This window comes from Spea bombifrons, chromosome 13 (assembly GCF_027358695.1).
Source record: "Spea bombifrons isolate aSpeBom1 chromosome 13, aSpeBom1.2.pri, whole genome shotgun sequence".
Lineage (NCBI taxonomy): Eukaryota > Metazoa > Chordata > Amphibia > Anura > Pelobatidae > Spea > Spea bombifrons.
The window spans coordinates 12,240,190-12,519,195 of record NC_071099.1 but is presented as its reverse complement, the minus strand read 5'-3'; the positions used below and the strand labels follow the sequence as shown (position 1 = coordinate 12,519,195).

General features: G+C 42.5%; 6 protein-coding genes, 1 long non-coding RNA gene and 4 other non-coding genes across 14 annotated transcripts; 1 reads left to right on the top strand and 10 right to left on the bottom strand.

The window, feature by feature from the left end:
* Positions 1 to 7,460: 7,460 nt before the first annotated feature.
* Positions 7,461 to 9,362, bottom strand: KCNB1 (potassium voltage-gated channel subfamily B member 1). The gene has a single exon (XM_053452748.1). The coding sequence runs from the start codon at positions 9,360 to 9,362 to the stop codon at positions 7,461 to 7,463; it is 1,902 nt and encodes a 633-aa protein (XP_053308723.1).
* Positions 9,363 to 75,010: 65,648 nt separating this feature from the next.
* On the bottom strand, positions 75,011 to 76,367 carry LOC128471606 (uncharacterized). Its single transcript, XR_008346115.1, has 4 exons — positions 76,296 to 76,367; positions 75,973 to 76,059; positions 75,594 to 75,676; positions 75,011 to 75,117 (listed from the first exon to the last, which is right to left on the bottom strand). It is a non-coding gene; the product is annotated as an uncharacterized LOC128471606 (long non-coding RNA).
* Positions 75,367 to 75,460, bottom strand: LOC128472162 (small nucleolar SNORD12/SNORD106). Its single transcript, XR_008346164.1, has one exon. It is a non-coding gene; the product is annotated as a small nucleolar SNORD12/SNORD106 (small nucleolar RNA).
* Positions 75,740 to 75,832, bottom strand: LOC128472160 (small nucleolar SNORD12/SNORD106). The gene has a single exon (XR_008346162.1). It is a non-coding gene; the product is annotated as a small nucleolar SNORD12/SNORD106 (small nucleolar RNA).
* On the bottom strand, positions 76,132 to 76,222 carry LOC128472159 (small nucleolar SNORD12/SNORD106). Its single transcript, XR_008346161.1, has one exon. It is a non-coding gene; the product is annotated as a small nucleolar SNORD12/SNORD106 (small nucleolar RNA).
* Positions 76,368 to 76,452: 85 nt separating the features above from the next.
* LOC128472161 (small nucleolar SNORD12/SNORD106) lies at positions 76,453 to 76,542 on the bottom strand. The gene has a single exon (XR_008346163.1). It is a non-coding gene; the product is annotated as a small nucleolar SNORD12/SNORD106 (small nucleolar RNA).
* Positions 76,543 to 80,358: 3,816 nt separating this feature from the next.
* Positions 80,359 to 92,012, bottom strand: STAU1 (staufen double-stranded RNA binding protein 1). 4 transcript variants are annotated; one of them, XM_053453036.1, is made up of 16 exons: positions 91,857 to 92,012; positions 88,559 to 88,839; positions 88,201 to 88,325; positions 87,387 to 87,455; positions 86,016 to 86,172; positions 84,385 to 84,523; positions 84,136 to 84,301; positions 83,744 to 83,842; positions 83,351 to 83,563; positions 82,862 to 83,005; positions 82,350 to 82,493; positions 82,093 to 82,171; positions 81,325 to 81,641; positions 81,052 to 81,174; positions 80,880 to 80,965; positions 80,359 to 80,508 (listed from the first exon to the last, which is right to left on the bottom strand). In XM_053453036.1, exons 2-16 carry the CDS (start codon positions 88,761 to 88,763, stop codon positions 80,421 to 80,423), a joined length of 2,154 nt encoding a protein of 717 aa, XP_053309011.1. In that variant the 5' UTR covers positions 88,764 to 88,839; positions 91,857 to 92,012; the 3' UTR covers positions 80,359 to 80,420. The 4 variants fall into 4 exon arrangements, with proteins under 4 accessions (XP_053309011.1, XP_053309012.1, XP_053309013.1 ...); XM_053453037.1 differs by having other exon boundaries at positions 86,034 to 86,172; XM_053453038.1 differs by lacking the exon at positions 87,387 to 87,455.
* Positions 92,013 to 94,484: 2,472 nt separating this feature from the next.
* Positions 94,485 to 107,727, bottom strand: CSE1L (chromosome segregation 1 like). Its single transcript, XM_053453699.1, has 25 exons — positions 107,611 to 107,727; positions 105,493 to 105,587; positions 105,178 to 105,320; positions 104,251 to 104,352; positions 102,827 to 102,972; positions 102,625 to 102,715; positions 102,438 to 102,545; positions 102,165 to 102,257; positions 101,523 to 101,690; positions 101,065 to 101,194; positions 100,869 to 100,934; positions 99,997 to 100,199; positions 99,436 to 99,520; positions 99,264 to 99,325; positions 98,957 to 99,096; positions 98,530 to 98,633; positions 97,785 to 97,882; positions 97,477 to 97,627; positions 96,727 to 96,935; positions 96,396 to 96,493; positions 96,209 to 96,294; positions 95,909 to 95,990; positions 95,670 to 95,816; positions 95,163 to 95,394; positions 94,485 to 95,079 (listed from the first exon to the last, which is right to left on the bottom strand). The coding sequence occupies exons 2-25, from the start codon at positions 105,575 to 105,577 to the stop codon at positions 94,990 to 94,992; spliced, it is 2,919 nt and encodes a 972-aa protein (XP_053309674.1). The 5' UTR covers positions 105,578 to 105,587; positions 107,611 to 107,727; the 3' UTR covers positions 94,485 to 94,989.
* A 4,249-nt stretch (positions 107,728 to 111,976) lies between these two features.
* On the bottom strand, positions 111,977 to 126,035 carry LOC128471630 (brefeldin A-inhibited guanine nucleotide-exchange protein 2-like). Its single transcript, XM_053453594.1, has 32 exons — positions 125,942 to 126,035; positions 125,603 to 125,736; positions 125,258 to 125,492; positions 124,835 to 124,934; positions 124,575 to 124,714; positions 124,131 to 124,239; positions 123,536 to 123,737; positions 123,261 to 123,372; positions 122,694 to 122,899; positions 122,390 to 122,474; positions 122,030 to 122,201; positions 121,376 to 121,527; positions 121,041 to 121,169; positions 120,357 to 120,515; positions 119,985 to 120,132; positions 119,547 to 119,646; positions 119,392 to 119,432; positions 119,123 to 119,292; positions 118,561 to 118,712; positions 118,201 to 118,373; positions 117,834 to 117,994; positions 117,404 to 117,534; positions 117,044 to 117,173; positions 116,401 to 116,536; positions 115,827 to 115,965; positions 115,621 to 115,675; positions 114,764 to 114,878; positions 114,345 to 114,484; positions 113,451 to 113,619; positions 112,992 to 113,130; positions 112,699 to 112,816; positions 111,977 to 112,360 (listed from the first exon to the last, which is right to left on the bottom strand). Exons 1-32 carry the CDS (start codon positions 126,029 to 126,031, stop codon positions 112,196 to 112,198), a joined length of 4,407 nt encoding a protein of 1,468 aa, XP_053309569.1. The 5' UTR covers positions 126,032 to 126,035; the 3' UTR covers positions 111,977 to 112,195.
* Positions 126,036 to 126,049: 14 nt separating this feature from the next.
* On the bottom strand, positions 126,050 to 133,496 carry LOC128470889 (brefeldin A-inhibited guanine nucleotide-exchange protein 2-like; the record flags this gene model as incomplete). Its single annotated transcript, XM_053452747.1, has 7 exons — positions 133,182 to 133,496; positions 129,457 to 129,487; positions 127,599 to 127,719; positions 127,349 to 127,495; positions 127,078 to 127,257; positions 126,214 to 126,676; positions 126,050 to 126,066 (listed from the first exon to the last, which is right to left on the bottom strand). Coding segments are annotated over exons 1-7 (1,092 nt in total), but the record flags the coding sequence as incomplete, so codon positions are not given.
* A 9,062-nt stretch (positions 133,497 to 142,558) lies between these two features.
* Positions 142,559 to 230,937, top strand: PREX1 (phosphatidylinositol-3,4,5-trisphosphate dependent Rac exchange factor 1). Its single transcript, XM_053453058.1, has 40 exons — positions 142,559 to 143,091; positions 170,940 to 171,008; positions 173,962 to 174,084; positions 178,351 to 178,455; positions 181,526 to 181,627; positions 186,001 to 186,162; positions 188,060 to 188,193; positions 188,863 to 188,978; positions 189,383 to 189,532; positions 195,107 to 195,251; positions 198,253 to 198,353; positions 199,481 to 199,584; positions 200,631 to 200,680; positions 207,536 to 207,611; positions 208,254 to 208,326; positions 209,501 to 209,643; positions 212,140 to 212,232; positions 214,374 to 214,522; positions 214,714 to 214,799; positions 216,029 to 216,165; positions 216,665 to 216,821; positions 217,608 to 217,786; positions 218,044 to 218,205; positions 218,463 to 218,673; positions 219,230 to 219,509; positions 219,623 to 219,832; positions 222,093 to 222,181; positions 222,496 to 222,578; positions 222,687 to 222,777; positions 223,295 to 223,423; positions 223,886 to 223,927; positions 225,107 to 225,324; positions 225,859 to 225,958; positions 227,030 to 227,173; positions 227,316 to 227,433; positions 227,870 to 227,927; positions 228,881 to 229,068; positions 229,898 to 230,000; positions 230,349 to 230,416; positions 230,672 to 230,937. Exons 1-40 carry the CDS (start codon positions 142,954 to 142,956, stop codon positions 230,712 to 230,714), a joined length of 4,929 nt encoding a protein of 1,642 aa, XP_053309033.1. The 5' UTR covers positions 142,559 to 142,953; the 3' UTR covers positions 230,715 to 230,937.
* Positions 230,938 to 279,006: the final 48,069 nt, after the last annotated feature.

Sequence of the window (279,006 nt, the reverse complement as noted above, 5' to 3'; positions counted from 1 at the left end):
AGTTAGGGTGTTAAACATGCATGGGATAGACACACGGCTCCTGAATCTAAGACAAGACCAACGACTGATGGGGGGCCGAACGGGGCCGATCTGCTGGCAGATTCTATGTTCTATGGTTTCACAGGCCAAACAATTTTTTCTTCCTCCTTTCACCACTTGATTGAACGTAAAATGAATTTTAATATGATCTCAAAATGTTACTCATTATGACCTCAGTCTCGTCAACATCTTACTGGCTACCACCTCAGCCAATAGAAAAGGACATTATAAATCATAACCCAAACCAACGAAAGTTTTGCTTTTTATTAACATTTTTATTATAATTTTCTGCAGTCTGCATCAGGGGACCATTGCTTTTAAAATTGAAAGACAATTGGACATATGTTACAAGACAGTACAGTTATCATATCACAGCTTCATACCACAACATGCATAAAAAGTTATTTATTTCCCCTCTTTTTTTTTTAACATTTTTTATTTATTTTTTTTTTACAGAAAAAAAAAGGAAAACATTTCATGATTAGATGACCCGGAAGAAAAAAAAATACTAAATTAAAAAAGACTTTATGAACCTCCAGAATTATGGAATTTTGAGAATACATATAAATTAATCCAACGCAGTCAAAAATTGCAAGTTTAAGAAGTGAATCGACAATTAATCTGCCCCTTTTACAGACGGAATTAATTTATCTGTACAATTTCGTTAAGAATTTCACTGCATAAAAAACTACCCATTCCACAAAGTGATACATTCATATCAGGGTTAAAGACAACCTGCGTAAAATATTATTATTTTATTATTTTAACTCTGAAAATAGAATAATTAGAACAAAACAAAGTTTTTTGTTATTTCACGTGTTTCCTAAACTGTGCTTTTTTCCCCACAAAAAAATCCATTATTTATGAAAACATATATTTCTCCGTTTCCCCTTCCACTTAGACGACCAAACAAATGAATTACATTTTGAAAATTGAAAAAAATTATTCTATTTCTTACCCCAAAATGATGTACGGTGATTAAAACAGACAAGACCGTTACAAGAAAACATACTTATGACACAATGCTGGTTAATGTGAAAATCCGGTTTTGAGCAAATTTTGTGTTATGCATAAAAAAAAAAGCGATTCTAGGGGGAAAGTTTAAAAAAAATGGTCTTATCACCATAGCAACCAATGCTTTGTATGTTCCCATCGATTGGTCAATACAATAGGCCTTACATTGGATAATATTTGTAAAGACTAATTAGAGGCCTGGTTTCCATGGTAACTGCACAACTTTGAGACATTAGCTCCAGAATTTATACTGATAAAGTTATACGAGAGTCAATAAGCTTTATTGGCAAGAGTGAGAGATAGACAACTGGTTTGGAGACCAATTTCGATACTTTACCAATAATTTAAATACATTTAAAATGTTTATTTTTACCACAAATTACATCTCCCATTACATAATTTTGGATTTCGAGTTTAATTTTTCTTTTCTTCTGTTAGCGCAATATAAATTTGATGTAACCATTTTTTGTATTACAAGTACAATTATATATACTTTTTTTTTTTTTACATTTCCATGAATAAAAAGTGCACTTAGGACCCAATCTTCTTTGTAGCTCCGGTATAAGCGGTATTGAATTAACATTTTTTTAATAATTAGAAGGGTCACTTTCCCGAAGGAAAAGATGTTGCGGTCTTTTGTAAAGCGATAAAAGGCTGATTTTTAATTCTCGTTATGGAACGGGAAAAGGGTAGAATTTAATTAATACTCAGGATCTAGAGCAGCTTTTGATGTACTTAAAAATGATTTTAAGAAATTCTAAAATAATATATTTTAAAATTCAGATCTTGCCATAGTTACACAGCCATGTACTGGCGGCAATGTCATGAGCTCATTGCTTGCCATGATGACATCACATGACAACGTCTGCTTATTCAGAAATATTGTTTATTCTGGGGATTTTTTTACTTTTTCAACAACTATTCTTCTGGGGTTTTTTTTCTTCTTTTTCGTGGTAGTATGGGGTTTGTTTTTTTTTTAATTCTTGGGTATCATACCCCATACACTTCTCCCTACAATTATGCTAAACTGTTGTGGCATTTGGGGCACTTCTTCCTACGATCTCTTGTTGACACCAGTCTTTAAGGATCCAAACTCCATCAATTAGGAAGAGAAGACTGGATGCATGGTGGGAAATGCCATGTTCTAAACAATGAAGACGCATAATGAAAATCCCAATCTTATTTTTTTTTTTAAAAGAAATATCACTTTCCCCGTCATCATTAAAGTTCTTATGGCTTATCAATCAATCCATGTTTTTGGTTGATAGGTCTGGTTGAAAGATGGCCCTGTAGAAATACTGACCGAGTAAACCAATATTTACATTGTGTTAGAGTTGTTTTTGCAACTACATTCATTGTATATGGCAAGATACATTGATTGATTGCCAGAGAAGGAAAAAACAAAATGGCCGTCTATGGAATGTCGCAATACCTATAAATTCTAGTTTATAAAAAAAACAAAGTGTTTGGTTATTATAAGCAGGAATAAATGTATTTGTAACACTATGTGGAGCACTATTACTAAATTGAGGCATAAATATATGTCTCTGTGGAATAATTACACATCTTTAACCCACCTTGTTCGAATCAATTCAGGTTCCATCATTTGTGATCTCCTAATTTACCATATATTAGGAATACGTGACTCATGTGTGAGATGCATTTGATTTTTGTATTTCTGATCTCCAGAGTATTGTAACCGTGGGATTCCATTCTAATTGATTTCAACAAGATTACTCATGTGAGCACAGATGTCACCCATCACTTCTGTCAACATCAATGGTAAAGGAGATTTTATGAGCTATTCTTCCCTGCTAATTTCATTTTAAGAGCAGTCGTGTAGGAAATGTTTTAATGGAAACTCATAACTAGAAGACTAGGCCCCCATAAACATGACCACAAATGCATTTAAACATTTTACTTGAAGAGGTTAATTCACTAATAGTAAAGCCAATTCAGTTGGAAATCCAGTTGAGTTTCCGAGGCCAGCTCAACCAAACTGGCATCAATGGCGCAACTTATCTGTTCGATAAAGTAAACTGAACTGCCAACACTACAGTCGTAACGTGAATGTAACAAGTTGAGTTGGACTGTCGACTTGTATTAAGTTGTTCAGTTGGGTTGACAAAAGGCTTCAACTTGACTAAATCCACTTGACCCCTCAGGAGGATATAATTCAACTATGAAATGGTAAAACTCAATGAACCAAACAGACTGAAAAAAAGCTGTCGACTTCACCAGCCAACTTCACTACTACCCAACTCCAACTCAACTGCTGTTGAGTGCGTCATGAAAAGACTGGATTGGTGGCACTCAATGTTTTATGAGTAGGTGAATTACTGTTCATGTTTGACCAGTGAAAACACCGATTTATGTCAACTTCTTCCCAGCACTTTCTTAATTTCATTGGGTGACGATTTATTCCCGTGGATTGGCATGAGCAGGTCAAGCTCTTTATGTCAGTAGGGAGATTGTAATTGTTATTTCATTGGTTATCCAATATCGCCTCTCAACTGACAACATCCATAAAACCCTACTGGTGACTATCCTAAATAAATACTCTCGAATCAATGATTATATCAAAAACCCCTTACCCCATGACTGGAGACAAAATGGATAATAGATATGGTGGAGCGATTGCGTGAAAACCATTCCTGTGCATATATTGTTTTATTTTTAAGCAAATAAATAACTCTTCTATAACAGACCAAAACATTTAGAGATTATGTGCCTCTCAGTATTTGTAGAATATTTGAATCGGGGAATAAATTGTATAATGTTTGCTATGCATTTTACGCATTCAGTTTTCTTTCTTGGGCTATATACTTGCGAACAAATACGTGGGGAGATTGTGACATTTTCAGTCTGAATTTGAGAGGATTTTTTGTACACAGTACAGATAACATACCTCATGAGTAAATGGCAATACTACGCTAGTGCTTTAAACAGGCCAAAAAAAAATTAATTACATTGAGAAAAAAAATGGAAAAAACACAAATAGTGCTTTAAACGGGCCAAAAAAAAATTAAAAATTAAATTGAGAAAAAAAAATGGAAAAACCACAAATGGTGCTAGTGCTTTAAATGGGACAAAAGGGGGGGGGAAACCAATTTCAATTGTGTTTAAAAAATCCAAATGGTTTATTCTAGCTAGTCAATTATGCCAATACCTTTTACTGGTGGTAATTATTTTATATAAAGGGAGAGATTATTTTGCTCAATTTAATGAAACCAGATCAGAATGCGAGCTGATCATGCATATATTTGGTTTTTTAAAAATCCTTATTAGTTTTTAGAGAAAAAAATAGTGGGTATTTTCCACGTTTTCCATGTTTTCAAGTGTTGGGTTTGAAAAGTGACGTCAGCTGTTAACAACACACCAATAAATAACTTTAACGAAAAACATAAATATAACAGATATTGCATATATATTTATAGATTTTAACAGTCCAAAAAAGTCATGTAAATGGACTTAAAATGATTTCGTGAGCTCAGTAAGTCCCATTTTATTGGCTACCACAGTTTTCCTAACCATTGACTTTTATTATTTCTTAATGTAACACGAACAGAGAAAGTCAAACCTTCGATTTGCATCCCTCCGGTTTCCAGGTACGCGGCCAGTCCATTTAGGTCTATATTACATATTCTTTTGGACCGCGTAATGCGGCCCTCAAAATGAAAGTCCAATAAAGAAAAGAAAAAAAACTAAAGAATCTATTGTTTCAGATACGAAAAAAAAATTAGAATGTTCCACTTATTGGTATAAAATTTGTAATTCTACAGCAGATGATGGTTCAATGATACATTGTCTACGAACACGTTGCATTTTACTCTGGCTTTAGTGCCGAACCTGAAATTCATCGTCCATGATGTGTAACGACAGTTTATTACAAGATTTACAATGACATCATACTTACAATCTCTTACTCGGTTAAGTGACGACACACCACGAAAAACGTGTTGCCCACCTGATATCAATGGGAAATACTTTTTTTTTTTCCACAACCAATCACATAAAATGTCCCCCCCCAACATAATGAAGTCATGATAGAAGAGACACCAGGCTTCAGTGTACAAGGAGAGTTGCACCAATTGAGTGTAGACTATGTCAAATATTATCAAGTTAATTGATGATTCTTGGAGTCAACACTTGGTTCTCGATGTGGGCGACCATTTGTGACCTGATATTTAAGGAGAAATTATCACATGAGCATGTCAGAAAAAAGGGAAAAATGGGAAAAAAATAAAACAATGCATATTTTAAATCACCATATGTAAGATATGTCCATTTATTTCATTCACTACGTCATTTGATAATTTCTCTTTAAACCAGAGTTTATTTTAACAAACAACAAACAATAATTACACAGAATAAAGCAAACAGAGACAACATATGACAAAAACTAGTTCTTGTAAGAACTTGGGAATGTGTACCAGGAATGCATTTATTAAAAATAAATATTTTTTTTTATATATATATATATATATATATATATATATATATATATATATATAATTTGAATTAGTTTTAATATTGGATAATTTTTAATAAATATTTTTTTTGCATTTGACTTTACAATAACCATCTCACCATTTGTTGTTATAAATATTAAGGACTAATTATATATTATATATATATATATAAATAATTTTTTTTTTTAAGAGTCTTTAGTTTTGTTTTTTTACAGAATTGGCAAAGTGAATTAACGATATCTCTCTCAGTAAGCACATACTTTGCTTTGGTATCAAAAAGTGTTTGGCTGGAATGCTTTGTTGGTTTGCATTGAATATATAATGAAAACAATAAAATTAAAAAGTATAATTTAATTTATGGCTTAAGTGCTGGCCCATTCCACGCAGGCCGATAGATTTCTTAATACATTCTTAGATTTATAATTAATTTCAAAATCTGGAAAGTGTTCATTGGAATAATATTCCGGATTAAATCCAACCCCATAAATTAAATATGTTTTTCTTATTCAACATGATAGAATTTTTTTTTTCATATGCATTTATTTTCGTCATGCATTTGAACAGATTTATGGAATTTTCTGAATTTTAATTTTTTTTTTTTTTATTTTAGAGCATTTGGCTATAACCAACTGATTTTCTGCCGAAGGCGCCAAGTAGACACGTCTTAATAGGTTATTCGAGCGCTCCATTTTTCCCCTAATGTTATTTAAATTATCCCTGAAAAAATAAGTAGTGCGTTAAAGAAGTATAATTGCTCAAAAGGGAAATATAAGTTCCTGTGGATCGTAATGTTTCAGAATTAATAATTCAGTTGCGCGTAAAAATCCGTATCTTAGTTTGTGAGGCTCCCACCAACAATTGCATTTATTTCTTAACAGTGCAAAGGCTCGAGTGTAAACTTCTTTTCATACATTACTATCTTACAAAGTAAATTCTAAATGTACCAAGATTCCGCTGAGACCAAACCTTTTCCCAGTAATGCTTTCTAAAGGAAGAAAGAAAAAAAAAAAGAAAAAAAAAAAAAGAAAAAGAAATTGCATTTACAGGCACAAATTAAGGTAGTGAGTACTTTAAAGTGCAATGATCTTTATAAACAGCTTCCTTATAGTGGTTGTGCAAAATGTTAAGTGTCTTTTATGTATCATAGAAAAAAAAAAAATATTGCGAAAAGCAAATTATTCAAAATGCTTCCGCCAACCCCCTCAAAAAAATATATGTTTTCGTCTATTAAATATATTTTCTAAAATCTTTAAATTCCTTTGTGTGATATTATTTTTTTTTTATAGATAAAATATTTAATGCCCTGATTTTTACGCTATTATATCCTTCCGATTCTTTGATGCCACTCTGTCTGGTGTAAAAATAAATCAACTGGTGCAACTCGCCTTGACTGTGCTCCCGCTACTAACCTTACGTTATACACCGACAAAAAAAGAAAATGTTTGAGAAACACCATAAATTTCCCAGATTTCGTTCGCTTTCAACCGCAGTAAAACGGCGCGGAGTTTGTTACACATTTAGAATCCCAGCATTGCATTAAAATAAAAATTCCTCGGTTGTTTTTTTTTTATTTTTCCTTACTTTCACCGTTATGTTAAATGTAGTTTAAAATTCTGTATACAATTAAATAATATAAAAAAGCAGGTTTGTGTTAATTAGGGGCATATTTGGTCACAATGGCTTTCAAGAAAGGTTTTCTTTAAAGGAGATCAAATATTAGCAAATATTCCTATCCGAGTTGTGACGTCTTTAGCGTGGTTTAGGAAACATCTTTGAGTTTGTTTCGAGAGGAACATTGCGTTGTTTCCTCTTTCTGCCTTCCCTCCGACTAAAGGGAACGGACGCTAGCTTCGGTCCTCATCCATGCCATGCAGAAGCTCAGTGTGCGCGAATGAACATTCCTCATTCTTTTGTTGTCTTTTTTTTAATCGTACGTCAAATACTGGGGTCGTATGTATTTGAATGTCCTCTCCCTCCCGGTAGCACGTGAACCTCAGGTGAGATGTGATTTTCTACCTTGACAGTTTCCAGGTTTCCCTGACTTTTTCCAGTAATACCTTCTGCGGAGTAAATGCAGTTTTGACCAAAGAACTTCGAAGAAGTTGATAAAGCAATACTTTCCAGGTGATTCTTTTCCGTTCTGTGGACGGCATCTCTTTGCTTTCTATGACCACTGTTGGCGATGTTGTATTTTGGGCTCAGGCTGCCCAGCAATTCTTTGGAAGGACAGGATTCCAAACCATCAAGTAGCTGACCCTCATCGTCTGTGTCTGCGTCAATGTATTTATTTACATTAGCATCGTGAAAAGTGAAAGCTATTGCCATGTGTTTTTCCGGAGACTTGGAGGGTGTTCGAGCGCTGGCTGTCGTGTACAATGAAGTTTCCGGACTTCTTATTGACTGGTCAGAATAAAAAGAACTGTCAAGCTTAGAGTGAACGTCTCTGCGTCCTGAAGGACTCAGTACGTTGGTGGTGGGTAGGACGTTACCACCATCGCCTTCCATAAAGTTGACTTTTAGGGACCTTAACATCAAAGGGTTTTTGACCTTCACTAAGCTTTTTGGACTTTCTAAAATAAATGTAGAACGGCGACTTCCATCAGCTTTGGGGTAAATTTCAGTAAAGCTCTCTCCACTAACATCCAAGGACAGCGGCCTATCTCGACCATCTCTAGGATCACGAGAAGGATCCTTCCCGGCATATTTATTAGTTTTATATGGAAGAATTGCAAATGGACTGTGTGAAGACCTTACAGATTCTGGAAATTCAGCCGTACAGCTAATGAAACTGTCTATGCTGGACATGCTCCTCATGTCAATGATGCCCTCCTTGTGAGTTGCTAACAGTGGGATCGTAGGCCCAGGAATTGTCTCCATTTCAAGTTCCTCTGGTGGTTTACCAGACGGATTGGACTCTTTTGAAGTAAGTATAGGCTGTGATTGTGTTTTTGCCATTTTGTTATACATATCCTCTAACTGCTGAACGTTAAGGTTTTGTGGACTAGAGCAAGACCTAGTCTTCTCAGGAGATCCCTGTTCTTTTCCATCAAAAGATTTATTGGAGCTGGTTTCCGACAGGGTCCTCTTGGTCCATTTCCATTTGCTTGGAGATAAATGATTATCCTGAACCTTATCTTTTTTCCCTGGAACGTCATCAGTCTTCTCAACAACTACATCCATGAGTTCTATACTACGAGCAAAGGCATCTTTCATGTTCATGGAGACAATGCTCCCATTTCTTTTCGCCCTTTCGAGTGCTTCTCTTCGTTTGATGGCTTTCTCCTGCCGTTTTTGTTCCTTGTAGAACTCTGAGAAATTATTTACTATAATTGGAATGGGAAGAGCTATCACCAACACTCCAGCGATACAACACAAACCGCCTACTATCTTCCCAAGAAGCGTTCTTGGGTAGATGTCTCCATAGCCAACTGTTGTCATTGTTATGGTAGCCCACCAAAAGGACGCTGGAATGCTTTTGAATTTTGTATCAATCTCATCCTTTTCTGCAAAAAAGACCAAGCTTGAAAAGATCATAATACCCATAGCCAAGAATAGAATGAGAAGTCCAAGTTCATTATAGCTCCTCCTCAACGTGAAACCTAAGGACTGCAGGCCCGTCGAGTGTCTCGCCAGCTTTAGAATTCTGAGAATCCTCATGATACGGAAAATCTGTACCACTCGCCGAACATTCTGGAACTGAAGTACACTTTTATTGGATTCTGTGAGGAATATCGTGACATAGTATGGTAAGATGGCTAGCAAGTCAATGACATTAAGTGGTCCCTTAAAAAATTTCCATTTATTGGGCGATGATAGAAATCTCAGGAGGTATTCCATTGTAAACCACGCAATACAGACCGCTTCTACGTGCGCAAGCTGAGGGTTGTCCGTCGTTTGCCCAAATTCATCTATACCTTGTAGTTCTGGAAGTGTATTTAGTGACAAGGCAATCGTAGACAACACAATAAACAGGATGGAAATTATTGCCAAAATCTGGAAAAAAAAAAAAAGAAAAAAAACAAGTTTTAATATTTTCTTCCTCTACAAATTAATATAATTTGAATACAATTTATAGTATAGTATAGTAAAAATATCTACTTTTGCAGGAAGCTAAAAATGTTAAAATCTATAAGATATAAAGAAAGTATTTATAAAAACATAACTATAACTATACAAAATCAGTAAAATATATTTGCACAATAAATGATTCTTCTGTTTCCTCATTTACGACTTGTCGGCTGACATGATCCTGGTTTTTAGGTAAAAAATTTAATACACTAAAAAAAAATAGAATTTTTTTTAAATATTCGACACCTATCCCTGGATATTTCCAAGTGGTGGCACAATCTGATGTGCACAATAAGTTCATTTTTACATCTTTCAACATTGACATATACTCCTGTCGATCAGGGTTGCTATTACTGCATATATTTGTATGCGCTAACAGACATTCTAATAAAAATGTCACATCCACGTATACGTACATAGTCACCAGCTAATATATCCCCTGCTCCCTTTTTTCGTCGTTATTGACATCCAGTGTTTGCAAAGCTGGTTGATGGTTTCCTATGACCTTAAAGTTTCATTGTCACGCGCAAGAAGAGCTATAAAATCATTTTAATCTGCTTGTTCCCGGAGCGGCGTCGTTGGGTCTATACTCTGCCTCCCGTCGACTTTCCAATAAAGAGTCTCTCGTTTATCACTACCTTATGCTGTACGTTATTTTACCGTGTAATAAAAAGAACACCCGGCATGAAAGAACGCGGTGATATTTATTAACGGCGAAGTATAAAGTAGGCGATCACACGGCGACATATTGTTTAAAGAGGAGCTATTTTTCTTCTGTTTCATGTCTTTTTTTTATTACAGCTTTAATATTGCTATACTGTAACACCTATACCGTCTTTAATGATTGATTTACCCACTGGACTGAGGGCCAGTCTTGTTTTCTAGGAGCCCCAGGTTCAAAAGTTACTAGTCCCACACATGCTTTTAAATAAACTGGGGTTTGAAGAAGGTGGCAGGGCCCAAACATTTGGAAAATAGACATAGACAAGATGTTCTTAGTCTGCCTTAAATCTGGCCATTGATGTCCCGTGACGTCTCTTACTTTTCTTTCCAAAAATGGATAGTGGTGTTCCAGAAAAGTCAAGCTTTAGAGCTTTCAGGCAAACCCTCGGACGTGTCTGTGGATCACATTATCTGGTCAGATGACGCCATCTTTAGGAGATGGCTTAAAACCGAACGTGTGAGTTTGTGTGCATCAGCTTCACGGCCACGATCACGACTGCGACCAGATAAGCAACTCAAAGACTCAACGACTGAATCAAGATAGTTGACCAGAAGGCGGATAACTGGAGGAGGGTCTGGGAAAGGATGTGATAACTTTTAATGGGTAAACATTCATCATGGGATGTACACACAAGCTTTCAAGACCTCTAAGGTTTCTTCTTCCAATGAGGAACGACTAAGGTGGTCAGCTCATTTGTCCATGGTCCAGGCCCCATAATATATTAGGAGTTCCTCCACTATATGCATTTAATTTAATGTTTGGATACATACTATAGGTGTATAGGTTGGGTTGGTGAATGACAATCCTTAAAAGTTACCCAAAAAGTCTTTACTGGTAATAAATCTATGGAAACATCAGTGGATTAAGCAGATGAAGTGAAATTGTTGGCTAAGATTCCAAATCTAGCAAATATCGTTTAACAAGAGCTTCAAAGCAAACGACCAAAGAAAACACGACTTTTATTAGCTGAAACTGGCAACAAATCAGGCAAAATGCGGGATTTAAGCCTCAGCTTTCTAAAAGTGAAGCCAGAATCCTGTACAAATATCACTTTCTCTGCCGGTATACAATCGAAATGTCAGACGGCAACACTTCATATTTCAAGAGGGAGCTTTGGATTCCGAAAAAGGAATGACAATAAAAAAAAGTTACATTTCTACTATCAGAAATAGCATTATGTGCCTTTTCTAACATCAGGAAACTCAGTAGTGACCAGGAGAAAGTTGGCTACATTGAACCTCAGGGGCAAGTCCTACTAAGCGACCCAATGCATTTGAATCACAATACACTCCCCTAGACTATATGTGGCTGGTCTGTACACAACCATCAAGAAGGATCAAGAAGGACATCATAGAAAGGACACAGAAGATCCATCAAGGATCCAGACATGTTCTGCATAAAGTCTTCTTGCTCTAGAAACCCCCAGTGGGTGTATGTGGAATTACAAGTAAAACACAGAAAGATACTTAAGACAGCGACCCAGTGAGTAGCTGCCTCTCCGGACCCTCTTGCCAAGTGAAACAAAAACCTTACAGCTTTTCACGGACTTAATCCTAGCCGGTGTTGGTTGACATGGAGATGGCAAAAAAGAAGAGCGACCAGAGTTCCTCTCCTTTCCTGATTGTCTTGATTGAAGCTCATTTTAGACACTCGAATCCCGACCATGACTTCTAAAATCAAAGCCCATTAAAGCCATTAGGCCGTTATCCTTAAAACGAGACCCGGGTCCTAGGACATTAGACAGAGCTAATGGAGATACACATTATCTTGGTATTACTTGGCCCCTTCTAGCTTTTCAGAGACCTTGGTCTGAACGCTTAATCTCCTTTTGATGAGAAAAATACCAGATGGCGGATGAGCCTTTCCACGGGGCAAAATTATGGAAATGCGCAATTCTTTTTGATTTTCGAATTGTAAAGGGAAAGGAAACCAAGTTACATCCTCAGCTCGTCATTTTCATTACTCTCGAGCGGAATTAAAGAAAGCTCTGTTTGATCTGGAAGCTATTGTTTGGAAGCTGTACGGAGAAGCGTTTGAAGATTGCAGGTGTTCAGGGCTTTGTTTTCGGGATCCGTCTCACTCAAAGCCTGTCCTACCTGCGCTTAGCATCGGCCTCTGGTAGACCTTTGAGGGTATGCGTCGTCTGTAGCTTCCACCATCTGGAGCTACTGGATGATGTGACTAGCAGTCCTCTAACTACTAAAAAAAAGTCACTCTATTACTGGTTTTATAATCGGATATAAACCAAATAAAGTCCACAAGGTGAATATCTGAACAGAACTGAAAATGTTAAAAAAAAAAGCATTTTTCTGTTCTTTTAAAAAAAAAGTCAAGAATTTTTTGCAATTCAAAAGTCCCATTTGTGATTGTTAGCTCTGCAGACAACTGGGGACATATATATCTATGCCTTTATACTGTAAGCATAGTATTTTTCTTATAAAATATAAAATGTTTTATAAACTTAAAAAGAATAATATATTTTGTACATCAGGCTTGATGATTCTAGAGACATCCTTAGGGGAACTTTTAATTTATTAATATTATATTTATTTATACACCCAGCACATAGATAGAATCTTAAATATTGATTATTGCAAAGATTTTCCACTTTGAAATGCACATATATGTGTACGTTACAAATGGTTTAACCATTTAAGTGTCTTGAGCAACACATAGCATTAGAAAATAGTCTCTTGCCTTCAAACGGTTAAACCCAAGGTTTGTTTTAAATGCCGGCAGCCCAATAATCTATTACGGGTATCCGGCACTAGGTGGCGCTGTGCTCTGAAACCAGCCACATATACAGCGCATACACACGCGTGTGTATGTCTGTGCATGCGTCTGCATCCATGTGCGTTGTTGCTTTAATTTTTATAAAAATAATTTTTGTATTAGTTACATTTTCTACATGCAAACTGTTACTCTTACAAAAATGTAACTTATCGCCAAAGTAATTTGTTTAATAACACAAGAGTCTTATAACATCCAGAAATAACATTAATCGAACATGAAAAAGAAGAAGTGCAACCCAGGATGACAGAAGCGAAGTTTAATACCAGGACTGGCCCCTAGTCCTGGGGCATATGGATGATATGCAAGGGGACATACAATTAACGGACAGAATACAAAGTTATAAGGCTGCTACTTTTATGCGCTTATAGGTTTAGGATATGTAAAAAAGTAATTGAATCATTAGGAATAAGGGAAAAGCTAGAGGTGGGTTAGATGTAGGGTGATTAGTATCTCCATGTTTTTTTAATTAACATTGTAGTTATTAGCGTCACGTTCCAACTATAGTTCCATCTTTTGGGTTCAGTTCTAGATATATTCTTTCAGTATATGGCACCTGAAAGACCGCGCAGCTATATGCCTAGCACTCCAAAAGGAGGGAAATCAATAATGAAACTTAGAAGGCGCTCGGTGAATTTCCACGAGCGTTTGAAGGACTCTTTACTCGTTATTTCTACCCAAGCCTGGGAAGATGAAGCACAAGCCAGCGCCGGCTTATGAAACTCCGTACACGGATAAAGTATTAATAAACCTTGTTAATAATAGATACGAGCGATCCCCGGGGCTCTGTACCCCCATGATGTAACTCGGAGCAGAAAGCTGGCACGGAACCTTTACTTCTCTAGCTTTAGAAGCAGCCGAATAAATGAATTATGAGGATGCCCGTCTATGTCATCTACCGAACAGAAACGCCTTTCTTGTAGGGAGAAGACCGTAGCTTTCTGCCCCCATTTGTGTCGGAGACGCGTTTATCTTCTACAACCCGGTAGCTAACCGGACCTCCTTAATTATACTCCGACTCTCTCCAGAGTTCATTTCGCTGTTCATTAGAGGACAGTTCAGGATAAGCATAATAGGATTGCCGTTGCTATATCCAGCCTTGTAAGCCAGGAAGTGATCATTGGCCCAGGACGCCAAAAATATATCTTTCCACGCACGGTCCCCTCAATCGGGTTTATCAGATTTCTTTGTTTTCCACCATAGCTGTCTGGTTAATCAACACACAGGTCATGGCGAGCGATGATCCAACAACTTGTCTTGTCACCATGGCAACTGATGGGGCTGTCCAATGAGCAGAACCAAGACTTTGCACTGAAATGTGTTTTTTGTTATTTTTTAATTAATAATCTCAAAGAAAGTAATGGTATCGTTATTGCTCTTTGTCTATATTCTAATGTGTAGCTTAAAATACTCATACAACACACTTTTTATATTTAGTTTTTTGGTAAATCACACATTTATACATTTATATGTTTTCCCAAAGACGTCCTCAAAGTATCGACGAGGGCCAAGAATGCTTTGAAGGAGCTTTCAAGAGAAATAAGTCACGGCCTCAGACGGAAAGTGAACTCCATTAGGAGTCTCTCCTGTTTTTGTCAGAGCGTGAGATATCGCAAAGTAGTTTCCATCATTACGGTAAATTCGGAACCGGTCCTGAGGGGTTATTAGGACCCAGGCGACAGATATTTCCTTAGGGAACTCCAAGTTGTAGTATTAATAGCGCAAGGCACCGCGCGCTTAGCTTCGAAAATAAAGTGGAAATGGAAACCTTGCCGTTATCATGGGTAGAAATATTATCCTGTCTTTAGATTTTAAGAAATATGTTCCCGAAATAAGGATGAGGCCTGAAATATTTGCGTGCCCACAATAATTCCCACAATGCACAGTTACCTAGAACAAGTTAATCAACTCTGACTCCAACTCCCATCTGAGGCTGGCTAAATATGATCATCAGCGGAAGCTCAGCAGAAATGTCCCTTAAACCTTTTTACCGTCTACTTAGTAAAATTAGCATTATTTAATCAACTTAATGTTCTGAAGTTCCCCAACAGACTTTTAAAAAGGCTGCCTGAGCCAAACAACAACAATCAGCAACTTAACAGGGGAAAGGTAACAATGGGGGGGGGGGTCATGCAGATCCTTCGAACAGGAAGTTGAGACGGCGGCTTCCTGACAACAGGAAGTTAAGGTGTTTGCTTCCTGACAACAGGAAGTTAAGGTTGCTGATCCCATATTTCATGCATAATGTGTTTTTGTAATTCAAACACATTGCTAGTTTTAATCTCAACACCATTGTAAGGTGTATAAAACTTAAAATGTAGGAATGGGGAAGAATAATACATCCTTTAAGCCATATGAAAGCAAAAAGAGCTACGAGCAAAGCAAAATCAGCTTTTTTCAAATATTTTTTGTTTTGTAGACTATTACTCTATTTTTTGTTTTGTTTCATAAAAATCTATCCTGGTGGCGTTTTATTTAGTCAGCCTCCTGTCTCCCGAACGTTCTTCTTTTACATTACCTTCGCTGGTTAATAGGGACGCCGTCAATGTCACCTCTACAAAGGACATCTTTTCTTGTTTGACCAAGTCGTTTGATTATCTCTTAAACAAATACTTCTGCCTGATGGAAAGCCGTGCCATTTGGGATTTAAATATATATATATAAAAAAAAAAAAAGAAGAAGAGCCCCCGGAGAGACAAATCCCAATTAGGGGAAAGTCATCAATCCAAGGTCACAGATGCTTTAGACAGCGTGTACTGGTAGAGAGCTCCCTGATATGTCTTGTATCCCAGTGTGGATTCTGTCGTCCTTGTCTGAAGGATTCTTGCTCTTGGTGAAATTCACTTAGTTTTAACCTCTACATTCCAAAATGTTTCAAGCAGCGCTTCCTTTTCCTCCTTGTTACTATTACAAGGGTGGTGATTTTTCAGCCAACGGGTCGTCGTATTGTTAGTTTTAATTAAAGTTATCTTGGTCAAACTTGGGTCATTTTCACCTCTAGGCCGTCAAGCTGGACCTACAGCAGTTTGAGGGCCACTTTTTGCACCTACCTCAACATTAGTTTTCAAAATGAGACATTTGGCCCAAACCTTAATCAGTCGTTGGTCTCGTCTTAGATTCAGAACCAAATGCCTATCCTATGCATGTTTAAATTCCCCCAAAGTATTAGCCTCCATCACTTCTGCTGGAAGGTTGTTCCACTTATCTACCACTCTCTCAGTAAAGTAAAACTTCCATAAATAACCATATCTGAACACTCTGGGAGCTAAAGGGTTTGCCTTAGAGAATGAAGTTAGGATGGGTTTTTAGGACCTCAGGAGGTCTCTTCAGATGGAAACAGAAAGAGAGTTTGGAGGTCCAGAAACAGACCAACGTGGTGGGATCCATTGTGTGTTTTTATCTCTAATTCCAGCGTAACCTTATTATCAAGTATGGATTTTTTTTCTTTTTTTTTCACCATCAAAACTATCAATATCTTGTTCCCCTAATTAATTAAAACTCAAATAATCTTTTTCCATTGAAGAAGCTTCTAAGAAGCACTAAAACGTCATCTGAGTGCATCTTAACCCGGATTAGCGCCAGTAAGCGTAAGACCAGGACAGATCTGAATGAATGCTAAAAGTGGTCCAGGACCGTCAATTGACTATTCCTGCAGCGTGAATGAAAACCAATAAATCAGATCAATATCTCTGCCAATATTTATGTTGGGCCAATAACATCTGCTAATTAAAGCTTTATTTAATATGCAGGTATTTTTAACGTGATAGTAAAAGACATCGACACTGGCTGCTTCTAAACAACATGTTTATTTATTATTAACATGTCTGATTCCATAAATGCCTCTTAATTGTCCTTTTAAACTTAAACTTGGATCAGCGAACACAACGTGCCACTGGAACACAGGAGTGATGGGAGTGATAAAGGGCCATTGGAACACAGGAGTGATGGGAGTGATAAAGGGCCATTGGAACACAGGAGTGATGGGGGTGATAAAGGGCCATTGGAACACAGGAGCGATGGGAGTGATAAAGGGCCATTGGAACACAGGAGTGATGGGAGTGATAAAGGGCCATTGGAACACAGGAGTGATGGGAATGATAAAGGGCCATTGGAACACAGGAGTGATGGGAGTGATAAAGGGCCATTGGTACATAGGAGTGATGGGAGTGATAAAGGGCCACTGGAACACAGGAGTGATGGGAGTGATAAAGGGCCATTGGAACACAGGAGTGATGGGAGTGATAAAGGGCCATTGGAACACAGGAGTGATGGGGGTGATAAAGGGCCATTGGAACACAGGAGCGATGGGAGTGATAAAGGGCCATTGGAACACAGGAGTGATGGGAGTGATAAAGGGCCATTGGAACACAGGAGTGATGGGAGTGATAAAGGGCCATTGGAACACAGGAGTGATGGGAATGATAAAGGGCCATTGGAACACAGGAGTGATGGGAGTGATAAAGGGCCTCTGTACGCCTATGAAGAGATTCCATTAAAAATCAGCAGTTTCTAGCTACAATAGTCATTTATAGCATTAACCCTGTCTGTGCTGGATTTCTGCAGTTTCATGTTATTTTAATGGAAAACATTTGCTTTTCTTTCAAAAAAATCAGTGAAGGAAATAACTGAAGCCGAAATAATAACAAAAATAACAAATCTGTTTGCGATGTTAACGGAGGAGTTAATTAAATAAGGTTTCCGTGTCAATCATTTAAGGGCCGCCGTAACAAGATATCACTTCCCAATTACTCAAAGCCAGATACCCATTAGATATAATTGGAGGGGTAGATATACCGCACAATGATTGGATGTCGAAATTTGACATTTAATTGGAATTTCATTTACAAAGCAGAGTAAGATGCAGGTCATCTAGTCCCAATTAAGGCAGACTTATTATTTATTGTTACAAAAAATTGTTGCCAAAAAAAATAATATATATATATATACATATATACATAATAAAAATATATGAAAACATTTTTATTATATTTTTTTTATTGTGAGCTATAAAAACATCCCTTGCCAGGTTTAAAGATTCACAGATTATTAGTTTTTTGTTGGGGGGGGGCTTTACTTTAAGGTCAGTGGCGTGAGTCTCGTCTCTTCTCATCATTATGGTCTGGTCACTATGAGGTTAAAAAAAAGTTATCCTGCAGATTGTACAAGTTAATTGTGACTCAAGATCTCGTCACGGAGGCACCTGACGGCCCTAATTAAAGATAATTCAGTGTGACTGTAGACAGCGTATAATCCAGAGGCTATGTGAACTCACACAGTGGCTTCTCTATGACCTTGTTCTAGATTTCAGAGTATCCCTCAGGGGAGTCCTGATTCTGCGCGATCTAGAGCTATATCGAGCCCTTCAAATGGGTTGAAAGATAATCTTCAATTCCTTTTTTATATGCCTGACCGGCGAACAGCATAAAATTTCTAAATTTGGCCGAGTTATTGCCCTGGTATATATTGAGACATCAGGGGTAAGTATGCAGCCCCAATAATGTGTATAGAAACAGCAGGGAATGGCTTTATAAATTAAACTGGGTAAATAAATCCATTCTTCTTCTTCTAAATGCCCCACTCATTTAAAGTAAAGCCCCGCCCATTCACACCTATAACCACACCCCTGAAGCAAAAGTGCACCGCTTTGGTGACAGGAAATGATCTTTAATCATGTAAAATTTTGCCTAATTTATTAATTTTGCTGGGAACACTTCATTGTCACATGACACAAAATCAAGCCATGGTTGTTGCCATAGAAACTGAAAGTTTTTTTTTTTTTTTTTAATAAAAGGTGATTAAATCTACAGAAAATACATAGACATATCTGTTAACATATATTAATCTATTTAGCATACTGAAGAACGCAACTGCCCCAGATGTGTGATAGTGCAGTTCTGTGCCACCTTCGATCATCCGGTGTTATCTAAAATGTTGTTATCATGTATCTCACAAAAGAATATGTTAATGTTTTGGCAAGCAAAGCTGCTGGCAACCCTTTAGTAATCAGGATATTTGCCAGGATGCCTAAGAGCACCAGGACTGTTGGCAGCTATGAGTAGCTTCTCGTATAATGCCCGCCAGCCTACGTCTAGCCAGATACCGGCTAGCGTTACCTGATGGCTACCCCCTAATGCGGGCTAATTATCTGCTTTTATAAAACATTCATTTAAATTAAGGGATGAGAAAAGACATAAAAAATGATGCATTTCAGGCGGAATGAGATTCCCCCCCCCCGTAGTCACGATTTTTTCGAATCTGCGGCTGACCACGGAATGTCGGCTACCATTTGTGCCATGAGTGAGCAATTTATCACAGACAGACGCGGTAATAAAATGGTGAAACATTTCCCATCTGTGCTTCCCTACACTCCAGATTCTATTTTCCCAGCGACCTCCGCTCGGTTAAACGATGCCAGTCGCAAAGTGTAAAACTATTAGGGCATACGCAAGGATGCGTGGGCGTCAGTGTATCCATCGGCGGTGCTGCTGCGGTAATCCTGGCATCGCCTGATAGCGTTATGTTCAGTAAACACTGTTCATCGTGTCGAGGCAGACGAGTCGTATGTTAAAGCGACTTTGTCATCTACAAATATTTGACGTTGAATTAGAGCGTAAAAAAACCCCCATATATGTTGTGCCGATATTTTTCACGCGTCACACTGCAGCCCCCCCTATTAAAATATTTAATTTATTCCGAGGCGCTTTGGGCACTCAGTTAAACCTCCTCCTACTTCCTGTTTCCTGCACCAGTTATAAAACGTGTTACAAAACAGCTGCTAGACGAGTAGCCAGCCAATCAAAAAGTGGGTAGGTCAGCTGCATGCTGGGATACACCAGGAAGTCTTTTAATATCCTAAAAACAGACATGTATGAGGTCATCAGGACGTTAGATGAGTGTCGGAGAGTTGGTGGCCCCCCCGACGCTTTTTTGCCTTGAGGCACCTAGAACGTGGCAACCGAGCTTGTATTAAAGAGACCGTGATCTGGATATTTGAAATTATGGGATAGAAAGTTTGGAATGTTTGAGAATTGTTTTCTTATAATTAAATTGTTTTGTTAAATTTTTGGTTGTTCTTTATAAAGAAATGTATTTTTTTTAAAAAATGTTTACATTTGTTTTTAAATAATCCCCCGGCCTAATTTGCCCCAGGATCGCCTCCAGCTATGTAATACTTTTGCGTGGCAAAACTTCTCTGGAAATCCCTTTTCGCTGTTGGCAGCTGAAGGGAAGCGCATGTTCGGAAGGTAAATAATTAATCGGAGCGCTGCGCTGCCTTCGCTTACGTCGGCTCTAAACATGTAATTTGGGAATTCAAGAAAGTTAACCAATCCTCCAAAAATGATGCAGTAATAATGTAGGACGCTGAATGCGCATTCTTATAACCCGCACTGTGGCTTTACAGTTTGAGGACTTGTAAATGTAAAGATCAAGTGGGAAAGGGGCCTTAAAATCATGGGTTCAGTTCCCTGTGTGACCAGTGGATGTATTTATCTCTGGTGGCCCCAGCCACCCTGTCCGTTGCTGGCATCTTCACTGCATTAAAAGGTGCCACGCACCTTTAAGACACAAGTGGGCCATTCGGGGAAATCAGAGATCTCACCTATAATCAGCCAATTGGGCAACAGCACACCGGAGCCTTGATCACCCAAGGGGGTGATAACCCTCACCCCCCCAGTTGGCCTAGGCCTGATGACATCACTGTTTATGACATCAGTACGTGTCACTGTCTGCAACAAATTATCGATGTGCATTTTGCTCCATAAAGTAGCCGAGTCTACCAGTTACTCAGGTTGTCATAATGTGATGTCACATTATGTGGGTGGAGTTATGAGCACATGTTCCGCCCCAAATGCTTCTGACCCCTCCCCTTTACTGTATGCAGAGTGCCCTGAGAAAATAACCAATGTGGTGCCAACATAACCCAAGAACCCAAAACACCAACATTTTGGCGGCATGTGCCATCAAGCCAATACATTCTTTTTGTTTTGCTCTATACATTGGCTTGCATTGTATGTATCAGCATGGAACACGGGAAACATTTACATACATTGTTTTGCTTTTCCAAGTAACTGAAAAGTAATATTTCATTACAGATTCCCTTTAAATAACGCGGCCTGCCCGGTAATTCCTAGAGTCTCCACCATTCGCTTTACGCTGAAATGGCAATCAGCGAAGGGGATTTAAATTGCTTTCCGCATAATCATGACATTTATTGCTTGGGTTTGTTTTGACTCCATACAATAGCCACTAATGGATAGCATTGATTATTTTTTTTCCTTCTTCTTCCCTTTTTGCATAGAGCAGTGAATTCGGTGCCAAAAGCTATTCATTCCTGTAACAATAATTACAATTAAGTGTCACGCGTCACCTTTCAGGACTTGTATGGCTAATGACATATTCTCCGTTATTAAATGCTCGTCTTTTGTGTCACCCACCTGACCGATGTCTCGTCTGTCCTTTCATTTATTTTTGTGCATGGCTGGTAAATGCGTGTCCATGTTGGTCACGTGTGGGTACAGTTTAGAACCCAGCCGCTCGGGGAGAATGCATTGGGAGGGTAACGACCTATATATTGGGTAAAAGATTACCGAGGCTATAAGTTTTTTTTATCGTAATCTAGAATTTGGCCGGTATATGCCTACAACAAGAAGAGTCCTCGTCTCTACTTCAGAATTCCCAATACTGATCAGGTGTTCTTGTGCTCCTTGAATCAAATGTTTGAGCGGTCCTCTTTCAGCGAAGGGGCAGCGACGGGGCAGATCTCCAGGAGCAACACAATGGGGGGGGGGTCATCGTCAGACCTGGGACCCTTGCAGCGGCTGATGTTGGTGGACGGCCCTGCTGATGTTGCAGGCGGTCTGGTTGATGCCGCAGGTGGTCCCGCTGATGTCACAGGTGGTCCCGCTGATGTCACAGGTGGTCCCGCTGATGTCTGATGCCCACTGACCTGGCAGGCCACACACTCCTGCAACCTAGAGCTCCCCCATAGTGACCCAGAGAAGCGGTGCTTCATCCCGAGTCTCCGGAGAGTTCCTAGGTATGCACATTGTACCCCCCAAAATACTCTAGGCTCACCTAAGATGGATATACTTAGGAACTTCACAGATGGGCAGGACTACCCCTATATAGATGTTAGCACACAATCGACGCAGAATGAGACAGGAACTTGAAAAGCACTTACAAGCAACGCATAAACTACAATTCCCATAATCCCTGGAGATACACAGGTTTCTAACCTCAGTCCGCGATTACTGGCAAGCGATACGGCAGTGCAGTTCAAGAAGAGATTGGATAAATTTAAACAGATGACATCATCTCTACATAACCCAGCGAGCCGACAGGCTGTGTTTGCCGTAAATGCCACTTATATTACACATAAATTGGCAACAAAGGGACACAGAACGTTCATCAATCTCTCATTAGTCATCTGTACAGCAGAAACGGTGCTGTAACAAACGACTTGGCATTTGGTTTCACTGAAATATGTTAAGATTTGGTCGTCATTGATGGCCATCACATAGGAAAAAATATCTATTTTTCATTTAGTTTCCTCTGTGGGGTTTCTTATGCGTTATCTCAAAATAACGGCCAAGAAAACTCGACAGAAGTGAATGTGGAGAGATTCCAATTAGGCGTCATTGGAAGTCTTGGTAGCCCTAGTGGATATTCATGGAATTGCAAGGAAGAAAACATTTTGTTCTTCTTGAAGATCTGGAAGGAAACCATAAAGACGTCCAACAGTCCCCTGCCCAACAGAAGGGTTTGTTGCGGCCTGTGTTCCCTCTAAGGTCAGTGGATCAGGAAAGAAGCAGTCATGAAAAATGCATCTGGCAGGGTTCTTAAGGTTCTTACAATAATTGAAGGGTGCGTTTTAATAATGAGCACCTTTCTTAACAGTTATGGCTTAAATTAGGTTACATTTTGGTACAGAAATGCTAACAAGTAAAGAATCAAAATAAAGTAGGGAGTGCAGAATATTTCTTCTTTCTAAAGATTGTCCTGGCAGCACAGATCTTTGGTTCCCAAACAATAAAGTTTTGGTACAGCGTAGAAAGAATCTTGGAACTATATGAGCCGAAAGTAAACACAGACGCGGAAATGGAAAGGGGCCAGAATCAATGAACCTCTGTCAGCCAGAGCAAGAGGGAATGCATTTATTTTGTCACGGTGTGTATTTTAATACAGAACCGATAGTGAATTACGTGGATTATTAGATAGAGTAGAGGGTAGTAATTCAAGTAACAATGACTCAGATTTGACAGTTTGAAGCTTTGGCCACCTGATGCAGTCTCGCAAAGTAGTGATCTAAACATGTGTCCAAAAGTGGTCTAAGTCCCACTGATGGGTCTGTCCAGAACAAACTGGGACTGTTTTCAGCTTGGCTGTGTCAGTGTCTACAGACTCGTTTTAATGAAACTCTAAGAGGGAGGCCCCTCTGTCTAAGAGGTCCTGTCATTGGGATCTGTTCCCTAATTTAAGACCACTCAATGTTACTGGACTAAGCCAACTCGAAAAGCAACTCTTTCACAAAAAGTTAAGTTGCTCTTTTGTTGGACACCGAGTCCTCTGTTGAGTTGGGGTGAATTTAATGCTGTTGAGTTGGGCACCAAGTCTCCTGTTGAATTGGGTACAAAGCTGATGAGTTGAACACTAAGTCTACTGTTGAGTGGGGTATGGAGCTGATGAGTTGGACACCAAGTCTCCTGTTGAGTTGGGTTGAGCGCTGTTGAGTTTGCCACGGAGTGTCCTGTTGACTTGGGTTGAGTGCAATGATGTTTAGTAGGACAATGAGTCTCCTGTCGAGTTGGGTTAAGTGCTGTAGAGTTGGACACTAAGTCCCCTGTTGAGTTGAGTGGAGCTGCTGTTGAGTTTAAAATGGCTATAGTCAAGGTGAACCTCAAGCGTGTGATCCAATTGCTAATGCTGTCTTAGTGTCTGTCAGTCCTGTTGAGTTGAATGGAAGATCTGGTCATCTCTTCCTGAGAAGTTGGAGCCCTTTTCTCAACTTGAGTTTAAACTTGACCCAACAGCCCAACTTAACCCAAGTTATTCAACTTTGCTTTTCATAGCAACTTTCTGCGAGTTTATGGACCAAACAACTTGAAGTCGGGTCCTCATAACTGACAGCGTCTCATTTGAGCTTGAAGTCTATTTAGCATGGACTGTATTTCTGTTTGAACTGGAGCTAAATAAGGCTCAATGTTTTTATAGCTGTGGGACGAATGGTTCTTAACGGTTGCCAAATTTTCTAGGTTTCCAATGTTTAATCTTTAAAGAGCCATAGCGTGGAGCTTTCATAAGCTTAGCAGAAATCAATGCGTTTGAATAAAGCAAATGATCGTTCCTACCTGGATACGATGGATTTCATTAACTGGAGGACGCGTGTGCATATTCAGCGGCACACTCAGTAACCAGGCAAATGCCGAAGACTAATTACAAAATGTAAATGAGTCATTATTCGTTTGCCGATGGAAGATTTTCCATTGAAAAAGAAAATTCCTGCCGAAATGCAAAAAAATCAATCGCAATCACTGTCCGTTTTTAGAATTCAGAATCATCCCAATCTCCACTTATCTTGCAATAACAGGGTTACCTATTTAGAGGTATTTTCTTATATATTTTCCTCTATCGCCATGTCCGCATTTCCAGACGTGAATTTTTTTTTAGGTTCGTTGAATATTTGCCTATACGGTGCAAATGTAAAAATCAGATTTTCAAACAAATTATATTATTTAACGCTCTATCATTGTCATCCAGGTACTCCTGCAAATAGCCTTCGGTGTATTTTAAAAACGATGCCATCTGACACCATCGGCGCTTGTGGTTCAGCCAATCGTCTTCCAGCTTCTGTTCACGTGACGAGTCAGTTGATCATGATGTGTATTGGGAGAGACCACCATGAGCTAGAAATGTCTTGAGTGTTAAATGGGTCAAGGTCTCATTTCCTGAACTAAGAGAGAACCTTGATCCGATCAGTTAGATGTCGTTCTCCGGACCTCAACTGCTGCGTCAGTGATTGTGGAAAGACAACTGTGTCTTTTACAGTCCTGAAAACCTCTGACATACCTCCCAAGTGTCCCTGTTTAGCGTGGCCAGTCCATCTTTGTTCCCCAACTCCCTTGATGCCCCTCTTTTCTAGGAGGTCAGAATGTTTGCTGGGTATGAGGGTATCGCAGGGTTCTACAGCCCTAAAAGCCCCGATAATGTGTATAGAAACAGCAGGAAACGGCTTTATAAATTAAACGGGCTCAATAAAACCCATTATTCTTCTTCTAAATGCCCCACTCAGTTACACAAATACCCTGCAATGGGGCATAAAGTCACATAAATAGTCTAGGTAAAGCCCCACCCCAGCCACGCCTCTAACCCCACCCATAATCACACCCTATTTAAGGAAAAGTGTCCCATTTTGGACATTTGACACATTGGGCCAATATTAAGGTATTAGGTCTGATCTCATATGTTCCGATCACCCTTTATTGTCGCCCGTACAAAAACATTCACCATATCCACGTATTCCTTCAAACCGTAGGGTAACTAGATGCCCCCTTTAGTCAGGGACCCGCGAAAAACGCATCCCTGATGACGATGAGCTTTACAGCATAGTTTCCCCATTACGTTTTTCTGGGTAAACGGAGCATTTGGTCATTTTGTGCTACTTTGCTGCAATTAAAATATAAATATTTATATATTTCCCATAATAGCCACATAATCCATCACATAATCCCCTGCAAAATGAGCATCGCTCGCTTCAAGCGTTTGTTTGAAGATCAAATGAGAAAGATAATTTCTATTTCATTAACAGCATTTGCTGAGACAGCCGACAGACTGGTTGTTAGGACTCTCCTGGTAAGTTGTGGCCTGTTGGAAGGTATGCTCTGGATATACAGTTACAATGCAAAGCTTATCATGCACGACCCGGCTAAGGCACATGGGGTTTCTAGCCTATCAGTGCCTCCTCTTGTGTCACATGACAATAAAGCATTCCCCGAATAATATAATGAAACTAAAATTTGATATGATTAAATAATTATTTCTAGGGAGGGTTTGAGGCGCCAGCATTAAGTGGAACAGCACCTTTAAAAAGGTTGTGTTTCCAGGGTATTTCCACCCGTTATATTATGTCTACCCTGTATCAAGGCTTTCGCCTTAGGCTCCGTTTCCGAGGATCACAGGTATTCCCAGGTTCGTGAGCCTTGCTGTCTGGCTCGACGTTATTGATCTGCAGGTTCCTATTTCCAGAGTCCTAAATTCACAAACATGAACATAAACCCTCGTCTGTCACTAAGCAACCCTCGGAAACCGAAGCGGCAGACATAAGGTGAACGACACGAAAAATGCGAAGGGCGAGCAATTAACCAAAACGGCGAACCCGAGACCTTTACAGCCTCTCACACGTGCAATAATAATAATAACGGCAATATGGCCAGCACAATGTATGGATCAAAAGAGGGCCAGGGCTACATTTTCTGATGAAATACGCACTTTAAGGGGGCATCGGTGCATTTTCTATAAGATAGAATTTCATGGTCAGATTGCGCTACAAAGTATCAGACACGGAAAAGGATTTCGCTTATATCTTTATCTATTCAGATAGGAACAAGAAATATGGCTGCCAGGGTAGGTTGCCTACAACGATGTATTGCTGCACCCCTGTGGGCATACAAGGGGGATATATACAGAAATATTACACTACCGTTCAAAGGTTTGGGGTCTTCATGGAAAACAAGGAAATTTCTGGTTGTAACACAATTGCAAAAGGGTTTCTAACCATCAATTAGAAATGTCCTAGTTTTTTAAAGAAAAGTACATTTTGTCCATTAAAATAACAATCAATGCTTGAGAAATCCAGCGCAGACGGGGTTAACGTTGGAAATGACTATTGTAGCTGGAAACCGCTGATTTTTAATGGAATCTCTTCATAGGCGCAGAGGCCCTTTATCACTCCCATCACTCCTGTGTCCCAATGGCCCTTTATCACTCCCATCACTCCTGTGTCCCAATGGCCCTTTATCACTCCCATTAGTCCCATCACTCCTATTACTCCCATCATTCCTGTGTTCCAATGGCACATTGTGTTCGCTGATCCAAGTTTAAGTTTAAAAGGCTAACTGGTCAAAAGAAAACCTTTTGTAATTATGTAACAGCCAGAAATTTCTTTCTTTTGCAGGAAAACAGCTGAGTGACCCCAAACCAGATCAGGTGATTGCTGTTTGTACTTGGCTTGCAGCCAACACAGTCATTTCAGACGCCGGCCCATCGCTTGGCCTACGGACAGGGAGCTTAAGTAGCCGTTCCTTTAATAAAAGATAGATCTTTGAACTTAAGACTATGTAGTTCAGTTTAATTGGCGTCTTGGATTTCTTGCAGGACGTTTTATTTGGGGGTTGGTACCGGGTTAGCCGTGAATTTTTAAAACATGTTCTTTTTTGGGGGGGGGCTATAATAAAATAAACATTAGGGTGTTGGAATTGTTTCGTTGGATTAATATTAATGCTGTTCTCGAGGTTTCAGGAAGAATCACATATCACGCTGTAAAGTCGGAGGTGAACAGGATTCCTTCGCCCTGAAGTAAAGCTCTGTCGAGCAAGCTGTGAAGTCACAAGTTTCACCGCGACGCGGAGAGTCATCTTTCCTTCCTCGTTAATAAATGAGGATCTATACAGCGCCCTGCAAGTGTGGGTTTCTGTTTGCGGACATTGATTCTTGGTAAAGGGGGGGGGGCATCTGCAGCCGTAAAAATTCACAAAAGGTCTCTAAAACCCTTAAGCTTGAATCCGTCGTGTCTCCCAAATACATAATTTAGTCCGCAATTCAAAATATTTCACCCCCGAAATCTATGGCTATTTTAACATTTCCATCTGAATTGTGACCCCGTGAGCGACGCGGGATATTCTCTGAATTTTTCATACTATTCCGCCGCTTCGGTAACAAATACAATTTAAAATAATAAAAAAAAAACAATTGGCAGCCGTAATTTGTTCTGCAGAGAAATATATGTCTCTATCCTTTATTTTTATAGATTTTTATGCGAGACAAAAAAAAAAAAAAGAAAAAGAAGAAATTGGAAATCCCTGTATTTAAATAACCATTCCGCGACAGTAAACAAAATGAGCGTTGGAAAAAACCCGCGGGCTTGTTAGTCTATCTTCATAAGAAGATTAATTTATATATTTGTATTTTTATTGGCCTAAGAGGCTTAGGAGGCATTTCCAAAGGTCACTCCATATGATAAACGTGGAACGTGAACTCTTCTGACACATAACAGTTATGTTACCCTCATCGTTATCAACGATATTAACCAGAACAGTTCATTATATGTAGAAATGACAGTTAAGCAAAGTCTTCTATGGTTTCTTGACTCTGTCTTCTGTCTTTCTATGTTGGCCAAATAAAAAAGGTGTCACCTCCGACTAAAGACTCCAAGTTCACTTTGGGCCAATATGTCTACTTCTATTTCCTTTGATTGATAAGGAACCTCCGTTCTTTTCCTTAGAGACGTAAAATGGGATTTCTTGTGCATAAAGAAGCTAAGAGAACATCAAATGTGGCCAACGGAATAACCAACGGTCAAAAATATCTACTATGACATTTTTTAAAATATAAAAACCCCTACTGGTTAATTATTAAAGACACCAGGCTCATCCTTGGGTGAGGTCAAAACAGGGACAATTAAACTCTATAATTCATTAGTTTGAGTTTCTGTGTCTCCAAAACAACCCTCCTCAAAAAGTTGAATGTTTGACAACCTCCTCGAACATGCACGTTGGGGACACAGGCTAAACGGGCGACCGTTCCTGCTACGACAGATAACCCTTGTATACGTTACCACTCTTTACATTCTACCCTCCGTTCCAAACGTCCCCCCCACTTCAAGCTAGGACCTTAAGGTCTTCACCCTCTACCCTGGCACACCTTGGGTTAAAAATCTCCCATATGCTTCCCCTTCCCTTACAATATCTCATGCATGATAAGCAAATTCTGTGTCAGTCGGGATGGTACTTTTGCATAGCCAAGTACTCAGTATAATTACATCAAACCTACCCCAGCCAAAGTTTTATCATTTATTTAACCGTGTCTGCAGAGAGCTGAAATGTGACCTACTTTCCTAAAAGCTAATGAAAGTTTAAAGCGTATTTGGAAACTAGTGAACTCACAATAAATCACATGCTAACTAATAAAGATAAGAGGCGTTAGCACAGGCTGACCATGTAATAAAAGCTATAAAGGAAAGAAAAAAAATCAAAAACAACCACTGATACACATATATGCCAAATAACAATAATTATCCAAAAATTAAACTGTTAAATTGTGTGTTTTTGGTTGCGTGCAAAAATGTGTACAGTATAAAAGTTCACCTTAAAAAAAAAATCCCCATTATCAGTAGGGAATAAAAGAATAAAAAAAGTGTAAGGTTACGCACTTGGATGGAATTATATCAGGGTCAAAAACTTTCTAGGATATCTAATTTTTTTTTTTAAACCACCCACACTGACCGCACCCCTTTATTGCCACGCCCCAATGCCCTAAAAAGGACATGGAAAATGTGGGGCGTGGCATGATCAAGCAAAATTTAACCAAGTGGCTAAAACTTTTTTTGTTATGTCATCTATATCCAATTTGAGATATTAGATCTTAAAATCCATAACTAAAATTGCTTGTTAGTCAATAATTAGTTTTTTTTTCAGCTGTACTATTCCTTAATATAATTCAATGGAAATTTGCATAAACCGATGGAAAAGACAGACAAAACGAGATCATGCGTTCAGGTAACGCGGGGGTCATGTAATAGCTTCATGCATTGTTGGGTTACAAAGAAAGCATTTATATTTGTCGAGTTAACTAATCTGCAATGAAATTATGACTGAAAAGGCTTTAATTGTAGCTATTTAGGTGTTTTTGTTACCCACTGGTGGAAAAGTAGGTTATTCTGAACAGTCCAAGGCAACACAATAGAGGTATTGAAACCTACCCACATATTAGCTTCATAAACACCCAGCATAGAATAACTACGGAGCCTGGCGCTTCTGTTCGATACAGAATGTTATTGATTTCAATGGCGGCTGCTATTAAGAGCCAAGTAATGTAACTGTGATAATTAGCCCGACACTATATAGGGCTCGATCATCTTTTTATCTTTATTTTTTTTCGGGTGTATAGATCAAATGCACAGGTTAAAAAAAGTGCAGGTTACACACAGCAGAATTAAACGCACCTTGTTAGGAAATTGTTAGAATTTTTTTTGCTAAAATCTGGAAATTGCAGGTCTAGGACTTCCATGGGGCACGAAGGGCAACTGCAAAGTGAACACTCAAACTGTCTATGGGTGATGCCCCTCAGTGGATTTGACATCAACACCTGATGGGACCACTGCCCCTAGGTAAAGCCGGTGGCATATTCTGGACTAGGTACCCTATAGGTCCAGGGGGCCCCCTTTATATCCCGGCGCTCAGCAATAAGGATGGTGGCTCGGAGAGGGGCGGTTCGTATAAATGGGGAATATCTGGAGTTCAAGATATTTTACTTCTAGGTAATTCCTGCTGAATATACCTGGAGCCATATCAGACAATTAGGCACCAAGCGGGACCGGTTAGGACCGCGAGTCACTTTACATTGTATCTACAAAAAAAGAAAATGAAGGTTCTATTGCTGGCAAATCAATTTAATTTCACCAGTATCTGTTGTCGGATGCTTTACTTTTAATTAATGACCTCACGATCCATCTCGGTAGGGGATCGTAGAACTCGCCCTAAAGCTTAGCCGCGTGATGAGAAAAGTAGCTGCAGATCAGACAGATTTTTACAAAGTCATTCATCTTATTGAAAAATCTATTCTAGCCTTCCCTTCGCGAAAGACTGAAGACTTAAACGTATATTGGATTTAGTGTGAGGTTATTTGGGTAAAAGGGTAAAAAAAAAACCTTCAAGACCCTACTTAACGGAGAAGCGAAGCGTTTTATTAAGGGGATCCACAAACATATAGACGACTAGCTCTTGTGAAGGTTTGTGAAGGTCCATAGAACATCATTAAATTGTCCACCACAGACATCATGGTGTCCACCATGAGCAATGCTGGTGCTTACCCCAGGACTAGATCTACTACTGGGACGTAACCCCCCCCCAAAAAAAAAAACACTATGATACATAGAAGGAGATCGTTATGGGTTCTTTGTTATCTCTACTCAACCAGTAACTGATAGAATACAGACAATAGATGAACGCTTTAACCATCGATAACTCTTCACCTATACATCTCCAACAACATATAGATTATATCCTCCACTCTTCCAGGTGACAACGTCATGATTTCACGCCAGGTCCATTTTAACCCCTTAATGACAAAGCCCGTACATGTACGGGCTCAAAATGCATTGTTTTCAATGGGTTTAGGGACTGCCCATTGTCCTTAAGGGGTTAAAGAAGTATATCCTACAACAAGCAGACAACCTCCAACACTCATTGTAAACTTTGATTGCAATGATGAGGTTTCAGGGATCCCCACTGATTTTGTGTCATTTATTTACTGGTTTCAGATCCCGTAGGTGGAGCAGGAGTTTGTTTTGGGCCGATCCCTGTTGAATTTGCTGACATTTTGGGTCACATTACACTTCTTACTAGTTTAGTTATATAGTCTCCTTGGAAATGGTTACTGAAAACCCTTAATAATATGCTTTGTTTCTCCGCTAAAAAGGGTCTTGAAGTTGAGTAGCTTTTTTTTTTTTAACCCTTTAAACCACTAAATGAAATATATGTTTAAGTCTTCACCATCTGTAGCAGAAAAATGGAACCAACTGAAATGGAGTCTTTCGCTAAGGGAAGGTAAGCATAGATTTTTCACGAAGATTAATGACTTTGTTAAAATCTAATTTGTAGCTACTTTTCTCATTTTAAAATCTTTGGTTAGAATTTTAATTAAAAAAATATGTTAATCTTGCTTCGGTGTCTAAAAGGTACATGAAAAAAATTAATTCGACCAAAACCTTCTGTTTATATTATTATTATTGTTATTAATAATGATTGCTATTATTGTTATTCATTATTAGTATTATTATTATTATAATTATATTGCTTTGTATTCCATTAATGTGAGAAAAAAAATTCCTCTCTTTGGTAAACGCAAATAAAATCTTACAACCAAAAAAAGATCAACCAGAATCACAAACGCCACTAAAACGAGAAGGTATATTTGTTCATGAGTCATTCTTTTTCATAAAAAGAAGAAAAATAAAAAAAATAAATAAAAAAAAAAAAATCAGCTGTAGAACCCTTTTACCCCGGAAGGGACAAGCAGCGATGGCTCCGTGTGAATCAGCTCTCCCTGGGATAACCATGGCGACCTAGACGTTCGCAAGCAGTTTTTTTTTTTTTTTTTTTTTTTTTTAACAGGCGTGAATCAGAAAGTAACAGTCTGTTATCCTGTGCTACCGAAGGGCAAAAATATTTTTTTTAAAAATAGGGAGAAAATTTCCTAATGACACAAGATGACATCAGTAGCATTTGTAGCTTGGCGTGCTACGACTCAAACTAGCAGAAGGCAAAGACTGGGCAATCACAATCACAACGCGAGTGGCAGTAAAGATAATTAGCCCCGGCTATCTGGCACTGGCCCACCAGGCCTACATCCCATATCCGTATATACCTTCCAACATTTAAATGGATAGGTGGACATATTTGTTCTATTTAAACATTTTAATTTCTAAGCCAAATTCTTGGTATTTCTATCCACATTATGATAACTTTACAGCTGTAAAGTTTTTAACCAAACTCCACGCAATTACATTTTTTTTTAAAATCTGGTTTGTTTATGGGACAGTCCGAGTGCAACTTTTTTTTTTTTTTTTTTTTTTTTTTTTTTTTTTTTAAAGGTATCAATTTTTCTGAAATTTACTAAAAATTTGATTTTTTTTTCAATAAACATGAATTAACGGCATCTAAACTTTGTTGACTAATGTAAAATTTGCTTTTTCGAGTTGATTAATTCTCTTTGAAAGAACAGAGGACCAAACAGAAGGTCTTGTTCATAAAGACATCATGAGATTTGTGTTTTTATAATAAAGTTTATTACTCATTCTATGTTTTATAGCACGACACAAAGAATAACAGTCTGCCCTTAATGTTTCTGCCTAAAATACCATATGCCACAGTCTGCTTGCGCTTTCTTGGGGCTAAGGTGTATGAATTACCCGCGTGCTCATTGTTAGGATAGTGACACACGAGAGAATCCTAAATTAAAACTCGATTTCTTTCGAGGTCTCCGTGTTAAACTGTGTTCACTTTAGAGAAAGCTTCAGATCAGCGTTACCAGCGTCTCTTTTTCTGACCTTGGTAAGTCAATTAATTTCTTTGCTCGGGGAACAATATAATAAGCCGGAATGTGGCGGCCGTGTCAAAGGCAGAAATGTGCTTTTTAATATTTTAAAAGGAGTATCCTGCGGGATTTTTTGCTCTGGGACTTAACATAAGAACAGCGAGTAGCTCCGTGTGATGATTATGGGTCAACAATGATATAAAAATGAAAGTTTTTATGTTTCTTTACCCCGGTTTACATAAGAGATTAAGAACCGCTAAGTTTCCACCCTATAGTTTAGGATAACACCCCCTGTAAATTAGCATATTGAATTGGAGAGAGTGCCTGATAAATTCTGCTGAATTGGAAGGAAGTGCAGTAGCTGCCAACAGTCCCGAATTTAAGAAGGACATATGTCACGATCAGGCTTATGTCCTGACTGCTGGCAAAGGTCAGCTTTATGCAACACTATACCAGGGAACTTCCCAGCTCAGGATACCTCGAGACTTCCTCTATGGGGCTAGTGGCTTAGCCAGGGATAGCCACACAAGGGGAGGGGCCCACCATGTACAAAGGCGGGGCTAGCCCCAGATAGCTTAATTCTGTATGGAGGTGAGAACAGAATAGGGCAGGGAGTGGGCCTGTCTAAACCGGTCTCCCACTACCTGGGGATAAGACACAGTGACCCCCAGAGAAGCGGCGGTCCAAACAGAGACTCCGGAGAGTTCCTAGGCATGGACCCCACAACACTGCCACCACCCAAAAGTACGTGCCATATGTGTTAGTGTCCCAGTGCGAGACCCTTAATTGTGGTTATGGGTGAGCTAGGCCCATGTTGCTGAAATCAGGCATTTCAAAATGTTTTTTCATATTGATGTCACCAAGGTCCAAAGCCATAATAGACTAAGAAACTTATATAAAAGGAGCCCATGCTATACATTACAAGATACATTGTACATCCCACAACATTATCTACCGCCCTCTACCAGGAACTGCCCCCAGAAGGACATATTAATATAGACGTGTTTGATCTATACATTTGATACATACAAATGTTTTTTTTTGTTTTTTTTTATCAAGGAAATTGGCTGAAAGAAAAGTATTTGAATCGGTAGCTTGTTGGAAAAGATTGAGAAACTGTTTCCCACGGGGTATGACCGAGCCGTGGAAAATACATCCAGGTCACAAACTTTTATTGCAAACAAATGCACGATTTGTTTTTCCCGCATGCATCCTCCCATTCGTGCTTTTCCCAGAGGTGATAGTAGCATTATATTTGTTCAGAAGGGAAAACACTTAAAAAACACAAATCTCATGATGTCTTTTTTTCAACTATAATGTTTAAGAGTTCCTTTACGAGTATAATAGCCATTTAGTCCAATATTGCATCAGAATGCCCCCCCCCCAATGGCAGCCGAGTCCTGCTTTTTGATCTATACATTTGACACCCATTCCAGATCAGCTCGGCATTGAAAGAACCGAATGTTGCAGTCGCAGTACTGTGTCGCGCGCTGAAAAACGATCTCACATTCCCGCTTACTATTATATTTCTCAAGAGCTGAGCGGGGTGGGGGGAAAAATAGATTTTGGGTTCCTTAAGGGGACGGCAAAATTGATTTCTGATGATAGAGCAGTTAGTAGGTTGTGCTTAGAAACTAAAAAGGCTTCCTATAAATCATATTTAAGGCTACGGTGCCAGAAATAATGAAAAAATAAACAGCTGAAGGGTTTGTATTTTTTATTTAAAAAAATGTTCTTTGATGAATTCCGCTAGAATAATAGATTGGGGCAGCGGTAAGAAAACCAATAACTCTCCATTCCCGGGGGCCCCATGTACTTTATTTTTCCTTTTTTTGAATAATGTTTATAAAAGAACACTCCAGCCATCATATTCACTTCAATGCAAAAGATAGCTGTGTGGTCCTTTAAATTCTCATCGTGTCCCCCTTGCAAACGCACTGAAGGGGCATTTGCGGAATCCCACCATATGCATTTGCCTCTTCGCTTGCCCCCTAGTTTATGTCGTGCAGGAGAAGTGTTCAGCGGTGTATTTACCTTTTCTGACACCCTAGACCTGACCTTGGGCAACGACCCCAGCTGCCCCGGCCACCATCTTTGTTTTGGGGGCGCCAAGATATGATGTGGTATCGGGGAGCTCCATCTCTTAAAAGCTCGGCACAGCCTCCCTAGTGTAAATGGGCCAACCGGCTCACTGAGCAGCAGGTCACGGAGGGCTCTGATCACCCACAATCTGCCCCCCCCCCGGTATTGGCCAGGATACGCCACTGGAGTCACATCTCCACGCACGGTATAGACTTACCTCCCCTCATCTCCAGCGCTGGCTTGGGGAACTCGGCCCGCAGTGGTCTATTAAGACATGCATTGAGCATGCAAGGAAAACGAGAATGTAAGACTACATACTCATGGTTTAGTGAATAAGCCCCTAAATCTCTTCCACCAGTATTACATACCAACAAAGATGTATTATTTGTGTGCGCGTTGCAGAGTAACACACAGTATCCTCGGAAGACTTGGTGGTTTCCTGTGAGAAAAGTCAGGATGTAACAGTCGGAGTAATTAGACCAAAGAAATGGGACTATTCCCATATAGAAGAGGCAGGCGTGGTGATGAGATCCCCAGGCGACCCGCCGATGTATCTCGCTAAGAGGTGTTAATTACGCCTTCTGTTTGTGGCAGGCAGTAGTTCATTGAGACATACTTCCTTAAATCGCTTTGTTTCTTGGCTCCTCAGGGGTCAGACTGCGGACCTTTCAATTATAGCTGAAATACAACTCTTATAATCCCCAGGCAGACGTATGGGTCAAGAGACGAGGGACGGGATTATGGGCCAGCTTTGTAAGTAGCTGCTAGGAAGCTGGTTGGAATATGTTATTAAAGATGACTTAAGAAGGCTGAGGGTTATGGGAGTTTCCAACGAGGAGCAATTACTCTACTGGTAACAGATTCAGATTAATGATTACATACCTCTAACTCAGATTCTATAAAAAGTGTGCGATGCATCCAATCACTTTAAAGGAAGGATGTTTTACTTTACTAGGAAGGTGGTAGATAAGTGGAGCAGCTTCCCAGCAGAAGTTGTAGAGGTTAATACAGTGAGGGGATTTAAACATGCATGGGATAGATATACGGCTCCTGAATCTAAGACGAGACCAACAACTGATTAAGGTTTGAGTCTTTACAGCAGGAGAAACGGGGGACTAGACGGGGGGCCGAATGGGGCCGATCTGTATTCTTCCTGCTTATCCGTCAGATAACCTCCCAGTTCAATCACTTTAAATACTTTATATGTGACATTATGGGCATAAAATACAGTTATCAGAAGGTAGTATTGCACAGAATAGATGATCGCACCCCATGCGGTGATTTGATGGATGATCCTCTTTACAGCGCAGTATTTTTGGAATGTTAATTAACCCCGGGGTTGCCTAATGCATTCAAGTCACTCTCCCCCTATTGTGAATCAGTGCGATGTTCCTCCCATAATGTCATTTAAGACATTAAGCTTCATGAATGGGCAAAGATATGATTATTATATTAACTACATATTTAATGGTTGCCTTTTGTATATGTTCATATTTCTTATTAACTCCTAAGCCATATTACTGAAATAAAAATGGATCTTCACTAAAGTAGTATTATGTTCTGGATGTATAAAATACAATTTGGAGAATCCGTCCTGATTTTTTTCTTCCGTGTCCCTTTCAGGCCCAGGGAATTGAAAATGTCTATTGGATTTTGCCACAACGGAAGCTCATTACAACCAATGTGGTGCAGCCAGTAGTGTAAGTATTTTTAGCTCTCTGTTAAAAGGATACATTTGATATTGTCTCCGACTCTTTATAAGGGTGGAGAGGAGGAGAAATGAGAGGAGATCAGGACAGGTTAATTATTGTTACTACATTTTCTTTTAGATTTCATCTTCCCTGAAGTCAAATAGCCCCTTACTTTAAAAAACATAAAATATGGCTGCACTCCTTGGAGGAGAAAGCCCCCCTTTTATAATCTGACTTCTTCATCAGCTATTATGCGACATTAACAATCGTTTCCACTGCACAGCGTATTCTCCCGCTACGGATCATTTCCCGGCGGTATCCTTATTTATCTCCCCCTGGTATTATTGTGACAGATACCATTAGCCGAGGAATACCGGGGTATCTGTCTCTTTAATCCACCGACACCTTTTCCGAAGAGAGCCGAGCTTCATAAATACTGTATCTATCTTTAGCAAGCGCTGGAATTACAGCGAGAGCACCTGACGCCCGGGAAATGTTTAGAAAGAACATAGAGATTGATGGCCATTCGCTGTCGTGATATACGGACAGGAATTGACTGGCTTTTTAGAAAATAGCACCTTTTTTAACCAAAAAAAAAAAAACCACAGCAGTGATTGCGTCCTTGTGCCTGATGAGTGTCACATCTGATGGCGCAGAGGAAGTTGTCAGAATGTTCTAAATCTAATAATTCCGAGAACATTCTAAAAGACATGAAAAGGACCCCAGCTTGTGCTGATGGATACAGGGATAATATCTTGGACCGATCCGAATTAACCCCTGATCCTCATCCGATTGTCGGGGGCCTTATTTTGTGGGTGTGGTGAAGCGGGGTATAGCTCCACCCCATGTGACATGCCCCACCCCCTTTTTAAAATCGCTCAGATCTAGACGGTAATTGTCGGCAGTTCTTGTACATGCAACACGCGGCTTTGTGGCCGTTACAACACATTTAACGTTCCTTGCGAACTGGACCAGTCCGTCGGTTGCCATGGTGACAAGACCCCTTTGAAAATGGTGTGTGAAAAGATTTAAAAAAAAAAAAAAAAACATAGAAAAACTAGAAAAGCATCATTAATAGCTTCATGTGTCTTTATTGTAGTTCTTGTGGATATGATTCTGGCTGAGCGTAATCTGAGTAGGAGTCCACAGGAGCTGGCATTTTCTTCAAAGACAGCAAATGTCTTTTTTTCCCCCCTAAAGACTTAATCCTAAAAGACTTTCCGTGAAAAAGCTTCCGAGAAACAACCTTTTTATTGCAGCGAGTTCATGAATCCGATTTGTAATTAAATCTTCTTGTTAGTAATAGCAACGACGCAAGGCAGGGGCTGATATTATTACCCACACCGCGGAATGAACGCCGTTAATAATTCTGGGGAAGTTTAAGTGATTAGGGAAGCCATATACATACCAATTATTGGATAAACAATAGAATCTCGGTACTCATTCAGAGTGCCGGGGATATAATGCCAAAATACTAAGAGATGATTATTACAGGAAACGGAGACAATCTGAAACGGAACGCCAGTGTTCCAAATAGGAACACATGCAGCCAATGAGAGCTAAGATACCATCAAGCCATGTAATATATCTCTTATCTTGCCGCTATGGGGTCTGCTCATTAAACTTTGTTTTAGACACCGACTTGGTGTAATATACCCATACCATGTCTTAAATGACTGAGATGGACTCTTTAGGATAGGACGAGCATTTGGACTTGGTACAATGGAGCAGGTGGTGGTAGACTGCATCTGTTGGCCATGAAGACTACCTCACCATTTTAAGGCAGGGTATAGATTGGAATTTGTGGAAAGCCGTGCCAAGCTGTGTCGCTGGTGAACTGCCATTCCCCCATCTCTCTACTCCATCATGCTACAGCACCAATCATCACAGATCCCCTCAACTCCATAGAAACCAAAATGTCTTCCTACCCAACGGCAAAAATGTCAATATCTCATTAAGCTAATCAAGAGTTCCTTCTCTGAAGGTTCTTGATGTGGTTTTTTTTTTGGCATAGAACGCATGGATATCAATGTTTTTGGATTGTGCCGGATATTCCATATGAACCAGCAAAACAAGTTCTTACAGGAAACTATCTAAAATTGCAGAAAGCCAACAAGGTCATTCGCCGCTCATAATCCCGATGTAAAGATTAACGCATTATATGGCTGTTAACGACATTCCTAGCTCTAAATGGGTCCATCTCCTCCTCAGAGGCTTGACTGGAGTCCAAGCCTAACAGACACATCATGCTCTTCATTCAATGTAAATTTCATTATCAATATATTGGTGAGAACAAAGTAACCTAGCACACTTTCCTTTTTAACAGCTTAACAGTTCGAGAGAATAAACAGAGAAATGCGTGGGAAAATCTAACCTCTTGATACAAGCAAGATTATCATTAAGAAGGGAAGCACTTCAAAACGAGATGAGTCTGAGGATCATTAGACTTGTAGTTGGACTATCATTTTATCTTCTTTTTATACCTCCTTGTTCAGACAGCCTAAGTCCGGAATGGAATGTTCTACGACACATTAGAAACACTCAGAACGTACAGTCTTCAACCAGGCAAATTATTCAGAACCCTATCCACGGGAGTTACCGTATTTGCTCGATTATAAGACGACCCTGATTATAAGACGACCCCCCAAAATCTGAATATTAACTTAGGAAAAAAAGAAAAAGCCTGAATATAAGACGACCCTAAAGGAAAAAAGTTTTACCAGTAAATGTTAATTCATGTAAACTATTTTTTTTAATAAAAGCTATGATTGACAAAAATATTTTTTTTGTTTTTATTTCCTTGTATTTTCCAACCTGCCCCCAGTTACGCACATCTGCCCCCAGGCTTGCCACACCAATATGGCACTGTGGCCCATGATATGCCTTTTAACCCTCTATATGCCACTGTGCCCCATGGTATGCCTTTTGACCCCCTATGTGCCACTCTGCCTCCAGAAATGCCTTATACCCCTATATCCCATTCTGGCATTTAGGGGGTTAAAATGCATATTATGGGGCAGAGTGGCATATAGGGAGGTATAAGGCATTCCAGGAGGCAGAGTGGCATTAAGGGAGTTAAAAGGCATTATATAGAGCACTCTGCCTCCAGAAATGCCTTATACCCCTATATGCCACTCTGGCATTTAGGGGGTTAAAAGGCATATTATGGGGCAGAGTGGCATATAGGGAGGTATAAGGCATTTCAGGAGGCAGAGTGCTCTATTAAATGCCCCCTTAACGCCACTCTGCCTCCTGAAATGCCTTATACCTCCCTATATGCCACTCTGCCCCATAATATGCCTTTTAACCCCCTAAGTGCCAGAGTGGCATATAGGGGTGTAAGGCATTCCAGAAATGCCCTACACACACACACACACACACACACACACTTACTTACTTACCGGTGCTTCCAATTTCCTGCTGTATTGCCGGGGCAGCGGGTTGACGTCTCATTCCGCGGCAGCCGGAAGGAGGTGGAGTTGGCAGCGGGGGTTTGTATGCGTCCGTCGCAAATACCTTCCCCGGCTGTCAGCGATCAGGAAGTCTGGAACTCTGATCTCTGACAGTCGGGGAAGGTATTTGCGACGGACGCATACAAACCCCCGCTGCCAACTTCACCTCCGGAAGCACCGGTAAGTGCGTGCGTGCGTGCGGGGGGGGGCGACGATAGGAGGATCCAGGTCCCCTGCAGCGGTGCGGGGGATCTGGATCTTAGTCTCCTAATCAGACCTCTATTTGAGGTCTGATTAGAAGACGACCCCGATTATAAGACGAGGGGTATTTTTCAGAGCATTTGCTCTGAAAAAAACCTCGTCTTATAATCGAGCAAATACGGTATCTTGAAAAGCTGGCCTTTTGCCTTCTTTAAGGGTAACTTCTGGGGAACGGGGCAGAGACCACCTGGGTTTCTCCCACCGACTTTACGCTACCTTCCTGAAAAGCCGCATCCTTGTTTAGGTCGAGAGGTCACATGACATGTATGCCGCCATGCTCTTGGCGAATTCTATATCCGTCCTGTGGGCATTTAATGGGTGGAAATCATACGTTTTCGATGATGTGGTCTTAACTATCAAATAATTTCTCCACTGGCTTAAAACAAAAATTAGAAAAGTCATTAAAATTTCTACATTCTAATTTATTGTATCTTATAAAATATAAAAAAGTACCATCTAATAGGAGTCTAGTTTTTCCCGTGGCATTGAACTTCATCATCCCGTTAGTCTACTCAACTTCAAAAAATGTCAACACTTTTATTAGCTAAATAACACAGATAATGACAAAATGATCCACAAAACAAAAAAACGTAACCAATTATCCAAAGACTTTGGGGGATTTTTCACCCTAAATTCTTTTTCTAACTGACGTAAGAATCGACCCGACTAATCTCTAGAAGAACGGGTTCTAGTTCTCGTCAACTTAATCCTTCAAAACGTCTCGAAAGCAACTTGCGTATTTTGGATCTTTTTTTTAATAAACGTTATAAACATTTTTTCCCCATCTTGAATTTTTTTGAAAATTATCCTTTTTAGATGACAGGTCTATATAAAAAAAAGGTACATTTGAACACTTTAAGTCCAAAAAGTTCTTCCTTCTGACGGAACAATCAACTTGACCAGACTCTAGAACGGTGGGTTCTACTTTGGGTCAACTAAATACTTTGGAAATTACTGGCATAATTTGAATATATTTTGAACTTCTTTTTTTTTGAACATTTTTTCATCTTGAATAAATATTAATTTATTGTCCTTTTTACAGGACAGGTCCATTAAAAGCGACAATTTAACCCTTTAAGGCCTGAATCGGTGCATAGATTTTGTTTCCTATACCAACGTGTCTCGTTGATTGATCTGTCTACGGAACCGTCGATGACGATGTGTTTATTTTTGTAACTTCCCAGTGGAATACTCAAATCGCACCCTTTACCAATATCATTTTTCTTACACGTTAGCCGAATTAAATGCGGAAGTAAATGGTATTAAACTGTCCGCATGCTAATGATGACAGAACGTCAATAAGCGGAGGAGATGTAGAACGAGGCCTACGAGTTAATCTTTCCATAAATCAACATCGTCACTTATACTGATTAAAAAAATAAAGCTATGATTGATCCGGTACATTTATAAACATATACATCATATCCGCGCATTTATATACATCCAGGTGGCGATGATATATTTCTAATTTAACAAAAATTGCTCTTTTATGTCTCAAACAAAAAGCATTTGCATAAGAGAACATTTGGTGAAAGGGATCTCAGCCTCTAATCCCCGAGTTCACCATGGAGAGATTTATTAACGCACGGTCTTTGATGTCGTAATCGTTTTGTGTTTTTTTTTGAAGTTCCGCAACAATTTATCTTCTTGCTCAATAGAGAATACGTCTTAATTGGGGTCCAGGAAAGTCATTACATTTTTTTTTTCCATAAATGGATTTGGACATTTGAGGTTTTTTTATGTGGTTTTTTTAAAATCATAATAATAATAATAAAAAAATTGGTTGAAATCAGGATTTTGTAAGATTGCCGTTTAATATAAGTAGAAGTAGTTGATATAATGGCCACTTACGCCCAAGTATATCATAAATATATATATAATATATAAATGTGCTCACTATAGTGTCTAATTTGGTGAATAGATCATTTGGGCAGAAAAGCCGGTCTTAAAAGTGTGAAATCACTATATATTTGTGTGCTTTGGGAAACTGATCTTTGGAATTCTGACACATAAAAATCTTATTCAACAAAACAATTCACAGTCACCTTATACGGGGAGTGTGGCTTTAACCAGGTATACGCGACAACTGACCTTGCTTTCGGTGTACGAGCACCGGCAAAGGAGTGACAACACGTAATATGTATTCGGCTAAGAGTCCCTACAGGGTGATCAGTGCCTTTCTTGCCCCATTGAAAGGTCTGCTCAGTGCACACTATAGCTTTAAATCAGTCACAGCTGCCCCAGAATGCACTGGGATGTCGTAGATCAAAAGAATGTATGCACATCAAAGTTCCGTCAACCTGTCCTTATTGTCTCAATAGCTAAAACCTTTGGCTTTCTAAAAAGTGAAAGAATTATATATACACATACAGTACATTCACACGCACGCACATGCATTCACACGCACACACATGCATTCACACGCACGGACAGTACCCAATACACTTTCATATGTATCACAATCCCAAGGATCAGTTTCCCAAAGGACATAAAGCGATTTCACAATTATATACTGCATATATTTGAAGAAAGTACAGAATTGCACAGCTCATTGTAGGGTATGACCCTCCGATTCAGGGTTTGCCCGGGTGGGCATTATAGTCCTCCGTAACATGGGCAAACCTGGTAAATCCACGCTTAGTTTAAGCAAACGGCTGCCGATCGCCAGCATTAATGTCACCATTAGCATAATGAGAAATCTGCCAATAGTTTACATTTCCCCGAAAGCCGCAGTGTGTATCTGCCAATGTGCGTCCTTTATCTGGAGACGCTCCGTGACCTTGACAGAGCACAGCGTGCCTTGGAGAAACAAGAAAAATGATGGGAAAGGCAGAAAAACACATGTTCTCGTGTTAGTAAATACTGTGAGATGGTTATTCTACGATTATTAATAATAATTATTATTATTAGGTGTGACGTATGTATACAGCTATTTATATTCAACAATAAGATTTAATTAGGAATTAATTTTATATATATATATCAGATATATGATTTTCTTACACCTGGGAGATACACAATGCAAAATTACTGAACGGTTGGTGAATTCTGCCTCCCAACACACTCAGCCAGGCTTCCGACCAGACAAATAAATCCCTAATAAAATAATAATAATAATAGTACATATCATAAAAAATATACTAATATACTTTTTATCATGTGCACAATTATTATAATTATTGTATTTTTGAATTTATTTATATTAATCATTATGTTTGTCATTATTATTATAAAAAACACATTTCCCATTTTCAGCCCCTTCTATAAATCTGTATCTAGTTGTAATTTTTTTTTGCTCTTATAGCTGATAAGACTGGATAAAGAAATTGTAACCGTAACAATATATCACTTAAAACGCAAGCATTTAACCCATTCCAATAGCTTAGTAGCGTTAATGTTCACAAGGCCAAAGAATCCTTAGAACGCAGAGCTTCTGGCGCAGATAACGTAATCTGTTTAAAGAGATTTTACGATTTCGCGGAGAGTTCGATGACTAAATGTTTATCAGAAGCGCGCGTTCAATTTCCGACTTTCTTTTGGTTTAAAAAATATATAAAAATACGTGCGTGTTACAATATCTAAGAGCTTTAAATATTGTCTTCCTGAGGAAATGCTCTGTTAGTAAGAGAAACATTTTATACTTATGGGGGGGCGACCCCTACGCGCCCCCCCAGTTCATTTTCTTTTAAATCCACGAGCTTCCGTATGCGTTAAAGCATATATGATGGCTGAAGCGTCTCTTGAAATCAAAAACCCAAAACACCCCGATTGTACATTTTTTATGCCTTTAACTCCAAATAAGTGTTTACCGCAAAAGGAAAATAACCCGGTTTCCATGGCAGCCACAATAAAAGTAAGAAGAAAGAAAAAACACGCGATAGACCCCGGCTTTGTTCCGCAGACGTAATCTATTTGAGGAGTCAGACAAAGATCGCTTCGGTGGCCTTAGGCAGCCACATCTGAGAGCTAAATATAGCTGCCGTTGTGGGAAAGCCTTGAATTTTTCCTCTTTTTTTCATATTTTTTTTCTGCTATTCCCATCACGCCGAGACAAACGTCTGGCGAACAAAAACCTGCGCGTCGGGAACCGGCAGGCACCGGCGCCACGTGTGCCGAGGATCAGAAATCAGCTTATTAATTCCCTACGACGAGATCTTTTTTACATTTTATTATGAATAAAGCTTTGTCGTTCCCACGACTTCCGTTCCGCTCGTAAGTCGGGTTATTAATGTCTCGCCTATAATTAAACGGGGCCTGAGAAACGGATACCCAGAACGCAGACTGACGGAACACAAGTCATGTGATCCCAACACGGAGCGCCTGGAGTCTCAGGGCTTCTGCCCTATTCTCTGGGTCTCAGGGTAAAGGGGCAGATTCTCTGGGTTACACAGTCTGACTCCTTCCTATTCTCCCCCCGCTGTGATCATATATAAGACTCCCAGTTGGTGCTTTTGCCCACAGTATGTTATAATTGATATTCCTGCTTGAATGCAGGTGACTCAATAAATGTATTGACAAATCAAGGTTTCCATGACGACCGGTATTAGAGCCATTTGGGTAACACATTTGAAGAGCCACTATATATAGTCTTCACAATGGGGTATGAAAGGGTTAATATTTCAGTAGTCTCAGGGGTGGCTCATTTAGAGGGGATTTAAACATGCGCGGGATAAACATATGGCTCCTAATAAGACGAGACCAACAACCGATTAAGGTTTGAGTCTTTACAGCAGGAAAAACGGACAGACGGGGGCCAAATGGGGCCGATCTGCCGGCAGGTTCTGGGTTTCTTGCAGGTCACACAGAAATTTGCCGTCTTCGTAGAGAATTTCTGCATCAGAGACCAGGAGCCGTTCCACAAGAGCGCTATCAGCGAGTCCCTGCGCTACTTACCATCTTTGGCAGTCGGGACTAGAAATATGCAAAGAGCATAAATAAATCCTTTTTAGAACTTAGCGAGAGGACGCGCTGCCAGAAGGGTGCTGCAACTCGTAAGGAAGCTGCCGGCCGAGCGCGAGGATATCGCATGATATATACTGATTATTACAGAAACCCTCAAAGGAATCCCGGCCGGGGGGGCCGAGACACCGAACGACGGGGACACAGAACGCCACCGAAATCCACGGGGAAACAATGTTCCAAACGTATAATGATCATATTCTGAACAGATGAGGATACAATTCATTCCATATGGCTTCTTAAAATTCCATCCCTCCTTAACCCCCCCCCCCGGAGCCATGCTTAGGTCAAAAGTTGCACTCAGGATGAATCGGTGCGTGGCTACGATATTCTTCCGTTGGCTCGTTTTTTGTACATCGTTCTGCAGCCGGCTGTTTCACAGCGCGATGGAGCGTCTCAATCGGCTCCGGCCATGGTTTCAGCATAAAAAAATATTGAAACCATCCTCATATTAGGGCCCTAAGGGGGGGGCAAGTGGCCCTATCAGCCCCCTGATGTCACACCGGTAACATACGCACTAGCACACATACTTACACACACTCTTCCACTAACACACCTACATAAACATACACATACACTCAATCATGCAACACAAACTAACACACATTAACAAACACTTACACGCACTCACACATACACACTCATGCTATCTACACATACACACTCACGCTACCTACACACATACACATTCACTGAAAGACACAAACATATCTCTCTCACCCTCTCTTTCCCTCCCTGCCTTCCTTACCATCTCTCTCACTCCCATCCCTCACTCCTTTACCTTCACGGAGGCTTCCAGCGTGTGCGAGCAGCAGGTCACGTGACATCCAGTTACATGACCCTATGTTCCCGACGCCGCTATTAAAAAAGTATTTTAGAATTTAAGATTTTTTTTTTTTTTTTTTAAATCAGCCCGTCACCTAAATAACATGAGATAAAGAGCGTTCTATTTCTAAAAAGTCTTTGTAAAGCCCACCCCCTAGCCACGCCTCTACCCCCCCAAAAAAAGCCCCTCATTTAAAATGTTAAGGGGTATTTGGTAAGAATAAGGGGGTATTGTTCATGGTGGTCCCAAACAGGTACCTGTGGTTGTCCCATCCGCGGCTAATGCAGCCAGAGACCTTCCAAAATGTATAGATCGAGGCAAGATAAGCTTAGAGAATCTAACAGACGGGTATAGATTTCCTTCTTCACGTGACTTCTTCTCTCAAGGACAATTTATTCAATACCCCTTCAGGTTATCGTCTAGGCTAACCCTCAGCCGAATGCAGTTCTTATATAAAGTAATCCCACGGCTGACACCAACGATTCCACCTTTTGTATATCTGGATACGCGATGACTGCCGGAATCCGCCGCGCCGTAATTAACCTGAGAGTTATGGCTCCCAGATACACTTTTGCAGTCTTCTAATTAATAGGAAAGGCGGCGGTAAAGGGTTATTTATTCCTTCCTTGTTAACATAAATTGGTTTTATTCCGCAATTAAATATATTTACTTAAAGAAGCCGCAGGATTAATTTTACTTTTACAGACGGTAAATATTTAAAAGGAATTCTGAATTAGAATCTTGCGTCTCTTTGATAAAAAATATATATAATTTAACAGCAGGCGATCATCTGAGAGGGGCAAGTGGAGAAAGGCAAGCTCTCTGGAACTCAAACAGTTAAATAAACTGCAGTTATTTGGTAAAAGCAAGGTTATTCTTCTGTTTTTCAAACAAGCGTAAATTCATATGGGATTAGACACATGGCGCCATCTTTGTGACCGTGGACCCCAGGGGGCCACAGAAGGAACTTTAAAACAATGTCACTGTCTATTAAAATGCTTTATCAGTGCATCGTTCAGAGGGAAGATGATTTGATCCATGCATTGTGCTGGTGAACCCAGAAATTTGTTAAAATAGACCCCCAGCAGAAGCCATAGAGGTTAATCCAACGATGATGGGCTTAACCTGAACGTAAAACAAGAGTGAGGATCATGTAAGGTTTGGGGGTCTTCTATTTTATGCTGTTTGGGGGGGATAATTCTCTACAATGGTCACCGACTAGAATTTCTTGATCTTGTGTTGGCCGAGATAAGTGGCTCCCAACGCAGTAATAAGCAACGCATGAGAACGATGCGGCATTTAGGGACACGCCATGTCCTCGGTCAACCTGTACGTGAATCTTTGAGTCTCTTGGGGTCGAAGTTAAGGACCGGTGGCTACTAAGGGACCCATTCCAGCTGTCCAAAAAAAATTCCATGCATCCCGTCGTCGAGCTCTGAATGGACAACGTTCTGGCACCGGCTCCGCTTTGTGATAATTAGCAAAGCAGACGAGCGTCTTGAGTTCTTTGAATTACATCATGAGGTCTTGATATCTCCCTCTGCTTCTGGAAAGACTTCCAAGTCATCTGCTTTTAATAAGCGACTGTATATCATTTTCGGAAAAGGTTAAGACAATGAACGTGGCCTGCGCCGCACTCAGAATTAACCTAACGTTACAGTTCGGTGCCTTGTTCAATACTGAAGTTGATTGGGTCCAGACAGCTAAATCAAGACATGATGGCGGCACGATTCCAAGCCTTGATGTTACAAGGTCAACCATCTGCCAGTGACTTACTAAGTCATAACTCCCAAGTGTCCCTATAACAGGAGGGACTCCTCTATTGAGCCCAAAACCTCTGTATCCCTCTTTCCTCTCCCCAATGCCCCTCTTTCCTCCCCTGATGCCCGTCTTTTGTAGGAGGTCAGAATGTTTGCTGGGTATGAGGGTATCGCAGGGTTCTACAGCCCTAAAAGCCCTGATAATGTGTATAGAAACAGCAGGGAATGGCTTTATAAATCAAAACGGGGTAAATAAACCCCATTATTCTTCCAAATGCCCCGCTCAGTCACATAAAATGTCTGGTTGAAGCCTCACCTGCCACCATGCATCTAACCGCACTCCCCATTAGGCGCATGCCGGTAAAAACACTCTAAACCCAAGGGAGAGGACACATAAGTGCGCATACGTTTCCAAAAATATCTAAAAAAAAAAAAAAAACTATTTTTATACCACATCGATTAATGCGCTTTTTAGGAGGCCCGTATCTGGAGCCGTGAAAGACGACCGCGTTGGGAATTTGATTCAATTGCCCAGCTGATATTTTTAATAAATAAAACGTTCGACGCAAAGCTTTACAAAGCAAAACAAAGAGAATCCTCGCAGAACAACATCATCCTCCGACCCGGCCGCTCGACGCGACGCATGCCTGGCATGTAAAAAAGGCTTCTGCGTGCGTGTCCCGCGAGCCTAGCGAGAATATTTATGTTGTTACGACGGCCGACCGGTGGACTTTAACCCCTCAAGAGCCACCAGCATATGTACAACGCTCACGGAATCCTAGAACGTGCAGACAGAGAAGAAGCATTCTGTCCATCTGCTCTGCCCGCCGCGTCTCTCGGACACAAACAGTTACAATAAGAAGACGATTCAGACCGCGTTCCTCTTAATATTTTATTTGGTTGGCCCGGCACCTGCCGCTTGCGTCGAGGAAGGCGTAGGCTGATGGCGGATTTCAGACGTGTTTTGTGGACCCGGGATCCGCTGTCACGCACGCTGATGATCATAATAGCGTTCACCACCGAGTAGGACCTGCTCTCCGGAGACGCAGCTGCGTCTTTCTCTTCTTGTCTCTTTTTCGTGATAAGGCAATTGCAGAGGACACATCTACCTCCCCCCCGTTTTCCCGGCACCTCCTGACATCATATCAAACACTACCCGTGTCATCAGCAGGATAAAATCCTGGCTTCCCGTACGCGGCAGGAGCGGCCATGCCAGGCAAGCTAGCACGAGCTGTAATTTCCTGTACTTAGTCACAATGTATATGTATATATATATATATATATATATATATATATATATATATATATATACACACACACACACACACACACACGTGTACTACGTGTCTGCGTGGGAACAATGATGTGCTTTCTCCATTAACATAAAGACAATATTTGTAACGCGCCACGTTCTAAAAATAAAAACAGGAATTCACATTCGATCAATATGATTGATAAAAACACGCATGGGATGAATACATTTATGTATGAGGCGTCCCACGTATCAAAAAGGATCTGGTTCAGTTTTTTGAAGAAAAATAAAATTAGATATATATATATATATGAAGTGCAATCATTGATGCTATATTTTTACTGTGAAATACATTATAAATATATATTATAAATATAATGTAAATTCAGATCCGCATCTTATGGCAAATCTTTATGGGGGGGGATATTATGAAGGTGCTGAAGAAATAAATAATTCAATTAATTAAAATATGTAAAAAGAAATACATATGCGGAGGATAATAAGAAAGGGCAGGGCAGGGAACGTGATGGAAGGGTCTTGGTGGTGAAGTTTAGAAGGGTTCATCCACCTCAAAAGAGCTCTTTATATTTATGGGTAGAACGGATAACACAATCTTGCCCTGTGCTTCAAATAATGGGGTAATTATCGCTCACACATGAAGAATGGAAACAACCACAGAACAAATTCTCCACTTTATGGACATCCATGCATAAGAACACCACGTACATGCATACGGACACCATCTACATGCAAACACCACATACATGCATACGGACACCATCTCCATGCGAACACCACGTACATGCATACAAACACCATGTACATGCATACGGACACCATCTCCATGCATAAGGACACCACCTACATACATAACGACACCACCTTCATGCATAAGGACATCATCTAGATGCATAAGGACACCACCTACGTGCATAAGGACACCACCTACATGAAACAATCTTTATTTAGGTTTATCACAACCGCCTGCCTCATCATTCCATCTGTATTTGGACAGCTCCATAATCATCGCTATGTACCAAGCCGGAGGTGGTATTTGTCGCTCTCCAGGAACCGCAAAGGATCATTTGCTTATTAATCCAAGATTTGCACTTCATAATTAAGGTTTCATTTGAGCACTTTCCACCTACGAAGGCTTTTATAGCCATTAAAGGACATTTGCCACTCTTAACCTTTCATATGGCTGAGAAATCCACGGAATTGTCTCGACAAGCATTCTTTTTGACTTAAGATGTCCTGATTTTACCTCCTGCGTTGACTCATTCTTCCCAGTTTACGTGTGTTCCCCGTTACATGTGTTACAAATTATCTGGTAACGAGAAATAGATTAAAGGGATTCTTATCATACTAAAAAGGGTTTGTATATAAATATTTGGCCGTTTCACGTAGCTCGGCGGTACAGCTGAACGCTGGCAACCCACCACGTGACGGATTAAAAGCCTAAGCTAGAACTCTGTAAGTCTGCAACAATTGGAGCTCAGACGCAACGTTCGATTCCCCTCGTCCTTCGCTGCTGATGCACATTAAGATATGGTTCATGAAAAGATGTCTAAGAGGCGTAATTGTCCCTTTTGTTGCTGGTAACCGACCCCAGCCTTAAAGAAAATGACTTCTTAATGGTGGGTATTGTAACTTCCGTACAGTGGTCCGTACTAACAGACACAAAGTAACACATTAAGGTCCATCTACATGAAAGCTCCAATGGTTCGTGAGGGCAACTTCTCCACATTTGCCCAGATAAACATATATCAAAACCAAGACATTGAGATACTGGAACCCATGGCCCTCGGCACATGGGATATCTTCCAGCCAGTTGACTTCTTGACCTAAGTTTGATGTATCATGATTGTAAGACATACAAGTAACATATCGTACACAATTATGACCTCATCCGCTCCGTATATTGGGGATATGAAGGAACCTCTTATATGTAAAACTGTCCTCATCCCAACGGGTCGTCGTTCAGCTCAAAAATGAGGTCACTTTCCGAGTAAATACATTGTAGCTTGGGTGGAAGTAGTTGGCGGAAGTCATTTTGTAGTTTGATATTGTTTAATTTAGTTTCTCAACAATTGTAGATGTGAACTTTCCAGATAATAAAAGTGTATCTCAACTACTTTATCCCAAAAAAATAATTAAAAAAAATATATTCTCTGCATTATCATTGGGACTTTACGGTAAATAAAGAAGGACTTAATGGGTCTGATCCACCCGCAGGTTCTCTGTTTCTATGCTCACGGTGGATAAAAAAAGTAATTCTTACTTGGAATTGGTCACGCCGTATAAATCTACCCGGGATTATTTTTATATTCCGGGACAATCTTCACGGCAGGAATATCTAGTGCAACACTAAAGGAAGAGCCGGTCCCCCCCCCCCACCAGTCCAACCGATGGAAAAAAAGACCGTGCATCTAAGAAGTGGATTACGCTCTCACGGTTTTGATGTAGAAAGAAGTGAAATTGGACGTTAATTCTAGAGCCTGAGAACAGGCATATTCACCACAACGAGAGGCATCGACAGAGGAATTTATTCAAGTGCCGCCTGCTCTCGGAGACGTGAATTAGCGTCGGTGGCGGGTAGCGAATTGTTCCTTTGTGGTTCCTACACTCAAAAGACACGAGGTTGACTACTTGAAAGACGGAAGACCATTGTAAATTTCCACTACTAGTGGACAATCCCGCAGATGAGTAAAAAAAATAAATAATAAAAAAAAAATTCTTAGTATTCTTAGAATTATGAGGAAAAAAAACAGTTTTTCTGTTAAAAAGAAAGTCAAATCCCCGACATATTTGGCCCGGTAGTGTTTAATCACAAGCCGATTGTTTCCAGAATAAATCAAAGAACCCACAACATGTCTCTGGCCTGAAAACGGATCTATAACCGCAGTTGAGGGCCAAACGACAGAGTTTTCCAGAATATACAAAGCGTAACATCAATAGGAAACGGAACCCCCGGCGTCGGAGCGGCCGGATAACATAATAATTAAGTCTGAAATAAAACCTCGCGGCAAACGTAACGATATCATTTACACTCAGAACCCGAGATCCGCGGGAGCCGCAAATCCTTCATCGGGCCTAGCGTTTAATAAATCAGAACTCGGCGGCGTTGAAAAGATGGACAATTCCCTAATTTGTTTTGCCGTAAAGTAGACTTGTATTGAACGTGACATTAAACCGTTCCGAACGGACCTCAGTCAGCGGTTAACCCCAGAGACGGCCGCTTGCTTTTCACGGGTAACGTCTCTTATTTCCCCCGGCTCGCCGCTTCGTCTGCATCGTCTTTCACTTGCAGTCGCCGGCCATTGTTTGGAGTTTTAAATTACCAATATAAAATTGCACACAGAGGTGTAAGGTGTACGGTTCAATCATCATTAGCTTCGGGGGGGGAAAATAATAATCACTCAACCCTTTGGGTGCCGCGGGGCGTTCAAGGTGACCCCATCGGCGCGTTCTGATTCGGGTTTCCCTTACGCTCAACGGATACGATGGACACATCATCAACGATTAAAAAAAATAAGTGAAAAAAGTGAAATATTATATGAAGATGATTAATATTTAACCAAAAAATTCTGATAATTCCTATAAGTAAGGGAAGGAGGAGGAGAGGTGTATAAAGGGAATTTACACATATTTATTATTTATATTATATGCATACACACACACACTCACATCTACACCACTATTTACCTTCAGCACTGCCCCAGGTCATCACCCCCAGCCTCCCCATCCACAGCCGCTGTCTTAAGAGGGAGGACGGGGACTTCAGGACAGGAACTTTCTAAATGAGCTGCCCCCCCCCGAGACTTTTGAGATATTAACCATTTAATAGTACATCTACGTAGTGACTCGCCAAATGCATCATCCGATTGGCTCAAATACCTAAATCGAGTCACCTGCATTCAAGCAGGGAACATGCTGGGAGCAAAAACACCAATTGGGAATCTTATATATGATCACAGCGGGGGGAGAATAGGAAGGAGTCGGCTACAGACTGTGTGACCACGAGAACCTACCCCTTCACCCCGAGACCCCGAGATTGGGGCAAAAACTCTGAGACTCCGGGGCAGACCCTGACACTTCCCAGTTATGCTAATAACCCAGACCTCTAAATAGAAACACATGACACATCGCACCAATCCCAGACAGAAAGGTTATAATAAGACTCTTTACATCTAATGATAAATATAATTACATGACTGGCGGGATTTTTTTCGCTGCCATTACATCAGATTAAGGCGCTTTTGGTTCTTTAAAAGCTAAAGTTACCCTTCGCTGTTCCCGCGCTGAAATATTATACATGAGGTTTGCATTATAATCAAGACACTCAGATCTCACGCTGTCTGTGTTTTTCTGTCCCCCCCCCAAAAAAAATTTCAATTTTGACATGAATATTTGTTGGGGGCTTTTTTTTGGGGGGGGGGGAATTCTAGCTGTCACGCTCTATAAAGCCAAGCCAATGACGCAGAATATTATATCCCCTTGGATCTTTCCATCAAGACATCGCTGGCAATACTTAGAAGATTTATTAATTCACAAAGTCTGCGCTTATCAAGCCCCAAAAAAAAGAATGTTTTTTAAATTCCCGATACCTGCTGAGCCCAATCAGAATTTTGTTACTTAAAAAAAAATTAAAGGTTAATAATAGACCAAAATAATAGCTTTTGTGGAACAATCCAAGCTTAATTCATGTAAATTTGATAGCATTAGCCTTTTTTGTAACTAAAACTGGATATTTTGGCATATTGTCACAGATTACGATTTAACACTTGAGCTGCCAGTGATCTTGCGACACATATACGCATTATATTATTTTTACTGCCTTTACTTAAAGAATACATTTCAACGCAATGCGGCTTAATGGAGGGTCGCTTGCACCCAAACAATGCCTGTTTTAATGTTTGTCCAGTTTGAAGTAATAAAAAATCATTTTTTTGGCTTATATTAAAATTCTAGTTTCGTAGGTCAGGCCAATTCTGTAAAGCCGCCGCGTGATTGAAACTGCTGGAATTTTATTACGTTTTATTAAAACATTAATAAATTCTGCACAACCAGGAAAAGTTCCACGTTTGAGACACAGACTGAAGACAAACTTTGATAGAGATGGCAATTCATAGGCGTGAATGCATAGACTAATAATTTGGGACGCCGTCCCGACGGGGCCCGAGTCAGCCATTGGTCACTCTCTGGTTCCCATGACTTTCTGCCCATGCTTGAACTGCCTAAGGGTCACGGGGGTTTGTAATTCAAGGACAGACTGTGAGCCGCCTGTTGGCTGGCCACCTACAAATGATGGGTTGCGGTGAGGAGCCTCTTGGTGGCATCACCAAGATGGAGATCCAGATAAAATTCAAGGTATACTAAAGGATACTTGAGGACACAAGGTGTGATGGGATGATTGAGTGATGGGAATGTTGTGACGCTGTGTGACCATCTACTTAGTGCTGCCATCATGGAGATCCAGATAAGACTCAAGGCCTACTACATAACACTTGGAGACAAGAAACTGTTGAGTACGAAGGGATGATTTAGTGGTGGGTTAAACATGGGAACGCTGTGATTCTGTGTAACCATCTAGTATCCATCGAGGATACAAAGCGTTGAGTGGAACGGGAAGTTTTCGCGGTGGGTATTGGTGGGAATGCTGTGAGACCGCATCAAGAGAGGTATTTCCAAGTAGCTCTTAAAGGGTTGGTGTCCGAGAGGGAATCCGCTATAAAGGGAGCTAATGGGGCAAGTACAGGATGACTATCATGGGGTAAACTGGAATGGGAAGAAGCTAAAAGTGATGTCATAAGTACAACAAGCAGAAGGGCAGTTATGGGTTTACTACGATACAAGTGGAATTGTTAATGGAAGGAGCTTTTAGTTCTTCCTCTTTTATAATTCCATATACTTTAATTAAAATTCTAATCATTTGAACATTCTAAAAAACAAACAAAAAACGACGCTCGTTCAGCCCGTGGCTTCACACAGAATAATAATCCACAGAACGCGCTGGGCGCCCCGGGCACAGAACGCGCTGGGCGGTAGACGTCGGCAATGCTGTGCGTGTCTGTAAATGCCAACACTCTGCCATGATGCAATCGCTGAACATTGCGTCATATGTATTATTACACAGAGCAAAAGCTTCACGCCGTACAGCTGGTCATTAATAAACGTTCAGCTGTCCGGGACCGGGGTTGGTTCCTCACAAAAGCCACAAATTATACCCTCAGCGAAATGTTGTAAGAGCTGGTATTTGCATCAAACAAATGTCTCGTGATGCATTGAGTAATGCTATAACCCGGGCTTACCATTATATTATATATTATATTATATATATATATTCCCTTCTAACCGGCCATCAACATCACAGTGGGACAGTGGTGAGAATTCCCACTTCAGCATTAAAAACACCCTATTACTAAACTTGTGGCCAAATAGTAACAGAAAACCAAAGCGAGACCAACGCGTTTCGCATCAACGCAACTCTAGGCCTGTATCTGATACACCTGCATTCACCAATACTCAAGGAAGGGTTAAGGCCAAATGCTGTGGACAGTTTCTAGTTTTCCACATTACAAGAACACCGAGTGCTCTGCCTTCCAGCAGAGGTGGTAGAGGTTAACACGGAAGTACGTTTGCGGCAGACATATGAGTATGCTCAGCAGGGAATAGATGAAAGACTCTTTTTGTAAGTTAAGCCATAGGCAAGCCTAAAAAAAAGGACCAAATGGTCCATCCACCATCATCGTTTGTGTTTTAGGAATTTTAATGAAAGTGGATACGCCTGCTACATACTTGAAGAAACGCGTCAGTAAACCTTACTAACCCGAGCGGCACCATCATCGGTGTGTGAGAGGCCCTGGCATTTTGCCCTCGTCTTGTAAAATCAATAACGCCTTAACATTTATCGCATTCGCAATAATGTCTTCTCCAAACGCTGGCTTTTCCCCATCACCGCAAATTGAAATCATATTCTTTGCTTTATTGTGACAATTACAGTCCGGACACCTCAGACAACCTCACCAACTCTACCGCGACGAGCTCACCATAACACGTGTGATAATTCCACGCGTGATACGTCTCATAGGACGCGTCCGGTGGACGTCAGTATAGACACCAGCTTGGACCTGGAGGGATTCGTTCTCCAAACCGGTTGGCGTCTTCTAACGCTCCGCAGCTCCCACTGTTTGGGTCCCCCGATCTTTAGGATACCTTGAGGTCTTATTAGTAATTCTTTGGAAGACTAAACAAAGACTCGTAAAGATAAACCCCAATGTGTTTGAAGCATGGAGGACAGTCCTGATGATCCGGGCAGAATGCGCATATGCAGCATCTATCATTGGATCACTTATGTTGAATTTTTAATCTGCGCCCCCCCCCCGTTATAAACACCACCAAGTGGCAAGCGAGTCAGGCAGCTGTCTGGGGTTCCTGGACCAGGAGCACCGGCCATCACCCTCAGAAAATGGCCCCAATTTGCAGAAACCGGTCTGATACCCAACAAGGGAGCAACGGAAGCTTCCACAAAGCCTACTAACGATAATGAAATTGACATTTAGTTTGAACGTATAAAACAGCATCAATATTATATGATTAACGGCATTGGGTGGGATGGGAGGATGGTATAGCGGGCTTAACACCGTCAGTGATGAAAGTAAAAGTTATTTACAATAATAGAAGAAAAAAAAAACGACTTATTTTAGGCTAATAACTGGCAAAAGACAAACTAAGATTTCAGCTACTCCATGCATTACGTCTACCCCCGGATATGTCCGTCAACCAAAGAAATAGAAAGAGGTTCTGTTTTCAGTTGGAAAAGTAAAAAAAACTCAAAAGCATGTAATATATCCAAATATATACTTTTTTTTCTATATCTAGGAAATCAAGGTTTGAAAAATTATAAGAATATGTTTTTTTGTTCCTCCCGGTAAGCCGGGGGAAGCCATTTCCTGCTGCAATTAGTCCCTTGAGCACTTCCTGTATGCTACTTGAGCAAGGGGCTGATATAAAGCTTCCCCCCAAAATATCCTCCACAGTAACTTATTAGACGTAAACTATAAAGATTTTGCCAACGGTTCATACACATGGTTACAGAAACGTCACTTACCTTGGCTGCTACAGATGAGTTGGGTTTCTCTAACAAATCCCATAGTTTTTTCCTCTTAACCGCACAGCAGGTATTGTCAAACTCTTCCCCCTCTCTCTCCCTCAAGGTCTCCGCTTCTCTTTTCAACTCCTCGTTCATCTGTTCCTTCTTTTGATGGTATCTGGCCTGGCAACAGGACTCCAGGTAGATCTCATCAATACCCCAATAGTCCAACTCTTGGCTGAAGGACAACGCGCACATCTCCTCCATCATATGTAATTTCCCGGTACGATAAAAGTTTAAAATAGACGTGAATGCCCCTGGGTGCCTGTCAAAAAAATACTCGTTCTCCTCCAGGTTGTAGTCATCGCAAATTTCCATGAGGGATTCATGAGTGTTGCAATCTCTAAGTTTGCCCAACCTGGTGCGGGGCAACCTGTCTAGGGTCCTCCACAAAACTTCATGAGCCAGACCCCCAACATTGAGCTTCACCCTTCTGGAGCAGGACTTGCTTCGGATAATGTCCATGGGGTCTGGAGGCAAGGAGGTAGTAGACCGAGATCCATGTTTATTCATCCACCCTGGCATTTCTGTGGACTGAACAAGGCTGTGGAAATGCGGAAATGGGACTTGTCTAGAGTTGGGTCAATCAAACCTCACACATGGACCTCCACTTGCCCTTCTATCGCCTCCATCCTTAGAGCAGCGCAAGAGAGAAGAAGCTGGTGGGACATTTTTTTCCCCCTCCTGTGGCGTCTAGAGAATCCAGATGACCTACAAAATAAGCAAGAGCATCCTTCACACAGTGTCAGGTGGTTTATCCATTAATCAGACGAACAAATAGCCTCGGTAATCTCCTAAAGCAGGACCCATGGAGATCTCCTTGGGGCTGCTGCTGGCTGTGCAAGACTGAAGACTATATGGAGCTCACCAGCTACAGGGAGCTGTCCATATGGATGGTGCTGGAACCACAGCTCCACTAACACACACTCCCCCAGCTCTCCCCATGCCTTCCTCAGCACCAGCCCTTAATCAATCCTATTAGATCACTGGATACACAAATACTCAGGGTGCTTTGCAGTATTGACCTGTGTTTTATTTACACATTTGATGGATAGCGCATGGGGGGGATTAAACTACACCCGGATCTGGATATATTATACCCCAGACACACATAAATACTGCAAATACGTCTATATAACATACAAACATATATATATTATAAACTATACCAGGATCGGGATACATTATCCTCCAGACACACAAATACTGCCCGCATAACATACAAAACACACACACATATATATATTATATGTTATACGTACATACATACATACACACACGTGTTGTTAATGATCTATACCCACATACAATATTTACAAACATTCCATAATATGGAAACATTACATTTTTTAGAATTTTGGTATAATAGAAATGCCTTTTTTTAGCTCTGGGTTGCTGTTCCCTCCCAATGCACACATGGGGTTACACACAGTATAAAGTTTCCTAATGTTTTGGGGAGATTTTGTGAGTCACACCGAGTTCACATGTGTATTAGGACTGCTCCAGAGAGATTTGCAAGGGTGAAGTGGAACATGACTGTATTTATAGCGCAAGGGTCAAGAAAGACTTATTGGTGTTTTAAAAAATATATATCTAAAATTTAAAAAAATTCTCAATTTTGCAATAAATGTATAATTGTGAGCGAGCAACATTAATAACGTGTATATACCCCCAAAAAATGAGTGTATTTGGAGTTAAATGATCCCAGCTGGCCCATACAGAAACTAACTGGTATATGGTGCCAGAATTAAATAATTTTTATCAAAATCTCCAGAAATCTTTTAGATAAAACACAGTATTTTCCTTAAAAAGAAATGATTATATCAATAAAGCAATTAACTGCAACATAATTGCCATTTGCTGGCACCTGCATTGAGCAGAATATCAGTAAATTGGCTTGATATCCCTTACTCCCTTTCTATTAACCATTTAATGCCAGGAGGGGAATAAGCCCCCAGGACACACACCTTGCTACCTCTGAGGTTTAAGTGGGGGTTCCTAATATTAAGCCACATCTTTTAAACAAAAAATATACACTGTTGCTTTAAGCACAGAAGCATCAGCCTTGTCCTGCCTCTCCTGTAATAATGGTTCATATCAAACTCAAGGCACATGCAGCCCAGGAGCCATTTAAATCCCCATCTGCCTGATGAAATAAACAGAATATATGAATGGTGTAGCCAGCAATGCATGGGGGGGGGTAGGATGTATAGGAACCATACCTTCTTTGCCAGGCTCTAGAGCATATATCACAGTAATCCAGTCTGTGCAGTGATCCCCCCACCCCCTGCTTGTAAGAGGAAGATCTCTTGATAATCCTTTGGATTCTTTCTCCCAGAAGCTAATTCAGAGCCTCTTCTGCTCACATTATTCCAGGTGGAAAGAAGGTGAATTCACATCCAGAGCTGATCTTTCTGGTTTTCTGGAGGCTCTTAATGGAGATCAACAAGTCTGGATGCCTTTTCCCCCCTCTCTCTCTCTCCCTCTCCCTCTCTCCCTCTCTCTGCAATCCTTCCCTGAGTTATTCTAAGAGAGAATTTGAAGTTGCAATTTGAATGGAGGAAAGGAGCTCCCCCTACAGGCCACAGTGAGAAGTACAGCGCAAGTTAACTCCTTCCTTACAACCAAGGAGACATGAATGCAGTAAGGGTGTATTCACTAAGAAGGGCGTTGTAAGTGATTTTCATCCCGGTACATTGAATTCCAGAAAGAGGAACATACAGCGGATGGACATATGTGGTTAATATGGCGAGATGAAATTATTTGACTCGTCAATGTTTAGTGAATAGACCCCAATGCCGAGAAAGGATACTTTGGTGATCTAGAGCAATGCTGCTCCAATTGTGGTCCGTGGACTGCTAAATGTGCCCCAGGACCCTTTATGTTCTTGCTCGGGGTGAAAGAGAGAGATGTCAGGGGAATGTTGCTCGTAAGATGGAATGTTGGCGGTGGAAGAAACTTTTCTTAAGTAGAATGGTAGGCTTGTCTTGAACTGATATTATTCTGATATTGAGGTATTCTAGATTTTATGCCAGTGGCAAGGGGTAAGGAGGGGTCCTTGGTGTCCAGTGTCCTTTAAAAGGGGCCTCAAAACACAAGACATTGGAGATCCAATAGACTAGCGCAAGCCACCCCCAAGACTTGTCTGCCTGGGGGCAACTGGGCAGCCATCAGAATTCTTCTCCGACCGTCCATGTCCCTGTTTCAGGACTCCGAGCAACAGTAATTGTAGCATATATATTATGGCCGTTCTTGTTGGAGCCGACATGTCTTGATGTTGGCAATTTGTCATTTGTAGGGTTAAAGGAGACAAGTCATGCCGCCATCACAGCCGTGTCGTCTATACATCAAAAATATAGAGCCTCCATTAAGTTTCACTGATCACGGGTCGATTTGTCATGCTGTGGCTTTGGGGGCATCTAACTCCTATCATATAGATATACTCTACTGAGAGGGTAGTGGATACGTGTAACAACCTCCCAGCAGAAGTGGTAAAGGCTAATACAGCAAGGGGATTTAAATATGCATGGGATAGACATATGGCTCCTGAATATAAGACGAGATTAAGGTTTGAGTCTTTACAGCAGGAGAAACAGGCGACCAGACGGGGCAGACGGGGGCCGATCTGCCGGCTAATTCTGGGTTTCTGCGCCAAAATGAGAACAGTGTCGTGTTAGCATTTTTTTCCCTCTGTGATAAATAAATCCTGCGTTGGGAGACACCGGTATCTTCCAGCGCGATGGAAACGCGCCGGGGAACCCACACGTTTATTTGTCCAGACGGGTAATCTCGCCAATCCATCCGTCCCTCTTATCCGCATCCCACCGGCGTGTGCAGCCATCACCAAGCAAAGATTAATAAACCTTTTAATTACCAACAACTACGTCCAATTAGTTTGGGGTCTGGGAGGCAGAGATAGGAATTCTCTTTTCATCCTCAGCTGTTGTGTAGACAAAAAAAAAAGAAAAGAAAATCGCCAAACAAAGTGAAACCTTAAATTCAAAAGGCGAAGGAGAAAAAAAAAAAGACTAATTCTACGTGGAATTTATTTCTCGGCTGATCCCTTTTCTAAAGTCATTCCAGTTTGTTCCACCAGATGGAAAATTATTAATTAATGAGTCTGCTGTCACATGAATATTTGGCTGAAATCGACAATATATTTGTTGGATAAACATAAAATTTTAAATATTGTAGACGAGGTTGAGATATTTTCAGCCTATATAGAGTGGAACTTTTTTTGGGGGGGGGGGTCCCCAAAAAATCTTTTTAATTAAATGATAATTATGATATTTTTTCTATTATATAGTATTAAAATTGCAAAAAACTAGGGTAACAGGTAAAAAAAAAGGGGGCTCTCTTAATGCCTGCAGTTTGGGGCGTGATCAGGAAAAAAAGAAATGGATAACTGAATGTTTGGTCTTCCATATCAGCTATGTCTTGTACAGCAATACCTGACCAGCCTTGGTTGGACTATAACTCTCATATATTCAGCCAGCCCAAGTCCTATTAAGTCTGCCCCTGCTTTTAGTGTGCCAGAGCCCCTAGTGTGATAAGCATAAGTTGTAGCGTTTTTGGCAAACCGCGCTAATCAATGCTTACCAGCAGCTGGTGGTTAATTAATTTAGGGCTTTTAATGGTTCACTTAATACGGGTTTATATGAAAAAAGAAGCGATCTGGTTCAAAATGAATTTTTTATTAAAAAAAAAAAAGTTTTGTTTTAATATCATCTTGATGTTTTTGCTGTTTTCTATACTGATAAAAATTATATAAATTATATAAAAATATTACATTTAATATTGTTTTTTCTTTAAAAAATAATAAAAAATAATAAAAAAATAATAACTTAAATATTTTATAATTTATTTTCTCAATACCCATGCTGTGTTTTAACTAAAATATCTTTTTTTTTATTATATATATATATTTTTTTTTTTGTTAAAAATATATATTTTTGGTTAATAATATTTTCTTTTCTCTTCTTCTGTATCATAGATTTTATATATCCATCTAATTATTGCCAAGATACGCGGTATAATAAAACGCGGCCTTAGCGAGTGAATTGCAACAATTAAAAGCCGTTTAAACGCTGAAAATCATGAGATCCTCCAGCCGCGCTCTGTCGTTTTTCATACAATATCGTGCTAACCCCTGGGACTCTATCGAGTTCCAAACACCTGCTCCCCATTGACTTTGTCTGAAAATATGGACTCCTGCCAATGTTTACATTGGATCCCTTTTTACTATTCCTATTGTTTAAGGAAGAATAGAATACATTACGTTTCATTTAAAATTAAAGAGAAAAATAGACATTGTATTGAAGGCTATGCGAATATGTCGATTCCCACCTAAACGCAACTTAACTCTTTAATAAATATTACACTGCGGCATCACCAAAAGTTATTGGGTTTCCCGAGTGTTTGATCCCTTCTTATGGTGTCATCCTTATAATATAGAGATGTAGTTGGGGGGGGGTGGAAGGAGATCTCTCTTCTTCAGGTCTCTGAGGACACAGATCCTTGAGGTTCTGAAATGTAACGTGGCATTAAATCTTGTTGGTCCAATAAAAGGTATGGACCTCAACTGAAGACTCCATCTTTCTTGGACAAATACAAATATGTGGTCCTTGGTGTCCAGTGTCTTTTTAAAAGTGGCCCAAAACACAAGACATTGGAGATCCAGTGGTTCCAGTGGACTTGTCTACAAGGGGGCAACTGGGCAGTCATCGGAATTCTTTTCCGACCTTCAATGTCCCTGTTTTAGGACTCAGAGCAACAATAATTGTAGCATATACTGTATATTATGACCCTTCTTGTGGGAGCCGACATGTCTTGATGTTGGCAATTTGTCATTTGTAGAGTAAATGGAGAGTCATGCCACCATCACAGCCGGGTCATCTATGAGTCAGAGATCTACAGCCGCCATTACTTTGCCTCCAATAAAAGGTATGGACCTCAACTAAAGACTCCATCGTTCCTGGACCAATACAACATTAAGAGGAGCCAACATGACCTTGGACCTTTTTGAAGGGCCGGAGGAACATTTCCTGGTTGGTGTCATTGTCTCTCTTTTGGCTTTACTGGGATATGTGATTAAATACCAGTTACAGGTATTGGTATAAATGGTCCTGGTTAATGGCTGGTTTGTAGTTTCTATCTCTAACTTGGAGACACAACCCATAACCGGTAGCCTCCATTTTCAGAGGAGATATTGTGATTCCTACACAGGAACGCTGTCCTCAAAACTCTGCCCTACAAGAAGAATTTCATTTTTTTTTTTTAACGGAATCCCCAAAAGATTTCGGGAGGCAGAAGCAGAATTATGAAGCAAAATTATCAAATGGGGGAAAGGACTCTCCGAGTTTCTGAATTTAGATTATAACTAATCTGTTTTTATCTCTTTCCATTGTTGGGCAGGTAGATTAAGAGATTACAAAGGTTATAACGAGACTTGGAGTAAGTAATCCAGTGAGGTCGAGCGCTTTGCAGAAAATGTATTTTTTTTTTCTCTGCGGTACTGAAAAAAAAATGAAAAAAAAAAAGAAATTACAAAGAAATATAAAAAAAATAAATAAAGAGATTTATTATCATTTGTCGCTTTAACCTTATATATTGCTGTTGTGGTTCGGGTTCAAAACACGGGGAATAATAAATCTAAATAAATAAATATTTATAAATAAAAAAATAATTTTAATTTGATTACATTTAGACTTTTTGTGGGTTTGGTAGGTTAGTTGCCATATTAAAAATACATAAAAAAATATATTTTCCCTTTTCTCCTTGTAGAAAGAAAAGTAATTTCTATGACAGTTATATCATGGGGGGGCTTTGGAAACATAAGCCTTCCATCTTTCCACTATCTTTGAAACAAATCCTAAATCTCTATTGTCTTCAAAGGAAGAAATCCTAGAATTTATAAGAATCTCTGCTGTATGGTAATAATCGAGACGGCGATAGATAAATGGAACTGTCTCCCAGCAGAAGTGGTAGAGTGTAATACAGTGAGGGGATTAAACATGCATGGGATAGACATACGGCTCCTGAATCTAAGACGAGACCAGCGACTGATTAAGGTTTGAGTCTTTACAGCAGGAGGAACAGGTGACTAGACGGGGGCCGCATGGGGCCGATCAGGTTCTATGTTTCTATGAGGAAAGTTGCCAGATAGCCAAGAGGTCGCCATCTTAATCTCTTCTCCACTGTAATGAAATCCAAACATCACAAGTTTTTGCGGTCTCTGTCCTCAGGAAATCATTGCGGGAAAACTCTTTAGTGACGTAAAGAAAATACATTAAGTTGCTTTTCATAAAATATTTATTTTGTTAAATTCAGTTTGAGAAATTAGCGCTTCCAGAGTGACCCCTCCCCCAACACCTCGTCTTACTAACGATGGCAATTAGCATCGCGAAGTGTTTCTTCGTAAATGAAAAGGCGTTAAGTCCCAAGTAATGGACCTTAATGGTCTGATGTCTTCCGGGAGATTAAAGGGGGTTTTAAAATGCGCTAACACGGATTAATAGGGCGGTTTATCAGCCAATCGGTGTCCTCGTGGGTGGGGTTTCAAATGCCGGATGAAAGGTTTCCATAGCAATATATTAGAGTTCCATAACTACATGTGAAATAAAAGGTCGAACACTACAATGATGTCACTTTGATGTAACCTTTGCCCTCGTTGAGTAGAATCCGCTGTATCAAAAGTCTCATAAAATATATTTTTATACAAGCGTGGAGACTTGGCTTTGGAGATTGTTTAAGAATTTAATATGCGGATCTTATTAATAATAATTCCCATTAAAAAAAAACAATAACAAACTCATCGTCTTTGGCCCCAAGGAGGAGACCTGGAAGAGTCAAGAAGGACATCTGATACAAATCTCCATCGTCATCGTTGAACCCGCAATTTGATTCATTGTTGCATACCTTCCAACTTCTACCTGCCGGCCAATCAGGATGCCAGAGCTTGGGGAATAGATTGTATCCTTTGGTGTGCCCCCCCCACACCGGAAGTTCCCAGTTGGTCCCAGTTACAAAGTGGTAAATATTAGGGTATGAACTAGGACTGACCATTTTTACCTGGACACCAAAGTCAACCTTTGACATGAGCCTAAAATTCCCACACTGGAACCATTTTAGGCAACAATTGACATGAGTAAAAAAATTACACAATAAATCACACGCCATTCTTTGAGGCCTGTAGATTCTGAAGGTGACCTCACTCACCGGTAAAAAAACCGTCCCTCAGATTTCATGAACTCCACCTCTCGACGATTAAAGATAACACACTGGATGGAGAGGTTTGGGTTGGGTACACGGAGGGATTTTCCGTTGATGTGGAATTCTTTTGGAAAAGGGACATCCCCAAGAACGTTCACCTCATGATCAAGAGTCTTTGTGATGGAGTAACTGGGAATACCTCTGTTTATGTTAAAGAGGACATTCCTTGTGAAGTATGAGATAAACTAACCCAGACTCGCAGGGAAACATTAACTTGAGACATATACCATGTGTTCGGCTCAACGTTATATATACAAAAGTCAAATAAATGGGATTTTTTGAATGAATGCTGGAAGGTTCTGCCAGCGCTGCGGTAAACATAGAAAGCCGCGAGGATGGAAGGGAAGCCCATGCCAACGTCTACTACAGTTTAAAGGAATACTAATGTTTGTGCTAAAGGTATCCTTTTTGGAAGTGTGTGAGCGTCTTCGAACATGGCTCTGTTTATCCTGTATTGGAAACTGGGTTCTAGACATCCCAAGTTCTCTTCACGGAACTCCAATAAACAACTCCTGTTGCAAGGAACTGTTCCAGATCAGTCCGCGACCCCCGATTTTCTGGGGGATACACGATTACTTTGATGTAACAGCAGCCAGTAGGAAATAGACGGTGGCCGAATGGGGCCTATCTACCAGAAAACTCTATGTTTCCATGATCTTGGAAAAACTATCCATTTCTCTGGGTTCCTTTGATTAAAGGAGCCGTTGAATCATGAAGACTCTGGACACTTTGTATCATCCGCCTTCTTTAAGATGTCTTAAAAGTCCATCTTGATAATAAGGAAAGTAGGGAGCTGGCATCGGAAAGCTCACAAGTGCTTAATAAACAAATGTGTCTGTAATGATTTCCATCCATAATACTCTATAGAACGCGGCGATAACATCAAGATTTCTTTAATGTGTTTTGGAGTTCCTTAATCCACCCTATTATTTATTTATAACAATCCCATTATCAGCTTGGTCTATTGGTGTTTGCCGTCCAAATGTACTTTCTCATCACCTGGGTGCCTTATTTCATTCCCTCTGCGCTTTATGACTTATAGAGAAGCTTCAGATTCCGTTATAAGACAATAAATCAGGGGGAAAATCATATAGTTTTGTTTAATTCCCTAGATATTGGGGATTTAAATGATGGTGTCCCTTTAACGGTCATCCAAGACCCCAACCACTGTAGGAAACTAACAGGAAAAAAGGAGCTAGACCCACGGTCAAAAGACTAAAGAGTGCAAATAAACCAACACGGTTATGTATCGGCTGCCACAGACCATGTAAAAAGCCTACTTGACACGAGTAGGCAAGTCCCAATCATGTCCCACTCAGTTACACAAATACCCCCAATAAATTAAAAGGTATTGGCATAACCCCACTACCCCTCTTACCATTCACTGGCCTTTTGGCTCCTGCGGTAGACTCAGTGCTGCAGTGTGTGGCTAGTGGTAGGAACATAAAGATGAAGTGTGTGGCCACCCATATCCAGCCATTGGTTCCACCAGGGCAGCTTTGTAATCGCCAGTTCAACTGTACTTTAGACATCCTTTCAGCCAGTACACCCGCTTCAATCAAATATACCCCTCATCACAGATGCTACATGAACGTACTACAAGGGTCCTTTCTTAGGAGTGACAGTCAACTATTGAGACCCAAATCCCTCTTTCCTTCCTCCGCTTTTCTGGTGCATAAAAGACAAGAAATGACAACTTTTCCTCTATGCAGTATAAGTGCTTTCCCATCGTTAATTTTTCTGTATGCCCGTCTGATGATTCTGCTTCTCGGTTCCAGGTAATGCATTAGCCCACATCATCCTGTGCCGAAAAGTAGAACCAAGAATGATTAAAGCCCATATAAATCTTTACTAAAGAAAAAACTTACAACTGAGCTCCACCTGGAGCCCCAAAGCATCATTAAAACAAAACTATACAAAAATGTAAAATAAAAGCTTCTCCTCCACACCTCCAGAGCCTTGGGCTTCCTCAGAAGTAATCTGGCCGAAACATGGAGACCTCTTCCCCCACGCCCATTGATGTTATCCTGAATAAGGTTCTTGTAGGATCATTGACTAGGAGGACATGAAGAACACTTGCTGAAATGTTTTCTTTAGACCAACATACAATCCTAATGTCCAAGAGGCTGGAAATTGCATGCTATTGACCTAGCACTTCACTAGGAATCCCCAATCTTATCTTTTACCAAGGCAAATGCTGACTAGGCTAGCTACTTCTTTTTTGCAAAGGTGGTCTCACATTAACATTAACATTTCCATGTCCACTTAGCCGATGATCCATTCCTCATGGGCCTTGGAGAACTTGAATTATCCCTCAACATCACATCATGGTGGTCGACCACCTCTATCACTAGGATACATCATCCAAGCAAGTTGCCACCGCTCTCCAACCTACCTGATACCTACTGTTCCCCTCTCCTAAATTCACTCATTTGAGTTTTTCCGGCCATTACCTAAACCTTGACTTATTCGGAGCTGGACCACAGTCATCCTGCAATTAGCTTATTTGTACATTACGAGACCTGTATGGTTTCCATCCTTTCGTAATAAGCTATGGAGTCTGTCACATCTTTGGTTGTTTGGGTTCTGTTTATTCTTAATAGGATAATAGCCTGTGATTTTCTGCTCCGGTTGGGAAATGATGTCACTTTTGATTATACTGGAAACCCCCAATAAATAGATTTAGAACACAAGAAACTAGAGCTGGAATTTCCAGATGCTTCCACCGATTTCAGCAACAGGGTCTCAGGTATGCGCCGGCAAAGACAGTGATGCCCTACAACAAACCAGGTCTTCAGCCCCGGGGTAACCCGCAAAACTCAGCCCTGTACACAAGCAAATTTGAGTCTGGATTATTGCGTGGCGCTTCCTGAGAACCCCCTTTCATGTTCAATTGTGTTTTCCCTTTTAAGCGCCTGTGGGGCAATGCTCCAATTTTGTCCCCCCAATGCTCTCACAGGGTTAAAAAATATATCTCTACCAAGATGGTTAAAATAATGCAGGGGTGGCTCCAGGGCCCTAAGAGAAAAGATTTTTGGTGGGGTGACCCTTCCAACATCCTTTGGGCTCTTAGACCAATGAGGGCCCTAAGCAGCTGCTTAATCTTCTTATATGATAGCATAATAGCTCTTTCAGCTCCTGTTCCTCTATGGGAAGGGGTTAACATATATCCATCATCCGTCTGCCTCCATTATCTGTAAGGAACTGCAATGCAGAACCGGAATCATAAATTTCTAAGCAGGCTTCCTTCCCCCGAGACTGTTACATGCATGTTACTGCGGTCTCTGCTCGGGGCTGCGCAGGTGTTCTCATAGACTACAAACATGATGCCCGAGGTGTGACCTTCCAAACATGTGTTAAAATGAACCATAATCTGCATGTAATATCTGTCTTCATTTATAGACATTTGACCGATTTGTCCTCGTTTTCCCATCATCCATCTCCACTTCCTCCCGGAATGAAAGTCTCCGACCCCCCCGTCCGCAGGTCTGGTCACAATATCCATGCAGCTCATGGGTGGCACCAGCTGGGTTTGGAGTAGAGAGTCACCGGTTCCTTATCCACCGAGCTGGTCGTAGACCGGCCGAGTCCCACTTAGTTCAGCGGTCAATTCACTAACGTCGAGGAACTTGCCTGTTCAGATGCCCTCAGTGCTCACAGCAGGTCTTAAGTTTAATTTGGAAGGATTCAGGCTGACAATAACTCATCTGGAGATCAAATGATGAGTTCTCAGGGTGACACCGGGTGGTCTTTTCTACAGTGAAAAAGGGGGAAACATCTTATCATCCACAACGGTGGCTTTTGACTGTTGTCGACACCCATGGGGTGAGCGTAGAGGGAAACAAGGACACTAGAAACCAATTTTACCAATTGCAGAGCCTTGAGGAAATATTGAAAGTTCTGAAAAGACTTTGAAACTTGTTCAGTCTCAAATTCTATTACCATGTCTCTCCTGGAGACAACCCTCCATAATTAACACAAACTCATTGAGTGTGCATCACAGAAGGTCTTCAGAACTTTTAACCTGGATCATGGTCATCCATACAAAAACAATCACCTGGGAACCCAAATCAAATGTATCTACTCACAGCTACATATTTAACCTCTATAATATGGCCCATTGCGTAAAATATATTTATTTGAAAGAACGTAAGAGCCAAGGGTGTGTGTCGGGGGTTTTGTAGGTACCGATATCAGCCATTATGATCATCATGGAGGATTTTCTTTTAGTGTTGAATCTTCAGATATTCTTGCCAAGAGAGAGACTCTCTGCCAAGCAAGAACCTAGTCGAGGACTCAGAATACAGGCTTAATATTGATCGTGGAAGTAATAAGCTTGTCTTTTACCCAAGGCAGGAAGAAAAGCATCCATTGTATGGCTGGCAGAAAACACCCAGACCGGGTTTCAACTTATTTCTATAATTGAACTATTATTTTACGATTGAAAAGTATTTTGTTGGTGTGAATTTTCTCCTCCACGGGGTACGGAATGGCTCTCGACGAGCAACCCTGAGACTGTGAGCCATTAGTCCATGCAAAAGATTTAATTGTATTGATTGGCTAATGGTTGCAGTCCAATGGCTATTATAACGGCCCTCATGGAATCTGCCCATTCACCCTGAGACTGGTGTAAAACCCTTAGAATCTGCCCCTTCAGCCCAAGAATGGGGATTTTATTAGATATCTGGCATTGCTGAAGGTACCTTCAACATCTGTAGTCCTGCCGGTTTACCCTCTTTGGGGACTCTGGGGTTAAAAACCAGCTCTGGACTGGCAGTTATTGGGAATCAAACATCCTTTCGCTAGACCCCCAGCCATAGCATTCATTCGTTCTTTGTGAAATCCCTTTCCATGTTCCTCGGGAGTCCGTTCCGAAGATCCCCTAAACATTCCGTCGCATTCCCCGGCTGGTTTTCGTCAGGATGTTTGAAAGTTCCTCTCGCCTTCCAGGTAAATTGTAGACGTGACCGTCTCGGGCGAGCGCGGCCTTCATTAGACATTAGACATGTTATGTTTTATTTAAGGTAACCCGCTGCGAGGCACGGCAGAGGGTCGTAGTAAACATACAAAGGATCTATCAGATTTGGAACAAGGATGTCCCTCACCCAGACGGCCCTGTACAATGCATAGGTTAATGAATGAGATGACTTTTACGCGTTCTGCCCATATTAACTGGGAATTCTCTAGATTCCGCCTGGAGACTTCGGTTGAGCCTCTGCATCTCCGGGTCTCGTCTCCGGGTCACTACAGAGGATCTCCAGGTCGTGAGACAACCGCCCACTGACATCCGAAGGACCTCCCACTGATGTCAGCAGGCCCCGCCCACTGACGTCACTGACCTCCTACCGCAAGGGTAGGCTTTGGTTTAGCCGGAGCCAGGCTCAGCCCACCATACAGTAGACTCCTCTCACCCTTACAAAAGCTGGTTGAACCAATCAACAGCAATCAGCGACTTAACAAGAGTGGGAGAGATAACCTAATGGGGAGGAAAAATCATGCAGATCCTGAGAACAGATTTGGATGTTTGGATGGCCGCTCCCATAGTATACGTTGGTGAGGGTTTGAAAACATAAGTATTTCTTACACATTTTATTCTCTGGACGTTCTAAAATATGTTTATTCTGCACTTTGAACAGTAAAATGTCAGCGTCGTGCAGGGAGCGGCAGAGAATAAAGAGAGATCTGATGAGAGATGATTTACAGCCGGCGCGGAGACGCTAACCAGGCGCTGCGGGCCGCGGGGCGTCTGCCGTCTCCATACCGCGTTTCTGATATCTGCGCGTCGATCGAGATACGGATCAGCCCTCGGTGCAGGAATTCCCTTTTTTGGAAACGTTCAAAGAAATAGTATTTCATACCTTCCAACTGTCCCTGTTATCAGTATTTATATATAAGGGGGAGCATCTCTACCCCTAATACTGAATCCGTTATACTGAAAATCCATTATACTGAAAATCTCATTACCCTCAGCCAGTCGAGTCCCATTCCATAACAGCTGGAGAGGATGTCTGCTCCTCGTTAGGAGGACTGAATGTTCTCTCGTCAGAATGTGCAGGAGGAATACATCAAGTCCGATCGCTGAATAAGAAAAAATACCCGGGAAGTCAGATGCTATGGAAAGCATCGCTCTATGGAAAGAACGGGTTCCGGGGGCTTTGCGTTCCGGGGGCTCTGAGACCTAATCTCCCACCCAGTCCCCACTCCGTCATTTCTCATCAGTCTGACTCAGCATCGCAAACTCTATCTCACAGGACACAGAGGTCTCCTGCATGGGATGAAAACGACCCCGTCCTCTCCAAGCAAAGAAAATCGCGATTCAATGGAACATTTACTTTAAATCGGATCAAATTCATAGCTGCCAACAGCCCTGCATTTTCCAGGACACGCCCAACAGCCGGGTATATATATATATATATATATATATATATCCACCTCTCTTTCTCCGCAAAGGGGCGGAGCCCCATGGACAGCATCTCTTCTGTTCCTCCAGTCGAGGGTGAGAGGCTGTCCACGAGGCTCCGCCCCTTTGCAAAAGTGCCCCAGGAGGCCAGTTTTACATAGCGGCGGATGAAGAAAGAAGAGGCAAGAGAAGAAGGAGGGCTGCGGAAAAGGAGGCTCTCATTTGGCCTTCTCACATCATAGTGAAGCACAGTGCTGAAATATGATGTCATATCCTGCCATTCTGCTTTAAATACATCACAAGCTGGCTGGAGGGGGTACAATAACGGAAAGGTTCTGCCCCCAGCCCCCCCATCCAACCATGTCACCCCCTGACTGCGTGACTCCACAGGCACAGCAGATAATTCCATCTGGACCAGAAAACATTATATTGTGGATAATTATTTAACCCTTTATCAACATTGTCTCGCAGATGCCATCGTTTCCTAATCCGCCGCCGAGTCCCTGATGTGATTATACGCGATCCACGCGGAGGGTTATTATACCAGCTCGTTCTTTTTGGAATAAATTACTCGGCGGTTCTGGAAAATGAGTCTTTTGTTTACAGAATGATTAAGCGAGATGTTTAATCAGCGTCTATTCTGTTCCAGCAGTAATTCTAATTATTTCTACCTACGGAACAGAACTTTCATTCAGCGGCTCGGAGGCTCCGGGGCCGTCGCCTCTTCACTCTGCTGGTTTGATGATTGTACTATGATGCGCGAAGAATGAATTCATAATCAGAAACATTGTTACATTCTAATTAAACGCCTCCCCCACCCGTCCAACAAGGTCACAATCACCCCCGGAGGTGTATCTACCTGGGCTGCCGCTCAAGGTTTTGTCCAGAGACTCCAAGTAAAGGGCTGTGTCTCCGGGTCACCGTGGTCTGTCCCCGGGGGGACTTTTAGGCACGCCCATTCCCCGCCCAATTCCCCTCCCACTGCATACAGACCGAGGATCTGCACCGTTTGTGTTGCTAATCCCGCCCACAGATGCAGCTAGCCCTGCCCCTTCGATAAGCCACCTGCCCCCTCCGCAGCCTTCGTGGACGCCGTGCCTTCTGTGGAGCGCCAGGACATGATGTCATATCCCGGCGCTCCATGCCATATCATGACTTAGTGGACCAGTTGGAGAGATCAGAGATCTCTCTCCCCATAACCAGCCTGGGGGGTGCTCTGGCCCCTGATTTTGCGACACGGGGGAACCGCAGCCCCCTGCACCTCCCTAGACCTAGTATAGACCAGGGCATGTTTCCACCCCCTCCATATCGCAGGGGGGACCCATGCTGCTTGGGGTGTAAGTGCTAAGGGGGGTGGAATCATTTGCCGGGGAGCAATAATCATGCAGCTCTGAGGAAGACGGCTGCTCCCTCTGCATTCAGAGAAAGTAGGACGATTGTGATCTGTAAACATTGCTACCGGTTTATTTATTGTATAGAAGGTAAAATGGGACTTTGAGAGTCGCAAATCCGCTTTAATGGAAACGGGAGACTTTGGTGTCACGCTGGAAAGAGTTAAACCAGCATAAACCGGTGCACTCGGCGAGTGTGTCACCTGTCAGTCCGCGTCATGTTTCTGGTGGCCGGACACGTGAACTCGTCACGTACCCTCTCGGCACGGCTGAGTGCACTTATCTACGCGTTATCCGTGCAGAAGAAACTCGACTTGACCAGAGACCCATAAACCCGACAGAGGGCGACAGCGAACACAGCGCCCCTCCCAGGGCTGACGCATCACTGCGCGAGGAGCCAGGTCACCCCGAGGAACAGTAAAGATTTCTGTGACGTTCACACGCGGAAGCCATTAACCTAGAGAAAAATCTAATTACCCCACCCACTTTTATATACTTAATATCAGAATGAACATACACATTTATAACACCTAACGCCCGTGTCACAAGCAGGCATCTTAAACTTGCTCTGGACCTGCAGGATTATTCTTATAAAACTTAATGGGGAGGAATAATCCTGAAAGCCACATTGCTCTTCGCTCACATACCCATTGGTGCAGATTTAGGGTGGGGGACATAGATCCCCAGAGTCTGATTCTAGCCCCTACAGATCCATCTGCAATGAGGCAGCGAGACGAGGACCGAGACCTGCGTGGAACAAGATGCCACAACCCTTTCACAAGATCACAGAACGCGCTGCGATGGGGGGAGGGCTGAGGGTCCCAGACATTTAAACATTCACTATGTTAGATTTAACAATAGGAGTTGTCTGCAGCGAGATGAGGCGTTAAGTCACTTTTATGGGCACCCTCACCTGTAAGACAGGATGGTCATCCAATGGGGTATTTAAGGGCATTGCATGTGGTTAATGCAGCATTATTTACTTCACGATGCTGACCTCTACCCACCAGCGCAGGTACTACAGGAGCACCTACACACCCTGAATATAATATTTACAAAACCCTTGATACATCCTCCAATAAAAACAAATAAACAAACGTCATTTTAATATAATTTTATTTGAATCAAAATCTATGCAACAAAAAAAACACATTGGATTCTTGTATCCAGTGCAGAACTCATCGCCTCGCGTCGTGACATCAGACCCTAGAAAAGAAACCATTTACGTCATTAACAGCATCAAACATCTGGAACAGGCCAGAGAGCCCAAAACACATCCCGTTTCCACCTGCATGGGACACCCGCTAGCCCCCGGTGTCATAGCCCCCTTATTAGAAAGCCAGCTAGACTAGCGTGGTGGTAACTGGTACTTAATGCCTTCTATTTGTGGTTACTGGACAGTAATTGGGCCAAGGGGGAAGTAAAAATATTTCTAGAACAGCCCCAACATTTCAGCCGCTAGCATCAGACTCGATTTGGCTTAAAGCAACAGACTGGTCACCATTATCGATCTGCTGGGGAAAAAAGTTTCAGTCATCACTTGCAGCGGAGCGAGATGCAGAAGGGGCCGTAAATAACGGGAGGAAAGGAGACGACCCCTTAGATTGCAGGAGGACCCCCACTACAACAGACCATCAACTAGACTTTGGGAACCGGGTGATCATTTCTTAACGAAGCCTTACCTGTCACGCAATCATTCGGAGGACGACTACTCCACGCAGGAAGCCAGGATTATCACGGGGGAAGGTGCATCGCGCCGGACACCCTGCAAAAGAAATTGGGCTTAAACACGCGGCAACCTTTCTGCAAACACGAAGTAAAAGTCGACCGACGACTGATCAGACAAAACTGGCTTAAAAGCTTCATAAATCAACACTGTCGATCTGATGGGGAAAAAAGTTTAGTCATCATGCAGTCGAGGTTTCCTGTTCAGGACACGAGGGGGACATGTTTGTACCGGACACCAGTAGACGCATCACGCTAGGAAGAGGACTGCGCAACAGTATACGGTTCCCCCCATAAGACTTAAGGAGTTAAGGAGAACACACAAGACCAACGCACCTCAAAAGGTGTTATGGACGTCTTATTCTGCCCCACGCAGCCTTTATGTTCATTCTGGAGGTGAAATCTTTCATGGCAGCCGCCGGCCTAATAAGGGAGAAAAGAAAAAGCTATTGAAACAACCCAAAGGACACAATTATAGAAAGTTAATCACATCTGGCTGACTGATCAGACAAAACTGGCTTAAAAGCTTCACAAATCAACATTGTCGATCTGATGGGGAAAAAAGTTAGGTCATCACGCAATCAGCGGCACGCGGTCTCTCAAGGCTCACAGAAATTCCATGTTATCCGCAGCCTGAGAGGGAATCCCTTCAGACTTACCGGAGAGTCATCCAGGTCCAGAGAACGCCGTCACGCACAGTCGGCTCACTTCCCCGGGTCGGATCCACAAACGGAACATTTATGATGCCTAAAAAACAAACAAAAAAAGGTTATTCCTGGGAAAATGGTAACAAAACTACAATTAAAAAAAGTTCCTGCTGATGCATCAGACAAAACTGGCTTAAAAGCTTCGCAAATCAACATTATCGATCTGACGGGGAAAAAAATAGTCATCACGCGCATCAGAAGAACACAGCGGGGCTGCGGATCTAACCTCTTGCAAAGGTTCAGGGACTAATTATTTCAATTGAACATTCAGCCAAGAAAAAAAATGGGATTCTACCAGCTACATTATATGGCGCCATCATATTCCACAGCGCTGTACAATGAGACAGCAGGATTGAAGTATTAGGAGTTGCTTATATCAGTTTTGACCCCTTATCCATGGGGCCTTTAAAGGCCAGCTGATAATTAGAATACTAGCTTTGAGTATGTTAATATTTGCCAACAGAGTTTACGATCTAATCCTGCGGATAATACACCCATATGGGGCAGGAAGCTGCATTGAGTCAGTGGAGGGGTTAATGCATAAAGAATCTTATAAGCGTATTAAATGCTCATAAAATATAACATCTAGTACACTAGGAGCATGTAGTGCTAGGAAAACCCAGGACTGGATTACGGCCTAGCACGGATTAACAGATATTAAAGGCTTAATAACCCATATACATTATACATACATGACAGAAACTATAAATAGCTAACGACACCTTAAAGGAAAGAAACGGAGCCACCCAACACTACCCAGAAGACCGTAACCCGAAGCGGATGCAAACAACCCGTACTCACCAATCGACAGCCGCACAGGAAAAAGAACGACTGAGGCCGATCCTTTGCTTTTATACGGCAGTAGCTGGTGGACATGCGCAGTGCAGCTACCGTGTGTAAACCGTGACCAATCACAGCGCTGCATTCCAACACCAAAAACGCATGCGTAGTATGTATTGCAGGGATTTGTGTCTTACTCATGCGCATTTAGTGGGTGCGTAGTTCGTATGCGCAGTAGTATCCTGCAGGCGAGCTGCTTAACCCCACCGCTGCCAGCTGGTTATTGCCTAGAATTATTCACTGCACCAGCTTTGCAAAAGTCTTTGAAATAAAGCACAAAAAAAAAAAAATCACGTGGTTTTATTTTTAGCTTGGAAAAGATACATTTAAAAAATAGCAAACCAAACTTAGGACACCAAAGAACCAAAGAATGATGGGAGTTGTTGTCCAGAATCAACACACAATTATATTACATATAAACATATGTACACTTATACACACAAGCAGGTATTCCAGCTGTGATATAGCAAGGAAAAAAGCACCAATTGGGACATTCAGACATCATTAAACCGGAGGAGACCCCCTGAACCTGATGCCTACTGTTAAGGTGACCGTCCATTGTAGTACTTTCAGCGATTGGTGGAGGTTCGGTGGATGCTGGCGGCACCTCTGTTGACAGACCCGGCGGCAAGTAGACCCTGGGACGCGTAGTCACGGCTCAGACGGAGGTCAGCGATGGTGGTGGGTTACATCAGGATTTCATTGAGTTATTTTGTATAAAGCAGACCCACGGTCAATGAAGAAAGTTCAGCATTGAAATTCCCCAGTTATTTTAACATTTTTAGGCCGCATTTCAGGTTGCTCCAAAACAACTCTAATTACCCCCGCAGGTGTGTGAGGAGGACGCCGACAGTATACTCGGGCTATTGCCTGCCAAGGCACAAAAACAGATTTCTTCCTAAATAGCATTCTATCTCATATCACAGCCGACGTCTATTCTAACCCCGTCTCCCTCTTTCATTAAGTATTTAAGAGTTCCCGTGCCAGTCGGTTTGCTATAACGGGATTCCGTCAGTCTCTGAAGGCCAGAAGAATGGACCGGATGAAGACCGCACGTATATGCCCTTATATGGTCAAAACGGAAGCGTTTCCCGGATTGGAACTCAAATGATAACGATGACTGTAAGTTACATTTTATGCCTCATCAATGATTACAGACCAGGGGTCGGCGCCAACATCACTTATGGTGGACGTTAACTGCGGGGACAGTTAAGAATGATGGTCCACGGACCTTCACAACTCTTGCCCTGGACACCTCACCTATCCCTGCTACAGACGTCTGTGTTAAGGCAGCCATGGGTGGCATTGTGACCGAGCGGCCAGAGACCTCCACGCCGTCACATTTCTCCAACAGTGGAAGTATCTGGTTGTTCACAATCAATATATATTATCACCCGCATTACAACTTTATTTATATGAAAGGGAACCACAAGAGACATCAATGATCGAGGGTAACCAAATCAAATCTATGGGAGCTGATGAAATAAGACATGAGAAGATTCTGTCAAAAAGTAGAAGTTCCACACTTGAACGTACCTGGAATGTGTCCAGAAGGACCTCCTTTAATATCATCATCATCATCATCATCAGGGGCTCAAAGAAATAGGCAAATGCACAGGCACAACTATCTATGCCCTACAGTATAGCATCCCAAAATAATATCTGGAACATACATATTACCCCAAAACAACCCGATTTCACCCGTCCACCCACTGCGCAGAAAAAGAGCTGAGAAATAATGCAGGCACATTAAAAATCCTGCAGGAAGTGGCGAGAGCAGCAGCTGCCTGCCACTTCCTGTCTCGTTTTCCAGCGCGTAGTATTCAATATTAAGCCTTTGGATGTAGGACAGAAAGCTTATCTATGACGGCAGGTCAAAAAATTATTCTGGAAATTTTCTCTTTGCTGATCGTTTGTACACAGATAACTCCCAACATTACGGAAGTGACATCACCATCCGAAAGAATTACATCACCCGGAACACATGAATCCAGCTCACTGAAACCCATTGCGCCGTTATCTTTATTTACTAACCAGTTTATTTACGAATTGATCATCGTAATACAGACCCCGGAATTAGGACCCCTTTAAACGTCTCCAGATCCCTCAGCCTCATTTCAAATAAACACCACTCTTTACCAATAAATTGCCAACTCCACATATATTTATTATCCATCTGACAAGTTTAATTTATTATTTTTTTTAATTGTATTTTTTTTTTGTTATTGTTTTGTTTTTGGTGACAAACACTAAGTTTTACTTACATTCCATGGGGTGAAAAAATTCCAGCGTTAACAATGAACTGAAGCGGTACTTAACTTGCGAAGCAGTCGTGCTTTAAATAGACCGAGAGGCGAAAAATGTATGGCGTCCATCGCTGGGCCGCAGTAACACAACATCAAAGCAATACGGTTTATATATAATCAATGGCGGTTTTTTCAGCCCTACATGGATATGTAGTTAAACATCCTAAAGCACTCACGGAAAATCAAATTATTATATTTTTTTTTCTTCATATTTGTGGGAGATCATACCCAGTAATGCAGTGATATAGCTCATCAGCCTTAAAAATACATCAATTAACACGCAAAAAAAAAAAAAAAAAATTTATATATTCACACAAAAAAAAAAAAAAAAAAAACAATGATTCACCATCTAAAAAAAAACAAAAAAAAAAATTAAAAATATTTTTCTACAATGGATAAACCTATTTGTCAGACTTTTTTTTTTCATACTTTTAATGAGAGGGCATAATATATAATTAAACCTAAATTAATTCACAAATATCATCATGTTAACCCCCAAACTTTTTAGTTTAAATTTTTTTATTACTATGTATATGACCACACAAGGATATGATCTTTCAAACTTGATGAAATGTATATCAAAAGTTTCTAAACTGAACTACGTACGGGTACAATTAAGAAACTTGCTACCATTTTATCACATTAAAACAAGAAAAAAAAATTAAAAATAATAAAAAAAACAAATTTATTCCCGGGCGGCCAGTCTAACTACTCTTTAGCTGTTACAACTAGAGCGCTCCGTCATCGATAGCGATGACGGCAAAGTATTAGTCCGCCATTAGTTACGGAGATAACTGCCACCCGTGTCTTGTGCTACAAGATGACGGCAGCACCCGTGGCCTTAAAATAAAACAATGGAGGTGGAAGAATTTGATTTTCGATGGTGCTTTAAAGGTTCAGTTTAAAACCTGTCTTTTTTGTTAGTTTTTTTTCAGGCGGTACTGTCCAGTGTTTGTCCCAAAGTGTTTGAGTTAGCCGGTTTGAGGAGGGCGTCACTTTCCATTTCTGGTTTGACACATCTAGGAGGGAAAGAAGACATGGTTTAGATTTCCTAGATGACCCAACGCCAGGTCTTTTACCAACGAAGAGGAGAACTGGGTATAAGCAAGTCTGTCATGCCCCCAAAAGGCCAAAACATTTAATAAATCTGATCCCAAATGCATAACATTGTATTTATGAAATGTCTCATCCTGCAGTTATTAGTCTACCGTAGAGCGGAGATCCGAGCGTGTCGGCCTGGCAGATGCTAAGCTGCTCATTTAGATCTGGAATGAGTGAAGTTGTGTGTCCAACGTCTGCATGTCCAATGTCTCTACTGAATGTGAATTTTATCCCAATATGAACATCAAGAATAGCATGAAGAGACGTGTAACAATGTGGCGAAACTCACACAGACATTGGCCCGTTTCCCGTCCGTGGCAGATCGGTGTTTTGTTGGTCCAGCTCAGACAGCAGCTTCAAGATGTTCAACGCAGCCTAGAACATCAGGCAACGGTGCGTTAGTAGCGGAACAAGAACCCAAGAACGCAGGGACAGGCCGAGCGAACGACGTGACGTCTTACCATATCGTGACAGGTCTCCACGTCCTTCCCTATACCGTGACTGATTAGCGGTGGTTGAGAGGAACAGTTTATCAACGACACAAATTCATTTTTATTATTCTTTGGAAAATCTTTATATTCCACCTGGAAATAAACACAAGGCAGATGATGATCCACGACGCGGCAACGGGGCAGCAACGACACATTGAAACGTTAACAATAAGCGAGAGGAATTTGCTTCTTCTACAGGAGCAGGTCGGAGGGGTAAGCTGTCTCGCTGCTCGGACCGGTTACCTGTATTCCTTGGACGTTGGAGAGGAAATCTAACTGTTCGGAGGGTCTTAAGAGAGGGCCGTGAAGTGCGTAGCTGGAGTTATTGTTCTTTAAGATGGCGTCGGCGGTGGGGGAGTTCCGGGCGTACAGCAGCTCTCGTGCAATCATGGCCGTCAGCGTCGCCTTGGCAGGGTTGGGGGCCACTCTGTTGAATTCTTTGGTGTTCAGAACTTTATTGACGCCGACAGCTTGGGCCACCTCGGGAACCATCGGCAGGATCCCGGCGGGCAGCTGCTGATGACTGTGATAAGGCATTCTGAACTCGTCTTCCTTGTTACCTACAAACGGATACGTTACACGGGAGCGCATATTAAACACGGAACTAAAACCCCCAAAATAACCATAAAAAAAAAATCCTCATTCATTTAACATCTACTTTTAGTCTAGGCTAGGTGTCCTCAAAGTCTCCTTTACAAAAAAGGTTCTCCAGTATCTCACAAGGATGATCCAGGTCCTGGTGATAGTTTAGATTGTAAGCTCCTATTACAGGGCCCTCCTCACCTCTTACTTCTGTATACTATTGGTTATGTCCTGCTGTACAGCACTGCATAATATGATGGCGCTATATAAAACAAATAATAGTAGAAGCCTTCTCAATGCTGGGGACAATATTTGGGGCATCTGATATTTTTGGGGGTCTTATCATACAACATAGGTTTTCGCACCAAATAACTTGTTCTTTTTTAAATTAAATTTACAAAGTATGAAAGCGTATTCCTAAAACCTTACTATTAACCGTGTCGGATTCTCCGGAGCCGGGCTCGTAAAACGTCACTTTCCTTCCGTCTCCGGGTTTCTTCAAAGGCGTCTGAAAAACAATTCTCTCGTCAAAGCTACAGCAGGGACCCCAGAACCGGCATTCACGCCGGTGGATTATCCAATAAGTTGCCAAGTACCTGGCGTGTAGGAGTTGGTGGCCCAGCGCCGCAAATAACGTGAAACGCCTTAAAATCCCCCCCCTCCGCGCAGGTACTCGGAGCCCTTACCTTTTCCTCGGTTTTGAGAGCCGGCTTTGGGGGAGGCGGAGGGATCTTAAAACCTAGAAATTCCAGCATGTTTTCGGCAGCGTTCCGTTTGGCCACCTTCTTATTAGTGCCCGAGCCGTCCGCCGTGAGATTCCCAACTTTAACCTGCGCATGGAAATGAGGAAGGAATTATATATTATGTATTATTGTGATACAGTAACTAAAACATAGGAGAGTAGCATATATATATATATATATATATATATATATATATATATATATATATATATATATATATATATATATATATATATATATATATATATATATATAATAAATAATATAAATATCTAAATAATAATAATAAAAATATATATACTATATAAAATATATGGAAGATATATAAAATGTAAAAAAAATTGATTTATACAAAAAGTCCGCATCAGAACGTAAACTCTAATTCTAAAGTTTCCATACTTTCCATATGTGAATTTTCTACAGCATTCGCCGCTCAACGCAAAGTCTCAACGCACCTGCATGACAAACTCGCGGCGCCTCGGCAATCCCTTTTCTGTTATTAAGATATATTCTGGCTCTTTTTCTTTTTTCGCTTGTTGGATTTGAGCTAGTCTGCTGATAGGGTTCATGCCTTGACCGTACTCGGGGCTTGTCGGAAGCTGCAAGGGGAACGAAAAAATAAACGAAAAAAGCTCAAAAAGAGCAATTTTCATTGCGTTTGTTTTGCTATTACTTAGGGGGGGTTATGCCGAATCCCCCCCCCACTTAACTGAACATATCGCCACGCACTTAACATACTCACTCCCAGTCAGCGCTGCGCACAGGGGTCTCCCCTAACCCCCCTGGGAATGCCCGACAAGCATGACCAAGGATTCCATTGGCTCATGAAAAACGAGGGGAGGTGCAGCAGAGAGGCTGCAGCTTCTAGATCAGGTAAGTTATTTTTTTTTTCTTTTTTCATTTTGGAAGAATACACAAATGCACCATGCGTCCCCCCTGCCCACCTTCACTATAGATTTTGTTTTCTTTTTGATCCTCGGCTTCATTTTCTCAACCGTCGGGAGAGGCGGCAGCTTCTTCAGCTCCTGGAGCACCGCCGTAGCGGCGTTCTTCTTGGAGATTTTTTTGCTTTTCCCTTCGCCCTCCCCTGAAAATTCACCCACCGACACTTTTGTAATGAAGCTCTTCATGTGGGGGGGCCCAGATTCCTTGGTTACCTACGGGGGGGGGGGAGAAGAAACAGACCGGGTTTATCCCCCCAAATAATATAAACCAGATGGCATGGGCCTTTCCACAGGCCAGAGGAATGAGGCATTTTTGACCCGTCACCCGAAAATTTTTTTGTAGATTTATCCACTTTAAATAAAATTACTCGACCCTGAAGTTTTATTTCTCACCTCAAAATTCACAGGCAAGTTCCTTTTCAGTGCAATTTCAAACACTTGGCTTATTTCAGATTTATTGAGATTCTCTTCATCAGCCGCTTTGCCGTTCAGCTAAAGAAACAGAAGTTAAATTATAAAATGCCCTTTTACGCCCGAAAACCACCCGCGAAAGCTTTCAAGTTATTGGAGACGCTCCATATAGAAACATTTAGAGGTCTTCAAAGCTTAAAAGGCTCAACTTCTTCATCGTAAGATATGGCGGCCACCAAAACACCTGAAGATGCCGCTGCAACCCTTAAACTTCAGCCTATCTACCGACCCCCCCCCAGGTGTCTCTTCTCAATACCCCCAGTGAGATGCGAGACCCCCCCCTAGCAAAAGGAGTTTGGGGAGTCTTCAGGTACCTCAGGTTTGTTAAGAAGAGGTTCGTGCTGCAAACACTTGAGCGCTTTAGCGGCGGCGTCATGCTTGGCGGCCTGTCTCGTCCTTCCTTTCCCGTGAAATAGTTGCCCGCCGATGGAGAGCTCGACTTGATAGAGTAACGGCGGCACCGGGAAGGGATAGAAGTACCTGCGAGACACGACGGCTTAGAGAAACTACTAGAACAGCTTAACCCTTAATCTACCGTTTCTCCAGGAGGTATAACAACGTACCGTGGGGGGTAGGCGCCGCCGCGCATGTTGTAGCTGTACGGGGACCGGATGCCTGTGTAGGGGTCCAGGGCTTTGTATATCGGCTTCCGTCCCAGCTTCATACAGAGCGCGTTCAGCTCCACGGTCGGCGTGATGCTATCTGAAGGTCATAAGGAATAACAAATCAATCGGAATCACGCAGACGGCGATCGTCTCGCGCATTCCAGTCCGAAACGAGCAGTTATTACATTTATTTCCCGAATCAGAAGAATTAGAAGCAGAAGCCGCTTTGGGATAAGATAAGAGCATGATGGGAATTTAAGTCCAGCAATGGATTACAGACTTTTGACCCGGTCCATGCATAGGGCCACTGGACCCGGCTTTTTTAAGAGCGGATTAGAATCAGAGCGTCCAACGGCCCCTTGGGATCGCCAGTCCGACAGCATCAAGCCGCCTGACGGCCAAACACACGGGGCTTCGTAGTCGGAAAATATAGATGGCCAACGGGAACCGAGGTGTCAGTCCCAGCGACACAAGGAAAATCCGACTACTGAATTAGTAAAATAACACGACAAGCTGACTTGGCGATTAAATACATTTGTTAATTAAAACACTTCATCATACGGCACTTACTGCTCAGAATATTACAATTAGCGGGGAGAGGGAAAAGGTTAAAAGGAAAGGAAAGTCAGAAAAAAGGAAAAAAATGACCACGAACGAAAAAGGAAAATCAGATCTTCACTTCACACACATTGCTGTGCAAAAGTTTGGGGTCACTTAAAATAACATGAAATGGATCAGAAATCCAGCGCAGACGGGGTTAATGCCGTAAATGACTATTATAGCTGGAAACTGATGATTTTTAATGGAATCTCTTCATAGGCGTATAGAGCCCCTTTATCACTCCCATCACTCCTGTGTTCCAATGGCCCTTTATCACTCCCATCACTCCTACGTTCCAATGGCCCTTTATCACTCCCATCACTCCTGTGTTCCAATGGCCCTTTATCACTCCCATCACTCCTATGTTCCAATGGCCCTTTATCACTCCCATCACTCCTGTTCCAATGGCCCTTTATCACTCCCATCACTCCTGTGTTCCAATGGCCCTTTATCACTCCCATCACTCCTGTGTTCCAATGCCCCTTTATCACTCCCATCACTCCCGTGTTCCAATGGCCCTTTATCACTCCCATCACTCCAGTGTTCCAATGGCCCGTTATCACTCCCATCACTCCCGTGTTCCATTGGCCCTTTATCACTCCCATCACTCCTGTGTCCCAATGGCACGTTGTGTTCGCTGATCCAAGTTTAAGTTTAAAAGGCTAATTGATGGTTAGAAACCCTTTTGTAATTATGTTACAGACAGAAATGTCCTCGTTTTCCATGAAAACAGCTCAGTGACCCCAAACTTTTGAGCGGCAGCGTATATCTGGGGAGATGTATAAATATACCCCCTTTCTTGAGTGAACGGACGATGGGTAGCATCTCCTTTCCGCACCGCCTGAATGAACACACGTGGATTCACACTCGGCAGCGGTTTCTATCGCCGGCCGGCAGCGTATTTATACATCTCTCCCAGACGGTTAGTTGCTGTGACGGCGGAGCGCTCGGTACAGGTTTACATGCCGTACGGGGTTGTAAACTTGTACCTGGATTGTTTCCCTCACCGCGAGACGGGCGGGCTGTAGGTTTGGGGAACTTTGTCCCCTCCAAGGCTTTGGTGGCCGCCGCGTGTTGGGCCTTTTTAATACTCGTCCCTTCGGCCTCCCAGTACTGGTCCCCTAGCGTGAGCTGCACAGTGAACATCTGCAGAAAGAGACGTGACAGATCAGGAACACGGAAAAGTCATGCTTACACCACGCGAAAGCCGCGCTCAACCAAGATCATTCTACAATCAACGCCAGCTTTCATGAGACAATCAGCATGACGGATGCATCCAGCCCCGGAGCATGGATTTATAACCATCATGCTGATACATTGCTGCGTCCAACAGACAGGAATTGTTGGGCAGCATCTCATGCACCCTCGGCGGGCAACATCCGTGTAAAAGCTCGGCAGATGAGAAGCCATAAAGTCAGATCAAGAAGTGGAAATGGAAAAGCAGGAAGGGTGAAAAACACAAAATCCCAGCGTTACAGAACACAGACTCCTCCGCGGTCACATGACCTTCTGACATGACACGAGCCTCATTGCCTCCTTCCTGCCCCAGAATCAATTCGTTTCAGATGTCACCGTCTCGCAGCGGCCACCCTGGAACCTGTGCAGTTAAAGCTAAACGTGGAGCTTTGGAAAGTCCTCATACTGCAGAGACTGAGCAGGCAACTTACGGACCCCTAATCATTACCGAACTACAAGTCCCATGATGACCCACTAAGCCACGCATCAACTCCCATCATCCTTTATCACGAGGCATAAATGAAAAGTAAGGTGGGCCGTCTATCCCTGCTGCAGGGTCGGTATCAGACCGTCACATCGTACACGGCCTACAACATGGGGTGGGGGGGGACAAGACTTTCCCCTTTTTTAAGGGAAATTAATAAAAAACCTACTAGGTTTATAACAAGTTACTAAGACAGGGGTGTCCAACCTGCGGCCCTCCAGCTGCTGCAGGACTACATCTCCCACAATGCTCTTTCAGCTAAGGGCCTAGCAGAGGAGTATGGGAGATGTTGTCCTGCAGCAGCTGGAGGGCCGCAGGTTGGACACCCCTGTACTAAGAGATCCCCGATACGTATTTCGGAGAAATCGTGCTTCCTGACCTCGTACTTATTGACGTTTTTAGGAATCTCGCGCACGACGCGATATTATTGCGGCCGACTGCTTCCGACGAATGGCTTTTCTGCAGATTCTTGAAAAGAGGGGAGCGGACTTCGTGCCCGAAAGACGTGAAAGGTTTGTGCGCCGGAGGGGGGGGCGCAGGGACCTGCGCCGACGCGACCCATCGGCTCACCGACCAGCGCACAAAGCTAGACCTGGATAATGTATAGATAAATACACAGACGGCTGGAAGGAATACCCACTTGTCTTGGGCGATCTTCTCCCACTCTCTCAAGAAGGCCGTAATCCTGCCACCGTCCTAGTGGAATGACCTGAGAAGGGGGAGACACCGAGTCAAAAGCTCTCCTTAAATAATAAGCTCACCGAGAGGGGTACAATTGGTTAAGAATGGAGGGACGGCGCCTGGAGCGTCACCCGTACGCTGGGACAGCGAAGCGGACACTATGGTTTGCTGGTCCTCCATCGCTGGAAGGTCTAGTCAAGGGTCTACACGGCTTCCTCCCCAAAAGCTCTTCTCCCTTCCCCCTTTTACTTGACTTCACCCTCACTTTCACTCATTCTGTTGGCACTTCGGCTCTTTAGGGTTTACGAGAAGATTATGATTTCCGCCAATCTGAAGAGGTTACCCTCCAAGCATCTATGGCATCAAATGTCACGCGGCCATCTTCCCGTCCACGAACCGAGGACATCGGACTCCCCTACAAGAGCCCAACAGCCTTACGTGCGGCTGGACACCACCTACTTATCACCGAAAAGTAACACCGAACCGGGTAACACCGTATGGAACGCCCGCCTACGGTGCCATCGGTCTGGTTGTTTGGAAGCTGCCGGCTCATATCCATAACGGACGCCATCTTTCAAATGACGCCCGGGTTAATTTTTTTTCTCATTAGGTTCTCCAGTCTGCGCAAGAGGCTACCAATTTTTAACAATGCCCGCTGAACGCCAGCCTTCCCGCAAGCCCAGAACAATTCCCGTTTTACGAAGACACCATCGGCGTGACCGAGGAGTTCGGCGAAGGCCGGCGTGCGGTTCTCCGGGGTGCCGGCGGCTTACCTTTGAATGAGCCGGGCCTTGCTCGCTTAGTAGTTTATACTGCGGCTGGACTTTGTTGAAACGGGCTAACTCATTCACAAGACACATAGGGGTCTTCTCTTTGGGGTTTGCCATGTTAGAAGAAACTGAAAGAAAGAAAAGAATCCATCATCCACAATCACTTGGATCAAAGAAAGTGTTACGGGATACGGGGGGTAAAAGTTAACCCAAGATGGGGCTCTCCAGGCCCCTGATCGCTGGGACAAACGCGCCCCCAGTGGCAGGGGGAATTTACACGGCCTTCGGGGGGGGGGTGGAATATATGGGTTAAGAGCATGTTCATGAAGATTAGGCGGGGGTCCGGGACGGTCGGGTTTACCTGCAGCGGCGCTGGTGGACGTAACAGATGAAGGGGGTAAAGCGGAGTTCTGATGGGGTCTTCCTGCGTTTTCGGAGGGCAGCGAGCTGGCGGGGGCAGGGAGGCTCAGAGGTTGGGGGAGAGGGGAATGCTGGTTCTTGTTGAGGATCTGGCTCCCGGAGAGGGCGGCCGGCGCGTTTGGAACTTGAGACATATTTCCGTCCATTGGAGCCAAAAGCCGGGGGGGTAAAACAGCGTTCAGTGCAGATTACAGTCAGTGCGGCGGAGCTAGAAAGGACTACCTAGGGAAGGAAAGACATCGGAGAAGATCAATGTTAGCAGCAACCGATCCCTTTTGCATTAAACGTTTGTAGAGTAAGATGTAGAGTTACTTGGAGCTCCTTCTCCGGACACAAGTCGGCCCCCGACAGCCCAGAGGATTTGGTAACTTCCTTTTTTCTTTGTGGCGATTTCACACCTAAACCAAAACTATCCAGACCAACGCTGTGTGTTAAATTTAACCAAAAGGGATCATTTTCCCACCAGCGACACGGGAAGTGACCTCACAGACCAAGAGAACGGCGTTATCCGGAGCCGTCCTGCGAACGCTGCCGGATTACGCAATTACATTGTGAAAAAGGAAATCATAAATAGCAGAAATATCCAAACCGACTACATCCAACCCAAACCGGCAGCCAAGGAGCCCCACCAAGAACCCCACCGAGAGCCATCGCTCCTAACCACCACCGCCCCGCAGAAGCCACTTTGAACAATTTATATTGAATTCTGAAGTTGCGTCGCTTTCCTCACACCTTATAGAATGAGAAACATAGAATCTGCCAGCAGCCGGCCCCATTCGGCCCCCGTCTTGTCTGTCCGTTTCTCCTGCTGTAAAGACTCAAACCTTAATCAGTCGTTGGTCTCGTCTTAGATTCAGGAGCCGTATGTCTATCCCATGCATGTTTAATCCCCTCACTGTATTACCATCTACCACTTCTGCTGGGAGGCTGTTCCACTTATCTACCACCCTCTCAGTAAACTAAAACGTCCTTACATTCCATCTCAACCTCTAGACCCTCGACATCCCGTGTCACAGAAATGTGAAGAATGGCAATTAGGTTTAAATGACAGAATCAGCACTAAATCCAGAGATTTTAACCCAAAACGGTCATTTAACCCTGGAAATGCTGGGTGGGATGCCTGGCAATCAGTCAATCCAGGCATTTCTCAAGTCTTGCCCTGCGGCAGAGAACCAAAATAACGAGGAGAGAAGGACCAATCAACGGACCCCCTCCCCATATCCCGGAACCCAAAATTACCCCCCAAAGTTCAAGGAGGGATTATAGACGCAAAGCAAGGCCACCCCCCCCCCCGTGTGGCAAACACGGCTCATCTGTTTTATTCATCAGAATAATTAGAGTTTCAATAAAAGGAAAATAAAGATTTTTGACAACTTTTCATGTTTTTTTTTTTTTTTTTTTGTTCCCAAGATTTGAAACGTCGCCGTTTAACCCCCGCAGAGCTCCAGTCTCCACCAAACCTTCGCAACAAGGAAGCCGAGAGGAATCCAGAACCTACAAGATCCACCGACGCATCACACGACGGATCCAGACGCGGTGATCCTTCACCCGGGGGGCATTTTAACGAAGACAAACACACATCGTGGATACAGCATCACGGCTGAGCGCTAAGGTTCTGCGCTTCCCACTGGCAATTATTATTATTTATTGCTTTATATAGCGCCATCAAATGCCGTAGAGCTGTACAACGGGTGGCAATCAAACTGTTCAATTCTAGCACATAATTAGATGCCCCGGGACGGATATACAACCTCAAGAATATTATCCAATTAAATAGCAAAAAAAAAAAAAAATAATATATAATATTTAATTAAAAAATAGATTTTTGGTCAAAAAATAAATAAAAACGCTAAAAGACATCCTCAATGATGCAAAATAAAATTACAATGATCAGCAATCAAAAAATTAAACGGTGAGATGCTGGAAGTATGAGAATAAATCGCCGACAGCGTCATTTTTAAAAATAGGCAGCTTGGAATCAACTTTCCCTCTCAAAGAAATAAATAGGCCCTTGGCTACTAAAGCTGGTTTAAAGGGGCGGAAAAATAGTTTTACCGTCTGACAGTTTACTAACCCCGACGCCCCCACTATAGGAGAAAGCAAATTAAACATAAAGCACTTTTCTGACAGCGAAGATGCAGCCCTGCGGCAGAAGCTGCCCTCCTCTACCGCCGCGCGACATTTCTGGTCACTGATTGGCTGCTTAAAATCCCTGGCAGGAAAATGCTTCCTTTTAAATCAATTGGCGCGCTTTCCATAGATGAGCACAGGGGTCCCGACAGTCCCCTGCCCACAGCTGACCCGAGGTGAGTATATCATGGGCAAGGAGATGTGTGCGGCTAACGGGGTGGAAAAGTGGGGCAAATGCATATGGGGGGGGGTTATGCCGCCCACACGTAGGATCTTCTTACAAATCTGTCACGGTCACTAAAAAGCATGTAAACATCACACAGGGGCCACGGGGGCCACCACTCCCATACGTTAAAAACAATTATATTATATATATATAGACAACGAGGAGCGCCAAGGAAAGCAATCACAACGGTTTGAACAGAACGAAGCTTCCTCGGGATTTATTGGTGCGATCCCCGTTAGATCCATACATATATATAATATATATACGCATATACCGTGTCGTGTTTGTGTATATACACACACACACACACACACACACACACACACACTTGAATTAGCCGATTCTGACAGCTCCTATAAATCACACGATACATGCAAAGCAGCGCTCTGGTATATGATGACCAATAAATAAAAATACAACAACTTCCATTCATTCCGGATTTGAATTATTTATAGTCTTGGAACTACAAACACACTGTATATACAAACACATTATATATATATATTCATAGACACACATTACATATTATACACAGCTACACACACAGTATATATTACACACATTATATATTATACATTATACACAGACAGTTCCACACAGACAGTTCCACACACACTTTAGCCGGAGCCTCCGTGCCATTCATACAGTGTGCAGAAGACACAGCGCCGGTATACTGTCGGGGGAAACGCTTTGGGTTGATAGATGCCGCCCGGCCTTTGCCGTTTTATATATGACAGGTACCGGCGTCTGCCAGGGGCTACGGCCTAGCCTTTTGCTAGAAAGCCTCGGAGTTTCCCAGCTCCCCAGGCCGCCCTCCCAGCTCTGGCAAGCGGCTTGGGCTGTGCCGGGTGCCGCCGGCTGTACGGAGCCCGGCCCAGCTCACCTTGTCTCTCTGTCTCCGTGTGTCCGGTGCCCTGGGAGAGGGGAAGCCAAGGCAGTCAACCGGGTGTTGGGGGAGGGGGTGTTTCTAGTCCATGTAGGGCGGGGATCGGTACCGGGGAGACCGGAGGGGGGACACACACGGCAAACACTAAAGAGAATGGAGAACCGGAAGTGACGTCACCGGCGAAGGTGGACCAGGGAGGGGACATGGGACATGCTTCTTTATCTGCTGTGTGACATCAGATAGCAGAGCCTGTGATGTAAGAAGTGTATCATTATGTGCCACAAATAAATCACTGACTCCATTCATTGACCATTGTGGTGACGATACAGAGAACTGACGTCAAGAGCGAGGCTGAGGGTGATGGGAGTCTTCGCATATTACACACTGATTTTATACTAATACTACAAATCAGGACAGACTGTGTGTGGAGAGAGGGGGGGGGATACATTTAAATAAAGAGGTTTAACAAAAGACAGGAGGGAAGTTTATTTCAAAGGAGGTGAAAATTATACAAGAGACCAAAATCTAAAACTAGAGAGTCAGAGACTGAGATGGAGTGGAAGAAACTTTTACTTCGCTGAGAGAGTGGTAGGTAAGTGGAACAGCCTTCCAGCAGAGGTGGTAGAGGGTAATACAGTGAGGGATTTAAACATGCATGGGATAGGTATACAGCTCCTGAATCTAAGACGAGACCAACGACTGATTAAGGTTTGAGTCTTTACAGCAGGAGAAACGGGCAACTAGACGGGAGCCGGATGGTGCCGATCTGCTGGAATGTTCTGTTTCTAACAGGACCGAACCGCGGTCCCCAATATCCAAAATCTCTGAGGGGCAGAGAGGCGCCGCCTGCAGCCCGTATCCTGCTGCCATCACTCCTGATCAGCGGCCGGGCGACGACCTCCTTCCATCAAGACGTGACCCGGACGGACCTGGGAAGGCAGTTTTACCCCTGGGGGGCGTTGTTGCTGTTCCCAGCGCTTTCTGTCCTTACAGGCATCGACCTTATTAATAGCCTCCGTTTCCACTCCAGGGGCATCGGGGAGGAGAGGGGCACTTCTGTTTTAAGGGGTGTGGTTAGAGGTGCAGCTTGGGGGGTCTATTTACATAACTAAGTGGGGCATTTAGTAGAATAATGGGGTTTATTTACCCTGTTTAATTTATAAAGCCGTTCCCTGCTGTTTCTATACACATTATCGGGGCTTTTAGGGCTGTAGAACCCTGCGATCTCCTCCCAGACTTTTTTTTTTGGGGGGGGGAATAACATTTATCAGCACCTTATCTTTTATAGAAAAAAGCAGGGACACACGGCAGATACACCCCCCCATCTCCTCTAAATGACCTTAATTTTCTAAGCCTTCAAACAAATCACTGCCGGTACAGAGCAGACGCATCTGATGTAAAGCAGAGCCTTGTATGGAGTCGCAGTTACTACCGCGGACACTCCACAGTCCGTTTTCCGCCCTCAGAATTACTTGGCGAGGGGGCGATCTTAGGAATTTCAGCCGTTTCAACCCAAAGTGCATTTCGGGGCAAAGCTGAAAAGGACAAAAAGCGTTACCTGCTTGAGAAAAGGTTATCACAAGGAGTCAAAAAACCCAAAAACTTTATTTAATCAGCAACAGAACAGAAACCAAAGCAGAAGCCTTGCTCAGACGGTACGGGCACAATAATCCTACGATAATAATCCTATTAAACGGACCGGGGGTGCAGCCCCCCCAACGTTAACCCCCCAACAACAGACTTCAAATTAAACAACATTGTTGCCAAGTCAGCACATTTCCTTACAAGCAAAAAACGTACAGACAGCAGACAGAAACGTTACGATGGGAACAGCGCCCGATACCGAAAGTTTGTAACAATCCCACAGACAGCGACACGGAGGAGGACACATCGGACACGGGTTCTTCTTCCACACGTATCGAGGCGTCATGCAGAGAAACACAGAAGAACTGCGAACGTACGAGCGGGGGGAGCCTAGAATCATTTGTAAGGGGGGGGCCAAATCATTTAAAACCTCATGTTTTGGCCTGACATGCAAATGAGAGTGGATGCGGTGCAGCAGCTCATTTGCATATGAGGTCAGTTTGAATAAAGTTGGAAGGGCAGCTCTATAAGTGTTCGAAACTTTCGAGAAAAGTTTTTAATTTTTATTTTATTGTTTAGGTCTAATAATTCTCTCCCCAGCATAGGTTTGAGTAATAGATTCACCACTGATTTTAGGCTGAAGGTATAGCAAACAAAATTTCTCCAAAAGTAAGGTTTTTGGAATTCTTAGTCATCTCCCAAGATTAGCCAGTGCATGCCTTATATCAAGGCTGGTATCGGGCAAACCACCCCCACAAATCTGAGTCAGCCAGGAATCGCTCTGGAGAAACGCATCCTGTTGCATCATGAAGTCGGGACCCTTAGAAGAGAGACCCCCAAAGGCTGCCCAATTTACACAGAACAAGCACTTTGCACCCAAGCCCTGACCCTCGTCTGATGGAGTCTTAGAGCCCATGCAGAAATCGTCAAGTTTTTCCCCCACTTTGAAACAAAACAACTTGGTCTGCGGAATGGAAATGGAGTGAAGGATGCCGAGGAGATAAAAAGGCTCCGGGTGTTGCTACAAATAATAATGGCAAGTTACTAAGAGTTTTGAGCAAATGCTTCTTATTTATTCACAGTTTGGGAAAAAAAAGAAACAGTTAAGAATGAAGATAGAAAAAAAAAAAGGCAGATTCAGAGAATGATATCAAAATAAACATGAGGGGAGGGGGGGAATAAGTGCTGTTACTTGGAGAGGATTCCTAGACGCCGATTAATCTGTACAATAAATTAACTTATTCCCCTGCAAGAATAAGACTCGAGTGAAACAGCGTGAACCTTAAATCCGTTATTCCTCGTATGAGATCGAGCCGCCGACAGGTTACTTTGTGAGATCACTGCAAGGATACGGGGGGGGGGGCGTTTAAACCCCGGTTTGGGGCTGTAGAAAAGAAAACACGCGAGGAGAGGCCGGAGGCCTTGGTTAGCAGTCCGGGACGGGGTAACACTTTGACCATGCAGCTATAAGTGAAGAAACCCCGAAGTGCTTCGCGGCGGCGCGGTTAAAAACGGGCCGTCGAAGGTTTTCTGCGCAGGTCCAGACTCAGACCAACGACACGCTGGCAACCTGAAGATATCCTTGGAGGAACTGGAGCGCCTCGGCGTTCAGACTCGTGCTGATCATGGAGGAGACCTAGAGAAGGCAAGACACGATTAGACGGCTGCGAGAAGCCGCCGGGACGCTGGTAGCGCTCGCATCGCATCTCGGGGACTCACCCGGCCCGGGCACGCGGTGGACAGCTTGTGCAGAGACTGCGCCAGCAGGATCTTGGGGTTGCTGACCATTTCGCCGATAGGGTCGTGTTCCTTTTTGCCGGCGAACGCCAGCTGGGAAAAGGCCGTCTGGTAGCCCGGGGTGTCCTCGATGTCTATGAAGTGCTCGTCATCGGGAATGGTGTCATCTTCGGGAAGCTCAAACAGACCGATCAAAGCCTGTAAGAGCGGAGTCCTGCAGGAAAAGGAAGCGAGGATTTCTGAGCATCATCGTCTAGAGTGTAAGCTTGCGAGCCGAGCCCTCTATACCCAGCGTGTCGGCTCCGCCTAAGCCTGTCATGTAAATATGATAATAGGGTTTTCACAAAGATGGAGTCACTGTCTTAGCAAGTATCTTAATAAATAAGTTCGTTAATATTACAGCCGGGACAGTACCGGTACCCAGTTTTGTGTAAACAGGAAGGGGTTTTTGGGGGGAATTCATAGAATTTCTGCTACACTCGCACTCACCACAGCTTGGTGTACTCCGTGTCCATCATAGCAGGACACTCCGTCAGGATCTTTGTAATTCCAACAGCGCAGATTTTCTTCTCGATCGGCCCGGACACTTTCTGTATTTCCGGGATGATGATTTTCTCCACAACCATGCCGAACATTCTGCGGCCGAGGAAATAAAGACGCGGGGTTAGAAAACACTCACCCCGTTTATATCCAACGGCTTAAAAAAATAAAATCAACCATTCTCTCACTTTGGCTGAATGCTGTCGAACATTTCTTGCAGTGCGATGGCTCCGTATTTCACGCAGTACAGATTCAAAAACACCAAGAAACCTAGAAGGAAACAAACAGAAAAGGTAGATTGCCATTTGTCTAGATCATTATAGCTACGAAGGAACAAAAAAGGCTTTGGGGAGGGGAAAAAAGGCACCTAGACTAGTTTTGAATGACTCAGTTTTAGCATTTGTTTGGACTTTCTGAAAGGTCTTCTATAATATAGATTTATCCGTCCACGCAGCCGCCATAAAGCGGTTCTAATATATAATACTTACTCTTAACGAACTTGGTGGTTTTGGAGTTCTGCAGCCTCTGGAAAAGCACAATGAATATCTGCTTCTTATACTGCTCGAGGCACTCCCTGCGGAACAAGCGGCTCAGATCAGCGGGTGAAAGTAACCTTTAAGCCCAGAGCGCGGAATAAAATCCTTTTTCTACATAAATCTGCACGTTCCTACTCACACGGGCAGGTGTTCGATGATGCTGTTCAGTAAATAAAATCCTTGATGATCGTTGGCTCTGGAGGCGATCAGCTTTTGGAAAACACCAAGCAACCCGGGCTACAAAGCAAAAAAAAATAAATCATGTTTTTCAGTATTTACATTAGTGGGTGGCTGCGGGAACCAAATAATGGGAAGTGGCCACCAATGGCTCTCAGCTAAAGTGTGATTTACCCAATACAGGGATAAACGATGTGGCCCGCAGGAGGAGTCCTCCCAAAGACATGGGCTTTTAATTGCCAAGGTCACATTGAATAGCGCCCCAAGCGGTTATTAAAGCGTAACGTACTCACAATTTTATCAGAGGCGTTTGCGGCTATGGTGGTCGAGCCCCTCTCCATGTACGCCTGCAGCAGCCTCACCAAGGGAGGGATATTCCCCGTCCTCTCCCACAGGATGGGCTGCAGGAGATGGGGGAACAGGGCCATGTACGACGCCGGGATTTCATTTTTGTGTATTTCCAGCAGCAGGGACATGACTTGAAACACATACGGGATAAACTCTGGAAAAAACATAAAATCATACTTGTTTCAACCAGAGATACCATTGAAGATGATGTGTTGCAAACCATAAGGGCTTCTAACGGCATGGAACAGACTTCTATTCCACACGCAGGACGTCAACATTTATATGAAACCCGTACATTACTCTAAAAATGTTCCAAAAGCTGACATTTAAAGCAAAGGCCCACTTTATATCAATACGAACAAAGAAGGGAGGGCGATAAATCCCTTTATGTATCTAAATGTTCCTAACGGGGTACGGGGGGGAAGTTTATTTCAAATGAGGAGAAAACTTACAAGAGACCAGAATCTAAACACTACAGGGTCAGAGTACAAGATGGAATGGAAGGGAGTTTTACTTTACTGAGGGGGTAGGAGATAAGTGGAGCAGCCTCCCAGCAGAAGTGGTAGAGGCTAATTTAAATATGCACGGGATAGGCATATGGCTCCTCAATCTAACGACAGCAAAAAAAGTGGGAAGAGTAGATGGTTCTTACTTGGGGGAATTATTGCCATGTTTCACAGCAGCACCACGCATACCTTGCACGTCGCTCTGTAATATCTCTGTGAAAACGATGAACAGGGCCTCCTCAAAGCTCCCAACAGCGGCTGGGTTTGCTCGGCACGTTATCCGGATAGACAGGCAAATGGATTCAAACAGGTAGTGATTGAAATGAGGTTTACTCGGATTCTATTAGACAAGACAGAAATAAATGCAATTTAAATAAAGAGAAAAGATGCATCTTTCCGCTAAGATACAGACAGCTTGTAACAGCGCTGGTCATTCGGATCTTACAGATAATGTCCAGCCTTACAACAAAGTATAAAAAAGTAAATAAAAATCATACCTTGCTAACTTGCAGCAGTTTTTGGGTCAGCTGAGTGATGACGGTAGGAATATACGGGATTATGGCTTCCTGCAGCAGCGAAAAGCTCCTCATTATTGCTGGAAACGGAATAAACAAACAAGAACTATAGAGCAGATTTATGCAAACGGAGCAAAAAACAAACATAACGCATTTTTCATTTAGTTTTTGGTCCATTCGTTTTCTGACAACGAATTTAGTTTTCTCCGAAATGTGGAGGGCTTTTTCCATTCGGAAACTAAATTCGTTGTCACTCACCCTCGTTCCCTCTCTCCTAGTCTCTCATCCACGCTTGTTCTTCTGCTTCTCCCCATGTCTTCTCTGACGAAGAAAGAAGGCAGAAGAACAATAGGCAAGAAAAGAAGCGGCGCTGCGGGAAAGCAGAACGGGACACAGAAGCGGTCGGCGGAGACGGTAGGGAGACATTGAGAGCGTGAGAAAGAAAAAACGCAAACTAAAATTCATTTTCACTTGTTTTGTTGGGACCGCTCCTCGTTTTCAGACGTACAAACAGCTTAGGTGACAAAGTCCCAAACTGTTATTAACCCCTTGCAATGCAGCCGACGGGGGAGGTTTGATTATCAGATGAACAATGTGATTAACACACACATTACGTATTTGCTTTATTAAATAGGACAAAATATAAAATACAAAATAGGACGATGGCAAAACTCATGCCCCTTGTCCATCTTGGTATTCATTTCATTGCAGCCCAATACGTACAAACCTTTCATGATGTATTCATTTTCCGACGAGGCTGGCGATGAAAGAGCTTTGAACAAATTAGCGAGAAGGATTTCTACATACGGCATCATCTCTGCAACGGTGATGCTGGGATACAAAAGGAAGAGCCTGATGAAAGCGAGGTCGACCGTCATACTATACAACCACAGAACTACTAGAAGGATGTATATGTGGCTTTACTTGCTTTGATTTTACCAAACGAGCTAAAATTTGGAAAATAAATCCGGTCCACAGAACAGCAGATCCCCTCAAACCATTAAGCAATAAACACTTCTTCTTCCCCAGGTACCACTTAAGTTATTTATTAAGCGAAAATAATTGTTGGATATTATAAGACATTGAGGTAATCAGAAATTTAAAATACTCTTATAAAAATATTTATGTCTGCATTCATATAGAAATCCACTTACAGGGTTGAGTTGGCGGTTCCTCCTCTCATAGTGAATAAGCGCTCCAGGGCATGCGCTGCATACGTGTGAACCACTATACTTTCTGCCTGGAGATAATTGATGAGCAGCGGGACAGCAGACAGAATGTGTTCCTTGGGAACCTGACAAGAAAGCACAATGGCAACGTGACAATGCGTAGTATTTATTGGGGGGGGACCCCCAGAAAGGTGCATAATGCCTCAATTTACTGGTAAGATTTCAGAAACGTGGCAGAGGCACAATGATCACATGACCACATAACAGAGAGGAAGCGTTACATTCTACTCACTTGATTCCTGAAAATCATCACATACTTGATCCCGTCTGCCTTCAGCACTGGATATTCATTAACTAGAAAAAAAAAAAAAAAAGCCATGACATTATATAATTATATCGTAAAAAGTCAATACGACGTTAGCTTTATAGCATTTGACGTACAAGCCGGCGCCAGCGTTACTTACCGTTCGCAGACTTTAAATCCGGGAGAATATGGTTAACTAAAAATTCCGTTAAATTGACCAGTTCGTTTGCCTGCGTAATTCCGTGCTGCCAGATAAAAAGCAATCCAGTTATTAAAACATTACTTTTTACGTGAAGTGGTGACATTAAATCTGCCCGCATGCCAGGATATAAGGTTACAGACTTCATCAGACTTCTGTTGGTTTTATTCCGTCACTTCCGGCAGACTTAATTTGGTCACGGCTTTAATCAGGGACACTTCAGGCACTTTAATGCATGTTCCTTTCAAATTTCATATTGCACCTTTTGCAAACTCCATATGTATTTCCACACTTCCCAGCTTCCCGCAGCGCAGGAGACATCTTCCACAGCTGGCACAGAGAACATGAATGGCGACACTCCAGCGCATGCGCAGAAGGTGCTCCCATTGATTTTAATGGGAGTGCTTTCCTGCAACCGATTGGCTGCATTGAGGAGCCAATAAGTGGCGAGTATTGCTTCCACTTTAATCTAAGTAAAATTACTGTAATACGCATGGGTGTTAAGGACAGTACAGCATTTACCTTCTGCGTCTGAGCCTTGGAAGCCAAGGAGGTTACCAAATAAATGGCCGCGTCTTTGTGCTTCCAGTTCACCGATGGATTCTTGGCAAACTCCTGTAGCATTGAACTGACGTAACCAGAGAAGATGTTGGTCACGGGGGCCTCAAAGAACTTGCACAGGCCGCGTACTAAATCGCAAGCTGCACGCCGTCTGGTGTCAATGTCTGATATGACCGACAGAAAAAAAAAGTCACGGCATTAGGATAGTTAGCGAGCTCGCTGAAAGACAATCGTTTATTGAAGTGCGTTGAACCGGTACCTTCTTTATACCTTCTACCGGTCTTTATTAAATATTTAACACGGTAACACCGCGGATCCAGTGCTTTCAACGTGACGCACATTACTTATAGAATGGGAATTGTGGCTTTGATGGCCTTTGCCTGAAGGTAGATGGCGGCCAGCGGTGCTGTAACTGCCTGGTAAGTCTAGATATGTCCTTCCTACATCTTATCACAACATAACTCCATGTGAAACAGAAATAAGAATAATCCCGTAACCTTCACATTTATTTACAGCTATAATTTAGGTCTTCAAATGGTCACTTTATGAGAATTAAAGGGTTACAGACTTCTAAGTTTCCTCTATTCGACTTGAAATTCCTGTCAAACATATTTGCGGACAACCTAGCAGAATTGTAGCTCTCTGGGGGAAAAACTGAAACAATTCCTGCTTTCTAAATATATTTCTAAAGTTAACTAAACCAAAAGACATCTCTCATCCTTAATAAGTTGGCCAAATGTTGGGGCCAAGAGGCTTTGGATAAATACATCCACAACAGCGAAACCTCAAATGCAGTTCGGAAGTTTAGAAGGATATTACAAGAAAGTATTTACCAGATCCCTCCAAGTCCCTTCTTATATATTCCTCTGAATTGTCTTCAAAGGCCTCTTCATCAGCAGCTGAAAAAAATAATGTTATTTTTCCATTACACAGGATAGCCCTTAAAATCCAATTTATGTAGGAAAAAAAAACTCATTTGAGACGTTTCAATGGATCTTTTCCACCGTGACAGAAAGTAGAGTTTCTTACCTCTGAATTCCATGTTTGGAACAATCACCTTTTCACAGATACTGGTCAGCGTGCTGGGATCCTCAAACAAGTTCTTGTAGTGCGGCCTCTCGCAGACAGAAGCCAGAAACTGGATGGCATTGCTTACCAGCTACATGACAGAAAGACGGACGGACACGTCAGATACTAACAGTCATCTGCTACAGCAAGACCAGATATACGTTCTATAAATCAAAACAGGGTGTGCAACGGCAAATAACGCACAAAACTCGATGCCGCAACTCAGTGTGCGGCAGACAAAGAGTATCATACCTGTATATCCAGAGCAATTACACCGAAATAAAGATACAAAGCTTTAGATCGATACACGGGGTTTGCACAATACTGACGTGCATTCAATCTTTGCTTGAGGTGCTCATTAAGCAGTTTGCTATTGATCGGATGCCGTACATCACGCTGAATAAACCCTGATTGTTTACCAAGTCATATTTCACTTCTTGGCCCGTGGTGACCAACAGATTCCAGATAGCGGTGACAAATCGCGGCAAGTACGGCTGGAACTCCTCGTCGTATTTCTGGGCATATAAGGCAGCATTGTCACAGATTTGGGATTTCAGCAGCTCAAGCAAACCAGCCTCCTCTTCATCCTTTAAAGAGGGAGAAAAAGGACTAGATGTAAAATCCAATAGCACGGGTGATGTACTAAAATAATTGTTTTGTTTAGAAGGCTCTGGACTTATAACTTCTCCAGTCCCGAATTCATAACTTTAATCCCCAACGCCTCATCATAAAGATGCAGTTTTGAATGGCACAGACCTATGCCAGCGGAAGGAATAATTATGCAAATCTGGTTATAAAGTTATGGAACCCGCATTCACATAACATACTTAAAACATGTTACAGTTTGTATAAGCAATTTAATTAGCTTATCTAGTATAAAAACAGCTTACTAAGCCATACTGAGTTTATCTCGGGTATTCAATTGTAAAGCAGACAAAGATGAACCGGCGGGTCGGAAAGCATGTGAACGCCTCCTCAAACACACAATCTTAACCGGACAGTAAGGACGTCTGCGAACACCGGGCAATACGGTTATCCCGCTACTCAATGAAATCACTCACTTCCGTTTGTAAAAGTTTGTTGTCCAACGTTAAAAGGTTGTGGAAGTTTGTCATCCAAGTCTCCATGTTATCTTCAAAAAATTCTGGGAGATCCTACACGATTAAAGATATTTTTCACAAAACAAGAAAAAAATTAGATAGATTTGATACAGATTACAAGAAAAACAATATAAAAATAAATAATTGACCCGGTTTAAGATTAATTATTTTTGTTATGTTCTTCCAATTTTTAGCCAAAACAAAATACACAGATAAAAAAAAAAAAAAAAATACCTGGAAGTTTAAACTGTAGAAGAGCTTTGCAATTAGAATCAGAGAGGAAAAAAGGATTTTTAGTGCGTTGACATCATTGGCGTGAGTGTTGCAAAGCTCAATCGTCCCCTAAAAGTGAGAAAAACAAGAATTAAGAAAAGTAAACAGACAAAAAGAATAAATAAATAAAAATAACAAGCGGCCTCACCGTAAAAAGACTGGTCAGAGGTGCGGCAAAAGTGTCCAGTACAAGCTTAATCTCTGTCCATAATTCACTCGATTTGAACTCATGCCGATACCTAGCACAGGGAGACGGCATTATAAACGACGCATTTTGCAACAGACTTGTGTGCGATTATAAAAAGCAGTTAAAATAATTAAAAATGTTTTTTTTTTTTTTTTTTAAACACCTTTTGAACAGAGAGTGAGCGGTGTGGAGGACGCCATTGATGACATGGAAGTCTCCGCTTTGGAAGCGGTTCACCATCTCCGTCAGCAGATCAGGCCATTTCTGTGGGAAGTCTTCACGTCCTATGATACTGATGGCATCACTAAGCTGAGAGAGAGGCATTATGGGTAAAAACATGAAAAACTGAAGTGGTTCAACAGTGGTGAGAAACACACATTATAAACTGCACAGCGGTTCCTTGTGATTATATATTTATAATATGTAAGGGTTCATTTTATTATAAAGACATCACCAGAACCTTTAGAGTAAAGAGAGATGCGCTAACGCAGGGCTTGACAAATTTGTTGTGAATCTAGGCGCCAGGTAAAAACGTTAGGAGCCAGGAGGGATCCGATCATCATCAGCCCACTTACTAAACTCACAGCGTTTGACCTGGAAGCACCCTGGACTTTCAGGTCAGTGCTGTTTTTTTTTTTTTTTTTTTATTAAATTTTTTTTTTTAACTCTTTCGATGCTGATGTTCCATTGGAGCACAGCATTGACTGATATTTAGTCCCCACAAGCTTGTGGGGAAAAATGTTAACCCCTGCAATGCCACGAATGTGTCATACACAAGTGTGGCATTGAAGGGGTTAATGCTGCACTGTCGCTCTCATGGAGTGATCAGGCAGCAGGGGGGTGTTGGGGCTGGTCTCCACACTCATGTGGAGACCAAAGAAGCCTCTCCCCTGTCCCTGAAGCTGCCTCTGGCAGCTGGGACGCAATTGCTGCTCTATAGACCAGCCACTGCAGGGGGGAGTCTCTTTGATGACTGCTGTAGACTTCCATGCCTACAGGAATCATCAAAGGGCTTGTGGGGGCTCATTTTTGCTGTTGCTGGTCTGCCTGGGCTTCCAGGCAGACCACCAGCAGCAGAGCCCCGTACAAAACGGGAATTAACCCCTAAATGCTGCGATCGCGGCATTGAAGGGGTTAACGCTGCACTGTCGCTCTCATGGAGCGATCAGGCAGCAGGGGGGTGTTGGGTCAGGTCCTCACACTTGTGTGGGGACCCAATCAACACACAACCCCCTTCCCTGAAGCTGCCTGTGGCAGCTGAAAACACGATTGCTGGTTTTGCAGCAACCGTGTTTTCAGCCTAAAGGCTCACTCCGTGGGAGTGATCTCAGGCTCCAATTTTTTATGGATGTAAGAGGCTGACAAAACCTAGGCGCCACAAAATTCTCTGTCGCCATGGCGACCTGGCGCCTGGGATTTGTCGAGCCCTGCGCTAACGTTAAAGGAGAACAGCTAACTTCAGTAGGGTGGAAAGATGAAGTACGGCGATCAGAAAATAAAACAAGGAGCGCCGGATCAGTTATAGATTTTGCTTTATCACAAAAATAAGAAGATGAAAGCCGTCTCCCGCGCAGGCTGCGGCATTACCTGCTTCTGAATCTGCTCCGGGCTGCTGAGCATCAGGTTTATAATGTTGGCTTTGATTGCAACTCTGTCAGATTCACAGATCTTATTGGGCTCGTCTTCGATCTAACGAAAGAGAAACAGAGGCCGGTGGATGGAAACATTCACGACTCCTAAAAACAACTCGTACAAACAGAAGGTTACAATTACACTTCTGGTTTTCCTTTTTGGTCCGTTGGTTTTCGGACAACAAATGTATTTTCCTGTCCTTTTCTGTACGGATGAAATTTGCCTGCCTGTTTGTGATGACAGACGGAGACAGACAGGCGCAGAGAGACAGACAGGCGCAGAGAGACAGACAGGCGCAGAGAGACAGACAGGCGCAGAGAGACAGACAGGCGCAGAGAGACAGACAGGCGCAGAGAGAGACAGACAGGCGCAGAGAGAGACAGACAGGCGCAGAGAGAGACAGACAGGCGCAGAGAGAGACAGACAGGCGCAGAGAGAGACAGACAGGCGCAGAGAGAGACAGACAGGCGCAGAGAGAGACAGACAGGCGCAGAGAGAGACAGACAGGCGCAGAGAGAGACAGACAGGCGCAGAGAGAGACAGACAGGCGCAGAGAGAGACAGACAGGCGCAGAGAGAGACAGACAGGCGCAGAGAGAGACAGACAGGCGCAGAGAGAGACAGACAGGCGCAGAGAGAGACAGACAGGCGCAGAGAGACAGACAGGCACTGGAATCGCTCTGCCTCGTTTTCATTAGTCTCGTTGGAGGCCCCTCCTCTTTTCAGATATTCGCACAAAATTAATGAATTTGGCAAATTTCCTTAAAATTAAGAACTTGCCTGAATCCAAAAGACTAATTAGCGCACAATCTAACCAGGATAACCAAAAGACTTTATTCCACATGAAAACAGACCGCGCCGCGGTGACGGAAGGGACACTTACAACTCTCCAGTTCCGCTTGATGTAATTTTTGAAGGTTACAGAAGAACAGACTTTGATGACGTTATCCTGGGAGCGCTCAACCAGCGTCAGCAGGAGCAGCGGGTAGTTCTGATTGCCTTCCACGGATTCCAGGTACTTTTCAGCTGCGTGGAGAAATCGGATATCGCGTTACATTAACTTCACACGATAAACGAGCACCAGTCACAACCCATAACGTCCCAAACTAATGCAAAGTGCGTTTCCCTGGCAACCAGACCGTTAACGAAAGCTCCGCGTCCCGAGGCGCCAAGGCGATGCGCTTCTGCCAGAACAAACCTGGTCGTCTCACGGCTGGGTCCGGGTCGAGAGTCTTCTTCAGATACTCCGTTAAGGCCTGGAAATTGGCATCGCTCAGCTCCATGACGGCAAATCTGGAAGGGATAAAACACACGGCTGTAATGTCTCCCCTCCCCCACTGCATTCAACATCAAACAACCAGTAACCACGATTAAAGGGGCAATCCAGCCATTATATACACACTTTAATGCATGTGATAGCTGATCGGGGCCTTTAACCCCTTCATGACAAAGCCTGTACATGCATGGGCTCATAATGCATTGTTTTTAATGGGCTTAAGGACAACCCATTGTCCTTAAGGGGTTAAACCATTCTCTAAGGCATAAAGTTATCTGCGCATGCACACTGTAAGCGCTCCCATTCATTTTAATAGGAACACTGTCACTGGCTGCTTTATCTGACCGCTGACAAGCCGGGGAGCTGCATTATTATTATTAAAAGTAAAAAAGAAATTTTAAGCTACTTCCACAGTAAGTTAATACACTTTATTTAAAGTGCTTCCCTGGACACTGAAGCGCCCCTTTAAACTCCATTAACCGACGGAAGAAACGGTAATATTTAGATCTACGGAGAAATCCGATCGCCTTTTGGAGTCAAGAAGGAATAAAGCGGCAGAATTAAAAAAAAAATACTGCTTTAATGGGGATTTTTTGCCTTTTTTTGGATAAAAAGCAGGAAGGGTGGATAGAAGCGATGAAGTTGATGGACGTAGGTCCGCTCTTAGCCTAAATTACTGTGACTATCATTTTTTAGCCAGCGGTACCCGAGGTTCGCAAAGTGATGCAGAATAATAGGATTCTGTAAACATTTTATTTTGAAATTCCTAAAGTTAACAAAATTTGAGCATTTGACTATTTTAACATACCGGTCAAATAACTCTTTATATATAATGAACGGCAGCAAGGACTCGGACCCTCACTGCTAAATACAGGGATGGAGTGCATGGAACATATAATAAATATAAATAACTATAATAAAATAACAGGGAAAAAAATGTATATTTAGAGACCTTAATAAGTAGAGAAATTGGAAATTATTGGAAAAACAATTAAAACCCTGAAGAGCAGGAATTTCAGGCAGTAAACTCATTCCTCCCTTCTCTGCCTGGAGGCAGAGCGCCGCTGGACCTGACAGCAGGGACACAGATGCAGGTGCCCACTATCAGGGCAATTAAGCGGGCAGAATTACGGTTGGTTTGGGACCTGCCTCTCCGTTCGCTTTCAAAAGTCCCAGCAGCAGTGTCCTTAACATGAGGTCACAGGAAGGTACTGATGTCACTAAATGTGATGATTACATCACACGAGCTGCAAGGCTTCTGATAAAATACATTTATTGCCATGTGTTTAATAGGTCTGATTTACGTCCGCAGCATTACAAGATGAACGGGACGGAGCCTTCGCTACGTAACAGGCACCCGAAAGCAGGATGGGGAGGAATAAGTTAAATCGTTACGTGGAGAAGGTATTGCTTTGTTGGAAACTGACAGGCGGAGTTAAATAAAAGAGACTAACGAATCGCACAATAATTCACCAAATACATTTATTGGAAAGAGCCAAAAAGCATTAAATAAAAAAAAATATATATATAAAAACACTAGCTGCTAGGATTTCCACGATAACCCCAGGGCCCCTGAGGGACAGTCACGGGGCCCACATGTCCTGCCTGTCACCCTGACTGCCCCGTCCCTATGAACTTCCTAAATGAGCTGACCCCCAAATATTAACCCTTCAATAGCCCATTATAAAAACTCTATGAAAACTTGACTTGCTATTAAATAGACACTTGAGCCACCTGCATTCAAGCAGGGATGTCAGCCGTAATATACTGGGGGCAAAAGCACCCACTGGGAGTCTTATATATGATCACGGGGAAGGGGGACATGAATGAGTCAGAATGTGGGACCATCAGAATCTGCCCCTACACCAGGATGGGGGTAGCTGGCGGGGTGTCACGGTGCTCTCCCTGGGCTCAATCTCGCGTCTGACATGCCCGCTCACGCTGTACCGAGTCACTGCAGTGGCCTAGGCGTCCCCACGCACCTCAGACACGACCTGTCCTCGCACGGACCAGTCCCCTCGCTGCCCCCGGCTCGGTTACCTGTCTGCGAGGAGGTAGGAACAACAAGCGGAAATCTGTTAAGGCCTCAAGTTAGCGGCACAGCCTCCCCTGTACCTCACATTCAAACTCCAGCAAAATGGCGCGCCGGACGAAGTACGCAAGCGCACTGCATGTAACCCTGCCATTGTTACACGCATGCGCAATGCGCGCATCCCGCCCCGCCTACCGCGAATGCGCATTTCACTTTGCCCTGCCGTATACGCATGCGCAAAGCGATAGTTTTCTGTCCCTTGGCCGTTGTAGCACATAGTTGAGCCGCTATGTGGCCCTCTTCGCTGGGTCACGTGTATTTGAGGGCCAACTGAGATCGTTGCTATCTCCCTGCGAAGTATCCTTGTTTAGTTGGGCCAGTCCTTATGTGGACCATTAGACCCCCATTGCCCCTCTCTCCTCCCCTGATGCCCCTCTTTTCTAGGCTATCAGAATGTTTAATGTGTATGAGGGTATCGCAGGGTTCTACAGCCCTAAAAGCCCCGATAATGTGTATAGAAACAGCAGGAAATGGCTTTATAAATTAAACAGGGTAAATAAACCCCATTTTTCTTCTAATTGCCCCACTCAGTTACACAAATACCCAGCAATAGGGCATAAAGTCACATAAAAGCCCCCATGGGAGGCGCAAATTGATGGCTTCATTAAGCCGGATGGCGTGTAGTGGGCAGTCCTGGCCGCGTCCCGCAAGGGAAGGCTCCAGGTAGCCGGAGCTGAGAAGTTCCCAGGTATGGGCGTGATGTCAGACAGGGCTGTTTTTAGGGACAGATCTGGGGGGGGGGGCTCAGAGAATTGATAGATTCTGGAATAAAGGGGAAAGTCCCGTATTCCTGACTTAACTCTTTATGTACCTAATTTAGAAGAGAAGGAGGTGTGTGCCTATGTACGTGTCTGGATATGTTAGCGTGTGTCTATGTACGTGTCTGGATATGTTGGCGTGTGTCTATGTACGTGTCTGGATATGTTGGCGTGTGTCTAGCGGTGTACGTTAGCATGAGTGTCTGGATATGTTGTGAGTTTCTGGAGGGGTGTCTGTGTTAGTCTGAGTGCCCCTCCTGAAATCCGCCACGGCTGGGACTTACTTTAATGTTTGCGGCCATCTGGAAATCTTTTCATTTCACTCCGACGTCATGATGTAATTCTGACACCATGATGTCATTCTGATGCGTACAAAAAGAAGAAAATGCTAATAGGATCCACGGAAACCGCTCCAAGGAATGAAGAGCTGAGAGGGGTGGTAATTTGGTTGCTGTGAATGGCGCGTGTGCATGTGTGGGTAAGGGAGAGCGCGTGTGCATGTGTGGGTAAGGGAGAGCGCGTGTGCATGTGTGGGTAAGGGAAAGCGCGTGTGCATGTGTGGGTAAGGGAAAGCGCGTGTGCATGTGTGGGTAAGGGAGAGCGCGTGTGCATGTGTGGGTAAGGGAGAGCGCGTGTGCATGTGTGGGTAAGGGAGAGCGCGTGTGCATGTGTGGGTAAGGGAGAGCGCGTGTGCATGTGTGGGTAAGGGAGAGCGCGTGTGCATGTGTGGGTAAGGGAGAGTGCGTGTGTGGGTAAGGGAGAGTTGGTGTTTGCATGTATGGGTAAGGGAGAGTTGGTCACCTGTATTTAAGCAGGAACATTATAGGGGATATAGAAAAGCACCAGTCAGGATTCTTAAATATCATCAAACCAAAAGAAAATATAAATGAGTCGGCTCCAGACTGTGAGACCCCAAGAATCTGCCCTTTTACCCAAAGACCAGGGTATAAACCCCTGAAAATCTGCCCATACACTATGAGATTGTAGGGGGGGGGTGCTGCAACAACCTGAAAATCTGCCTGTAATTCCACGACCCAGAGATAGCGATAAATCCCCTGAAAATCTGCCCATCCACCCCAGAAGTTCAAGTATGATGTCATCGTGTTGTGTCCATCAGCATCGTTTCCTAATAACCATATAACACTCAGGCACCAGAATAGCATTTTCCCAACTAAATTAGGGCAGTTGGCAAGAATGACCAGAAGATTCCGCCCCAGATGACGTCATCAATAACCAACGCCACCTCATAATTATTTATCATAACCACATTAAATTAAAAACATTAAATCAGAATCATCGTTTATCTCGGGACATTCAATCAACTACCTTGAGGCCATATTGAAAAAATGAAAAAACACACATCACCTTTAAAACTTTATTGATTTACCACCTGATTTAAAGCATGTGATTTCGATAACAGTATAATACATAGTATTTTACATAGAAAACTTTACATTTTTATATATATATATATCTCACCGTTTTCCAAAAATGTTTACATCTTGCAGGCAGAGGCTGCCGGTTTACAGATCAATTTATGGATAATTTATATTAGACGATAGAATTTATATATTTTAAACAGAAAGAAAACATTTTTACACGCAACAAACACGTATCAGAGACGGGGGGAATAACGCGAATAAATTCCTTATAGGTAGCTATACAGTGCTTGGTCTTCTTATAGATTTTATCACTGAAGTAATATTTCTCATGGACGTGGTGTGAAGGGTTAATGCCGAGTACTTGAGTAACAATATATAGAATACTCAGGCTATATAATACTAGCCAACCTTTTGTTGGAACCTTCTGGATGAATACACGGCATCCGCTCAAAGGATAAGGACTCGGATCGTGGGAACTTTGCCAATTGTGGAGAATAGATGCCAACTTTGAACAATCCATCCATCGTAAGAATCCTATTGCCAAAATATAGAACGGCAGCGGTATCCTCGACTGAGTTGTTGTGTCCCATGTACCGCGCTTTAACGCATTAAATATTTTAAGTGAAAACAAGATATTTTAAATCGTTTTTATTTTTTTTTCTAAATTAAAAAGAAAATCCTCTATCAAACGAATCTTCACGCGAGAACCTTTTTTTTTTTTATAATTAAAAAAAAAAATTACATGGTTCCACCCTCCTCCTTCCAATAATGTAACAATGCCAAAAAAAAATATTTCTGCTTCCATTCTAAATTATAATGGCAGCGCTCAAGCTACCTCAGCTGTCATCTGCTACAGAAACAAAATGGCCGCCCCCACGGCAATGTTTTTCCAGATCATTTTTATGTCGCGCGTCTTTGTAGCTGAGAAGCAAAGCCTTGGGGCAAATAGTTTTTATAAAATAGTTAAATTTTTCATCCCACTTAAAATTTATTTTTTAATTCTTGTATCAAGAAGCAGCAGATACCAAATAAATACAAAAAAAAAAAAAAAATAGCTATGGGGCTTACTTCCTAAACTAGGCTATAGACTTCTACATTTCCAGTATTCCCATAATCCCACACAGCACTAACTGATCCTCTTCCATTAAAGAATTAAAAATTATAAACCACCTACTATATACATTCATTTTAATAATACATTTTTCTTGGTTTTATTCTCATACATGCATCGGCAAAAACGGCAGCAGGGAGTAGAAACGAAGGGTAAACCAAAATGACATTTTTTGTCATGGCAATAATTTAACAGATAAAGCCATTTATGTGCTTATGCTTCCGGCGCCATGGTAACATGGTCAGTTGTGACTCCTTACATATAAAACCATAGAGATGCATTGTCCTCTCTATGGTCATTTCTAACAGGAAGTTAGACCGCCATTTTGCTATGGTACAGGAAGTAGAAACACAAGAAAGGGACTGTCTGCTATCCAACAGCACCAAAGCCGTTAGGGGCCCCGTAAAAGAAAATGGACTCTTACTTAATGAGTCAAAAACATTTTTCTTACCTTTTCTTACCTCACATTGAAAGTGTTAAAAAAAGAGGGGCTGCGATGAAGGCCGAGAGGGCCATAAAAACAACTTTACGCAGAGGCGCAAAATAAAAATCAGTTCACCCTTCTAAAAGCAAACATAACCCAAATAGTCCATTATTTTGAGAACAAAACAGTAAATTAAGAAAGGAATGTAATCCAGAACAGCCGCTGCCGATATGCATCTCGGTCGCCTACGCCACAGAATGGGTGACACGCTTCTCGCTCGTCAAGACTTGGCCTATTAATGCGCCTGCATTAGAATGAATGCGAAATGCGTCGCCCTGCCCCCCACTATTAATGTGCCTGCATTAGACTGAATGCGAAATGCGTCGCCCTTCCCTCTTCTGGCGGTGAAGGCCAGGTCAATTCATGTATCTGCATCAGAGCGGGCGCAAAACGCATCATGTTTCCCCTTCTCAAGAGCGGGCCAATTAATGTGTTATCGCACCTACATCAGAGTGGATGTGAAACGCGTCATCCTCCCCCTTCTCAAGACAAAAGCAAGGCCGGTTAATGAGCCTGCTTCAGCGAGTACGCAGAACGCGCCGTCTGTCCCTCTCCTCAATGGAAAGACCAGGCCAGATCATTTGTTAAAACCGTACTATATTTAAGAAAGGATTCTGGAGAACAAAGTGCCTTTTTTTTTTTTTGGATAATACAAATTCCGACCCCTTGACCTTCATGTCGAACACGGACTGTAGTGGAGACACGTGCTTAATTACCAGCGGTGGGCGCAGGCAGGATAGAGGGGCTCGAGTAACCGGTCTCTAGAAGCGCTACCGGGGGGGGGGAGCGTTCCGCACATCAACACGCGCCAGCTCCTTGCGGTCGCTCCGGAGGCGTCCAGACCTTGAAGACGACCCCGATGCGGAGGAAGAACTTGCGCAGCACGACACGCAGTTCCGGGATTAGGTCGAACTGCATGATTTCACAGAGGTGCGGGTAATACTTCGAAGCGTGAGCTTTAAACTTTAGAAGAGAAAAAAAAAAAAAAAAAAAAAAAACAAAACAATGAGACAGGGAAGACAATCTGCATCAATAGAGAGTTAAACGAAAACTAAACCCATGCAACCAGGTTCCACGGGGCCACGGCGCGCCCTTAAACCGTCGCTAATAACGAACATCCCGCATTACGGCTCCTACTGGCCCCAGGGGCAGAATAAATGCAGCTACCCCTAGTGGGAAACCCTGCACACCCATCGATGACTATCCTACGTCTTTGCCGGTGGCGCTCTCGGGCAGTTTATTAGAGGTAGTCGCGGTGAGAAGACTGTTAATGCGAGGCTCTGCTCCGGGCCCCGACGTACCTTGTCGTCGCTGACCCTCAGGGTTTTGGTTAGAAGCAGCAGCAGCAGGCTGGTCCAGGCCTCGCGGTGGCTCTCCGAATTCACCGTAATGAAGTAGGCAAGCGCCTCGCTGCACACGCTGAAAGACAAGCGGCGGAAAAACAGGATCAGCGACGTACCGCTGACATCAGAGATCCTCGGGACCAGCGTTCTGAGGTCACGCCGGAGAAAAGGAATTAACGCGCCGGCAGCCACCTCTGTCCCCTCGTGCCATTCACAAAATACAGCTATAAAGAAGAGAACGAGGTTCTTACTTTAAGAGTCTCTGCTCAATGTCACCCCAGGAGCCCCGGCGCTCCTCGTCCGTGTACATTCGGAAGAGGATTCGCAGGCAGCAGGCCAAGCTACTGGTCTCTTGCTTCAACAGATTGGGTTTGGATTTCCCTTTGAATCCTAGATATAAAGAAAAGCAATCATTTATAAAAATGGATATTTATTTTGGAGGGGGGGTAGGAACAGTAATTCAGGGAAGGGGGGGTTTGGGTTAAAATCACTGCGGTTTACCATCCGCACAAAACACACTGGGGGTTATTCAGACAGAGGCATTCCAAGGTTTCCAAGTTTGAAACGCGATTTCTGATGGAACGTTCCTGACAGCCTCTCCACTTGTTCCAACATAACAAAGCCACCGACGGTTCGTTAGTGAATGCGAGCGCCCCTGCCGTGTCCTTCCCGCCAGTTATAACCGAGCGAGCCTTTGTGACGGGTTTTACCTGCTCTCCATAGCGCGGTTCGCTGTTCGTTGTTGGAGTTAAAGGCTTTCGCAAATGAATGGGATTCGTGTAGACAGTCCAGGAGCTTGAAGAGGTGCTGCGTGGACATATATCTATACATCCCCTGCTCCTCGGAGTCTATATGTATCTCCTTCTCCAGGGCGTCTCTCTGCATGGGCAGAACGGTAATACGTTAATCTCGAGTGCTCCAATATCATCAAGTCTGATACTTTTCTACACATCAAGAATGATTCATAAAAACACAGATATACAAATATTCCTATTATATACACTACCATTCAAAGGTTTGACATCACTGAGTTGTTTTCATGGAAAACAAGGACATTTCTTGCAAAAGGGTTTCTAACCATCAATTATCCTTTTAAACTTAAACGGATCAGCAAACACAACGTGTCATTGGAATACAGGAGTGATGGGAGTGATAAAGGGTCATTGGAACACAGGAGTGATGGGAGTGATAAAGGGCCATTGGAACACAGGAGTGATGGGAGTGATAAAGGGCCTTTGGAACACGGGAGTGATGGGAGTGATAAAGGGCCTCTGCGCCTATAAAGAGATTCCATTACAAATCAGCCGATTCCAGTTACAATGGTCATTTACAACATTAACCCCGTCTGCACTGGATTTCTGATCCATTTCATGTTATTTTAATGGACAAAATTCGCTTTTCTTTCAAAACCAAGGACATTTCTAGGTGACCCCAAACTTTTGAACAGTTGCGTATATTGAAAAGTTAAAAAGTTATTTTTAACACTTTACAGCTTGCTTAAAACAGATATCTAGGGAAACATCGGGAACAAAACACATAACAAGCATTGTACCTTACCCGAGGAGCTTACAGTCTAATTTACAAAGTCAGGGAGGCCTGCTCACCTGCGCAGCGGCAAAATGCTCGGCGTCTTCCTTCTTGCTGGTTGCCGGATAAAACACGATGTTATCGATGGTCTGGATCAGCTCCAGCTGCACCACACATTTAATGAGAAGCCCGGCGAACAGCTTCTGGTCCGCCATTCCTAAACAACCCCGAGAAACGCAGAGTTCAAAAACAGCGGCCGGCCTTCTCTACCGGCCAGACCTTCAGAGTATAAATAACCAACGTGTTTAAAGGGACACTCCATTACTTTGTAATCAAAAGGAAGAGGCAAGTACATATTCTGCCAAATCCCGCCATGCATTTCCAACGTGGGTCCAGATGAGATTTTAAAGGGACCATAGAGCTATCCTATGCATTAAAGAGCACACGATGGCCTGAGCGTCCCTTTAATACTCGCTAATGCACGCAGTCTGCTTACTTTCACTGGATTTCCCTCTCCAGTTCTCCTCCGTGGTGTTGGACACTTGGCTGTGGGCTCTGTCAGACGGATTCCGATCGATGCTGCTGTTAGACTGTCGATCAATATCTAGATCCTGAGACACAAAGACCGTCACATGTGTAGAGCAGTTCGGGGGTCTACACACAGGTTTCCTTTCATATATATATATATAAGCTCTGTGTAGTGCAGTGTCAATAACCTATTCTATATGCTCCTATTTTAACCAGATAACCGGGGTTTCTAGTACATACACGACTGCTGAAACTGTTCAAAAGTTTGGGGTCACTTAGCTGTTTTAATGGAAACGAGGACATTTCTGGCTGTAACATAATTACAAAAGGGTTTCTAACCATCAATCAACCTTGTAAACTTAAACTTGGATCAGCGAACACAACGTGCCATTGGAACACAGGAGTGATGGGAGTGATAAAGGGCCATTGGGACACAGGAGTGATGGGAGTGATAAAGGGCCGTTGGAACACAGGAGTGATGGGAGTGATAAAGGGCCTCTGTATGCATATGAAGAGATTCCAATAAAAATCATCCGTTTCCAACTACAGTCGTCATTTACTATAGCCTGTGCTGGATTTCTGACCAATTTCAATTATTTTAAAAGGACAAAATCTGCTTTTCTTTCAAAAAGAAGGAGATTCCTAAGTGACCCCAAACTTTTGAACAGCCGTGTGTATGTTGCTTCTTTTAAATTTGCAAACATCGTTATATAAGTTTATTTAAGGCAACTATAGAAGATATGATTTGGGGAAAGCGACCAATTATATTTATAAGTTGCATATATTTATTCCAGCAGAGAATTAGGTTTAGATGAAATAACTTACATAGCGTTTCTCGGACGTATCGTCTTCCGTTCCAGACGGTCTCCACGTTAATAACCTGGTACAGTAACAAAAAAATGAAACCTTTTATACTTTTATCAATGTGAACAATAAGATGGCTCTGTACCGGCAAACATGATTTCTGATACATTGCAGGAAAAATTACAGGAATAAAAGATAAAAATTTGACAAAAAAAAAATAAACTTACACGCTAGGAATGGTAGTTTTAAAGATGTCCAGCATACAGTCACATGTCTGATTCCAAACTTTGGGGCTAAACTTCTCTCCGTTCAAAATCACTAAGTTTTCCAGGCAGTTGGTACCGGATCGGGCCAACTGCTCATTATCTGCGAAGCACGAGAAATAGAATTATGTTAAATAAAACATGTGCCCCCCCCCATAATAAATTACTAATTCCTGGAGTAGCCAAGGACAAATAAAACCTGAAGTGTATTCAGCCGCTAACGTAGGATTAAAACCCCAACAAGGCAAAAGTAAAAAAGCAAGAAAAATTACACGACAAAAAAAATAAAATAAACTATGATTGGAATTTATCAAATTATACTAAAAGAGAAAATCATGTATTTTGGTGTCCGCATCTCTTTGTCTTATGATCAGAGTGAGGCAGGAATACCGAGAGCGCCGTGATTGGCTGGTCACATGACCAGCGATGGCTGTATCGGGTTGTAAGGCTGTCCGTTTCACGATACCCGCCGCATACGTAAAGGCGCGATAATGACTGTATGAAACACGGATGAAAGCACTCGCACGGCCGTACACACCTTGTTTCACGCACCAGTGTAACTGCGTGAGGATATCAGCAAGGAGAACGTCGCTTAAGGGCTCATAGAACTGGGTAAACACATCGCAGATAGCGTAAAGCGCGTGGTTACACGTGGTGGTCATCCATTCAGACTTCTGGAACGACAAGAAAAAAAAAAAGCGCTATGGAAGACTTAATATTACATCATAAGTGAAAATACATCACCGGCGTAAGGCATTTGCCGAAAGGAACCCCACTGTTACCGAGTCCGCAGACCCGAACCTTCCATTCGGTGCATCCAGAGAAGCTTAAAAGGGATCTGTCTCCTTCCCAGCTTTCAGGATCAATAAATGTAAATGCTCTCCCCCCGCCCCTTACGGGCTGCTTGGACCAATCAAGAACAAGCAACAACTTAATAGGCAAGAGATAACACGACGGGGAGAAATACTACTACAGATTCTAAGAGCAGGACCTGAAGCTGACTGCTCCATAGTCTACACATAAGGTATAGATATGCTATATGCTATGTTTAATATGGAATACGGTAGAATGTGCGGCGATATATGACAGCGCTATTTACAACAATAATAAATAAAAAATAATTTTAATAATGATAAATAATAAATAATGATAATATCTCTGCTTTAAATCCGTTCTCTCACCTCTGTTTGCTGCTCTGGGAGTTTCATGTTGTCGAAAATTCGGAACACGATTCGGAAAAGGTCGTGCCACCAATGGTTCTCAAAGGTATGGCCATAGCTCTTCATGATCTCAAACATCACGGTAAGGCCTCTGGGGGAAAAGCAAGGCAAAAAAATACTTTTCAAACACCCTTTTTATTATGTTGTCTAAAATCAATATTTTTACATACAATTACACTTTAGCCGCAGGTACAAAGACAATAACTGCCGGGTCTGCGGCGGGATCTAAATGTTTTATTATTCACAGCTCCCGGCTACATGGATTTCCTTAAGACCCTCGACACAGATCTTACGTCGTGTGAGCGATAATCACGCGCTTACCGTGTCCTCACATCCAGTTTGCATCTGTTAATAACGCAGGAAAGTTCAAACAATATAGGAAACCATCCTCGCACCCAAACCCGGTCGCCAGGAGCCACGTTCATATCGTCACTGGTGTATTCCCTCAGCGCCTAAAGCCCAAAAAGAGCAGCCGGGTCATCAACAACAAGGGGTTAACCGTCCGAATACTAAACTGCCGGGGCATTAAAGACTAGATGGACCATATAGACACAAAATTACCGGTAACTAAATATATATTTGCACAGAATAAGATCTTGATTACCGGATCTGTTCTAAGCACAAGACACAGAATAAAATGTATTAAATAATCATAGAAACAGTTAAATTATTTTAAATGAGGTTTTTTTTGCTATTGGCATGCATTACGAGACGGGACCACCTGCGTATAAGTTTAATGCGTTCTTCTTACCTGCGGCTTTTCGGAGACGTACTTGGCGCAATAGCGGATCAGGCGGATGGCCTCCATGCTGGTGTCCGGGAACGACGCGTTGCAGGCGAATTCCGACAAACACTTCACCGCGTCCTGGAAAGAATCTATTGCTGCGGGGAAGTGATGCTGGAACACATTTACTGAGGAGAGACAAAAAAAAAAAATATACGGTATATATATATATTACTCGTAACAGAATATATAAGAAAAGATAAAATACCTCTATTGCAAAATGTCATAAAATTTAAAAATGTGCTGTTTGGGCAGCCGCAATTTCCCAGAAACCTCTGGAGCCGAGGTGGCTTTTGGGGAAATCCTTGCCATAATAAATAAAAGGGATGCTCACCAACAATATGGCTGACGTTCTGAAAGGTGAGCTCCACGATATTCCCGTTATGGTCCGCGGCCGCTTGGTAGAACACGGCAAAGATATTCTTCCACCCAGAGCGAATGTTGCCGGCCTGAGAGTTCACCATCTGCGCAATGCAGCGAATGACCATATCCCGAATAGTGGGAGACCTTTATGATAACACAGGAGAGATACGATGTAAGATCAGGGGGCCCCGTCGGGTCCACCTCCAGCTGACTACTTATCTCGGGGGAACTACAAGCTAGGTGAGCTCAACAGCTGGAAAGCCGCGAGCATCATCAGCTGGAAAGCCGCGAGCATCATCAGGGCAGATAATAATGGTATGATCCACTACACCTGTTCTTCTTCATGATGTGCTCAAAGGGCCTTAGGAAATCCTTCTGGAAGCGGAAGTTGGCCAGCTCATCTTTCTCAAGGAACTTCATGGACAGCTGGCGCAGAGAATCCACGGCAAAGATAGCGACATCTTCATTGGGGTTGCAGCCAACCTGACCACCAGAAACAGGAAAAAAGCACAGGTTATTCATTTAAAAATATGTTTTAACCCCCCCCCCAAGGTGGGTATACGCTACAGGGCTCGCTTGGCTGTAGTAACCTAGAGCAGACTTTTAAATGTGGGACCTCGGTTACCATGGGGGGCTTTTAATCAGCATTGACATGGAAGAGATAGTTTGATCCACCTGGCAGATCCTGAACAGACTTTGGAAAGCTCCGCCATTTACTGCCCTTAACTACAGGTGGCAGCAGAGAGCCGATCTGATCTCCTTTCTACGTGCATCAGAATTAACATGATTCTTAAGGGTTTTAACACGTTTTCGTTGTATTTTACGACGTGACATCAGATAACAGAAAGCCCCCCACATTTTCGTGGAAGTTGAACGCTTTCCTTAGCGGGCACCTTGTTGAAGTGATCACCAATGACTTGCCAGATCCTGGACCACTGCAAGCGGATTCGATTCATGTTATAGTAAGAGATCTCTACGATCTTCTGCAAGCTGAACATGCGCGGGTGGTGTACGGAGGCCAGCTCATCCATAGACACGGCACACAGCCAGCGGACGAAGTCAACTAAAAGACAAAAAGACACACAATGGAAATGGCAAGATCACTTCATGGGTTCTGATTAAGCCTGTATGTATATACACATGTGTATGTTTTTAATCCTACCGATTGCGTTTCCGTCCAGCCTGGTGGATCCAGTGAATATCCTGCAAAAAAAAAAAAAAAAAATAAAAAAAAAAGGGAAACATATGTTTATCTTTTTTGTTTTATCTCGGCATCAATAATTCATACGTTTATAACGTAACTCCAACAAACCCCACCTGTCTACGGCTACGACCACACTCTGCGAGCTGGTTTCCCCAACTGACTCCTGAATGCTGGCCATCTGCTTCTTATCAACTCCGCCGCCGACGAGCGTGCCTGGGGGGGGGGGACAATACGGCGAAAGCCTGTTAGCGATAATAACGAGAAATACACACATGCCAGGAAAGCGCCCCAAAAATAATGTTGGGCCCCTGGCATTTAAAAAAGTATAAAGGGTCACAAATAACTTTGAAAGCACAACGTTCATCGCCATCAAACAACATGAGCTGGATGAAGGAAGAGGTGGGACACTTCAAAGATCTCCATGTCCCAGTCAAGGGGTAGCCAAACCCGGACTTGGGCACATTTATAACTTATGCGACAGCGTTACCAAAGTAGCCATTTCCGGTTAATATGCCCTCATAAAATCAAAAAGTACACAGAAAGGTTCTCACTTAATCCCAGCCCCATGAACTCCTCTCCGCCAGACGTGTAGCTCTTTATGCTTCCTTCTCGGTCGCGGCCGGTTCCCGAAATGTAACGGGTCTTCACACCCGTTCCAATGAGCTGAGCGAGCTCCAGCTGGCTGATACACTTCAAAATCTACATTTGGGGAAAATTATAAAAAGGCAATAATACACAAAATACAGTAATGATGCAGATCGTGAGCACAAGCCGTTTAGGTGGCAGATCCCACCATATTACAGGCAACCCGTAGCTATATGTCCGTCTAGTTAAAGCACACGCGACGCAGGTGGTGACATCACATCATGTATAAGTATTTGCTCATCGCCCCCGACTACTTAAGTCTCGGGAGCCGCTCGTACCTCGTGCCAGGAATTTCCGAGGTAGTTTCCGTCCGTGTGAGCCACGGTGATCAGAGTCTTGATGGTGTCTATGTTCTTCTGCTTCATTTCGGTGATGCTGGAGCTGGCCGTCAGCAGCGAAAAGCGGGCGAGCGCCTGCACGTAAGCATCTCTTTCAAGCTGCGCAAGAAACGGGGAACAAACAATAAAAATGAGATAAACATAATATAATCACAATAAGGCAACACCAAACCATCGCTTGAAAGAAAGATCTTCATTGTTTATATTATCAGAAGATCAGAATAGGGGAAATAAAATACATTTTAACAAGTCCGTTCAATTCCGAATGAAGTCGCACCAAAGGGATGGAAATTCAAAGGCGTTCTGATTTCTTTCAGCAAGTGACAGAGGCTTTATATTTCTGATGCTATATTGAGGGACTATAAGTAAAGTGTGACTTACTATGAAAAAATACATTTATTGATGGTTGGGGGGGTTCTTGATGAATTAAGAATTCCTGTGTTTTGGACTGTTGAGGGCACTGCGGCCACAAGTGCATATTTTTGAAGAAACCTTTCAATTCATCAGGGTGCACACTTAAATTATTTAATTCGACTCAGCAAATGATGGGACATATATTCCCATCATCCAGTTTTGTATTGCACCAGCGATCCATGCGCGCGAATGCACCGCGAGGTTGCTGACCTGCATGCCAAAGATGCAGGCGATTCGGATGGCGCATCGAATCCCTTCCAGGCACAGTCCCGCCACCTCGTTGTCATCGCAGTTCTGCAGCCCAATGCTATAGGCGGCCAGCAGCGGCGTCCACACAAGCTGCAGGAAATTAAATCGGCTCAAATCAGATTAAGTCAATAAAAAGTAAGAAAAAAAAACAAAAAAACCAACTACCCAATTTCCTAGGTACATCCCTTGCTTATAACTTGCAAACCAGTAGATCGCTGGTTAGGTAGAGGTGATCAATGCCATATGGCCCCTATATACTATATACGGTACAGCCCCGCCGGAGAGATCATACGTACTTTAAACATTGGCCTGACATGATCCAGATGCGTGGCGCTGGTAAACGGGGCTTTGGCGTGGCTCACGGCCTCCATCAGGGCCTTAGCCGTCTTCGCCATTTGTTCCATCTCCATATTGTACAATAACCGTCTCTGCTTCTCGCTGGCGACACCTAATCCGGGAAACCACAAACACGTCTTAAAGAACGTGGAGTATAACGAGAAAGCGGACAATGTCGATGCCGTGACGGTAACATGGTAAACATATGTCTTCATAACGCTTCAGGGGTTATAACCCAGGACTCAAGTTTAAATCTGAAGCAATGTTGTGGTCTGGCTCAACACACAGACTTTGACTGGTAGACAACGAATGTAAGAAGGTTGTATTTTTTTTTTTTTTCATATCATCCAATAATTTAAAAAAAAAACAAAAAAAAAAAACTAAATTAATAGAAATTATCAATATTGAAATATAAACCCACAACCCTAAATGTTACTATAGGGAAGGGGTCTGATAGGAGAAAAAACAGCCAGCAGATACCGGGATGGGCCCATATCACCTTAATGGCTTTTCCTCAAATTAAAAGCATGGAGCTCCACCAGCACCCAACGCCAATCATTACAGCGGCTAAACGATAACTCATTACTAAACGCTCAAGCTCGCCATACTCGTACTCGGTTTGGAGGATTTGGTCGCGATTGTAAACTCTTTGGTCTCCTTCATGGCAATTTTCTTGTCTTCGATCTCGTCGAAGATGGCAGACAGGTATTCCTCGGGGAGGTCTTTGCTGTCATTGATGCCTCTGTTCATTTTGATGTACTGCTCCTTCGTCATTTTATTCTTTACCTGGATAACAAATGAAAACACAAATTACAAAATAATATATATATATATATATATATACACACACACACACACACACACACACATTATATATATATATATATATATATATATATATATATATATATATATATATATATATACACATAAATATAAAATCATAAGTCTGTCCCTCTCAGCAGACGGTATACCTGAGGACTGTGAAGGTCCGTCGTTAACATTATAATGGAATACGCCAAGACGTACGCTGTGTCCGCGCAAGCGAACATGGTTTGCCTATAAATGAAAGACAACAAACGCGTGAGAAACCCAACCAGGGGTCCATTTCCTAACTAAAGCCCTCTTGAGCCAGACCGACAAAGCCTGGAACCCGCTCGTGATAAGAGTCTTAATAAGAGCCAAGGAGATGCCTAAAAACTTGGAGTTTTAACAATTTCCTTAAATCCAAGTATTACACCAGAACATTTATCGCCCTTTTTCATCTCTTCATCTTACCTCTGATTACATTCCAAATACCGAGCAGCAAATTTCTCCATAAGCCTATCGATCTTCTGCGCTTCTCCGGGGAGACGGAAGCCTTCGAGAAACATGCGCAGAGCGGACACGAAATCCCTGTCGCAGAAGTCAAGCTGGTCCACGTAGGCATACATCACCTCGCGGTTAAAGCGATTGTTTTCTCCCAGAAACTCCCCTATCTGAGTCTACAGAACCAAAAAAAGTACAAAATGATAAAAAAAAAAAACTCAAGTGAACGTCTGACCGGCCCTCAAAACCTAAACGTATGAGAATGTTAATGGGGAAGGAGTCTTTCCAGAGCAAGGGCCTTGCTAATTATCCTGCTAAACTATCATTTAAATGTTTAATAATAATAATAATAATAATATTTAATTCATATTTAAATAAATTAAAAAAGTATAAAACCGTGAAAAAACTATGCACAAAGATTTTTAAGCAGAATTTCATTTTTTGATTTCCAATTAATTAAGTTAAATTACAATTACTAAAGAGCAAGATATTTTGATGGCGTGCGATTCACAGATAGGACGGAACGAACATGCTTACAAAATCCAGACGGTCCTCTTGGTGCAGGAACTGAGCGATGTCCTGGGGCGCGGAGCCAAGCATCCCCTGCTCCTGTAGGAACTGAACTCCTCTTTTTGGCTTCTTGTTAAATCTAAGAGAATATTTAAATTCTCCTTAAGCATGGCGAAGACCAGGAACACCGGGGGGCATCTACCGACTTCCTATACGGTTATCCTAAACAGCACTACAGATCTATTCATTAAATTCACAATATAAGATTCCGTGCGATATAAGACAGGGTACCGGATACTCACAACTCTATGCCGTGCTCGATAATTTCCTTCTGCTGCTTTATGACTTCGCACTGCTCCGGGTCGTCTGCGACGGACGCCTGGGTGCTGAAGCTACCGATTCCCGAAGATACAGTCGAATCCAAAGAGCTGGCGCTGCTCCGGCGCCCTAATATTTCAGGGGTCTTATTTTCGCTGCTTTCCACATCAGAGTTCTTTTCCTGGCCTTAAAGACACAAGAAAAGACACAGAAGTCATCGAATCTTCACAATGCGTTATAACAAGGGATTTAGCATACACAAAAAGAGAGGTTGGAATGCAGCACTCAGCAGTGAAATGGTGCACGAGCCAGGGTACCACCAAGTCCCTCAATAAATCCAAAATAAAGAAGCAGAGGCTCAGCACTTCAAATAATAAGGTGAGTTTATTTCACACAGGCAACGTTTCGACGCACAGGTCTTTCTCAAGCCTTGAGAAAGACCTGTGCGTCGAAACGTTGCCTGTGTGAAATAAACTCACCTTATTATTTGAAGTGCTGAGCCTCTGCTTCTTTATTTTGGATAACAAGGGATTTGGCGTCAGCAAACCTTTCGCTGCTCAAAACACAGCGGCTGCTTACCGAGATGGGACTGATGGTTAGGATTCACGTACAGGTCTTTGCTCCATTCCACCATACACTTCAGTATGGACACCAGGCACTCCAATCCTTTCTTCCGGAGGCTGATCTCCTAAACGTGCAACATAAACAATGTTTAGGGTCAAATACAGGCTGGCTTAATGACTATGACCTGCATCTAAACCGTCCAACCGGATTTCTTGGTCATACCAGCAATTAAGGACCATCAAAACCATTTTGGGTTGTTCCTTATGTGTCGTGCCATAGTTGTCCCCCCCAACACACCACCGCTAGGGAGTTTTTGACTAAAGAGCCACTGGTTTGGGTCATTACGACTTTATCTTGAGAACTGTGAAAGCTCCACTAGAATACAGGGCCTTCTATACACTTTGCCAACGCGTTTTGCTTCTTTATAATAATAAAGCGCGAGCTCACGCATGTTCTCACCTGTAAAGGCGTCATCCCAAGCTCGTGACCGCTTCTCCCCTGGGCAATTTTAGATAAATCGCTAACAAGCCGTTCAAATATATTGGCCGCGTTCAAATCACAGTCGTAGTTAACGTAGATGTCCACCACACACTGGGCATCTGGAGAAAGAGAGAAAATCAAGTTTTGCCTTCCTATGATGGCGTCGCTGGCTGCGTAAATTTCCATTTTCTTAATAAAATTCATAACAAAATTATATATAAATGCATTGAACCCGATACCTGCGCAAATCCTCGTCAAAGTCTGAATGACCATCCATTTATGTTCAAAGGAACTTGAGGGCGTCTCCAAAATATTTAAGAAGATTTCTTTGAAAAACACCTTTGCAAAAGAAAAAAGAAAAAAAGGGGGAGAGAAAAAAAGAAATAGTGAAAGTTAAAAATAGACAAATTTGGAAAGCTGAGATCTACACCAGGCGATAATTAAAGTTTAATTACTCTGATCACGCAAACCATTGACTGCACTCTCTAGAGCGTTAAGCAACTTAACCTTAGCAGATCTGTCTTTCTATTCTTTCCTCTGAAGGTTTAATCACACAACAAAAATAACGTAAACTTTTAAGGTATTTTCACAAATACGACGCTTTTCCTCCCCGCGACGCGCCAACGTATAATCATGACGGACGGCGGCCTTGGAGGACTTACCTCGACCTGCATTTTTAAATGCTTTTTAAAGTTTGACAGCAAACTGAGGAATATAGCGAGGGAGAGCTCGAAGACGTCCGGCACGGAGGACACGCCGTTCTTGGACAGCGCCACGCACAGGTACTGCTTGATGGCGTTGATGAACATTTCGTGGGTTCGGAACACCGGGCCGGCGTTCTGCAACACGGAGAGGAGAAGCTGCAGGGAGATCACTTTGGAGCGTAGCTCGTGAGACCTGGGAGAAGACGACACAGAAAGCTTCGGTCAACCTAACCTAAGAGGCATCTGACGGGCAGCCAGCGGTGTCCATCTCACGGCGGGAGAGGTTTTGGTGACCGCACTCACTTGGGATCCGGAGGTCCATCTCCTAGGGGTTTCATTGAAAGTTTGCAGAGGGATCGGAATACAAGAAAGGCGTCTTTCTGGAGAACGTGAGAGAATCTAGCACCAGTTTGCTGACCGTGCATAGAATCGGATTCCTACACAATAAAAAATTTACATTATTACACGTCCTGTATTATTTATTTTTATATTATATATATTATTTTATTTACTATAAGGGGAGAGATAACTTTCACACTTTATGAAACAGATTTAAACCTAACGGCCAAACTAATACAACGCGGCTCTTAAGTTTGGAAATCTCGTGCAAACCAAAGGCGAGGAAGCTGCTTAAATCAGTACCAAGTTATCCGTAGAAGACACAGATTGCCCGTCGTCTGCAATCCCATTAGCCTGAACTATTTCTGGAGGAGGCTCCTCCGCTTCAGACATTGCTGCTTCTTGAGTTTTTTCTTGACCTTCTGGTTCTAAAAAAGGTGAAAAAGCAAGTGTTCGTTTAACAAGAAATGAATGAGCTCTCCAAAAAAAGCCTGAAGCAAGATTAAGCAGAAGAGGTTAAGCATGAGTTAAGTCATACAGCATGCAGAAGAGTATGTCGGGTGAAGGCATCTTACCGGCTTCTCTAGAATTGACCTCCTTGTGGCTCCCCGGTTCTGATTTCTCCGCTGTTCTGTCACCACCGTCTTTTGCTTCCAAGCTCGAAGCGGACTCTCTCGCGCTCTCATCTTCTGTGGCATCCGGTCCAGGGGTAGATTTGGGTTCTGTCCCGGTCTCGTCTTCTCTGCCATCCGGTTCCGTGACAGATTCGGGTTCTTCCGCAGTCCTGTCTTCCCCGCTCTGTATCTCTGTGCTAGAACTAACCTCGGTTGTGGCGCTACCCTCCTTGTGCTCGTCTTCCTGTCTCCCAGTTGGGTTCTGATCCCCATTGGTAATAGCGCCGCTGACTTCCGGTAAAGGAGGCTCAGTTTCTCGCCGGCCGGGTAATCGCGGGGAGGCCCGTGGAGATCCCGTCGGTTTGTGAATGGCGGGAGAGTGGGGTTTCTGATGAGATTTTTCACAGTTTGACATTTCTTCAACCTGGGAAAAAAAAAATAAAAAAAAAAAATCAGATAATGCACACCCCGGGTAAAAATTCACATAAAGGATTCTTTCCTAGATTGATGTCCCAATCCTACATTATTTCTGACTCTTATCACAACGAAGCAGAGCTCTGGGGCAAAAAAGCGGCACATCTAGCATTGGTCGTCGTGACCCGCGTCTGATGCGTCTCCCAGGAGAGGAGTCATTTAATGGCGAGAAACCAGGACACTCGGCTGGCTGCCCCCCCCACGGTATACACACGAGATTTGGTTTAGTTTTTTTCATAAATACCATCGTTTTAAGGAGTATCGGTCTTCCCCGGTACAGATTTAAGTACAAGTATAAACCTTTCACACGGGTAACGTTTCTAACACAGCTGAGGCTCGCGCTGGATTTACCGCTTGGCTCTCCATGCGGATGAAGATGACATTGAGCATCTGAGTGAGCGTGGCCTTCGCCGTCGTCTGATTCACAAGGTTCTTGCTTGCCAGGTAGATGTTGTAACACGTCCTCACGGTCTGGAGAATCGTCCCCTCGTGGATTTCGACGTACGGAGACGTCACGACGGTGAGCAGAGCCTTGAAAAAAAAAAAAAAAAAATATTGGGATATTCCAATAAATATATGAAAAATAAAAATGAAATGTCCAAAAATAAAATGCTGGAATTACCTTAATAATTTGAAGCTGAACGCCCTCATCTGTTTGGGGACCTTGGAAGCATTCACAGATGGTATCAACGATGCGGTCGATGAGACGCTTCCCAGGGGATCCTTTGTCCGGGGCATTGCCGGTGATGTGGCCGTAAGCAATGAGTTTCTACACAAGAAGAAAGTTACCGCCATTAAACATTCTGATCACCCCGGCATTAATTCCCTGGTCAATGCCACAATATAACATATAGTTAAGATTAAGCAGAAACCTGCAGGCAGTCCAAAGAGGTGCTGACCACGCGGGGCGACTTCTGCTGACAGGCCAGCTCGAACGGAAGAAAATATTTATCGGCTTCGATGAACGGAGCTTTGGAGGGGGCCGAGCCATCTCTTCAAGAAGAAACAAACCAGTCAGTATTAAAACCTGCTAAACGTACAACATTGCACAAACTCATTATAAACAGCATTACTTCAGGAAGGCCCCCACCCAAGAAGGGCTTGCGGGCCGGGGGGGGGGGGTCACATGGATTTCAAGGGACCTCTGAGCCATCATCTGCATTAGAGGACATATGATGGCTGGAGATTCCCTTTAATGGCACCAAAGCAGCCAAACCTCACAGTTCTTAAAAAAAGGAATGAATTCCTCAAAATGTTTTTTGTTTTTTTTTTAGAGAAATAGTGAATAAATCTGATTAGCACAAGAGAGCGCGAGGATTTGATTTCCTGGAAGATTCTTCTTATTGTTCTAAATAGAATATTAAAAACTCATCATATTGTGCTTTTCACAAACAGATCAAAGGTTGCAAACGTGCGGCTTCCACAAGCCTTACTTACTTAAAGGAATGGGGGGGGGCTGGTTGCTCGAGTTCCACCCTCCTAAGCAAACAATTTACACCCAGAACTTAAGACATAGGGGCAATAAAATGTCACACACCCTGCAACATGTGCACTTCGACACAACTTAACTCAGAACTAGTGAATATGAATACACACTTCCCTTCAAAAGTTTGGGGTCACTTGGAAATGTATTGGTTTTTGAAACAAAAGCAGATTTTCCCCATTAAAATAACCTGAAACGGATAACAGAAATCCAGCGCATACATGGTTAATGCTGTAAATGACTATTGTAGCTGGAAACGGCTGATTTTTAATGGAATCTCTTCATAGCCATACAGATGCCCTTTATCACTCCCATCACTCCTGTGTTCCAATGGCCCTTTATCACTCCCATCACTCCTGTGTCCCAGTGGCCCTTTATCACTCCTGTGTCCCATTGGCCCTTTATCACTCCCATCACTCCTGTGTTCCAATGGCCCTTTATCACTCCCATCACTCCTGTGTTCCAATGGCCCTTTATCACTCCCATCACTTCTGTGTTCCAATAGCCCTTTATCACTCCCATCACTCCTGCGTCCCAGTGGCCCTTTATCACTCCCATCACTCCTGTGCTCCAATGGACCTTTATCACTCCCATCGCTCCTGTGTCCCATTGGCCCTTCATCACTCCCATGTTCCAGTGGCCCTTTATCACTCCCATCACTCCTGTGTTCCAGTGGCACGTTCTGTTCCTTGATCCAAATTTAAGTTTAAAAGGCTAATTGATGGTTAGAAACCCTTTAGTAATTATGTTGCAGCCATGAATATCCTTGTTTTCCATGAAAACAGCTCAGTGACCCCAAACTTGTGAACACTCGTGTATACACACATTTTAAAAACACAGATTTCCTTCCATGATATCCCAGTTGTCGTCACGCCGGTTCAGCTCGTCCGAACCCTTTAAGTACAAAAATCCGACACAGAATTTCCAGAAAAGAATAAAAAAAAAAAAAAAAAAAAAAAAAAAAAAAAAGGAGGGGTACAGCGGGGGTCTTATTTTACACCAATGTTTTTGGGGGGGTTCCTTCTCGGTTTTAATGATATGAGGCAGCCTGAAAGCCTTTTTTGCTGAAATCTAACAGTCAAACCAGTAGGCTACCAGTAAGAGGATTATGGATATATCGAAATCAACAGAGCTGGTGGAATGTCTTGATTCTGTGGTTGCTATGGTGATAAGACCACATTTCATATTCTGCCCCAGAATCCCCTGTTATAAGAGCATGGTAGCTCTGCGAAAGATATTTTACTTACTTCTGTTGGCCAAGTTCAGCTTTAAGTTCATCTGGAAGAAAAGAAAAAAAAAATATGAGCGATTTTGTTAATCCATGAAACACGAAGCCCCCCGGCGTTACCCACCCAGAGAAATCTTCAGGCCGAGATCGTTCCCCGTCGGATGAAGCAGCACCAGAGAAAAGGCCGCCGAGACCACCAGGCGCTTCGCCTTTTAACTCTTAAAACGCCTGAGCATTATCAGTGGTAATAAAAGCATACGAAGAGTAATAGGTAGGATATGTCCCAGCTTTTGCTCAATTATGCCCCCGTCTGCAAAACTTTTTTACTTGTTTTGAATGCTGTTAACCCCTCGCACCTGGGGGCACGCGGCATACAATCGAGCCAGACGCCCTTCGGTAACCCGGTGTATGAACAGAGCTGGATTTACTGGAATAGAGTTAATCGGTATCCTTAACATGAAGCAAACACGCTCTCCGACTGTCGGGATAGGGCATGAAAGGCGCCCTTCACCACTGCCCCCCTCTCTCTCTCTCTTCACCACTGCCCCCCCCCTCTCTCTTCACCACTGCCCCCCCTCTCTCTTCACCACTGCCCCCCCTCTCTCTCTTCACCACTGCCCCCCCTCTCTCTCTTCACCACTGCCCCCCCTCTCTCTCTTCACCACTGCCCCCCCTCTCTCTCTTCACCACTGCCCCCCCCTCTCTCTCTTCACCACTGCCCCCCCCTCTCTCTTCACCACTGCCCCCCCCTCTCTCTCTTCACCACTGCCCCCCCCTCTCTCTCTTCACCACTGCCCCCCCTCTCTCTCTTCACCACTGCCCCCCCTCTCTCTCTTCACCACTGCCTCCCCTCTCTCTCTTCACCACTGCCTCCCCTCTCTCTCTTCACCACTGCCTTCCCCTCTCTCTCTTCACCACTGCCTCCCCCTCTCTCTCTTCACCACTGCCTCCCCCTCTCTCTCTTCACCACTGCCCCCCTCTCTCTCTCTTCACCACTGCCCCCCCTCTCTCTCTCTTCACCACTGCCCCCCCTCTCTCTCTCTCTTCACCACTGCCCCCCCTCTCTCTCTTCACCACTGCCCCCCCTCTCTCTCTCTTCACCACTGCCCCCCCTCTCTCTCTCTTCACCACTGCCCCCCCTCTCTCTCTCTTCACCACTGCCCCCCCTCTCTCTCTCTCTTCACCACTGCCCCCCCTCTCTCTCTCTCTTCACCACTGCCCCCCCTCTCTCTCTCTTCACCACTGCCCCCCCTCTCTCTCTTCACCACTGCCCCCCTCTCTCTCTTCACCACTGCCTCCCCTCTCTCTCTTCACCACTGCCCCCCTCTCTCTCTTCACCACTGCCCCCCCTCTCTCTCTTCACCACTGCCCCCCCTCTCTCTCTTCACCACTGCCCCCCCTCTCTCTTCACCACTGCCCCCCCCCTTCACTCCTGCCCTCACTGCTTTGGAACCGTCTGTACAACAAAGGTTAGTTCTGTCTGCCATGAAAAGTTTATTTAAAATCTGTAAAAACACCTCATTCCTCCAAACTTGGACTCAGATAACCCCACCGCGAAGAAGGGGCTCATTCTCTCCAAACCGGCCACACGTGGCACTTTAAAATATCAGAGCAACGGATTCACTTCAAGCCTGTGAATCACCGGAGCCTCAGCACCCGAGTAAATACCACCTCGTCGGGCACTGGCTCAGCACCTGAGTAAATACCACCTCGGCGGGCACAGGCTCAGCCGATCGATACAGGTCACGGGACGGGGCGGCCGAGACGATGACCTTGAACGAGGCTGGCAGGTCAGGAACCAGGAAAAATTTATTTAATTAATACTGATCTCCGCCAAGCCTCAAAAAACCTCCAGTTTGACTGCAGAATTTCTCTATAGAAATAACAGAATGAAAAAACTACCCCAACCTATTTAATAACCTGACGTTGTTTCCAGTATTTAATACATGTTGGATCGTTTTAGCTCTTAATACAATACACTCAGAGGCTTAGATGTAATTTAGGGAGGTCTTACTTTACTGGGAGGGTGGGAGATAAGTGGAACAGCCTCCAAGCAGAAGTGGTAGAGGGGATACATCGAATCAGAAGATTAGTTTAACAGGACAGGTTCCAGCATACATGCGACACAATGACATTAAAGGGTTAAATCCCAAAGTAAATATATGTAAGAAACACGTAAAGATCAGTCAGACTCAGTGCAAATACCAGAAACTGCCAGCGGATATTTATCTCGGACAAAAGGGCAGATCATACACCAGCGGCGGGTGTTAAGGTGACCCAAAGGCTGGTCTGATAACTATTACCTATAAATCCCCGACCCCCATTAGAAGACACCGGGCTGGCTCAGCCCTTAGTGAATAGATCCCAGTTTTAATGTCCGTTTACTTCCGTCAGACTCGTTTCACACCTTCTCATCGCGGCGGCCGATAAAAAAATCTTACAGGAGATGCTATAAAACCATGAAAAGTGTAAGAGCGTCTCAAACGCGATGGACCCGACCAACCTGCTGAACCTGCGCGACGACAACTTAAACCCCCTTCCACCCACGAAATATGGAAACACTGGGGAAGTGCTAAAAGCAGTGCAGTCGTCATAGCAACCAAAGGACCGTTCAGCCGACTGTTTAAAGTTTACCAAGTTTCTTTTACGTATAATCTCCAGTATACTGCGTGCATGCGCGATGTGGCGCACACCGGCACGAGACGGAAAAACACCTACAGGCAACCGGCGCGCATCCTCCGTGAGATAAAGCATGCAGGGAATTCCAACTTACATCTATCCACGAATAGATACCCGTTTGTTCAATATTGTCCCTCTGAATAAAGTTTCACTATTCAACAGACCATTCAAACATATTCATTATTGGGTTGAAACCCTTGCAGTGCCACATTGCAAAGCAGCCCCTCGGTCACTGAGCAGTATAAGCCACGGCTACCTAAACGCAGCCCCCCCCCGCCCAGATATAAGGGGCTGCGCAGTTTCAAGAGATATTTGGATTTTATTTTCCCAATTTATTCATTTCTTTTAAATTAGATTATTAAAGATTCTCACCGTTTATTGCTTTTATTCGCTAGATGATGAATTCTGCATTGATTTTTTTTTTTTGCTTTTGGAAAATAAAGTGTTAATTCCTGAAACTTCATCACATTGTATTGGCTTTACCCAAAAACGTAATATATATATATTTTGAGGAAAAAACCATAATAAAAGAAAAATAACATGTGGAAGAGGCTGAAATTCCAACGGGATCAATATGTCTCGTAGTAAAATGTTTAATGGTGGTTAAAGGGTTAAGGAAAGTTGCATCCGACCCGGAGGATTTGGATGCAAAGAGCTATTGGGAACACGCTAATATCGCCAACACATACCATGGCGTCTGTTCTGGAAACGTGCCAAGAGGTTTTATCGAACAGCTAACTGTACAGCGCTGCGGAATGTGATGGCGCTATATAAAACAATAATAATAAGCGAAGACGGTTAAATGAAGAAAAAACACATTCACGGCCCGGACTAAAAGGCCGTCCTCCTGACAGATGTCAGCTGGTGCAGAAGCTCTTGGGGTCCAGCTGTCGATCAAACACGATGATTCTCCCTGCAGCAGGATGGGGTTAGCTCATTTCCAAGAGGTTCTGCAGCAGCTGTGTCCACCCTGTAAGGGCCCCGGATATTACATGCCCCCTTCTCTCCTGGGTCCTGCCGCCATTCAGCACCAGAGCCAGGCACGGGGCCTCTAGGCATTCTTACCCAGGGCCACCTCACAGGCCTTCCTGAGCTGGGAGTTCTGGGCCTTCTTCACATCCTTATCAGCGAGGATTTTCTCCAGGGCCCTTGTCAGGAACATGCTTTTAGTCTTGTCCCCCTCGCCCTTCTCCTGCATGTCAGGGATGCCCCTCGGTGTCTTCCTTCCTCTAGCCCGGCGCCCAGTCACTGGAAAGCGGCTCGTTTCACGGGGGGACAATAAAACGAATCGGACCGCATCCCCATCAGGAAGTCAACGAAATCTTGCTCAGCACTGCGCCGCCATCTTGGAGGACGTCACATGACCGGTTCTCCAGTCACGCCCCCTTCCATGCTGGCAAACCAAAGGTCTCTGCGGGGAGATGGGTGACGTCGTTAGGGGGGCGTGATGCTGCGTTTTGACAGCTCCAGGCGAACTGGAGGGGGGCGGGGCAAACTGTCACAGCAGATTCTGCGTTCCATGGTGGGCGGGGCGCGCGTGGTCTATGATTGAAGCTGCAGTTCCACTTACACAACTCATTTATTACAGTATATAGTATGTTCATCAAGTAACCCCGAGCAGATCTGTTATTATATTCTCTCTTAAAGGGTTAATCACAGAAAAACAAAAATAACACATTTTAAGAAGGATTTTCTTTTCTTATTGTGACAGCCTATCAGTGCTTAGCCATCAGTCACATGACAATTAAGTGTTCCCGGCAAAATGTATGAACCTCGCAAACTTTGACTTGATGAACTCATTATTGCTGGGATGGGTTTAGGCATTTAACAGTATTACGACTGCTGTGTCTAGAGCTGCATATAGTTACAAAAAGTGAGTAAGTGGAACAGCACCTTTAATTCTCTGTTATTTTCTACCTCTTCTGGGGAGCGACCCCCATGAGGGGGCGGGGTTTATGACGCACATGGCAGAATGTACTTATTATTATTATTGATATAATTATTGTTAATAATAATATTATTAGTCTTTCCCTAGTCAAATATATATGTATATATCTCATATACAGTATGTATCGCGGGCTCACAGGGGGCATGATGTCACCTATGGGCTGTTAACCCCCGAGGGCCTGGGCAGAGCCCCCCCCCCCATTCAGGTCTGACAGGTTTTACGGCATTTCGTTCTCTGGGAAAGGCCTGCATGCTCCAGACGCCGGGTAATTCTCCAGAGCCGGGTCAGTGCCTGGGGCCACCCGTAGCTTTCCGGAGACCCCCGAGAAGCTCTATCAGTGTCGTATTAATCTTAATGAAGCCGAGGCAGGGACCCCCTCCGAGCCACTGTCCTCCTTCTCATCCCGTGTGTGGCATGGGGCGGATGTAAACTATGGCGGTTGTGCCAACTCGGCTCAGTTCTCCGTAGTGTTAATGGGCCAGTTGGGGATGAGCCCACTGGGCAGCGGCGCTGCAGGGAGTCTGATCCCCCAATAGGGGGCCCTAGGCAAAAACGCACCACAGGAGACCCCCCAACAGTCAAGGTGCCGGGGCAAGCCTGGGAGGTAGAGGGTCACTGGCAGCGCTGCACATGCGCAGAATGCTATCTCCGCTGTGTCCTAGACACCATAGAATGAAATTGGATACCATTGGATTGCTGACCCCAATCCTGCGGTAGAGCGGGCAAAATCGGGATTATCTAGTGCGAAGCGGGACGGTTTGGAGGTATGCACTGGTGACTGTCACAAGCCAGGTGTGAAGGTGGGGAGTAGAATATCTAACCCTCAGAAAAATACAAAGAAACAGAAAACATCTCCAAATATATCGCTAATCGCTAAAAATCACATAATTCCTGTGATTCTGGGACTTGGTCATTAATCACAAGTCGTTGCATTCGGGGCTCGGCGGGGTAGCTGCCGTTTATTGCGCGATGGAGCCCCTTGTGGCTTTATGTGGAATTACAATGCAGGCGCTACTAGGGCACGCTCTGCACTTTGCCATTGCATATGGTGCCCAAGTGTCCCGGATTTGAGGAGACAGTCACAACATAAGACCCCATTTTTACGTAATAAGCAGTCATATGATGAGAAACGCCTTTGGGGTCCCCACTTGCACTGGAGGGGGCTGGAGAGGCCAAGTTATGACCCTGTGGGCCACGCACATCTGAAAAGACCCCCGAGAGAGGGGTGACCGGGCGCAGTAAGGGCTCTTTTCCTGTTTGGGACGGAGACAGGCGGCCATTCATGACTCTCGGGCAGGATGCGATTCTGCTGCCTGCGGAAAGGTTGGGTAATTCTGCAAACAGGAAGCCGAGTTCTTTAGTAAAAAGAGATTTTACTGCGTTGTAAAAACTGGATTGTTTCACAGAATGTAAATCGACGGACTTGCTGTAAACCACTGGAATTCTGCGCTGACTGCCCCTGAGCACCAACCTCCAGCTGGCTCATCCAGCCTATGTTTGAGACCACGACTAAGCCATTTACTTCATCATTTTGGACCCAAATCCCCCCATTTTCCCCCTTATTGCCCCTTTTTCCTACCCAGATGCCCCTTTTTTCTAGGAGCTCAGAATGTTTGCAGGTTCAGGAAGGTGGCAGCCCCTCTGCCACATAACAAGGTCCCTCATCCCACAAGCCCTGCGAGAAATAGAGCTCGGCGAGACAGCTAGAGAGGCAAAATCAGGACTGCCCCGCACAAAGCAAGACAGTTGGGACTAGGGACTGACACCACTGAGATAAAACCTCATGCTGTGAATGTTTTGTGCCTAATTAAAAGTCTTTCGACATCTAAGTAAAGTGAAGAGATTGATCCGCTCGCCGTCTGACAGCTTCCCGCCGAAAAGCGACGGATTCAGGCGTCTCCTACCCATCACTGTAACCGGGTCGCGGGAACGTAACGCTTCTCCCTCCATTGTGATCCGATCCGGATGAAATATAAACGAGGACGAGTAACACCATCCGGTCCCCCGACGGCACACGAACCAACAAGGCGCAGCGAGGATTAAAAGGAGAGCCTCAACCACGTCCCAGAAAGTAGATTGAGAGGCAAAAGATGGATTAGTGGAAAGAAGCCGCCTTCCGGAAGAATGAAGGAAAGTTCCGAGACTATAAATCTTTATTAAGCATTTACTTTTATGAGGTTAAGCTTTACCATCGATGGTCACCTCCTACCAAACGTCAAGAGTCTACTCATTAAGAAGAACTAGGATCATACATAACATGGACCAAACATGGACCAACTCGCCAACACGTCATGGATTGCCCAGCCTAATTAGTCCTAATTTTATAAAGTATCGTACGTTTGGCCAACGCTACTCTGATCTTCTGAGAATACCAAGACATGCCAGCACCCAACTGTTGGCTCGTGATGCAACACCATGATGTCACTAACATGATGTGGGCGGAGATTCTGTGTGACATCACTGGGACTCTGTGTGGGTTCCCCAACTGCAGGGAGTAGGGCTTCTGGCAGGTCTTAACTGGCCAAATGGCGGCCCTATGTGGACCACTCATTATGTGTTAAGCTGGGGACCGCTGGGGGCAGAATGAGTCAACCTGGGACCCCCCCCCCAAAAAACCCTAATATGATTGGCTGGTTCAGAATGTAATACCCGGTATGTCAGTTTAAGACGTTCAGGATACTTGTGACTGTTATGTCTTCTGATATGATGTCATATTGAAGTCAGACTGTCTACGTGGAGAGGTAGGCTGGTTATTTCTCCCCAGGAATATCCCAGCCATGACACGTATCAACACAACAAAACCGATCAGATTCCAATTTCATCGCGTAGAATACTCCAATACCTTCAAAACCAGCGAACATTCTGAGCTCCTGGACAAGAGGGACATCAGGAGAGCAAGGAAGGACTTGCCTTTCTAAAGAGGGACGCTTGGGACGTACAGCTACACCCCCCGCACACACGCCAACCCACATAAAAGGAGATTGTGACGGATCCATCAGTTCTACAGTTCACCCAAAAAAAATATTTTTGGGAAAAATAGGTCTTTGTGCGTTTTCGACAAATCTAAGTCTCCAGAATGAGTCACGGTGACTCGTACTCACCTCACGGCTCGGAGTTATTTGACTCACTATGACTGTTCAGGACTTCACCTCCCGTGGATCAGGTGTGGAGGAACTCAACGGATACGTCAGCCATGTTTCCTAAATGATGGTCCTCAAGGACTTCCCAAGGCAGAGAGGAGAACTGGATAGAAACCATCGCCAACCCTCCTTGAGTCATTTGTTTTGCTTGTCAGAGGAAATCTAGTCACCCCCAGCCCGAGGCCTTCAGGATCTCCTGAAGTCCACCGACCACCAGAGACCTACGACGGAGCGTAGCTTCACCGAGACTTTACCCACGGGGAGTTTTTGGGGCAATTTTTGGTTTTCAGGAATTCATTCACAACCTCCATGGAGGATATAGATAACAGTGAATCTGGTGCAGAGCTTTCAAAAGGATGCTATCACCATAGCAACCAGCTATATATTCCATTACTTGTTTTGGTAAATAAACCACTTTACAAACTTCGCACCTTTCACCCCAAATCTGTCTTAAAAGGCCGCATTTTACCATTCTATAAAAATATTACAATAATATATAATCCCACTTTTTTTTTCTATTGTCTTTTAAAGGATTTGATTTAAAAGAAACCTCAAATCTTTAAAAATGTGGGTCATTAATAATCGGGTGTAAAAAATAGCTATTCATTCTTTATCGTTTGGAAAAAGAAACCTTTTGATGGGGAGAGTTTTAGCGGAAAAGTCTCTAATGATATCTCCGGGGCTTAGGGTAACGATTCGCATTTTATTCTTTATTTAATATGACACAGAAATTGGGTAAAATTTCATGCGGATTCATCAACATTATTTCCCATCCTTATTTGTTTGACAGCAAATGAAACGTCTTGAGACGACCGTGTCAAATAACGAAAGCCAAATAAATCGCTTTAAACAATCGCGTGACGCCTGACAATTCTTTTCCTTTCTACGATCATTTTAAAAATCATTTTTCATAAATATCGCTGTTTTCTTTTACCCCGGTTGTAGTTTTTGCCGCATAATATAATGTTTTCAGGCAGCTGCATATCAGCCGTTTGTATCTCGCTCTGTTATCTGATCCCTGATCTACTAAACACCCCGACTCCTTATCATACTGCCTGTGGGGAATGCTGGGGGTTATATTACTGTATACAGCGCCGGGGGAGGTTATTCTGTATACAGCGCTGGGAGGTATTACTGTATACAGTGCCGGGGGGGTATATTACTGTATACAGCACTGGGGGGTTATTCTGTATACAGCACCGGGGGGGGGGTTATATTACTGTATACAGTGCTGGGGGTTATATTACTGTATAAAGTGCTGGGGGGTTATATTACTGTATACAGCGCTGGGGGTTATATTACTGTATACAGCGCTGGGGGTTATATTACTGTATACAGCGCCGGGGGGTTATATTAATGTATACAGCGCTGGGGGTTATATTACTGTATACAGTGCTGGGGGTTATATTACTGTATACAGTGCTGGGGGGATTATATTACTGTATACAGCGCTGGGGGGTTATTTTACTGCATACAGCACCAGGGGGTATATTACTGTATACAGCACCGGGGGGTATATTACTGTATACAGCACCGGGGGGTATATTAGTGTATACAGCACCGGGGGGTATATTAGTGTATACAGCACCGGGGGGTATATTAGTGTATACAGCACCGGGGGGTATATTACTGCATACAGCACCGGGGGGTATATTACTGTCCCTTACAAAAAATTACTGCAGTTTTTCTGAAGTAATACTGCAGTTTTTTGGACATGAAAAAACTGCAATACTGCACTTTTACTGCAGTATTACTGCACATTTACTGCAGTTTTACTGCATTTGTACTTCACTGTACTGCATTATTACTGCACATTTACTGCCCTTTTTTTTTACTGCAATTATACTGCATTGTACTTCAATGTACTGCAGCTTTATTGCATTTGTACTTCCGTACATAAATAACTGCAGTACAACTGCAGTACAGTGAAGTACAAATGCAGTAAAACTGCAGTAAATGTGCAGTAATACTGCAGTAAAAGTGCAGTATTGCAGTTTTTTCATGTCCAAAAAACTGCAGTATTACTTCAGAAAAACTGCAGTAATTTTTTCGTAAGGGGTATACAGCACCGGGGGGTATATTACTGTATACAGCACCGGGGGGTATATTAGTGTATACAGCACCGGGGGGTATATTAGTGTATACAGCGCTGGGGGGTATATTAGTGTATACAGCGTGGGGGGGTTATTTTACTGTATACAGCACCGGGGGGTATATTAGTGTATACAGCACTTGGGGTTAGTTAGACGTCATGTTCCTGAATAAAATCACTATAATAGTATCTGTTTAAGAATAATGATGATGATGATGATGATGGTCGCGTTGAATCACGCTGCCGCATTCAAGCTGTGAAGAATTGCATTAAAGGTTGCTAGGTAACCCAGTTTAACCCCTTGCCTACCACATTTATGCAAAGCATGATTCTGCAGTGCCGTATTTTCAGAAAAGCCGAGAGTTAACCCTACAATAACTTCCGGATTCTGTGTGGCTGACGTCTGGACACTCACATGATGCTGACCTGTTTTGTCCTATTTGCCCTTTGTACCGCACTGCAGAATATGATGGCGCTATATAAACTAAAAGCAAACAATTTACCTATCTGTAATCCCCCGGGTAGGATTCAGACTAGGCTGACCAAAACACTCCATGCACAAATACCCAAACGCACTATAATGTCATAATGCAATCCTGGGAACATCATTGTGCACACACACGCTAACACCGTAAAGTTTCGTACACACACACACACGCTAACACCATACAGTATCATGCATGCACGCTAACACCATACAGTATCAAGCACACACGCTAACACTGTATAGTATCATGCACACACACGCTAACGCCGTACAGTATAGTGCACACACACACACATGCTAACACTGTACAGTTTCATGCACACACATGCTAACAGCGTACAGTATCATGCACACATGCTAACACTGTACAGTATTGTACACACACACACACACGCTAACACCGTAAAGTTTCGTACACACACACGCTAACACCATACAGTATCTTGCATACACGGTAACACCATACAGTATCATGCACACACCCTAACACTGTATAGTATCATGCACACACGCGCTAACGCCGTACAGTATAGTGCACACACACACATGCTAACACTGTACAGTTTCGTGCACACACACGCTAACACTGTACAGTATCATGCACACACATGCTAACACTGTACAGTATCGTGCACACACACACGTTAACACCGTAAGTGTCATGCACACATGCTAACACCATGCAGTCTCATGCACACACGTTAACACCGTAAGTGTCATGCACACATGCTAACACCATACAGTATCATGCACACACGCTAACACTGTATAGTATCATGCACACACACGCTAACGCCATACAGTATAGTGCACACACACACATGCTAACACTGTACAGTTTTGTCCACATACACGCTAACAGTGTACAGTATCATGCACACACATGCTAACACTGTACAGTATTGTGCACACGTTAACACCGTAAGTGTCATGCACACATACTAACAGCATGCAGTCTCATGCACACATGCTATGTTTTCTTTATTTAACTGCTTGTTTTCCTGTACAGCACTCCATCGTTACGTATCACTTTTCATTAGCACTACTGTGCGTTTTCACGGCGTTGATGTGTCACCATGCGCAGGGTGATCTGTCTTTGTGTGTTGATGTGCAGCAGGTATTGTGCATTATTGTTTCCCTAGCTGCAGGATTTCACATTTCTCGATGGCTGCCCTTTTTTCTTTGTTTTATTGTTTTTTTTTTAACACTTGGAAAGCGATCATTTTATAAAAGCATCCAATATACTTAAAATCTGGAGGGGAACCGCGGTCGCCTTCTAAATGGGTTTCGGTTCACAGGTCAGCAGGTGCAGGGCGTCCCGCTAACGAGGGATCTGATCAGTCTCAGATATTCATTGAAAGAGCATGTGCTTGAGGTGAGGGATATTTTGCAATTTACCAAGATTACATTAAATCACATCATTTTATGCATTTCCCCCCCAATGAAACATTCGTTACATAGTGTCACCAAAGGACTACAAGGTCAGATAAAGTTACAATAATGTAATATTTTACTGGTAAATGTTTAATAATATAACAAAGTTAATTGCCGTATAAGCAAAAAGGTATGTTTTCTCTAACCTTTAATTTCCGGTTCACTGCTCCTTTTTGCTTTTTGTAAAACTGTCTAGAATTAAAATACTTTCCCTCCAAAATATATCGCTTTTAGCGTTTCATTCAAAATGTTGTAAGAGTTGCATTTTTCTGTATATATAAAACATTTGTTAATTTTCCAAGTGAATAAAAAATGAAGTTTTAGTGATGAGTTCTGGCCCTTTATATGTCCTGCAATTAGGAAAAAATACCACCAGAGGGCGACATTACCGAACTTTTACAGCAGGCCACTATAACTAAACCTGGTGTGATTTTAAAGGAGCCTCGTCCTATTTTCTCAAATAAAAACATGATTATTATATTATACTTTGGTGGCCCTCACAGGTATCATGCATCTTAGGGCCCTATTGGCCCTCTGCGGCTGCACCCCCAGTACTGACCTATCATGTTGAATCACTATAATGTATTTAAATAACATGATCATACATATAGTATTCCTTCATTTGTGTATAAAGAAATCCACTCCTTCTGCTAGAGTTTGGCCCCTCAAATCTTTCTTTTCCTTTTGGCCCTAAGAACCTAGCCCCGCCCCTGAGGATGTATGTGTTTAAAGAATCTTGGCGCATAGGGTTTTATTTCTTTTTTATTATTTTATACTGTTGCTTTATACAGTTTAATATTATATCTGTTACAAAGTGGCAATACATTCTGTGGTGCATAAACATGACAGCAGATAAACACTCTATCTATTAATCTTTCTATCTATCTATCTATCTATCTATCTATCACAGTATTCAGTAAATTAATTGGTAATGAATCAATTTATTGTATCTGTATAGATGAATATGTTATTATTTCTATTGGTATTTATATTTTTCTTATTACTATTATTATTGATGGTATTATTGTTATTACTGACGGTATTATTATAACTATTATTACTATTAGTAGTATTGTGGTTATTTTTATTATTGTTATTATTATTGATAATATAATGATTGATTATATTATTATTGTTATTATTGATATGATTACTGTTATTATTATGATGTGATTGATACAGTTGCAGATCATAGAACCCTGCACCTAGGGCAGAGCAGCAGTGAGTGTGTGTGCAGGGAGTGTAGCGCAAGCTCCCGCCCTCCCCCATTGCTGTCCCTGCGCCGCACACTGTGCGCCTGAGCCTGAGCGGGCTGTTTGCAGACGCTCTCCAGCAGCAGTAGCAGTAGACACCCAGCTTGCAGCAGCAGCAGCAGCATCCCTCCCGTGGGCAGCTCGTGAGTGTGAGTGGGACATGCATCCCCACGGACAGCCCTGGCACCAGAGCAGACCCGCCACAGGCAGCTGAGTGCACTCACAGGGAGCCCGCTGCAAACTTCGCTCAGAGCGCTCACTCCATGCTGGATTTGGGATTTGGATGCCTCGTGTACCCCTAGAGGATGGTATTGGGGTCCCCTGTCTGCCTGCAGAGTATCGCAGCACCGCGGAGGACTTGTAAAGGTTACATTAAGTTCTGATTACTGAGCAGGGGTTCAGCACTCAGTGACAGGGCTGGGAGCTTTTGGGGGGCTGTGAACCCCCTTGGAAGTTGGGTGGGAGTGGGCAGATCTTTCGGCCATGGAGGCAGAGGGGCTCGGTACTACTGTGGAAAGCAGCAAGGATTCTGATCGGCAGCTCCGGCTCCGCTTGTGTGTTCTCAATGAGATCCTGAACACGGAGAGGGACTACGTGGGGACCCTGCACTTCCTGCAGTCGGTGAGTAAAGGGTTATTTATATGTGGGGTGCATGTTGGGCTACAGATATGAAGCCCCCCCCCACCCACATGTCCAGCTTTGATTTATTTAACAGCTATAATCTAACAAAAAGAGTGCAAGCTCTTTGGATCAGCCCTATAATCTAACAAAAAGAGTGCAAGCTCTTTGGATCAGCCCTGCCTACCCCTACATCTGATCCCCAGTGTGTGTGTGGGGGGGGGCGCGCTTGATCTCTGGCATTCAAAGGGTTAATCGAACACTAAGGCATGGCTTTATAGACTGATACATTGTTTCTGCTTTTGTGACCAGTAACTATTGCTTCAGCTGGTTGGGAGATGCTAGGGTTAAGTCTTTTTAACCCTTTCAGTGTCAAAAAATCTAAAGAATCACTGTGTTTTAGCCAATTTCATAGTGATTTATGTAAATGGGGAGAGTTGTTTTTTTTCTTCCCTGCCTAATTACCCCCCCTTCATCAGAGAGTCCCATCTCAACTCATGACTGGGTACTGATCATGGAGCAATAGGCATGTATAGGGCAGTTCCTGATGTTTGCCCGTATGATGTTTTAAAACTGCTCTGATGTCATCCGAAAAGAGTATTTTAATTAAACTGGCTTTTTTTGTGTCTGTCGAAACCAACAGGATGCATAGTAGGTGCCACCGTCGCACCCCTTCTGTGTCAGCGGGGTCTTTGGTGTACTTTAAAACAAAACTATATCGCTCATGCCTTCCTCACGCGAAGGGTCGGTTTTGTAAATAACATTTATTGGATGCATGGAATAGACACCAGCAGAGATGGTAATCAAATGTATTACAATAATACAGAGAATGTATTTGGTTTATTCTCTGTGACACATGACCAGGTTTAAAGAGTTAAATGGAGAGTGACCATATAGTATAAGTGCTTCCTGCTGATTAATTTTCATACTTTTTTTCTTCTACCCATTGTGGAGGTTTTTGGGCTCCTTTTTGTGTTTCTAACTTGAAATTCTTTTAGATTGGACACTTTTAGTGTCTTCAGTTTTTGTCGTTGGGGTACAAGTTGTGTAAATATAAACAAAGTATCAGTAGGACATCCCTTGGGTTTCTTCTGCGGTCTTCTCCATTATCCAGGGTCTACAAAAAAAATCTCATCACCACAATATCTTAATATAAAACAATGTAGTTTAAGGTCGTAAAGCCCACCAATGATGTCATTAAGAAGTCTATTTCTAACATTTCTGAACACAGAAGATGAGAGCGCTGAGCATTTTCCTCCTGATCTGTGTTGTCATGGCTACGTTTCACGTTTGTACCCGAGATGTAGCTTCACATAAACTGTCAGGTCCCTGAGGTCCTTCCATAAGATGTTCCTCCTGTTCTGTTAATCTGTAGGCCACTTACTTACCAGGACCGTTACTCCTTCCATGTTCTTCGAAGGGTTTGTTGGGTTTTATGGAATAAGGTCAGAGTTTTGGCTGCCACCGGCCGCAGAAGTGTCTAAGACCTTAAAGATGAGGCTTAGAAGACTCCATCTAATATCGGGTCTACCCTCCCATATAGTCTCATTACTCAGCGTTGTAGTCCATCTGCTCCTTGGCTGAGATTTCATATCCCACCAAGAAACAAATGGTCCAAGGGCTGGGATGTAGCCTTCAGAATTACCGGAGAATGGCTGGAAGGAGCTGGACTTGAGGTCTTGGCAGCATCCTTCCTATCGGTCAAGAAGAAAGGTAGCACTTAGTCAACTACATCAGCAAAACCAGGGACATCGTTATGCGTTCTCCACAGACGTCGGGTTCTACGAGGTTCTTTCTCCTTTAGCTGATGGTCATCACCTCAAATCTTTTCGAGTTTGCTTTATTTACCTCCGTTTATTATAACTCTTGGTGAAGGGCTCTCGCAATCAGTGGGTTAGGCGTCGATGGTGGAAGAACCATATTTGCCATAAACTCTGAAGATAGACGTCTGGGGGGTATAAGGAGTGAGATTAGTCCCATTTATACGTTTTTGATTTCAGACTTTTTTTCCAGCAAGGATCTTCTTTAATTTTGCAATTGGCAGAGCAACAATGACGCATGCAACGATGTATGTTCTGGTTCCCCTGTTCCAGAAGTCCAGTCCCTCCTTTGGCCTTATCCCCTGATGCCTCCTCTCCCCTCCCCTGATGCCTCCTCTCCCCTCCACTGATGCCCGTCTTTTCTAGGAGGTCAGAATGTTTGCTGGGTATCAGGGTATCGCAGGGTTCTACAGCCCTAAAAGCCCCCATAATGTGTATAGAAACAGCAGGAAACGGCTTTATAAATTAAACGGGGTAAATAAACCCCATTATTCTTCTTTTAAGTCTCTGACTTAAGCACTTAATGTAATTACAGACTGTCCTTTTTAAGTACGGTAATATTTCCACTGTTCCTCTCCTCTTCATCCTCCGGAGGGTCCCATATATCTGCCCTCAAGCCCCCAGATAACCTGGTTTATATGTGTCCTACATACATTTATTATTATTATTATTATTATTATTATTATTATTATTATTATTATTTTTATATAGCACCAACAATTTACATACTATTAACTTTTGAAACGTCAGGTGCAAACTCTGTCCCTTTAATCTGACCCAATACTTTCTTTTTCCTTATTAGTTAAATTGTGTCTTCACAGCTGCACATGATCACATCCCTAATTCGTCAGGAACAGGATGTAACGAGTGATTTATATTTTTTGCATTCTGTGTCTTTGCGGTTAAAATGTCTTAAGATTTTGTAGAAGCGACTTTGAGTTCCTGTATCTAATGCAACCTCATGCTGGGGTACGGAGCACATGAAATAAATGCATGGTTGGCAGATACCGCTTGTAATTGTAACGGATTTGTGGGTATTTTACGTTGGATTTAATGTGGATTATTTACAGGAGCAGGGAGAATTTGGAATACGGAGTGTGAATTTTGGTGTGATGCGTGATATTCTCGGGTAACAGATGATTCCATCAGGGGGATTCTGCCTTTTATCTGTGGCTGATGAGCTCCAGGAGCCAGGCAAGGATGCCCCTTATCTCCACTACTCACCAAATGGGGGGCAGATATCCGCTTATCTGACGGAGGGCATCCTTACCACAACAAAAGGGTGTCGGGGCTTTTAATCCCGTCAGCCAACTGCCAACAATAATTAGATTTCTTGCGGAATCGCATAACGAGAGAGATTACAATCTGTGCATATCAATGGCATCACACGTGATAGAATTAATACGCAGCGTGTGCGTTAAGTCACAGACTCAATGAGTGGAGATCAGAATGCGTGCAGCGTGAAAGCCTCGGCTGCTGCGGAAGCTCTTTGGGTCCAAGACGTTATAAAGTTGTTTTTTTTTTTTGTTTTTTTTTATGTTTTGGACGTTTACTTCCTAAGCCTTAAAAACCAGGCAAATGAAGTAGGAAGTGGTTCTGTTTGTGAAGCCTGTGCTGGCTGTTGCTGGGCGTGAAGCCTACGATTCGCTTTATCAGTTGTTATATACATTGACGTCAATGCATATGATGGCTGCGTGGTCCCTTTAAATAGCCATGTCCCCCCTTCCAAATGCAGGACCCCCCCATATCTATTTGCCCCTTCCCCCGCTATCTGCACGCAGGAGACATATTTGGCCAAAAACTTCTCTTCCAGCCCTGGCTCGGCGAACGCTGCGGCCAGGGGTCTGTTCAGAACGCGTGCGCGGAAAGTTGGTTTCCGAGTGAGAAATCGCACCCCCCCAAATATTTTTCCTCTCTTACCCCGCGCCCCAAATATTTATCTTGCAGGAGGTTCCATCAAAAGGCATCTTCTACTCTGGAGAGTTCCAGGAGGTCTAGCAAGACCCTCCATACTTACAAAGCACTTTAATAGGCATTCCTGGTTGGTGGGGGGGGGGGCCGACCCGTCCCTTTAATTTTGTCCGTGTGATGTGTGTGTCTTGTTACAAAGTCTCCAGAATTCACCGACAAGTCATAGTTTCTGAGTCCGTGTAATGTCTGCCCCGAGCGTCACGCCATAAAGACGTCTGAATGTGTCTTCGGGGTGGAATTCCTTCGCCGCCGCTCTGTTGTGTTCGGCGTTGCTAGGGGCGGCAGCCTCGTTCTCTACGACGTCTTATTAAAAAGTCATAATAAACGAATAATAAACTTTTCCTGCTCTAAAGACTCAAATCATAGTCGTTGGTCTCGTCTTGGATTCAGGAGCCGTATGTCGTTCCCATGCTCGTTTAAATCCCCTCACTGTATTACCCTCTACCACCTCTGCCAGGAAGTTGTTCCACTCATCTACCACCATCTCAGCAAAGCAAAACCTCTTTCCATTCCATCTAAGCCTCTGACCCTGCTTATATGCCATCAGGGGGGTGGAATGTTCATCCTAAAAGTCATATTTTTATTCTCAACCGGTCAACCCGCTCGCTGTCCTCCTGTGGTTTTCACGTGAGATTTTTTTGCTGGCTCAATGTATGGATCGATTATTAGCACCTTTTAATATTTACAATACAGATTAGAAACCCCCCCTGGCTCAAAGGATAATCCCGGTCCGGTATAACGGGATTAGCGTGTGTGTGTGCGCGTGTGCGCGTGTTTTGGAAAATCCTGGCCTCCCAGAGACATTGAAACGTAACCAGAGACCCGGAGCGCTTCTCTTATCTTAATATCTCCAAGCGAGCGTCGGCCCCTTCTTAAATAGGATCCGGGGGCACTTGGCAGGAGTGCGGCCAGGTGCTCCAGATGGTTGTTATTGAGAGGGCCGATTTCTTCACGCAGGTCATTAAGGTCATTCCGGGGGAAAACTATTCAAAAAAGAAGCAGGATTTCCCGCCGTAATCTCATTAAATGTTGTGATTTCCTTTTGGCTCCGGGGCTGACGTAAAAAAAAATATATCCAATTAACTTTGCAAATTAGAAAGTTCTCTGTACTTTAAGAGGCTTAGATATTGGCAAATGGGTTCGGATCGGGATATTTGCGGAAAAATTATCAACTTTTTGGGTTGTTGGCTGTGTTTCCAACTCTCGGGGGTCTCTAAGCCAATTTATTCAGGGTTTATCTCACTGCTTGGCTGGAAACCGTAGTTTGCGACCGTCGTCGTAATAAAGAAATGTTTCGTGTTCCTGATCAGCGACCTCAATGACATCATAGACCAGGAACTGGAACCTTGCTCCAACGTACAGGGGCAGTTTAATGTCGCGGGCGGCCTCCCCAAATCAGAATGCACGTTACTGTTAGTGAATACGCATTCTTAAAAACTTCCCTTTGGTAGAAGCTGCAGCTTACCACCTCCTCCAGGGTCTGATGATTCTACACCACTGATTGGCTGCTTGAAACGACCAATCAGTGTCAGGTCAATTAAGTTGGAAAATTAAAATGCATATTATTATTTTTATTATTATTACTGTATATATATATATATAGCCATCATATTCCATAGCGAAGTACAACGGGTAAACAGGACATAACTAGTACTATATCACTTAACAATTCGGCTTGCAGAAACAAGGGGTAAGGAGGTCCCTGCCCATAGGAGCTTACAATCTAGAGGGCGTTAGGGTTTATTACACAAAAGACGGAATCAGCCTCGGCAGGTATATACAGAATACTCTCGGCATCAGAATTCCGGAGGTGGTTTCTGGTCCGTTTCTGATTAAATTACAACCTCTGGTTCCAGTCTATGTAAATCGTCTGATACCCAGAGATAGCGTTACGGAGTGAAATGTATATTATTATCAATAACGGCTGCCGCCCGTGGATTTTTTTTAAATGTGTAAAATCTTATCTGCCGCTGCAGTCCGGACGAGGTCGATGCTTGGATGTTTCCAGATAACCTGGACGCCCCCTACAAACGGCTTCTTATATACGGCAGATGGAATGTATGGAAGGAGCGCTTCTTTTGTTGTATGCTTTCCGTCACGGGTTTTGTTGTCAATAAACTCACTTATTTTTATGTAGTTCGTTTTTTCTTCTCTTCCTCAACCTTTCCAAAGGCTGCCTGAGCCAATCAGCAACAAGCAGCAACTCACCAATAGGAGAGATAACTTAATGACATAACCTTTAAGATTCACACAGGAGTGATGGGAGTGATAAAGGGCCATTGGAACACAGGAGTGATGGGAGTGATAAAGGGCCATTGGAACACAGGAGTGATGGGAGTGATAAAGGGCCATTGGAACACAGGAGTGATAGGAGTGATAAAGGGCCGTTGGAACACAGGAGTGATGGGAGTGATAAAGGGCCGTTGGAGCACAGGAGTGATGGGAGTGATAAAGGGCCGTTGGAACACAGGAGTGATGGGAGTGATAAAGGGCCGTTGGAACACAGGAGTGATGGGAGTGATAAAGGGCCGTTGGAACACAGGAGTGATGGGAGTGATAAAGGCCTCTGTACGCCATTAAAAATCAGCCGTGTTCAGCGACAAGACTCAGTTACAACATTAACCCTGTCTGTGCTGGATTTTGATAAATTTCATTTTATTTTAATGGACAAAATGTGCTTTTCTTTGAAAAACAAGGACATTTCTAGGTGACCCCAAACTTTTGAGTGGTGTTAGTGTGTGTGTCTGTTTGTATATGTATGTATGTGTGTGTGTTTAAGATCTTTACAGTAGCAGATGTATGGAAACGTTGTAGCAGTGAGTGTGTCTCCACCGTCTGCCACGAAGGGTTTATTTGTTGTGTATTTATTTACATCGCATTAATAAACCCAACGGCACGTGCTGTAAGTTTCTTTAGATGCGTTACGGTTATTTCCAAACTCTACACGTATGTTTTAAGCGTGTGATTTAAAAAAAACAAATGCATCAGAAAATACACCAAGGTCATCACCTTGTTATAGCAAATTATTTAACGTTACTAAGAGGGTGGTAGATAAGTAGAACAGCCTCCCAGCAGAAGTGGTACAGGGTAATACATTGAGGGTATTAAACACGCATGGGATAGACATACGGCTCCTGAATCTAAGACGAGACCAACGACTGATTAAGGTTTGAGTCTTTACCGCAGGAGTAATGGGCGACTAGACGGGGGCCGAATGGGGGCCGATCTGCCGGTAGTTTCTGTTTTTATTATCCATAACAAGCAGATAATGTCTCGCTGCCGCCTGGGTCCTGCAGGAATGTATTTTCGTGTTTTAATCGCGTATTTTGTTTTTCGTGACCCTGAATCGAGCGCCTTATCGGCCGGAATCCTGAGAAACCTCGCCATGTATTTTTTGTTGCATAAAAATAAATCCGTTCTCCCGAAGCCGTTCCCGGGAGGCTTGATGTTCATCGACGGATTGGCCGTTCAGGGTGATGCGGCAACGGATTTCCCGTTCAGACGAGCGAATCGCCCTTGTCTTGGAGTTTGAATAGAAAATCCAAAACGCATATTTAACCGATTCTAACAATTATTTACTGCGATAAAAAGTGTATATATATATATATATTTTTTGTGAGTGTCAGAAAGTGGGATTCAGGGGTAACGATACGCTGCTGGAAAGGTGTTGGGTCCTCTGGATTATCTCTATCTAGCTATCTCCAAAAATGTCCTTCTAGACATGGACCTGTGTAACGTAACAGCCTCCCAGCAGAGGTGGTAGAAGTTAATACAGTGAGGGTATTAAACACGCATGGGATAGAGATACGGCTCCTGAATCTAAGACGAGACCAACGGCTGATTAAGGTTTGAGTCTTTACAGCAGGACAAGACAGGGGCCGGAAGGGGCCGATCTGCTGGTAGATTCTATGTTTCTGTGGTTATTCCAAGCAAGGCACATCATTCTCCAGCCAGTGTTTTGGTGGCACAGGAGATAAAAGGTCGCATGGAAATGTCATCCTCGTGTCCCTGAGCTGTTGAGGTGCCTGAGTGAGAGACCGATGTGGCGTTGCTCCTCTCGTGTTACAGAGGTTCCTGATGGATTCTTGTCACACTCTTGTTGACATAAGAATTAAAGGGACTGCTTAATGTCCTTGACACCCTCATTAAAGAAGAATGCACTCTGAATGCAGAATCGCCCCCCCCCCCCCCGCCATGCCTTTGCAAAACCACCGCCACAAACATTTAAAGGGACCACGCGGCATCTTAATGCACTTGGCCGGAGCGTCTCTGCTCTCCAGTGCCTCGTTTGCCCATTAGAAGCGCCCCCCCCGGCTAAACTAATCCTATTTTCATTTGCGTCGCTCTTCTGGCGCCTACTCAAAAAATCCAAGGTTCCTAAACGCGCAGGATTTCCCGGTTTGTGCGGATTCTATGCGTTTCTAGTGGTTTATGTTGGAAGTGATTGTAGGAGTTGACCCAGGGAAGCATCTTCTTCATTGCTGGGCTATGACATCATAAATGAGTGCAGCGCCTTTTGCTTCATGTGATGTAGGCTTTGCTGGCTTAGTATCTCCCGTACCTGGGAACTCCGGGTGAAAAGCCGCTTCTCTGGGTCTCTTGGTCGGCACTCCCTGCCCACGACCCCATTAACAGCGATGTCAGTGGGAAAGCCCACCGATGTCAGCAGGACCACCCACTGACATCAGCGGGACCTTCTACCCGCATTCTCGGAAGTGGGGCAGCCGGAGCCAGAAAGCTCCTGAGTATGCATATGGCCCTTGTAACTGGCCCATTGAGCAGAGGCACGCAAGGCGGCACTGATTGACCCTCCAATTTTGTGACAGGACTGTTCCCCTCGTTGACCTGCCTCCCTAGTTGGCCAGAATACACCTGTGCGTATAGGAGAAACTTTGCATCAAAGTCCTTCTTTGGCTGTCCTGAAATACCCGGCGGGCTCGGTCGCCCCGTGTTGTGCAGCCATGATGATCGTCGCTGTAGAATATGTCGAGACCGGAGGAAGACTCGGTTGTGAAAACTCCGGATTTGCCTCCAACCAAACCTTATCTGTCATGAAACCACATCCTGTGTAGCTGTTTTTCTAAGATCCGCTGTCAGCCGATTGCAGCTCATCTGAAAAGAAATACCGTCCCCGTTACCAGGGATTAAGTGTCCCGCGACACACAAAGAGTAGACTAATGACAGCAACAGTGACACTATCTCCAAAATGGCGGAATTAATAGGATTGTTGGGGACGGCTATTGTAGACCTAGGCTGATAGCGATCTATATGACCTGCGTTGACCTCCATCCTTTATATTCTCTAACCATAGAGGATATAAGCAGGACGGCGTCCCATTAGTAGACAAGTCCCAGGGTATGGTCAACAAAACGGCCTACAAGTCCCAGCGTTGAGGTCTTCTCCAAAAGGTTTTATGGCAAAGAGGGGCAAAGGAAAAGGTGGTTGGGGGGGTAGACCTGACAAGCAGAGGAAACCCAACCCAAATATTTACCAATGCTGTTCACAAACATGGTTTGTTCGCAACCATCTTGTGAAGAGAAGGAAGGAAACGCCTAACCTTAACCTCAAAACCTTTCGATCCCTCAGCCGAAGCGTCTCAACCAAGATCCACCCGGTTAAAGATGTTTGTGATCAGACTCCGAATCTTGCGGCCAACGCTGCTTGAAGATTTCGAAACCTATGAAATAAGACCTTCTTGGAAATTTTAGGAGTATTTGTAATGCAAGTTTTTTTTTTTTTTTTTTTGTTAAAGTTTAATTTTTGTTCCTCATTGAAATGTCTCTGCTGTTTACTTCCTTGTCTAGTTATAGCTCAGCAGATAAAACCTCCATTGGTGCTTCCACTTCCTTATCATTTCTGGAATAAGAGAATATCATTCAAAAAGGGATTTTTAAGAGAAACACTAAAACTTAGTAAATTATACCCCCCCCTTTACATGAAATACTATTATGGTGCCACCTAATACAGCACATGTGTAGATCAGATAAATATGTAATATGTACAGAAAAAACTAATGTATATTTTTATAGGATGGGTAGATTGTTACATTTTTCAGATATTTCTACATTTCTTAACGAGCTATTGCGTAATATAGTCCTTGGCAGCAGGCTGGCCCAGGGGGCAGGGGGTATAACTGCGGAGGCAGAAACACAGTAGAGTCACGTTTAGTGACCCCACAGTCAAAATGAGTGGAGCTGTGATGTATGTTTATAGCGAGACTGTATGTGTGAGCGTGTAAGTGTGTGTTCCTATGAATGTGTCTGTGTAAGTATGTGTCAGCGTGAGTGTGTGTGTGTTAGCTTGAGTGTATGTTAGTGTAAATATGTGTGCCACTGGTGAGTGGGGGCAAAGTAGCGATGGGGCCACTTGGCTAAACCTGCCCCCCCCCAGACCAGAAGGTGCCTGCTCTCCCCTGCTTCGCGGACTGTTTATTCACTAAAAAGGGTTATTAAGGTTTAACCCCTTAAGCACAATGGGCGGCCCCAAAACCCATTGAAAACAATGCATTTTGAGCCCATGCATGTACAGGCTTTGTCATTAAGGGGTTAAAAATTGCGATATACGTGTCTGTAAGTTATAGAAGCGTATATGATGGGTTTATTTTATAGTCTGTACGGAAGGAAGAGACTAAGAGGATGTTCTACAGGATGGATTTCGTAAGTCGAGAAGGCTCTTAATGTAGAGTTTATTTCCTGTGGGCTGAATCTCTAAACGGGAAGTTGACTTATTTATTAAAGCTGCCGATGATTAGTATAAACGTTCACCTTGTGTAAGCTGAGATCGGTGGCAGCTTGTGGCAGAGCCAGCATTATCTCGTTAATTTCCTGTGTTGAGGTTCCCTCCTCTCCGACTTATTTTATAAATCCTACCTGAACCAATCAACAACAATCAGCGACTTCACAGTAGGTAAGGGATAACTTAACGAGGAGGAAGCCAGATCCCGAGAAACAGGAAGTTAAGATGGCTGCTCAAAAATACACATATTGGGGCGTTTTAATGCCCTTGTATCTCTTACTTTAATCAGAAAAAGACTAAGATTTAAAAGATTAGACGTTATTTTAATTATTAGGCATTGTGTCGGTTTATTTAGTGCGAAAGATAGGTTTTTGGGGAAAGTGACTGATCCGCTTAATGCCTGAACATCATCTAGTCCCTTAACTTTTATGTCCGTCTAGTCCAGGATGAGCGTAAAGCCGATATTAACGTCCGTTCCTCGGACGGAGGAGTTCTGACTGTTCATGCCCTGGTTTGGAACATGAAAGGTTCTTCTTCTCGTTTTGCTGAAGCACCAAGTTGTGTTTCCTCTTTTTTTTTTTTGTTTGTTGCAATGGCCAAAGAAGACCTGTGGTTTTTGGCTGATGGATAGTTGGCGGTGTCCATGCGCACAAACTTCAGACACCAAATTCCTCTTTTTTATTTTATTTTATTTATTTTGTCCTGGGTAAATGGAACACAATATTTGAACTTTATTTAAGACCCAGCAACATATTCCGACCCAACGGGCGAGTCGTCCCCCTGCCGCAAAAGAAAGGGGGCAGATCGTCCCCTTGACTTAATATCCTGGCGCTGCGGGGTGAAGATGGCGGCCACAGAGGGGGCCACCCGGGTTAGGCGTAGGGAAGAGCCCGACGGAAATACATTGTTACTACAAAAGGAAAACCGCAGCCCCTGATGTGCTTCATGCCTAGGGGTGCCTAATCATAGACATGTCTACAAGTCAAGACCTTATGCTGTTTTAGCAGCCATTCTAAATCATGATTGGGTCATCTGGCCCTGGATTATCCAAGCCAAACCTAGTCCGTTCCAGGTGCTGTGATTGACTTGTCATCATGGAGCTGGCGCATAGCGGAGTCGGCAGCGGCCTCCGCTCGGAGGAGCATCTCGTGTGCTACATTAACCCGGCGTCTCTGGTTTCTGTGCCGGGGAACATGTTTTATTCAGCGTTTTACACAGTGTTACGGTATTGTGTAGTCTGCGACAGGGGAAGAGGCTGGGAGGAGGAGGTTCGGCAGGAAGGGTTTTGCAAGACAGGGCAAGTCATTTAACTCTTTCATCGATTTCCTTTCCAATCGGCCCGATCTCCGTGAGGGGAAACAAAGTATTCTATACGTCGGCTGGATAAGCATTATGGGGTTTCTATAGAATCAGATTATTTGTCTGTCTCAACGAATCATAGAGGATTTCCTGCTCACTGAAGAGGGCGCCGCTCTCCCATCACTATAACTCCAGTAGGGTTCCCCTTCCCATTGTTTTCCGTGATGACCTTCTCTGTCGAGATGATTATCTCTGATTTCCTTCAAAGGACCGCTGAATGTTTTTATTTTGAATATAAAGAAGTCACCCAGGAAAGACTTTTTGAGACCCCCTTAAGCCTGAGTCATAAATAACCCATAATCGCTGGTGCTCTGAACATTCCGTGGGTAGAACTCCAAGCTGGTTACATCCTAATTATTGTTGACCATTTGAAGGCCTTGTGGAGGCCAAAACACAACGTCTCCAGTATCTCCACTAAGAAAACATCTCCCGCCTCTGGGAACGGCATTATCATTGAGATAAAGGCTCTCCGTATCCCAGGAACCCGGAAGCCAACGTCATGACTGTACCTGGGAACATTCTGCTACCCTCGGAGACGCTTGAAATATTAACCCTTTAATAACCCACCGTGAATATTCTATAGAGTAATGTAGTATGTTTGGGGAGACAAATGTTGCAGAGACAAACTCCTTTCAGAGCAGCATTTAAATTATGCATCATGGCATGTTTTCAGCCCTCTGTATATGTCGTAAAGATACCATTAACATTTTTTTGTGGGGTTCTGCTTAAAATGTACCCTCCACTTGTGCTGTAACACCATATAATGTTACGAGCTTTTAGATTTGTTAATATCAAATAGTTTGGTATTTATATTTCTGCTTTTTTTTCAGCAGTTTTACAGGCATGTAGGCAGCCATTTTGTCTCTAAATGGCCCAACCCCCTGGTCTTCCTTGTGCCTTTACTACACTTAGGGGCAGTCTGACAATGTACCTCATTTTCCTCAACGTCAAAAAGAGAGGCTTTTTAAAAAATCGCTCTTGAGCAAGGCTAATAAGATGACAAACTTTCATACGGGGAAGTTACTAACCAGAATTCATCAGTCAAAAAAAATTATTAAAAATAAATATATATAATTAAATTCTATATTTTAAATTAAATGCTGACCAATAAGGCCCAGATTATTACCAATAATAATAAAATCTAGTAAACCTTCAGTTTATTAAATGACGTCGTGTTCTGAACCTTTAGCAGATATTCTAACAGACGCCGATAAAATCTTTTCTCAAGGAACTTGACATGTAATATTTGAACATAAGGTCCATCTGTCCTCCAGGTGACGTTCTTCTCTGGCCAAGGGATGTAGAGAGATCTTTCCTCCTCTCGCAGCTCTGGAGAGGGTCCCTTTTACCGAACGTAGAGTCTTTGGTTTCTTGAAATTAATTGCTGGAGGAAGAAAAGGGGTCCATTGAGTGGGACAAAAAAAAAAAAAGAAAGCCATTGTGTTTAGAGATCTGGCCCCCCGTGTGTGACTCCAAGATTGTGAATGAACATTGGCCGGGCCCCTTGGTGCCTGGAGCTGTGACAGAAACCCGTCGGGCTATACAGACTCTTAACGTCTCCCAAAGATCTGGGAAAACAGGACAGCCAACAAAAAGAGCAGGGCATGCTGGGAAAAATACAGAAAATAGAGAGTTTTAGTCATTTCATAGGATACGCTTAAACGAAAAGCAAAACGGCAAAAAATTATATGTGGAAAAAGTTAGGTGAGGAAAAGTTAAGTCCATCCAATATTACTACAGTGTGGACCATACCAAAAGCATTAGAGCGTAAGCCAAGTGTTGCGGGGTTTAGCGGCACGTGTGTTACACGGCTGTATACATGTTATTGGGATTTTTCTATTAAAGTAAACCTATTTTATATAAAAATACCTCAAACACAAGAATTTTGGAGCCAGAGTGTGTGTGCAGGATCCTCCCTACAGAATGTTGTAAGTCCTTGTGTCATCAGAGTTGAAGTCCCATGGAAGTCCCAGCGCTGAATACAGTTATATAACCCCCCCCCAGCGCTGTAAACAGTAATATTTCCCCCCAGTGCTGTATATAGTAATATACCCCTTTATCTGCAGATCTGGAGCCGCCATTGCTGTCAGTCATGTGATATTTTGGGTGACTTTCCTGACTCAAAAACCACACCGAGCCGATGCTTTATGGCAATGCTAATGAAGTCCCTTCCTCCATAGACTTTCATTAGTCAGAGAGTCCGACTGGGTGATTAAGACAGTGCCGTTCTAGTGTTCCCCACAGGCAGTATGATAAGGAGTCGGGGGGTTTAGTAGATAACAGAGTGAGAACTCATACAAACGGCTGATATTGAGAATCTGCCCCTGAGATTTGGACAAAACCCCCGGGGGGAGACTCCGGGGCAAACCCTTAGCGTTCCCAGGTATTGTTTAGGTTTTAGGTGGAAGGAGGATCAGGAAACTGGCGGATTTCTTTTCTCTTTGAGTTTTATGATAAGTAGTCGCTGAGAATTCCGTAGCCGGGGCTGCAGAACAAACGCGGACCTTTTATACACGAAGTAGGTCAAAGCTCGGCCGTAATGTCCCGATTGGATTGTAGAGAGGAAAGAGTTTTGCTTCCTTGGAAACGGCCATCTTTTTTTTTTTTTGATCGTACTTTTATGCGGTGAGCTTATTGAGAAGCTCTGGCACCGGCCGGTCTTCTGCTCCGGTGCCCAGGGAACCTTTCATCTTCTCTAACGGCTTCGTGAGAAGCAGGAGGAGGCTGTAGAGAGAGGAGATGAAGGGATTGTATTGATTCAGTAATAGCGAGTCTCCAGAACTGTCAGTGAAACATTAGGAAAAGATCGCTGTTTAGTTATTGCCTAATCACGCCTTAAACTGCAGGCTGCTCCAAAAAGTCTTGTCGGCCCGTTTCTCCTGCTGTAAAGACTCAAACCTTAATCAGTCGTTTGTCTCGTCTTAGATTCAGGAGCCGTATGTCTATCCCATGGATGTTTAATACCCTCACTGTATTAACCTCTACCACTTCTGCTGGGAGGCTGTTCCACTTATCTACCACCCTCTCAGTAAAGTAAAACTTTTTTGTTATCTCTACTCCTCTGTCTACGGCATTTTGTTTTAAGAAGCCCAAATAAAAAATAAAATAGAACCTGTTTATTGTGTATAACTGAAGCTAAAGTTCTCGATTGGAGGTGCTGGGAATTAAATGCTTTTTTCACCCCATCCCCCCTCGGCGGAGAGGCTGATTGGAGCTGTAGCCTCCTGACAACGAAGTCATCCTGCGGTCTTTAGAGAAAGGCCGTCGCCATTTATTTGAAAATCTAGGACACCTTTGATGTCATCGCGGCATCTTTTTTGTTGTCGTTGAAAGATACCCAGCAGGGGTCCCCGTTAAGACCCCGTATGTTTCATACAGACCCTCCAAATATTTGAAGCTCAAATAAAGGGGGTGTCGCAGAGCAAGCCATGTGATGTATTATCAGGCTCTCCGAAAAACTTCGGGAGAGACTGTATGTATAGTTTGGGGGAGAGAAGAGAGGGAGGGGGCATTTAAATAAATAAAGAGGAGAAAAGTTACAACAAGAGACCGGAATCTAACACTAGAGAGTCAGAGACTGAGTTGTAATGGAAGAAAGTTTTACTTTACTGAGAGGAAGGTAGAAAAGTGGAACAGCCTCCCTGCAGAAGTGGTAGAGGGTAATACAGCGAGGGGATTAAACACGCATGGGATAGACATACGGCTCCCTAATCTAAGACGAGACCAACGACTGATTCAGGCTTGAGTCTTTACAGCAGGAGAAACGGGTGACTAGACGGGGGCCGAATGGGGCCGATCTGCCGGCAGGTTCTGGGTCTGCAGCACATTTTGCATTCTATTAGTTCTCGAGATATTACTAAAAATGTGGTGTCTCTGCAGCACTAAACCCCCATTATTTCCAACCATTCGGGATGTGAGCTTTGAAAAACTAACCCCCCCCCCCCGATGGTCCCAACTCATCCGGCTGCCTCCGTGTGTCTGTCGGGGTAACGCATGCGCGACCGTTCCCGGGAAATGTGCTTTTGATGAAGTCATTGATAGAGTCTGCTTGTGCGTTAATAGACTTTAATGGCTGTAAGGAGCGAAGTACATTAAACTATCCACAACACGTAAGGCCAGTGGCCTCAAAGATACATCTCTGGGCAGAGGTGGTAATAAGGATCCCAACTAATCTTTCTGAGCCGTGTTAAAGAATACGAAGTTCCGCGTAATAGGGCAACAAATAGCTCTTTATCACGATTGCTTGATATTTAATAATAAATATAGTATATTAACTCATTATAGTAAATCCACTGAGATTTATTTGTTCATTTTTTTTTTTTTTACCAATTCTGATTAAATTGATAAAAATCAGAAAACTCCCGGATCTGTTATATATAGGAAAGGTGCAAATAGATTGTAAGCTCCCAAGAGCAGGGCCCTCCCCACCTATTGTTTCTGTAAGTCAACTCGTTATGTCGTGTCTACCCCCTGTACAGCGCTACGGAATACGATGGCGCTATATAAATCAATAAAGAATAATAACGTAGAGGGAGCCCAGCTGCAGCTGCTTCGTTCTCTGGGATTCGCGCATGATGATTCCTTTTTTCGGGGAGGGGGTTGTAGGTCTCTGTCATTCGTTACGCAGAGAGCCTTTTGTGCCTCTCTGTTGGACTCGGTAACAAAAGGAGGTCTCTGTTGAGCCGAGACCTCAGACATGGGCACAGAGAGCGCTTCCTTGTTCTCGCGGCCCCCGCATAAAGAGCCCCTTATACATGACGCTCCTGTGAACGGGGATTGTTCGGGTCTGAAGTCCATTGTCTGGGAGGGGATTTTTTCAGCCTAAAAAGACTCCGTTGCTTCCAGTTTATGTTTTTTTTGTCCGAATAGAAGGACAGTCAGAGCCCCCCAGTGACAGCCCCCCAAGTGTGGGCAAAAAAAAGAGACTGCGGGGATTTGGGGTTTTGTCCTCCGCCAGTTTGTCTGTTTGTAGTTGTTATCAGGTCTGCTCTCTTGTGATAAAGAATATTCTAACCCCCTATAAATAAATTAAATTGATACGTTAATCATTTGTTACAGAGCGGGGCATTTAGAAGAAGAAGAATGGGGTTAATTTACCCTGTTAACCACTTTTCTGCTGTTTCTATACACATTATCGGGGCTTTTAGGGCTGTAGAACCCTTCGATACCCTCATACCCAGCAAACATTCTGACCTCCCAGAAAAGATGGCCACCAGCAGGGAGAGGAAAGGGGTCCACCAGCAAGGGGAGGAAAGGGGTCCACCAGCAAGGGGAGGAAAGGGGTCCACCAGCAAGGGGAGGAAAGGGGTCCGCCAGCAAGGGGAGGAAAGGGTCCACCGGCAGGAAGAGGAAATGGGGTCCACCGGCAGGGAGAGGAAAGGGGTCCACCGGCGGGGAGAGGAATGGGGTCCGCCAGCAGGGAGAGGAAAGTGGTCCGCCAGCAAGGGGAGGAAATGGGGTCCACTAGCAGGGAGAGGAAAGAGGTCCAGGGGGAGAAGGAAAGAGGTGCACCAGGAGGAGGAAAGGAAGGCATCAGGAGGAGGAAAGGAAGGCATCGGGAAAAAAGAGAACGACATTGAGTGTTGAGTTCGAAAGAGGGACTGTCCAGATTAAACAGGGACACTTGGGAGGTATGTTGTCGGCTGCATGGTGTTTTGGTGTGCTCTGCAGTGGTAGAGCGTTGAAATTCACACCACGGTGCAGTGGAATCCAGTGCGGTGTCTCAGCTCTGCTGTGCGTTGTGTCAGGCGAAGGTGGGCTGCGTCGCGCAGGCTTTATCGCAGCGACAGCCAATCAATGTTTCTAATAACCTTTTAAATATAAAAGCATTAGGAGCGCAGTCCGCAGAGACCCCCACAGAAAACGCTCTAATTGGTGACATCCCGAATATCGCGAGAACGAGCCCTCCGTGCGCAGACATATCGGCCCCCGTACCCCAGTCTCATGCGAGCCGGGCAAATGGACAGAATATATAGAAACGTACGAAAGGTGTGATCGTATAATTAGAGCGTCTTACGCTCTCTCATCATTACAGCTTCGCTGCCGGTTGGCAGCGTTTCAGCGAACTTAGTGAAAAAGACGCACATGCTATGTTTTGGCAGAGCCCACCACCCTCGCTATATTTATATATATATATATATCTTTTTAGTTTGAGTGAAAACATTGTAATATTGTTGCAAGCGCCACGGAATATGGTTGTGCTATATAGAAGAAAATAATGTAAATCCGAGCTCGACAAAGAAATCCTCCAAAAAAGACTTTTTGCCCATTTTGTTTGGAATGTGCTTCCCGCGTCTGTCTGCCGGCACATTGTGGTTTCATATTTCAATAATCAATTGACCTGAAATCCGAAGGGGGCAAACGTCTTGTGATCCTGGGGTCGTTGACCTTCGCACCAGATGAAGGGTTAAGTGGTAGGATCATTTTTACTGGTGTTACTCTGTATGGGGTACAAATTGATTGATTGTGGTTCGTAGAATGTAAAGGGTTAAAAAAGCGGATTGATTAACTACATCTTTGGAGGACTTGGATTGGATGGACGATGTGTCTCAGTAGATCGTGTCAAATGGGTCTAAAACTGGATGGTTGGTCCCCAACACTTCATCCTAGGTAGCTGGTCCCTCTCATGGGGTCACTTGTGGGGGTCCCTCAACATCTTGGACCTTTGCCACGTATTATTTATTATCATTTACTTAAATTGCAAAACGTGTGGGGAAACTTTTTGTTTTTGGCGATGACTTGTTTTTTGGCAGCCAAGACTTTGGGGGTCTTTAGAGTTTACTAAGGGTGTGGTGAATAGACCCCAAGGAGGGAATGGATGTGGACAACCGACAAGGAAGGTTCGGCTCAGTAGAGGAACGTGGAGATGGGAGGCCACCATCGCTGCCTGCAACCAAGCTCTCGCTTGTAGTCTACCTGGAGAGAGCAGGAGATCTATAATCCCGATGGAGAAGATCTGTCTGTGCCACGTATTATAGAATAACAATATAGCTTTGTCCGATTCTTTGGGCCACCGGGTAGACATCAGATAGTCTTTCAGAAGACAATCCTTTGGACTGCTGTACAATATATTCCTACCATTTAGTTTACGGTGCACCCCGTTCTTACTTTCCTGCCTCTGGGTGCCCTTCACCAGGCTACTGAGCGGCGAATGATGTCACATATCAGGCTGCCTCATTACACGGGTGGCTCCATGATATCACAGCATGCTGAACATGTTGTTTTTACATACCAAATTTCTCACTTTTTTTAATGAAAAATGCCGGATTCAAGGATTGTCCGTAGATAGTTGCTGGAGTTCCCTGGCTAGGCCAACCAGCAGCTGTCATAGGACCATTGTCAGGACTGTCCCTTACAAATTGGGATGGTTGACCACTATGGTGCACCCCATAACAATGACCTCTCACGATCTACTTGAAACACTGGAAGTGAGGGATTATCATCCAGCCAATGTTTATCTTAAAACACGACAGATATGCGTTTCGCTGAACAGGAAGCCGCGAAACGCGTTGAATCCAGAAGTGTTACGATAAAAGTGTAAAAGAGTAAAAAAAAAATAACAAGCCGTATCCAAGGAGATAAATTTAAGGCTGAAGCTGTAATTGGAATTAACTATTTTTGTCGTCTTAATCGCACAGTTCTCAATTGTCTTCGCTGTTCCCTTTTTTTGTACGCTTTGTAGTAAGTAGTAACAACCGCTGTGAAGCGAGAAACCTGCCATTAAAGGTATGAAGAGAAATAATATATATATATATGAGAAACTCAGAAAAACCCCAAACTAACGATACTCGGATCATGTGACCTGCGCCTACCTCCTGCCTGTTACGTTATTTATCAGATACTGGACATCAGATGTGTTTTCAGTATTTATTATGGGGGGCATCAGCCTATAAAAAAAATGTCAGTCAAGGAATAAGAATATATTTAGATGAATTTATCCCTTTTAGAAACGTTCCAAGCTCTCGGTTCTGCGCGTCCCGTCCGTGAATCTGAAGCTCCGGGACGCGGCCTTTTCTGGAACTTCTCTTTTCCTGTAAAAAGGGCTTCTGCTTTTGGTTTTGGACAATCGCAAATTTCTGTGTTATTTCCTCCTTTACTGTTCTGGAATTCATTGTTATTTATTTGAACTTTTTCCTGGTTCAGGAAACTCACCCCTCTGTTTTAGATTCTAACCCCACTTCTGCCCCCAGTCCCAGACCTTGGGGGGGGGGGTTGGGATGGTCCTAGCGTTAAACTGAGCTGGAGAAAGGGCACGTAACCTTCTAAAGAAAGGGTTAAATCAGGTGCTTGTTATCTTGGTAAAAGTCCAGTGATATTGTCCCGACACTTGTGATGTGCTTAGAAAGCGGCAAAGTGTGCATTTTTTCCCCCAAAGCAAGAATCTGAACGTAAAATGTGCTTTATGCCCACGATCTCCCGAGTATCGCGTCGACACGATCAGGAATGAGGTGACTGTCTGCATTTTCTGTATATCAAGTTAAAAATACCAATTTATATCATCCGTCGATGAGATCACAGCGGGGCGTACGGGGTGTAAAATTTCAGACCTTTTGCTCCCAGCCCTTCACAGTTTAAACAGATAAGATCTCATGAAAATATAAGCGGGAGCCAAGATTTTCAGCTGAAATATGAACTTTCTAGTAATGGAGACTTCCTATTTCTGAACAGTCTTAGAAAGAGGAGCCCTTGATAAGTAGAAAGCCTGGGTTTAATCGGGTGCCGTTAGTGGGCGCTATTTATTTACTAAGGAGATTTCTGGGGCTCGATATGATGCCGTCCACGTGGAATCCAATGGAATCTTCTGCCGAAAAGTTGGAAAAAGTTTTAGGCTCCTTTCCGTAACGCGGACGCCTTGTAGGGGCTCTGTAGTTCCACGGGCTGATTGACCGCGATGGAGGACGTATCCACCACGATGTTATTTTAACTCGTCGCTGTAATAATTCGTGGTCTCGTTGCACAAACATTGTGTTCGAGGCTCGTTTACAGATGGAAAAAAAAATCCAGAAACATTGTGAGATTCGCTTATCTTCTTCTACCACCAATAGTTATTTCTGTGATCAGGGGAGCTTTTGAGTCTAGGGTTAATTTTCATGCCTAGTATGGGGTGAAAAGAAAGAACAAATCATGTTATTTTAGTGCTTTGTTTTATCTTGGACCTAAATCTTGTTCAATGTTTCCAAATATGGTAATAGCTTCAGTCGCTTCCAGGAAGTTGAAGAAACTAAGCCCCTCCCCCCTACATTTCCATCACTTCCTTGATCTGGTGGAATTGAAGGGCCACTTCCTCCTGGGTGATATCTAATGGGTCGTGGGTTATGATGTCATGACGTGCATCAGATGAGGACAACTAAGATCTGTAGCTTCTGAAGCTATGATGTCATGACGTGCATCAGAAAGCAACTAAGATCTGAAGCTATGATGTCATGACGTGCATCAGATGAGGGCAACTAAGATCTGTATCTTCTGAAGCTATGATGTCATGACGTGCATGAGATGAGGACAACTAAGATCTGTAGCTTCTCAAGCTTCCCCACCAGACTTCCCGTACGAAGATTACGAAGTATACCATATCATATCCACCTATAGGTTATGCATAGGGGAGTCATGAATCGTAAAAACATATTATACAGAGCTGAGTCCCGCATGTTACTCGCTCGGCTGATATCTGTCTGTGGTGTTACCAGCCCTGACCATTGTCTCCCAGTTAATGAGTTTATTTCTCCCATTGTCCCTGTGGAATTTAGGGCCGCCGGCCAAGTTCCTGTCACTGTGCCCAATAAAAAGGCGGACGTATTCTGTTCTTGTATGGGAATTGCATCTCGGATACGAAGTACTGCTACGGGGGCCACCCAGGGGCCCACATATCACCGGTTTCATCAGGGAAATGCATCACAATAGGGAAAAGGATAGGTAGTTAATCAGCCCAGACTATTAATGCGTCGAGGGAATAACGAGGAAGGACTCACTTAAAATGATAGCCGTAGCCCATCGGGAACATGTGAGGTCATCTGCTAAAAGACTAGTATTTTTTTTAATGGGCTTAATAATGGGAAGAAGCGGTAATTTAATATCTGAATTTTTGGGGCTGGAAAACGTATTTTAATAAAAAATTCGTACAGTATGGATTTTTTTACGCTCTAAGTGATGTAAGTAATACAAAGTTGTTTTGTCAGCCAATAGGAAGACACGATGAAACCCACAAAAAAAAAAAGAAAAAAAAACCCTCCCTCTGGCATGCGAAGGGTTAGTGGGACATTTTTAATCTACATCTGGCACCTCCGAGTCGCCTTAGCGAAGAGGTTCATGAAAGGCGTTATTGACGCGCACGGCTTGTTCTTGGACGGGCCTCCAGCAATTCAAAAAATCTCGTCGGCTTTGCACAAGTGCAGAGTGTTTCCGCTTTAATGCGCTCATTGTGTGATGGCAGGAGGGCCGTCCAGCTGTTCGCGGAGGAATTGTGTCGGCTCGGGGGACAGAGCTTGGGTTTCACGGCCCGCATCACACTGCCTGTTTGTTTAGGTTTGATCTATACATCGGCGGCCGATTGGCTATTTGCTCCGTGAAATGTCCCGATTGATGACCGCGGACCTCCAAGCCTTGCGAGGCCGTAGACTTGATCTGTACCTTCGCCCGCTTTGGGACACGCTCCATTGTACAGCGCTATGGAATATGATGGCGCTATATAAAACAATACATAATAATGTGGTCTACAATAAGTTTATAGCCAATAAAAAAAAAAACTTGATGTATTTTTCCAGTTGACCGGCCTCCGGGGGAGTCTAGGCTTGGGGGATTCCAATGTTTTCTTAAAAGTAGAGGAGGATGAAAAAAATGTGAACTCCTGGAGAAATAAAAAGTGTTTTGGCCCAATTTCTACACCCCTTAATGTCGCATGGCATGACGTAAATAGAGTAGTGGCAGACATTGTAAAGTGAGCGCAGTCACATATGTAAAATCAGAAGGGGTTACAATTTTGGAAGTAGTTGCCATGGGAACAACATCAAACAAAAAAAAAAAACCTCAAACCCCAAAAAACTAAAATTCCAATATATTATTTATCTAGAAAAATTGTCATCCAGGAAAAAAAAACCCCAAACCATTGATGTTTCACTCTTTCTTAGAATGTCCACTTCCCCACCCCATGTCGCAATATTACCCGGAAGAGTAGCGCATGTAGTAATAATGGTTGGGTTACGCATCACATGCATGCATTTCGCAAATTGCTTTTTGTCTTTCTACAAATTTGAGAAGTTGAGAAAGTTGAGAAAAGCCAAATATTGCTAAATTGGACATCTAATTTTAACACTGCGTTGGCTGCCTTAATGCGGAAAGGGTCATCGGTTCCACTGACGAGGTTCCTTTACGATAATCGGATGAGGAGCACGGAGTCCGTGGATGCGTTGGATGGGATAGACTGGGCCAACGCGACCAGAAACAACGTATCAAGTAGGAAGACTTGGTGCATCAATGACCCTATTATCCAACTTGTGTAGGTTGGTTTGATGGCCTTCTTCACCCAACAAGAATACATATACAACACATTCATCCTAATTCATGGTTCTATTGTACTGATTGTATAAAAGTTCTTGTTTCATTTGCCCTCAAGTTAACGGCATTTACCACCTACAGGCTGTCCTTGTAAATCAATGATTAATGATTTAGGCAAAGTATTTATTAGATGATCAAAGAGGCAAAAAAAGAAGGGACTTGAATATTAAATGCTTCAGATTTTGGGAAATTGGGGTATCCTACTTTTTATATTTAACCAACGAAACTCTTGGCAGAATTATTATTTTTTTCTATCCAATTGAATGGATTGTGTTTTCTAACATAGCTTAACCTTGATTTAGTTAGACGGAACGAGCCATGGTCGGTGACCACGCGCTAACCCCATTGTCATATAATATAACGTCTCCCTAAGGGGGATGAGAGTTTAGAAGGTTAAGGGATGTTATTGAAAGTCATAAAAAAACATCTAAGGAGAAAGAAACTTTCTCCAACAAACTATATCGCCACATGGGAACCGAAAAGCGAAGGTCTCTTGAGCACATGTTTACTGGGAGTCTGGCCAAGTTGGTCGACCAACGTTCACAGGCATACAAACCATTTATTAAGGATCTTCTTGGACTCGGACAGAAGACTCCATGATCTCCATGGCGATTCCTCCATAAAATAGCGTGGCTTGTATAAAGCAGAGTAAAGTAGTTATAGCTTTTTCTGCCAGCATTTGGGATGACGGGAAGTGAAGCCCATCCGGAGCTTCCAAGCTGAAGGTCACTCTCTGCTACGATCTTGGTTATTAAATCTTGACTTTATGAGTTCTTCTACAAAAGGCATCAATTATTAACCTGCGATGGGGCTCAAAGTCACATAAAAAGTCTGGGTAAAGCCCCACCCCAAACCACACCTCTAACCACACCCACTAAAAAATGTCCCTCTTTGGCCATTTGAAATGCTCGGAGGCAAGAAAGCTGCAGCTTGGGCTGCGGGAAGACGTATTTCTATAAAATCCGAATATCTCTATGTAATCGCCGAAGGGCAGTGGGGGGCGTAGAAGCTGCGTGGGTTTTACAGGCATTTTTAGTGTTTTTTTTCCCTTTTGCCCGTGAATGTTCTGTGCCGGCAGAATTACCTCTTAAGGTGGGAGATGTGATTTGTCTTAAATGTCAAGTGCGTTTAAAATGCTCTAATTCAGTAATGGTAAAAGCAGCGGGGTCGCTTCTCGCTGCAAGAGACATGAAAGACGCAGATGACGGCGTCGCGTTTAGACCGCGTCTGTAAGAACGTTTCCAGGGAATAACGTGGGGGTTGGTTTAATAAAACGACGCATTTTGGTAGCAAATACAGTGATTATTTTTTAAAGAATACCTTTTTTTAATGTCCTAACGCCTCCTTTTTCGCCCCCTTATAATTTTAAAGCAAAAAACATCAGACATTAGTAACATATATATAATATATAATAAATAATATATATATATATATATATATATATATCTCAGAAGCGTATCCTACCTCCCAGCATTTCATCCGGCCCAGTCTGGAAGCGAATCATGGTTAGAGATAAATCGGTACATTGGAACGCCCATTCATGAGGGGTAATGCCCAAAAAATTTGGACTGCCTGGCTTAAAATGAGAGAGTTGGGAGGTATGCTTATATTTAAGGAATAATCATCTTGATTTCAGAACAAAAAGCTTTGCACAAAAGCTCCGTATCCGATTACCCCGGTTTAACAGCCGTTCCTTTTTATTATAATATTTAGTAAAACGTTTGCGCCGTTGATCCCTGGCAGGATGGTTTAGCGGACGTGGGCCCCTTTAAGTCCTGGCGGCGCCTGAAAGTGGACGTTTACGGGCTTTTTTAAAAGACGGGCAATCTGTCTGCTTGTGTTTATTTATATCAGACCCAAACATACTTTTAAAAGGTCTGTTTAATGCCTTTAGTCCCCGGCAGTCACGTTATTTACCCGTTAAGCCCGCCGGTGGCTTCTGCCGTTTCCAGGGCCGGCTCTAGGGTCTGTTGGTGTTTGTTGAAGAGGGACGTGTGGTTTTTAAAGCTCGGCTGTGTGGTCCTTTTTCGTTAATGTGTCATCTTCCTGTTCGCGTGCTGCCGGGGACATTGGCTTAATCACAAATAACATGAGGCTGGAAAAAAATGATAGCCGCCTCGAACCGTATCATGAATGATCTGATCTGTTTCGACTTTCGAGAGTTGTATTTTTTTATGGTGCGTAATTTACCCGATTTATTAAGTCGTTGGCGTTTTTATCTGATCCACGTGATGGGTTAACGTTTCTGCGAACAAAACGGTTAATTTCTAGATTAAGGTGCGAGGAAATTCTAGAGCGCAAGCTGTACAAACACACAGATTAAATGGGGATGTCCTGGTCTTTTTCAAGGAATACAATAGATATTGTGCAGGAGTTTCAAAAAAAGAACGGACATTGCCATACCTCCCAAGTGTCCCTGTTTAGGAAGCCAGTCTCTCTTTCCCCATCTAAATTGTTTTTTAGGACCCAAACCACCCTGATGCCCCTCTTTCTAGGAATATGGGGGTATCACAGGGTTCTACAGCCGTAAAACACCCGATCAAAACCAAAAATGCCCTCATCCATGACCCAACCCTTGAAAGCCCAAATGGAGAGGAGCTACCTTGATCACAAACTTCTTCGGTTGAGATCTGTTGGTTTCATGCACTAGAACTTGGCTTCCAGTTCTTGGCTATCTTACAAGCATGTTTTCTTCATAATCAAGCTGTTTTAATAAAAGTTGAAGTACATTCCTTGTGAACCACATTGAGATTTTATGTAAAAACCACAGGAGGAAGTGTGAGCATCAAGTTAAGTGACAGAGACGGTTGTGATGGCCGTGAAGGAAAGAGAGGGTGGGATAGAGCCATGATGGAGTAGAGAGAAAGGGCTTGTAGAAGATCATAAATGGTGGAAGAGGTTCAGAAAGCGTTGTGAAGAGGGGTATCGGAAGGGTAGTATTGACGACCGTTAAAGCCACCAAAATATGAAGTGGTTTAGGAGACACCAGCCATTGTCCATTGGAAGTTGTCAACATGGCCACCCTGGCAAAGGGACATCACAATAATGCGATATATTGTTCGGATATAGTAGAAGATCCCATTCTGTGCATTGGGATTCCCATTAAACCCTTAATAATAGATTAATCAACAAGATCTACCACTTGGCATGTTCTCAGTAGACCCCAAAGACTGGAAGTGGGTCCCAAGAGTTGATTTACAAAACAAAGATGAAATACGGACCTCCGACTTTCTTGAGACTACAATACCCATAATCCCCTGTCAGCCAGGAATACTGTTACCATTGGTGGGCAAAGTTTGCCAGAACTAGACGAATAGCTACATTCGACACTCCCAAAATAGACCAGCCGGAGATATTTTGTAGCATTTGCTAACCGTCACATGCTTGTTCTGATAATGAATTAAATTTGTAGCATATGGGAATGGTGAGCAGCGTTCTTGGCACCCGTGCGAATGTGCGTTTCTAAGAATAATTAGACATGAAAGCCCCAATTTGTACATTAAAGGGAACTCAAACAACTGTTCCTTCAACCACCCAAAAAGATTTCATGATAAAAATCCATTGTGCTGATCCCTAATTACACATTCGGTTTAGATTGGGGCTTCGTCGTAAAGTAAACAGTTTCTGAATGTCAAATACTTTTGTATAATAACAAAAAGGAGAAGGTTTGAGTCACGGCCGTTTAGGTTACTAAAAATCAGGCTCACCGGGAGTTATAGGAAGACCACCTCGCCCAATGCTTAGGGTTAGCTGATGGGAGTTGAAGTTTGATCATCAGCTGTTGTCAAACTTCAACTCCCATCAGCTGATCCTAAGCATTGGGTGAGGTGGTCTTCCTACAACTCCCAGCTTGATGTTGGCTGAACCTGGGTTATTTTTGCTGTCTTTTCGGGAAGCCGCGAGTTGTATCAAGCTCGTTCTCGTGTTAATGAAAGTCAGATGAACATCTGACCGTGATGAAATCGGGAATTCACAAATGAATTTTCCTGGTCGCGGTTATTCAACAGCTGGTGCTTCGCAGGCTTCATTGATACATTTTCTTATGAAGCGAGGCGTTCGGAGACACTTGGTCGTAGCAAGAGTCTCCCCCTCGTAGTCCTCTTGTCATTTAATTTGTCGGCATTCCTTTCCTGTAACAATGTTTCTCTGTAGGTCGTATGTTTTGAAAGTACGTTCTTCCAAGAAAAAAACTTCTTGGCACGTAAGCCTCTCGATTCCCGTACCGAGAAGCTGTCCTGAGCCGATCGTAGGACCAACGTTCCTTCAGCCCATAATATAGTGTCAGAAGCTCCTGGTTTTTCTCCTTTCAGCTGTTTGAGAAATGAAAATTATTTTTTTAAAGACATTATTTAAAAACATGTAAACTATGAATATTGGGAACTTTCGCCCCGTAATTTGTATCGTCTTCTTTTCTCCTAGGCGTTTCTGCACAGGATCAGACAGAATGCTATCGACAAGACGGAGAAAATTTCTGAAGAACATGTTAAGGTATCTTCAAGAGACCGTTTCTTCCCCAGAACGCTTACTGTCTCTCACTTACTAAAGGGGCTTGAGGCAGACTTCTTTTATTTTAGATTGCCGGTTGAGTGTCATGAGAGTTTGGGAGTCTACAATATCCATAGAGATCCCCATTGGCTAGTCCTGTTCTTAATTAGAATGGCCATGCTTGAAACTGGCTAATGTTTGATACTCCTTAGAGAGCTGACGCCATGTTAGCTGGCCGACCGATCCCTACATGAGCTTTCAAATTAGGCTCCCCCTTTGTTGCCACTTTATGTCCGAGCCCACTATCTGTACCGATCCCTGCTATGTTATACCACCCTCTAGGGTTAAACATATAGGTATCCTATTGGTCAGCTGTTTTAAATTCCACACAAACCAGTTTGGTTAAGCCTTTGTTGGTGGCCTATATTTTTTAATGCGTATAATTTTCTGGTTACATACCTCCCAAATGTACTGGTTTTCATGGGACAACCCTGGTATTGGGTGCAGTGGGTATCATGGACCGTTTGGTGAAACCCTTTGATCTCAAGGGTCCGACCATGCCCCCTCCTGCAGAAAGACCCCCCCACCAATATAGGTGTCCTGATGTGGACACCTGAAATGCTGGGGGGTACATGATTGCGGACCGTACATGCACACATCTCCTCGTCGGGTTTACACTCCGTTACGAGGCTCAGTCCCCCAGCTGTTGAGAATTCATCCAAGTCCGTATGGTGGGAGATAAGGCTTCGCGATACAGTAGCAGGAAACGGCTGTGAAGACGTATTGGCAGGCAGCCTTTAAGATCGCAGGAGCCAAATTCTCCCCACCAGGGAAACGCACAGGGGAAGAATAACAAATCAAAGCACCCTGAGGTTTGACAGCCAGGTCCTGGAATAACAAAACCTTAAAAAAAAAAAAAAAACACAAACTGGAAAAAAAAAAAATCCCACTTTTACCCAACAATAGTATGGGAAATATCGGGGCTTTCTTTTCTTCCTTGATAAAGCTCGTATTTTCTTTGGCAAACTCAAGAACCGCCTGATGAAGCCATTGTTGCCCGATACAAACCGAGTGTTAATTATCTGAAAGGAAATAATGTTGTTATTAAATGTTTATATTCATTCTGAATGTAATTTGGATTTGGTTCCAGTATAAATCGTTATGGGACCGCTTGTACTTTTGCGGCTGCGATTACCTTAATCTTCCCAGATGATATATAATGATGTAGTCTTTTAATCTTAATACCAAAAAGTTTATTACAATTTATTATTTTACTTATTTAATTGTTGCTTTTTTAAAACTAATATGAAACAAAGCGAGAGATCAGGGCACGTCCAGCGATTAAAACATTCCAAAAACACCGATATCAGGGATCCCGTCGCACTATAAAATATATGGAAAGGAGAGTGCAGAACCTAAAAAAACATAACAAAAAATATACAGAAAGGGGAACACGCGACCTAAAAAAACATTAAAAATATACAGAAAGGGGAGCGCACAACCTAAAAAACATAACCAAAAATATACAGAAAGGGGAGCGCACAACCTAAAAAACATAACAAAAATATACAGAAAGGGGAGCGCACAGCCTAAAAAACATAACCAAAGATATACAGAAAGGGGAGCGCACAACCTATAAAACATAACCAGAAATATACAGAAAGGGGAGCTGGACTGGGATTCCCATCATCCCGGCACTTTAAGGCCAGCGACTGATGCAATAACGCAATCAGTGCCATATACCAAGGAGAGATCTGCCCCATGAATGGGAATAAAGGTACCACCAAGGTGTCGTCGGCTACCTGCCCACCGCTATTAGCCTGGTTTGCCCTATAGCTAGCCTGTGCCTGCTGACCGTGGTCCATTATGTACACTCCGACGAGTTTGTCGGTTTAATTGACGTATCGCGTATGTTTGACTTTCCATGGAAAACTTATACCCGTAGAGTAATAGTGAAAATGTACCCTTCAACAAGCCTATTACAGCCTTCATTCTGTGCTATAATTATATGAAGGTTTTAATCCCCCCTTTATTAATGGACCACCCGTCCAGATAGGGGAATAAATTATAGAGAGCCCCTGATTGGCATCATCTCTGGCAAATGTCTTCTTGGAATCGCGAATGGAGGGGAACCACCGAGAAGCCCGTGAATGTAGCAGCTGAGACCACGTTGTATGGAGTTAAGAATGAAAGCATTTTTCCCCCCCGAGTGACTTAATATTACCCCACTCAGCTGTTTACAGCTCACTGAAGACCCATTCACGGGGAAGATGTTAGAAGAAGCGCAGACGTCTTTAAACTTTCTTTTATTGTAGAAAGGACCGCAGCCTCAACAGAGACATCAAAGGTCTTCCGACTGCGGGGGGGGAGCCTCCATCATTCTGTCACATTAGCGATTATAAAGTGTGCGCGGTATTAGAATGTCCGCTAATCCACTCAACTGTCAGCTGATGTCTGTTCCTTAGATTCTCAGCGTTGTCCGTGGCCCCGTTCAGCATTTTCCTGTTAAGATATTCTATATTCAGATTTTGTACGTCTCATAATGCAATTTTTCACAAAATGTTGAGTTTCATTATTTACAAAAAAGTAATTTATATGTGAGCTTTGAAAACTCCACAAAAGCAGTCATTTGTATAAACGTTATGCTCTCATTGGCTGCGCAGTATTGTTATAACTCGGGGGTTCTAAATTAGAACACCATGCAGCCAATGAGAGACCAGGATTGAATCTATTCCCCCAAACCCCTCCCCTTTTGTATAGCTACGTCCTGGTTGGATCACCTGTGACCATCGATGATTGCCTAGGGCCAGAGATGCTACCCTTTTATAGGGCTCCTTAAACCTTAATCTGACTCTGATGCTCACATACCTTATAAATCTATGGGTTTATATACAAATAGTAAAAAGAAGTATCGATAACTTTCTAAAACGTCAAATTTCTATATTTTTTCTCCTAGATTTTATTCTCCAATATTGAAGATATTCTTGAGGTCCACAAGGAATTTCTGGAAGTGCTGGAGGTCACATTACAGCCAGAACCACAATCCCACCACGAGCTTGGAAATGTTTTCCTAAAATTTGTAAGTTTCGTTATCTGCGGAAAGCAGCTTCCTCTCTCCGCTTGTTTCTTAACAAAGCCTTTGAAACGTGATCCGTAGCTGACCCTACTTATCAAAACGTGGAACCTGCGCCGCGCAGGGCTTCATTCCATTAAACCGAGGAACCCTCCGTGGTGGGAAAGTAGGGAAAAAAAAGAAACAATGTAGCCGACCCGTCAGCGATCGATCTATAGAACTCGGGAAAACAAATTAGCCGGTATTTTTAGATGCAATTACATTTTAGATTTTCCCTTTCAAACTCCTTGCTGATAGAATCATAGCCCGTCCTTAGACACTCAGCGCACGTTAATCTCTTAAACCGGGTTTCCTGACCGGTGGAAAAAATGATGGCATAATACTTGGAAAAAATGTCTTTAGGGAATGAAGATTTATTATTATTTATTGATTTATATAGTAATATTCTGTAGCACAGTACAAAGATTTACGGGCAGAAAATATACATACATTAACTGCTTATCTTACCTAGAGGGTTTTAAATAACTGGAGCAGCTTCCTAGCAGAGATGGTAGAGGCTAATACAGTGAGGGGGGATTAAACATGCATGGGATAGACATACGGCTCCTTAATCTAAGACGAGACCAACGACTGGTTAAGGTTTGAGTCTTTACAGCAGGAGAAACAGGCAGACTTGATGTGGGCCGAATGGGGCCGATCTGTCAGCAGGTTCTATGTAAGTAAGTTATAAGTTGTTATAATAGATTAGTTGTGGTTAAGACTGTGATGACAACACAGCTAAAAATGTCACCTAGAACTTTTGATTGTTCCTTACTAAAAATGTTCCCTGTTTCCCCCACCTGAAAATGCTCTAGAACCTTAAGTTCTATGGTCAGAACTTCTCGAAAGAGATGTGATCTGGAGCTCAAAAGGTAGGTCCTCAATAATGCCCAACTTCAGAACTCTTCTTCTGGAAGGTCATTACTGGTGGAACCCACCAGACTAAAGAGCTCGACACCCTAAAATATTATCTGGCCGCAGAGTAGAGGAGAGCGAAAGGGTTCTTGGAAGAACAAAACCTCTGCTAAACCTTAAATGCTTCATCCCAACTAATGTCTTTACAAGATTGTGTTAGGAGTCGTATTCCCTCTGCTCTTCGTATTTCAGGTCAGTGTCTTTTCGTTTAAGGAATTTCTGACTCTCGTGTCCGGACAGAACGTGCCGTTTCCAATTCTTTTTTTCTTTTTCTAGTAATTTGTTACAAATAGCAAGTTGGGTTTGTGCCTTAACATGGGTGAGTCACCTGTCACGAGATGATTGTCAACAGAGAGTCTTCATTGTCCGCGGGTTTGGCCATCGTCTTTGTTTTTTTTTTTTAGCGTCGTTACATAGTAACCTCGCCAAAAGGGTCCAGCGTAGGACTTGGCAGATGTGGAAGCAGCTGGACGTTTGCCCTTTTCACCTGTTTGAACGCGAGTATCTGTTCCTCCCAAATGTTCTCGTGTTTCCGGCCTTCCTACAACAAGGAGCTTTTTGCCAAACACGGGACAAAATCAAACAAAAACATTCGCGGATTCCTTATTAAAAACCAGTAATAAAAAAAAAAGTAAAAAAAAGAAAAGTGAAGCATCTGTACAAACATTCTTTGCCGATTTGAAATACGTTCTAAACATTAAAAACCCAAACCCTTAAAGTATTTATTTTCTAGGCAACTTTTTCTGGTTCCTTCACTCTTACCCTTCGTAGATTTAACCCTAAAAAGATCAAAGGGTTCGTTTTGAGTTCCTGACCAAGAAGCTCTTATTTATTGGTTGTAAGATTAGCCAATAAGAAACCTATTCCACAATGAGTTATCTGAGCTTTCCTATGTTTAAACGTGGAAGAGGTACTGGATCTCCATAACCCAACATTTCCCAGAGAGGAGGAAGAAGGACAATCTTTAGGACTAGAATTTTTTTTGTTTAAGTTCATAATTCCGTTTACTGTCCTTAGAAATATCCTGAGATCGGACACGATATAGAACAATGCTGGTCAAGTTTTGGACGTTCTGTCTGGCACATGGAGACTTGATCCAATGTTCCGTTTGATTGTCCCTCGGATTGCATGAGATTCATTGTTTCCCCAAGGCTTCCATTAAGGGTTAAATTCAGGCTTGGTCTTGCTACAGCCCAGGATACAGATGTCTCTCAGTAAAATCCGGTATCTTTCCCGGTAAACCAGGATCTGTAGGAACGTTAATCCTTATGCCTCCTGTAGAGCCATCTGTAACCCACTCGAAAAAAAAAACCCGTAACTCGGGTAATGTGTGCGATATGCAGGTGTGGGTGCCGTGTTTGCGGTTGCCTTGGTAACAAAGAGGTTTCGAGCAGATCACGTACGTAGATACAATATTATTTCCTTTAAGTCAAAATTTGAATCCCATCAGCTTCTTACACTTCCTATGGAAAAAGTGATCTCTTAACCGGACGTGAGCAGAGGTGTCTGTCCAGCCTGCAGTCCTCTCCCCTCCATCCACCAAAGGGGTTTTGGATGGAAATAGAGCAGGAAATGCGTTTCACACACTTTTCAGGCTGGAATGTTTGCACGTATTCAGTAAAAAGTCATGAAGAAACATAGAACCTGCCGGGAGATCGGCCCCATCCGGCCCCCGTTTCTCCTGCTGTAAAGACTCTTAATCAGACCTTAATCAGTCGTTGGTCTCGTCTTAGATTCTGGAGCCGTATGTCTATCCTATGCATGTTTACTTTTTATTAGTTTTGTTCACTTTTTAATACTTTCTGATTCCATGTATACCCTTTTTTAGGGTGCCCCCCCAAGTCCCTCTCTTGGTTACCTGCAGTCTCCCCCCTCTCGCCCGGAATAACCGCGCTGACGTCTGAGAAATATTCGAGGGAGCAAATGTGGCAAATCGCTTGACATTAATTGTCAGGGGATGGACGAGCGTGGATGTGCCCGTGCGTGTAGTGTGAATTATGCAAGGAATGTAGCGCTTTCGTTATTTATTGCACGCAAAGAGTCCGACGTGATGGAGGCCTTCGCCGAGCGGGCCTCGGGCAGGGTTTTCGAAAGACGCTGCTTGTCAAGAATGCCGGGTCCTCTTCCACGTCCTATTACCCGTAATCTAATAAGTCAAATAACATAATAACCTGTTACGTCCGTCATGGAGGAGAGAATGGAGCGGTGAAAGAAAAAAATGAATTCCACCATTAAAAGAGAACTTTTTAATCACTGAAATGTTCTGATATTCTATGTTCTGCTCCTTAAATGATGACCTTTATTGACGTTTCGACCAAATAATCTTCTTCATGTTCATAGCATTTTCTCTTCAGTCTTTGCCTGTATATTTTGTTTTATGGCTCTGGCCAAGACCATTTGGTTGAAATGGACTCTTTGATCTGTTACGGCCCCTGTGATTGGCCTGCTAGCCGGTCTGCTACCTGTGTCTGGGCGCTAAGGGGGTCTGAGGGCCCCGTCGCAAGCATTGGGGGCAGGGGGTCCTGTCTTTAGTGAGGAACTCGATAGACTCAATGTATGCTTTATGAGAGCATTAAGGTAACGCTGCAGAGAGATTTAACAAACCGGGCTGTAGAAATGCGAGAAGCAGTCTTCTATTTAAAAATCAAATTGGTTTAATTTTTAAGTGCTCCTTAATGTCTTTACGTGCTTATTAAAAGCCAGTGCTCCGACAGTAATTGGAGGATATTAAAATCGGCGTTTCCCTGGAGACGCTCGGCAAAAAGTGCAATCGTTTTGTGCTAATTAAATAAATGCGATCCGCTCCAGAGTCTATTTATTTTTTTTGCGAGTCGTTTTCAATGAACTTATCAGCCTTCAGATCTTTGCAAAATGATGCCCCGAACGCATACATATTTTTTCTTTGTTATCATTTCTGGCGCCTTTTGCATCAAAAAATGTATTTTATAGAATACATTTTTTTAAGTCTGGGTCACTTTAAGGAAGTAGGAGGAGATAAGAAGGTGTGGCTTAATTGTGCCCTTCCTACTCCTAGTAACACCACTCATGTATCACCTTACCTCTGTTTCTCTGCATACTCCGCCCTCCTTCCACAAATGCCCCTCCTACAAATGCTTTTTTCTTAAAGGGAACAGGTATTTTAACCTTACCTTTTACATTTTCTTTTTACCACTCACATTTTTTTCCACCCCGTATTTAATTCATAGCTTTTTAGGGTAAAATCTATGAATGTGAGATTATAAAGTTATATTATTGTTGGATAGTTGAGAAGGTGTCTTCTCAGTATGATGGGCCCTTTTTTTTTTCTTCTTCTCGCAGAAAGATCGCTTCTGCGTGTACGAGGAGTATTGCAGCAATCACGAAAAGGCCTTGAGGCTTCTCATGGAGTTAAACAAGATTCCGGACGTCCGAGCGTTTCTTCTGGTAAGGTCTTCTTTACGGAAAGGTCATGGGGTTGATTTGGGTTGTGTGTGATAATTATATGTTATGTCCACTAGTAACCTATAAGTGAAAAAGGTCCAGCTTTGGTCTTCCTTGCAATAAAAGCTCATAACGGTTGAACATTCATGAATGTAGACAGATGCTATTAACCCCTTAAGGACAATAGGGGTTATTACTCGTAGTATATTGTGGGACAATGGCTATTTTAACATTTTTCGGTGTTCCTGTTTAGCTGTGATTTTCTTCTTTCTCATTTCGTGCTCCCACACATATTATATATTGTTTTTTTCAGGACAAACAGGGCTTTCTTTAGATACCATTAATTTTATCATATCATCTAATTTACTGTAAAAAAATGATAAAATATGGGGATTTTTTGTTAAAAAATTACTTTTTCTCACTTTTTAAACAGAAAACTTTTACTCATCTGCAAAAACGAATGAAAAAACCTGCTAAATAGATTCTACTATTTGTCCTGAGTTTAGAAATACCCAATGTTTTTATGTTTTTTTGCTTTTTTCTGCACGTTATGGGGCAATAAGTACAGGTAGCGTTTTGCTATTTCAAAACTTTTTTTTCCAAATCTGGTAATTCTTCGCCCCATGTGCCATTTCGGGTATCTTTGAAGCCGGCCAATGCAATTTACCCCATCAAGTCATATATTTTTAAAAACTAGACACCCCAAGGTATTTCACATGCTGGTAATTTAACCCTTTCCATGCACTAATTTTACCACCAGCCTTTGTGAAACTTTATGGTAGTACATTTTTTTGTATTTTTTTCACACACGTTGTACTTCAGGTATAAATTTATCGCTCCTGGTATATGTCCCTGTCAAACAACACCCCAATATGTGTTCAGTAACATCTCCTGAGCGCAGTGATACCCCACATGCATGGGTTTGTTGGGTTATTTGGGAGGTAAAAGTCCGCCTTTGTGAGGTGTGTATTTTTTGGCCATTTAGACATCTGATCCTACTGCCCCCATGTCCCATATTTGGGACACCTTTGAACCCGGCCAATTCAATTTATCCCATCCACTCATGCATTTTTAATACGAGACACCCTATGGGCATTTGTAATGCCAATATTTTAACTCTTTCCCTGCTGGAATTTTTGTAAAGATAAAGAATTTTAGGACTTGCTTATTAATTATTTTTTTTTTTTTTTGGTGACAGTGGGGATTTTTATATGTTACCATATTATTTTTATTTTTTTAAAAAAAAATTTTTTAATTTTTTTTTTTTTATTTTTTTTTTTTTCATTAGTGAGCTGGGCTCCATTGACCTTGCATGGTTGGATGCAGTACCTGCATTCAACCTGCAGGAGGAGCTCGAGAGTTCACAAGAGGGTCTGGATAGACCCTCTATGAACTCATTTCTATTGTTGATGCCATCCTGTGAATGACGGCAACGTCATTTACAGGATGGCACTTGTGGTTGCTCTTCGGAGCAATCACAAGGCGATCGGGGTAGGGGGGTAGTGTTACTGACATGCCTCGATATCGAGGCATGTCAGTAACACCATTTATGCTTAGGAAGCGATTCAGATCGCTTCCTAAGCTGTTTTAGCCGGGCGCCGCCGCGATCTTTCATGATCGGTGCGGCGGCGGCCATTTTTCTTCCGGGGAGGGCTGCCAAGGGCTGCCCTCCCCGGATCCACGGTCAGCCTCACTTGGGAGGCTTCCGTGGATGCTGCAAAGCCGCCGATCGCGGCGAAAACGCCGCGATCGCGGCGATGCAGCTATTTAACGGCAGCCCGTACATGTACGGGCATTGTCGTTAACCCCTTGCACGGCAACCCCGTACATGTACGTGGATTGTCGTTAAGGGGTTAATAAAGTTATTGGCGAGGGCATTCAAGGTCAATGTGAATTTGCATCGACCTCACCTGTAATTCACAAAATTAACCAACCTTTGCTGCATTAAAATGAAAAACACATTTTTTTTTTAATGGTAAATAAAACTGGGATCACCAAGGTGGGGACAGCCGGCCTCTAGCACCCTGTACGCATTGGGTTGGGGGTAATTAAATACCCCTTTATACCCCCATCCCATAGTTATATACATAAAAAAACAGAAACATCAAAATAAACTCTAGAAGGGTGTTGCCTCTATGTCCCTATTAAAAGACATTTATCCCATTGATAGCCCTTATTTTTTACATATTGACCTTATAAACGCTAAATTATTTTAATCTAAGTGAATCTTCCCAAAGTCACATTTTAGCAAAACGTGTTATCTGCGTCCACGTGGCAGTTTCTGAAAAAGCTGTTTTTTTCCCTCAAAAATTAAATCAAGACCATATGATGAGAGTGATAGGTACTGAGTGGGAGTCTTAATAAACCGAATTTACTCTCAAACACAGACCTCAGTGTTTTGTAACAGAAATAAATGTAATGTTTTGCTGTTGGCTGAAACACTGTATCACTTTGATTCAAAAATGTGTTGGGCTGAATAAAACCAGATTTAGTTGCTTGTCATACAACTTGCGCGTGTACAAGCTGTGCTCCAGCTCTTCATCTGCTGTGAGCAAAGCATGTTGGGTAATCAGTGGGTGCTCAGATGAAGCCCCCACGAGCTACTGTATACATTAATAACCCCCCATGAGCTACTGTATACAGTAATATAACCCCCAGCGCTGTATACAGTAATCTAACCCCCCAGCGGTGTATACAGTAACACCCCCCCCAGCGCTGTATACAGTACCAACCCCCCCTAGCGCCGCCATTGTTGTCAGTGATGTAATATTTTGGCTGACTTTCCCGGCTCAGACACCACACTGAGCTGATGCTTTATGGCGATGCTAATGAAGTCCGTTCCTTCATAGACTTTCATTAGTCAGTGGGTCTGGCTGGGTGATTAAGACTTAGCAATTCTATTGTTCCTCACAGGCAGTATGATAAACAGCAGAATATTTGTGAACATTTTTAATGTGGATGTTTATGGCGGGATTTCCTGAACAGTTAAAGCCATCCGCAGTTTGAGAGATGCTGACTCTGATATCTCTGAATCTTCGCATTATGAAGGCTGTAATTTCCTTTTTCTCCCCAGAGCTGTATGTTACTTGGAGGGAGGAAGACAACGGACATTCCTTTAGAAGGCTATTTGCTCACTCCAATTCAGAGGATCTGCAAGTATCCACTTCTCCTCAAGGTATTTTTAAAATAAAAACCTCCCTCGTCGCTTCCTTCCACTTTCTGACATCTCATTCAGCAACTTCCCCAAAAGCCTGTTGCGTATGCACAGAGCTGCGACAAGAAGCCCCCGGCCTCGCTGGCCGTCCTCATCCAGTATCTTTCATCAAAACTCTCCAAAGGTCCTCTGAGATTAAGGCAAAGGGTAAAAACTAAATGATCTGATTGTGTCCGGCTTGGAGGAGAAAAGAGAGAGACGGGGAAGTTTTACTTAACTAAGAAGGTGGTAGATTAGTGGAACAGCCTCCCAGCAGAAGTGGTAGAGGGTAATACAGTGAGGGAATTAAACGTGCATGGGATAGACATACGGCTCCTGAATCTAAGACGAGACCAACGACTGATTAAGGTTTGAGTCTTTACAGCAGGAGTAGACGGGGCCGAAGCTGATACGTTCATAATTCCATCTCTTAATCATGTTTATTCTTACGGGGAAACCAAGAAACTCTGTTCATATAAATAAACCCCAGGAAGTTTTTAGTTGAGATTCCAAAATGAAGAAATTCCCCTTTTTTTCCCCCTAATTCCTGTTTTCTGTTCACCGTGACAGCTTCGCAGCTGTGTTTATTAATACAAATAGTTTTAGAATCGGCACATTTATTTATTTATATATCTAATAGACTATCAACTAATATGGAACTTCATCTGTTACATTCCCTTCCAAGGTCTCTCCTTTTACAGAATCTTAGAAGAATCTTTTTTTTGTTTCTATGGCAACAGCCTATCTCTGCCTGCTTCTGTGTCATGTGACAATAAAGCGTTCCCAGCTAAATTAAAAATAAAGCCAACTTTTACATGATTAAAAAAAAAAAAATATATATATATATATATATTTTTTTTTTTTTCTAGTAATGTTTTTGGGCTAGGAATGATGTAATGCTGCATTTTGTTAAAATTTAGTATATATGTCATTATTAATTAAATGTATTTTTCATTTTTAGGTTTATTATTTTTTTATTTATTTATTAGTACATCTATTTTGAGTTAGATTTCTCCATGCCATTTAAATTGGGCTCCTCTGTTACGCCAACAGGTAGGAATGCTGATTTTTTACTTGGTGTAAGCGGAGTGTTTATTTAGTAATAAAAGCATAATGCTTGCCAAGAACCCAGCGTGTGGATATGGCTCTCTCCTCTTTTATCGTGTTCTAGCAGCCCGACTGTGTCATAGACACTCTCAGAAGCTTCTCATTCACAAACCCAGGGGTGAGGGCGAGGGGGCATTACTGAGAGGTGATGACATTTAAATGATGGCTTCGTCCCCGCAGGGAAGCTTTCATGTATTCTTAGCCTTCAAGCAAAAAAATAAGTAGGGTCTGTGAACACAGAAAGGTTTCTTTCAAATTTATGGACTTATATTTTTAAAGGGACGCTTTATTTTATTTTTAGTGCGTTTAAAAATTGTGAGGAAACGTTCTCTGGTGTATTAGGCTGTAAGGTGTTTAATCTGAAATATATTTCTGGTAAAGGTTCTGTTTCCCCCTCGACTTTCCTAGATTTGTATATTAAACAAATCTAAAGCTAATGGCATAAAAAAATACAGAACTATTGTTAGCATCTTAAAAAAGCTTAATCTTTTTTTAAAAAAAGTTTTTCTGTATTTTTGGTGAAAAACCTTTAAACAGGGCCTCTTAATTGTGTCTGTCTTCTCTGCTCGACCTGCCCATCTCTGACATCGCAGAATGGGTATTACCTTCTAGATAAACTTCTAGTTTAAAAGGATCTCACTCTCATCACACACCTTACTTTCATCACACCTATTACATGAATCCCACATCACACCCATCACACCTATCATGCAAATAACATGCCGCTCCCATCACACCTATCATGCAAATAACATGCCGCTCCCATCACACCTATCATGCAAATAACATGCCACTCCCATCACACCTATCGTGCAAATAACATACCACTCCCATCCAATGTTCCATCTAATTTTTCTTAGTTGGTGTGGGCAGAAAATTTCTCTTGTGCAAAAAGTTTCACAGAGCAAAAATTGTGCGCACAATATCCGCGCTGCATAAAGTTTCCAAAAAATTCTTTTTTTTTCTTTTTTTGGGAAAAACTGTTGTGCGCACAATTTTTGGACATGTGCGCTCTCTAAAAAAGCTATGTGCGCGCGCACAAGCGCATAGCTTAGAGGGAACACTGCTCCCATCACACCTATCGTCCAAATAACATACCACTCCCATCACAACTATCGCGCAAATAGCGTACCACTCCCCTCACACCTATCACGCAAATAACGTACCACTCCCATCACACCTATCACACAAATAACGTACCACTCCCATCACACCTATCGCGCAAATAACGTACCACTCCCATCACACCTATCGTGCAAATAACGTACCACTCCCATCACACCTATCGGCCCCATTTGGCCCCCGTCTAGTCTGCCCGTTTCTCCTGCTTTAAAGACTCAAACCTTAATCAGTCGTTGATCTCGTCTTAGATTCAGGAGCCGTATGCCTATCCCATGCATGTATAAACTCCCTCGATTGTATTATCCTCTAACACTTCTGCTAGGAAGATGTTCAACTTATCTACCACTCTCTCAGTAAAGTAATACTTCCTTACGCTTTATTTTCTGTTTCTCTATTGAATTGGGTTGGTACATGTGTGCCATTATTTTCGTGGGAATTTCCCCTTTATGAAAAGTTAAAGGGCTCTTTTAAATTACTCCAATCACAGAGAGACTTCTTAATGATCTCCGGAGCAAAACAAGCTTCTCCGACGTTTATTCCGCACCCAATAAAAACGTCCCCCGAATACTCAATGAATAGGAGCGTCTTGGCGGGTTTTCAGAAAGTAGTTTCTGGGCATCTGGTTTTCTGTTTTAATATGAATGGCAGAAGAGTGTAGGAGATCGATGTGACGGAATTACACGGAGTGCCAGATACATGGGTTTGTTGACATTTAGCACTCATGCAGGATGTATTGAAGGACTAATTTAACACTAATTGAAAACCGCAGAGGTTGTCTAGATTGGCAGCCCAGCAGAGATGGTAATGCCAGACTTTAAAGCTTGGAGGTAAACATGTAGACATGAGAATAAATAAACCAGCAAAACTAGCACCTTAATCGAGATGGGCTATAGAATGCAATTCTAGTTACATAAAGGGCAATTTTGGGGCAAACTCTTAAGTTTACAATAACCATAGCAACCACCCCATTTGCTGTTTTGCACTGGAATTTCCGCCATATATTGGTATGTATATTGCTGATGATTTTCTTTTGCCGGGTCCCAGTTTGTGTGGTTTTTTGGTCAGTGGCACTTTGTGATGTGTGTGTGTGGGGGGGGGTATTTAGTAGTGTAGGCGAGGGGGGCTCTGGTTTTGTTGCCCCTCTGTGTGCGGTGAGTGACCTTCATGTGACACAGACAGAGATTAGAGATCACATTCAGACTGCGGACAATGGATCTGAATGAAAAGCAGATGTTTGTGAACCAGCGAGAGCGAAGAATGAGAAAAAAAAAATCATTCGCTGGAATTCCGCTGATGTCACCATGGAAACCAGCGGAAACTTCTCACCGAGGCGTTCAACCTGTTGCATTTGAACCTCCAAACATGGGACTCTGGATTATAGATCACCTTTAATGTCTGCATTGTGTCCATCATTCCTCGTAGATGTTTTGTGCGTGAGAAAGAGTCTTTAGTTGAGGTTGATACCTTTTTTGGGCCACCATAGAAAAACATGTAAAGGCTTTTCCTTGCCAGATAATCGCCTCACGTAATAATTGTGCCACTTTTTCCAGGTTCCTTAAAGAATAGGCCCTGGCTTACTAAGCAGAGTACTTCGTACACTGTGCGATTTGTCATGAACTGTTATGTGTTTTATGTTCAGGACTTTGGCCAAGGCCAGTGGTCCTCAATGGTCCTCTTTATAACCTTCCATTTTGACAGTAGGTCGACTCTTGGCTGTGGATCACGTGTCTTGATTTATTGGTTAATGGTTTTCGAACCTACTCAATAAGATTGGGCCTCACAGGCATCCATAATATCTCGTCCCCAGTATATTATTTTCTTCTTTTAGTACAATTAGAGGCTCTACGAATTTGCCCAGATGATACAAAAATATAATAGCGGGTAGAACACATTTTTACTGCTTTTAACCTGTCGTTTAGGCTTCCCTGTCCCTTTAAGGTTAAATCTACCCATTGGGCTGTGCTTCTGCATCTCATTTAAATATATTGGTGATTTTTAGGGGGCTATTTATAATGAATGATTCCCATTTAGAGTTTTTTATATTGTCTTATGGCCGAATTCTAAATATTCACTTTACAGAAATCTTACTTCTAGACTTGATTTTTTTAAAATTATTTATTTATTAGGAGTTGGCTAAACGGACCCCGGCCAAGCACCCGGACCACCACCCGGCCCTCGGCGCTCTCCAGGCCATGAAGACGGTCTGCACCAACATCAATGAAACCAAACGCCAGATGGAAAAACTCGAGGCCCTCGAACAATTACAATCTCACATCGAAGGATGGGAGGTCAAAAAAATATTATTTTTCTCTAATTTAACTAAAGAGAATCAAAGTATTTTATTTCTATTTTTTTAGTTCTCCATTTGCAGTTGGCAGTGACAGGGTCCTTTTGTGCCACCTACACGGGGTTCATGATTGACACACTGGATATTCTTCTTGCACATGCTCAGTAGCACTCGATAAGAACCAAGCGTCTGTTGAAATCAGTGGGAATAGCGTCAACCAATCAAATCTGTGCCACCTGAGCAGTGATGTTTTATTTATATACCGGTGATTGGCTGCTGCTACACGCGCTGATTTTTGCTTAGAAGACGTACAGGAAGTAGCTATACTGCATTCACTTCCTTTTTCCAGGAGAGGCAGCCGGAGGCGGAGTTAAATGAGGCAGAAATCTTATTTTCTAATGCTAATGACTAAAATAAAATGCAGTAAAAATATCCTAAAGTGTCAAAATTAAGAAATGGCTAATGGCATTAAAAAATATATATATTTTTTGGTATTTGGCTGTATTTCCAAGAGTGATAAATCCATAAAAGATAAAAGCGCACAGAAATAATTCCAAGGCACGGACGGTAAGCGTATTTATTTTCCACTTGGCATTATGCTATGTATGGACGTGAAATGAAAGCGGTCGGAGGTTATAGGCTTAGCAAACAGTGGATTTATTTCGGGGAAAAGCAGTCGGACCAAGAGATTTATTGGAAACATGAACACGTATCGTTCCCTCGATCACACGCAGGCTCCTCCGCATCATGTATGTTCTTAGAGATAGAAAAATAACCCAAGGAAAGCGTTGAATTATTGACTACTTGTCCTCCGCAATGGAAATTGCAGTTGTGTCCTTTGATATCCTTGGCTCGATTGGCTTCTAAGCTTGTAAGATCCCCCCCCCAAATGAAGCACCCTCCGCAGGAACTCCCCTCTTTGGAGGTTATCGCTGGATACATTAATCCCTGGAATGTTATAATGCTTCAAGTTGTGAATACAGCTGAACCAAACTATGCTAATAGATTGTGTCTGAATCAGATCCAACCCCCTCTTTTTTTTATTTAAGTGACGGAATAAGAGTGTCGGTGGAATTCTTTCGATTCCATTGAACGACCCACCCATGCAGCCTGGGGATACTTTAACGCTACACCTATATCAGCCCGAGTCTGAATGAATGGCTCTCCCTCTGCACTAACGACCCTTTCCTAGTCTCCCCGCCGGAGATCTGTGTACAGCTTCGGACCCCCAGCCGGGTCTGGCTCACCCTGACCCCGCTGACCGAAGGTACGGGAGGACATTCCTCCTACCGGCTGCACCCAGCTCCGTATAAACAAGCACAGCGAGGATTCTGGGAGGGGAGTGGAATGCATTGTTTTTAATGTTTTTTTCTTCTATGTAAAACTGGAATAAATGATCTTTCTAAATCAGCATGTGATGACATGTTCTTGAGGGTGAGATAAAGCCCTGTACACTCTCAATGTATTCATTGATCTTTCTCTTCTGTATTCCCATGCCACCGACGCAAATACATTTCCCATTTAACCCCTTTTATACTTTTTCTGTGGATGCGCATGCTATTGCACCATTGCGGTGTTATTCTTCCGATGTTCTAGAGAAAGAGGACATTGAGGGACCATAAAAAATGTGAAGCCATCCCTAATAGTTCATTGTTTGTGGTTCAGCAGTTCCAGGGGATGCAATGAGTTGCTTGAAGTAGTATTTCTCCTCTGTCTGGATACCCTGGGTTGTTCCTGCTCAGGGTTTTAATTCCAATATAGTGTGGTCAGTGTTCCAGCTGGAATGTTGGGCCTCCAAATATTTTGGCCATTAAGGCTAGACAGGACCCGGTCATTTGCTTCATAATATAGTTTATCACGGAAAAATTAACACCTTCCCATCTTCCTTGGGTTATTAGGGATCCAATCTGACCGACATCTGTACGCAGCTTCTCCTACAAGGAACACTGTTGAAGATCTCGGCCGGAAATATCCAGGAAAGGATGTTTTTTCTTTTCGACAACCTTCTGGTCTACTGCAAAAGGAAGTCCAGGTAATAAAAGATACTACATAGTGATGTGCAGCCATCTGATATGCAAAATGCTTTGTAGGGAGGCACGGGTCCATCATTGACACACATATGGTTGGAACGTGTTCCCATGGACCGGTTATGAAGAACAATAAACTTATGTGGAAACTAGAAAGGTTGTTGTCCTCCAGGGCCTTGTAATATATGATGATAATTAGAACATTTACATTTTTATTATACAAGAGTAGGTTATGGTCGGACTTTTAAATTGTTCTATAAAGGTCTTGGAATAATATTTTGACAATAAAACGAGTATAATATTATCTCAGGAGAAATCAATAGATTTGGCAAAATAGTCTGAATAAACCTACAAACCGTAGTTTCTAAGGATAAAACGAGACCTCAAGTGGTGACTTCAGGTTAGTAATTCAGGTTGTTAAATCTCTTATTCCTGGGACAAAACACTTGGGTGTTCGTTTCATCTTCTTCCAAATTGGGGAAAACCAAACAATATCTCAATTATTTCAAAAAGATTGGATTTACCTAATGGCTTATTGATAATATAGATGAACATACAGTAATACATTAAAAAGAACGGAGACCTCAAAGCCCGTTATCTTTCTAAATTCCCAGAAAATCATTCAGGTTTGAGTTCATATTCCATCATTGAAACTTTGTTGGTTTTCTTGGCAGAGTTGCGGGAAAGAAATCGACGAAAAGAACCAAATCTATCAACGGTTCCTTATACATATTCCGCGGGAGGATTAACACCGAGGTTATGGAGGTCGAGAATGTAGAGGATGGGACAGGTAGGATGAACACATCGTTGGTAATAGACTAGAATGGGATATTGTGAAATATATGTGCCCAGAACTAGCTGTTCTTTTACTCTCAACCCCCAGAGCTATCAAATTCCTTCTCCATTCAACTTGTCAATCAGACTCGTTTTGTCTCCGTTTTTTCTCTGTCTCTCTTTATCCTATCCTCCCTCTATCCCTTTCTCCAAAGAAGTATACCCATTTTAGTTTTTTTTAAAGAATATATACTCTATTCCAACAGTTCTACACCTAATACATTTTAATTGTAGAAACCCGATAAGATGGAACCCAACAGATAGATGTGACACAGGATAAGAACCAAACGCTGATGTACGGGAGCTTATGGGCTGTATTGTGTATTTCCGGACGCCATTTTCTTTGCGTTTGCCTTTCAGCCGACTATCACAGCAACGGCTACACGGTCACCAACGGGTGGAAAATCCACAACACCGCCAAAAACAAATGGTTTGTGTGCATGGCGAAGACGGCAGAGGAGAAACAAAAGTGGATGGACGCTGTCTTAAAGGAGCGAGAGCAAAGGGAGAGTAAGTTAACAAAAAATACAAGAATACAATGAATTTATATACATTTTTCCATAAACAACACTTAATTGTGTTTCCATGGACTCCGGGCCTAGTGCCGTTTCCATGGACTCCGGGCCTAGTGCCGTTTCCATGGACTCCGGGCCTAGTGCCGTTTCCATGGACTCCGGGCCTAGTGCCGTCTCCATGGACTCCGGGCCTAGTGCCGTCTCCATGGACTCCGGGCCTAGTGCCGTCTCCATGGACTCCGGGCCTAGTGCCGTCTCCATGGACTCCGGGCCTAGTGCCGTCTCCATGGACTCCGGGCCTAGTGCCGTTTCCATGGACTCCGGGCCTAGTGCCGTTTCCATGGACTCCGGGCCTAGTGCCGTTTCCATGGACTCCGGGCCTAGTGCCGTTTCCATGGACTCCGGGCCTAGTGCCGTTTCCATGGACTCCGGGCCTAGTGCCGTTTCCATGGATTCTGGGCCCAGTGCCGTTCCCATGGATTCCGGGCCTAGTGGTTTCTAGATAACTTTTTAGAACATTCTAGATGCAATTAGTATTTTGTGATGTTTTCACTGAAATACATTCACTTACTCCCATTGTATTACTTATTAAGCCTTCAAGCAAGTTTCAGTTTTAACAAATTTACCAATTAACGTGTATTAAAAGAAAGAAAATTAAAATAACACCAGGCATCCACGTTATCCACGCCATAAGAGCCGCCATCTTGAATTCCTTCTCTCATTCCCATTCCTTTCCCTCTTTGACCAAAACCACTTAGTAGACTCTGTATATCTCTTCGAATTCCCTCGGTACAAATGGCACTTGAGTGGTGAATAAAGCGCCCGCTTTCTCTCGTTCCCCGCCTGCACCTGTCGCCCGTATTTTGCGGTAATAATTCCTGCGTTGGTTGTAAATCCTAATGGATATTGATCGGGAAACAGATGCATAATTAATACCATGATGCGGAAAAACATGAACATGCAATCTGCTTCTGTAACATTAGGAAGGCGGCGTGTGTATTATATGACTATGTAGCGGAAAATGAAAACCTGTCAGTAATTAGCTGATGACCTTTTATTTGTCTTGCTCATCCATGTTTTTATGGAATTAATACATTTTCCTAACAGATACAAATAACGCGTTAATAATAGAACACTCCTTGTAACACAACCCGGATATTTATTAACAGCGGCAAGCGGGACAGTAAATATTTTTCTGTTACGTTTCAATGAGCCGTTGTGAGTAGTGGATACAGGGATATGTATCCCATAGCACTTCATCAGTCATAAACCCTCCTGTGATGCCTATGTACAGCCTCTGATTTTTGGGTTAATGTCGGGGGGACTCCCCTCGTCATTACCTGTGCCCGTTCAACCTGGTGTAGTCCTTACATTTGTTAGGAGAGTCCTGACAATTTTTGCTTCTCTCTGGGCTGTTTCAGCAAATGTCCATTTTTTTTTTTGGGGGGGGAAACAATTCAGCGTGTGTGATGTGCATGTGAGATAGGATGTTTAGTGATGTCATATATATGGTATGTGACATCACAACATGACCCGCATAATGTTGGCAGTGCCACATGTGACCAGGGCCGGCCCAAGACTTATTGCCGCCTGGGACGAAGTTTAAAATGCCGCCCCCCCGCCGACGCCGGGAGGGCGGCATTTTAAACTTCGCCGACGCCATTATCTACCCTAAACCCCCCCCCTCGCGGGACTTACCTTTAAACAGTCCTGCGGCGACTCTCCTTGCTCTGCCACGGTGCCGGCTTGTAATGCTGAGCGCCGTAAATTGACGTCACTTCCGGCGCTCAGCATTACAAGCCGGCACCGTGGCAGACCATGGAGACTCGCCGCAGAGGAGAGAGAGAGAGAGGGGGCAATTGCCCCACTTGGCTCCATTGTAGGGCCGGCCCTGCATGTGACGCCCCACATTGGAGGTTTGGTAAATATGTATCGTATATTAATAATACTTCTCAGATGTCTGCGGTATGTCATGGTCAAGTAGCAGATAATAGCGGTCGTCATGTATGCCGAGAGAGTAAAGATTTTCTCTGGGAAATACTCTAAGTCAAACATTTAATTGGAGTTGATGGAGCGCGGATAAGTGGAAGACTCTTTCCACGGTTAATTACAAACCCGGAGAAGAGAGAGCGGCGTCCTACCTCATCCTACCTCGTCCAGGGACCATTAATCCCTTTGTATTGATTTCAGGAGCCACCGAAAGCTCTGCCCGCAGAAAGTTTAATGTATTCGGACGATGTGCTTGTTTGCTGACACCGTTCACGTTTAAGTGTCAATTAGGCGAACTGTAGATTACAGTCGTCTGGACTCACTCCGGATAAACAAGCGGTTTTACGTTTGTGGGGGGCATGGCATGCCGAGCCAATGTTTAAGTTTGGGTTTATTTAATGAGACTTTGATTGCCAGACCCCCCCCCCCCCGCACCTCCGATACTGAAATGATAATCTATATATTTTGGTAGCACTATGTATGAGATAAAGAATATTTTATTACACGGAGGAGCAGATTATTCGCCATTAAATTCATACCTTTAAAGCTAGAATAAGGTTTTTGCTCCGTGTCTATAGGCAGTCGCCTTTTAGCCCTGATTTTGTTTTGTAAATAGATACAAGATATATTTATTGCTGATATTGAATATAAATATGAGTTGGAGCACATACTCATACTCACATCAAATACCGCTTTAAACATGGTGGTTTTTAATGTCCTTTTTCTGCCTGATTTCATGAAATGTATTTTATTTCTTTCTTTCTAGCTAAATTAATGCAGGGGATGAATAAATTCAATATTCAGAATCTGTTATAAATCTTCATTTAGCTCCTCGTAATCTATCGGTTAAATAAAAAAAGAGTTAATGGAGGCTCCTCATTTTAAAATCACTATTTGCTTTAATTTGTGAATAATTTATGTTTGTTCTAAGAGCTCCTGTACATGTTTAAATAATGTTGTACACCACATATGACCTTAATCAGCCAAGCCTGGAGTTACAACACGTAAGGCATTGAGCCTAGCGTTGTTTAAAAAAAAAAAAATAATAAGAAGGAAATTTAGTTAATTTACTTTTTCTTAATAGTTGGTATGTATGAAGGCACAGTAGTAACAATGTTAATCTTGGAGCTGTTTGAACATTCCGAAGCAATGCAACATATTTGTGTTTTCGTCTTGGTGGACATACGAGGACAGATTACGCCGTTAGTGATTGCGAGAATTTAAACCTGTACTAGATATTTCAAGAGATCCAAGTTGCTTCTTTTGTATTCCATTTGGATATTCGCACCCTGACTGCCCCTCAACAAACATACTTGAATGGATCTCAGTTGCTCTTCAAACGAACAATTAAAACCAAAGTTCTTTGAGTGTTCGTCACAAGTTAGATCTTCTCATCCACTGACCACCACCGATGGAGAGACAATGTGACATCTAAGTAGAGTAGTTACTTAGACCTTAGATGGCTCACCAGGGTAGTTGGTGACTCTCATGGCAGAAGGGGGACTAGATATGATTTCATATCTTCTATTGTTGGATTCTTTGGTTAGAACACCAAGAGATGAGGTGGCGATAATACAAAGCCATCAGAATGCACGATTCCACCTGTGCCCAACATCTCTTATAATTATGTATCTGTATCTAAACAATATATAAAGAAGGTTATTCACACCTGAACAGGCTGGATTGGTGTTCCTTGGCCACATTGGGTCGTGCTGACTTTGCCAGAAAGTCTTCTCTATGTAGCCAAACTTGGAACCCTCCTGACCCTGCCACGTTCCTTCTGAAATTGTCTTTAGACGTTGTTCATGGCTTCCTTCAGCTGCTTAAAGCTTCCAGTAAATCGCATCTGCCAAATAGACTGTGAATATTGGAAAAATGATGGAGAAACCGGTTCATTTTATAAATTAAATGCATTTGTAGCTTTTCTTTTATTGGATAAAACGGATATAAGCCAGCTGGTTCACACGCGGACTATAATATTCTCTGTTGAAGTGATCAGTGTTCCGTGTGCATATAAAAATAACATTTCCTAACGAACGCTATTATTTTGGCTGAAAACCATCGTCGTGCAGCGTCTGAATGATGACAGGGGACTGGGAATCATCCAAGGAAACTCGGCAGACACAGAGGTTCGGTTTTTTTTTAAAGAAAAATGTGTTGGTGTCAGAAGTTATCCGTAAATTATGGCGCTTCTGCCGCCGACTTTGTGTGCAGGGCTAGCCCCAAACGCAGAAAAATTGATAGCGATGGGAGGAGAAGTGACCCGGAGAACCAGCACTTCCCCCAAAGAAACCCGAAGAGTTATGACATCACCTGTGATGTCATAAAGCATTTAAAAAGACTGTAGGGCTTTCTGATGTAGTGAACCTTACAGGGCTTGCATTATCGGCATAGACGAGTATCTAATGCCGTGTTCCTTCCGCAACATGCGACAGTATTTTTAAAATATCCTCCCCTCCAAAATAAATACACATACATTTTTTAATAAATATTGACAATATGCACTCGTTTCACTTTATTTAATCCGGGAGTTTGGATAGGATTCTCCCTTATATCATAAACGTTAACATCAAGGACATTTTACTCGGTCGGGTTTTTTTTTTAATGAATGCTACTAAGTATGTTGTTTTATATGTTCCAATAACAGATTGTAAAAAATTAAATATTGTTGCTCCCCTGTGAACCACATGACCATTCATTTTTAACCCCGCGTCTTGTTAATCTACGGACCCCGTTTTGGTTTTGGTGACTTTCCCTGTCCTCCTGTCCTTTGGGAACGTGCTCAAAACCATCGTTTCTGGAAATGATGCACGCGTTGGGTTAGAAGGTCGTTTGAAGAACAAAGGATGAACGCTCACGGCGGCAACAGCTGACATATTAAATTTTAAACACTATGTTTTAAGGAAAAAGAAGTATAATAAAAGCATTTATTATTCTGGCTGAATATTGAGGGATGTAGTGCGTTCTCTTTACTATCTAACCAAGTTTTTATTATACTTTTTAATGATATCATTGCTATTGTTTGGGGATTCTTTCCCTGTGCGGCCAAAAGAGAAGCAATAAAATGATTATATACAGAGATGTATGTCTTTAATATGATATTTGACCTTGAAATGGGGTTTATCGGTTATAAGCAGCAATATGTCAACAATTAACACTGATTATCACCTAAAACTCTATTCCAGTAATAACGCACCTGGAAGATGATATCAGAAGTGTTAAAATAAGTGATAATTGTGTGGATTTCTGGTCCTTAGGGGCGACCTAGTTGATATCGGTCCCGTGGACTATGAGCGCTATTACCCTCTGTGTAAATGAGCGTTTTGTAGCATTATCAAATTGACTTTATCACCATGGATACATGGAGTGTAGAGTTCTGCGGAGGACTATGGTGCCCTCTGTAGAGAAAACATAGTGATACACTTATAACCAGAAATAAGAGAGATATCTGGAGTGAAGAGAGGGACACAGGGATTTAGGGTCAGAAAAAGGACTGGCCCGATTAATCAGGGACAGTTGAGAGGTATATACATATATTCTGTACTCTCTCTGATACATGTAATGTTCTCCACCCAATCAGGTCTCAAGCTGGGAATGGAGCGGGACGCCTATGTGATGATTGCCGAGAAAGGGGAAAAGTTGTATCACATGGTGAGCAAGAAAGCCAACCTCATCAAGGACCGGAGGAGAAAGTTCAGCACGATCCCAAAGTGCTTTCATGGCAAGTAAGTGCAGCTCCGGCCGGGAAAGGGCCGTTCGTGGCATCGGAAGCAGAATATATTTAAGGAAATAGAATGTTTCCAGCTTCATGGAATGTTCGTTGTGAAAATGGAATACGTGTCCATGTCCTTAGGAACCAGGAATTCAGAACATCCCGAGCTTGGCCTTCAGGAAGAGGGTCATTCAGGTGTCAATATGTTTTATTTTACCCTTCGGGTTTTCCGGATATCACTTCCTTCGACCTTAAAGACCATAAACAAAGTACATGAGAGTTACAATGTTACTAAATTCTAAACATCCATGTGTCGGCCAGTTCATATAACAGGGACTGATCTACGTTAGCGGACGTTATCTTTGGTAATTCATGCAAGTTATTGGGTCGGCCGACTACATTAAGACTTCATACTCTTTATAACATCTTATTGTATCCATATATATCCATATATATGATCGATGGATGTATTCTTTGTCCAGGGGTTCCTGATGGAATTCCAATATGGGAAAATACTTTTAAAGAACCGTTACTATGTATCCATGCGAATGATACCCTAATCTCTGAAAATAAGAGCATTTCATATTTGGAACCATGCTATCTTAAAGTAGCCTGATTTAAGAAAATTGCATTAAGTCTTGTGATGCGCGGGTCGCTGGCACTTAAAGAATTAAAGCTCCGGGACACATTTGTCTTGAGCTATTTTCCATTTTAAATCCACTCAAGGAATGCACAGGAGTCCCCAGAATGAAATCCCAGTATATCCCAATCAATCGCGCATCCATAATCCACGTCTAGGTCATTGTTAATTAGATAACTACAGATCCATGATTGGATTATTTTACTGATTTAATTCCAAAGTGTGAGATTTTAATAACGGAAAGAAAAACTAATCTAGAGGAAAAGGATATATTTTATCTGGTTCTAGTTTATTTATTTTTTTTGGGGGGGGGGGGATTTTTTTGCCACTATTAGAGGTTCAGTTGATTTTGAGTAAAGCTCAAGGGCCATCTAGGACAGATGGCCATTGCATAGCTTCTGTTTTCCCTTTGGAAAAAAGCTAATATATTTAATTCCGTTTTAAGCATTTTTTTTTTAATTTGGCGAATATCCTTTTCCCAGGAAAAATATAACGGAATCCTACTAGTAATCCTGACAATGTTATTTTCTAAGCGTATTTCGCACGCTGTCTGCTTTTGATTCTCCTTTAAGTGAAGAATCTTTGTGGTCACCGGCTTCAAAAACGTCAATTCTAATATTTCCGAGGAAGTGGTTTTTCCATCAAATGAATATTATTTGTTTTAAAGTCCTCCTTAAAAAATCTAAAACCCTAAAAAAAAAATGTGGTCGCAGCTAATTATGAGAATCTTCCCTTTTGGATTTTAAGAGCGTTTCCAGGTTTTGTGCTACGAATAGATGGAATTTAAGAAACAATAATATATATATTTTAAACAGTGCCGTTGATTTTGGGTTCTGTTCTGGTCCAGAAAGCTTAGCGTAGAAACATATATTTTTGTTATGGTCTTTAATACGCCCGCGATGTCTTCAGTGACTCCATCAGAATGGTCCAGGCAGCTTTGCTTAGTTGGAGACAAAGTGACGGCAGAAAAGAACCAATTGGCCATTTCTTCGCTTAAAAATTCTTTATGACCGCATTATGCCCCACATTTCTTAAATTATTTTCTTTTTTGGGAACGGGCCATATCCCCTTTCTGTGTTTTACTTCGGTATTTTCTCTTATGGTCCTTAAATGTTTTATGGGCTGTATGTTTGGCAGACGTTTAACCATCTGGTTTGACGCAGCCTGGTATGAGACCGATAACGTACAAGCATCTGTAACATTTACAAAGGCAATGTTTGTAAAAAAATAATTGAGCGTTTCATCTCCGTGACTCCACTATACTTAATGAAGGGCCGACCTCGGGGAACTTGGCCTGCAGGAAGGACTGAACCAGCCCTGTTTAATGTATAGTTAATCTGGAGAGCGTCCTTGAAAGGTTATGGAGAAGCTCACTGTCTTCGTGTTCTGGTCATGAAATGTTCGTAAAGAACAGTGGAACATCAGAAACAAAGTAAAACATTTTAAAGATTATTAGCAGCCGATGAAACCCTACAAGTGCTGAGCTTTGTTAGCGTTAATTAAGCCGCTGCGGCCGCTTATGAACAGAAAGAAGTCCGGATCTCGGACAATCGACGCTGAGATGTTCCCAAGGAGATCGGCTCTCGAAAGCTCTTTCATCGCGCTTTACAGATCTGAGGACTTTCGGTAATTAAGTAATGATCGTGGCGGCGACGTCTAATTGCACGGTAGACGAAGCGATGGCAGCTCGTTGCGTATTCTGTTTTGGTTGCCATAGATAATTTAAAATCGTTGCTTTCATAGCCGACGTAATAACGTCTGCAGCTGGATCCTACCGGTTTCCAAGAGCAACTGGTGTCTCTTTAACAGCGAAATATATCTAAATATATCTCCGAGCTCGCTCCGTAAGACCTGGTACGGCCAGGAAAACATCATATGGCTATCTGTCTATATATATATTTATGATACATGGTCTATGGATGTTGACCAGCTGGTGGCCCGTCGGTGAAGGGGTTTTAAACCTCCCAAATTGATTGGGAAACCCTTGTATTACATCATTAGTTGAGCCATGTCTGAAGCCCCCGATACAATCCTTCTTGTAGAGGCGGCAGACTTTCAGGGTACAGCGGGGGGCTTAAAGCTTTTCTTCTAGGTAGAGATATATCCAGGTTCCAGACCCTACAGCCTGTTCTAGAATGTGTTAATACTACATAGTAACAGTTTTCTTTTATGCTCTACTATATTGTTTTGTGAAACGAGGAAACTAACTATATTTTTTGGTTGGATTTTGGGGAGAAATAACTGTCTGGCTTATGTACGATTAGAAGCATCTGATTTTCCGGATGTTAATTGCCGCTTCGCATGTGACGTCACAGCGGTGACACGGTTAAGCTGATTCATAATTCACCCTCTGACTGTTTTGTGTCTGACGCAGTGAATTTGTCTCGTGGTTGATGGAGAACGGAGAGATCAGCAAAGCAGAGGAAGGCGTCAACTTGGGCCAAGCGTTGTTAGAAAATGGCATCATTCATCATGGTAAGTGCTTATCAGCCGGTTGTATGAGTTCTCACTCTTTTATCTAAGAAACAAAAACTGTCTGCGCTTCTTACCCTAATAAAGTTGGCAACAAATACATAAACATAATATAAATGAGAGGTTTTGGTTATATGAATTGGCCAAAGCATAAATAAGCTCACCCGCCACGTCAAGGCACACTCTCAATAGGGTGAGAACCGACTCTCACCTCCTACATAGTGGACACACAAAGCAGTTTATACTGCTACCAAAACCTTATTAATGTGTTGGGGGAGGTGCAATTAAACCTCCTCCCCATTAACCCCTGGACAGCAAGAGCAAGCTGCTCTTTTATCTAAACACCCCGACTCCTTATCGTACTGCCTGTGAGGAATAATAGAATGACTCAGTCTTAATCACCACGTGAACACCCTAACTAATGAAAGTCTTTGAAGGAACGGACTTCATTAGCATTGCCATAAAGCATCAGCTCAGTGTGGTGTTTGAGCAGGAAATTCACCCAAAATATCACATGACTGACAGCAATGGCCGCCTCCAGGTCTGCAGATAAAGGATTATATTACTGTATACAGCACTCGGGGTGATATTACTGTATAGAGCGCTGGGGGGGGTTATATTACTGTATAGAGTGCTGGGGGGGTTATATTACTGTATACAGCGCTGGGGGGTTATTACTGTATACAGCTTTGGGGGGGTTATATTACTGTATATAGCGCTGGGGGTTATATTACTGTATACAGCGCTCGGGGGTTATTACTGTATACAGCACTGGGGGGGTTATATTACTGTATACAGCGCTGGGGGTTATATTACTGTATACAGCGCTCAGGGGTTATTACTGTATACAGCACTGGGGGGTTATTACTGTATACAGCACTGAGGTTATTACTGTAATAGGAAAAACATACATTTTTATAAATTTCTATTAACCTCTTGGGCATATTTCCTTTAACTAGGACTTATACAGATAGAATGCAGTTCATTAAATGATTAGATATATAACGGTTTCCTTTTTTCCTTGATTGCTCGATTTTAATGAATTTTGACTTTATCACCAGTCGTACTCAAATAATCAAATTGTTATTTTTTACTTAATGCAAATATCAAATCCCAAATCTCCTTATCAGTTTCAGACAAACACCAGTTTAAGAACGAACAAGTCCTTTACCGATTCCGGTACGATGATGGGACGTACAAGGCCAGAAGTGAACTCGAAGACATCATGTCCAAGGCACGTTGCTTTCATGTGATTGGTCGATTAGAAATAAAAAAATATATATATATTATATTTATATATTATTTGAATTCCGTCTTGAATATTGACAATTTCCTTTTTTAATCAAACATTTTAATTTTAAAAGAACAGCCCCAAAGCAAAAACAATAATTTTGTGGGATCATTTTGTATTTAAAAGGCATATTTTACATTTTGTTATAGATATTTTTAGGAGGCTGAAAGGGACGAAGCATTCCAAGTACTAGAAATTGGATTTAGAAATTAGAGTTTTATCTATATTAATATTAATGCCATCCGGCCGTAATTTTAAGTTAAGATGAAGCAGGATGATAAAAAAAAAAAAAAAAAGAAAGATGATGCCGGTCCTTTAAGTAGGTCGACCATTCCTCCAATCAGAACGCGTAATAAATCAATGTGTTATTCCCCTGCATGTTAAATTAGTCCATTAGGTTGATTGGACCCTCGCTTTAAGTGAATAAAAGGCTTTTCCTCTAATATGGGGACAGATGTGACCGGTCCAACCCTGTTTAATGAGTCGTGATTGTGTCATGATATAACATGACAGCGTAACCCACTCTCCCGGAAGATTTACTAATGGCTGGTGTGAGAGATCCCCGAATATTATTACAGCACACGTCATGGCAGGGTAACCTCCCGCTGTATCACGTTTGTTATAGCCATGAATCAGCTTAAATGATAGCACAGCGGTCCCCGAGTCAGGGACCCAAAGAGCCCTTTTACAAAATTTATTAGATTGTAACAATTTGTCTAATTACATCAGAATCTACCCCCAAAATAATTGGGTATGGATAAATTTTATTGGCCCGGCTTAGTACGAGATGTAAAATAAAATAGGTGTTGAGGATCTCAGAGGTCTCTTCTTCAGATGGAAGAAAGCTTTACTTTTCTAATCTTTATAAAGCTCAGTCGACATTTGCTTAAAAATCTACATTATTAGCGAATATATTTGATGTATATTCCATATCCGACTCGCTGGACGTAAATGAGTTAATTCCGTGGTGTCCTGTTTTTATTCCACAGGGTGTGAGACTCTACTGTCGGCTGCACAGCCTTTTAACACCAGTGGTCAAGTAAGTCTGAACGATAAGCTCGCCGGGTCGCGTAATGATGGGTTCTCTGTGGGAAACGTCCTCTTCTCATCAGGGTACGACTTGTTTTTAGAAAGAAAATTACACGGCAAATATTTTTTTTCGGGGTCGGCGAGGCCACGTAAGCCAAAAGCCACAAGCGCATCCAGCGTGTAATCAAATAGTTACAGATACAAAATCTGTGCGCCGAAAAACAACTTAATTCGTAGTTACGGGCGGCGGCGGTGGATATTATACGTTACGTACCTGTGCGGCGGGATGAGGGATTCTGTGAAGCGGACTGTAGTCCCTAAGCTGTTAATGTTTTGTTTATAGGGTATTTAGATTTCCCAGTTCTGATGTCCCCGGATGGATAGCTTGGAATTTCATGCTAATTTCCCTTAATTCCCCATGACCCCCCAGGGCAGATCACATTGGAATCCTTCCGCCGGCATGTGGATGAGCCTCTAGCGCTGGAGGTTTCTTTCTGGACTCGCAGGTCCCTCTGTAAAGCTATTATCGCAAATATCTTCGGGCGAGAGGACAATTTAGACCATGAGATGGGGCAGCAAGATGGCCGCTCCCGTGTACAGGTCAAGAGGAGCCTGGGCTTGGAGGCCCTGTTTTTGGTGGGGTGTAGGCTGCGCCTTACGGCCACCACCCCTCCTTGAAAACTTCAGTGCCCCCCTCTTTTGTTGGAAACCTCTAGAAGATCAGCCCTCTTTTAGGCTTCATCCTCGGAAGAAAAGAAGGGGTCGCTCGTCCCAATGTGGGGAGTGCCGTCTTAGAATTGTTCTGGTTGGGGATCTGGTTCTTACCGTGGCCCTACCACCTCTTCTTCACATGATGGCAGGGAAGCGCGGGTCGCTTCAGGCTTGGATGAAAGAAAGAACGATAAAAGGAAAAATGGAGCAAACTAAGGACTGGAGATAATTTAAAATTAAAGGATGTTTTATATTTGTGGATCTGCTCGGTGGTCTCGGCTCACCAGCCAGGCTGATGATTTCTATTGATATCGCTGCCAGTCGCATAAACAGAAGATTCTTAATTTTATAATTCAGAACAAATGCTGATTTCCGAACGGCGGAATAATAGCTGGAAATGTGCGAAACAGAGAGGCTTCCTCCCTTTGATGTCTGACGGCGATATCGTTTTTAGATCCGGTGAAGAAGCACAAATTATCCGAGATGCATCATTGAGGCCAAAGATCGTGGGGGGTTTTCTCCTTGGCTGGCAGCCTCTGTCACTGAGGTTCATGGCAGATGCGATGAGCTCAGAAGTCGGGTCTTTGTCATGCAAAGACGACCCGCCGTGTTGACAAGTCATCGATCATAATTTGCATAATTAAAAAATGCAATTATCTAATGTGTGAATCCGCTCGGACCGGGGAAATCACGGTTTCTAATGGACTCCTCTTAATTGTCACAAGCTTATTAATGTAGCGTCGTTCAGTTTCCACGTTTACCGGGGGCGAGCGTGTACCGTAGTGTTTATGGGAAGCCCGTTCCGTACTCGATGGTAAACGAGCTTATAAAACAGAATCCTCTATAAGTCCGGTTTCACCCCAGCCTCTCTGTCTGGCGCTCATCTCCCATTGGCTACGCGATGATCCAGACTCTTGGGGTTATATACCTTCCATATATGATCATACAATACATACGGTGTCTGCCGTATCCCAGCTGCTGACGGCACAGATAAATCACCCAGAAATCGCTATTATGATGGACTTTGCGTGGAATTTTCCCATGTCCTGGAGAAACTGCTCACTGGAGGGGGCATATTGTATACAACAGACGCTGGCCTGCCAGTCCTGGGATACTTGGCAGCTATGTGGTTTTCTAAGTACGCATATTAATTTGGGATGTAACATCTCCCTTGTCTCTTTTTTTCCCCCCCACGTGTTTGACGTGTCTCGTGGTATTACGTGTTCCGTGTTGTATCAGCTGCACCGTCGGCTCCGCTGGAAGCAGTAATAAAAGCGGATGTCCGACCCGCATTCCTACGTGCCATAAAGCCCTCATTGTGTCCCGTTCCTGGGGGGCTCATGACCTTTGGGATGGGGAAGATTCTCCCGTGAACCATTGAGCCGCGTGCATCCGACTAATAGCCAAAGATTGAAGCGCACTAAATCTTTAACCCTTTCACGGATGATGACGTAACCAGCGTGTGATGTTCTATAGATAATATTCATTCTATATGGGGTTTTGCCATTGGACGATTCTATTAAAGATAACGTGCGGGTGGTAGAGGGGTCCGTAACAAAGAAATATGGGTTTGGAGGGTAAATCGAAGTTCATCTTAGATCAGCTTCTTAATACGGAGATGTGCAGCCCTTGCCACCGGCCCCTCGCTAATCCCATCATGAGGTCACCTCTTCCAGATGCCTATTACCATATGAATGCCTTCTTCAGGCTGCGTGACTCAACGCCAACCCCGAGAGGAGAAAATACATCATACATTAATACCAATCGCCGCGGAGCCGTGACTACATGACATTGTGTCATTCTCGACGGCTGGAAGTATTAATGGATGAGCGGCCATGTCTGGGAAGAATCATAAGAAGCGATCCTTCTGCCTTCGGGGCGGAAGAGAACAGAACACAATAACGTTTTCACCAGAAAGCTGAAATACATGTGGAGATCATTTTTAACGATAGAGTTGAGTCTACCTGCCCATATTAACCCCTCATTGAGGTTTCTGTACATGCAAAGTTAGCAGCCAATGAGGGGGGTCTAGGTGCATGGTGGGAAATATTTTCTGAACCCAAAAGAAAAGTAACAAATAAGTTATGGACGGAATTCTTTTTTGGGGTTTTCTTTAATTGTGAATGTGACACCAGAAGAGATATTGAGGTCACTTTGAGACGCACTCCGCTCAGGAATTTAGTATACAGGAAGTAAATATTTCAATGCCGGTGTTAAGATTTTGATGAATTAGGAAAATCCCAAGAGTTCCGGAATGCTGGAGAGTGTTACTACATTTTTGGGGGCAAAATATCTCCTGTTTACTCTCAAAAATAACATTGCGGCCAAAGTGAACGCTCGTCAGGCTGCCAAGAAAAGGGGACATTTGAACTATAGGGATATTAAGTGTAAATATTGTCCATGTTGTTGATTTTTGTTAATTGATTGGTCAAGTAGTAGAAGTCGTCCCTGGCTACTCCCCTAAACTAAAGGGGGTGTTTTGGGTAGATTATAAAATGGGGGGGGTATGCCCCACTTACAGTACAGAACTCATGACTCGTTTGGTTTAAGGAACTTTGTTATTTTGTGTTTCGCACAGAAAGTGTGATCTGTTCTGATTTATGGATGGAGACCTCCAACAGAGCTTCTCCCGGAGCCTCTTAGCACTAATAATGAATGTGTTCCAAAGAGGCATTCATGGGATTTCTGGCATCCACGCCATGGCCGGAATAAGGTCCAAATTTTTTTTCAGCAGGCACCGTTTTCGGATACTTTCTGTGTAGAGTAATGCAGCGTCTGCTCGGTTTGCTTTATGATGATAAAACAGGTAAGGGCCCCCAGTGCTGAGGTTTTCGGAGCCCGGTGTCCCGTTCTCTTTGGACGCGTGACTGTATACAGTATGGGAGGACGGGAGCTGTCGCTCAGACGTGCCGCAGAGAAGGCGATGGCCGTGCGTTGGAACAGCTGTTTCTCTGGCAAGTTGTAAAGATGTTCAAAGCAGGAAATGTGGTCATAACTTCAAGTCGGCTCGGCTTCCTCCCTGGAGAACAGAGTTCTTTAAATAATAGTCATAAAAAGGCAAACTGGCAAGTGGAACTCTATTATTAATAAAAGCAAGGTGATAAAAACACAACTTTCTCATTCTCTCTCCCTGTCTCCTCCTCTCAGTCTCTCTTTCTCAGTCTCTCTCCCTGTCTCATTCTCTCCTTCTCTCCCTGTCTCCTTCTCTCCTTCTCATTCTCTCCTTCTTTCTCATTCTTTCTCATTCTCTTTCATATTCTTTCTCATTCTTTCATATTTTTTCATTCTCTCTTTCATATTCTTTCAAAGTCTCTCTTCACCTCTCCCTTGCTCCTGCCTTCTCTTTCTTTTTTTGTCTTTCTCTTTCTCTCTCTTTTTTATTTAATGAAACACGTCCCACTTTCTATGTCCCTTAGCTGGTAAAAGCTATAGTGAAATAGTGATTTTTGTTATATTTCCCTTAATGATTCCCGACCCGCTTGTCATACAATCCCCCACCCAACAAGTCTTTGCTTTTCTTCAGCTTCAGATGTTTTCCTGATTCCTCCCCACGTGTCTTTGAAACAAGTTGCTGTCTGCTTGCGGTTTGGCCATGGAATTAGTTTTGCTTTTACAAGAACATTTCCAACATGTTGGAGGATTTGCTCTGATGAGCTGGAATCGTCTTTAATTCCAAAAAAATATCCCACAACTATTTTAATGTTTGTCTTTATCTGTTAATAGTCAGGAGCCGGACTCCTCCTGGATCTATCCCGATGAGACAGAGTCGGTATTCTCTCCCTTTCAAGCTTTAAATTGATTAATTGGGTTAATTTTGTGAAGCTCCTTTGAAACATTTGGCTAAAAAACAATGGGGTGAATCTTAATGATGTGCGGGGCAGATCCTGCTATTAACTGCCCTCACATTCCTTCTTCGAACTCCTCCGATGGCTGCCAGAACCCCGATCCTCCGAAAGGGAGACATGGAGCGATATGAAGAAATACTCAGGCAAATCATGTGACCAAATCCCCAGCGCTGTATACAGTAATATAATGCCCCAGCGCTGTATACAGTAATATAACCCCCCAGCGCTGTATACAGTAATATAACCCCCAGCGCTGTATACAGTAATATAACCCCCCAGCGCTGTATACAGTAATATAACCCCCCAGCGCTGTATACAGTAATATAACCCCCCCAGCACTTCTCTTGCATTTTATGTTATACTGGATGTGCCGTAATTCTTTGTGTATTATGGGAAATGGGATAGCAGGGGTTAACAGGCTAGTCAGTTTATTTTTACACTTTTAAAGTTTTATCTCAGCGAAAAAATAATGTCCGCCTTTTTTGTGCAGCAAAAAAGTCTGTGATTTTGCAAATTTACTGTTTATGTACGAAATCTCACTAACACACAGAAGAAAAACAGGCAGTTTTGCCTTACCGGCCAAATTTGTGCTTTTTTGACACTTTTTATCAGGTTGTGGTAAATGAGTAAGCAAAGCTTTCTGGGGTGTTGCAATTTTTTTCCTTAAATATGTAGATATTTACATTGGTTAGAACCCAACCACAAATACATTCATTCCAAATATTATTTATTTGCAAAGGGTTTTTTTTTTTTTTTGCAAACGTTTCTCTTTTAATGTTGTGTAAAGGTTTAGATTTTTTGCAACATTGTTGAAAATAAAATATTTTTATTAAATTTTCAGGGATGTTGCACATTTTTTCCTAAAATACACAGACGTTTACATTGGTTAAAACCCAACCACAAATACATTCAATAATACAAAATATTGTTGATTTTATTTTATTTTTTGCAAATATTACTTTTTTAATGTTGTGAAAGGGTTGAACTAAATTAAATGGCACTGATCTTAATTTATTTTTATTTTTAATATTCTTTTGCAGGGAAAAAACATTTTTTTAAAGTTTTTGTCTCGCCGCATTCATCCGCTTCAGAAAGATTCAGCTTTTTGGGGGATTGGGATAAGTGATTGATGACTCTTGGCCCTTAACCTTTGCTCTCTTGACTAAATGGATTGAACCGTTGACCCCAAATTTGTGACCTGGAGCTAAATGGATTATTTCTGTGTCTTGAAAGTCACGGTTAAACCATGTGCTTTAAGCAGCGGCAATAAAATATGAAAAGCGGAAAACGGGAGGGGGGAATTTAATGATAAAAATGTGATTTGTACAAAGTTTTTTGGCTTCCAGAGTGTTCTGATCACAGTACGGCCTTTTTCCCTTAATTATTCTCCAAATCTAATAATCTCCATGCTGTGAATGAATGTTTTTTATCGCTTTTTAAATTGGATTTCATACAAGACGCTCGACAATACTTTATTACATGTATATCAGTGTTCCGAATTAGAATAGAGCTCAACCAATGGGACGCGAGCAGGGCAGATATTCAATTTCTCATTGGCTCCATATATTTACTAATTTTACTAAATGTAATGTTCCTGGTCTGTGACATGCATTGTGCTGGTAACAATACTCAGTAGGGAAAGCTAAAAAGATAAATAAAATATATTATTCTATTAATAATATATAATTTTATAATACAAATATATTATTTTAATAATATATAATATATTATTTTATTTGTACGATATATGGTATTATATATTTTTATAATGATATATTATTTTTATAATGATATATATAATATATTTTACTTTATTTTAAACAATTCCCAGAATTAAACAATGTGTCGTTGTGTAGCCAAACAAAACATGGACTCTCGCTGTCTGCACTTCTACTTGTAGTAAATTTAGGTAATATTAGTCAATGATGCAACTCAACAGGGATTAGAACAGAGAAAAGAAAGCGTCTGTACATTATTTCCGTGAGATGATAGAATATGTAAAGGATGGACTTAAAATAAACCCCGGTGTCTTAAGGTGGAATATGAATTTTGACAGTCACATGACCACATTCGGAAATTGCTGATCACCTGCCGTTTGATCATCTCTGGCTTTGATAAAGATATTCTCGAGGCGCCCCAACCCAGCAAAGATCTCTGAAAAGAAATATATTATATATATATATTAAATTGAATGTAGTTACATATATTTGTAAGAGCACCAAATCAGACTTGGCTATTTTCATTTAATTAATTAATTTAGAACATTTATTTGTGATAAATAATGTGTTTTTTTTTTCTCTTTTTTTCAGAGATCGGGATTACCATTTAAAGACGTATAAATCCGTTATTCCCGGCAGTAAACTTGTGGATTGGCTCATATCCCAGGTAATTAGAATCATTAAAATATGTAACGATACGGATGGGGTTGCAGTTCGGGAGAACCCTTACTTTTAATTCTCATATATCACGAAAAAAAGAAAAGAAAAAAAAAAGATTCGCTCTACGGGATCCAAGAAAATATGCAATCAACCCGTTTGTCTTTAAAAAGTCCACAAAGTTTGCTTTGGAGATGGAAACAATTTAAGGAAAACGAGTCAAAGCGATTATTTCCTGCCTTTGAAACGTTTTCTGACGATACGAGCTCGGAATACGAGAAATCTTAATGGTTGTTATTTGCGTATTAAGTCGTTGGAGGAATGCGTTTGGCCGCCGGGGCTCCGCTCCTCGATAAAACAATATCCTTAATTGCGTATAAATCCAAACCCTCTATATTTAGCCGAGATAATGCGTCTGCATTCTGTTTGTAAGTTTTCTTTTTCCCTTCGTTTTGGCAATTCCTGCGGGAAAAAATAAGACGAAAATGTTTACGAAAGAAAAAAAAAAAAAAGTGAATGAATGAAGGATTGTGACGATTCAAGTAATTGTTAGACGTTGAATGGACTAATTTTAGAAAGTCTTTTTGAGGCCGTTGGGGTATTCTCGGCATGAGGAAGTTGGCTGAGAAATAACTTTCGTCTCTCTTTATAGGGTGATTGTCAGACGCGAGAGGAAGCCGTGGCCCTCGGCGTTGGCCTCTGCAACAATGGCTTCATGCATCACGGTAAGGCTGCCGTCCGGATGGTGACTTTTTATTCTTACGGCCGACGCGCCGGGTCATGGTGACCTCGTAGTGGTACCCGCTGCGGGGCGGTGGGACCGACAACTTCTAGGCTAGCTTTGGAGGCTCCGAAACGGCCCATGCTGGTGTTTATTCACTAAGCTGCACTAACGCTTCAACTCGTCGGAAGGTTCCTATAGCAAAAAAAGGAAGTGTTGACCTGATATTACGTGCAATTAAATCAAGAATCTCTCCCCAAAATGTAACCCTGTATTGTATTACGTAGCGCTGGCCGAGTCCTTCTTGCAGGAGAAGCTCACCAGGTTCGGCCCTTCTTAATGAAAAGTAAAGTTGAGGGGATAAAATGTGTCATGCGAGGTTAGTGAATAAACTCCATTGTGCTCTGAAACATAATTGGCTTCTTACGCTGGAAATAAATATTAGAAATCATCAGTTAAAAACATTTTGTGACCTTAAAATAAGCGATAAAAGCCCTCGTGGTTGAAGGTCCTCGGACTCCTGGTCGTTTTCTCTTCTGCTCCTTGAAGGAATGTTTTATTTTGGTGCCAGCGTGTCCCCTGGTATCTGAGAATCTTCTCCTCTCTTATTTAGTCGTTCCTTTTTTTAGCTCTTGTGTTTGCTCGGCGGCTGATCGCCTGTAAATCCCAGACTTGCGGTCTTCTGGAGGCTTGTAATTTGCCAGCTTTTCAGAAGTAACACGGCCGCTTGAAACGCGTACAGGTTGTGATTTTGTTTTGAAGCTCACTGTCGGCATCATGAATTGTGTTACCGGTGGCTTAGGCTTTGTTTGCTTTACTTTACAGAGGGGGGTGGTAGAGAGTGGAACAGCCTCCCAGCAGAAGTGGTAGAGGGTAATACAGTGAGGGTATTAAACATGCATGGGATAGACATATGGCTACTGAATCTAAAACGAGGCCAACGACTGATTAAGGATTGAGTCTTTAAAGCAGGAGAAACGGGCAGACTAGACGGGGCCGAATGGGGCCGGATCTGCTGGCAGGTTCTAGGTTTCCAGTTGTGATGTGGAATTTTAGGATAAGGGTCAGCGAAGCGGAGAGAAGGATCTCGCTGACTCAGGGATGGAGCAATAGGCTGACGTGTTACACGGTACTGAAACGTGGCGCTGCTAATATGAAGTCTGTTCTCCGTTTCTTAGTCCTGGAGAAGAGCGAGTTTAAAGACGAGTCCCAGTTCTTCCGATTTCACGCCGATGAAGAGATGGAGGGGACCAGCTCCAAGAACAAACAGCTGCGGAACGACTTCAGGATCATCGAAAACATCTTAGCCAAGAGCCTCCTGGTACGGACTAAAAAAAAAAAAAAAAAAAACATTTAAAAAGCATTTAAAAACACGTCTGCGTCCCCAGAACCTCGTTACTCGGCTTTATTCCCGATTCCCAGCTACGCGTCACACACTCTAGAACATAGAAACATTCTTCTTCAGAACAAAGTGTTGCATTTGGGGGGGGGGTCTTTTAAAGTCTGTGTAATTTGCAGCTCGGGTTATATATTTTTTAAGCTCATGCAGGCTGTCGGTAAGCGGCCAAGGCGTCGGCACGTTTTTACCCGGTAGGGTGTCGGTAAGCGGCCAAAGCGTCGGTAATTTTTTACCCGGCAGGCTGGCCGTCGCTAATAGTCGGTTAACGTTTCTGCATTCTTTTTCTGTCTGTTTTCATTCTTTTAGAAACATATGTTTTATTTTTCTAACCGAGTAAAAGTCTGAGCAGGGGTCAGGCATTCCAGATGGAATATAACTCCCATTTGCTCAGCCAGACAGTCACATCTCATGAAGCCCCCAAGCTAAGAGTGGTGGGGTTTCTTGGGCCTGCAGGACACCGTTTGTTTATCCCGGGTCCGAGCCGATACGATAAATATATAACACGAATATAGTGATGAACTGTCTCTAAATCCAGACGAACGCTCTAATTAGTACAAAACCAGAGAAAAACGCAAAAGCCAGAAGGGCAGCAGCTGCTTTCCACATCGGAATCTCATAACCTTTCATTTGTGGATATAAATACCCCGTTTACTCGCATTCCACAGACCTGACGCTGACTGCAAAGAGTTTACCCCTCATTCCAAAGATTAAAAAAGGACGGTCTCGTAAACTCTCGGAATACGTCACGGCCCTCTTTTGTTGCCCCCCCCCCCCGAGTTCTTGGAAGCAGAACAAATAAAAGGTTATGAGTTCTGTCCAACCGTGCAGGGAGCGGCTTTGATACAAAGTAAACCTTTGAAGAAACTCTTGCATCTTCTAGTTCGTTAAGTGTTTGTGTTACGGTCTCGCACGTACACATTGAGTCGGTATTAGTGGTGGTTTTTATTCCACAATCTCCTGAAAGAATCACATTTAGGTGTTTAAATCATTATATGTCCCGCTCATTATTGATTGTATCTGGATAAAGGAAGGTGAAGCGAATCTATTAGGGGAAGGCGCTTCTTCACAAAATATCATTTTGACAAATGATAGGCTAGAGAATCTATACCCGTCTATTCCATACATTCCCACATTCCATACCTATACATTCCATATATCTCATATTCCATACCTATACATCCCGTACCTATACATTCCACATTCCATAACTATACATTCCATACATTCCATAACTATACATTCCATACATTCTACATTCCATACCTATACATTCCATATATCTCATATTCCATACCTATACATTCCATATATCTCATATTCCATACTTACACATCCCGTACCTATACATTCCACATTCCATAACTATACATTCCATACATTCCATAACTATACATTCCATACATTCTACATTCCATACCTATACATTCCATATATCTCATATTCCATACTTACACATCCCGTACCTATACATTCCACATTCCATAACTATACATTCCATACATTCCATAACTATACATTCCATACATTCTACATTCCATACCTATACATTCTATATATCCCATATTCCATACCTATACATTCCATGGATTCCATACTTATACATTCCATGCATTCCATACTTATACATTGCATACATTCCACATTCCATGCCTATACATTCCATACTTATACATTCCATATATCCCACATTCCATACCTATACATTCCACACCCTATACATTCCACACCCTATACATTCCATACATTCCATACCTATACATTGCACATTCTATACCTATACATTCCATATATCCCATATTCCATACTTACACATCCCATACCTGTACATTCCACGTTCCATAACTATACATTCCATACATTCCACATTCCATACCTATACATTCCATATATCTCATATTCCATACCTATTCATTCCATATATCTCATATTCCATACCTATACATTCCACATTCCATACCTATACATTCCATGCATTCCATATTCCATAACTATACATTTCATACTTATACATTCCATATATCCCATATTCCATACATTCCACATTCCACACCTATACATTGCACATTCCATACCTATACATTCCATACCTATACATTCCATACCTATACATTCCATACCTATACATTCCATATATTCCACACCTAGACATTCCATATATCCCATATTCCATACCTAGACATTCCATATATCCCATATTCCATTCCTATACATCCCATTCCTAGACATTCCATACATTCAATACTTTCCATACCTATACATTCCATATTTCATACATTCCATAAGCAATATGACGCCAAACCTTTTTTAATCAAATTAGTTTTTTGGGGTAAATTCCTTTTAATTTGCCTCTTATCAATCAAAGTCTATACTATTGGAAGTTTATTGCCTGTTATTTTCCCATTTTTGTTCGTGTTGCAGATTCTACCTCAAGAAGAAGATTACGGCTTCGATCTTGAAGAGAAGAACAAAGCGATTGTCGTGAAATCCGTACGGAAGGGATCCTACGCAGAGGTGAGACGTTAGGTGACACCGGGGACAGAGCTTTACTGGGACTTTTTATGTGACTCTGTGCTCTATTGCGGGGTATTTGTGTAACCGAGTCGGGCATTTAGAAGAAGAAGAATGGGTTTATTTACCCAGTTTAATTTATAAATCAGTTTCCTGCTGTATAACCCTGCGATACCCTCATACCCAGCAAACATTCTGACCTCCTAGAAAAGAGGGGCATCAGGGGAGGAGAGAGGGGCATCAGGGGAGGAGAGAGGGGCATCGGGGATTTGCAGACCAAAGCGGCACTGTCTCTGTAAAAAAACATATTTAAATTTAGAAATGATTGATATTTTATTTATGTATCTGTTATTATTAGAATTGTTCCCTTTTCTTGGCTTTTTTGTGTTACATTTTCTCTAAATGGAAGCAAAAGTCATTCTCCAAAAAGCTTCTGGTCTTCAAATAACCTTCTCCATACACCGATCTGCACCAGCAGAGTAGTTTTTTTATTGTGAAAAAATATATGAAGTTTTTAGGACATATAATGGGTCATCATCCAGTTCAGTATTTTCGCTGACGGCGTACGTTTGTACCTCGCTCTGCCGCGCTTGCGATATGGAGTCCCTGGCGGCTTTCGGGAATCCCGCATGGGCTATAATTTGCTTGGATGGCGTAGGAGGAGAGCGCGATAGAAACATCCGTGTCTCCTACGCCGGAGCGTAACCTTCCATTACAGCCGGGCTGCTCTTAACCTTGGAAGCCGGTAATTGCGACCTGGCGCTCAGACATCGCCTTCCGCTTTCCAGACACGCTATCACATTTAGATTGACGGGCAGAAAGCGTTTGGAGAGGCGGGTGGGGGGTAGCGGAGAGCATGCGCTCGGAATATAGACAATCTGGGGTGGAGAGGTGACTTTTAAAAGGTCTCCGGTGATGTCGGCATTCACCGCGGACTCTAATCTGACTTGAGCCGCGCATGTGTTTGGAATATCACAGTAGATAAGAACACTTTAAACCCATTTTATCCACTTATTTTTCCAGCAGCTTTAAGACCCCCAGACCTTCGTTGATCTTGTCTTGTATTCAGGGTATCCTTATCCCATAGTACCACCGCTTCTGATGGAAAGCTCTTCACGTTATCCACTACTCTCTCCATGACTATTTCCTAAGCCTTTGGCCGATTGTCCTAGCGTTTCCCATCCTTTGAAATATATTGTTTAACCCTTTGAAGTATTAACATAAAGCCGATCCCTCTTGTATTATCGCAACACTATAAACGTCGCGACCTTTAACCTTTCCTTCGAAATGTTATCCTGTAAGCTGCATAGTTTTTTTTGTATCTAAAAAGAAACGGTTGATTATCAGATGAGAATTCTTTACGCATGTACGAGTGGCGAGCGTCTTTCTTTCTTTTGAAATAATTGATGTTCGCAGACGCGTTCTCTTAGAACGTCATGATTCATTTCGACTAATGCATCAAAAGAAACAGAACGTTCTTAAAAACAGTCATTATCGCGGGGCTGGTTTTCGCTTTCACAAAATAACAATAGGTGCCGCTCGGCTCTTTATGTTTATATAAATCCATTGTTCCGAAGCTGCAATTTTGGTAATAGCTGCATTTGCGCAGCTTCCTGGGCAGGTAGATAACGCGGAAACGCCAATGTCTTCAAAAATGTAACAAAAATTGGGGCTTTTTTACGTTGTTTTGGAAGATGTCTTTATTTGTGAAAAGATGGCTGGATTACCTAGGGCAATTAATTTGAGAGGCATTTTAAGGGGCATCTTGGGAGATAACTGATGTGCCGGCCATGGAAACTGCGCAGAAACACAATTTTTCTCTACAGGACAGAAAACAGCATTTTTTTAAAAAAATTAAGTGACATTTTTTGCTAATTGGTGCCCGAGCAATGTGGATTTGAGCCGCGGCCAACAGATAAGTGAGGCCATCGTGGTTGAGCAAAAGATAAAAGAGCAGTTGGTGAGAGATCCGTGATCCCTCAGTGGCCGCCCAGAAACTAGTAGTGGCCGCAGGTCCCCTCTTACCCACAGACTCCTCTTGTGACTGTATTTATGTGCAGAGCTTTGGTGCCATGTTGGATTGCGCAGGAAATATTGGGAAAACAACCTGACAAGTGTTGCCCTTTGCTCCTTTTTATTTGTAGATGGCAGGACTGCAGGCGGGGAGGAAGATCTACTCCATCAACGAGGACTTGGTGTTCCTCCGACCGTTCTCCGAGGTGGAGACCATGTTAAACCAGTCGTTCTGCTCCAGGCGACCCATTCGGATACTCGTTGCAACCAAGTCAAAAGAGTAAGCGTTTAATGCAAATCATTGAATCTTTAATAGATAACGCTTAATGGTTACAATGAAATTATTTACGTACAAAAGAGTATAGAAGATGAAACTCAATAAAGGAAAGCGGAATGACCTCCTAGTGACGGATTGTCTCCTTCGGTGGTAACAATAAAATATTAATTCTTTTTTTGTTCTCTCCTTCCTAGAATTATAAAAATCCCAGATTCTTCCCAAGCTCTGTGTTTCCAGATCAGAGGCGCGTTTCCGCCGTACGTCCACGCAGTAGGAAGAGGTAAGGAAAAGATGCCCTCAATAAAAGAAAAAGAAAAAATAAATGCCAACATATTCTGGATTCATGTCCGGTAGAAGCTTACATTGAAACTGGTAAGACCCATTTGGCCCCCGTCTAGTCGCCCGTTTCTCCTGCTGTAAAGACTGAAACCTTAATCAGTTGTTGGTCTTGTTTTAGATTCAGGAGCCGTATGTCTACCCCATGCATGTTTAATACCCTCACTGTATTACCCTCTACCATCTCTGCTGGGAGACTGTTCCTCTTATCTACCACCCTCTCAGTAAAGTAAAACATCCCTCCGTTCCATCTCAGCCTCTGACCCTCTAGTGTTAGATTCCAGTCTCTTGTTCTTCCTGTAATGTAAATTCCTGTAAGTGTTTAAGGGTCTCTCTCCTGTCTCGTCTTCCCTCCGGGCTGTAGAAGTGATAGAGGGGATGGGATAGAAACATTTAATCTCTTAAAGGGACTTAAGTGACTAATCTATAACGAATGTACACGCGAGATACAGCAAAGTGCCAGCCCTCGGCGGACGTAGCCGCGTTACCCAGGTGTATCCGGGCCTGCGTTCAGTCGGTACCCGGCAAACATACACGCTGCCGGGGTTCTTAAAGGAGCAGGATAAATGACGTGCAGACGCGGCGATCTGCACTGCATTAAAGCAGCCATGTGGTTGCAGTTACATACGTGTTACAGAAAGCTGGAGCATGCAACATGTAACAAGATCGGGTCTCTTAAGGTGGCCTCGGCTTACCGTCCAACCCACTCGTTGTTTTATTCGACGCGTCTCTTCTGAGCGTTCGGTTTAATGTCAGAAACAAGTTCTCGGTCGTGCCGGAGATTAACGTCCTGTGAATACGTACCTTTTTATTATTCCCCGACAGATGTGGGGCCGCTGGTCTGGTTCTGAGCCCCAAACATCTGTTTTGTTTTTGCATATAGGATGTTTCTCGGTGCGGGGTGGAAATAGCAGCAGACCGTTTTATTGGCCCTGAAGGGCAATAAAAAAAGCACAAAGAGGGGCATTTACACGTTATTTACACGTTACAAGTGCCACGGTTTACACCACTAAACGTTTCATTTCAATGGACCTGGCGGGGCTTCTCACTCCCGATTTCATGAGCAACGATCTCCGTAAACTCTCCAAATGTCCTTATAAAAGTGTTTTTTCTCAGCCATGTAATATAATATTATTTATAATATTGTATAATATTTTGTAACGTGATTTTCAGGATCTCAGGCGGCGGCGGCAGGTCTGCACCCGGGACAATGCGTTCTGAAGGTGAACGGGAACAATGTGATCCATGACAGCTACATCGAGGTTCTAGAGCACTTTGCAACCTATCGCAGCAACCCTCAAAATCCGCTGGTGAGCGCGAGCTAAAAACCTGTTTTAGAGACATTATTTCTATGCCGATATTCGCTTTAAATGGATAAATCCAGAAATCTGTCAATCTAACGCTACGGGATAAAGGTGTTATTCCTCTTCTAGATTCCTAAGTCTAGAAAAAGAGATCAGGAAAGATGGAGCCGTGCCTCTAAAAAATAAAATATATAAATATATATTATTTATTATAATTTTATTTATATTTTATTTTATTATATGTATATTATTATACAATTATAATTAATAATAATATAAATATAAAATTATAATAAATAATATAAATGTAATAAAATTATATTGTAATAACTTAAACAGCTCAATTATTTAAGGAATGATGACTCTGCTTCCTAGCGGTTTGACAGCAGATCATTAACCCCACGCGTGGACCTAAATCTCAGTGGGTTACCGTGTCCTGCTCACCTGCCAGGTCGCTGGAAGCTGTAGGAAAGTCCTCGCTTAAAATGGTTGTCACCCCTTCCAGGGACTGTTCCAGTGGATCTACAGAACACACGAAGACGCCGAAGAGGACCGGGCCCAGAAAGTGAAGTCTGACGAATGCTTAAATGGAGACCTTTGTGAGGACCCCAGAGCCAGCTTCTCCGTGGAAAGGAGGGACGGCACCCACGAAAACCAAACAGGTATCCTATAAAAAAAAATATATATATAAAAATAAAACATTGTCTATTTAAAGCAGATCTCCTACAAACAAAAATCACAATTTCATTCATGAAAGGTAATATAAAGATGATGCAGATTTAAGAAGTATAATGGAATTAGAATCCTATTTGACAGCCGTGAAGATACTCTGGAATGTAATCCCTACATTACGTTACATTGTGTTCTAACTTAGAACATCAGCTTGCAGAGAGTCTGGAGCCTTCACCGATACAAAGTTCCGCTAACTGATGAGAATATACAATAGGTCAAAGGTCAAGTGGTGGCGGCCTTCCATGTCGGCCATCTGAAGTGCGCACTCCTTTTACTCCGTTGCCACACCGTAGAGACGATCGAAGTCACCGAGCTCCAAACCCAGGAACTCATTTATTATTGATGCGCACAGCTGGCGGCACTTAACTCCCTATTCCTTGTGCTTCACTTATACAGTCTGTGATGCGCATGTTCAGACGTCCATATATCGTACCGTAGTTGTTTTTACTCCTGCCGATAGATGTTGGCGGCTGACGCGTTGTAGCGCTGCTGCGAGGACTGGAGCTGAGGTGAAGCTCTTCTGAGGTGTAATTTGGGCTAAATTGTTGCAGCGGCTTTATTATCCTATACCGGCTTAAATAAATTCTATGTATTTCTAGTGATGCTGCTTACATTCTATTTTACGCTTTTGTTACTGAATTTATTTTATTTATTCCAAATACAAAGAAATAGAATCGCGATTATTGGGTGAAAGAGCTGCGTTTTGGCTTCCGCAGGTTTGATCCAGAAAGCCTCTTCGCCGCTCATCGAGGACGCGCCGCTCGTCAGCCTGAGCGTGGAAAACGTTCACATGGAGCACGGAGTGGTTTACGAATACGCCAGCACCGCGGGCATCAAATGCTACGTCCTCGAGAAAATCGTGGAACCCAGAGGGTCGTTCGGAATCACCGCAAAGGTACGTTCACCGGTATGCGTTCTAGAGCTGCCGAAGTTCTAGACTAAAGACCTTCAATCGGTTTCAGTCCAGTGGAATTTGGTGGATCAGGTTTTTAAGTGTTATAGTAGCTGTGAAGTGATACCGTGATACCGATCCAGGGAAACAATATCCTAAGAAGCATAGAAACGATTTAAATGAACGTGAATATTAATAATGTGTGCGGCGCTCATCGGCTGACCCTTTAATGGTTTGGACGCTGGTTTTTGTGCCTTCAGATTCTCCAGGCGTTTGTTGCCGACGACAATCAGTTCGTGAAGAACTGCATGAGGCTGATCTCCATGAGCAAGTCCGTGATGACCATGCCCCAGTTCGAATTCAGAAGCATCTGTGATACCAAACTGGAAAACATCTGCGAGAGGATCAAGAGCTACCAAGAGGTGTTTCTCCGTTACACATCGCCCCGCGATATCCCTGCATTAAAAAGCTCCACGCGCTTTGCCACCTCATTTTCTCCGTCGTCTCCTCCAAAACAAGGATTTGTGCCCATATTTTATGGACGATGTATACGGACTGTAGCTCCAACTCAACCCTAACCCACCTTTTTTTGCCGCAGTTTAGTTGTTTGCTTCGCGATGTAAATCTAACCGCGTTCACAGCTTGTTTTGCCTCACGCTGCTCTCTTTCCTTTCTCCAGTTTGCCGACGAACTGAAGATGAAGGTCAGTCCCTCTTTCAAGCAAGCCACGACAGAAGCGCACCTTCTTCAGAGCATGGATTTCTGCCCCACGAACTGCCACATTAACCTCATGGAGGTGTCTTATCCCAAAAGCACAACCTCAGTGGGAAGGTCCTTCAGCATTCGATTCGGGAGGAAAAATTCATTTTTTGGTCTTGATCCGGATCAAGGTAAAGAGGGCTTTACACATGTGCGGTTACCCTCCTGACTCTGAGCAGACAAGAGGTCTGGGATGTTAATTTTTTTAATTGTGCCAGCCTCATGAGGGTAACTGGCCTAAGCTTCTTGTGAGATGCTTTTGATGATAGCCGTCCTCATGATGATGATGATGATGGTGGAGCCATCAGAAAAAGAAAGGAGACATTGGCTTTTAACTAAGCTGTCAGTTTTATTCCGTTCCCGCTGTGTGTTTTCATTGGTGTCTGAGTTATGCTGTGACATGGAGCACCTTCTACCCAAACAAAATGTATATCTTTATACGTAGGGTTTCAAGGTTGACCACAACCACACAAGCATTTTTTATTCAAGAACCCTCTTACATCAGATGTCTCCCTGTCTTGCGTAGGCGCAACCGGCTTAGCCGTAGTTTGTAAGCCACCTGCTGGTGATGCTTGGTCTGCTATCCTAGCCAGAAAATGAATCCATTCTCACCTCTCGTGGCGCTGCTGGCTGCTGATGGGCAGCCTTTTTATATCAATGGCGTAACACATTTCTCATTGTTCCCAGTTGGCAATTTAAACCCGATGTCCTATTCTCAACACTGCATCGCCAGCATGGCGGCCCCAGCTTGGAAGTGCCTGGACACAGAAGAAGGAGACGCTCTGAACAACAGCTTCTCGGGCTGCAGCTTCTCCCAGATGAACGGCGGAGTGAGCCACAAAGATCGGGGTCTCAGCCATCTTCTCAACCACGAAGACATGGAGATACAGGACGCGTACCTGCAGCTTTTCAACAAGTTGGATGTGGCCGTGAAAGAAATGAAACAATACGTCACCCAGATTAATAAGTAAGCGCCGCTTCTGCGTGCAACCCGCCACGACACCAACTACTAGAGCGCATGCGCCATCGTCAGCTCTGTTCTCTCACACCGATGCCTACACTTTGTGTGTTCTTTTCCAGGTTACTGTCCACCATAACCGAGCCTTTAGCCGGGCAGTCTACGTGCGAAGCGATGCCGCCTGGAGGGACACCGCCGTCATCTTTGATGACCGAGGAAGGGGACCTGGACAAAGCTGAACACGGAGGAATAAAGAAGGTCTGCTTCAAAGTATCGGAAGAGGATCAGGAAGATTCCGGCCACGACACCGTGAGTTACAGAGACTCGTACAGGTCAGTTCTCCGCTCTCCTGCTTGGTTCTTGGATTATCCAATATGGACGTTGGTCGGGAAGTCGAGGCTATCCGGCTAAGTCTTGTTGTTTTAGAAACCTCACACAATTGGTCTTTTTTTTCTTTTTGTTCTGTTGCTGAAATAATTGTTGCACAAAAGCATAACGTGTTCTGAGGATGAGGAGGAAGTGCTTTTTCTCAGAAACCATGACCCGGCTCCCTTGCTTTGTTTGGCCGCAGGTCCCCGCACGAGTTTCCGTGGCGTACGAGCGCCAACCTATCACTCTTTTTGGTTTTGCACTTTCTGGTGCACGACCGCAGGCTCGGTGCTATCGCATCTCGTGTAGAGGGCTCTCTTTTTTTTTTGGGTTTCCCTTCTTAAAACCACAAGCGGTTGTTTGCCAGTTACCGGCAGTAAATCGACTTCTGATATCTGGTTAACCCTTTAATCGACGGAGACAAGCAGGGCCCATAAGAGCCTTTACCTGCGCTGCCAACGTCATGTGAATGGACCGCGTTAACATGAATTCCTGCTAAAGATTTCAGGAAAATGACTCTTAAAGGCATGAGGAAAATTTTCGATGCCAAACTTAAAATGGGTCGATGAGAGGTAATGGATCCGAATGAAACGTAGAACCCGCCGGAAGTTCAGTCCCGTTTCTCCTGCTGTAAAGACTCAAACCTTATTCAGTCGTTGGTCTCGTCTTAGATTCAGGAGCCGTATGTCTATCCCAAGCATGTTTAATCCCCTCACTGTATTACCCTCTACCACTTCTACTGGGAGGCTGTTCCACTTATCTTCCACTTTCTCTGTAAAGTGGAACATCCTTACAGGTCCCTCCGCCCATCTGTCTGTCCGTCCCCCGGTTGGGTGATTTATATATTGGCACCTAACCTCCTCATTAACCTTTTGAGTCCTGGAGAAAACCTGCATGGCGTGCATTTCAGCCTCCCTGGCTCTCAGGAGGTAGGAATATAATATTATTATTATTATTATTCATGCTAATAATCCGCATATAAACAAATCGCCTACTATAATAATCGCAGTTACCAGATCTCTGTAAGCCCATGGAAAACGTACGCGCGTTACTGCTGCCTTCATGATGTATCTATATATCTATCTATATATATTAATGTCAAGACAAGCGCTGTTCATTTAGGCCATGCCTCTAGATTGTAAGCTCACGAGCCAAGCCCTCCTTACCTAATGTATCGCTTCATCTGTCCATTCTAGTTTTTGTCAGACCGTTTGGCTGTAGGGACTGTATAAAGAAAGGAGAATAATAATGGAGGCGGCGAGGTCCCCAGCTGAATAACTGCCCCCCCAAACCCATCAGTGCTTCAGCCGTGGGTTCTGAGATATGACGTAATAATATGACATCCCGCTGAAACTCTTTCTGTAAAGTTTGGAGAGCGTGCACCTGTCCGGCCGATCCTTTAAATCCTCAAACTCTGCATCTCAGATTTTCCGAGGAACAGCAAAAGTAAAAGCTCGGGTTATAAAAGGAAAAAAAACGATTAAATTAGAACTGTCTTTTATTTTTTTTGAAGTAGACAGAGTGTTCTGCCAAATATTTTTTCCAACAAAATACGGATGTCACGGGGCAAGCGGGGAGAAAACACAAGGAGCGCTTTGTACAAACGCTGGCAGGAATCACAAGGTGCTTTATGACATCTCCAGAAAACTCTTGGGGAGGAAAAAACAACACGTCAATATCATTAGCATCTTAATCGAATTCATACCAACACAATAAATATGTAAAAATAATAATAGGAAAAATAAGGTTCTAGAATGCAGTTACACATCGCGTTCCAAAAAACCCAAGATATGAGACCTTGAGTTGACGCATTTCTGATAAATCGCAAACCGCGTTGGGTTTCTTTTTGGCCGTTTTTGGCCCCGTTGCTAGGTACGTAATGCGAGCACCAAATATTTTACCATCTGAGCTTTGTGGACAAATCGTGTTTCCAAATATATATATGTTTATTAAATACCGGATTTATTAACCATTTTACCCATCAAAATTATTATTTTCCCATTTTTTTATTACTTGCTTATTTTGTGTATCAGTAAATCTTTAGAAGAAGAATCATAAATATAAAGCTGTTTCCGTGTCGTTGACTCGAATACATCATTTTAGTGTTGGAATAATAATAATAAAAAAAGGCATTTACATGTAAAATATAGAATTCTAAACTGCTGTTTATACTCCTTATTTTTTATATTTATTTTTAACTTTTTTTCCCTAATTTTCTTTTAGTGAATGCAACAGCAATCGGGATTCTGTTCTGTCCTACACGAGCGTGCGAAGTAACAGCTCCTACCTGGGCAGCGACGAGATGGGATCCGGTAAGATTTTGGGGTGGAATAGGATTATTCAGATGATTATTTCAGGACCGTCCCTACAAACACAACAGAGATTATGCAGTTCTGGAACATTCCATTGGTTGCTACGGTGACTGCTCTAGATTTGGGGTGGATTTAACAGCGCCCGGATCAAACATTCTTTTACAAATAATGTATCTTTCCTCTGCTTGTTTTAACTGCGACAAATTATATATATATTTATGACATTTTGTTTTTTTAGTGGCTGTAAAGTGTTAGATTCTAGTGTGTGTGGGGGGGAATATTTTTTAATAATGATCTTATTTTTTGCTATACAGGGGACGAGCTTCCTTGTGATATGAGGATCCCATCGGATAAGCAGGACAAGCTCCACGGCTGCCTGGAACATCTATTTAACCAGGTACAGCAAACGCTTTCCTTCCGTTCCTTCTCCATGTTTGGGGTTTTACGCGTTTGTAGATTAAAGGACTTGTCATCGATGATCGAGTCTGGTGTTTTTCTTCCCCAGGTGGATGCCATTATAGCGCTCCTCAAAGGAAACGTCATGTCCAAAGCCTTCGAGGAAACAAAGCACTTCCCGATGGATCACAGCCTGCAAGGTACAATTAACCCCTTCAAACTAAAGCAATCAATGGGTTAATCCATGACCATTTACAAACTGGGGACGCCAGACAGTTGCCTGTCGTTATGCGAGCTCAGCCTCTCCTGCCTGTATGTATATATATCCTAAAACCATCCACTGCTAGAGTTGGTGTGTTCCATGTTTTACATGTTTGTTAATCGTAATCAAAGAAAAAATGATGGTCAAATTGTTGAGATTGACTAATTAAAAATGTTTTATAAAAGGGTTGTAAATCTCATTATTTGCGTTAAATTGTTCCGATTCAACCCTCGAGGCTATAAGACAACTTGGGCCGTGGGCTACTGGTTCGGCAACAATGTATCAACCGAAGAGGCTTATGAGAGGAAATGTTGGTTGTTTTTGATAGCAAATTATGGATTCCGTCTCAGGTTTACTTTGGGTCCCGGAAAGTATTAATTTTGGTACAGAATTAGTTCCCCGACACTTTTATATCTTCCTCGTGTTTCTAAATGTGATTCCCTTTATCTTTAAAGAATTCCAAAAGAAAGAGGAGTGGACCATAAAGTGCAGAAGCATGATCCAGATCAGCATTCGAGAAGATCCTTGGAACCTCCCAAACTCCATCAAGACTCTCGTGGAAAGCATCCAGAAATATGTTGAAGGTTTGTACTGAAGGCTGGCAGAGTAATCACGAACAATCTTTAAAACGACTCGGGTCACGACATTAAGGGAGATTATTTCTTGAAACTGTGATTTGTGTATAATATTCAACCAACGTGAGATACGGAGCTCCTGCGGCTGCCATGGACTCCGTATCCCAGCATTCCGAGTCCGGCAGGCTGAATTTCCCAGAATGCTTTGCCAGCCAGATATGTTTTTTCTGGGTTCACAACGTGGAGTTTTAGGCGTTGACCTAAATGATATGCAATTTTCCTGCACCTTAAACGAGGTTGAAGTCGGTGAATCAGTACCGTGTTGAATGTCATTTTGTATCCTATCTTATTTAAACTGTAACATCTCTTTAAATAGTTTCCTGCTGAAACCGCTAACCGGCTGAAGATCCCGGTCACTAATAATAACAATAAATATTTTAACCGCTATTTCTCCCCGTTTCTCTTTTCCAGATGGGAAGAATCAGCTTCTTCTGGCGCTGCTGAAATGCACAGGTGATATTTCACTTTTATTGACCCAATTAGCGCAACTCCTTCACGGGGCACGGTACACGGAATCCACGGGTTTCAGCCAAAATCAGCTCGGCTGGAGCTCTCACATTAATTACAATGACAATAAAGTGCGATAATATCTTAGAAAAGCGAAGGTAATTTGTAGAATGTGGTTTAATCACCTCGTGAGGTCATTGTCATAAAGTGATTAAACCACATTCTACAAATTACCTTCGCTTTTAACTATGAAGAACTGTATTTTGGGGGGTTTTAAAGATCAGAATTATATAATAACTGATAGATTTATCATTTTCAAAAATATTTATATTATTGTATCCAATTCAGTAGGTTAAAAAAATATAGTAGCCTCTAATCTCATAAAAAAACCCAAAAACCAGAGATTTAACAATGAGATCAGTCGCCTCCGATGCCTTAAGGAAGAACCAGATGGCGTCTTCGAGATACTTTGGACGATTGCAGAAGGCATTTAGGGAGAGGACGTTCTAGTCCTAATGTTTATATTTTATTTAGTTTTCCGAGACGGATGGATATTGGGGTTTTTTCTTTCTTTAGTTAGGAAAGTAAGTTCTTAATATAGTTATCAGTTAGAACATGATCCCCGTGGCATAATCTGTCGTTGGTCGCGTGCCCGGTCTATAGAAAGACGCGTACAATCAGGTCAGTCTTAAAATAGTGAGCGAGGTGCCGGATCCGGTATCGCAATTTACGTCACAGTCTCGATGCCGTTTGGTAATGGAAAAGAAAAATACTCGGGAAGTTTTTTTATGTTGATTCAGGGAACAAACGTTACACGAGGCCCCTTATCACACACAATGCGTTTCGCTTTAAACATTTCCTCCAACGTGTGAATTGGGATCGGTTATGAGCTGGAACGCTGATCAACCCCCCCCCCCCAACGTGAAGGTGTCCAAAGCACGACACCTTCCTTGGGGGGGGGCACGGTTGGACCATCCGGCTATCTTACCCGTCCGGCTCTCAGCTCTAATGTCTCTCGGGTAGACCATGCAGGAGCTGTGATTGAGGTTTATGCTGCAAAAGAACAAGCTTCTTACATTATGGAGCAGCGATGATAATTTGTTTCCATGGCGACAGCACCACATTTAACACTGAGGATCGAGGGGCTTTCATTAAATTTGGTGACGATTTCCTTGATTTCCGTAGATACTGAGCTGCAAATAAGGCGAGATGTCATTTTCTGCCAGACCCTCGTCGCCGCCATATGCACTTTCACCGAGCAGCTGATGGCCGCCCTCAACTACAGATACAACAATAATGGAGAATACGAGGAAAGCAGCCGAGACGCCAGCAGAAAGTGGCTGGAACAGATATCGGTCACCGGCGTCTTACTGAACTACCAGTCGCTTCTGTCTCCCAACGTGGTACGTCAACGGTCATCACCCTGCCCGGACGCCTCACACCAAGACTAACGCTTCCCAAATACCAACGTCTACCGTTCTGTAGAGTGTTAATATATATATATAATGCGACCTCTGAGGTCCCTAAATCCTTATTTTTAAGCTCATTTTGTATGGCGTGGCCATTACAAGGTATCATCTTTGACATGACTCCATTTCCCGTTGGACTAATGCAACAATATCATTTTTTTCTTGTCAAAAAAGACAGAACTCGTTGACGGTAAAAAGCAGAAGAATTTGGAAATTGTCCCTAAAATTCCAAAATTCTATTAGGTGTAACAGATGGGCCGGTCCCCAGCGTGTCTATACCGCCATCATGTGGCGGTAATATGTATTACTGCCAAACTAGCCCCTCGATCGTACCTGCCTAATTTAAAACTATCATTACAATAATCACACAAAGTAAAGACCTTTTCTAGAGGGAAATTCGATGAAAAAGTCTAAATCTTAAACTTAGGGAACAGAATCCCCGACGTGACGGCTTTATTTATTCTACAGAAGGAAGAACGGGTGATGCTGGAAGACATCAAAGTGACGCTCTCAGATCTGGACAAAGTCGTGTTTTATTTCAAAGAGATGGACGAGACCCTGGTGGCGAGTAAGAGCGAGCGCCTACGGGGGCATTAGTTCAAATTGTTACGGTGCTTGTGAGAATATTTCTTTTGGAAACCGTTTGCATTAAGAACATACATTACGGGGTGACACAAGTGCAGATATTAGCCGTTCTGACGCGTAGTGCCGAGTGGGCAAGTTATTTATCTGTTCTGTCTATAAGTTAATGGGCTGGAGGCCAAGGATCCCCATCCGTCGTAAGTAAATGTTCAGCTGTAAATGGTTTGATCCACCCAGGACATTCGAGACATGGATTACGAGGCTGTGATCCCATCCGCTCATAACATGGTGCCCAAGCTATTTCTTGGGGACTCCACCAATGATTGTTCCCCACTCGTTTAACCCTGCGTGCCTAGGGGTGGGGGCCTGATAACCTTAGTGTTCTGGTCTGGGATAAGAGTGAAAAGTGTCTTCACGGGCACCGATCATTCTTCTACTGCATCCCACCGGTACGGACATTCCGAGATGTAAGGAGTTAATAAAGACCCAACGGCGAGGACAGACTTTTGGTCCAGATGTGGTTTTAACCACGTTACAGCTGAACGTACGGTTTTAGGATGTTTTATGGGATTTGGGGAGACGCATTCATAACGTGTAATATGTATCTTTATTAAGTGTCTCACTTATAACATAAGTAGACGGTCCACTAAAACCCATTCACTAAAATGCCTTTAATGTTAAATATTTGTATTATTTATTCCCACCTTATTTCAGGGTTGGGGGGCTTTAGACCATCTCATTCTGCTTAGCGTCCAATCCCTTTTCACACTGCGAGGAGTCCCTTTAATCCGCTGGTGTACGCACAAAATACTACCCCCCCATGCTGTGCAACACATTCACTCACACTTTTCACGGGAAATAAACCAGATGATGCGTTCTTAGAATTTGTGATCTTATGAAGAATGTTGTAGCACAGTTCTAAATGAGGCTCAGTCGACTGGAATACTCCATTGGTTTCCATGGTTACCACCGCACATTTAGAACGTTACTTTATTTTTCTCCTAATTGTGATATAGTATATTCTGACAACTGATTTCCCTACTTTTTTCTTTCTCAGACACCTCAGTTTTCCATCACGTGGAAGGAAGCCGACAGTCGCTGAAAGTAATCTTTTACCTCGATAGTTACCATTTCTCCAAACTTCCAACCAGATTTGAACACGGTGGAAGTCTAAAACTTCAGTCAGTGTTATTTACAAAAGGTGCGTGATTTATGAAGTTATTGTGGGGGGGGGGGCGGTCGCCATCTTTCTATGTTATTATGCATGCAAAAGTTACACCAAATGGGTAACTGTATCCAGAGCAACAATTAACATTTTCAAAATACAAATGTTTCAAACACAGCTCTGGAGAACTTGGAAGGCCTTTCAGAGCCTGGTACCAACGTCCCGTTGGAGGAATTACAGCAGCAAATAAACCGAATGTCTATGGAAAAAGTACAGAACTACTATCGCAAGCTCAGGTATGGATAATGCAGTAGTGTGAAAGGAGGAAAATGCCCTCGCGGAGATGCAGATGATGTATCAGTCATTCTTAGCAACTAGTGTTCATGAAATACTTGTTTTCAGCTGCATGGGGGAAGCCATTGTCCACTGCACACCTCTCTTCCTGTGAAGCCGTACGCTGACTTCCTGTTCAGAACGTATTAAGAAAATGTTAACCAAATATGGGCATGGAAGACTAAAATCTCGTGTTTTTAGAAGATATGGTCATGTTTATTATTATTGGGAGGGTGCTTTGTCTCTGTTTATACCCATACACCGTCGTCTGCTCATAATGTTAGATGAAACGTCTAATGTGGTCAGCCTGGAGCTGAATGATTGACGTTTGGCCACACGAATAACATGCCACCGAGACTGTTACAAGGTTGTAAATAATAACTTTTTTTCTTCTTAAAGGGCATTTTACCTTGAAAAGTCAACTGATTCCAATACCACTGCTATTAAAATAGATCAGGTAAGAAGCCATACTCAGAATAACTTACTAACGTGAATTAATGGTTTTCTATAGCTTATAGTAGTTTTCTCTTTTGTGTATGTACTTCTTGGGGTATGTCTGCTGGAAGTATTTCAGATCCTGGTAGATTTGGAACATTTATATTCTTGGTTAATATAGACATTTATATACTACAGTTATAACGGGCAGAAACTACAATATAGAAGTTTGCTTGGTTGGTGAAATCAGGTACACGGTATTCACATTGGGAAGAGATTCATAAATCCTGGTTTACGGTTTATAAACCCAGCTGATTCCCAAAATACCGAAGTCTGGTTTTCCAATCTCACAATTTCTTAACATCTCAGCTTTTAGTGAAATCCTCTTTTCTAGGAGGTCGGAATGTTTGTTGGGTATGAGGGGATCGCAGGGTTCTACAGCCTTAAAAGCCCCGATAATGTATATAGAAACAGCAGGAAACGGCTTTATAAATTAAACGGGGGAAATAAAGCCCATTATTCTAAATGCCCCGCTCCGTTACACAAATACCCCGCAATAGGGCAGAAAGTGGCGTGTACTTAGTAGTCTTAGTACCGCTTGGCTCCTAAAACAGAACTGTCCGTCACGGGCCGTTTCAGATGGAGATGGTCTCGGTAAGAAGCGAGGAAGATGATGTTAAGGAGTCTGTTCACTAGGTTGGGTTAATAAGAGAAGGAGGCCTTGGATATCTTTCTTTTTGGGGCATTCAGATTGGCGGATCTCTGGTAGAATCCGGATCTTGTACCCCTGGTGAGTTCTGATGAAATCAGTCGGTAGATTCCATGAGGTTTTAACTTGTAACAACCTGAGCTCAGCGCTTTAGTTGAGTCACATCGGTGGTCACTCACCATGGATATGTGCTCTACAAGTTATTTGTTTTGCTCGGTTTCATATCTTTTCTTATTAAAACTAATATATATTTTTTGCTTTGGCAGCTGATTCGACCGATAAATGCATTAGACGAACTGTGCCGGTTAATGAAATCCTACACTAGCCCCAAACCGCCTCAGTCGGGATACGCTAGCGCCAATATCTACGGAGCAGGACTTCTACCCATCTCCTCGGAGCTCTGCTATCGCCTGGGAGCCTGCCAGATCGTGATGTGCGGCACCGGGATGCAAAGGTGAGCACAGAAACATAGAACGGCCCCCATTCGGCCCCCATCTAGTGGCCCGCTTCTCCTGCTGTAAAGACTCAAACCTTAATCAGTCAATGGTCTCGTCTTAGATTCAGGAGCCGTATCCCTATCCCTCACTGTATTAGCCTCTACCACATATGCTGGGAGGCAGTTCCACCTATCTACCAACATCTCAGTAAAGGTATAAAGTTGTGCCGTGTTAGCCATAGAAAGAGAGAAAGCTAATTTGGTAAAGATGATACCTTTATTGGCTAACTAACGTTTAATGGTTTGCAAGCTTTCGAGATGATCTAAGTCTCTTCTTTAGCCCCATTATATGACAACATATGCCTGAAGAAGAGACCTAGCTAGTCCTGAAAGCTTGCAATCCAATAAACGTATCATCTTTCCTTAGACTCCTTGCTGTCTTCCTCATACATTGTAACATTTCCCAATGGAGTTCTAGGCATTCTACCAATATAATTGATATATTTGATCTTGTCACATGCACAGATATACAAGTCATATAAGTAGTTAATTTGGTGATGGGATATCCTATTAATAATACTAATGTAATAAATAAATGATATAATACAGTATAATTACATATAAAATACCATAATATACTGTCATATATCATAGTATTATTATATTATAGTATTTTATATATATAACATTATATTATAAAAGGGATAAGGTGCTGATTTTTTTTTTTTTACTCCAACACTATAGACAACTAGGGTTTTATTTTCAGAAGGATGGTTGGCAGAACTTCTAGGAGTATAAATTTTTTTAGCCAATGTCTAACCCCATTTGTGTGACGTTTCCCACACAGGAGTACATTAAGTGTGTCCCTGGAGCAGGCAGCCATACTGGCTCGGAGCCACGGACTCCTTCCCAAGTGTATCATGCAGGCCACCGACATTATGAGAAAACAGGTGAGTTTAAGACCGTTCAAGATCTGCTCCCAACGTGCGAACGCTAATAAACACAAAGGACAGACGCTCCAGCCATGTAAAGATAACCATCCTTTACAACGTCCGCTAGGAATGAATGGTCCATCATCTAACTGGCAGGGTGACTTCTGGTTCTTCTGCAGGACCACACTCCGTAAAACCGAGTCTTTAACACCTGAATGACGTCTCTGCTTCTTGGAGACGATTGTTTTTTTTTTAGTCCACAGAAAAAGTAAAAAAAATCACAAGATAGGTGATTCCAAATTTGTGTGCGTTATGCGTTATACCGTTTGCAATACTTTACGTACGCATTTTTTTTTCTTTTTACAGGGTCCTCGTGTGGAAATATCTGCAAAAAACCTAAAAGTGATGGATCAAATGCCACAGTCTGCCCCGAGGTAGGTGGTCCACACAGAGATCTACTTACTGTAATCTCTATACCCTGTCACCATGATCATAAATGTCCCCCCTTAACACCTTTAATAAAGTATTCAAGTTCTCTGTAATTTTCATACTGTGGTCCTCTTTGACCACTGGGTGAACGCTCTCACACGACAGCACGTTCTTCTCGGTTCCTTAGCATTGCACTAAGGTTTAATCAGGCTGGTCATTCTCTAACAAAACATTTTATATTTCCATATTTCATTTCCCAGACTCTACAGACTATGTCAGCCCCCCGCAGATGGTGATCTATGAACACAAACCAGTAGATGTATGACTCCGGTGGAGATGAAGGACCTCCTTTTGGGTCGAAGGGACAGGAACGTTAGTGCCGTTGAAGAAGCACAAAAACTGTTTTTTCTAAACTCAAAATCAGAGAACTAAATATTGTGATCGTTGGACAGCATTCTGCCACGATGGCCGACGTTGTGAAAATTCCAAGGGATAATTGGCCCATCGGCTGCTTGGCCAAGTTGAGGGACATGTCGAGAACCCAACAAGAACAACACAAGCGATCCTTCTAACGGACGGATGGTGGGAAACCTGTCGCCACAAACCGTCTGTATGATGCGCCACCATTACCGCTACCTGCACTTTCCAGCAACCAACAGCACAAAGCTATCTTATTATCTTAACATTTGCTATTTATTTTCAAAGTCTTACTTTTTTTCCTCCTTTTATTTCGTTGTACAATTCCTGTGTTTACGTTTTTATTTTTTTTTCCTCTAAGTTTTAATATTTTAACATGTTTTATATAAAAATGGGAACATTTTATTATTAAAGATAAATTCTTACAGACAAATCTGTCTAAGATAAGATTATCCTGCGCATTTACGCCTAAATATAAAAAAACAAAAAACCTTTTTTCGGGTCGGTATCTAAAATCTCAGGTCGTTGCTGGGAAGTTTTTGTCTGGACCATAATAAATACAAAAATAATTTAAATAAATACTTTGTCTGATAGGGGACCAACATTTTATAAATGATAAGACATCGCTGGTTTACATTTAAATTTTATAGCGCAGGTATTATTGCAGTTTAGGGGAAAACTGAATATTTTGTAAATAGGAGAGGAAATGATAACTTTTCTTTCTTTTCTGCCAGTATTACGTTTTTAATCCTATGTACTGTTATTATTTAAAGTTAATATTTTAAGAAGTTGGATCGGAATGTTTATTAAGGAGCCCCCAAAAACACATCGGCAAAATCTAGGATTTAATTGGAAAGTCAATTAAGGTATATTGAGAAAGAAAAGTACATTATTGTTTGGGTATTTGTTACATATTGACACGGCTTTTATAATTCTGTCATTAATGTGTGGTGTGAATAACCAGGAATAATAGTGGATTGGATATTAGGAATCATTCCCTCTAATAATTGAATCATAGAGGTAGGACGGCCCTTGAGTTTGGACCCTTGGCTACCTCAACCTTCTAGGACGGCTATAATGGTTTCACATTAAAAAGCCGCTGACTTCTAACTTCAATGTCTACTTTTAAAACTTTGCATGTTCAGAAAACAGCCTGCACTTTTAAGATTTACATTATATATATATTGTAATCACAGCTGGTTCCTCACTGAGATGCGCATGGACAACGTCGCCTAGCTTATCCAGCAGTGCCCGCTTTAACAAACAGCCGCACTGCAGGTGATCATCTCCTAAGGTGTCTACAGGAACTGATACGAGATCTAGTGAAGATCTCCTTAAATGACCAAACAGTGGGTCAGCGACTAGATTTGTTATTTTCCAAACACTTAAAAGGAAGTTGACTTATACAGAACAAAAATTACGCTATTGTTCAAAAGTTTGGGGTCACACACAAAAACAAATAATCTAAGAAAAGCCAATTTTGAACTTTATGATAACATGAAATGGATCAGAAATCCAGCGCAGCCAGGGTTAATGTTGTAAATGAGTATTGTAGCTGGAAATGGTAGGCGTACAGAGGCCTGTAATCACTCCCATCAGTCCTGCGTTCCAATGGCCCTTTATCACTCCCATCACTCCTGTGTTCCAACAGCCCTTTATCACTCCCATCACTCCTGTGTTCCAATGACCCTTTATCACTCCCATCACTCCTGTGTTCCAATGGCCCTTTATCACTCCCATCACTCCTGTGTTCCAATGGCACGTTGTGTTCGCTGATCCAAGTTTAAGTTTAGAAGGATAATTTATGGTTAGAAACCCTTTTTGTAATTATGCTACAGCCAGATATGTCCTCGTTTTCCATGAAAACAGCCCAAACTTTTGAACAGTAGAATACATGCATCTGTTATCTTTAAAGCATATCTTTAAAGCATATAAGGACCTTATGCCTTTAGATAACATGACAACCCCGTGACCTTGGTATAGAGAGGTTATGGGTAGAAGCCATCACTGCCTTAATCTGAATTCAGCAGCTTAGTAACTGGAGAACCATAAAAGCAAACTATTGCAAACCACTTCTTCACAAAGCAGGGTATTAAATGATGGTTTTGGTAAATCCCTTTACACGGGTGGTACGTCTCCAGGTAATCGGGTAACCATAACGTTCCAAGATTCAACACCTAGAAAGTCCGCTGGGACTTACAGCTACGTCCAGCTCCCTCCTTCAGCTTCCCTAAAATATTGTGCCTCTCTAATCAGTGTGAAGGTTTAGCATTTTCTTTCAAGATTTAAAGTAAGAAAAAAAGTGACCTTATGACATATCATCCGATAAAAACTTTAACTCGATTCCAAAAACAAATAATATACGTAAAAGTTTCCATATCATAGCAGAATTTAAAAAAAAATCACGTTTCTAGTAACCCAATGACAAAGATGCAAAAACTTTATTGACTCATTTGTAGGAGATGAAATGCTTTTAAAGTGACAAATAAAAAAAAAGAAATTAAACAAATGTACCCCAAAAAAGTGCTAACAAAGCCAACTTTTCTGTCTATATAAAGATCTTTATAAAAACTCTTTCCCCAAAAAGGTCTAGACCAAAAACCTTTATAAATGTTTGGAACTTGGATCCAAAACAGACATTTCCCCCCTAAATTGACTAAACCTGGCTAATAATACAAAGTAGCTATAGTTTTCCTAAAATTAAAAAGGAAAAGGTTTAGCGCCTACAGGTGCTTCTTCATAAAAGTTTTGTTTTGTTCAGTAATTATTCCGAGACCATTGATTATCATTCCTCCGTACCGTACAGAACGCATCATACCGCCTTCCTCCCAGCCAATCGGATCTACAGGAATCGAATTGTTGATTTTTTATTTTAAAAAAGCAACTTTTTTATACATTCCAGATAAGCAGCCAATTGTCTGAATAGTATTTGTACTTGAATATTCATGTATGTAATGTACTTTTTTGGCTTTTGTAAATGACTCTGCCCCGGAATGTTTGTTTTTTGGACGTTTGGTTCATTTTTAAATAGTAATTTCTAATTAAGAGGGTTAGTTCGGAGATGGAGGGATATCGTCGAGTGTAATTAACCATACGACGGACTCTAAACCGCCATGGGTTAAAAATAAAAGCATTGGCTAAATTAACATAAAATTAACCCATTGTCTTTGCATTCTTTTTAAATAATGTATATTGTACAGAAACGTATTTTAAGTTGGTTAAATATTTCACAATTTTCCAGCCAGCAACTGCCGTTTTTTTATTTTTCTGGTTTAAAAACTTGTATTTTCTTTTACTAAACCAATTGTATTGACTTTTAACAATGGCATCCACCTTCTTAACCCCCACGTTACAGAAACTGCCAGTTTTTTTGTGTTGTGAAATATGGGCATTTCTAAAATGCACTGTTTTAAAGGAAAAATGCAAGAATTAATTTATATATGATTTTTTTAAACTAATACTGGTCTTGTTTACTGAAATGGAACCAGATTGTGTACATATTATTACTTATTTTAAATGGAAAATGTGTAAGAAATAAAAGATTAAAAAATTCAGTTGTGGTTTATTATTAATATTAAACATATGTTCTGCGTAATGGGGGTATTTGAAACATACATCCTAATACTCCAAAAGGAAACTTTAGCTTTAAGTAGTGTAGTTAGGTCTTTGTTCATAGATCAGTAGGTCACAAAGTCTTGGCAAATATCTAGAAGAAAACTAGGTTACATGATTTATAAATAATTTCTGATGTTTAAATACACATTATTGGGGTTTCAGAAAGACATCCTCATGAAGGTGAGTGGATCACAAATGTCCTGATAAGGTGTGTGGCTCTACAGGAACTTTTATAGACAATAAGGGACTGTAGTGCAGCAGATTCTGGAATGGGCAAAATATGGTTACTAAACTCAACAAAAACTTGGCTAAATACGTCAGGAAATTGGAATACAAAAACCATTTTTTATTTTTCTTTTGCTTTCTCAGCTTCTGCTTAAAGATCCAGAATGCCGGCTTGGGACGAATGGTGATATAAGAGTGCATCCTTTCTTCGGCATCTTGAACTGGGACCATTTGGAACAACGCAAACTCTGGCCCCCATACCTGCCTCTGGTGGTACGTGTAGCCATTACAAAATGCTTTAGATCCACTAAGTTCTAATATCACAACTTATTGCTCTTCAACATTAAAAAGTACTTAATAATGGTATAAGAACACATCCCGTCCACAAACAGAACCCCCCCCCACATGCGAGCGGTTTGTTATTACGTACCTGCCGCCATAGTATACATTATGATGTGTTTTTGAAATCAAGGAACTTTTCGCTTTTTTCTTGCAGAACCCAACTGGAGATCTTCACCTCAGTTCCCAGGATATATCCTTTTCATTTGTAGAGGGGGCTAATTGTAACAAAAACAAAAAAAGTTGGGATTTGCCTGACCTGTCTTTTGTTATCCCCAAATGGAGGGAATAAACATCCCTCCTTGTATCCAACATCTGAGATGGGAACAAATTCTCTTTTATTCAGGATTCAGATCTTGCCTGAAAAGTCTCCTGTTGGACGACGACCAATAGTCCAGGATGTCACCTCCCTGCTTCATCTACCACCGCAGCAGAGCTGTCCACCACCACAGCAGAGCGCCTACCTCAACATCACAGCAACTCCACCTGCTGTCCACATCAGAGAAAACCACCTTCTACAGCTGTCCAACATCACTGCGCGGCAATTACACCTGCTCTGTCCAACATCACTGCGCGGCGATTCCACCTGCTCTGTCCAACATCACTGCGTGGCAATTCCACCTGCTCTGTCCGACATCACTGCGCGGCAATTCCACCTGCTCTGTCCGACATCACTGCGCGGCAATTCCACCTGCTGTCCAACATCATTGCCAAGCCTCTACTACAGCTGTCCAACACCACAGCACAGCCATTCCACACGCTGTCCAACATCACAGAAAAGCATTTAATGCAACACAACACCACAGAGAACTTCATTGCTGACAAACATCGTTGTGCTGCACCTTGTCCTGCTGTTCAACAACTTAGCAGCGAGACTCCATCTGGCCTCTAACGCATACCTCCCAACTTTTACCCCCAGTGAATCGGGATGCAGGGGGGGTGGTGGGTGGGCGCATGCATAGTAGAGCTTAGCTTTAAGCTCCGTCCCCCGGGGTCCCGATTCACAGAGGATAGAATGTTACTGCACATGCATTCTCCAGTGTTCCAAACACCAGAGAATATAATTAGAAGAAATGTGGTTCTGAATCCTGCTGTCCCATAGAGATCTTCCTCTGTCTTCTTTTTTTGGGAGAGAGCTAGAGTTCGGCAGGGAGATCGAGTGGCCGCACGCAAAGCAGGACAGCTGGGAGCCATGCAGTCTGCTGCCACCTGTCATACTGTGTCACAGACAGGCTTCCATGCTACGTAACATCAAAGTAGAGCATCCCTTGCTGTCCAACATCACACAAAAGTACCTACAACACAGCAGATCATCTCCCAGTCTACCAGATTACAAATAGTATTCCTACCCTACACAATGAAGTAGAGGGAAAAGGTCTATCCGCTTCTTAAAATGTGTTTCTTCTTTGTTCTAGATCCAGCGTGGACCAATTGGACTGAAACGAGTGGAACATGATGATGATGAGATGTACCACGGACAGAACTTAAGGGCACTGATTCATTTAAGAAGGTCTTTTGAGTTACTCTGTAAGTTATTAAACCTTCAAGAGGTTCGCTTTGTCTGGCAGCTGAAACTGTCCCTCTTCCTTCTATGTAGGTCTATGTGAGATTTTGTCAGAGTCGCCTGGTGCTTGAGGAATGAGCCCTTCAAACCGGAAAAATTTTGAATGAATTCTGTCTTTTATCTGTAAGTCTCTTGTCCCTCACTAAAGGTTATGGGTAGTTTAAAATAGTCTACATGTACTAACTTATTACTCATTTCTTGCTTCTCTTCTTTTCATATTTAGAATTCTGCATGGATTTACTCATTCTCCTATTCCATTATTGGTTCTTCAGACACTTCTTCTGGGACCTACTAGTACAGTTGGTACAAGTAAGTAAATCTTCAGACTGTATTTGCTGTAAATGCTTACTATTGAGATTAGAGATAGGAAATATTTAAATGTATACCTTATTTTAATTAATGTTTGGGCTACGGTTACTTGTCTATCTGGTATTTGGCATCTATTTCTTCTTTCTCTTAGATCAAGCACTGACCAAGTTAATCACATATACTCCTGGACTTAGTGCTACATGCAGGACGATCCGATGTACCATGGAACAAAACGAGACAGTTGAATCATTTCAGAAGGTTTTCACTTTCATTGTAAGTTATGAAACCTTTAAGAAGGTTATTACAAATTCTGCGGTTGCTCAGTCTGGCTGCTGAAACCATTCCTCTTCCTTTTGCACAGATCTTCAAACCTGCTTGGAAGATCTTGCGTCTGTGTCATATTCTCCTGGTGCCTGAGGAATGAACCCTTCACACTGGAAGTCTTTTGTCTGTGAGTCTCTTCTTTTTATTTGTCATAAACACGAAATTACCCAATAACTAGTTTTATTTAAAACCAACAAGCTAATTTTCCTTTACTAATTCCTCCCTCCTATTCTCCCATTGGTTCTTGTCTAGTGATGACTGTATCTTCAGGCCGTATATATGCTGTAAATTCAACTTATTTTGATTTGTGCATAGGATGAGATTTCGTTTTAATGATCTTTTTTGTTACCTATGCCAGGTGTGATGCTCAGATGTGAATTTGTGTCAACTATCCTTCAAAGCCTGTTCCAAGTAGATCTGTAACAGGTCGGTATCTCCTGTCCCTAACATTTCTTACATGTAACAATTGTGTCTTGTTCCCCATTTCATCTTCTATGCATTCTGTGATCACTTGCCCTACATTGTTTGATCTTGTATTTGTCAGTTTGTCCACACTGTTCCTTAAACATCTCCTCTATTCATTCTTCCCATAAGAACGTGTCATTTTCTTACCATGATTGTCCTGGCTTTCATAATCACAGGTTTCTTATTCTTGTTTTCTCCAGCTACCAGAATGGCTTGAGATGTCTGGAAGATCTTTCATCCTTCAAGCTTCCTCGCCTGAAGATCTCTAGAACTTCAACTTCACTGCCAAAGCAAATTTATCTCCACTCATCAGACGCTGATCCTCTTCTTCTTGTCATTGACGATTAAACCTACAGCATGACACAAATGTTACCATGTTGCAGTTCTTTAAACTATACAGCCCTATATAAGTAAACTCATTTAAACCCCTTAAGTTACCTGTACAGCATCCAATGTGTCATTTGCATACTTTATATATTATCTTGGTTTCACCCAGCTTAATAAAATCCTTTAAGTTTATTTATATTTCAGTGATTACTAATGGATTCATTTAAACATTTCATTAATTGACTTTTATTTCTCCACATACTGTACACAATGCATTCAAGCCTCTGTAAACAGTTACAGCAATGTTCTCTGTCAACTCACAAAGTGTTCCAAAATAACACACACAATGTAACGTTACTATTGTGTGTTATTTGCTTGTACAACATCTGCTTTCAAACTAGTTATTTTTTAACTGTGACTTATTTGTTTTCCTGCAATAATAAGATATTGAGTGTTGGGCATGTGTTTCTACTCAAAGAAATCAAAGCATGTACAACACAACTTAATACGACTTATATAAACGATAAATAGTACAAAAGTGAATGTACACAGCGCCTGATTAGCTGCATTTCCCTCTGTCTCAACCAGAAAAAATTCAAAATCAAATTTACACCGACGGGCATAAAAGATTAACATTTGGCACCTTCATTCTCATAACGTAGGATCTATATCCATATAGGAAAAAACAGAAACAAATATATAGTGCAATATGTTTAAATCATATCAACATATAGCACTTTATCTGATTAAAACTTATTGCACTATATATTTGTTTCGGTTTTTTTTCCATCATGGTTCCATCAATAGTATAGATTTTTTTTTTTTGGCAAATGGGACGAGCCTTTGTTTTGTTTTTGGTCAGGAGTGCATTAAAACATTAAAACGTGTCTCTGGACTGTGAGCCTCGGCCAGAATACGCCACGGGCTGTATATACAATAAGGATGTTTAGCCTTGAAGAAAAGTGGGTTATTTATGGCAGTGGCACTAAAGTCTTAATAACTAAAAATCCAATTCCTCATTTACCTAAATGTCCCTCTAAGACATTGGTTCCCCACGGGCGGTATGAAAAGGAGCCAGGGTGCTTCTCAAGTACATTGGCTGCTTGGCTTCTACGGCTTGTCATTAACTTAAAATGTGGGAAAGAAAATTAAACTAATAAAGTTATTAAAAAAGTTTAATTTCATCTAATTCCTCCAAATGAAAAGATGGCTCTGCAGGCAGGAATAGTTGCTGCAGTACCACTGATAGCCAGCAGGTGGTGCTCCTAAACCTATAAGTATTCAGCATAGAGACACACTTTTTAATATTGTACCTGAAGAAGAGACCGAGAGTCTCTATAACATGCTTTTTATTTCTACGGCTACAACTCCACACCTTATACTTCATAATGAGCATAAGCTGTTTGTTTATATGCCTTTGGCACGAGACTTAATGTAAGGAAGTTCTACTTCACTGAGAGGAACAGCCTTCCAGCAGAAGTGGTAGAGGCTGATACACCGAGGGAAGTTAAATATGCATGGGGCAGGCATATAACTCCTGAATGTAAGACCAACGACTGATTAAGGTTTGATTCTTTACAGCAGAAGAAACGGGCAGAATAGACGGGGGCCAAATGGGGCCAATCTGCCGGCAAATTCTAGTTTTCTCAGTTAATAGAGCACCCATGTATTTGAATATACAATCCACCTGTCTGTGTAGGGATAGGGCAAGCATATACGGATTTATGCCAAGACGTATGCCAAGTATTTTTACATGCATTATACGATATGTAAGATTATATCATAGTATCTAGAAGAAATTTGTAAAATACCCAATAGCACTAATATGCTTTTTTAATGACATTTGAAGATTAATAAAACCCATTTGGGCATTGTTATACACATTATAAAGTGTGAAGCACACAAAACCAGACAGACTTCTATTACGTATTTCTGTATCAATACGTAGAACCCAAGCCCTGTGAATTCCCTGTGTCCAGAAATACGTTTCATTTCTGCAGTTAAGTGTCTTTTCCAGCAGGTGGCGCCTCTTTGCTAACAGAACTATTTTCCGAATAATAAGATTTTTTACAATGTTTTCCCTAAAGTTCAATAAAGACAAACAATTTCAATGGGGAAAGATGGTTGTTTTATAAAGAGATATAATATGTGACCCAGGCAGCATCTCGACTCTCCCCCCCACAACCTACTCCTTGTCCTAATCCAGCACCTCGTCTCAGAAGGATGTATTCTGCCCGGTAGAGGAGATAGTGGGGGCTTTACTGACTTGGCACAGACCACCAAAACGTAACTGGACTGGTTACCCAGGAGAGATCTCTAAGCTCACCAACTGGATCTAATGTTTTTATGTTCACACAGTGAGCACCTGATCTGTTGCTCCAACTGAGTACGGAGCTATACCGGCCAACAGCCTACCGGGCATTTGCCTGGCGTGCCAGAGGGCCACTCCAGGCCTGACAGTTGGTAGGTATGAGTAGGCTCCTTGCTAACTGTGGCTTAAAAAGATACACATCACTGATGAGCCAAGCATCTATTATACCTGCATGTTACTTACAGGAGATAATCCATTCCATCTCTATGGTTTCATTTTGACGGGTTTTAAATTTTTTGGCACCGGTACGAGGGTTCCTATATCATAACCCCATTGAAAGACAGCTTCGGCGGAGGCTTCCTAGTGTTTCTTAATAGCTCGGGTGGTAGCAGGTGAAGAACTAATTGAATTTGACGGTAAAATGAAACAAAGCATCTGCCAAAAGCGGGCTTGCTGGAAAGAAAATGAAGTCTCCAGTAGAGTGTTCCGTTACAGAAAGTCTCCGGAGAGTGTATTTAGTGACATATTTTGCCCACAATGATTATGTTTTCTTCTCGGCTTCAATTAAGACCTTGTTATTGATGGAGCTACAAGCAGCTGAAGCCACGGTTTGTGCATTTGATGCAAAATACCGCAACATTGTAGCAGCCAGACAGTCTAGGCGCACGCAGGGCTGAGGTTGAGCTTTTACGACGTTCAAGAAGAGAAATTTCTTTCTACTAAATCGAGAGAGAGACCAAAATGAGTGACGGAGAAGTCTGACGCGGCCTCATCCTTCTACGTGGTTCCACCAGACAATTCTTAGCACGTTGCCCAAAGATATAAAGTATCAATGACTTGGTTACATGTGACTTAGAACAATCCACAAATAGTGTTCGGAACCTCTAGAACTTAATGACCGTCCTTCACTAGAAGCCACCGGGATAGAGTTATGAAGAGCGTTCTATATGTGGAGCAGTTACCATGGAAATAGACAGAATGTTCCTCTGATCGCAACACATTTTCAGGGTTGGATCAGAAGAGCGTGTCATAGAGATGGACCAACTTACCCCTCTAGTGTTCATAAAAGTAACATTACACACGATCCATACTACTATTTGAATGCTGAAACCCCGCCAAGAAATAATTCATGTAAAAATTGTCCTTATTAATATATTTTTAGCTGGGAAAGCTTAACTGTCATGTGATACAAAAGGCTTACCACGATTGGACAATAAACCTAGCAGAACGTCCCGGGATTCATCCCATCGCAAAAAACAGGCAATGTTTCAACCTTCGTCAAAGCTTTAGAACCTTGATGATCTTGTGCTATGGCCCGACATTGTAGACAACATGCGCAGGCATACAATGTATCAGTTCACCAACTGCGCTTTATCAGCGCTCTATTTACAGGGTCCTGGGAGGACCAAAAGACTCAAGGAGCAGGTTAGAGAGATGGGCAATTGATTTTTTTGCTAATTTCCATCTTGTAATCTCCAAGTAACGGATCAATACGAGACTGATAGAAGAAATTAGAATGTGCGTCCTAGCACCATGGCCGCGCTATTTGTCACAGAGCAGATGGCCCGTGCCAGATCTATCTTTATTCCAAATAAATTAAATTGCATTTCCTCCGAGTAATTTTTCACCGGCGTGGGCTGCTTCTCTTAGTTTGCTTGAAAGACGGGCCTCCGCATCTACTAGTGACAGGCTATCCGCGGGTGGAAATTGGCAAACATTCATTCCCTAGAAGTATGGCGGTTTCCCGTTAGACAATCTGCAGTCTCTATATACGCTCTAATGGAGTCTGTAATGTATTGTTTTTGCCCAAAAAAAGTATTTTCGAGCGGGGGTTTGATTAGAAAGAATGTAACATTACGGTTAAAAAAACAGGAACTATTTCTCGTGATTAAGCAAGTTATGGTGAAAGCCGAGGAGAGTCAGAGGGCGAGGGGCTGATGAAGGCGAGCCCTAAGGGCAGCAGAATTTGCTAAAGAGTGCGGCTGTATGAAGAGCGACATGATGAAGAGTGCGATGAAGGCCACTTGACTCGGGTCATCCAACGACCCCTCACCCCGATGAGTAACCTCAATGGACTCCATCGACAGCAACGCCCAGCACCTTCACAACGTTACGGAGGCCGAGAACCTCCCTGCAGCCTCCAAAGTCTTATCTACGTCCGCTCACCATCCTTGTGACCTTCTTACCCCAGAGGAGAAGACGGCTAAGATCCCACAGCAGGCGAGACCCCCTGCAGCTACATTTCTAACCACCAAGACTAATAAGCAATTAACTTAGAATTAGCCTTAAAAATGTTTTTTTCCCCGTTATTTTTATCATTAAGGGCAGGTGTCTAAACATGTCACCTTTCCTGAATTACAGATCGCTAATAAAACAAGCTACAAAGGCAAAAACATACGTAAAAACGGCGGATCGGGAAGAGGTCTGATGCATACTGGGAAGATTAGGGGTACCATGGAAGCAGGATCTGCACGATTATTCCTCCTCATTAGGTTATCTCTCCCATATTGTTAAGCTGCTGATTGCTGTGGATTGGGTCAGGCGGCCATTGTGAGAAATTGTGGGAGGAAATTGATTAAAAGATGCTCTTTTTGCCACAACCAAACAAATCTAATCAAATCTATTTTTTATAGTAAATTCTAGAGGTAATGTGTGTGTATATATATATATATATATATACACATGCACATATACACACACATAATATGTAATTATATCTCGTGAAATGTAATATTATAGTATATTATAGTATATTTATATATATATATATATATATATTTTATAATGTGAATACACTTATTTATATATATATATATATATATAACATTTGAATATATATATAATGTGTATATATATACATATAAATATGTTATTAAGTCAGTCTTTTTTGTTTTTTCATATAATAATAATAGGGAGATCAGCAATTGCCCCCCCCCCAGCCATTAGAATCCAATTTTCTTTATTTCGGTCTCAAACAAAATGAATAATTTTGAAAGGCTGGAGGACGCTGCCAGAGCGGCCATAATGAAAGAGAAGTCGGGTGTTTTCAAAGAAGAATATATATTTGTAAGGGCCAGGGCCGAATTGTTAAATGCCATTTAATAGGCAAGTGACAGCAGGAAACGGACTAATCTTTATAGAGCGCTGATTAGTAAGTAAGGCTTCCCGGGTGATAATTAGTATTGCTCTGGCCAAGTTCCAGCATCTGACGGCGGCATCCACGGCGTAACGGTTAATTGCCAGACACTTTTAACTGTCATTAAATGTCACCATTTTATTTCCACGGCCAGAGCATGTGGTGAAATTTTTTGGAGGGAACAAAATGACCCCAAGGGTGAGTTTAACTCTTTAGCAACGCGTTGCATTCAAGCAGGGCTCTCAAAGGGTTAATCAAGATAATATTTTTCTCTTGTTCTACATAGAATGACTCAAAATTGTCTCGATTTCTCTGGAAATGACCCGGCTTCAATTCTTATCATGCTTGCCAACATGTCAAAAGGTCACTTTACTGACAGAGGGACTGGCCAAACAAAACATGGGACAATTGGCAGGTACATAAAAGAAAATAACAGGACTAGACGATCCATGTTTCTATGCATTTTTGGGGACAAAACTGTTCAATTAAGAACCTAAACATGTTTGATTTAATGTAACGGAGATGCAGCTCATCACACCTTGACAGCCATCACTACTAAAGAATAAAACCCTACAAGTCAAAACAGCCCAATCCGTCTCAATGTAAAACAATAAAAAAAGCTTATAAGCGCCGTAGACTTTTTTTTTTATCCGTAAACATCTGCCCCAGGGGTCTGTTCCTCAGAAAAGCAAGGAATTACGTTGCGGTGTTTTCATCCGCACTCCGAACGAAGCGGTTGCTTTTGCGAGGTACGAGCGACCATTGTTGGGTTAGCCGACGACTCTGTGCCTCCAGTTGGCGTTAAATCAACCCCCCGCCGTGCCTAATCCTGTGCAAAGAACGTCGCTGAAGTCTGGAACGCCGAGGTATAATTCCGACTTCTTTTTTTTTGCTTATCAATTCTAAGAAATTGCTCGGAGCAATCAGACTTCTCTCAGCCAAAAAGTACATTAGTCAGTGACAAAGACCGGCGCGCCACTTAATCAGAAGGCGCTGTGATTGATAGCGCGTCGATGCGGCCTTTAATCAGGGATGCGCTATTCAGATTTCCAGCCATTAAACCGGCCAATCTATATGATCGTGCCGGCTCGACGGTTCATTTGTCACGTTCGTCACACACGGGGCTTTTAAACCGCTTGCCGACAGCGGTACCGGCCAGCATCTTATTTCGCGTCACATTGTCAGATTTGTTTCTATTTTTTCTACTAAATAGGATGGAACTTTAAAAAAAAAATAGATCGATTGTGAAATAATGTAGATTAGTAAAAAGTAATTTTATGACAGAGAATCGCGCACATTGTCACTTAACTGTGAAAAACACCAATTGTTCCTTTAAAGGAAATAGTTTGCATTCTATCCCCTATTAACTCATAAATAAGGATTTTGGGGAAACAAATTAGAGTGCAGATAGAGGGGCGGAGAGCTGCGCAAGCAGCAGTGATGATGGGAGAGAGAGTGTGAGCGTGTGTGTATGGTGTTTGAGTGTGCGTGTGTAAGTGTATGGTGTTAGCATGAATGTGTGGATGTCAGCATATGGTGTGGGGGTGAGCTTAAGGTTTGTGGTGCGAGAGAGAGGGGAGAGATCTGTTAGTTTGTATGTGTAAGTGTACGCTGTTAGAATGAGTGGGTGCTAGAGTGAGTTTGCTTGTTAGTATGTGTGTGCGTGTTTTGGTTACAGAGTGTGGGAGGCTGCTGTCACTAGGAGTCAATAAACCTAGGCTCACCCCTGGCGCGGTCCAAGCTTGCTTCTATATCTGTCAATATAGTATTCTGGGTCCAGGGCTGGCCGAAGACTTAACGCCGCCTGGGGCGAAGTTTAAAACGCCGCCCCCCCCGACGCCATAATCTACGATCCCCCCCCCGGTACTTACCTTTAAACAGTCCTGCGGCGAGTCTCCCTGCTCTTCCACGGTGCCGGCTTGTAATGCTGAGCGCCGGAAATTGACGTCACTTCCGGCGCTCTGCATTACGAGCCGGGACCGAACAGGGAGACTCGCCGCAGAGGAGAGAGAGAGAGGGGCACCAAGCGGGTAAGCGAAAACCACTCGGTGCCCCCCTCTCTCTCTCTCCTCCGCTTCAAAAAAAAAAACAAACAAAAAAAAAGCGCTTGGGGCGGCAAAGTGCCGCCCCTTCTAAAGTGCCGCCTGGGGCAATTGCCCCAGTCTGCCCCATTATAGGGCCGGCCCTGTCTGGGTCTAAACTGCTAGCTTTAACAACTATTTGGCAAACCGGTGGCCAAAGATATGAGGTGTGAGCGTCTTTGGACTTTACAGGGGTCACTTTAATACCCTCAACACAACCTTCTCCAGAAGCTCTCTGGGGTGAAGGTACTGATCAATGCGCTGAGGCCACGTTACAAGAAGGTCGCATGTCCATCCGGCTTCTAAATAAATTCTCTTTGCTTCAGTCGATCGCACAACCTGAACAATGAGGGATTTCATAATTACTTCACGCTACTCAATTAAAAATACATTAAGGTGCGAGATCTCTTCCACAAATCCCCCGAGGAGGGCAATTTGTGATTAATGCATGCACCTACATATGGAAAGGTCACTTTGCCGACTGTGCCGTACATCACTAATATAATGATGGAGAGGGGGGTGTGCACACGCTGGGTTCAGGGAAGATGAAGGCGTAATATATTATGATTTTTAATAAGAATAATGGCATTTTGATTATAATGAAAATATTCAGCAGAATTCCGGAAGTCCGGCACTCGAGGTTATTAGTGTTGGGAAAATTCACTTTGTATCTATTACTAAAACATGAGATAAAGGAGATTTATCACCTGAACCTGTTCTAAATACCCTACTTTCACACCCCCTAACATTACAGGCGTGCAAAGTGGGACATCTGTGTTGGGGGGGCTTCACAAGAGGTGGAGAGGGGCAAGAAGAAGTGGGTAGTTCCAGAGAAGCAGCCACCTTATCCTCACCTCACTCAGTTTCAGAGCGGCATGAGGAGACCAGCAGCAATGGAGGTCTGTTCTACAACCTCAATTAATTGTAAAGGCTCCCTGATCTGGTCCGTGGCGATCACAACATCTCCCTGACAGGTCCATGACAAAAGCAGGACAGTGCCCAGAAATCAGGACTTTCCTGTGAAGTCTGGTACTGTTGGGAGGTATGTACATTGTATATTATTTAAATATATTTTCAGTATGTTTAATGCTAAAACACCTACAGTTCCATAAAACATTCCATCTCTGGAACTCCCAATGTTTACTTAGAGCTCCATTTGGGGTTTGCGCATGCAGAACTGCAAGCGGCCTCTATAGTTAGGACATCTGCCATGACACGGCACAATCGGAGTAGTTGGGACTGTTGGCAGCTATACTTCCTGGCTGCTGGTCTTACTACTGAGCCTTGCCCTAAAACTGGACATTAGACCCCGGAGAGACATCTCCACCATGTGACACCTTTCCGTGACAGGTCCCATTCCGAGACTCCTCCACAGACGCGGGCAGTGATCGCTGTACGCAGAGTGCAGATGATTTATTGGACGGTCTCACAATGTATAATGAAAAATTAAAGTAGTTCATCATATTACAGATGACTCTGATATTAATTCCAACTCATCCCGATAAACAAATAGATCATTAATCTACCATTCATGGTGAAGCCATTAACAAAGTCACACAAGCCCAAAATATATCGTCCTGCGTCATTTGCATTTAATAATTACTTATATCCTTAGAATTTTATATTTTTGTCCACTAAAACAACCAGTCTAAAAATGTCAATAAAGAAATGAAGTACCAGTAATGAAGGCATAATTCTGTATATTACCCTGTAAGATGTAGCACAAGAAAAAAATAAATTTGTGACATGTATATGTTCTGTTACACACTGGTCAGTGATGGTCTCATCTTCAATGGACCCCTAATTCATTTGCGTCTTGTTGTGCCCTTCAGCCTCTCCGTTCCCCTCCTCTTTTTGACATTCCCGACTCCCTACCATAAACCCTTAAAATCCTCAACATGAAATACAAATGATTAGCCTCCCAGAATTGTGGTCCCCTAGGACCTCCATGGTTCTCATACAACAGACACAATTTAGGGCTCTCCTGTCAGATGGACAACCACCAACTGCAAAGGTTCTAAACATCTCAAAACTACTCAACTTTGACCAAAGACTCCATTTTCGTTTGGGCTAAAAATCCATTATATTAGGGAAATATACGGAACTATACAAGAGCTCCAGGACCTATTTCGCTTCTCCACGGTGGCCTCTGAGCTCTTTGTAAAAGCTTTGTTGGAGAAGATGAGATGTTTCCTTCTAAAACTCATACTCTTGGAGCAGGTGGTGTTATTCCAAGGAAGGAGGAAAGGATAATATCTAGAAACATTGTTTCGGGATTTGCTGAAAATTCTGTTACTTTAGAAATATCCCAGCAGAGCAGCTTCTCTGTTCCGCTCTCCCCACGCGTCAGATATTGGAAGTGAGAGATTTATTGGATTAGATGTGAAGTATCAAGCCAGTAAAAATGATTGTCTGTGTCTATTACAGTAACATAAAGTGCAGTGAAGTATATTACAAGTAGGTAATGAAGTATCTTGCAGAAATGTGGCTCATTCCGATACAAAACCACAAGAGTAATTCTCGTCTCCGAGCCAAACATCTTTCTTTCTCAGTTTAAGCCAGTAACAGTTCCAGATTTTTATCTTATTTTATTTATTTATTTTTTAATTGAAAATGTTTGATTGGCTGAAATAGTTTTTAATGGAGTCATCACGGCGTTAACTGCCACGCTTCATAATTTTAAATAGTCTTCGGTTAGCTAAAACATCAATTTCAATTTTAAGTAAGTCACTTAAAGCCCGGCTTAATCTTGCTGAAATGGATTTTTGTTTAAAAAAACCTCCAAAAGGTAAAGAGTAAGATTTCATAAATGGATATTTCGGTTCTGTTTCATTTCTAGCTTCCAAAGTCGCGCAGAATACACAGAAAACAAAATGATTCCTTTTTGGTGCAAAGTTTCAATGTTGATCTTATCACCGTGGCAACCATTGACTTGGTTCTTCTGCTTAGACCATTCCTATGGTTGCTATGGTGATAGAACTGATAGAACATTCCATTGGTTCCAACGTTCCAAACGTAGCAGTTGCTCTCGGTACGTTGATCAAATTAAACTGACCCGTTATCTTAGAACATTAACTGATAATTGCTAAATATCATACGTTATTTGTGGGAAATAATTATATTTTTAAATAAACAGCATGAACTATACTAAACGTTAACAGAATTTTATTGACACGTTAAATTGGAAGTTCAGTATACAGATAATATGAAAATCCTCTGGTGGAGGTCAGTGTAGGATGGTCTTGGACTCTATGGTGTAGCCAGCGAGACAAACGGTGGATTCCTCATGTTTCCTGACCATCTGGTGACACGGCCGTCAGCATAGATGGAATAACTTCCGCTGAAGAAACCAACGGTGTTCTCCAACTGTCCAACTGTCAAGGTGTTTGTCCATGCTCTGGGTCTCTTGCTTCTCCGCAGACAGCGGCTTGTCTAGGTGGTGGTTGACTTCCGCTATCTATGCCTCGGAGTTTCTGGCGATGTTGGAAAGTTCCATTTCATACTGCTCTGCCCTGAGAAGCTGCTCCCATGCGTAGTCTTCTGTCGCGGAAATTCGTTTCTCCAGGGCTCCTATAGTGTTGTCTCTGCGAGCTATGTGCTCAAGCAAGGAAACTTTCTCATTCTGTTTACCCAGGCGTAGCATTAAGTGCTTTTTCTGCTGATGAAGACCGATAATGACCGTTTGTAGCTTGTTGACATCACGGTCGTGGCTGTTTTCATCAAGCAGACTAAAATCTGACTGAGATCTTCCGCTCTGAGACACCCGACAGCCTCCAGGACTTGCCTGTTGATATTTATCATGGCGTCTGGGTGACTCTTTTGCACGTTCCCATTTCCAGACTTCATCCGCTGCCTGTTTCTTGCGTTCCAGAGCCGAGACCCGGTCTGCAAGATGGGACAGGGAACGCCTTCGTTCTGTCTGTATCTGGAACATGGTATGGTTTGTGCGTTCGATTGCGAACATAATCTCTAGGTAGAGGTCGGCTTCATTTGCCTTTCGTCCTCCACTACGTTTTCCTAATCCAACAAGTAATAAAAGCATCGTGAAGGTGCAGAGGCACCCCACGATTATCAGAAGAGTATCTAACATCTTCTCACTCGCCTGCTCTGCTGAGCAATGAGATGTGTCTGAGTTTCACCCGCTTTATATAACCTCCTATGATGACATCACAGAGGCTGATGATGCAACAATAGGTGTGGCTGCATCAAGTGGGCGGGGCCTAAATCATTTCAGTTACAACCACAAATGAGTCAAGTCCCTTAAAGCCCGGCTTAATCTTACAGAAATGGATTTTTGTTTAAAAAAAAACCCCCAAAAGATAAAAAGTAAGATTTCATAAGTGGATATATATTGCGGTTCTGTTTCATTTCTTAGAACATTAACTGATAATTGCTAAATATCATACGTTATTTGTGGGAAATAATTATATTTTTAAATAAACATCATGAACTATACTAAACGTTAACAGATTTTTATTGACACGTTAAATTGGAAGTTCAGTTTACAGATAACATGAAAATCCTCTGGTGGAGGTCAGTGTAGGATGGTCTTGGACTCCATGGTGTAGCCAGCGAGACAAACAGGCAGATGATGCAATAATAGGCGTGGCTGAATCAAGTGGGCGGGGCCTAAATCATTTCAGTTCCAACCACAAATGAGACAAGTCGTTGGCAAAGCAGGCTCAGGAGGGCCAACCACATATCCATACATGCGTGGTAGAGCAGCTTGTCAGCGTAACTACCAACATGTCAAGATCATGTCACAGGTGCAATCTCACCTCTCAAAGTCCCTCAAATAAATATAAAATATATTTTCTCCATTTGAGTTTTTCCTCATATTACTATGGCATTTAATTCCACCATCTAAGCGTGCCGACCCTGGCATATGTTGTGTACAGTCACCTACATAGACCTCATGTTCAATCTACATGTATGTACAAACACATGTATGGGATACATTTATAAAGGCCTTTTAAGAAAATTTTGTTTCTGTTCCTTTCTTTTTTTAACTTGATTTGTTAGATATTGGGACATACTGGGGAAAATGTTTTATGTAAATACAAAAAGGAGCACATGGGAGAAGACGATACCTGAGTCTAAGTAGCAATAGGTAATATCTATAATGCTGGAAGTGAAAAGTTATCCTAGGATGAGTGATGTTATTAAGGTGAGGGTATTAAACATGCATGGGATAGACATACGGCTCCTGAATCTAAGACAAGACCAACGACTGATTAAGGTTTGAGTCTTTACAGCAGGAGAAACGGGCGAGTAGACGGGGGCCGTATGGGGCCGATCTGTCGGCAGGTTCCATGATTCTATAATATTAGATTTAAAAGAGCAAAATGTGCTATGCGTTGCTTCGAGACCCTTTGTATCATATTTGTTCAACATTGTGGCTTCACAGAGTCACCTGTTAACCGCTACAATGTAGCAAAATAATGAAAGCATAATTCTGTATATTATGCTGTATGATGTAGCAAAAGGAAAAAAGAATGCATGCAATTTCTGACCTGTATATGTTCTGTTACACACACACACATACTTTTTACGTAAAAAGTCTATAAGGGGAGGCCAAGGAACGGTTGGAGCCTCTCGAAAAAAACAAGACTCCCCCTGAAAATGTTTGATTGGCTGAAATAGTTTTTAATGGAGTCATCACGGCGTTAACTGCCACGCTTCATAATTTTAAATAGTCTTCAGTTAGCTAAAACATCAATTTCAATTTTAAGTAAGTCACTTAAAGCCCGGCTTAATCTTGCTGAAATGGATTTTTGTTTAAAAAAAAACCTCCAAAAGGTAAAAAGTAAGATTTCATAAATGGATATTTCGGTTCTGTTTCATTTCTAGCTTCCAACGTCGGGCAGAATACACAGAAAACAAAATGATTCCTTTTTGGTGCAAAGTTTCAATGTTGATCTTATCACCGTGGCAACAATTGACTTGGTTCTTCTGCTTAGACCATTCCTATGGTTGCTATGGTGATAGAACTGATAGAACATTCCATTGGTTCCAACGTTCCAAATGTAGCAGTTGCTCTCAGTACGTTGATCAAATTAAACTGACCCGTTATGGTCTGTATCTGGAACATGGTGTGGTTTGTGCGTTCGATTGCGAACATAATCTCTAGGTAGAGGTCGGCTTCATTTGCCTTTCGTCCTCCACTACGTTTTCCTAATCCAACAAGTAATAAAAGCATCATGAAGGTGCAGAGGCACCCCACGATTATCAGAAGAGTATCTAACATCTTCTCACTCGCCTGCTCTGCTGAGCAATGAGAAGTGTCTGAGTTTCACCTGCTTTATATAACCTCCTATGATGACATCACAGAGGCTGATGATGCAATAGTGGGCGTGGCTGCATCAAGTGGGCAGGGTCTAAATCATTTCAGTTCCAACCACAAATGAGACAAGTCCCTTAAAGTCTGGCTTAATCTTACAGAAATGGATTTTTGTTTAATAAAAAAAAAAAAAAAAAGGTAAAAAGTAATATTTCATAAATGGATATTTCGGTTCTGTTTCATTTCTGGCTTGAAAAGTCGCGCAGAATACACGGAAAACAAAATGATTCCTTTTTGGTGCAAAGTTTCAATGTTGATCTTATCACCATGGCAACCATTGACCTGGTTCTTCTCCTTAGACCATTCCTATGGTTGCTATGGTGATAGACCTGATAGAACATTCCATTGGTTCCAACGTTCCAAATGTAGCAGTTGCTCTCGGTACGTTGATCAAATTAAACTGACCCGTTATCTTAGAACATTAACTGATAATTGCTAAATACCATGCGTTATTTGTGGGAAATAATTATATTTTTAAATAAACAGCATGAACTATACTAAATGTTAACAGAATTTTATTGACACGTTAAATTGGAAGTTCAGTTTACAGATAACATGAAAATCCTCTGGTGGAGGTCAGTGTAGGATGGTCTTGGACTCCATGGTGTAGCCAGCGAGACAAACAGGCAGATGATTCAATAATAGGCGTGGCTGAATCAAGTGGGCGGGGCCTAAATCATTTCAGTTCCAACCACAAATGAGACAAGTCGTTGGCAAAGCAGGCTCAGGAGGGCCAACCACATATCCATACATACGTGGTAGAGCAGCTTGTCAGCGTAACTACCAACATGTCAAGATCGTGTCACAGGTGCAATCTCACCTCTCAAAGTCCCTCAAATAAATATAAAATATATTTTCTCCATTTGAGTTTTTCCTCATATTACTATGGCATTTAATTCCACCATCTAAGCGTGCCGACCCTGGCATATGTTGTGTACAGTCACCTACATAGACCTCATGTTCAATCTACATGTATGTACAAACACATGTATGGGATACATTTATAAAGGCCTTTTAAGAAAATTTTGTTTCTGTTCCTTTCTTTTTTTAACTTGATTTGTTAGATATTGGGACATACTGGGGAAAATGTTTTATGTAAATACAAAAAGGAGCACATGGGAGAAGACAATACCTGAGTCTAAGTAGCAATAGGTAATATCTATAATGCTGGAAGTGAAAAGTTATCCTAGGATGAGTGATGTTATTAAGGTGAGGGTATTAAACATGCATGGGATAGACATACGGCTCCTGAATCTAAGACAAGACCAACGACTGATTAAGGTTTGAGTCTTTACAGCAGGAGAAACGGGCGAGTAGACGGGGGCCGAATGGGGCCGATCTGTCGGCAGGTTCCATGATTCTATAATATTAGATTTAAAAGAGCAAAATGCGCTTCCAGACTCCATGGCTTTAGTAATTATCTCTATAAAACGTGTTTTTGACATAAAGTTGTGCGTGTCGCCATCGAAAGAAATGACTTGTTATTATTGGCTGCCCCCCCCCCTATTGACTGCTTCCTAATAAACATTTTGGGGAGGAATTAAGGGGAATCTTTTCTTTATCCAAATGACTAAGCATGGAAATTAATTTTCACTTGGTAAAGAGCCACTTGTGCGAACGCACCGCAACCAATTATATAACCACAGCGTCGGCTGTAACAAGGTACGATATCTATAATTATGCAAAGGCTATAAAAATGCTCAATTATTTTTTCATTGCAAACCTTTTTCCCCAATTATAAAAGACTCATGGAGAGTAAGCGCTTAATATTTCTATTACTTATTATGGGCACCTTATCCCGATGCCTTCAATCTATTTTAAGCATCACGTAGTAAGCGCCTTTAGATCCCGGCTTCCAAAGAAGAACAACGCTGTCTGGAACAATATACTGCTATTAAGTAAGACTCAAACCATTCCGCCGAGGAACGATAACCCCAAAGGTTGCAGAATCTTTAGATGAGACTGAAACGCAATCATTTGTAAGACCTCTATGACTCTGTATGATTGAATAAAACAAGTCTAATAAAAGTGGCTGGGTGGACAACCATCTCCCATGTGGTGGTACGTAAAATTTTAAATGTCTTCTTTTGGGAAGACAAAAAGCAAGAGGAATCATTACCAGCATGGAGAAGCGGGAGCTGCCCCTAAGTTGCATGAAAAAATAATGTTCGTCCAATAACGAAGGCCATCAGATATTTCCTTCAACGAGAGTGCCATCAATCATACTTTTTCTATAACTGACTGAGATCCCTCAGATAATTTTACCAACATAATGTATGGCCCTTCTAGTCTGCCTTTTTCCAGCTACCCCAACACCTCAAACCATGCTAGGCCTATAGCCTTGTCTCATAATCTCATGACTGTCCTACATATGCTTAAAATACTCTCCTTTCATATTTCAGCCCTCCTATTATTCAGAATTCTTCCAGTTCTGCATCGCAGGTAAGAGTTTGTAGACTGGATTCATATTTTTCTTATCAACGTGAGGAATAACCAACTTGTGGTTTCATCCTATGTAGCACTAGCTTTACAGCCACCTATTGACATTGTGCACTCATTAAGCATACATCCAAGCGTAGTGTCCGAGTTCTTTGTTTAACCAACACCGCCAGTAGGCTTGCTCGCCAAAACAGCGGCCTTTACCTATAAAATAAGCTATTAGGCCTTCAGAAAAACCCAAAAAAGGGGCATTACAGCTTAAATTCTATTTGTTTTTCTGAGGATGATCATACTACTCTATCAAGAAGAGAACATTCCAAGGCATTTCCTTGTAACCCATAGCTATTAGCGGTGGTTAAAATTAGGTTATACATTGTCAAATACTTTAAGATGGTTTAAAATACTTGTTTGCGGCTTATTTTTTCCTGGTAGAGAACAAAAAAAAAAAATATGAATGCATCAGTAATGATAAAATCCTTCAAATTGACCAATTTGTTACACAGTATAAAAACTCTTTATCTCTCGGCTTATAAATCCTTTGCTCCCGACAGCGGTTATTGATTTAAGTTCCGCATTCGGAACGGCAGAATCTTCAAGGTTGTGCATCTTGGGCATTTACGGAAAATATTAAAATAAAAAAGGAACGGCGTTCCGGGGAGCACTTATTTTGCTTATAGATCTGGTTTTGTGTGTTCTGAATAAGACGTTCTGGCCAACAGTAAATGAATGAAAGGCTTGCTTTGCACGCAGAGACGGCGGACGTGAAACTCTGTTGTAAAATCCATGCGAAATGTCAGCATTGACTTCATATCGATAAACCTAATGAAGGTTCTACTTTCTTTTTGGAACAAAACTGAATTTTAGTTTCTTTTCTGGTTAAATGCACAAGGGACCAAATGGAAAAAAAACAGTATTACCCAAAATGAATTATATATTATTCTCGCTAAACCACAGGCTCGGGATATCCCCCACGGCTGTACCGTGACCAGCATATGACGTATATGACGTACATTATTACACTCACTAAAGCAGCCAGTGGCTGCACCCTGCAAAGACGCAATCTGCCCCTGGAGCGGCAAGTATTGTGGCCATACCACTCAATAGCCCAACAGCCATCTGCCCAGTGGGCCAAACGGCCAGGCTCAATATCATCACTTAGTTGTTTAATGTGTATTATCAGAGTTCAACTCCAGGTGTCCTTTGAAGCAAGTTGTAGATGCTGGTGGCAATAATTTTGGGTCCCGAGCATATCCAGCCGGGGCATGGAGTGAGTATGGGGCGCTGACACCCAACCGCATACTTGCTCGGTGGGCCAGGAGGCTAGTCCGGGACGGGCTGGAGTCACCTCTTGCGATAGTTGGACGTCCACAAGATTCCTCCAGATATTATAGATCTTTTCCCTGCTTTAAAGGATCAATAATTCCCGTATTTTTGCCATATAAAAAAACCCCCCAAAAAAACACTTTATTTCAACATTTTTTATAGCGAGCATCAAAAGAAAAAGGAGAGAACACAATCTGCTGAAATATTACACATAATCTGCTCTTCTGTCTGCAAATATAAATAATTTTAATAACCGTACACGGCGCGTTTTGCAATTACAATAATCCAACGCCAGAGATGACTGAGCGCGGCTTTGATGCGTCTGCCCCATAACAGATAAGGCTCTTTATTGTACATACATCAGCTGTAGCCTGCCGTTACCTGTCATGTGAGAAGTTGGATGCTGTGCATCCAATATACTTACACCTCGTGTCCAAAATTCCCTATCGTGGGGTTATTAGAACGATCGGCTTCTACAGATCAATCAGACGTGTCACTAGATCACTCCGACGCTCCTTGTTATGAATGTTTCGGAGTTAAAAGCCCATTACTCCTGCATTACAACAGCTGCTGCTTCATACAGATGGCTCCGACACTTCATTCTCCATGAAGCTGATTTAACATGTTGTTTTGGAAGCTAGTTGCTCGAACGAGAAAAATTAGATGCTACGGCTGAAACCCTGTTAGAATATCAACAGAGAAGAGGTTTTACCGGGGAAAAGAGCGACCTTCCTGTTGCCAAAGGGTGGTCACGCTACAAGGATCCGACTAATGGCCTAAATTAGGCAGGGAAGGTGGTTTGCGTGTTCCCAATTACATCCGCCACCTGTTCTGCTGTTTGTCGCGCATGTTGTGGAATCGTACAGCTGTCGTCTGAGGACAGACTTGCTTATAGGTACCTGGTTCCTGACCACAATGTCCCATAAGGGCCGCCCAGAGCGTCACAGGACGGTAGCATTTTAAAGGGAGAACGAAGGGCAAGTAGGAAAGTCCAGATGTTACCCACGCGTGTCAACCAAGTGTGCTTTTTATTGGGTGGACCGTCACCCGTGTTATCTACAGTCAGTCCATTTAACCTGCACCAGGAAGCCAAACAAGTAGAGGACCTCATGGATCCAGGTTCTGATATCTTCCACCACAAACAGAACATGGAAACCGTGGACTTACACCTTTTCTCCAACAAAGAGACACAATGGGAATCTTTTAATAAGCATTTTTCATAGTTTAATTAACTGAAATTGTTAGTTAAATGCTCTTTTTATGTTATCACCCCTCCCTCACATTGAATTGTATGCCATTAACCCTTAAATATTTTTTCTTCCACCATCTAAGACCACGTCTTTCTTCCCTCGTCTCTAATCCTTACTATCCTTTTTACCTTTCCTCCCCAGATTTTGGGGTCACCGTTCTCTCCCTTGACCTGTTTAAATATAAGTCTATAAATACCCGATTTAAGGATAGAGATGTTTCTAAGCCACACGCTCTGTACAAACTGCCATCTACCATCCCTAACTACCAAGGCCCTGATCTTCTACCTGTCACAATCGCGAGGCGATCGGGGAAACGACCGACGGGTTCGGGGTGTTTGGAGTCTTCTATTAAATGTTGGAACCTACAGCCATGTACTTTATTTACTTCCACAAAGACGTTGCAATGACCCAACTGTGGCTACCTTATCATAAGCCAATTAACCCTTTTTGTTTTTCTTTTAGAAACTTTTGGATGGGAAGATTAAAAAACCCAGCTGTAACCACAGAAATGTTAATTCCTATCCTACACAGGCATTCCCACCATGTATTACCGAGCTGCGGTTTCTATTACAAAGTATCATTCTTCATTCCAAATGCAACATATGTTATCCAAGTACACAATACACCTCGGGCTCCTCTAACGCTCGTCTTATTAGGATCAAAGGAAAACAATTCGGTAGCACTTCATTTTTCTTATCCAAACACTTCCATTTTGGGAAATCAGAATGTAAAAAAAATCTATTTTCCCTCGAGTCAGGGAAATATGTGACCCGGCTAGAAGAACTATAATTTATCTCGGCGCACGTCGTATGAAAGTCCCTCGCTGCCCTTCCTGATATGACCCGGACGCCTCTGGGATAATAGTATTACCAAATAATGTAGCGTAATATTACTGTGAGCACGGTATAGACCTCCGAATAATGAAATCCCATCAATCACAGCACACACATTTAGGTAGATGCGTTGAACAGCTTTCCAACGGATATGGTAACAGCTAACACAACAGGGAGGTGTTTGTGGAAGGCCTGCACTCAGCTGGCTTCTGGCTTCGTAGTTAGAATTCTATGTTTTTGGGCAAAAATAAATTCATAAAACAGAAACGTTAGAGGCAAAAAAGAAGTTGTTTGAAGAAGGTCGAGTCACTGAAAGAAAAGTCAGCCTTTTTTCCCCTCTGTCTTTATATCAGCCATCATTATTAAGTAGCAGGGCCGGGGCTTTGCTCTTAAAGCAAAGAGAAGTCAAGCTTTGAACATGTAGAGCAGATGGTGACCTTCTCCCCGACGCCGGCTTGTCATGCCTACTTTGGAAGTGTACATACGAGACTTTAATAGCGATGAACAGATGTGATGGCAATGTTTCCTTTACCCCTTAAGGACAATGGGCGGTCACTAAACCCATTGAAAACAATGCATTTTGAGCCTGTACATGTACAGGCTTTGTCATTAAGGGGTTAAAGAGCTAGGGACATTAACAGTTTGGAGAGTAAGAGACAGGGACGGATCGTCTTTGGGAATTATTCATTTCAAAAAGTACCCCGTGAAGTCACCCAGTTTGGCCTTCGTAATGCTTGCAAATTGCTTGGTATTTCCTTGAAATTTTGGGGTCATTGTTTCATTAAATTAGCATCTTTGTTGCCATTGCAGTATGATGGAACGTTGGTGTCTTAGAACAATGATAGGAGTTGTCAGGAGGTAAAGATATTCTGGATGGAGTCACCTGCATCCAAGCAGGGATTCCATCTGTGACATAGCAGTGAGAAAAGCACCAATCAGATATCATTAAATCAGAGAATATGAAGCTTCTGTATCAAAGCCTTAACATTATGGCTGTAAAGTGATTTCCCCCAAATCTTAGCCGATATCATTTGATATATCAGATCTTTTATTACTGTATATTTCACATCTTTATATGGTAAAATAATATATATGAATATAATAAGTATATGCAGTAAAACAACGCAGAAATCAGTAAAGGTTACAGAAATAAACTTTGCCGTTACAGAGACGCAGCCTTCATACTTAAGAATAATATACGTCCTTTGTTCTGCGTCCGTGGACCGCGATTACTCTGACGGGACGTTCATTTCTTCTTCTTATTTACAAAAGCTCTTTCCAATCTGAGGTTTCATTTTCACAAATAGGGGCGAAATAAATTTGCATTCACTTTACATAAACTACCTGGGAACACCCATTCGCCAAACTCCCCGGTGAGGTTTAAATCAGGGCTTAAGCCGTTCCACGAAGCTGCGTTTTCAGCAAACGTCCATATTCATTTCCATCTGTTTCTTTAGGGCTCGTATTTTCAATTCCGCTCAATAAATTCAGCACATTTACATTCTGTGCTGAAAATCGCGGGTCCTGGCAGATGCCCAGACCCTGTCAAGTGTTACCAGTATACGGTGGCGTCCAACGATGTTTTCCATAAAGCAAAAATAATTCCATGCAAGGTTTGGCTGGTCTGGGACGTGGGGGACACTTGCCCTCCAGGCTGGTCTAAATTCATCTCTTGGATGTGTAATGCTCTGGGGGTCGTGAAAAGCGATGTAAAGCAACACCCTTCACGGCTACTCACACAGCAAGTAGCTAAGAAGATGGGGTCCATGCGAGGTAAGCGTGTGTGATAGAGGGGGTATGTGAAGCATGTCGAAGACAGAGAGTATACGTAAATACGCATTGGTCGAGCCGGCAGGAGGAGAGCTCGACTTTACTTGACCCATCAGGCCAAGAGGTGCCTGTCCTCCCCTGGTCCCAGTTAGACGTGGGACAATTTAATTCTTAGACTTTCTTGAAATGCAAGATAGACCCTCTTGTTTTGAGGGAAAACTTGTCTCTGCCAAGAGGATGTCTTTAAGGCTTATTTTGGCCTTTTATTAAACCTGTGGTTGTTTAAAAAAAAAAAAAATACAATAAGGACCCTCAGATATTTCTGAGCAGAACATGCACACAAAAACACACTCTCTGTGCTTAGTAGTGGCCAGAAATATAGGGACAGATCAGAGCCAACTCTGGAGCTTAAAGGACCATCTACTATTATTGACCAAGTTCATTCACCCAACCGATGAAAGCCACCCATGTGATTTTTTTAACCAACGCGGCTCCGAGGTCCAGTGTATATAAAAACCGGGTTATCTAGAAACTCCTAGACATTCACGTTATTTCTTAGAAGACCATTCTGACAGCTCTATTACATCGTCTTTCTGCTGGCAATGTTTTTTTCTCCCTTACACTCGGTCTGCGATAAGAAAGAAAAAATCCATAGGAGGCTTTAAAAAAAATAATAAATTGGCAGCTTAAAGAATGAGGAATTCTCATCCAAGTAACAAATTGGATCAAATTTGGACTCGTGAAAGGGAGTGTGACGGGATACAAAAATAGGAAAACTTATCATACAGCCGTTGGGAACGGTATCAAACATGTCCATATGAACAAAACCACAAACGAGAGTGCGTTCTATAAAAGAAAAAAACAAATAATGAAAAGGAGGCTGAAAGGGTTTTTATAGTGCGGTTAATCTTTGTAATTAATTGTGAGATTTTATTCCTTAAGTGCATTCATACAACGATATCTTCTTTTATTTCCTTCTCCCTACCAGCTCCTTTAAAGTTTGTAACAAAGCATCAGAGCGTAGACAAAAGGGTCATCTTGGTTTGGGAGGATGTAGATTGTGATGAAAGGGTTCTTATTTTGGAAACAAATACCGTATTTGCTCGATTATAAGATGAGGTTTTTTCAGAGCAAAAAATATATTCGAGGTAAGTCTTCTAATCAAACCTCAAATAGAGATCCAACTACAAGACTAAGATCCAGGTCCCCTGTAGCGCTGCAGGGGACCTGGATCCTCCTCTCTGGCAGCCGGTGGTCGCCTGTGCGATGCGCGCAGACAACTTCCGCTGCTACTATCAACATCACATGACCTTCCGGTACTCATTCATAGATCCCCCGGCAGCAGCGGAGGTTGTCTGCACGCATCGCACAGACCTCCACCTGCTGCCACACTAGACACCAAGGAATCTGAAGCATGGGTGACAAGTCTAGGGAAGCGCTGATAAGTCGGGGGAGGGCAGAGTGGCATATAGGGGTGTATAAGGCAGATCTGGGGCAGAGTGGCATAGGGGGTATAAGGCATATTTGGGGGCAGAACTGAAAATAGGGGGTCAAGAGGCATATCTGGGAGGTAGAGTAGCATATAGGGGTATAAGGCATTTCTGGTGTGAAGAGTGGCATTTAAGGGGGTATAAGGAATATCTGGGGGCAGATGTGCATAACTGGGGGCAGGTTAGCAAATAAAAGGAAATAAAAACAAAAAATGCATTTATCAATCATAGTTTTTGTTAAATATGAGAAACTAGTTTACATGTGAATTAATATTTACTAGTAAAACTTTTTTTTCTAATAGGGTGGTCTTATATTCAGGCTTTTTCTTTTTCCCCTCAATTAATATTCAAATTTGGGGGGGGGGCGTTTTATAATTGAGCAAATATGGTATATCAATTTTACAAATATAGTGCTTGATTATCTCCTCTCTATGCAGCACGTCACCCTGTCTTGCACCAGGTCCCATGCGCTTAATCTCGCCCCTTTCCAACCGAGACCCAAAACTTGTCATCTCCTTCAAGAAATGGAAGGAGGAGAACGGTTTCGGGGGAAAGATTTCTTAGGTACGTTCATAGTTTTCAGACATGGAGGTAATTCAATACTTTTGTACAAGGGTGGGCGGCAGGTGCTATGTTTCTATGGACATGCGCTTAATGGATACTGGGTCAAAGATTTACCAGAAGGAGGAATCTTGGACGCGATTGAGAAGGTCAATTCTGGATTAAAATCAAGAACGCACCATGGGATCTACAGTTTGACCACCCCTTTATAAATCATAGTATTATCATGTTTCTTCTTAATAAAAATATACTTTATTTTCTCCAGTTTGGGTGCAGGGGTACGTAATGTCAAACACGGCCAAAGGAACATTTTTAAAAGGGGGGGGGCAGAATGGAAAAATGTGCAGTTTGTTATTTTTTTCCCCCCTGAGTTTCTGCTTTTGGAAAAACTCAAATACGGGTAATGTATAATTGAGCTCAATGAAATGCTCGTAATCTCAGATCAGGAATGTAGTTTCAGTTAAATAGTGTTATTTTATAAACATTTTTTTTAATAAAAAAAAGGGAAAATTACCCACTGTAATTTTCTGTAAGGAAAGCTACGGGCGGTACCAGCGGCTTTCTAACCAGATCCAAGATGTTTTCAATGAGACTGAAGTAACTTGAGACACGTGGGGGTCTAATTTTACTGTCTGGGGAGTGACCGGTACATGATTTCAAGCCTTCTGAGCATATAATATTCATCTGTGGCTTTGTATTCACAAATACTATTTCTAAAAGCTGGATACCACAGGACCAGATAGATTTCTGGAGTCCTTAAGGTTTCGGTGATCGGTATCCATGAGTAATGCCAATCTTGGAGAGCAGCCCGGCCCTTAGCTATGCTCGGCTTCTAAAAATATTTAGATTTAAATTATCTGCCAAAATACGATTTCTTCCAGTCTGCCTCCTGGCTCGTTATATGAATTCTCCGCCGATCGAAATATTGGGCATAAATAGACGTGGTGTTGGTTCGCCAAGTCAAAAAAGAGAGAAGGGAAACGCGATACGGGGGGTAATAAAGAAGATACATTGAGTGGTTCTGACAAAGAAAAGGGTTATACCAGCGCCCCCTAGTGGATTGTGTTTGTAATATTCAGCACCTGGAGAGGGTTGTTAAGGGTTGCAGCTGTGTATCCGGCCCAAAAGAAGAAAGGAAAGCTCTTTATTATTTTTATTTTTTTATCTATTCTACTTACTTACTAGTTTTCACATTTATTTCACTTTAAAGAGAAGGGTAAATAAAGAGGAAGGGCAGGGAGAGAGAGAGGCAACGGTGAGGAGAGAAAGGTAGGGAGTGTGTATGGTGGACCAGAGGCAAAGAGAAGGACGAGGAGTGTGTTGGAGGCCAGAGAAAGATAAGGTGGTACGTAGAGGATGGAAGCAGGGACTGGAGAAGGGCAGAGCATAGAAATGATATGGAGGACAGATAAAGAGAGAGGAGACAGGAGTAGTTCAGAATGGAAGAGAGAAGATGTAAATGAAAGCCAATGAAGACATCAAGGGCTATGCCAGCCTCGTAGAGGATGGTTACCACCAGGGCCGGCCCAAGACTTAATGCCGCCTGGGGCAAAGTTTAAAATACCGTCCCCCCCCACCGACGCCGGGGGGGCGGCATTTTAAACTTCGCCGACGCCATTATCTACCCTAACCCCCCTGTTTAAAGGTACGTAACTTTAAACAGTCCTGCGGCGAGTCTCCCTGCTCTGCCACGGTGCCGGCTTGTAATGCTGAGCGCCGGAAATTGACGTCACTTCCGGCGCTCGGCATTACAAACCGGCACCGAGACCGAACAGGGAGACTCGCCGCAGAGGAGAGAGAGAAGCGGCGAGCGGGTAAGCGAAAACCACTCGGCGCCCCTCTCTCTCCTCCGCTTAACAAAAACCCGCTAAAGCGCTTGGGGCGGCAAAGTGCCGCCCCTTCAAAAGTGCCGCCTGGGGCAATTGCCCCAGTCGGCTCCATTGTAGGGCCGGCCCTGGTTACCACGTTCCGTTCCTTGGCTACCAAGTAAATTTTGTTTTCTTTTAACCCATCAAACTGCATTAAAACTCACAAATGACAATGTGTGTCCCAAGCTCCATGATACTTTGCTGCGAATACCTCAGCCTGTCAGAGTATTTACAGGTGGATTCAGAAGACTGAACCCAAGAACATGTAACGTGAAAAAAAAATACAATTAAAACATTTCAATGTTAACTTTACCCAGCATTCAGCTAAACGGTGATTAGTCAATGGTTTAACCAAGGATATATAATGGTTCCGCTGTGACCGAGCCCCGCTTCGTTTCTACGGTTTCACCCATTTTTGTGGTTCGACAGAAGAAGAATCCAGTAAAACCTTACAGAAAAGATACACTGCCCTTTTAAACAGCAAAAAATGCTCTATTCTATAAAAAATATAACTTATTCTGGCAATAGAAACATCAAATGAGATGTTTTTTGGAGAAAATTTCAACATACACAAAAAATATTTCTGATATTGCTATTCTATTTCCATGTCCTCCAAGCACGAATGACGCACGGGGCTGCTTTATTTCCAGCGGGCAAGTTCTGATTCAATAAGCTAATAGCCCTAAAGCGATTACTGCCCTAATCCGTTTCGTTACGATGTTTGACAGATACATTGTTAGTGCTAAGCACATTGTAAATGTTATCATTCCCAGAAATAACGCCGTTTATGAGTCCACACCCAACACGTACAAGCAGCGTCTCGCAAAATAATAAAAAAATAAACCGAAAGCGACGGAACATCGCTGCAAATAAAGAACTCAAAAAGAGCAGTCGCTTTAGAACTTAAGGCAACTCTAAAAGGAAAGAACGATAATATCAGCATATTTCAGGAGAGAGGAAGCCCTCTACCTCCCCTAAAGTGTTGCCCAATTTCATTTCCGAATGCTCTTCAACCCCCATCGTGGCCGATGGCTCGGTTGGGCAAGTAGAGTCAGCGTACAGGCCCCTGGCGGCTCAGCACAGACTCCATAGAGTCTACCATGTCTTTAAGATCCCATAGTAAAGATGGCGGCAGCGTAAGGGTAAATACACCTCTGCTCGGTGGCTAATGGGGCCAAATACTCACCTATACGGTGGCTCCTGCAGGGTTTGCTGGCTGGATACGGGCCGCCATGTCCCGTGAGGACCAAAAAACACGACGTGCGGTCACACATATCCAACCGGCACTCACATTCATGCAGTTTGGCGGCCACTGGCCTTAAAGGGACAGCACCACTTAGTCATCCGCAGTCCCGCCAAGTTTGTTCAGGAACAAAAAGAAGAAAAAGAAAAGAGGCCTTTTATATATTTTAGATAAAACTCGCTGAAGATCACCTCTTATTACGTCTTGTATTAAAAAAAAAAAAAGTTAACTAAAAGAAAAATCAATTTCCAGCGAACGGCAGCCAGATATATCACCGTTTCCAGGGCCCAAATATATCTAAATGAGGTTGGTGACCCCGGCTTGTGAGGATTTGCCAAAATCCATTCTCGTAAATCCCCACTTCAAACCGTGAAGTCCACTAAAGTGCTCTTGAAAAATTATACCCCTTTATCATCGCGCAGGAGGGGACGGCCGACCGCCCTGCCTACCGGAGCTAATGGATTCATTTGTAATAGTTTAATAGAACTGTTAATGGCACTTAACAGAGATATTTAATCCGAGTTCTCCTAATAATTATAGATAAGGTAAGTACGTACTCGAATCTGGCGGCAGCCAACTGGAATTCACGAAAAGGGTCGGACGGTAGGATATTATTTTTCCTCCCCGTCGCGGCTGAGCGCGCCGAGGATGATTTAGATGAAAATTGATTTTAGATAGAAGAAGATGAAACATACAAGGGTACAAGCGAGCGGCGCTACACTGTAACATCAGTCAAGAAATGGAATCTTCTGGCATTGAGAGATACCAGGACTTTACATTTTAACCCTTTCTTGTAACAGTTGCTTGTGTCCGAAGCGGTTCCACTGTCACAGCGGCTTGTAATAAAATTAAACTAAAAATGGGGTAAATGGTTCGTTTTAGTTGTTTTTGTGTGATAATAAATGAATCCAGAACACACACACTTTTTTGGGATGGTAAACATGTTATTTATGGAAAACAAACAAAAACAACATTTACTACATCATGGGAAAAATATAAAGATTAACCCAAAATATGCCTGGGAGTTTTGACTCGTATTGCGTGTGAGTGGGAAGATTTAAATGGTGAATGGCAGATTATCATGGAGAGGGGGCAGATTCCAAGGATGAAGGAGCAAATTCTCGGGGAGACGGGGCGTATTCCTCGGGGAGACGGGGCGTATTCCTCGGGGAGACGGGGCGTATTCCTCGGGGAGACGGGGCGTATTCCCCGGGGAGACGGGGCGTATTCCCCGGGGAGACGGGGCGTATTCCTCGGGGAGACGGGGCGTATTCCTCGGGGAGACGGGGCATGTTCCATGTATAAAAGGACCCAAGCTTGCCAGGGTTTAAATCAATTCCATTTTTTCCCTTAATTCCATTTTTTATACAATCAATACATGCTAAACTAAGCCGGGGGAGGAGGGAAAGCCCAACGCGTTCCAAGCATCAGCTCTAACTCGTAGGCAACAAAGTTAAATGGGCAACGCAAATAAAAGGTGTAAGGTATATAAATAAACATTTGTGTTGGGGGTCCAACCGTGAAACAGCACCTTACGCGATCAGGGATAGGTAGGGATAGAGACCCTGACCTCCCAGAGAGGAGAAAGAAGAGGGAGAGGAAAGAGAAAAGAAGAAACAGAAATAAATAAAAAGAAAATGGAAAAGATAAAAGGGGAGAAGGTTGGGAAAATTCATCATGCACAGGGTCTCAGAGAAGGGGTCCTGATGGGGACTATAAGTACCCCCAATCTCCTCCCCCACAAATACATTCTGTAAAAAGACTTTACGTATATATATATATATAATACATGTGGTACTGTGTTTTTTGTTTTAAACATAATGGGCTTGTTTCAAGATTCTGTATTTTTTTTTTTAAAAGCCCTGTCTAAAGGAGTTGCGCATGTTCACCCACTGAATCCAATCAGTTTCCATTGAACTGCCTCTCAGTTGGGTTTGTATTATAAATAAATGCAGCCTTGATGACACAGGTTAAGCAATCATCCCTTTCTGGTGTCTGATTGAAGAGACGGCTCTCAGAGACAAATTCAAATTTACGCCAATACAGTCCTGCGCTATCTGTCCACGGGGTGCTCAAGGAAACCTTCTCTGTGTTTTTTTCTATTAGGTCTTTTTATTTATTTATTTTTTTTAAAAAAAAACCTATTTCCGAGAGTTTCGGTTGAGTGTCCCACGACTGATAAGAATCGGGTGCGATTTGAAAAGTATGTGGAAGGAAAGATACATTTTCACTATTTTTTGAAGGCACTCGAGACCTCAGAGTAAACAGAAGAGGACATTTTTTCCCCGACATAACTTGTCACTCGGCAGAAGGAAAAGTGAATGTTTGCTCTTTATAAAGACTTTTCTAAGAAAGGTTAACGCCATTGTGATCTGTGACAATCATAACCGCCTCTAGTCAAAACACTCCTAATCCGATCAATGAAAGAGGGGATACATTACGATTTACGGCCTTCTCTCTCCATGTAACCCTCCAGATTATGGTGTCTTCTCCTTGAAGACGCAGAACGCCCGGGGAATGAGCTCATAATCTAGTTTGTTCATTTCTGTTCTGGGTTTGTAAGGTCGAGATCCGCAGAAATAATGAGAACGAGAACGATACGAGAACGTATTTTTTCATTTTAATGCTTTATGGTCCAGGAATTTGATCGTTTTAGATAACACGAGAAGGATAATCACCTATTGTCCCGTTCGGTGATACAATGTGACACACCTTACATGAGCGTTGCATGGGTCCTACCACCTCTTTGTAACAACGTTACAGAACACTCGGAGTATGAGCTCTCCTGAATTCCACCCCCCCCCCATTTTAAGAAAGAGTATAACAATTTTTTTATTGCAAAGACTTTATAATCATCACTATGGCCAAATAATAAAAAAAAATGATGATTAAACACCTTTTACTGTGAAATCTCTCCAGCGGAGAAAATTAATGTCAAAAAATGTATTTGTGTCACATTTTATGTAAGAATGTTTTTATTTCACAAACCAGGTATTTCAGAAGACACAAAGTCATTGCGTTCACAGACCGTATTATACGTCGCAGAACTAGTGATTTTCTAGTGATTTCCACCGGCGGGAAATAGTCTGGGTGATCAGCGTCAATGTGTTTGGTCCAAACCCGGCAGGCATTACCCGCGTGACTCCTGCACAAGGTGCGATGCCCTTAGAAGGTACCACGATCAATAACGAAGGTTGGATTCCAGAATCGAGATTCACTTTATTGGGTGTTAAGTGGCTTGTCTGGGTTGTGCCCCCACAGTCACTGTGAGTGGGTATTTAATGTGTCACCCTCTCGGCCCGGGACTGCCATTGCCGTATAAGCAAACTAAGTGGCGCCTATATTTTCAAGCCAAAGCCTACGACCAAGACTAAAGCTAAAAACACTATGGCCGACCCGCTTGGATCTAAGAGGATTCATGGTGATGGTGTTCGGTGTAGGGTAGGGCTGACTATTTGTGTAACAGATGGGGGCATTTAGAAGAAGGATAATGGGCTTTATTTACCCCGTTTAACTTATAAAGCCGTTTCCTGCCGTTTCTATACACATTATCGGGGCTTTTAGGGCTGTAGAACCCTGCGATACCCTCATACCCGGCAAACATTCTGACCTCCTGCAAAAGAGAGGCATCAAGGGAGGAAAAGGGATGTGAGACTGGCCTAGCTAAACAGGGACACTTGGGAGGTATGCTGTAATACACATTAAACCAAAACCTAAAACATTCCAGGATGCCGACGTACACCAAGGTTTTAGCGTTTCTTGGGGCTTTGGTTTGACGAGGTTAATCCGGCTTTGCCGGGCTGTGTCACCTTGTCATTCCTCCTCTCAAGTTACAGCCTTTATTTTCAGCTGCTGATTTTGGACCTTTGCTATCTGAAGCAGCGATTACATTAAATATGATGATTGCATCGAAAATGTTTATTATGCAAATAAATTACCCGATGCAGCACTCCAGATCGGCGGTCTATTTTTAAGCCCCTGCAACAAACATGGTTGACTTATAGGGCAGCCTAATTGTCTATTATTTATTTTGTGTTTTTGAAGAATATTTAACCTTTGCAGTTTTACTTGAATGTAGTGGAAGAGGTGAACGGAACCTTCGCTCTTCGGGTATAGCAGAGCTAACAGTAAATGGAACACGGTCTTTACAGTAGAGGGCTTACGTCGGCCACCACCAGGGCCCTTGGCAGCATGTTAAAAGGGGGCAAAGACAGGGGACACTCCATGTGAGGAGCACCCATCTGACACACGAATATCGTAGGCAGAACATGACGGTTAAACACCGCTCCTGTGTTTGGATCTAGGTATGATATCAAGTGTCCATGGAATATTGAAGGAAGGATCGACTTTCAGAATGAAGTAGAAGAGCTAGATATACCGTGCTAATAGGGGCTTTTCCAAGGACCCCAAAAATTACAATTAACACTACAGCCTACATGTTCAGAAATGACAAGATAGAAATAGAACCAGGACCATCCAAGATTGTCCCGGGACAGAGCAGATGAGATCCCATAATGCCAATGGGCCCCTTTGATGGAACAAATTACTGGAGCCGTTGGTTCACAGTCCTCGTCTTTGGAATACAAGGGTGATCCGGAGTCTGCCGTAATGACATTGAGTGAGCGACTCATAAAACCACTTTGGAACCCAAGAACCAACGTTTTTAAGAGAGGTTTATGCAATAATATGCATGCTATCAAATAATATTCATCAAGTAATTATTTACTTAATGACTGTTTTCTTCTCACAGTCGGACTGGCAATGTCAAGGAGACCCTGGCGGCGGCCACCTGACGACATAGGTGCAGAAGATGGCTGCATATGCACGGCTGTACCCTATGCTGGAGTGAGCGTAGGGCACTGTAGGCCATTTCCGCTGTAGGCCAGTCATTTGCCCAGCATGCCGGATAGCCAGTCCAGACCGGTTTCCTCTAAATAAGAATTTTGGTCTGCTGAAAAGCAATGTTTCTTACAGGTGATGCTGAGTAGGCGACGATGCTGGAAATAATGTATAGGGCGCGATTCCAGCAACCTGTCTCCTGAAAGCGCCAGGGGAGGAATTAGATTTTGGAAGCATGGGGGGTCACTGATGAGTTAGGCAGAGTTCATCAATACGGCTGAGTAATGGTTATACGTTAATTTACTAGCACAGCACGGAAATTAATGATTCTAGGTGCTCGTTCACCTTTTAAATCATTTTTATAAGTTTCTCCCCAGCTGCACCCATCAGCCCCAAGTCGCTGATTTACGATTTGAACATTAGAGTTTGAATTAAAGATCTTCATCAAAATTTCCTGCGCTCGCTGCAAATCCGGCGGAGCGGCAGCTTTTGGGATAGTGCAGATTGTGCAGTTTTAATAATGAATGACAGATTGAAAAAACCCGATGTCAACAACGTGCGGTTCAAACGCTTGTTTGTCTTATTCTTTCCGTTAGAAAAATACAAAGGAAAACAAAGGTTGCATTGTTTTACCTGCTTAAGGGGGTCTTACCGCTTTGACAAGTGGAGGCCGTCTATTTAATATTAATATTTGTTTCCAGAACAATTCGGTGGTATAATTGGATATGAAAATGTTAAGGGGCATTAAGTAAACTTAATTAAGGGGCAATAAATATCTAAGAAGGTTAATTATGTTAACGAGACACTCCAGAAAAATGTCCATCATTGCATCATATGCAATATCGTCCCCATATGTATTTGCCCCTTCCCTTGCCCCTGTCAGCTCGGGGGGGGGGATAGGTTGACAAGATCACATGGATGGAAAGTGTCCACATTCTTCCAAGCAGAAAAACAACTCCATTGTTAAGATTCCGCTGCATTGCAACAATGTATCGTAATCTGCTGCCCCATTTGGCGAAAGGATTTTAAGGCTCCTGATTGGTTGCATTAGGCATAAGATGAAGAAGTAGAGTTAAATATCCAGATATTACTGAGGACCACAACTTCCATTGTGGCCAATCTGTTTTGGGGATGATGAGAATTGTAGTCAACGCCATACGGAGCCCCAGAATTCACCCATCGCGTCGCTGAACTTGACTTTAAAAAAAAAGTCCCTTTCCGCGAGAAATAAATCAGCAGCTGTTTAAATTAACCTTTCCAAGAAAAGCCAATTACATTGATAAGTTGGTTAATTTTCTCTCTTGGCTTGGTACGCACAGTCTGTCCATCTTTTCCTAATTGTATTATTAGATTTTCTTTTGCTTTAGCTTCTTCGAGCCTGAATTGGGCGTTAAAAATCTATGGCAAAGAATATGAATCACAAAAAAGCAAAAGAAACAGATCAATAACGGGACATTCTCATGGTTTTGAACTTGTATTCCAACGCACTTTATAATACATACAACGTTATTATTAGAAATCCATTAGCTATCATTTTTAATTGTTAGATTTCCTGAAAACGGACTCATTAATACGGTTCATGTGAGGCTGTGTGGAGCATCAGTTAGTTTTAGTGGAATATTAATGATTTGTGATTACAGAAGAGTTTTACTGAACAAAGAAACTATAGACAAAATGTTTCAATGTCCTGATTCTTGGTTTATGGCATGGATTATTACTTTCCTAGTGGGAGTTCTTACCCAGAAGCCCACATACTAATCCCAGTGGTCTAATCCGTAAACTGTGCCAAAAGGCGGTTGCCAAAGTCAGTGCGTTTGAAGGGTCAACAAATCTCAGGTAGCCAGGTAGCTTTGGTTTTGATATTTCTATGGTTGCACACCATACACTTACACACACTATCGCCCTCACACCAGTAACCCTCACATCACCCCTGACACTCTAACACCATACGCATACACGCACACTCACCTTACTACCATACACGAACACCCATACATGCTAACACCAAATACTAACACACACATTCATGCTAACTCCATACACTAAACTCACACTGTAACAGATGCTGATGCACACACATATAAGCTAACACCATGCAGTCAAACACACTAACACCATACATTAACACACACACGCGTTCTAACACTATACAATTGAAGTTACAGATGCACTCTCTCCCATCATCGCTGCAGCTCACGTAGCTCTCCATCCTCTTCACTTTCCCTCTTACCTTCCACTCTCCATGCAAGCTTCCATGCTGCTGCCGACCTGCTAACGAGGGGTCACGTAAAGCTCATTACTTGATCCTGCTGGGCGCCTCTGTTACCAGGGCGCCCGGATGCCGTGCACCTGCGCCACCCACCTTAGCACGTTCCTGCTTACAAAAGGTTGCCTGAACCATGAATAAGTTAATAATAACTTAATGGGGAGAAATAATCATGCACATCCTGAGAACAGGGAGTTAAGATGACTGCTCCCTTAGCGTGGCTTACTTATACGTACGGTTAATTTTAATCTATAAAATATGAGTTCTGTATAAAACGTAGAACGTGGGAAAAGCGACAATATGCAGGATCTTGAAAAAAACGTGACGGATCAGCCGTAACTCGTATTGATCTCCAGGCTTAGACACTAAATCCATCGTCTCTGCTCCATGTTTCTTCCCCCGGCGAGCTAATTGAAATGATAGAAATGCTTATCTTACATGTGATCAGTATGCAGCTCAGCGGTTAAGACATCTCTAGTGATCATATTAACAGAAGCATTCAGCTCTCAGTGTCGCTGTATCTAAATGGGGCTTTAGTAATCTGTACAATATTAGAAATTGAATTACATTTTTTTTTCTTTTGCATTCGGTTCTCGATGAAAAAGTCTTTTAAAGTCCGATCGGTGAAAAAGCGTACGGCGATTTATCAAGATTACGGATTTATCAGGCAGGATGCAGTGTTTTGATGGGATTATCTCTCTCCCAACAACCATATCTGTGCTTTTTACAGAACCATGAAATGTAATTAAAGCTGAATAAGAGATCTGAAAGCTGGCAGGAAGCGGAGCGGCTTTAAAATCCGTACCGCCTGCTGGTCCCGCCGTTAACAAAGGGTCGGAAAATACGAGGAGAATTTATCCTCGGCTGAAAACGATACTGATACAAGGTTTCTGTTTTTATTTTAAAAAAAAGGTCCCAATAAACCAAAGTCGGGCTGGTATTCTCTCTCCGAACCCCCAACATGCAGAGTGGACAAAGAGGGGCACCTTTGTTTCAGGGGTGTGGTTGGAGGTGTGGCCGGGGGCGGGCTTTACCCAGACTTTTTAAGTGACGTTGCACCCTATTGCCTGGTTTTTGTGTAAGTGAGTGGGGCATTAAGAAAAAAGAATAATTATATTTACCCCGTTTAATTTATAAAGCCGTTTCTATACATATTATCGGGGCTTTTAGGGCTGGAAACCCCTGTGATACCATCACATGCCTCCCAACCATCCTGTTTTCCATCTGGTAGTCCAAATTTTTTGATAAAGTCCCACCAAGCTACCCCAGTATCGAGCTTTTACGGGTAAATGCGTAAATCCTGTAATCTCCCCTGAATGGGTCAGGAAGCTGTAAGATCGATGCAGCTCCCAAGTGGGAACCTCGCAACGGTCGTGGCCCTTCAGGTAAAATAGGTTAGGCAGCCACACCCATTTAGGCAGGAACCCACCTCCAGCCACACCCTCCTAGGTAGGAACCCACCTCCAGCCACACCCATTTAGGCAGGAACCCACCTCCAGCCACACACTCCTAGGTAGGAATCCACCCCAGCCACGCCCTCCTAGGTAGGAACCCACCTCCAGCCACACCCTCAAAGGTGTTTAGACACCTGAAATACTGAGCGTATGTCCTAATACCCACAAGCATTCTCATCTAGATAGAGTCCACCATCTATGTAGCCATCCTGTTCTGATTAACATGCGCAGCCACTGTACCCGTTAAACCTCGTGGCAAGGTGGTTTCCTACCTCAACCAGAGGGATTATTGGCATAAATGCTAGAATTCAAGGCAAAGAGGATACTAGTCTAGAAAGTGTGAATGCCCTAGAAAAACCAGGGTAGTTGGCAAGTCCGCCGCTACAAGCAAGTAAAGACAAATGGACGAAACAAGAGAAGATATAAGTGAATTGTATGCCTTGGTGTGATGCTGATGATATATTAATCCCCATTAGGGTCCAAGTTTCTGTAAAGATATAAGACGAATGCACGTAAAAAGCGTGCGCTTAACTAACGGCTGCCCTATCGATACAGAAGAATCCTTTTAAACAAACACAATGTATCACGGCTCTGCTTTGTTGGTTTCAGACAGAACGACAAATCGCTGTTTGTTTTATTCTACAGGAAAAAAACAAACTTATTGTGAAGCCAGCCGAGGGAATGTGCGAAAATGACTCAAGTAAGAAGTGATTGGAAAAAAGCGAGACCCAGCGGGCATCCGAAATATCACACGAAACTGGAAGAGAAGCCCGAAAATCCAGCAGACCAGGGTGCGAGTGATGAATATTTTAGTGTCTTCTGACATCATACTCCTCCTTTTGATGTACATCAGTAACTTTACACTTCTATATCTCGCCTAAATTTGTTAGATTTTTTTTTGTTGGGGGGTTGTGATAATATAATAACGTATAAGAAAAGCAATAGATAATATTCCTTTGGTTATACGTTATTATATTATCACAACCCCCCCAACAAAAAAAATCTAACAAATTTAGGCAAGATATAGAAATGTAAGGTTACTGATGTACATTTTTGTGTTTTGGGGTGAAAAAATCTTTTATAAAGTAATATTATAATATTACTTTATAAAAGATTTTTTCCCCAAAAAACAGAAATATTAATTAGGTAACTTTATTATTTTAAGTCATTGGTCAAGCATGAGCCAAATCATCATGGGGTGGACAAATATACAAATTGTATTTTCTCCCTGGAAGTATTTGTAATAACCGGTAACCTTTAAAAGAGAAACGATACCGAATACATTTATTTACAGAATATATTTATATACCAGCATTTTTCCCTACTTAATTCATCTTCGTACCGGGAGGTGAAGCCGATGAGTTTTTATGTTATTGTTGCCCCTAGGGATGTGAAGCCGTAACACTTTCATACGCTCTTCTAGAAATGGAATTTTGGTAACGACCCCGGGCTCAGCGTAGACTAATATTTTGGTTATTTGAGAATAAAAATAATTCATCCGTTAACAGCAGTGCCGCGGTGTGTCCTCGCATGATCTTCAGCCGATTCCCAGAAAAAGTCTATTTATGAAAACCTTAACATAGATTAAAGAATATGTGGTTAGGCGGCCCATTGATTACCGAAAGTGGCCACCGTGAAAGAAGCAACAGAGGGTGGTGTGACGCTACATTATAAGCATATTAAAGGGATGCTTAGGGTCTGCCGGCTGTCTAATCCATCCACACCCCCATTTCCACTGAGAGCAGTGTCCGGCACCTACCGACCACACCGACAAAAGGGCAGAGGGTGTCGGGATAGTAGACTGCTGATCCTTAATCATTACGGGCTTCATCTTAATAGGACCGCTAGGTTTGAAACAGGCAGAGAAGAAACAAATCAATCTGCTACGATTAGAGGAGACGCAGTTCTAGTTCTAACCGAGAAAGGACATTCTTTACAGCGAGGGCAGTAAAGCTTTGGAATCCGCTGCCCATAAATGAAAAAAAATCAGGTACCACAGAGGCTTTTAGGACTAGATAGGATTTCTTTATTTTTTTTAAAGAAATGCCATTTATACGTACCTATAAGCTAAAATATATGTTATATTCATACATTAAAACTGTAGAAAGCATCCATGAAAATTCATTGTTAATTATGTTAGCAGCTGTACTCATCCACGTCTCTCACACAGCCACGTATTTAAAAAATTCAATTTAAAAACTTGATTTAACGCTTTTCGGGGGGGAGAAGTGAAGTGTAAATTAGCAAATGCTCATTTTCTGAAAGATCTGGCTGATTTGGGGAGGAATCACAAAGACTCTTTTTTTTTTTTTTGATTGTCTATTTAACCCGTACGATCAAGACAAAGCAGCTGGTGAAGTAGAACACTATAGAGCTGCGAAATAAAGCAATATCTGGAAAAAGCGACAGATCTGCTTTAAATTAACAGAGGAAAATCAGTCCTGTGAGAGACTGATGAAGAACACAGGTTAGGAGAGGCAGAGCTTCTAGATCGGTGTTGAACTTTTCATTTATATGGATAAATGAGGTTGTTTTGCCAAACTGCACGTACTTGGGTTATTGGAGAAACAGGAGAAAGAAGACTGGAGTAGATACAGAAAAAGAGAAGGCAACTCAGAATGAATTGAGAGAGATAGAGAGGAAGGGAAAGCGATAGAAAGAACGACAAATAAATTGAGAGAAAGAGGGAAAAGAAACAGAGTAAAAAAAAAAGAGAAACCCCAATAAATAGAGAGGGAAAAGAGAAGGAGAAAAGAGAAAGAGAAAAAAAGAACACCAAATTATGAGAGAGAGAGAGGAAAAGGGAAAGAGAGACCCCAAAATTTATGAATTTCGGGGTTCTGAATGAAGGTGTTCGGTTTTGATGGAACCATGAGGTCCATTCTTGTGTGTGTCTGCCTTCTCTTTGCAAAGTATCATTTGAAAGAAAAAAATATTTTTCTCATGAATGCAGGATGAAGGGACACAAAAAGATTTTGCACCAATGATGGCCTTGGTTTAACATAATAAGTTCTGTGGTCAAATGAACTCCCAATGACAGTGGCGGAACTACCGGGGTCGCGACTGCGACCGGGCCCTGGAGTTCTGCCAAGCAGGGGGGCCCAAGGGGTGCCGAGCGGTTGCTGAAAAAGACCGCTCGGCAACTCTTGGGCCCCCCTGACTGACAGAAATCCAGGATGCCTCTGCTCCCAGCCGCTGCTGCTGCCGCCGTCGCCGCCGCCTGTCTCAGCGCTGCCCAGAGTGCAGTTTTGGGAGCGCGAGGCGTTTGTCTCGGGTGCCAGCGCTTCACGCTGAGCGCCTGCATATGACGTCATATGCCGGCGCTCAGGAGTGAAGCGCCGGCACCCGAGACAAACGCCTCACGCTCCCAACACAGGAGTTCACGGTAAGTGACCTACAAAGGGGGGGGTTAGGGGGGGTAAGGGAGGGAGTGGGTAGATCGTGAGAAGGGGGGTAGGGGAGGAGTAGGTAGATTGTAAGAGGGGGTAGGGGGGAGTGGGTAGATCGTGAGAAGGGGGGTTGGGGGGATAGTGGGTAGATCGTGAGAAGGGGGGTAGGGAGGGAGAGGGTAGATCGTGAGAAGGGGGGGTAGGGAGGGAGAGGGTAGATCGTGAGAAAGGGGGGGTAGGGAGGGAGAGGGGAGATCGTGAGAAAGGGATAGATGGGTTGGGGGTGGGGGAGCCCTTAACAGATTCTCGCACCGGGGCCCTGAGGTTTCTAGTTACGCCCCTGCCCAATGATTCACAATTGGTCAAAGGAATGGATTATTACATGAGTTTCCACAACTAACATCATAGATAGATAGATAGATAGATAGATAGATAGATAGATAGATAGATAGATAGGATAGATCACATAAGTTCTTAAAGTTGTTTGAAAAAGTTTAGTTGCCCCGACATAACTCAACTAGATTTACCACAGCCTCCGAGACCTGCCGCATCTTGGCCAATCGGTTGAGACAAAATGGTGTGAGCCATTTTTTTCCCCCTCACTGCTTCTACATTAAGGAATGCTCTTTTTTCACCTCAAATCGAGTTAAGAATCAAGTTAAAATCCCTTAAAATGATGTAGGTCAAAATGGAGTCACTTGTTGAATGATGACGACCGGATCTCCTTCTGCATCAGATGTGACAGTTGCTCGATGAAAGCAGCTTTCACAGAATTCTAAGGGTAATCACTGAATTTGTAAAAAAAAAAAAAAAAAAAAAAAAGCCATATTATTGCTGTATTATATGACGAAAAGTAGTTTTTTTGTTTTTTTAGGGATGGTAACACTTTTGAAACACACGCACACATTTGCAGATGTTTATCCCACAATTCCATAGTTTGTGCCAAATCACTGGGTTGTTTTAGGCACATATCCATTCTCTGTGCTTAGGAAAGTGTTAGGCAACATATAAGCCATACCACTATTATTCAGGTTTCGGCTTCACTTATTTTTGATCTCAGGTACTCGTCAAAATTATCCGTCATCCGATCTAAAATCTTAAATCCAAAATATGTATCTGTCTGTTTTTACTTTGGATCAGATTATCCATAATGACAAGATCGTGACTGATCTCTCTGATCTCAGGCAATTGGTTCTGATGAGATAATACGAGCAGACGCTAATCGAATTATTCTGCGTTTCCTTTAAAAACACACAGACAGGAAGAAGCGTATGCCAGGTGTCAAACCAACTAAATCTTTCATTAATGATGAAATCGCTCGCCTGGACATAAAAAAAAAAAGGGTTAGACCGGAGATGCACAGCTAGACAATAACTGTGATAATTTGTGATTCCAGACAGAACCGGGTAACAATCATTTCTCAATGCAAAATTATTTAATTGGGTATACTATTTGGCGCTTATTAAATCAATTTTCCAATTTTCTGCACAAATGGTGAGGAGGCGGGGGTTCCATCAACAAACTTCTATTTATAAGACCCTAAAAGCTCAGTTCTTTGATTAACTTGAGACCTTAGCACTGGGTTTTTCTTAAGACACCGCAGGAGAATATTTTATTGAATAAAAAACGGATACGACCCTTTGAAGCGGACTGAATCCGTTATGTTTGTCTTACTTAACTTCCCTCGGCTTCTGTATACGGATGATGAGGTTGAACTCGATACACACAGAGCATGCGCAAGGTTACTCGGAAATCCTTCTGTTATTAATCCCTGGACTTTGACCATTAATGAAACTGAACCCGATGCCATCACCTCTTCGTCTGTGTTTTCTTGAACTACAATTCCAGATTGAGAGCCAGGAGTTTGGTCTCCACCTTTCTGGTCTCTACTCTACTTATCCATTGCTTAGACAACAGTAGCAATGCTACATCATAATAGATGCTCCCTGCTCACCGAACCCAAGAACATTAAGACCACTTCTGACAATTCCAGGCCATGACCTAATTGGGATTGGTCAGACTTCAAAGACTAAGACCACTTGACCTTACTCTATTGCAATTCCAGGCTACGACCCAATTATAATTGGTCAGAGTTGGAAGACTAAGACCACTTGACCTTACTCTACTACAATTCCTGGCCACGACCCAATTGGGATTGGTCAGACCACATTCTCTTGACCACCTCTATCTATGGTGTCCGCCTCTTGAACAGTAACAACAATATAAACATAAAACAACCCTGAACATGAAGATACGACCAATGACCAAGAAAGGTGTGAGGTCTTCCAGAAGCTAGAAAGATGGGCCAGACTATCTTTATTAGCAGTCAACATCTATATTTCTCATTTTTACATCCAACTTAATAAAGGGTCTTTATAGTAAAAAAAATGCTCTCAGAGAAAGAAGGGTCGGATAAT

Coding starts and splice junctions, on each gene's coding strand:
- CSE1L (XM_053453699.1), bottom strand. CDS start 105,577: ATGGAGCTGAGCGATGCCAATTTCCAGGCCTTAACGGAGTATCTGAAG. Junction 99,326..99,435: donor GGATTTAAAGTCTGCGAACG/GTAAGTAACGCT, acceptor TTTTTTTTCTAG/TTAATGAATATCCAGTGCTG. Junction 96,295..96,395: donor ATCATCGAACACCTGCCCGT/GTGAGTAGGAAC, acceptor CTTGTTCCGCAG/GGAGTGCCTCGAGCAGTATA.
- LOC128471630 (XM_053453594.1), bottom strand. CDS start 126,031: ATGTCTGAAGCGGAGGAGCCTCCTCCAGAAATAGTTCAGGCTAATGGG. Junction 122,900..123,260: donor AAGAGGACCGTCTGGATTTT/GTAAGCATGTTC, acceptor TTGGTTCTGTAG/ACTCAGATAGGGGAGTTTCT. Junction 118,374..118,560: donor CACATCATGAAGAAGAACAG/GTGTAGTGGATC, acceptor GTTATCATAAAG/GTCTCCCACTATTCGGGATA.
- KCNB1 (XM_053452748.1), bottom strand. CDS start 9,362: ATGGAATACCTCCTGAGATTTCTATCATCGCCCAATAAATGGAAATTT.
- PREX1 (XM_053453058.1), top strand. CDS start 142,954: ATGGAGGCAGAGGGGCTCGGTACTACTGTGGAAAGCAGCAAGGATTCT. Junction 222,182..222,495: donor CAGCGACGAGATGGGATCCG/GTAAGATTTTGG, acceptor TTTGCTATACAG/GGGACGAGCTTCCTTGTGAT. Junction 227,434..227,869: donor AACTACTATCGCAAGCTCAG/GTATGGATAATG, acceptor TTCTTCTTAAAG/GGCATTTTACCTTGAAAAGT.
- STAU1 (XM_053453036.1), bottom strand. CDS start 88,763: ATGGACGGAAATATGTCTCAAGTTCCAAACGCGCCGGCCGCCCTCTCC. Junction 83,843..84,135: donor CTCTTCTTAACAAACCTGAG/GTACCTGAAGAC, acceptor CTGTTTCTTTAG/CTGAACGGCAAAGCGGCTGA. Junction 81,175..81,324: donor CCAACGTCCAAGGAATACAG/GTAACCGGTCCG, acceptor GTTTATTTCCAG/GTGGAATATAAAGATTTTCC.